Genomic DNA, 278,410 nt, shown 5'->3' on the forward strand with positions numbered 1-278,410 from the left:
CAAGTTGTATTCTTTGTATCATCATCATAAGCTTTTTGCCCTAGACAAGTTAATTCTCCTACAGAAGTATTATACATCATTCCTTTCCTTGCTATGCAAACATAACCTATGATGGAGGTCTTTAATCTCCACTCAGATTTACCTCTAACACTCATATGATAATCGGCTTGTATAGATATTAATTGGTCAACTGCCTCAGAACCGGACATTACCTCCTTTGCTTCCCAAGGCCATTGGTCTCCCATGTTAGTACCTCCACACACATAGCAGTTGGTAACATTAAGACTACCGGCAATACTTTCGGCTAAATTGATGAACAGGTTTTTAGCATTATGGGGGATCTTATTATCTATACTCATCTCTTCATAAAAGGAATGGTATACTTGATGAGTCTGGGAGGATACCGTATCAGTCTCTATCCCTATAAACAATACTGTCCCAGGATCTAAACCCGTCCCATATATTTGAAACCCAAATAAATTACCATACTTGTCTAAGAACTTGTCGGGGTTATTTATAAGTATATGGACTGGATTGCATTCCATAGACTTACAATATGGGCTGGTAGGCAACTTAGTCACTATCATGTCCTTGTCTACTGTCTGTCCCCAAGTTGCCCACCCCACACAAGACCAATATGGGCAAAAGTTATAATCTCTATTTGGGCATCTAGGACTCACATATTTATTTTTACTACCGCGACAAATATATTTATCGTTAGACCCATACGTCCTCTCCCATCTAAGATCCCCCCATACATTCCACGGCTTTCTACCACTTGATATCGCCTTACATGCATCAAATAGCAGAACACCCGAAGAATGTACGGATTCTAACACCGTCTTGTTAATTAGGGTCCCCTGAGGATCTCCATTCCTGAGAGTCAACCAAATTGTACGAGGTTGATACTCCGGACTGAAACACTTAGGTTCTCCTACTCCTAAATGGCACACACTATATTCTATATTTAGGTATCTACATCTTGATACATCTCCTTTACACTCGTATTGTGAATACCAAATTAGGGTTTGGGAAATATGGTTACCTGTTCTTGTAGTCTTAATGCATACCTCACAGCTAGGAGTGTCGGTACCTCTACCTTCCTGAATATAAAAATACACATAAATAAACATTATCAAGAACACATCTTTCGCCGTCATCCTCAGTCTTCGTCCGTGCGAAGGCACCTCAGCTTCCAGGATGTAAGGGCTGCAGGGAATGGAGTTCTGCTCGTCTTCACAGGAGTCCCTTCGAGACTTTCCTGGCTTATACACTATACGTCGGTGAGCGGACAGGCTTTATTATGGCCGTCTAAACACTCACTTCACCAAATCTCTGTAACAATAAAATTTGTAATCCACAAAGTTCCTCGTTACTCCGACTGAGTCGTGCGTTTTAACCGGATCTTGCAGGGATTCTCTGGATCTGCTGTAACTTGCCAAGAATCGACTGCTGCTGGTTTAACCCTGGAGTGATGTATCCACGGAGTCACTTCGGCTACTTTTATCGCTGTAGGGGTAGACAAAAAAACAACATAAGGACCTCTCCACTTGGGCCCTAACGGTACATTATTCCACTCTTTAATCCACACTTGATCTCCTGGGTGGTAACTATGAACTGGGGGATAAATATTCACAGGTAATCTATCTTGTACCCATTTCTGTACCTCCTCCATAGTCTTACCCAACTCTACAACCTGCTGCCGGGTAATTCCTTCTCCCAACTGACTCAAATCCCCCCTTAAGTTACCAAGTACGGGAGTTGGTCGCCCATACATGATTTCAAAAGGAGAGAGGCCCATCCTTCTGGTAGGGGTACTGCGGATTCGCAATAGAGCTATGGGTAAGAGAACGTTCCACTTAAGTTGGGTTTCCTGACACATTTTAGCCAACTGATTCTTAATAGTTCTATTCATTCTCTCTACCTTACCAGAACTCTGGGGTCTATATGCAGTATGAAGCCTCCACTTTATACCAAGCATATGAGTCAGTTGCTGTAGGCACTGATGAACAAAAGCTGGACCATTGTCCGATCCTATAGAACAGGGTAGTCCATATCGGGGTATTATTTCTCGTAACAGTAATCTCACAACTTCTCCTGCTTTCTCTGTACGAGTAGGACATGCTTCTACCCAGCCTGAATAGGTGCACACAATTACCAGCAGGTAACGATGTCCACCCGATTTAGGCATCACTGTATAGTCAATTTGTAAATCGGACATGGGGAGTCCCCCCATAAACTGGACTCCTGGTGGCTTTACTGGTCCTTGTCTTGCATTATTTTTAGCACACGTCACACATCTTCGTACAATGGCCTGAGTCAAGTTGGACAATCTTGGTATGTAGAAATGTTTTCTGAGAGATTCTTCTGTGCTGTCTCTAACAGAATGTGTCCCGTTGTGATAATTTTGGACAATTTCTACCGCTAGTGATGCTGGAATGACTATTCTTCCATCTTCTAACTGATACCATTTGTTCTCCAAATACTTTCCAGGTTCAGTCTTTAACCACTCCTCTTCTTGAGCTGTATAAACTGGAGTCCATTGAGACAGTGGAGTTGGTATAAGGGCAGCTATATGCCCCACATACTCCTGTCTTCCCGATTCAGCGGCACGCTTAGCTGTACTGTCTGCCATCCGATTTCCCTTGGTTACATCACCATCTCCTCTTAGATGCGCTCGACAATGTATGATACCGACTTCTTTCGGCTCCCACACTGCTTCCAATAGTTGTAGGATTTCAGCTGCATACTTGATTTCTTTGCCTTCTGAATTCAATAGTCCTCTTTCTTTATACAAAGCTCCGTGGGCATGAGTGGTTAAAAACGCATACTTGGAGTCCGTGTAGATGTTCACTCTTAAACCTTCAGCCAATTGTAACGCTCGTGTCAGTGCTATCAATTCTGCCTTTTGTGCTGATGTTCCTTTCGCCAGTGGCCGAGCTTCTATCACCTTGTCTATTGTTGTTACTGCATATCCTGCATATCGGATCCCTTCTTTCACATAACTACTGCCGTCAGTGTAATATTGAACATCGGGGTTCTGGATGGGAAAATCACGAAGATCTGGTCTACTTGAAAATACTTCATCCATTACTTCCAAACAATCATGTTGACTTTCAGTAGGTTGTGGCAAAAGGGTAGCTGGATTTAAGGTGTTTACAGTCTCTAAATGCACTCTTGGGTTTTCACACAACATTGCTTGATACTTGGTCATACGGCTGTTACTAAACCAATGATTTCCTTTGTAATCCAACAACGTCTGTACTGCATGTGGGACTCGTACATAAAGTTCTTGACCCAGAGTGAGTTTATCGGCTTCAGCTACTAGCAGGGCGGCTGCAGCTACAGCTCTTAGACAAGGTGGAAGTTCGCTGGCCACTGCATCCAGTTGCTTAGACATGTAGGCAACAGGTCTTTGCCATGATCCCAAGTACTGTGTCAATACTCCCACAGCCATTCTTCTTTGCTCATGTACATACAGGTAGAATGGTCGTGTGTGATCAGGTAGACCTAATGCTGGGGCACTCATCAAAGCCTTCTTCACATCTTCAAATGCCGTTTGCTGTTCTTGAGTCCATAAGAAGGGGTCGTGCTCTGTACCTTTGATAGCTGCATACAGAGGTTTTGCCAGTATCGCGTAGCTGGGAATCCATATCCTACAGAAGCCTGCTGCCCCCAAGAATTCTCGCACTTGTCTTCTATTCCTGGGTATCGGTATTTGGCACACAGCTTCTTTTCTCTCTGGCCCCATAATTCTTTGACCTTCAGAGATATGGAATCCCAGATATTTGACAGTTGGCAAACACAACTGAGCCTTCCTTCTAGACACCTTGTATCCTGCCTTCCAGAGAATGTGTAGTAGATCGTGCGTTGCTTGCTGACATATTTCTTTTGTAACTGCTGCTATCAACAAGTCATCTACATACTGTAACAATACACACTCTCCTGGGATGGACTCGAAATCCAGTAGATCTTGACTTAGAGCTGAACCAAATAGGGTAGGTGAATTTTTAAACCCTTGGGGCAGTCTTGTCCAGGTCATTTGGCGTTTTGAGCCCGTTACAGCGTTTTCCCATTGAAAAGTGAAGATACATTGACTTTCTGCGGCAATTCGGAGGCAAAAGAAGGCATCTTTGAGATCTAAGACTGTAAAGTAAGTAGCCCCGCCCGGAATTAAAGCAAGCAGGTTATATGGATTGGGTACAACTGGATGTATACTAACAACCGCATCATTGACTGCTCTCAAGTCCTGCACAGGTCGATACTCATCTGTACCGGGCTTTTGAACAGGCAGCAATGGGGTGTTCCAGGGGGAAGTACAGAATTTTAGGATACCATACCGTATGAACTTATCCAGATAAGATTGGATGTTCTTCTTAGCCTTCTGCGGGATGTGATATTGTCTTAGGCTCACTGGATAAACCCCAAGTTTTAGTTCAATTTTAATAGGTGGAATATTGCGGGCCAGTCCTGGTGGGTTGTTCTCTGCCCAAACTCCTGGTATGTTGAATAAGGACTCATCACTCCTAGGGTTTTGGCTAGTCAACGCTGTATAAAGTCGCCACTCTTCTTCCTTTGGTACGGATAATGTCATAATACCTGAAGGTCCATTAAACTTTAAGGATGTTGTTCCATTTGGTAGGAACGTAATCTGCGCTTGTAACTTAGATAGCATATCACGTCCCAGCAATTGGACTGGACATTCAGGCATATAAAGGAATTGATGTTTTACTACGTGGCCTCCCAATGTACAGAGTCGACTTTTAAGAACCGGTTTTTCAGCACTTCTTCCAGTTGCTCCTATTACAGTAATAGTCCTTCCAGATGGAGGAGCAACTAGATTAGTCACCACTGAATGTTCAGCACCAGTGTCGATCATGAACGCACTCCTTTTTCCCCCTATTGATACATCGACCATAGGCTCCGCTCGACCAAGGGGGATGGAGCCCGGTCGGTATCAATAGTCCTCCATGACCGTGTCAGCCAATCCTACAAAGTCCCTGCCTTCTCTATCGCGGGACCTTTGCGCTGCTGGGAAATACCTATCTTCCCTAACACTTCCTCTGTTCCCATTGCTCCCTCTATTACCATTACTCCCTCCGGGGCCTCCTCTACCTCTCGCTCTGCCTCTAAAGTTTCCATAACCTGCCCTGGGTTGGTCTCTCTCGTACTGCTCTCTTTGTGGACACTCGTTCCTCCAATGCCCTTCTTCCTTGCAATACGCGCACTGATTCCTACTCAAAGGCTCCCTATTCCATCTACTATCGCCTCTATCTGGGCCCCGTCTATCTACGCCTGCGATCGCTACCGCTAGCATATCAGCCTTTTTACGCATCTTGCGCTCTTCCTCTTTCTTACTTTCTGTTTCCCTGTTCATATACACTTTATTCGCTACCTCCATTAGTTGGGTGATAGACATTCCTGCAAACCCTTCTAACTTCTGTAGCTTGCGCTTAATATCTCCGTAAGCTTGGCTGACAAAGGCGGAGTTCACCATTCGGGAATTATCTGCGTCTTCCGGATTAAAGGGGGTATACAAGCGGTATGCCTCCAATAATCGGTCATAAAAGACACTGGGCGCTTAATCACTTTTCTGAATCACCTCAACTGTCTTCGACATATTAATGGCTTTCTTTCCTCCGGCTTTCATGCCAGCAATTATAGCGTCTCTATAGGCTCTGAGCTGAACCATATCAGCACCATTTACATTCCAGTCGGGATCGGTGTTGGGATAAAGTGTTGCGGCCCATGCTGCTGGATTGGCTTGATTCAAAGCACGGGCTCTATCCTCTAGCGCTTTAATGGCCGCTTGATTAATCCTTGTCCTTTCCTCATTGTTAAACAAAGTCATTAATAACTGCTGGCAATCAGCCCATGTCGGGTTATGTGTCTGAACTATTGAGGTGAACAGATCGGTCATAGCTTGTGGTTTCTCAGTATACGAGGAATTGTGGGTTTTCCAATTTAAGAGATCGGTTGTCGTGAACGGGACATATACGAAGACTGGGTCAGCATGTGCCATTTGACCTGCGGCATCGATATAGGCTGACCCGGGATTCAGACGAAGAGGCATCTGATAATGTTTTAATTGTTGGGTACCGGTCAGTTGTCGGGTTTGTATGGGGCTACGTGGAGGGGCGTCAGTTATGGGTTCCAGTCGGGGAGAAATAGGGCATGAGGATGTGGGAGCTTGGTTTTGGGAAAAGGTAGTAAATAAAACACTTCGAGCCGAGCTAGAAGAAGCTTGACCGGAAGTCTGAAGTGGCGCCAAATCAGGATATTCAGATCTAATGGGGGTTGGCTCTGATTCCGGAAGGGGAGATTTAGTACGAGAGGGGGTGGATTCTGTACTGGAGGAGGAAGCGGAAGTGGATGAGGGCAATGAGGGGAGGGGTGCAGGACTTCCTGCATTTGCGTCACTTCCTCTTAAAGGAAAGTAAGGGGGCGGCAAAAGGATCTCGGACTCAGGGGGCGTGTCCAAAATGGGCCTAACACCAGTCCTAGTGGACAAACAAGTCCTAGCCACCATGAGGCGACACTGCTCCTCGTGGCACGTCTGGATCCATTTTGGCGAGTCATTTACGGCCTGTCTCCAACAATCAATATAAGGAAACTGCCTGTAAAGTTCAGGCCTACCTGATACAGCCACGTGTAAGCGCTGTACCAGAGTTGGATCCAAACTGCCACGTGGCGGCCATGCCGCAACCAAAGTAGGCCACTCCCTAGTACACAAAGTGACCAAACGTACAGGAGACATTTTAACCCCAAAATCACAGGTTTTAAATCCCTTTTTAAAATTCTTCACTATACAACCTAAGGGATCCGGAATCATTGACTGCGACGCGCCCATACTTATCAATGGAACGTCGTTGACAACGAATACTATGCACGCGTACTATTCAACAGTCACACCCGTTTCCTCTGGCAACAGCACCACGTGGTACGGTTACCAAGTGAAACGTACACAATAACACAATAAACACTCAGGGAATTCCCGTACACACACAGCTGTTACACCAGTCACTAGATAATCAATATTATGCCCTTTGGCGAAACTATACAGTCACCCACGCTATAATTCTCTATATACGAATTACCCATCTATAACACACCCCAGTAACATCGTCTTTTACAAATAGCGGTTACAGTACGGTTAGCATAGGTCAAAGCACAATTTAAGGTCACAATACAATTATTAGTGGTTATGGTGTTAAACATGCAATGGACGACAATGATTAGTACTTATATACAGTGTCAGTAAATATACAGGGTTATGGTACCGTGCACTATAATACAGCAACACACTATTAACACTCTCGCTAGACGGCTGAGCTCGCGCTATCTAACAAGATATACACTTTACTAAACAATCTTTAACACATTTACAATTCCCAACTAAACTATTGGCCAGTACCTTGAATGGACTACCTAAAACTATGTACACCCGTTTTGGTTAGCCACACTGCCCAAGCACCACATATAGCGAGCTAGAGGACCGAATTTACACAGGCGCCTCTTAGTCGATTACTATCAAAAATCTAGTGGGTTCCAAATTTACACGCCTTCCCACTTAGCCAAGATAGGTTGAGAGCTAGCGAACCGAATTTACACAGGCGCCGCTTAGTCTCCCGGTCCCTCCGACCTAGCGAACGTAATATACACCCTAGAACGCTAGTCTAGACAAGACACCGGTGTCCGGCTAGGGCTATTTACACAGGACCCCGCCTGACTAACCAAATCAAACGGTCTGACTAAAGAGCGTTCGATTGAGCGGTGCGCCTTCGCTCCTTCCCTCCGACAGAGGGGGCAGATTCCATACACAAATAACCCCTTATGGGCCTACCACACAATCGGTATACCCCTAGTGGGTCTGCCGTCTAAAACAGCAGTTGTCTTACCTCCTCGTTCCTGAACCTGAGTTCACACTCATCGACGGGGACACCCCAGCACTTCTTACGTAGAGGCCGATGATCTCCTGGACAACAGACCAGTGGTGCCGAGACGAAGGGAGGTCCACGCAGAAGTTCAGGGGTGCAGCCGTAGAGAACGTGGGCAAAGATAGACCGTCTCACGCCTCTGCCTCTCAGCTACCGTTGAACGATGAGTTTCCCGGCCAATGCACCAAATGATACCGGAGAAACTGACGGAAGCCAAGCACAGAGAGATGGACACAGGTTTCTTCAGGAAGGAAGAGATTCTTTATTGGATCACCGATCGGGACTCAGAGGGACTAACGTCACCAAAATACAGCAAGTTCTGAGCCCCGGACAATAGTGCAGGCTCCTTATATAGGCACATAACTCCTCCCATATTAAGCTCCACCCGCACATTCTCTTGACCAATCAATACAAATAAGAATTAACTTCCTGCTTGACCGCATGGCCTGTCCAGCACAATGGAGGAGGGGAATACTACATCCTGTATTCTTGCACATGCTCCGTACACTACTGATCGTATCTTGCCTCGTGCAACCAACTGATCGATACGTCAGCATATGCACGTACACATGCCACGTGGTAATCTCGGCCTACTAAATTTATTTTTACCGAGATTCCACCACAGTTCCATTTAAATACCTATTGCTGATGAAACATGGCCATCAGCTGTTCAATGTGGGAGTTCCTGAGGGGCGGAGTATCTAAGCTCTATTCTGCAGTCCACCAGAGGTGTGGCATGTCGTCACATATTCTACATCTCAAAAACATAGTGAAGACTCACCCTGCCAATCACATAGCTTAGCTGGCAAAATCCCTGACCACAAAGCCTGCTGAAAAAGGCAAGGCTGCAGGTTCAAATCCCAGCAGGGCCAACCCAACACCCCATCCGTCTGAGGTCAGCAAAACAAGCTCCATCAATGGGGCAACATTAACATAGACTACTAGTCAGCTGCCGACCTGGTCAGCTCTGTGAGCTGAAAAATGTAATGTGTCCCACTAGGGGAAAGGTGCCACATAAGTGCATGTTATTATTTTTTTAACCCCTGTCCTGACCTATAGAGTGGAGTCAGGCGGGGCGTAATTTGGACGTGATGGCTGAATATGTGAGGTGGGCTTAAAGTATTCCCAAAGCGCACCTCATAGTGACTGGAACATCCACTGTATTATGGAGTGGAACTGACTGGAAGTGTGCGGGGAATAGCATCTTGGCAGTGCTCACAACATGGTGAGAGCTGCACTGAGTCGCATCCGGTATGGGCATCTGTTGCATAGGCTGTCCCATTAATTGTACAGTCAAAAAATTGCCACACAATATCTCACATATGCCAGTCAGGTCAGGGTACATTAAATGTACAATAAATGGATTGAATAATGCCTATAAACATATAGAAATAAACATCCAATCAGGGGAAGTAAATGCCAATCAGGATGTATACAATAAGGCAGACAGTATCTTGGCTCGAATGGCAAAATGAACAAGGTGAAAATAAAGTGGCCGTTCATGTTCATATAAAAAGTGTCATATTTACATATCTACAAATTTACAAATAGTATTGTAGGGAGCTTAAAAAAAAAAGAGTTCCTCAGTGTTTAAGTCCCTTTCATAGAGAGAGTATTACAAAAAAGCTGAAAAAGAGAATACCTCATTTAACCCCCCTGGGGATAACGTATTTAGTTTGTAAATCCAATAAGATTCTCTCTGCCGTAGTTTTCGGTCCCAATTTCCTAAACGTGGAGGTTGGGGGACTGATTCAATACCCATGAATCTAATTTTAGTAGCACAATTAGAATGGTGAGTTTTTAGATGTCGTGAAATTGGTGTCTCTAATGGTCTCCTTACGGAATTAACATGTTCTCTTATACGAAGCTTGAAGGGGCGAAACGTTTTGCCTACGTACTTCAAACCACATGAACATAACAGGAGGTACACTAGCCCTTCAGTACGGCAGTTAAAGAAAGATTTTGCTAAAAAATCCTCACTTTCACTGCTGTCTGTGAAAGACTTGGTCTGTTTAGCAATATGGGGACATGCACTACAGTGGCCACACTTGTATGTACCCCTGGGTAGATATTGTTTGAGGGGTTTATTTAAGGGGGCCAAATAGCTAGGGACTAGCATGTCTTTCAAATTTCTGCCCCTGCGTGCTGTCACTGAGGGGAATGGTGTTATAACCTTCTTAATATGGGGATCCGAAGTGAGTATTGGCCAAAATCTTTTAAGCGTATTCATCATGTTAGACCAGCCTGCATCATACGATGCTATGCATCGAATCGTGGAAGGTCCTGTGTCCCTTATGTGATCGCTGAGTAGGGTATCTCTGTCGGCATTAATTGCTCTGGCATAATCCCTTTTTAGAACCCGATTAGGGTAACCTTTTTCCCTAAAAGATTTCCGGAGATCCCAGGCCTTGATTTTAAAGTCATCCAGGGAAGAACAATTTCTACGTAAGCGCAGATATTGGCCGACAGGGATTCCGGCTTTCAATTTTGGTGGGTGGTGGCTAGTCCAATTCAGAAGGCCATTAGAGGCTGTTTGTTTTCGGTACAGGGTGGTTGAAATGTATCCACTTGTTTCTATGGAAACAGTAAGATCATTTATTTTATTGTATTTATTTATTTATTTATTTAAAAAAAAAAGAAAAATTGTGTGAGGCTTTTCATCTGCGTTTAGACCAGATTACCTGGTCCCTTGTTCTCTGGGGACCCTGTGCCTTTTCTCTCTCCCTAACCTCGTTTACACTACCTTCCTGTCAGTCGGATACTAGGGGAACTGGAACTTAGATGCTAGCTAGTACTCCAGACAATTGATCCCCTGGGCACCGTTTAGTAGATCTCCCTTTTTTCAAGTTATACTTTTTGTTTGCATATCCCTTTTATCCTTAGATTGATTAAAGGTAGGGCCTCCCTTCCTTATTTATTATACAGTGGAGCTCTCCTGATGTTGGTTTCCCCTTGTGGGACTCCACACATCACCTACTCCTATTACCATTATATGATCATACATTGCATAAGCCTGCCAACTACATTAAAGTACCCCATATTCGGCAGGTCCTATCCTAGTAGCAGCCTAATGCTTGCTCTTATGAGATTAATCCACTTACTTTGGAAATACTTACTTACTGGGACTCTCTGCAAGTCAAGGCTAAATATGGTCCTGGAATGAGACACCTGTAATAGGGAGGGGTGCAGGGGAGGGCTGGCAGCCTTAGGCCTGGGGGGCAAAACCAGTCAAGTGGCCCATTGCACCACCAAATCAGTTCACCATCCATGCCCACCTTTTCCTGGTTTTATAACGGAAATTGATGTTATGCTAATCAGTAGTGCTTTGCCATACCCTCTCCTTCACGCCTCTGACTTTCAATGTTGTCAGAGCGCAGGCTGAGAATCTCTGAGCCTGTGCTCTGACTCACTAACTGAGCGCCGGAACCACGAGGGAGAGGATATGATCTGACTGCACCTACTGCTGGTGCGCACCAGTGGACCACCAGCGAATCGTTTAAATTTAATATGCTGGTGTACCCAACTTGTGAGCTGTGTTGGCCGCCGGGCGCCTCTGTTGTCATTGCACCCTGCGTGACCGCACAGCGTGCACACCCCAATGGCTCAATATTAATACAGACATCAGTATAAACAACAATAAACAGTGAAAACAGAGCTGATCCCCCCAAATTTATAAAGATTTGCTTAGTGGATTTGTTGTAAGATTAAATCATGCCTCCTCCTCTCTCTCTCCCATGAGCTGCTCTGTAGGCTGGGAGGAAGTGAAGAGTAATCACATTCTCCCAGCACAGCGCCACCGGTGGCTGCATGGGGAACAGCTGTTTAATGTAATGATTGCAGGACGGCCAGCTGCCGCAAAACCTCTTTGTTCCCGTCTCTGCAAAGGGCTCCAGTCACTGCTTGTTGTGAGTGTGAGCCACTGTAAATTAGGGGCAGAGGGCACTTGCACTGCGGTAAAGACGGGTCTGGGCAGGAGGAGAGTGCAGTGCAATCAGTGCACTACCCTCCTGTGGGTCACCAGTAGACTGGTGCACCTGCCCAGGATCAGAGCCGGTGCAAGGATTTTTGCCGCCGTAGACAAAATAAAAATCACAATGCCCCACCCATATATATAAAGGAAACCAAGAGGGCTGCGCTGCACTCACCTGAAAATGCATACATTATAGGGTGCTGCTGGGGCCAAAATACACAAAACACAGAATCCAGCGCACTCGCTTATTCACTAAACACTTATTTCAAATCTTAGAGATTGTAATAGTTTTTTTTAAAAACACCTCACTTAGGCAAAAAATGATGGGGGTTTAGTTACATTATATGATCATACATTGCATAAGCCTGCCAAGTACTCCATATTCGGCAGGTCCTATCCTAGTAGCAGCCTAATGCTTGCTCTTATATATATATATTAGGAATTTGAGAAACTATATGCCTGAATACAGGGAGTGCAGAATTATTAGGCAAGTTGTATTTTTGAGGATTAATTTTATTATTGAACAACAACCATGTTCTCAATGAACCCAAAAAACTCATTAATATCAAAGCTGAATATTTTTGGAAGTAGTTTTTAGTTTGTTTTTAGTTATAGCTATTTTAGGGGGATATCTGTGTGTGCAGGTGACTATTACTGTGCATAATTATTAGACAACTTAACAAAAAACAAATATATACCCATTTCAATTATTTATTTTTACCAGTGAAACCAATATAACATCTCAACATTCACAAATATACATTTCTGACATTTAAAAACATAACAAAAACAAATCAGTGACCAATATAGCCACCTTTCTTTGCAAGGACACTCAAAAGCCTGCCATCCATGGATTCTGTCAGTGTTTTGATCTGTTCACCATCAACATTGCGTGCAGCAGCAACCACAGCCTCCCAGACACTGTTCAGAGAGGTGTACTGTTTTCCCTCCTTGTAAATCTCACATTTGATGATGGACCACAGGTTCTCAATGGGGTTCAGATCAGGTGAACAAGGAGGCCATGTCATAAGATTTTCTTCTTTTATACCCTTTCTTGCCAGCCACGCTGTGGAGTACTTGGACGCGTGTGATGGAGCATTGTCCTGCATGAAAATCATGTTTTTCTTGAAGGATGCAGACTTCTTCCTGTACCACTGCTTGAAGAAGGTGTCTTCCAGCTTGTGTGTCTTGTTCAGTGGTGGTCGTCTTTCAGCCTTTCTTACCTTGGCCATGTCTCTGAGTATTGCACACCTTGTGCTTTCGGGCACTCCAGTGATGTTGCAGCTCTGAAATATGGCCAAACTGGTGGCAAGTGGCATCTTGGCAGCTGCACGCTTGTTTTTTCTCAGTTCATGGGCAGTTATTTTGCGCCTTGGTTTCTCCACACGCTTCTTGCGACCCTGTTGACTATTTTGAATGAAACGCTTGATTGTTCGATGATCAGGCTTCAGAAGCTTTGCAATTTTAAGAGTGCTGCATCCCTCTGCAAGATATCTCACTATTTTTTAACTTTTCTGAGCCTGTCAAGTCCTTCTTTTGACCCATTTTGCCAAAGGAAAGGAGGTTGCCTAATAATTATGCACACCTGATATAGGGTGTTGATGTCATTAGACCACACCCCTTCTCATTACAGAGATGCACATCACCTAATATGCTTAATTGGTAGTAGGCTTTCGAGCCTATACAGCTTGGAGTAAGACAACATGCATAAAGAGGATGATGTGGTCAAAATACTCATTTGCCTAATAATTCTGCACGCAGTGTATACTACTGGGACCAGAAGCAATAGACTTTTCTATGCTTTTACAAATGGCACTAGGTATGGGTAATACATTTTGGTAAAATCAATAAAGCCGTTTGGTTTACCCTTCACATACATACCTCTTGCTAACTTTTAGGGTCTATATAGTTATTCTCCTCCTCGTCTATGGTTATGTGTTGTAAGTCTAATTTTTCAACCAATTATTTTCTTTATACCTAAGAGGGATTTCTCATTTGGCCTAATAGATTAGCCGCGTGTATTGTGGCCAATCAATGAGGAGTACGTCATATAGTGGGGTGGAGTTAATGATTAAACAGAAGAGAAAACACTGTCAAGATAGGTATATCCCAACACGCAAACCTGAGACACAGATATCTACTAAGGAAAGATAGTAAACGTTTTACCGGTCCTTAGAGTGGCCGGGCTTAATGTGGAAGTATAGAATAATGACAAAATAGAGAAAAACAGAACAAGCCAAGGTCAGGAGCACAGAAAGGCGGAAATACGTCAAACATAGCCAAGTTCAGGGAGCCAGAGATCAAAAAAGTATTTTGGACAAGCCGAATCAGAACCTGAACCAGAATAAGCAAAACCGGAATACAGGAATGCACTCTCGAGTCAAAGACCATGACAGGGCAAAGAGGAGTGGACAGAAGGAAGGTCTTTAATGGTTAATTTCCCACCTGATGCCAATATTATGCGCCCTCTGGATATAGGAGGCACTGAGGAGAGCGTTCAGCGCCCATACGTATGCGTGCGATTCATGGCATCATTACGCAAGCGCGCGCGCAAGGGAAATTCTGGAACGAGTGTGCATGCGCAGACTGCGGAGAGAATGGCCATAGCTGCAACAAACACATATAGTAATATGTTTAAACAAAAGAGAGTAAATAAATGGGCTGGTATAAATTTACTTCAAAAATGCAATGTGCATTAAAAAGAACTCCTGGATTGGATTTCTCACCTGCTGTGCTGCACATAAACTGTGGAGCACTGGCCCACCGTTCACTCCACCCTTCACTCCAAATACTCCACCCCAGGGACCCATATTAAATTACACATTTACACTGGGTTTGCCTGAATCAAGACAGACAGACAGACATACATTCTCCTTGGGGCTATTCTGCAATATATACAGACAGGGGTCAAGTCCTGGGGAAAAAAGTGTGGGAACTCTCCCCCACCAAAAAAAAAACCACTCGTATGCATATATAAACGCGTGCACACACATACACTCACAGACACACACATGCACTCAGACACTCACAGACGCACACACATACTCAGACACTCACACAGTGGTGTATTTTAATTTTGTGCTGCCCTAGGCATGACTATACCGGAGCACCCCCTAATCTAAATTTACCACCCCTTCCTGTCAAGGGCGCACCGCTTCCTGATTAAGAACCCACCCCTTCCTCTTTAGACTCCACCTTTTCCTGCTCCTTTTAAAGAAATACTATAGTGCCAGGAAAACAAAGCTGTTTTCCTGGCACTATAATTCCCTGTAGTGCCCCCCCTCCCTCATTCGACACTGATGGGGTTAAAATCCTATGGGTATTTAGCAGATGCTGGATGTCCTCATGCACAGGGTGAGGACGTCCAGCATCAGTTAGGCGACTTTTGGTCACCTAACCACCCGAAAGTCCCTCTAGTGTCTGATAGACAGCCACTAGAGGTGGAGTTACCCCTCAAGGTAATTATTGCAGTTTCTGAGAAACCGCAATAATTACACTTGCAGGTTTAAGGGGACTGGGACACTGCACCCAGACCACTTCAATGAGCTGAAATTGTCTGGGTGCCTATAGTGTCCCTCTAAGCACACTCTCTGACAGACACCCACACTGGCAGATACACACTGACAGTAACACACACACTACGTGACAAACACACAGACGTCACTGATTTGACACACACACACATTCACTGACACACACTCATTCATTGACAGAGAGACACACTCAAACACACTGACAGACACACACTAATAGTCACACACACTAAATGACAAACAGACTCTCACTGATTTGACAGACACTTACAAACATACACTAACAGAAGCACATACAGGCAAACATGTGCATACACTAACAGAAGCATACACTAACAGAAGCACATACACGCAAACATGCATACACTAACAGAAGCACACACACATGCGTACACTAACAGAAGCACATACACGCAAACATGCATACACTAACAGAAGCACATACACTCACACACACGTACATATGATAACAGACGTAAATACACGCATACACACACACACTGACACAAACACACACATACATACACCAACAGACATGAACTAACATACACACACATAGACTAACAGACATACACACACACGCACACACTAACAGACATACACACACACACTAACAGACCTACACACACACTAACAGACATACACACACACATACATACACTAACAGACATACACACACACATACATACACATACACTAACAGACATACACTAACAGACATACACCCATACATAGACTAACAGACATACACTAACAGACACACACATACACTAACAGACATACACATACACTAACAGACATACACACACATTCATAGACTAACACACATACACATACACTAACAGACATACACACATACATACACATACACTAACAGACATACATACACATACACTAACAGACATACACACATACATACATACACACACATACACTAACAAACATACACAAACATACATACACATACACTAACAGACATACACACAGACATACACACACATACACTAACAGACATACACACAGATACATACACATACACTAACAGACATACACACAGACATACACACACATACACTAACAGACATACACACAGATACATACACATACACTAACAGACATACACACAGACATACATACACATACACTAACAGACATACATATATTCAAATTATTCAAATAAACATTGCCCACCCACCCAGCCTCCCTACCTTTCAGGAAAGCTGGCATGGATGGGTCCCTGGGGTCCAGTGGGCTGCAGTGAGGCTGGCATGGGGGGGCCACCTGATTGCCCCCCTCCTCCCCCCCGGCGGGCGGCTCTCTACCTGTCACACGCAGCGAGGGAGCTGTGTCCTCTCTGCTCCCTCTCGCCGCGCGCCGTTTTCTGATGCAGGGAGCCGGAATATGACGTCATATTCCGGCTCCCGGCATCAGCAGACAACCCACGCGGCGAGAGGGAGCAGAGAGGACACAGCTCCCTCGCCGCGTGTGACAGGGAGAGAGCCGCCCGCCGGGGGTGAGGAGGGGGGGCAATCAGGTGCCCCCCCATGACAGGGGGAACAGAGGGCATTTGGGGGCGGCATTTTTTGCCGCCCCCTGAGTGCCTGCAGGGGGAACGGCGTTCCTGCTGTGAAAAAAGTGCAGGAACGGCGTTCCCACGCGTTCCTGCAGGACTCGAGCCCTGTATACAGAACAGCACTGCAATACATTTGGGGGAATATATACATACAATTACTAACACAAATTACAATGCCCTGCGCTCTGTCACAATGTCCAGCATGGACTTTTCTGAGATCACAAAGTGACTACACCACAAGCATAGAGGGCAGGAGGAACATTATACTTCTTAATCTATTTTTGGAGTAAATGTATGCCAGCCCGAGAGGAGGGCACCACTATGCCTGGCCTGCACCATGTGAGTGGACCCATATAATGGATGATGCCTTTCAGAACCTGTGAATAATTGCTAACTTATAACACCTAACAAATAAATTCTATACAGTCGCCATTCAGCCTAACATACCAGCAGCTATAACAGCTTGAGCAGTATTGATATTTCTATGGTAGATGGTGGGAAGGGTCAGACGGAGGGTGTGGATGAAGTAGTTCAATCTGTGTCAAAGCCAAGAGTGGGGTAACCCAACTTGAGCAGATTGACTTTTAGGAAAGCCATTTGCTCCATGAGCTGCGGTGCCAGTTGGGAGCGCTGACGGCAAAGTATGTTTCCGGTAACAGAAAAAACACGTTCACTCTGGACAGTGGTTGAGGGACAAGAGAGGAGCTCCTGGGCTAACAGAGAGAGAGCAGGCCACATATCCCTTTTCTCATCCCAAAAGCTCAAAGGATCTGTAGTAGGGGGCATAGGGGGTTCGCCAAGGAAAGCCTTCACCATGTCTGCGGCACTACTTCCTTTTCTTGAGGGAACCATAGTGGGCCCCACTAAACTATCCAGGGCCTCAGTCCAAAACGCAGCTGCTCCAGTGGATGGAGCCATGCTGCTTACACTGCTAGATGATGGTGCTATGCTATCAGGCTCCTCCAGCTCTTCTCCCTCAAACAACCTCCTTTTTTTTGCACATCACGCACCCCGTCAATCAATTTTTCACTACAAGCGGTCAGGGAATTCATTCTTGGGTCACACATGCACGCAAGCATCAACTCTTGGCAAGACTCCATGCACTCATTGAACCTACGTGTTAGTTGCTCCTTGAGCCTCCTAACAAGTGCAGCAACATCACCAAGTAGTTGGCCACCATGTACCACTTCTTGGTTAGAAATTAAGCCACCCATTCTATTTGAGAGGTGGGTGATCAAGGGGCTAATCAAGTCTAACATTTTCTTGGCTTAAATTCTCCGTAACATCCCTGAATGGCCTAAGGACTGCCACCAGCTACCCAATCATTAACCAATCTTCCCTGACTAAGGGGCTATCTATCCCGATGTAACGCTCATAGGACATGGTTTGCTTTCTGCTGCTTCAGAATGCTCCAGCACCTCCAAAGTGGAGTTCCACTTAGTCCCTACATCTTGCTCGAGACGATGCTGGTCAATGCCTGCCTTGCTTGCTCATGTCTCAGGAGCTGGCTATCCTTCACGCTTCTGTGGAAGTGCTCACCAATCTTTCTACATCTCTCAAGCAGGGTTGCCAACCGCCCACTGCTTTCCTCTTCGATAGCAGCCTTCACTACTAAATGAAGGATATGTGCTGAGCAGCGCAAGACTACAAAGCTACCAGCAGGGAGAGCCTTCACCATGTTTGCTGCTCCGTCAGTCACCATAAAACCCTTCTGTGTATCTGCCTGCTGTCCTACCCACTGCACCATTATCTTCTTTAGTGCCTGCAAAATATTTGCTGAGGTATATTGTTCGTCCATCATCACAGCATGGAGGAGGAAGGAGCAATGCTTGCTCCCTGTGCCTGACGTGGTGACATCTCCTGACACCTATGGCTGCCACCAATGTCATGTCAAGGACAGGAAGGAATGCTGGCCACTAGGAGCACTCCATGAGTCAGTTAAGTGCACTGACTGGCCACCAGCGTTTGCCAGGTGCTCCTTCAACACCGCAACACAGGTATGGTAGAGTGAGGGCACAATGTACCTGCTAAAAGTAGCGCGCGATGGAATAACATATTGCAGTGCAACAGCCTCCATAAGATGCTTGAAGGGCTCCACTTCTACCATGTTAAAAAGAACACCTCCAATGGCTATCAGCTCACTGATGAGCCGAGTAATTTTCCTGGACTGCAGCCTGGACATCCCCCTAGAGTGAAACCCACCAAAACTTTTTAGGGTGGGCTGTGCAGCCTGTATTAGAGGCACTATGCCCTGCAGCAGACGTTCAATGGTCTCCCTTCCCCTTGTCTTGCCTAGTCATGGTGGCCCTACTACTTATCCTAGTACTGCTAGGTGTAGGAGCCACACCACTTTCTTGCCTTAGCAATGCTATGGGTAAATGCAAATATTATAGATTTTAAAATGAAATGTTATATTTCTTAAACTGTGTACTTTGTCTATAAGAGATATTGCAAACTGACAAGGTGTTAGAATGGAACATATTGTTTTTCATACAATGTTTCTGTAATAACGTCTTACTTACCTTCAGTGCATATTATGTTTATGCCATTTTGTCCCAGGCGAAATACAATAACAATAATGCATAAACAAGCTAAATAAATAAATCAAGGCTATGCTATGACTCTTTCAGTACATAATATACTGTGGTAACCCTAAATAGATAAAGATGTTCAGACTTTAAGATGCCATCTTGTCTCAAGTCAGGGAACTTCCCCATGACGTGTGCACCCTTAAGTTTTTATGGCCTTGTATTTTTGCCAAGTTAAGCGAGGTCCTAAAATGAATAAAGTGAAAGAAGTGTTACTTTTTCATATATGAATGTAGCGGAGAGCTGATTTCTCGCAGCTATTCTCCACTTTAGATCCAAGGAAGGCTCAGGAACAAGTCATTAGTAAATCCACAGCAGAGTTTCCAGCAGGTAAAAATGTACAGCGAAATCCCCACAGCACTCCCAATAACTGGACGACACACAGTTTCAGGAGTAGAACTGACAATCGTTTATTCCAAGGTTTCTTATAAAGCCTGCTCCCATGCAAGGGAGGGAACTACAGTAATTAGGACAGTAACCAATACCATTCTTGTTACCTCCCACACATCTCCTCCCCTCAGAGTGAGTCATAATCCCCTTGTACAGTACTTTACCCCAAACTTGGATGTACCCCTAAACCATCACATATCCTTAATATCAGGGTACCGCTAGGTAGCCCTGATCTGGGTGAATATAATATCCAAAATTCACCCAGATCGGACCAGGGATTCGGTAGTTACAGGCAGGTGAAGTTTGACCGACCGCACACGAGTTGGTATCCGAAAAGGGTTCCATGAGAATGGGCCCTGCGGTCGGTCTCCGTTCGGCAGTTAAAACAGACATTTATAATTGCCATCCACATTTACATTCACCTAGATAGTGATTCCCTCATTCGGTACTTTATTACTACCGAATGGGGATTCGTTATGTTTCTCCGTTCGGCAGTTACGGAGCTCTGGAGGTCTCAGCGGTGTTTGGTTGTTTGGTTGTTTGAGTGTCCGATTTGAGTTCCAGGCACTCGACGACCAAACACCGCTGGGATTTTCATGCGTAAGATGGCCGCCGCCACGTGTACGCATGCCGAATGGCGGCCACCCAGATACAATGTTAATGAGCCGGTTAACTTGCGGTTGGAAAGAATGTGAACTTTAATAGCTGGCACACTTCTCTCTGGGGTGGTCCCTCCGTTCGGTAGTTTCCATAAGTATATAGTACGGATGGAAACTACCGAATACCATACAATTCACATAATACATAAACGAATAGCAATTTCAACATAGGGAAAACATATACGAACACAGTCACACAGGCATGTTGCAGGACAGGCTCACTGCATTCCGCTACACTGCTCCCCCTTGCCCACAAGCCGGCATACACAGTCTGATCCCACACGGATCGGCTTGGGGATGACCGGGGTGCTCACGGATCATTTCTCCAGATCAGTTTGTCGCGACAACCCGTCGGCGTTTCCATTTTGCTTACCCGGGCGGTATTGAATGTTAGTCAAAAGGCTGCAGCGCCAAACTCCAGCGCAGCAGCCTGGCATTGTCCCCAGCCACCCGGTTCAGCCAGACTAACGGGTTGTGATCCGTGAGCAGCGAAAAAGCCTGTCCATACAAGTAGGGTTGCAATTTCTTCAAGGCCCACACCACAGCCAGGCATTCCTTCTCGATGGCGGCGTAGCTTACTTCCCGGGGTAAAAGTTTGCGACTGATGTAAGCCACTGGATGTTCTCCGCCATCGGCCCCGACTTGGCTTAATACTGCCCCCAATCCAAACATAGAAGCGTCTGTGTGAACAAGAAAACGTTTAGTTGGATTGGGGGCGGCCAAGACAGGGGCATTAACAAGTGCATCTTTCAAGTGTTGGAATGCCTGCTCACACTCCGGGGTCCAGGTTACTTGGCGGGGAAGGTTTTTACGTGTCAGGTCCGTGAGGGGTTTGGCCAGGGCACTATAATTGGGGACAAATTTACGGTAATACCCTGCTGTCCCTAGGAAGGCTAACACCTGGGTTTTAGTTGTCGGGGTAGGCCACTGTGATACTGCCTCTACTTTGGCGGGTTCCGGCTTCTGCTTACCACAGCCCACTCTGTGGCCCAGGTACTGTACCTCGGCCATCCCAATACTACATTTAGCTGGTTTTAGGGTCAAACCAGCCTCCCTGATCCTGTCTAGAACCGCTCCTATATGGGCCAAGTGTTCCTGCCAGGTATCGCTAAATATGGCAATATCATCGAGATATGCGCAGGTATAGTCTTGGAACCCATCTAGGAGGCGGTCCACCATCCGCTGGAAGGTAGCCGGCGCGTTTTTCATCCCAAACGGCATGACCTTAAATTGGTACAGGCCGAATGGGGTGACAAAGGCGGACTTAGGGATGGCTTCCGGGGCTAAGGGAATCTGCCAATACCCTTTGCACAGATCAATCGTGGTAAGGTATTGTCCCCTGGTATTGTCCGGTCTAGTAACTCATCGATCCTAGGCATCGGGTATGCGTCGGATACGGTCTTCTCATTCAGTCTCCTGTAGTCCACGCAAAAGCGGGTCGTGCCGTCCCGCTTTGGTACGAGGACCACTGGAGATGCCCAGGGACTATCTGAGGGCTCAATCACTCCTAAATGTATCATCTCCTCAATCTCTTTGCGCATATTCTCCCGGACCGCTTCAGGGATGCGGTATGGGGTCTGGCGCATGGGAAGTTGACCTGGGGTGTCTACTCGGTGGGTGGCCAGAGGGGTGTATCCAGGTACATTAGAAAAGGTCTCCTGCTTTTCCTGCAGTAGTTGTTGTACCTCGATACGCTCCTGTGGGCTCAACCGATCCCCCAATACAACTGCTCCTAAATCCCCAGCCAGCTGTCCATCTTCTAACAGATCGGGGAGGGGTAGGCTGTCGCTCTCTTCAGAGGTGGGGGCGCAGATAGCTGTCACCTCCTCTGAACGTTCCTGATAAGGTTTCAGCATGTTTACATGGATCATGCGTCGCCCCCCATTCCCTGCGCAGTGGCCAATTATATACGTGGTGTCACATCGTTGTTCTACCACTTTATAAGGGCCTTGCCAGGCGGCCTGTAGCTTATCGTGTCGGACAGGTTTTAAAATTAAAACTTTCTGTCCGACCTGAAAGCTGCGGTCCCTGGTGCCCCTATCGTACCAGGTGCGCTGACGCGTCTGAGCTGCCTGTAGGTTTTCCTTTACCGTCTTGGTGAGTGCTTCCAGGCGATCTCGGAGGGCCAACACATATGGTACAATAGGGGTACCGTCCACGCTACGGTCTCCCTCCCAGTGCTCTCTAATCAAGTCTAGGGGTCCCCTTACCCTCCTCCCAAATAGCAGTTCAAAGGGGGAAAAACCTGTAGATTCCTGCGGCACCTCCCTGTAAGCAAACAGTAAGTGTGGCAGGAATTTTTCCCAGTCTCGGTGAGTCTCGGCGAAGGTTCGGAGCATCTGTTTTAAGGTGCCATTGAACCGTTCGCAGAGCCCATTAGTCTGGGGGTGGTACGGAGCACTAATTATAGGCTTAATTTTGCAGAACTTCCAGAGTTGTTGGGTAACCTCTGCCGTGAACTGAGTGCCCTGATCCGAGATGATCTCCCTGGGTAACCCCATCCGGGAGAAAATCTGCATCAGCGCCTCAGCCACCGTCTCTGCATGTATATTCGTTAAAGCTACCGCCTCGGGGTAGCGAGTGGCATAGTCCACTACGGTCAGGATGTACCGTTTGCCCGAGGGGCTAGGTTTCCGGAAGGGGCCTACAATATCTACGGCAACCCTATGAAAGGGTTCCTCAATTATGGGTAGGGGGTGCAGCCTCGCCTTACGCTTATCCCCCCTCTTTCCCACCCTCTGGCACGTGTCGCAGGTATTACAGTACCTGCGTACCTCCTGGCTAATCCCTGGCCAGAAGAAACTTTGGGTCAATCGATATCTGGTACGGCTGACCCCCAAATGTCCGGATAGCGGAATATCGTGCGCTATCCGGAGTAATTCGGTTCGGTACCTCTGAGGTACCACCAGCTGTCTTGTAGCAATGGGGTCTGACCCATCTATCTGTTTACTTGTTTCCCGGTACAATAACTGTCTGTCCCATACAAATCTTTCCCCCTCTGCCCCCGGTTGGATAGAGGTGACCTTGTCTCGGTATACCTGTAAGGTAGGGTCAGTGATTACCTCGGCTACAAACTCGTCAGGAGGGGCCCAAGGGATACAGTCTAGGGAAGGGGAGGAATCTCTTACCTGGACCTCCGGCAGTGCGTTGTTTTGTTGGGTGCGGGCCTGTTGCCTGGTGACTACTGGGTGTGCTTCTTCAGTAGTTTGTGGTTCAAATGCGGAGGTGAGTTTGCCCAGATCATTCCCCAGGACCACCTCAGCAGGTAATTGCGGCATTAGTCCCACTTCCACATTCCCGAACCCCGCACCCCAATGCAAATGTACCCTGGCTGTGTCTAGCCGATACACGGCTCCCCCTGCAACCCTGACAGCCACAGTCTTATTCAGCTTGGCCTTGTCCGAAACCAAATGGCTTTGTACCAGGGTGATAGTGGCTCCCGAGTCTCGGAGCCCCTGCATAGGCTTCCCTTCCAGATATACGGTCTGCCTATGGTGCTGGCGGTTATCCGCATGTGCCTGTAAGGGGTTGGCCTCATGCAGCACTTCCCACTGTTCCACAGTCGTGACTGGAACGGCAGAGCTGTAGGGAAGTGGTACCTCGTCCTGGTAATGATGCGCTGCTGCTCTTGGTGGTGGTGGTGGAGGTCCTGGTCGGATCCAGGTGTTGCGTTCCCTGGACTGCGGACAATCTCGCTGGTAATGTCCCCACCTCTGGCATCGGTGGCATTGCACAGAAGCAGGTGTGCGGTATCTCTGCTGCGCTGCTGCTGGTGCTGGTGGAGGAAGGGGTCTTGGTGGGGGTTGAGGGTTAGGAGAAAATGAATTTACCCCTAGTGGCCGCATGGCCGGTTTGGTACCCACTGCCTTGGTTTGTCTGCGAGCATCCATAAAGTCATCTGCCTTTTTGGCAGCCTCGGTGAGGGTGGTGGGGTTACGATCCCTCACCCATTCCTGTAGTTCTGAGGATATACCCTCATAAAACTGCTCCAACAGCAGCATTTGTAACAAGTCCTCCATGGACCTCGCTTTACTCGACTGCATCCACCCAAGAGCTGCCCTTTCTAGTCGGCAAGCCCACTCTGCATGTGAATCTTTGTCCACCTTTTTCAATTCCCTGAAACGTCTCCGGTATGCCTCTGGTGTTATTGCATACCGGGCCAGGATAATCTCTTTCACCCGGCTATAGTTCCTAATTTCCACATCTGGTACAGTGCGGTAGGCTTCCGCTGCCCTTCCTGACAGCCGTCCTGCTAATATGGGTACCCACTCTTCCCTTGGTATGTTATGCAGTGTACACAGTCTCTCAAAGTCCTGGAGGAAGGCATCTATATCCTCCTCTGCTTCCACATACGTTTTAAAAGCTTGATAGGGAATTTTGGGCTTACCCTCTTGTGCCACAGCTCCTGCTGTACTTCTTTCTGGTGTTTGTGGTCTCCTATTTCTCTTCACAAACTCCTGCACCTCTGTCATGGTTTTAGAGATGATCTCTGTGGGTGGGTTTTCCCCATAGAAGGCCAGTCTGTATTGTAACTGCCTTTGGAACTCCTCCTGTTCTGTTTCAGGTCTTTGTTCCGTGGCCTGGACCTCCTCTGCTCTGTATTCTGCCATTACTTCGGTGATAAGCGTTGCTTTGGATTTGCTGCTGGCAGAAACACCTTTCGCTTCCAGAAGGTCTTTCAATGTGGTTCTCTTTAGCGTAGAAAGGTCAATCTCCATTAATCCTTGTTCCTCTGTGAGTCTGGATCCCAGCGCTGCCAACCAATGTAGCGGAGAGCTGATTTCTCGCAGCTATTCTCCACTTTAGATCCAAGGAAGGCTCAGGAACAAGTCATTAGTAAATCCACAGCAGAGTTTCCAGCAGGTAAAAAGGTACAGCGAAATCCCCACAGCACTCCCAATAACTGGATGACACACAGTTTTAGGAGTAGAACTGACAATCGTTTATTCCAAGGTTTCTTATAAAGCCTGCTCCCATGCAAGGGAGGGAACTACAGTAATTAGGACAGTAACCAATACCATTCTTGTTACCTCCCACACATCTCCTCCCCTCAGAGTGAGTCATAATCCCCTTAAGTTGTACAGTACTTTACCCCAAACTTGGATGTACCCCTAAACCATCACATATCCTTAATATCAGGGTACCGCTAGGTAGCCCTGATCTGGGTGAATATAATATCCAAAATTCAACCAGATCGGACCAGGGATTCGGTAGTTACAGGCAGGTGAAGTTTGACCGACCGCACACGAGTTGGTATCCGAAAAGGGTTCCATGAGAATGGGCCCTGCGGTCGGTCTCCGTTCGGCAGTTAAAACAGACATTTATAATTGCCATCCACATTTACATTCACCTAGATAGTGATTCCCTCATTCGGTACTTTATTACTACCGAATGGGGATTCGTTATGTTTCTCCGTTCGGCAGTTACGGAGCTCTGGAGGTCTCAGCGGTGTTTGGTTGTTTGAGTGTCCGATTTGAGTTCCAGGCACTCGACGACCAAACACCGCTGGGATTTTCATGCGTAAGATGGCCGCCGCCACGTGTACGCATGCCGAATGGCGGCCACCCAGATACAATGTTAATGAGCCGGTTAACTTGCGGTTGGAAAGAATGTGAACTTTAATAGCTGGCACACTTCTCTCTGGGGTGGTCCCTCCGTTCGGTAGTTTCCATAAGTATATAGTACGGATGGAAACTACCGAATACCATACAATTCACATAATACATAAACGAATAGCAATTTCAACATAGGGAAAACATATACGAACACAGTCACACAGGCATGTTGCAGGACAGGCTCACTGCATTCCGCTACAATGAACTATGGTAACCCTAAAATGAAGACACCTAAGGTATAAATAGGCGAACTTTTATGTTGAGACACAGAGGAGAAACTTGGAGACAGACATGATGACATGTTCAGGAGGGTATGTTAATCTATTAATGATATTTGCAAGCATTTAGTTTAATCTTATAAACTCTGTTATAAATTATTGTAATGGATTTTATATGTCTATATTTATATTTTTATATAATAAATATCTAATAGACAAAACTTTATTGCTACCAAGACAATCCTTATTTTATATTGTATTCTCAATTATTTATATATGTTAAATAGAGGATCTCTTACTAACTACATAAAATTATGGCTAAGATATCTGTATTGTTAGCCCTGATAAGTTCTATGCTTTAAGACATTATAGTGGTAAATAAGGGAACCAGCCGCGGATACAGCAAGATAGCCTTGTGGTGTGTACGAAGGTGTTGGTTCATCCCAGAGTTAGTAAGATGACCCAACACCTTCCCTCGGCCGACTTCCCTGCCACACAGTTTACATTTTGCAGATGGCCATCTCCAATTGTTGCAAAATGTTCCCACAATGTGGAACGACTGGTGCCATTACTAGTAATGGGTGGGGAAGACTGTGCAATTTCACAATCAACTGGAGAGGCAGTTTGCACTGCTGAAGTGTGGGGGGGGGGCAGATATCAGTAGGGGAGAATGAGTAGATCCTCAGGCTCATCAACATATTCTAATTTCTAATTTCCTAGACTAGAGCCTTGTTCCATATCTCTGCTGCTGGGAAACAGAGATATGTCACAAGCAGCTAAAATTGGGGAAAACTGATCAATTCTTCTCCCTGGCTACTGGAAACTATAAGAATATCTTCTTGTATTATGTTGTCAATTGTACTTCTGCTGCTATGAGAGGTGGTGGCAGTAGCAGTGGTAGTAGTGGTGGTGACACGTGTAGCACTAGCATTCTAACTCTAATATCTCCCTCTTAGACTGCCTAAATGGATGTGCAGCGGTAACAGGCTGTGTTGAAACTGCCCGGCTGTTGTAAAACATAGCAGGTGTCACGACAGCAGTGGAACTGGCAATAGTGGATCTGGCAGGTGTGGAGGTAGAGGTACTACTGTCAACACTAGCTATAGTGCTGGTGGTTGTGAGGGGACTAAACAGCCGTCTACAAGATTTGATTTGTGGCTGCTTTGTCGACACAGAGGACCTCTCAACCCTGCTACTAGAAGGCAACTGCTGCTGGTGCCAAATAACTGGACATTGTGACCATGCGGTTTCCCTCCCTGCCCTCTTCAGTTTCACGGGTGGGCTACCTCGGCTTGAACTCTTGCTAGTGCTACTGCTGGCTCTGTTTGCTGGAATTGGAAGCACTAGCAGCTCCTGCTGTTTCATTCGCCTCCGCTTCAGATGAGATGAAGAGGAAGCAAGTGTACCACTACCTGTGCTCTGCCTCTTAACACTAGTACTGGTGGAGGAGCTAGTAGTGGTACTACCAGCAGTAACATGACGGCTACCAGTTTCTTCAGTTACTTTGCTTGAGGGAAGAATGTGAGGACTTGGAGGACATGGACGATCCATTATGGTTTCTTTTGTTTTATGAAATTTTTATTTAAATTAAATCACAGAAAAATAAAAACCACAAAATTAATCACTGTAGCAAAGTCACAGTGCAGCAGAGAGACACGCTGGCAATCAGGCTACCTGGCAACTGCAAAAAAATACAAAATGAATTACTGCACTAGAGTCACAGTGCAGCAGAGAGACACCCTGGCAATCAGGCTACCTGGCAACAGCTAAAAAATACAGAAACAGAAATGACATCGCCCCTGGACCTCCCTAGTAGTCCTAGTATGAAAGTGGGATGGTATGACCCACTTCTGTGTAGACTACCAGAGGTTGAACGACAAGAATGTGTCGGACACATACTCGATGCCCAGAATAGACGAGCTGTTAGACAGGATGTCTCAGGACCAGTACCTCACTATGATTGATCTCTGTAAAGGGTACTGGCAGATTCTCTTCGCCAAAGAAGCCATCCCTAAGCCAGCCTTCGTCACCCTGTTCGTCTTGTACCAATTTCGGGTCATGCCGTTCTGGATGAAGAATGCTCCGGCTACCTTTCAAAGGTTGGAAGACCGCCTTCTAGATGGCTCCCAAGACTATGCCTGTGCATATCTAAATGATATCGCAATTTTCAGTGACACATGGCAGGAGCACTTGGTCCATATAGGAGTTGTCTTAGACACGATTATGGAAGCAGGCTTGACACTCAAGCCCAGTAAGTGTAATATAGGGATGGCCAAGGTACATTACCTCGGTCACTGAGTAGGATGCGGGAAGCAGAAACTTGGGCCCACTAAGATTGAGGCAGCAGCCCAGTGGATTAACCCCAGGACTAAGACACAAGTTATGGCCTATTTAGGAATGGCAGGGTACTACCTAACATTTGTTCCTAATTATAGTAACCTAGCCAAGCCCCTCACTGACCTTACCTGCAAGAACCTTTCCCCGACAGGTAGTCTGGGCCCTAGAGTGTGAGAATGCATTTCAACATTTAAAACAGGCCCCTGTCCTGGCAGCTCCCAATCCAACTAAACTTTTTCTTGTTCACACAGACGCTTCTATGGATTGGGAGCAGTGCTGAGCCAAGTTTGCCCTGATGGTGGAGAACATCCCGTAGCTTACTTGAGCAGAAAACATTTACCCAGAGAAGTAAGCTTCGAGAAGGAATGCCTGACCGTGGTGTAGGCCCTTAAGAAGTTACAGCCCCATTTGTATGACAACTCTTTTCCCTGCTCACCTATCACAACCCATTGGTATGGCTGAACCAAGTGACGAGGGACAATGCCAGGCTGCTGCGCTGGAGTTTGGCGCTGGAGCCATTCGACTTTAGCATTTACATCTGCCCCAGAAAACAGAATGGTAATGCCGACGGGCTGTCCCAACAGACTGAACTTGAGAAATGATCCGTGCGCATCCCCGGTCTTCCCCAAGCCGATCTGTTGGGATCAGACTGTATAGGCCGGCTTGTGGTTGCACTGTCATACCGAACTTACCTTACCTCAATTGATTTCTCTTCTCTCCCACTGTCAGGATCTGTTATTCATTTCTTCCTGTCTGCTCTAGTTTTATTTAAAACATAAGACAAAGTAGGGACTATTTTGTCTTATGGAGGTTTCCTACGCCTGACCATCTATGACCAGCGGAGGAACAAAGTGTGCTCCGTTTCCTGTGATCAGAGAAATTTCCCCACAATTCTTACATTTGCTCCGTGACCTTGTGATGCTTCCTGTCAGTATTCCCGAACGTCCTGTCATTTAGACAGAACACTGGCGAAACTACCGAATTTCCTCCTAACAGAATGAGAACAGTTTCTCCATTCGTGTTAGGACGCAATTCGGGACTTTGTTCAAATCAGAATTTCATTTGAATTAATGAAACTCAGATTCTATTTGTGCTGAGGCTGCATCTTGCAGCCGCTTAGTAGATAACTCCCTAATTCCTACGGTATCATGGAGCTATCTACCAAAAGGCTGAAAGACTTAAATTGATATCTCAGCCAACTTTACTAATATTAAGTAAAGATTACTCAGTATTAGTAAATTCTGCCCTTGCCCGCTATATCGTGAGTAGGGGCATGTCTAGTAAGTTGTAAAAAAAAAAAAAAAAAAAAAAAATAACCCTAGTGTCCCCACTCCCAAGCCCCCACCCGTGCCACGCGAGACGGGGCTATTAAACTGAAGGGGGGACCTATTGCCCCCCCTGCCCCCCAGCCATAAGCGGTGGGCGGGGGCCCTAAATGACAATGGGGGGACCTTTCATCCGCCCCCACTCATGAGCGGCAGATGGGGACCCTAAAAAATGACAATGTGGGGGGGACCTAACGTCCCCCCACCGACCCCTACCCATGAGTGGCGGGTGGGGGCCCTAAACAAAAATGGGGGGGGATAACCTATTGTCCTCCCCCCAGCCCCCACCTATGGGCGGCAGGTGGGGGCCCTAAATGAAAATTGGGGGGGGGGGACATATTATCCTCCCCCCGTCCCCACCCATTAGCAGCGCATGGGAGCCCTAAATTACAATAGGGGGGAACATATTGTCCTCCCCCCTGGCCCCCACCCATGAGCGGCAGGTGAGGCCCTAAATGAAAATGGGGGGGACCTATTGTCCTACCACCCAGCCCCCACCCATGAGCGTCAGTTGGGGGCCCTAAATGAGAATGCATTCCCCCGGCTGCGGTGCCCAGAAGAGGGAGAAAAGAAGAAAAAGAGAGAAGGAGAATGAAGGAAAGCTGAAGGAAAGAAAGCAGAAGGAAAGGAGAGCCGAGCAGAAGGAGAGCAAAAGGAGAGGAGAAGGAAAGGAGAGCAGAGCCGAAGAAGTGCAAAAGGAGAGATGAGCAGAGCAAAAAGAGAGAAAAAAGGAAAGGAGGCAAGAGTAGAAATAGAGCAAAAGGAAAGGAGGAGAAAGCAAAAGGAGACCAAAAGGAAAGGAGGGGAAAGCCAAAGGAGAGCAAAAGGAGAGCAGAAGGAGAACAAAAGGAAAGGAGGGGAAAGCAGAGCGAAAGGAGAGGAGAGCAGAAGGAGTCAAGAAGGAGAAGACAGTGTCAGAAGAAGGTAAAGAAAAGGAGATTGGAGCAGGAAGGACAACGTGGGAGACAAATGATCCCTCCACTTCATTCTGGACGCTGAGGCTTTGGTACCTGACAGGCAGACTTTGGACCCTCTCATCATCCCAGGTAAAATAAAAAAATAAAAAAACAACTATCAATGTATTCACTTCTTTTAAGGGACACTGTTTATCATAATTTTTTTATCAAAATTAAGTTGTTATGGGGCCAGTAGGTCCCCGGGCGCTCTATTAACTTAATGGGTTAAAACCTATCCTAGATCTTCAGGTCCCCCAGCAGGAACCAGCTTCTGAAACTGAATTTCAGAAAGGTAAGAGTGCCGCTGCGTAATGGCGCCGCATATTGTGTATGGCAAAGAGCTACTGATTAACCTAACATCAATATCCATTCTAAAACCAGAAAAAGGTTGGCATGGATGGTGAGCTGATTTGGTGGTGCAATGGGCCACTTGACTGGATTTGCCCCCAAGGCCTAAGGCTGATAGCCAGTGGCGGGCTGGGCCGGAAGGCAGGGAGGCAATTGCCCCCCAGGCCGCCCTTAATTCTTTTAAGACCGGCCACTGCAGGGCCGGCCCTTTAAATGCTGCAGCCGCCTGAACGCTCTGTTAAGAGCCTCAGGCGGCTGCAGGACAGATTCTCCCCTCTCCTCCCCTGTAGCGTGGCCGAGCTCCTCTCCGGTCCGCAGTGCCCGGCTGGAGTGATAGGAAGGTGCACGCTCAGTGTGCACTTTCTGTCAGTCCGGCCGGTTACAGGAAACAGAAACTCTGCGCGGAACAGGAGTTTCTGTTTCCTGTAACCGGCCGGACTGACAGGAAGTGCACACTGAGCGTGCACATTCCTATCACTCCGGCCGGGCAACGCGGACCGGAGAGCAGCTCAGCCGCGCTACCGGGGGGGGGGGGGGGAGGGGGGGAGGGTAATAAGAGGGGGATGGGGAGGTAAGAAGAGAGGGGGAGGTAAGAAGAGAGGGGGAGGTAAGAAGAGAGGGGGAGGTAAGAAGAGAGGGGGAGGTAAGAAGAGAGGGGGAGGTAAGAAGAGGGGGAGGGGGAGGTAAGAAGAGGGGGAGGGGGGAGTAAGAAGAGGGGGAGGGGGGAGTAAGAAGAGAGGGAGGGGGAGGTAAGAAGAGAGGGGGAGGTAAGAAGAGGGAGGGGGAGGTAAGAAGAGGGAGGGGGAGGTAAGAAGAGGGAGGGGGAGGTAAGAAGAGGGAGGGGGAGGTAAGAAGAGGGAGGGGGGAGTAAGAAGAGGGAGGGGGGAGTAAGAAGAGGGAGGGGGGAGTAAGAAGAGGGAGGGGGAGTAAGAAGAGGGGGAGGGGAGGGGAGTAAGAAGAAGAAGGGGGATAAGAAGAACAGGTGAGGGAGTAAGAAGAACAAGAGGGACAGGGGGGGTAAGAAGAACAGGGGGGTGAGGAGAGCACAGGGTGGGTGGGTGAGTGTGAGAAGAGACCGCTAGGGGAGGGTGGGGGAGAGGAGAGACCCCTAAGGGGCAGGGGAGAGCTCTAAGGGACAAAGGGGACAGCTCTATAGGACAGGGGGCAAGACAGGGAGCTCCTTCACACTACACGCACACACACACACAATGCATCCCTATACATACACAGAAACACACAATGCATCCCTACACACAGAAACACAACGTGCTTCTCTTACACACAGAGAAACACACAATGCATCAATTACACACACACACACACACAATGCAACCCTTACACACAAAGACAATGCATCCTTTGCACACATACACAGAAACACACAATGCAAACCCTTACACACACATGCAAACACACACACTGCTTTTCTTACATACACACAGAAACACAATGCATCTCTTACACTCAATGCACACACATACAGACACACACCTTGCATCCCTTATGCATACAAACACAGATTCACACAATGCATCCCTTACACACAAATACACACTGCTTCCACTACACACAAACACACTGCATCAGCTACACAAAATGGTATCCCTATACACTACATATCATAAGCACACATATTAGATCCTCTACAATAACACATAACACATCCCCTACACACTCCACTCCCTGTGAGCGAACTCATGGGTGGGTGGAACATATAAGTGGACTTATGAGTGGGCCTTATGGGCAAACTCACCGTCAGGCCCTGGGGCCCAGACCTTGAGCTGTGTAAGGGGCCCCCAAAAAATGGAGCTGCTTCCAATTCTCCCAGAACATTGAATTGTGTGACCACAGTTGCAAACAGCCTCCAGAGATCCTGTTCTACACCAGACCAGTGGAGCCAAACTGCAGCCCATCATCATCCTCATCTGGTTGTAAGTAGGCAATCTAGTATATTATTAGTGACACTAATCTATAATTTACCTCACATTAAAGGGACACTATAGCTTAATCAAGTGGTTCTGGTGTATATAGCTGGTCCCTGCAGGCTTTTTAATGTAAACACACACTGTGTGCAGAACTGGCGTTAGTTCATATGGCAGATCATATGGGTGGGGCATTGTGATGTCACATGGGGGGGCGGCAAATTTTTATTTTGTCTACGGCGGCAAAAATCCTTGCACCGGCTCTGATCCTGGGCAGGTGCACCAGTCTACTGGTGACCCACAGGAGGGGAGTGCACTGATTGCACTGCATTCTCCTCCTGCCCAGACCCGTCTTTACCGCAGTGCAAGTGCCCTCTGCCCCTAATTTACAGTGGCTCACACTCACAACAAGCAGTGACTGGAGCCCTTTGCAGAGACGGGAACAAAGAGGTTTTGCGGCAGCTGGCCGTCCTGCAAGCATTACATTAAACAGCTGTTCCCCATGCAGCCACCGGTGGCGCTGTGCTGGGAGAATGTGATTACTCTTCACTTCCTCCCAGCCTACAGAGCAGCTCATGGGAGAGAGAGAGGAGGAGGCATGATTTAATCTTTGGGGTGTGCACGCTGTGCGGTCACGCAGGGTGCCATGACAACAGAGGCGCCCGGCGGCCAACACAGCTCACAAGTTGGGTACACCAGCATATTAAATTTAAACGATTCGCTGGTGGTCCACTGGTGCGCACGAGCAGTAGGTGCAGTCAGATCTTCACTTTTGAGAAAGCTTCGGCGAAACGCGTCAAGTGAGGAAGAATTTTGGACTTTTATACAGGACTGGTTTTATAGTGTATTATTCACTTTTTACTTATTGTATTAAAGTATATATAATTTTTAAACCATCCAGTCATTATTATTTTTTTTTGTCCTCCTTCCTATTTAATACTGCTTTGCTGCTATACCTGGGTCCACTATATCCTGAGGTGGGGATTATTCCACCTGAAATTCTCCAAACTAGAGCAGGTCGTTGCTCTAGTATATGTAAGTAGGATCATCTACTCTTACTACAATATTTTATACTTACGTACTAGACCATGTGGCGTATTTTACTCTTGTTTTTCATATAACGAATACACTCACCAACGATCTGGAACCTCAAGAAATCCATAGACGGGGATTATTCCGTCCAAGCTCTTAACACCGAGCTGATATAACTCCTCAAAGTGTGAGTGTGAATATAACACCTTTGTTCTTGTGGAATTATATCGTTCATACATACTGTACCATTATTTGTATCTTTGTTTCTCCTTTTTTTTTTTAAGTTACTCCGCTGGCCAGTATTTCTACTAAACTTATGTACAATTTCTGATCTTTAGCGCTGTTCACCTTTCTATTTTATTTGTATGGTTGGTTGACTGCTTCTGTGTCATTTAACTTTTTATCATGACTGCTTTTTAGGTCAACCATAAAAATTTAGTTTAATATGTATCCTTACATTTCCCATAGATCCAATCCAAGGAGAGACTCTGGTCTGCTCTAAAAATTCCAGGTTTGGCAGCCTGTTATTGGACGTCCAGAGGAATTGCAGGAAGCTGAGCATTGCCCCATTTAAAGCTCCACCATTGAATCAGTGATACTCTGCTCCCTTTTTGGATAGGACATTATCTTTTTGTCACTGAACACCCTTTTCTTGAAAGTTTGACAATGCTTCCAGTTAAATAAACACTGATCAGCCACAACATTAAAACCACAGACAAGTGAAATAAACAACATTGATTATATTGTTACAATGGCACCTGTCAAGGGGAGGGATATATTATGCAGCAAGTGAACTGTCAGTTCTTGAATTTCATCTATTGGAAGCAGTAAAAATAGGCAAAAGAAAAGATCTGAGTGACTTTGACAAGGGTCAACTAGTGATGACTGTGGGGTGTTCCCAATATGCAGTCATAGGCATGCGCACAATAATCCCTGCGGCACGCACTATCTGCCTCTGTCCGTGGGCCGATGAGGGAGATAAAAGATCTCCCTCACAGACCCACAGACAGGGAGGGAGGCAGGAGAGGACCCGGGGAGCTATTGCCAGCAGCTCCGCCGGGTTCCTCTCGCGAGGTCGGAGCATTGCCGCGGTTACCGCGGCAATGCTCAGATCTCGCGAGAGTGAACTCTAACCCCCTGCGGGGAAAGAGTTCACTCACCACTGGACCACCAGGGATGGCAGCAGCATGGTACCCCCTCCCTAGATAAGGTAAGTAGGGAGGGGGAAATTAACTAAACGGCCCACCCACCTCCACACATTACACACGCACCCACACACACTAACAGCACCCTCACACACACAGAACCCACACACACTAATAGCACCCTCACACACACATCACCCACACACACTAACAGCACCCTCACATACACAGCACCCACACACACTAACAGCACCTTCACACACACAGCACCCACACACACTAACAGCACCCTTGCACACACAGCACCCACACACACTAACAGCACCCACACACACTAACAGCACCCACACACACTAACAGCACCCTCACACACACAGCACCCTCACACACACAGCACCCTCACACACACAGCACCCTCACACACACACACAGCACCCTTACATATACACACACACACACTAAAATCACCCAAACACAAACAGCACCCTTACAAACACATACATCACCCTTACAAACACAGTGCCCTCACACACACAGCGCCTGCACACACACACACACACAGCGGCTGCACACTCATACAGCACCTACACACTCATACAGTGCCTACACACACACACACAGCGCCTACACACACACACACAGCGCCCTCACACACAGCACCCTCACACACAGCACCCTTACACACAGCACCCTTACACACAGTGCCCGCACACACACACATACAGCACCCTCGCACACACACAGCAGTATATGTATGTATGTATATATATATTTATATATATATATATATATATACACGCGGCGTGTGTGTTTGTGCTTTAGGGTGCACACCCTTAGGCTGCGCACGCCTATGTATGCAATGGTTAGTACCTACCAAGAGTAGTGCAAGGAAGGACAACCAGTAGTGATGTCGCGAACACAAAATTTTCGGTTCGCGAACGGCGAGCGGGAACTTCAGCAAACGTTCGCGAACCGGGCGAACCGCCATTGACTTTAATGGGCAGGCGAATTTAAAAACCTACAGGGACTCTTTCTGGTCACAAAAGTGATGGAAAAGTTGTTTCAAAGGGACTTACACCTGGACTGTGGCATGCCGGAGGGGGATCCATGGCAAAACTCCCATGGAAAATTACAGTCCCTATTCTGCTCTGTGTCAGTGTGTATCAGGGATCCTTAGGATAGGTGTCAATCCATATCTGCCAAGTGACCCTATGTAGGGGGAACAGTCCCTATTCTGCTCTGTGTCAGTGTGTATCAGGGATCCTTAGGATAGGTGTCAATCCATATCTGCCAAGTGACCCTATGTAGGGGGAACAGTCCCTATTCTGCTCTGTGTCAGTGTGTATCAGGGATCCTTAGGATAGGTGTCAATCCATATCTGCCAAGTGACCCTATGTAGGGGGAACAGTCCCTATTCTGCTCTGTGTCTCTGTCTGAGGGGAGTATCTGCAGTAATACAGAGTGTCTGGAGGGAGTATCTACAGTAACACAGGGTGTCTGGAGGGAGTATCTGCAGTAACACAGGGTGTCTGGAGGGAGTATCTGCAGTAACACAGAGTGTCTGGAGGGAGTATCTGCAGTAACACAGATTGTCTGGAGGGAGTATCTGCAGTAACACAGGGTGTCTGGAGGGAGTATGTGCAGTAACACAGAGTGTCTGGAGGGAGTATCTGCAGTAACACAGAGTGTCTGAAGGGATTAACTGCAGTAATACATAGTGTCTGGAGGGAGTATCTGCAGTAACACAGAGGGTCTGGAGGGAGTATCTGCAGTAACACAGGGTGTCTGGAGGGAGTATGTGCAGTAACACAGAGTGTCTGGAGGGAGTATCTGCAGTAACACAGAGTGTCTGGGGGGAGTATCTGCAGTAACACAGGGTGTCTGGAGGGAGTATGTGCAGTAACACAGAGTGTCTGGAGGGAGTATCTGCAGTAACACAGGGTGTCTGGAGGGAGTATGTGCAGTAACACAGAGTGTCTGGAGGGAGTATCTGCAGTAACACAGGGTGTCTGGAGGGAGTATGTGCAGTAACACAGAGTGTCTGGAGGGAGTATCTGCAGTAACACAGGGTGTCTGGAGGGAGTATGTGCAGTAACACAGAGTGTCTGGAGGGAGTATGTGCAGTAACACAGAGTGTCTGGAGGGAGTATCTGCAGTAACACAGAGTGTCTGGGGGGAGTATCTGCAGTAATACAGAGTGTCTGGGGGAGTATCTGCTTGTAACATTTATATGCACTGAAAAAAAAAAAATTGAAAAAATAAAATAAAATGGTTGCAGCTTCCGAATGAATCTAAAATGGATGCTGTCCAGTAGGTGGGAGGGTCTGCTAGGGAGGGTGTGCTGCTGACTGGCTGGAATGTGTCCGCTAAATGTGAGGTACAGGGTCAAAGTTTACTCAATGATAAAGAATAGGGGGCGGACCGAACATCGCATGTGTTCGCCCGCGGTGGTGGATGCGAACATGCTATGTTTGCCAGGAACTATTCGCCAGCGAACCGTTCAGGACATCACTAACAACCAGTGGTCAGGGTCATGGGGGCCCTCGATTGTAGTCATGCCTATTCGATGCTGTCACAGTAAGTATGGTTCAATCACACGGAAGAGCTACAGTAGCTCAAATTTCTGATAAACTTAACTGGCCATGATAATTCTTTGTAACTGCATACTGGTCAGAGTGTCAACGATGACCCCTATGCAATGCTGTAGGGGGACAGCCTACAAAATAGGTAAGTGTGGGATTGGGGGCAGCCTAAAGATTAGGTAAGTGAGGGATAGGGGGACAGCCTACAGATTAGGTAAGTGTGGGATGGGGGCAGCCAACAGATTAAGTAAGTGAGGAAGCAGCCGACAGATCAGTTAAGTGAGGGATAGGGGAAGCAGCCTATAGATCAGGTAAGTGAGGCATGGAGAGACAGCCTTCAGATCAGGGAGGTGAGGGATGGGGGGGCAGGATGGAGAAGGAACAGAAAAGAGCAATAGGGGACAGCAAGGAGCAGAAAGAGGCAGCAAGGAGCTGGAAGGGGCAGAAGGAGGAGAAAGGTAAAGTAGGAGAAAGAGCAGAATGGGTCTGCAAGGAGCAGAAAGGGATCAGAAAGAGAAAGGAGCAGAAGGGCGCAAAAGAAGCAGAAAGTAGCAGAAAGGTAAAGGAGCAGAAGAAGCCAAGGAGGAGAGAAGACAGTGTCAGAAGAATAAGAAGACTGTGTCAAATAAAGAAGAAGAAAAAGAGATTGGACACTCCATTTCAAAAGCCGAATACCACTGAGCAACCTGGAGAAAGGGCCGGACTGGGGATACAAAGCAGCCCTGTAAAAAAAAATCTATGCCAGCCCCATAAGTCATTGCGCCATATATTGTCGCATGTAATATGTAAGGCTATGTCTTGTCATCCCAGATAATTGAGTAATATATATATATTGCTTTTTCTAATATAAAATATTGGTCCTTACAGAGTAAAACATTTAATTATACAGTAAGCATACTTAAATGCAGACACAGACAATCTCACTGACACACACAAGCTCATTGATACACAGCCTCATAGACAAACAAATTCACTAATATACATAAGCTCATTGACATAAAAATACAAGCTCACTCACTGGCAGGCACACACACACATGCAAGCAAGCTCACTCACTAGCAGGCGCACACACACACAGCTTAATGTAGTGGTTCTGGTGTCTATAACCTGTCCCTGCAGGCTTTTGAATGTAAACACTGACTTTTCAGAGAAAATGCAGTGTTTACATTGCTTCCTAGTGACACCTCTAGTGACAGACACTCAGACGGTCACTAGAGGCGCTTCCTGTGTCAGTGCGGATTGGCTGAGATCATCAGGGCCAGTCGAGGGGAGACCAGCATGACATTGAAAAAAAAAAGGTGAGTAAAACACTATTATTAAAAACACACACAGACACCAAGACTGACACACACACCATGACAGACACACACACCATGACAGACACGTATACCATGACAGACACACCATGACACAGACCATCACACAGACAGACACACACACCATGACAGACACGCACACACACCCACCATGACACAGACGGACACACACACACACCATGATACAGACACACCGTGACACAGACAGACACACACACACACCATGACACAGACAGACACACACACACACACCATGACACAGACAGACAGACACACACACACCATGACACAGACAGACACACACACACACACACCATGACAGACACTTACACAGCATGACACAGACAGACAGACACCATGACACAGACAGACACACACACAGCATGACACAGACACGCACCATGACAGACAGACAGACGCACACACACACACACACACACACACAATGACAGACAGACACACACACACACCATGACAGACAGACAGACAGACACACACACACAGCATGACACAGACAGACACACACACACACCATGACAGACACAAACACACAGCATGACACAGACACACACACAGCATGACACAGACACACACACACACACACACACACCATGACAGACACACACACAGCATGACAGACAGACACACACACACCATGACAGACACACACACAGCATGACACAGACAGTCACACACACACCATGCCAGACACACACACACAGCATGACACAGACACACACACAGCATGGCACAGACACACACACACACACCATGACAGACACACAGCATGACACAGACACACACACACACCATGACAGACAGACACACACACACCATGACAGACACACACACAGCATGACACAGACAGAAACACACACCATGACAGACAGACACACACAGCATGACACAGACAGACACACACACCATGACAGACAGACACACACAGCATGACACAGACACACACACACACACACACACCATGACAGACAGACACACACACAGCATGAAATACAAACACAATGGATGGAGCAATTATAATCCTCACACCAATACGCCAATACCAATACGCACACACACCCACCATGACACAGACGGACACACACACACCATGATACAGACACACCGTGACACAGACAGACACACACACACACCATGACACAGACAGACACACACACACACACCATGACACAGACAGACATACACACACACCATGACACAGACAGACACACACACACCATGACAGACACTCACACAGCATGACACAGACAGACAGACAGACACCATGACATAGACAGACACACACACAGCATGACACAGACACAGACACGCACCATGACAGACAGACAGACGCACACACACACACACACACACAATGACAGACAGACACACACACACCATGACAGACAGACACACACACACAGCATGACACAGACACACACACACACACACACCATGACAGACAGACACACACACAGCATGAAATACAAACACAATGGATGGAGCAATTATAATCCTCACACCAATACGCCAATACCAATACGCACACACACCCACCATGACACAGACGGACACACACACACCATGATACAGACACACCGTGACACAGACAGACACACACACACACCATGACACAGACAGACAGACACACACACACACAATGACACAGACAGACATACACACACACCATGACACAGACAGACACACACACACCATGACAGACACTCACACAGCATGACACAGACAGACAGACAGACACCATGACATAGACAGACACACACACAGCATGACACAGACACAGACACGCACCATGACAGACAGACAGACGCACACACACACACACACACAATGACAGACAGACACACACACACCATGACAGACAGACACACACACACAGCATGACACAGATAGACACACACACACACCATGACAGACAGACACACACAGCATGACACAGACAGTCACACACACACCATGACAGACAGACACACACAGCATGACACAGACAGTCACACACACACCATGCCAGACACACACACACACACACAGCATGACACAGACACACAGCATGACACAGACACACACACACACACACCATGACAGACAGACACACACACAGCATGACACAGACACACACACACACACCATGACACACACACACACACAGCATGACACAGACAGAAACACACACCATGACAGACAGACACACACAGCATGACACAGACAGACACACACACACCATGACAGACAGACACACACAGCATGACTCACACACACACACACACACACACACACCATGACAGACAGACACACACACAGCATGAAATACAAACACAATGGATGGAGCAATTATAACCCTCTCTTCTCAATTCAATAATTCTGTGGAGACAGAGGTACACAAAATAGTGCAGATAGCTTTAAATATAAATATAAGAGGTAACATGTATAAGGAAACAAACCTGGCTCTGGTATCAATGGCCTCAGGATCTTTCAAGGGTGATCCAAATCCCTCTGTGGATGGTCTGGATGTCCAAGGATAAGCTTGCTCCCAACCATAGACTGCAAAGGATCCAGATTGTTGAAAGTAAAACTTATATTTATTGGTACATATAAAATGAAAATAAAACTTTATAAGATAAGTTTAAGATTATAGCCAAAATGTGTTTCGCCTCTGTGGCTTCCTCAGTTGGCTATGTGCTTGTTCCTGCGTCCATATTCATCTTTAAATACTGTTTTTCGCTGCCTTTTTTTTGTGGAACGCACCTTGCGTTCCATTCCTCCGTCGGCGTTTACTTCCTGGTTCCGGTCACGTGGGGCGTCTGCGTTTACTTCCTGCTTTCATTCTATGATCGTGAGTTCCACTGAAGAAGCAGCACCCCTGTAGTGTTCATTGGCGATGTCTATGTGGGTTAACCCACAAATGTCCATAGTGCATCAACAGAATTGGCAGACTGTTATATATTTTTATATGCATCAAGAGAAATACATTTCCTATATCAATAAAATTGATATACCGTATAAGTCGATCTCATGTATAAGTCGAGTGCAGTTTTGTGACCAACAATTGTGAAATATGCTATGCCTCGTGGATAAGTCGAGGGTAAAACTTGGGGCTATGAAATTCTGTTATTTTTATAATTATATAGACTCACACTCTGCGTTATATACACACACACTCATACAAACACACACTCTGCATTACGCACACACTCATGCAAACACACACTCTGCATTACACACACTCATACAAACAATCTGCATTATGCACACACACTCATACAAACACACACTCTGCATTATATACACACACACTCATACAAACACACACTCATACAAACACACACTCTGCATTACACACACACTCATACAAACAATCTGCATTATACACACACACTCATACAAACACACACTCTGCATTATATACACACTCATACAAACACACACTCTGCATTACATACACACACACTCATACAAACACACACTCTGCATTATATACACACACTCATACAAACACACACACTCATACAAACACACACTCTGCATTATATACGCACACTCTGTGTGTATATAATGCAGAGTGTGTGTTTGTGTGAATGCAGAGTGTGTGTGTGTGTGTGTGTGTATATATAATGCAGAGTGTGTGTGTTTGTAGGAGTGTGTGTGTTTGTAGGAGTGTGTGTGTTTGTATATAATGCAGTGTGTGTGTGTGTTTGTATGAGTATATAACGCAGTGTGTGTGTTTGTATGAGTATATAACGCAGTGTGTGTGTATATAATGCAGCGTGTGTTTGTATGAGTGTGTGTTTGTGTGTGTGAACTGGGTGGGGGGAGGGCATTTTTATTATAATATTTTAAAAAAAAATGTATTTAAGTACCGTATTAGTTTTTTATTTTATTTTTTTTATTTTAATAATTAAAAAAAATAATTGCAATAATATTATTTTTTTTTTATTATTTGTTTTTCGTCCCCCCTCCCTGCTTGTTAGCTGGCCAGGGAGGGTGGCTCTTCTTCCCTGGTGGTCCAGTGGATGGGCTGTAGGAGGGGGACTGGCAGGAAGCATTTACTTACCTTCACAGCAGCTCCTGTCAGCTCCCTTCTCCTCCGCGCCGGTCCGGTCAGCTCCTCTGTCAGCTCCCACTGTAAGTCTCGCGGACTCTCGCGGCTCTCGCGAGACTTACAGTGGGAGCTGACAGGGGAGCTGACCGGACCTGCGCGGAGGAGAAGGGAGCTGACAGGAGCTGCTGTGAAGGTAAGAGCTTCCTGCCAGCCCCCAACAGGACCGCCGGGCTTGTAATGAGCCCGGCGGTCCTTGTCTGTATTATGGCAATGTAAGTTGCCATAATACAGACATTAACTCGAGTATAAGTCGAGTGGGGGTTTTTCAGCTGAAAAACTCGACTTATACTCGAGTATACACGGTATATATAGAATTACAGAGTGTTTGTTAACAGAGAATTTCTTAAAGTGGCAGTGCAAATTTCATTCAATAAACTTTCTTAAAGTGGCAGTGCATATTCCATTCAATAATGAATATTATTCTATGACTTAATAATATACTATAGTCACCCTAATACAAGTGAGGTGATATTTTAATCTTGTGTTAAGTAAAATAATATGACACTCTCTTATAGAGAATCCCTTATTACAGGGGGAGTGAATGAGACAAACAGATATAAATGGCATACTATGTAATCAATCTTCTAAGATTAATAAAACATCACATCTTTAAAAAATATATAAACATATATACCTATAAAAATCTATAAAAAATGGCATAACTCAAAATCCTGATTAAGACCATGTGGGATTAATGTCCTAAAATTATAAATACACTGCATCTCTTCTTCTCCTATCTTTTTATTAAAATCTCCCCCCCCTCCCCAATCTTTTTGTACCAACTTGATAGCACAAAAAAACAAATTTTTTGGATCCTTATTGTGATGTATTTTAAAGTGATTCGACACGCTATGCGTTTCCAAACCTTTTTTAATATTTCTTATGTGCTCTGCAATTCTAACATGCAGGCATCTAATGGTTCTGCCTACATATATAAGACCACAAGGGCATCTAAGAATATAAATAACGTTTTTAGAGAAACATGTTAGTTGTTTTTTAATGGTAAATATTTTGTCATTTTGATAATGGAAAGAAGTAATTTGTCTTTTTCCCTGGTTAGTCCCTCTACAAGCTAAACAGGATCCGCAACCATAAAAACCTTTATTTGTATTTTAAAAATGTTCTGTTTTTTTGCTCTTAAAACTGCTTTTAACTACCATCTGTTTTAAATTCTTACATCCCCTATATACTATCATCGGCTTGGGGGGTAGGATCTGTTTTAAAATAGGGTCTTCTTATTTTGACATTGTTTCCGCTATGATTGCATATAAAAGGAATCTTTATTTTACTTTCATTTTTCTAATATTTCTTCTTTTTTATATTTCCCTTAGGTCTAATAAGTTCTTGTCTTCTAATTTTTCCTACATCTTCCATACATGTTGTTAATTCTATTTCACTGTAATCTTTTTCTATAAATTGTTGTTTGATTTTTCCTGCTTAATATATAGTCATTATCCTGTGTGCAATTCCTTCTTATTCTTAAAAATTGACTTTTTGGGGCATTGGCCAACCAAGGAGTATAATGACAGCAGTTTTTTTCAATATAGCTATTAGCATCAATATCCTTAAAATGGTTCCTTGTATGTATTGTTGACTCTGAAATACAAAATTTCTAAATCTAAAAAATTAATCTGGTTGTTACTGTATGTGGATGTTAAAATAATCCCCCACTTGTTCTTATTTAAAATATAAAAAAAATGGGGGGCGTGGCCGGACCGTGCATGAGAGCAGACGTGTAGTCTCCGAGCTCCGTGCCCTCGGCCTATACTAACAGCTACCAAAGCCTGCAAAAGACCCCTAAATGGTCCGTACAAAGAGGCACCTGCTCCTGGGTACCCCCCACACCAGTTCCCCGAGGAACAGTAGAGGTACCTTAGACGATTTTGTGTCCACACCGTCGGACTCTCGCTCCGCCGGGCCTACTACAAAGATGGCGTCGGCTTCCCCTGATGCAGAAAGCGCGGGAGCCCCCTCTGAAGACGGGGAACAGGCAGATGCGCTGACACTGATCCGGCAAGAACTCTCACGGATCTCGTCCAGCATGCTCACTAAAGCAGACTCTACCGGGATGCTGAAAGAGTTTCGCGCAGCAATGCGAGAAGAGATCGCCTCCATGCGCACCGAGCTGACGGCGGTAGAGGTGAGAGTTGAGGCCCTTGAGACTGAAGCGGAGGCGAGCCGGTCCCAACACAGGTCTGCTGAGGTTGCCGCCACAAGACAAGGCAACCTCTTACTCACTCTAAGGCGGCAGGTAGAGGACTTAGAGAACCGGAGCCGCCGCCAGAACATCCGCATCCGAGGCCTACCTGAACCAGACTCAACCCCGCTGTCTGAGACGGTACAGGCCCTGTTTAGGCAGATCCTAGGCCGCAACTGCCCAGAGACCATCCAATTCGACAGGATCCACAGAGCCCTGGGCCCCATGAGGCAAGATGGGAAACCCAGAGATGTGCTATGCTGCCTACACGCCTATAGCCTGAAAGACGCACTAATGGCTGCCACCAGGGGCTCAGACTCCATATCGTTCCAGGGCGCAAACGTGGCGCTGTTCCAGGACCTCTCCAGCCTGACCTTAGACGCTAGGAGAGCACTACGGCCCATAACTGCCATACTACGGGAGAAAAATGTGCCCTACCGCTGGGGCTTCCCGTTCAGCCTACAGATTCGACAGGGCAATACCTGGCTACACATCAGATGGCCGGACGACGTGGCCCCCACTCTACGTGCGTTACACATCCCCTTCATACGCACCCGTAACTGGCTTCTAGAGACACCATTGGCACCCAACCGGAGACGAGGTACGGGCAGCCCACCGCCAGACGCGAGGAGAGAGCGAGACCCCCCGGCTCGGATGATTGGAGGCCCGACGGGATCTGAAGAGTGACCCAGCAGAGATCTACAACTGAGGTACCTGGGATGGGCATCGAGGTTGACCATAGTGGGCAGTAGTGGATAGGTTGGGAGGGGGGCCTGAACCTCGGACACTGGCCAAAGGTGACTCTGCTGCTGCCCCCCCCCCCCCCCCCCCCCGCGCTGGTCGACATTGCCATGCACTTGGGACGCTATCCAGTAACTACGCTCACCACCTCACCCCCCCCCCCCCCCCCCCCCCCCACATATTGATAACTTTGGGTTAGCGTATTTACCAAGCGTCAGCCCCTCCCTGGGATTTGGGTGGGGGACCGGTTTCCGGACAATACCACCCGGATGGGACTCGGGTGAACTGGCTAAAACGACCCAACTTGAAAGTTGCTTTTGGGGTGGCATGGGTAGGGGAATTGAATGTGTGTAAATAATAGCAATAGGCCCAATAACATATGGTGTGCCTCGCGGCCCGGGGGGTTGGGGTTTGAAGATTAGTCCGTTAGCCTTGATTTAAGCCCCCTGCACTGTAAAATATTAACCGAACCCAGAGAAGTACCTAGACCTTAACCATAGTTTTGCTCAAATCAGACCGGCCGAGGGCCGGACGTTGTAATATACGACACACTAAATTTCTCTATTTTGTTATCACACTGTACCACATTTACACTGAAAGCATTGAGTATACCTGTACGGTTTCTGTTTACGACCCCAAGGACAGACTGCGGGTTACAGACGGGAGGACCGCGGGCGACTGAGTCACTTAGAGGGCTTGGGGACTCAGACCTGTCGGACGCCTTCCACACAGTCAAGTCCATTCACTTTTGATAGCGGTAAAACCGCTATTTCCTGACCTCTCTCCCTACCTCACTGACCACCCACACCCCCCCCCTGACAGTTGCCCTACCCTTCCCCCCCCCCCCCCGACTGCACTCCTCCCTTCCTCCCACTCTCCGAACCCACCCCCCCCCTCCCTTGTCGGCTATGGCGGGGAACCCTGGTGGGGGTTTCGGCCCGGCCCCTCTGCGCCTCTGGACCAACAATGTGAGGGGCCTTAACACCCCGGAAAGGAGGTCTCATTTGCTCCGGTCCCTGTGGACGGCTCGGGCCTCCATAGCGTTCCTCCAGGAGACCCACTTTAAAGGTGCTGCTCCCCCCCCCCTGAGGGACTCGAGGTTCCCAACTGGGTATTTCGCAAACCACCAGTCAGCTAAGAGGGCAGGTGTGGCAATTCTAATCTCCCAACACATCCCGTTTAGCTGCCTGGATACGAAAATAGATCCGAACGGGCGCTACTTATTCCTAAAAGGCACAATTGCCGATAAGAAATATACACTGGCCACGATATACGCCCCGAACTCGGGACAACACCGATTTTTATCAAGGACCCTCCAACTCCTAGACAGGTTCCGAGAGGGACTACTCATAGTAGCTGGGGACACTAATGTCCCATTAGACCCACGTCTCGACACCTCTAGAGGGTGTAGCTCGCACTCCGGTCTCTGTGTCCGGACAGTAGGGAAGGCCCTGCGTGATTCGGGTTTGGCTGACACTTGGAGAGTGCTCCACCCGGAAGACAGAGACTACTCGTTTTACTCGCAGGTCCACCACGGTCACAGCCGCCTGGACTATATCCTGATTGCTCAGGAATACCTACACCTCCTTCTGACCTGCGACATCCAGACGACCGTCTGGTCAGACCATGCCCCAGTACTAGCCACGCTGCGCTCTCCCTTATTTAAACCAAGTGACAGACAATGGAGACTAAATGAACAGGTGCTTGGAGATTCAGTTGTGTGCACAGACACGAGAGAGGTCATCCGACGCTACTTCCTAGAGAACCCGGCCACGGACACCTCCCCACAAGTTCGATGGGAAGCCCACAAATGTGTCCTCCGAGGCCACTTTATTAGGACCTGCACAAGACGCAAACGGGACCAAAATCACGCACTGAAGGACCTACACAAACAAACAGCGCAGCTGGAACTGGTACACAGAGCTGATCCGACCGAAGACAACCTCCGCCCCCTGCTAGAGGCGAGGAGGAACCTACGCTCCCTCCTGTCCAGGAACCTGACACACACACTCCGCAAATCCCGGAGATTCTTCTATGAGAACTCGAACAAATGCGGTCGCCTTTTGGCTCACATGCTCCGCAAGAAAAGGAGACGGTCCCGCATTACTCTCCTGCAAAAGGCTAATTCGCCCCCTGAACGGAGGCCACAAGCCATCATGGAAGAATTTGGAGAGTTCTATGCGAAACTATACAACCTACCGAAGGAGGAAGGAGCAGAGGCGAAACTTCGGAGACGTGCCGACATTCGGGAATACCTGGAACAACATCTCACCCAGAGGCTCACGCGGACCCAAGCCGAGGACCTGGACGCCCCCATCACCCTAGAGGAGCTCAAAGGAGCCCTTAAGGCAGCAAAAGCGAACAAGGCGCCGGGTCCCGACGGCTTCCCGGTGAGATATCTGCGGACATTCGAAGAGTTGCTCATGCCCGAACTACTGACAAGCCTTAATTCGTTGCTGGATGGTGGGAGGTTCCCAGAGGATACATTGATGGCCACAGTAGCGGTGGTCCCCAAAGAGGGTAAGGACCCTACATCCTGCGCCAGCTATCGACCTATCTCCCTCCTTAATGCGGACCTCAAGCTTTTTACGAAGATCCTGGCCCGACGAGTAGGGGAGGTTGCACCAGAACTGGTGCACCCGGACCAAACAGGCTTCATCCCAGGACGTGAGGCGAAAGATAATACGACCAGAGCCCTCAATATCATCCATTCCGCTAAAACCACCTCCCGAGGGGGCCTCCTGCTCTCCACCGACGCCGAGAAGGCTTTTGACAGAGTCGACTGGCAATTCATGGAAGCAACCCTCCAGGCAATGGGTTTCGGCCCCAACATCAGAACTTGGATAGCAGCCCTATATACGTCACCGAAGGCCCGCCTGCGGATTAACGGAGCACTATCCCCCGCTTTCCCCATCAGCAACGGCACGCGACAAGGGTGCCCCCTGTCCCCCCTCCTGTTTGCCCTCACGCTAGAGCCCTTTCTGGCGGCGGTCAGACAGGATGGGGGTATTACGGGAATACAGGTAGCCAAATCGGAACACAAAGTGGCCGCTTATGCGGATGACTTACTCTTCTTTATCGGCAACCCGATAGTCTCGCTCCCCAATCTACTACGGTCCTTTCGGACGTATGGAGCACTCTCCAACTTACGCCTGAATACGGAGAAATCCGAGGCTCTGCCCTTGGGGCTCCCCCCCGGCCTAACAACCCATCTAAAGGCAAACTTCTCATTTCGTTGGTGCACGCAACGCATTAAATACCTCGGCATCTGGTTGATGAGCGACCTAGCAAAGATGTTCACGGAAAACTTCCTTCCCCTCCTACGGACACTGGCCGCGGACATGAAAAGATGGGGGGGATCCTGTATTTCATGGTTCGGGAGGATAAACGCGGTGAAGATGAACCTCCTACCGCGCCTCCTGTACTTGTTTCAGACGATCCCCATCAAAATCCCCAAAACCTTCTTCAACGAGATGTCCACGGTCATCAATCGCTTTGTCTGGGCTTCAGGAGTAGCCAGACTCCGACACACGCACCTGATTAGACCAAAACGCCAGGGTGGAGTGGCACTTCCCTCGATCCAAACATACTACCAGGCAGCTCACCTCCTCAGGGTGATAGAATGGCACGTGCAGGACTCAGATAAACAATGGGTTAGTCTAGAGCGAGCTGCTTCCAAAGAGCGCCTGCCCTGGATTACCTGGTTGCCAAAACCCGCACAGACTAATGAAATCAGGTCTCACCCACTCATTGGAGCTACACTGCAGATCTGGGCGACTCTACGTTACAAGCTCGACCTCACCACCAACCCCAATCCGCTGACCCCAGTGATCTACAATCCAGAGATTGCCGGAGGTTTGGCCCCAGGGGACATCACAGGCCTAGGCAACCCGAACGCCCCATGGCTTGGAGACTGGTGTGCAGACACACACTTGAAACCCCTCGAGACGCTAATCTCCTTAACACCTCCAACGGGGCTAGCCCGTTTCCGATACCACCAGATCCAACACTACCATAGCTCCCTCCAGGGAAAGCAACTACTATCCAGGAAAAAGACGGGCTTTGAGACTCTCTGTACGGAGAATCGACACCTTCCGCGAGGTATCTCCACGCTGTATTCTATGATACTACAAGCTACCAGGCTCCCCTCTGCGAGATACCAAACTAAATGGGAACAAGCCACGGGAACTACCCTCACTGAAATGGAATGGGAAAAAATACACGTCCTCGCCCATCAAGGTTCGACCAGTGCGAAACTTCAAGAAACCAATTACAAGCTTATGACGAACTGGTATCGGACCCCCAATAAGCTTTACCAGATGGGGTTGCTACCATCGGCTAGGTGCTGGAGATGTGGAGCGGACGATGGCACGGACCTACACATCTGGTGGTCATGCCCGCCTATCGAGACATTCTGGCGACAAGTACACGGGAAGCTACGCGAGATCCTTGACTCCGACATACCACTACAACCCCTACCGATGCTACTCCACCACTCAACGATGCCCCTAGGAGCCTACAAGAGATCTCTCACGCGACACTTCCTAAACGCGGCCAAGAGCTTCATCCCCGCCCGCTGGAAATCCACAACAACCCCCACCATGGCTAACTGGATGGAAGCAGTTGAAGAAGTATACAGTATGGAAAGCCTCACAGCTGACCTACAGGGGACGGCGGAGAAGTGCGCCCGGCTTTGGGCCCCCTGGATCGAATACATGGCTCGTGTGCCGGCGGGTTCCCGGAGACGTGGGACCGAATAAACGGGAGTGTGGGTGGACTCGGGTTGTTGGGCTATGGGCCGGGGTGTCGCTGGCGGACCCTCCCCCTGGTTCCCTCCCTGCTGCTGCCGACCCTCTCTCCCCCCCCCCTGTAATCCTTCCCCATCTGCCCTATACTACCTTGCCTAAGCAACAGTCCCCCCACTGTATGGCCCTCTGACCTAGCTATGGTTACGGATGTAACATACTGTATATAGACGACGAATCTACCCGCCTTCTCTTAAGTAGTATGGACCGAGGTGTCTACCTACACCACCGGGCGCCTAATTGACGTTGACAAGCCCTGACAAGGGACCCTTGACCACTCAGACTTGCCCCCGACCTGTTTCCCACTCCTTCCCTCCCCCCCCCCCCTTCCCCCCCCCCCATAGGGGGACAGACAGATACCGAATAGGGACAATATAGTTGCGCAGTTGCGCCTGTTCAGGGCATCACCACTTAGGGTCTAAGTAGGGTGACAGTTCCAGCATTGATCTAAGTGATTAGTCAACCAAGCTAACATACACCTGGGCTTTAGTTTGAAATTTTGTAATACAGCTGAGTTGGGTGGCATATGAGACCTTTCAGGCAATATCTGTGTTATAAGCAAGACCCCCTAAGCTGTAAAAGGCCCTATATTTCCCATCTGACACTGGGAGACTAAGCTGAGCCCCCCCTTTACAAGACGGGGCTGAAACTTCCTGGTTGAATCTCCTGTTCCCTCAATGTAGAGGAGAACACCCAACCCGCTTTGTTCACCTATTTCGATATACAACTCCCACTGTGTATGTTTACGCACTTTCCCTTATAACTGCTTATTTGTTTGTTATGTTATACTGTCTTGATAAAATCCAAATAAACATTCAGATTGTCAAAAAAAAAAAAAAAAAAAATATAAAAAAAATTACTGGAATTGCTGGAACCGCTTCCGATGATGTTGGATTGGGTCCTGTCGAAAAAATGTATCCTGGCCTTGACTCTCTAAGATTTTAAATCTATTCGTCAAAGGAATTTCATTGGGGTTAGTGGAATATGGATATTTCTTTCCTGTTTTAGATGCCTGTTTTATTCTGTTTGTTGATAGTTTTTTCTTGGACAGCTAACTACCTCACTATAAGTTCTGTGGTGGTACTGGTTGTCTCTTATTGACCTCTCTTCCCTAGCGTCTCTTGGTCTCTCTTCTCTAAAATCTCCTTTTCTATTTATTTCTGTTTGTCTTCCGTATTTTTTATTTCTAAAATTTTGTTGTGATTCATAAAAACAGTTTCTCTGTCTTTCTTTGCCATAGTTAGTTTGTTTAAAAGGTGGTCTTTGGACCCTATTGTATTTATTATCTTCTCTTACATTCCCTGTTTTGTAATCGTTCATATCTCTTAAGTATTTCTTTTTCTTGATTTCTATAACATCCTTTTCTACTTTTTCTACTCTCTTAGTAATTTCTTTAATCGTTGCATTAAAGATTTCTGGACTCGTGGTATTACTCAACTTATCTTTCCATTTTTTAATATCACTGTCAATGTTTTGAAGATGTTCTTCTCTAGATACAATGTACCTTATTGCACTAAACAAGAATCCATCTAACATTTTATTCCATCCTTCCATAAAATAAGGATCTTCTCTATCAAAGGCTGGATCCTTATAAAACCTTGACCCTCTGGGGGTTATTTTTTCTCTTACATATTTATTTAGAGTGGCAATTTCCCATTTTGCCTTCATTTTCTTAATTAAAGCTTGTTCTAAATTTTTACTACACATATTATTATTCTCATATATTTCCCTTGATGGGATAATTTCATCATTGAATGACACAGACACACACACAGCATGACACAGACACACACACACTCCCACTGACAGACACACATTTTGCTACCTGTGGGTGGGCAGACAGATATGTGTGCTGGCGGCAGCAGGGAGAACTTGAATGGCGGCCGCAGAGGGAGCTCTTCTGGCGGCCGCTGGGGGAGCAGGCTGTTCTGTCTCTGCTCCCCAGCGCGCAGCTTAATGAGACCGGGGCCGGAATGTGATGTCATATTCCGTCCCCGGTCTAATTAAGTAGCGCGCGAGGGTGGGGGAGCAGAGACAGAACAGCCTGCTCCCCCAGCGGCCACCAGAAGAGCTCCCTCTGCGGACGCCATTCAAGTTCTCCCTGCGCCCGCAGGTCACCAAAATGTCTCCCCGGTCCCAGGTGCCGACGGCCCACCGGGAAATTTCCTGGTGGGCCAGTCCGGCCCTGCCTGGAGAAATGGAGCTCGAGGAAGTCTTTGGGGTTAAACCATTTGAGAGCGTTTTAACCCCTTAAAGTAAAGAGAGCGCCCAGGGGCCTTCTGGCATCATAGCATTTTCATTTAGATGAAGTTGTTATGGTGACCAGAATGTTCCTTTAATTTGCTTAAAGGAACACTATAGTGTCAGGAATACAAACATGTAGTCCTGACACCATAGTTGTGAAAACGCTATTCGCCCTGGCTTTATGTGATAATGACTATGCTCCACCCCTTTGTGACACTGTCAAAAAGGGGCCAAGCATGGATGTCATTACAATTATGCTCCCCCCCCCGGAAAAATTTCTGCGGACGCCCATGCGGCTATGTGTCTATATCTGCAACCGTCATTAGTGATGGCTGCAGTTAATTGGTCTGTCTATGGAGGGATCCACTATAGACATCAATGCTGTATTCTAGTGCATGTGCGAAAGTACAGCAGTGATGTCGACTCTTGGAACTGAAGCACCAGGTGTTCAGGAATAGCAGTGCAATCAGAATCTCACCCTTATCTGCCCCCTGCAGCCACCAGGCCACCAGCAGCTATGTCACCATCGGGCGACTTTGCAAATTCGGTAAAGTCCCCCAGACCATCACAGTGCTGCTTTAACTCTTTCACCAGATGCCTGTCAACGTACTGCCCTGAGCATACCACTCTCCCCCTCCACCTGCCCCCCGATTATGCCTTGCTCCTCTGTATGCACCCCCAGCCTAGAGCAATGGTGTTTAGGACGCAGCTGCTGATGTTTAACTGTGGCCATAACGAGTATTAACGGCGGCTTTCCATTCATCTCCGTGTTTAATTGTAACTAGATTATATGCCCCTCTTAAATCTAGTTTAGTGAAAATTGACGCTCCCTTTAACCTGTCAAATAATTCCTTTATCAAAGATATAGGGTAGGCGTTGCGTATCGTTATTTTGTTCAAACCCCGGTAGTCGATACAGGGTCGTAAATCCCCTTCTTTCTTTGAAACAAAAAAGAAACCCGCCCCAGCAGGTGAAGAAGACTTAGTTATAAAACCTCTTCTCAGATTCTCTGTAATATATTCTTCTAGTACCCTATTTTCGTTAACTGTGAGCGGATACACAGTACCCCTCGAAGGCATAGTACCAGGTAACAGGTTGATAGCACAGTCATATGTACGATGGGGTATGATGTATCACCAAATTAATATATATATATATATTACACAAGGTTCGTTTACATTAAAAGGTATTTATTAGAAGGCAACAACACAATACTACTAAATGCATCACAAACACACAGCCCAGACCCACGGAGCAACAACCCCTATTAAATCTATCTATCTATCTAAATAGTAATCCCCTTCCCAACACGTTTGATCTCACCTCTGATTGAAAATGAAACCAACTTCGTGTTTATTCTGTATGAGTCACAGCCAAGGGAGGTGTGACTAGGGCTACATAGACAAATTATTTTAATTACTAAACAGCAGAAAATTGAGCAGTGAGTCTGCAGGGGCATACTTTATACACCAGATCTGCTTAATTAAAGGGCTACTCCAAGCACTATGACCACTTCAGTGATGTGTTGCTGCTTCTGGTAGTGGATAAGTAAAATAAGTGCTGGGTGAGAGTTCCTTCTCAAATTTAAACTCACACTGATTAATAACACTTAAACCCCCCATGGTTTCTATTACAGTGCATTCGATTTCAGGCTGATTGTAATAGTTTATGTAGTCAAATTCTACCTTGTATTGTAATTCAAACTGATTGAACATTGACCCCACATACATTGTGACTGATGTGTAAAGGATAATTACCAGTTAACTAGGATGTGTTTAACTTTTAACTTTTTAAGTCCATTATGCAGGTCAAAATGAAATAAAGATGATGGATGGTAATGGGGAGAACCTCTTTCTGCAGTAATCAAGGGCACTTGATAAACAGATTGTATGACAAATACTGAATTGCAGTATCCGGTTTGGCATGTTCACATTTAATATGTTTGTATTTCTTGAGGAATCACTTCCATCAGCACTTGTAGCTTTACAGTCAAGTAATCTAGCAAAAAAAAAAAAAATAGAAATTAAAAGAACACTAGTTATGTTTATTTTGCTTGTGCTTAAGGATCACTAAAGATAGAAACATAGAATGTAACAGCAGATAAGATTTGGCCCAATTTTCTAAATACTTTCATTAGTCCCTGGACTTATCTTATATCTAGGATAGCCTTATGACTATCCCACACATGCTTAAACGCCTTCACTTCTGCCGGAAGGCTATTCCAGACCCTTTCAGTAAAGTAATACTTGCTGATTTTATTTTTAAACCGTTTCCCCTCTAATTTAAGACTCTCATTCTGGAAGTTTTTTTTCTTTTAAATACAGGTGGTCCTGGTTTTGCGACCGCTTGCACTTATGACCAGCTCTCTCATGCAACCACTTACCACCCCATGAGTGGTAATAATTTACAAATCTCAGACAAAAATACAATCTCCTGCTGCAATATAGAGAACTGTCTGCAGATTAGACAGCATCCAAATCTCCAATAAGTGGACCGTGAAACAAATGCACAACATCTATTACACTGAACTAAGTCTGCCATTTTAACGAGGTGAGTAATTTAAATCAAACAAATAAAATCTTTTTTTTCAACCCCTGTATACCGTTAGATTTAGGCAGCAACCAAGCTAAATTAGCCAAGCTAATTTCCACAACCCTTATATAACTCCTAAAGTGCTGGATGACATGATGTTCAGATATTCACTTCTAGTTCTGTGCTTTTGGCTAGTTGATTTCTAGCTCATCAGACTGATAAAGGCCTTGACTGATTTGTCATCTAATAAAACATTAAACTAATAGGGGGTATTGATTATCTTAAATTCATTTGTATAATTATTTTCTATCTTAATGGAGATAGAAACTAAAATGACCCAAAAGGAGATAAAGTGGTTCTGTCACCTTCTAGGGTCTTTGCATAATTTGCAGACACCCATCTTTGACATCGCCACTTGGGGTATGCTGGGTGTCACGAATATGATAATAGATTAGGTAACGTTTACCGGTCCTTAGAATGGTTATACGTTAAAGAATAGAGAGTGGTCAGGGAAGCCAGAAATCAGGGAAGCGAAAAACCAATAGCCGAGTCAGGGAGAACAGAACGGAGAAGAGTCAGGAGGAAGTCGAGATCAAAAATACCAAAGTAGACAGAGAAATACAACGTACTCTTGGGAACAGAAACCACAACAGGGCAATTGTCACGGCCCCCGGCTCACGGCTGCACGTGGTCGCACCCGATTGGTGCAACCACGCTGACAGGTTGGAGGAATTACCTGTTCAGCAGTGAGCCGGGAGCTGACCCGCTGGGGCATCTGTCCCCTACACACATGTAATCCTGGCTTCCTTGACCTCGGCTTTCCCTTGACCATTATCTGTCTTTCAACGTATTAATCCCGCCATTCCAAGGGCCGGTTTACGTTCTGTCTATTTTCTGTTGTATGTAGATGCTACATAGTTTTGCATGTTTGATCACACTAGTAGTCGTGACTAGTGATGTCGCGAACAAAACATTTTCGGTTTGCGAACAGCGAATGCGAACTTCCGCAAACGTTCGCGAACCGGCTGTCAGGATCGGGACAGGGATCCAACACGCAGAGTACAAACAGTAGCCAGATACGTATACCGGACCTTAGAATGGCCGGACTAACGTAAGTAGTACCGTATAGAATGGTCAGAGACAAGCCGAGGTCGAGGGAACGAGAAGACAGGTAAGCGAGAGACAAGCCGGGTCAAAGGATAACAGAGGTAAGCAGAGTAGAACAACAAGCCGGGTCAGAACCAAAGAAAATACTAGAATACAGGAGCACTGAGTGACTAGACAAGCTAGAACCACGACAGGGCAATGAGCTGATGAGAGAAGCAAGCTTAAATACCCTGACTCCGAGAGTAGACACGCCTCCGACGAGTCCTGATTAGATATCGGACAATTGAGTGACAGGTCACTCGGGATGGCGTCATGACGTCACGTACCGAGCGTCATGTTAGAAAAGGAAGCGGATCCCTCGCGGCCAGCGTTTAAGTGACCGGATGAACCGCGAGGAACGGAGGAAACGGCTCGTCTAGATGGATAAACGACTAAGTCTCTACCTCTCTCAGAGGTAGAGACCTCAGGTACCCTGACAGTACCCCCCCTCTCAGATACGCCCACCGGGCGGAAGGAACCGGGACGAGATGGGAAGCGAGAGTGAAACGCCCTGCGGAGGCGAGGAGCATGAACATCCTCTTGAGGTACCCAACTCCTCTCCTCAGGACCATATCCCTTCCAGTTGACCAGATATTGTAGCCTCCCCCGGGAGAATCGGGAATCGATAATGGAATTGACCTCGTACTCCTCCTGACCCTCCACCTGAACCGAACGAGGTGAGGAAACCGTAGAGGAAAATCTGTTGCAAATTAGCGGTTTCAGCAAAGACACATGAAAGGAGTTGGGGATGCGTAAGGCAGAGGGCAGAGCCAGGCGATACACAACCGGGTTGATACGAGTCAGAACCCTGTAAGGACCTATGTAACGAGGAGCAAATTTCATAGAGGGAACTTTTAAACGAATGTTCTTAGTACTCAGCCATACTCTATCCCCAGGAACAAAAACTGGAGCCGCCCTTCTGTGCTTATCAGCGTGTTTTTTGAACAACATAGAATTATGCAGGAGAATTTGACGAGTCTGATCCCACAACTTCTTCAGATTGGCGACATGATCATCAACCGACGGTACTCCTTGGGAAGAAGAGACCGAAGGAAAAATGGAAGGATGAAAGCCATAGTTCATGAAGAAGGGGCTAGAACGAGTAGAATCACAAACGAGATTATTGTGTGCGAACTCCGCCCAAGGAATCAAACCGACCCAATCGTCCTGGTGTTCGGAAACAAAGCAGCGCAGATATTGTTCAATCTTTTGATTGGTACGTTCAGCAGCTCCGTTAGACTGAGGGTGATAGGCAGAGGAAAAGTTAAATTTGATGCCTAATTGAGAACAGAAGGATCTCCAGAATCGTGAGACAAATTGAGAGCCTCTATCAGAAACAATTTCAGAAGGTATCCCATGCAAGCGAAAAACCTCTCTCGCGAAAATCTCCGCCAATTCAGGAGAAGTCGGGAGTTTAGGTAACGGCACAAAATGAGCCATCTTAGTGAATCTATCAACCACCGTGAGAATAACAGTCTGTCTCTTGGAAGCAGGTAAATCCACAATAAAGTCCATGGCCAAACAGGACCAAGGTTTCTCTGGAATGTCCAAGGGGTGCAACAGACCACATGGAGATGTATGAGGTTGTTTAGTCTTGGTACAAGTCTCACAAGCTCCGATGAACTCCTCAATGTCCTTTCGTAAGGAAGGCCACCAGAAATCCTTGGAGATCAGGGAATATGTCTTGCGAATGCCAGGATGACCAGCCACCTTACTTTCGTGGAAACACTGTAAGAGCTCCAGTTGGAGTTCAGGAGGAACAAAGTTTCTTCCCTCAGGAGTCCGTCCAGGTGCCAGATGTTGTGACTTCATGATCTGGGCAAGTAACGGAGAATGGATTTTGAGACTTGTGTTAGCAATAATATTGCATTTGGGTACTATAGAGGACAGAACCGGTTCAGGTGAAGCAGAAGGTTCATATTGGCGAGATAGGGCATCGGCTTTAGAATTCTTCGAACCAGGCCTATAAGTGAGAACGTAATTGAAATGGGTGAGGAATAACGACCAACGAGCTTGCCTGGAAGACAATCGCTTGGCCTCTCCAATATAGGACAAGTTCTTGTGGTCCGTTAAAATAGTAACAGGATGTAATGTCCCTTCCAATAAATGTCTCCATTCCTTTAAAGCCTTGATAACAGCTAGTAGTTCTCTGTCACCAATGTCATATCTGCTCTCAGCACCAGATAATTTTTTAGAAAAAAATCCACATGGATGTAACGGTTTATCCACACCTAACCTTTGAGATAGGATAGCACCTATACCAGTCTCTGAGGCGTCTACCTCAAGTAAGAAAGGCAGAGTAGTATCAGGGTGAACTAAAATTGGAGCGGAAGCAAAAAGCTCCTTGAGAGTTTTGAAAGCAAGGAGAGCTTCCGTAGACCAATTCTTAGTATCAGCCCCCTGTTTGGTCATATTGGTGATAGGCGCGATAATAGAAGAGTATCCCTTAATAAAGCGCCTATAATAATTGGAGAATCCAATAAATCTCTGAACGGCCTTGAGACCCTTAGGTAAAGGCCAATCTAGAATGGACTGGAGTTTATCCGGGTCCATCTTAAATCCCTCCCCAGAGATCACATAACCAAGGAAGTTTACTTGGGATTGATCGAAGCTACATTTCTCCAATTTGCAGTACAGGCCATGTTGAAGAAGTTTGTGCAAAACCCTTCTGACTTGTTTGTGGTGAGTCTCAATCTCTCTAGAATGTATGAGTATATCATCCAGGTATACAATAACACAATCATGCTGAAATTCCCTAAGAACCTCATTAATTAGATCCTGGAATACAGCCGGTGCATTACATAACCCAAAAGGCATTACTGTATACTCATAGTGACCATATCGAGTATTGAACGCCGTCATCCACTCGTGACCCTGCTGGATTCTCACCAAGTTATATGCCCCTCTGAGGTCTAACTTGGTGAAATTTTTAGAACCCTTTAAACGATCAAAGAGTTCGGTAATCAAAGGAATGGGATAAGCATTCCTAATGGTTATCTTGTTCAAACCTCGATAATCAATACAAGGTCTAAGAGTACCATCCTTCTTTTTAACAAAAAAAAATCCAGCCCCGGCAGGAGAGGAGGATCTCCTAATGAACCCCTTGTCTAAATTCTCGTGAATATACTCCTCTAGAACTTAGTAGATAATGGGTATACATGGCCCCTGGGAGGCATGGTACCAGGGAGTAGGTTAATCTTGCAATCAAAAGACCGGTGTGGAGGTAAGGTATCGGCTCTCTTTTTATCAAATACTGCCTTTAAATCCAGGTACTGAGGCGGTATTTGTGTCTCTGTAGGGTTGGAGGAGTTAGCCGACGTGTTAGCTAGGCAAAGAGGCGAGACCCTCCGCAAACATCTCTCTTGACAATTCTGACCCCATGAGACTATCTCCCCTAACTCCCAATCAATGATAGGGTTATGTCTCTTTAACCAGGAGTACCCCAGGACTATGGGAATAGAAGGAGAGGAAATAATCAATAGGGATAGATCCTCCTCGTGTAAGATACCAACAGTTAAATTAACAGGTATGGTCTCACGGAAAATAACAGGCTCAAGTAAAGGTCTACCATCTATGGCCTCAATGGCCAGAGGTGTCTCCCTTAACTGGGATGGAATCGCATTCTTGGTAACAAAAAGTTGGTCGATAAAGCTCTCAGCAGCTCCAGAATCGATCAAAGCCATGGTTTTTAATACTCCCTTCCCCCAAGTCAAAGAAACGGGTAACAGAAGCCTGTGATCTTTATAATTGTGAATAGAGGACAAAATAGATACACCCAAGGCCTGTCCTCTAGAGAAACTTAGGGGCGAGCGTTTCCCGAACGATTAGGACAATTTAGGCGTAAGTGACCTCTGACTCCACAGTACATACATAAACCCTCCCTTCTCCTGTACTGTCTCTCCTCCTCTGTGAGGTGAGTATTACCTATCTGCATAGGCTCTGGAAAACGTAAGGTTTCGATCTCAGAATTTTGAAATGCAGGAGCTAGTTTAAAGGAGGGTCTACGGGTCCTGTCTCGAGTGTTCTGCCTCTCTCTTAAGCGTTCATCAATGCGAGAGATAAAAGAAATTAAATCCTCCAAATTCTCAGGGAGCTCTCTAGTAGCGACCTCGTCAAGGATTACATCTGATAGCCCATTCAAAAATACATCTATATAAGCCTGTTCGTTCCATTTAACTTCTGCCGCCAAGGACCTGAACTCTAGTGCATAATCCACAAGTGTTCGATTCTCCTGTCTAAGGCGCAACAGTAATCTAGCTGCATTGACCTTTCTACCAGGAGGGTCAAAAGTTCTTCTAAAAGCAGCTACAAAGGCATTATAATTATAGACTAACGGGTTATCATTCTCCCATAAAGGATTGGCCCATCTCAGAGCTTTCTCAATGAGTAACGTAACAATAAATCCAACCTTCGCTCTATCTGTAGGAAAGTAGCGGGGTTGTAATTCGAAATGGATGCTGATCTGGTTCAAAAAGCCACGACACTTCTCAGGGGAACCGCCATAACGTACTGGTGGGGTAATACGAGAAGAAGCACCTACAGTGGTTACCTCTAGACCTGAACTTGCAGGAGAAATTGAAGGAGTACGTGTCTCCTCTGGTGGGTTACTAGCACGAGACAATAGCGCCTGTAGTGCTAGAGCCATCTGATCAATCCTGTGTTCCATGGCGTCAAACCTGAGGTCGGAAGGCCCAGGCTGACTGTTTGTACCTGCAGGATCCACCGGCCCTGTCGTAATGTCAGGATCGGGACAGGGATCCAACACGCAGAGTACAAACAGTAGCCAGATACGTATACCGGACCTTAGAATGGCCGGACTAACGTAAGTAGTACCGTATAGAATGGTCAGAGACAAGCCGAGGTCGAGGGAACGAGAAGACAGGTAAGCGAGAGACAAGCCGGGTCAAAGGATAACAGAGGTAAGCAGAGTAGAACAACAAGCCGGGTCAGAACCAAAGAAAATACTAGAATACAGGAGCACTGAGTGACTAGACAAGCTAGAACCACGACAGGGCAATGAGCTGATGAGAGAAGCAAGCTTAAATACCCTGACTCCGAGAGTAGACACGCCTCCGACGAGTCCTGATTAGATATCGGACAATTGAGTGACAGGTCACTCGGGATGGCGTCATGACGTCACGTACCGAGCGTCATGTTAGAAAAGGAAGCGGATCCCTCGCGGCCAGCGTTTAAGTGACCGGATGAACCGCGAGGAACGGAGGAAACGGCTCGTCTAGATGGATAAACGACTAGGTCTCTACCTCTCTCAGAGGTAGAGACCTCAGGTACCATGACACCGGCGAACCGGGCGAACCGCCATAGACTTCAATGGGCTGGCGAATTTTAAAACCCACAGGGACTCTTTCTGGCCACAATAGTGATGCAAAAGTTGTTTCAAGGGGACTAACACCTGGACTGTGGCATGCCGGAGGGGGATCCATGGCAAAACTCCCATGGAAAATTACACAGTTGATGCAGAGTCTGGTTTTAATCCATAAAGGGCATACATCACCTAACATTCCTAAATCACAATGGATATGGATTGACACCTGACATATGACATATTGACACCTTGACATATGGATTGACACCTGTCCTCAGAGACCCTGATACACACTGACATAGAGCAGAATAGGGACTGTTCCCCCCTACATAGGGTCACTTGGCAGATATGGATTGACACCTATCCTAAGGATCCCTGATACACACTGACACAGAGCAGAATAGAGACTGTTCCCCCTACATAGGGTCACTTGGCAGATATGGATTGACACCTGTCCTCAGGGACCCTGATACACACTGAAACAGAGCAGAATAGGGACTGTTCCCACTACATAGGGTCACTTGGCAGATATGGATTGACACCTGTCCTCAGATACCCTGATACACACTGACACAGAGCAGAATATGGGCTGTTCCCCCTACATAGGGTCACTTGGCAGATATGGATTGACACCTGTCCTCAGGGACCCTGATACACACTGACACAGAGCAGAATAGGGACTGTTTCCCCTACATAGGGTCACTTGGCAGATATGGATTGACACCTGTCCTCAGGGACCCTGATACACACTGACACAGAGCAGAATAGGGACTGTTCCCCCTACATAGGGTCACTTGGCAGGTATGGATTGACATCTATCCTAAGGATCCCTGATACACACTGACACAGAGCAGAATATGGGCTTATCCCCCTACACAGGGTCACTTGGCAGATATGGATTGACACCTGTCCTCAGGGACCCTGATACACACTGACACAGAGCAGAATAGGGACTGTTCCCCTTACATAGGGTCACTTGGCAGATATGGATTGACACCTATCCTAAGGATCCCTGATACACACTGACACAGAGCAGAATAGGGACTGTTCCCCCTACATAGGGTCACTTGGCAGATATGGATTGACACCTATCCTAAGGATCCCTGATACACACTGACACAGAGCAGAATAGGGACTGTTCCCCCTACATAGGGTCACTTGGCAGGTATGGATTGACATCTATCCTAAGGATCCCTGATACACACTGACACAGAGCAGAATATGGGCTTATCCCCCTACACAGGGTCACTTGGCAGATATGGATTGACACCTGTCCTCAGGGACCCTGATACACACTGACACAGAGCAGAATAGGGACTGTTCCCCTTACATAGGGTCACTTGGCAGATATGGATTGACACCTATCCTAAGGATCCCTGATACACACTGACACAGAGCAGAATAGGGACTGTTCCCCCTACATAGGGTCACTTGGCAGATATGGATTGACACCTATCCTAAGGATCCCTGATACACACTGACACAGAGCAGAATAGGGACTGTTCCCCCTACATAGGGTCACTTGGCAGATATGGATTGACACCTGTCCTCATGGACCCTGATACACACCGGGGGGGGTACCTACTGTCCTCCCCCCACCCCCACCCTTGCGCGGTGGGTGGGGGCCATAAAAATAATGAGGGGGGGACCTACTGTCCTCCCCCCTGGCCCCCACCCCTGCGCGGTGGGTGGGGGCCATAAATCACAATGGGGGAGGACCTACTGTCCTCCCCCCGCCCCCAACCCTGCGCGGTAGGTGTGGGCCATAAAAATAATGAGGGGGGACCTACTGTCCTCCCCCCCTGGCCCCCACCCCTGAGCGGTGGGAGGGGCCCTAAAAAAACAATAAGGGGGGGACCTACTGTCCCCCTCCAGCCCCCACCCCTGAGTGGTGGGTGGGGGCCCTAAATAAAAATCCCCCCCCAATCAAAGGTGACTAGGGGTCCCGAAGCCCCTAGTCACCCACCGCCCCACCCCAAAAGAAGTTACCCCCTGCCTTTCCCCCTCACCCTAAAAAATAGTGAGGGGGGAATAAAATAACTAACCTGTAAAGAAAAATTCAACTTACCATTTGACGTCTTCTTTTTTCTAAAATCTTCTTTTTTCAGCCACAAAAAAAGCCAAATAAAAAGCCATAAGAACCGACGCAATTTAAAAAAAAAAAAGAGCGCAATAAAAAATAATCCATCTTCACCCATGGAGGGTTAGATTCCAAGCCCACCAATCAGAGTGCTCTTTGCCATTTTACACAGCGTGGGAAAATTCCAAAGAACTTTCCCACGCTGTGTAAAATGACACAGAGCACTCTGATTGGTTAGATTCCAAGCCCACCAATCAGAGTGCTCTTTGTCATTTTACACAGCGTGGGAAAATTCCAATGAACTTTCCCATGCTGTGTAAAATGACACAGAGCACTTGGATTGGTTAGATTCCAAGCCCACCAATCAGAGTGCTCTTTGTCATTTTACACAGCGTGGGAAAATTCCAAAGAACTTTCCCACGCTGTGTAAGACACAGAGCACTCTGATTGGTTAGATTCCAAGCCCACCAATCAGAGTGCTCTTTGTCATTTTACACAGTGTGGGAAAATTCCAAAGAACTTTCCCACGCTGTGTAAAATGACACAGAGCACTGTGATTGGTGGGCTTGGAATCTAACCAATCAGAGTGCTCTGTGTCATTTTACACAGCGTGGGAAAGTTCTTTAGAATCAAGCAAGGCAACCGTTCTGTGGCTGATTATGCCATCGAGTTTAGAACATTAGCCTCTGAAGTAGACTGGACCAACAGTGGACAAGTTACTGCTTTTTCAGAGGGTCTATCCAAAAATTTACTGGATGAAGACCGCAGCTAGAGACCTTCCTGTCAATTTTAACAAATTTATCACCTATATTATTGACATAGATAACAGGTTGAGAGAGAGAAAAACAAACAACGGACTAGACGTACCACCCTGTCTCTAGCACCTTGTTTTTCTAATCCTGTCGTATCTGTTCCTGTTCCGCATTCAGAAACTGAACCAATTCAGTGAGGAGTAACCAAACTTACTGAAGAAGAAAGACAATATAGAAGAAACGAGGGCTTATATTTATATTGTGGCAAAAAGGGCCATCTTAGGATTTCATGCCCTGTATGCCCGAAAAACTTGCGCACCTAAGGACCGTTTGGGGATCGACCTTAGGTGTGATGTATATGTCCCCTAAATTGACTAAGAACCATTTCCTGGTAAAGCTTAGCATCCGGTGTAACAACACTACTATTCAATGTGGGTGTAGCAGTACTTACCCTCTCCAGGGGCCAGCCGGGGTCCTCCCTCCTCGCCGCGCGCGGTCCTGCTCCTGCACGAGCCGCGCGCGGCTCATCCAACGACGCGATCAGTCGGGCAGGCAGTGACCGCGAGAAGCGGTCACGTGTCCCGCCTGACACTAAGAGCGCGCCGCGCATCTCGGGCGCGCTCTTAAAGGGACAGTGGGAGACAAAATTAGAATCAGTCTCCCATTGGCCCCTGTCATGCCACGTTCCCCATACACTCACGTTTTGGGGGCGTGGATATGACAGGGGCCAATCAAAGTGAACATTAGGGTATTTATACTCACCTGTTTCCTTTGCACCTTGCCCTATCGTGGTTTCTGTCCAGTTCCCTTTAGTGCTTGTATCGTTCAGTTGGTTTTTTGGTGCTTGACCTTGGCTTTGTTCCTGACTCTGCTCTCTCTTTATCCTTGCTTGTTTACCCGCTGGTTTGTCTTCTGTGTACCAGTCCTCGGCTTGTTCTACTTTACGCTGTCTCTCCGTTCCCTTGACCTCGGCTTGTTCTGGACTCTGTCTTTTCTTGTACTCGTCTAGTCCGGCCATTCTAAGGTCCGGTAAGACGAATCCTGGTTTCTTGTCTCTTGACTGTCTGGACTATTCCTGCGTGTTGGGGTATATTACCGTGACATTACGATAGGGCCATGGACCCCGCAGGTTTAGGACAACAGATGGCCACTCATGAGGCTAGATTCGCAGAACAGGATCACCTTATGGATCAAATGGCTCAAGCCATCCAGACACTGTTATCCAGATCAGCTCCGGTACCTGTACCTGCGCCTCCTGTAACCCCTATACCAGACACAGCTAATATGCCTAATGCTTCAGCACATCTAACCCCGCCACCTAGGTATGGAGGGGACGCTAAGACATGTAGGGGATTCCTTAATCAAGTGGAATTCCACTTTGAAATGTACCCACGTTCATTTCCCACTGATAGATCTAAGGTGGGTTTTCTTATGCACCAGCTTACGGATAAGGCACTTGAATGGGCAAATCCTATTTGGGAGGCTAATGGACCTATGGTACACGATTTCAATAGCTTCCTCGCAGCGTTTCGTAGAACATTTGACACGACTAAAAGGTCAAAAAATGCCGCCAGGGCGTTAATGAGAATTAAGCAAGGATCTAAATCTGTAGCCGATTATGCTATTCAGTTCCGTACCCTTGCCTCACAGGTAGATTGGACTAACAATGGGCTTACTACTGCGTTTATGGAAGGTCTGTCTGAAACTATGTTGGATGAGGTAGCAGCTAAGGACCTCCCTGTACCCCTAGAGGACCTTATTGACTATCTCATCGATATAGATAACAGGATCCGTGACAGGTTATATACCAGGTCCAGAAATAGACGCTTTGTTCCCGTTAACCCACCTAGAGCTGAGACTCCCGAGGGATCTAAAGGGTCAGAGGAGGAACCTATGCAGTTAGGGGTTGCCAAACTTACTGACGCTGAAAAACTTTATAGGAGAAAGGAGGGACTTTGTCTTTATTGTGGTAGGAGGGGCCATATGAGACAAGAATGTCCCGTGCGTCCGGGAAACTATCGCACCTAAGACCGTATAGAGGACTGGCCTTGGGTGTGACATCAGAGTCCTCACATTTGCCTCTTAATAAATTGCTTCTCCCTGTTTCCCTGCACCTTGGTAGTAACTGCATAGCAGGGAATATACTAGCCCTGGTTGATTCCGGAGCGGCCGAAAACTTTATAGATTCCAGTTTTGTCAAGGAGAATAACATACCCACTAGAGAGAAGGAGACACCCTTGGCCGTTGAGGCCATAGATGGTAGACCATTATGCTCTCCAGTTATCACACATGAAACTGTACCACTACATATGTCTACAGGGGTGTTACACTCTGAAACCATTCGTTTCAGATCATTACTTCTCCTTCCTCTCACCTCGTGTTAGGGTATCCTTGGTTGCGTACTCATAATCCCACTATTGATTGGGAGTCAGGACAAATAGTTTCTTGGAGTGATGCTTGCCAAGAGTCTTGTATTGTTAAAATCACCCCTTTGAATTCTACTAATATTCCTCCCGTGCCTACGGTCGTACCCCCTCAGTACTTGTCTCTTAAATCTGTTTTTGATAAAAGGGAGGCTGAAAAGTTGCCACCTCACAGGCCTTACGACTGTGCTATTAATTTACTACCTGGTACTATGCCTCCCAAAGGGAGAATATATCCTTTATCTCCTCAGGAGAATCTGGTTATGGAGGAATATATTAAAGGAATCTTTGGAAAAGGGATTTATAAGAAGATCCTCTTCCCCGGCAGGGGCTGGTTTCTTCTTTGTATCTAAGAAAGATGGCGAATTAAGGCCTTGTATTGACTATAGGGGCCTAAATAAAATCACCGTCAAAAATGCGTACCCCATACCTTTGATCACGGAACTATTTGATAGGCTTAAACATGCCACGGTTTTTACTAAATTGGACCTTAGGGGTGCTTACAATCTCATACGTATCAAAAAGGATCACGAATGGAAGACCGCATTTAATACCAGGAGTGGTCACTACGAATATACTGTGATGCCCTTTGGCCTTTGTAACGCCCCAGCAGTTTTTCAAGAATTTATTAATGATGTCCTACGTCAATATATACATACATTCGTAATAGTATACTTGGACGACATATTAATTTATTCTACTGATTTACAGACTCATCACATGCATGTTAAATTGGTGTTGAGAACTCTTCTTGTTAACGGTCTCTATTGCAAACTCGAAAAATGTTCATTTGATCAATCAGAAGTCCAATTCTTGGGTTATATAATCTCTGCCAAGGGGTTTCGTATGGATCCCAAGAAACTTTCTGCCATTATGGAATGGCCTCTACCTCAGGGTTTGAAAGCCATTCAGCGTTTTCTGGGGTTTTCAAATTATTATAGGCGTTTTATTAAAGGGTTTTCTGCCATTGTAGCACCTATAACCAGAATGACCAAGAAGGATGGTAATACTCATGTCTGGAAACCAGAAGCACTTGAGGCCTTTGAATTCCTGAAGGCTTCATTTGCCTCTGCCCCTATTTTACAGCATCCTGTCCCTTCACTACCCTTTATTCTTGAAGTTGATGCTTCTGAGATTGGGGTAGGTGCTATCTTGTCTCAAAGAGATTCACCTGAAAAGCCGTTACACCCTTGTGGCTTCTTTTCCAGACAGATGTCCAAAGCAGAGAAGAATTATGATGTAGGCAATCGTGAACTCCTTGCTATCATTTTGGCGCTCAAGGAATGGAGACATCTACTAGAAGGTACTAGGGATCCCATCCTCATTTTAACGGATCACAAAAACCTCTCCTACCTTAGTGAAGCAAAAAGATTGTCTTCTAGGCAGGCCAGGTGGTCTCTGTTTTTGTCTCGTTTCAATTACATAATCACATACAGACCAGGTGATCGTAATACTAAAGCTGACGCTCTGTCCAGACAATTCGAGACTACTGACAAACTAGAAATTGATGTTACCCCTGTCATTCCTCCCGACAGAATAATAGCTACTACTGTTCTTTCTATTTCTTCTTCCCTCTTACAAGCTATACAGGCTAAACAAAACATGGCTCCTGGGGAGAGGCCTGCTGATAAACTGTTCGTTGATATACCCGAGAGACGAGACATTATGTCATTATATCATGACACTAGAACTGCTGGACACCCTGGTATTTCTAAAACGTTCTCAGCAGTTTCTAGATATTTCTGGTGGGCTTCCTTACGCAAGGACGTCACCGATTACGTTAATGCCTGTACTACTTGTGCTAGTATGAAGTCCTCCCACAGAGTTCCTTGTGGGTTGTTGCATCCGTTGCCCATACCCGAGAGGCCGTGGTCCAATCTATCCATGGATTTTATTGTTGAATTACCTCCTTCGAATGGTAAAACTGTCATCCTGATGATTGTGGATCGTTTTTCTAAGATGGCTCATTTTGTGTCTCTTGTCAAATTGCCATCATCCAAGGAACTTGCCTCTATCTTTGCCAGGGAGGTGTTTCGGTTGCATGGTATTCCCACTTCGATAGTGTCCGATAGGGGTAGCCAGTTTATCTCCAGATTCTGGAAAACGTTTTGTTCAGAGATGGGTATCTCCCTCTCGTTTTCTTCCGCTTACCACCCCCAGTCTAATGGAGCTGCTGAACGTGCCAACCAATCTCTAGAGCAGTATCTTCGTTGTTTCGTGTCCCACCATCAGAACAATTGGGCTGACCTTCTTCCTTGGGCTGAGTTTGCTCGTAATAATGCTGCTCATGAATCCTCCGGTAACAGCCCTTTTTACGTTGTTTATGGCCGGCATCCCGTGGTTCTTCCAGCTGCATTCTCCTTACAGGGCATGCCAGCTCTGGATGAACATTTGGCTGGTTTACGTAATACTTGGGAGCAGGTTCAGTGTTCTTTGGTGGCTTCCGCTGCTCGCCAGAAGGTTCAGGCAGACAAGCATCGCAGGGCGGCTCCATCCTATGCTGTAGGGGACCGGGTTTGGCTTTCTACTCGCAATATTCGTCTTCGTGTGCCTTCTATGAAGTTGGCTCCTCGTTTTATTGGTCCTTTTCGTATCTTGCATGTGGTTAATCCTGTCTCGTATGCCTTGGATCTTCCTAGGAATCTACGCATTCCTAACGTGTTTCATACCTCCTTGTTAAAACCCCTCCTGTGCAACCGTTATACTCGGCATGTCCCTCCTCCCCCTCCGGTGTCTGTGGAGGGCCATGAGGAATTTGAAGTGGCTGCTATACTTGACTCTCGTTTTCTTCGGGGTCGCCTCCAATATCTGGTACATTGGAAGGGCTATGGGTCTGAGGAACGCAGTTGGATTTCCGCTGGCGCTGTTCACGCTCCTCGCCTTGTGCGTTCTTTCCACACTCGCTTTCCTGCCAGGCCTGCTCCTCCCCGCCCGGTGGGCGTGTCTTCAGGGGGGGTACTGTAGCAGTACTTACCCTCTCCAGGGGCCGGCCGGGGTCCTCCCTCCTCACCGCGCGCGGTCCTGCTCCTGCACGAGCCGCGCGCGGCTCATCCAACGACGCGATCAGTCGGGCGGGCAGTGACCGCGAGAAGCGGTCATGTGTCCCGCCTGACACTAAGAGCGCGCCGCGCATCTCGGGCGCGCTCTTAAAGGGACAGTGGGAGACAAAATTAGAATCAGTCTCCCATTGGCCCCTGTCATGCCACGTTCCCCATACACTCACGTTTTGGGGGCGTGGATATGACAGGGGCCAATCAAAGTGAACATTAGGGTATTTATACTCACCTGTTTCCTTTGCACCTTGCCCTATCGTGGTTTCTATCCAGTTCCCTTTAGTGCTTGTATCGTTCAGTTGGTTTTTTGGTGCTTGACCTTGGCTTTGTTCCTGACTCCGCTCTCTCTTTATCCTTGCTTGTTTATCCGCTGGTTTGTCTTCTGTGTACCAGTCCTCGGCTTGTTCTACTTTACGCTGTCTCTCCGTTCCCTTGACCTCGGCTTGTTCTGGACTCTGTCTTTTCTTGTACTCGTCTAGTCCGGCCATTCTAAGGTCCGGTAAGACGAATCCTGGTTTCTTGTCTCTTGACTGTCTGGACTATTCCTGCGTGTTGGGGTATATTACCGTGACAGTGGGGCTATGATTGACTCTGGGGCAGCGGAGAATTTTATTGGCAGGAAGTTCTCTGCTAAACACCTCTTGCCATTAAGGCAGAAACACAGGTCTATAGCAGTCGAAGTCATTGGTGGGAGACCTCTTTCTCAGCCTCTCATCACCCAGGAGACCTTTCCTATTACTGTTTTAGTAGGTATCCTACACTCTGGGGAAATGGTTTTCCAGGTTATCTCATCCCCTTCATGTCCCATAATCCTCGGTTTCCCATGGCTCCAGAAACACAACCCTCACCTAGACTGGACTAAAGGGGAGATAGTGGGATAAAGAGAGGACTGCAGGGGTCATTGTAAGAGCCTTATGACACAACGTATTGGTACTATCAATGTACCTACTGCACCTCCCTTGTCAACAGAGATTCCACCTCAGTATCTGGAAGTAAAGGAGGTATTCATTAAAGTACAGTCAGAGACTTTACCACCTCATCGGTCTTATGACTGTTCTACTGATCTTTTACCCGGAACCATGCCTCCCAAAGGAGGAGTATATGCACTATCTCCCCAAGAAACAATCTGTTTGAAGGAATACATAGAAGACTCTCTGAGGAAAGTGAACATACGGATATCCTTCTCTCCTGCTGGGGCTGGGTTTTTCTTTGTCTCTAAAAAAGAGGGAGACCTACGCCCCTGCATTGATTATAGAGGTCTCAATAAAATAACTATCAAGAACGCTTACCCCATTCACCTTATTTCTGAACTATTTGACAGGCTCAAAGGTGCCAGAGTGTTCACCAAACTCGACCTTAGGAGCACATATAATTTAGTCAGAATTAAGGATGGGCATGAGTGGAAGACAGCGTTCAATACCAGAATGGGACATTATGAGTATCTGGTTATGCCGTTTGGTTTGTGCAATGCTCCAGCGATATTTAAAGACCTGATTAATGATGTCCTAAGAGAATACCTCCACACGTTCATGTTGGTGTACTGGGATGACATTCTTATCTACTCTCCAGATCTCTGTTACCATCATGAAGATGTGAAAACTGTGCTTAAAACCCTGCTAAAAATTGGCCTATACTGTAAGTTAGAAAAGTGCCAGTTTTCTCAAACCGAAGTACAGTTCCTGGAAAATGTTATATCCCCCTCTGGTTTTAAGATGGACCCATGCAAAGTGGAAGCAGTGTTACAGTGGCCATTACACAAGGGTCTTAAAGCCGTCCAATGCTTTATTGGATTTGCGAACTATTATCGCAGGTTCATCAAAGGCTTCTCATCTGAAATTGCTCCTATCACCAACCTTACCCGAAAAGGAGCTAATAGTAATTCATAGCCAAAGGAAGCAATAGAGGCATTTGAAAAACTTAAATCTTTATTTGTCTCAGGACCCGTTTTAGCACATCCAGATCCCGCCAAACCTTTTATTTTAGAGGTGGATGCATCCGAGACAGGTATAGGAGCCATCCTGTCTCAACGAGAAAACCCTGATAAACCTCTACATCCCTGTGGATTTTTCTCCAAAAAAGTTATCTCCTGCTGAGAGAAATTACAACATCGGAAACAAGGAATTATTGGCCATTATTCTAGCTCTTAAAGAATGGAGGCATCTCTTAGAAGGTTCCAAAGAGTCACTTTTGATTTCCACGGATCATAAGAATCTGGCTTACGCTAAGAGATTGTCTTCCAGACAGGCTAGATGGTCACTTTTCATTTCACGTTTTAATTTTGTTATAACTTACAGACCAGGCACTAAGAACAATAAGGCCAATGCTCTGTCTAGACCAGTGATGGCGAACCTATGGCACGCGTGCCACAGGTGGTACACCAGGCCCTCTCTGTGGGCACACGGCCAGAGGTCGCCAGTCGGCATCAATGCAGAGTAGGCACCTGCCGGCCCAAAATGTCAGGCGCCTATTCTGCTTCCTTGTTAGAAGGACAGGGAAGGACAGGCAACGCTCCACACAGCATTCTGCACGCGGTAGGACAGGAGAGCTGCAGGACCTGTCCCTCTTACCACCACCGGACCACCAGGGATGGCTGTGTCCTCCCCCCTCCTTCACCAAAGGTAAGAAGAAGGGAGCAGAAGATACAGATTGTATTAATATATTTGCAGCAGTACTCCCCCACCACACACACACACACACACACAGCACCCCCCCACACACACACACAGCACCAACCCCCCTTGCACACAGCACCCCCCAAACACACACAGCACCACCCCTCAAACACAGCATCCCTCAAACACAGCACCCGCCACACGTAGCAACCCCCCACACACACAGCACACCCCCCACACACAGCACCCTCAGAGACACACAGCACCCCTCACACACAGCACTCCAGTGTGTTTGTGTGTATGTATGCATCAGTTATGATCAGCAGGGGTTCCTTGGAACCCTCCAAAAGATGTCGCCACTCCTTGAGCGACAACATAATGGCCAATAGTTCTCTGTTACCTATGTCACAATTACGCTCAGCTGGAGACAACTTTCTGCAGAAGTAACCACAAAGATGTAAAGGGGTATCCTGACTCTCTGGGAAAGAACAGCCCCGACCCCTGTCTCGGAGGCATCAACCTCCAGTATGAAAGCCTTGCTAGTATCAGGATGTACCAATTTGTCTGTGGAAGCAAATCATTTTTTGAAACGTTCAAAAGCCTCTTTGGCTTCTTTGGACTATATATTGCAATTAGCCCTTTAGCATGTCATATTGGTGATAGGGGCTATTACTGAAGAGAACCCTTTTAAGAATCTCCTGTAGTAATTGAAGAAACAAATGAACCTTTGAATGGCTTTTAACCCGTTGGATAATGGCCAGTGTAGAACAGCCTCTAGTTTGTGAGGATCCATCTGGAAACCAGAGGCGGATATATATTACACCCCAAAAACTGTACTTCAAGTTGATCAAACAAGCATTTCTCAAGTTTACAATAAAGACCATTCTTGAGTAAAGTTTGTAATACTTGTTTAACATGATCATGATGCATCTGGAGGTCAGGGGCATAAACAAGGATATCATCAAGGTATACAAGTGCCAACGAGTAAATGTAATCCCTTAACACATTGTTAATGAAGTCCTGAAATATGGCCGGGGCATTACATGACCCGACAGGCATAACAAGATATTCATAGTGTCCATTTCTAGTGTTAAATGCCGTTTTCCACTTGTGATCATTCTTAATCCTGACCAAATTGTATGCACTCCTGAGGTCACGTTTGGTAAAGAACTATGCACCCTGGAGTCTGTCAAACAATTCAGAGATAATGGGAATGGGGTAGCTATTTTTTTATGGTGATTTTGTTTAATGCCCTATAGTCAATGCAAGGATGTAGTTCTCCATACTTTTTAGACACGAAAAAGAAACCTGCACCTGCAGGGGATGATGATTTGCGTATGTGACCATTACTTAAGGCATCTCTGATGTACTCCTCCATGATTTTTCTTTCTTGTGGGGATAGAGCATAAACTGCCCCTTTAGGAGGCATGGCGCTGGGCAACAGATCAATGGAACAATCATATGTTCTATGTAGAGGTAGAACATCAGTTTAAATTTTACTGAACACTTCCCTAATCTCCCAATACTGCATGGGTATTTCGGGGGTAGTGGGTGTAATAGTAGGTAAAGTAATGGTGCCCACTCTTTTAGTAAGAGGTGACATACAACCCTCCTGACAGTCTGCACCCCATTCCAGTATTTCCCCTTTGGCCCAGTTAATATGAGGGTTGTGCTTGATGAGCCAAGGGAATCCTAATATGATGGACACGAAGGGGAAGCGATTATCTGAAATGTAAGGAATTATTTATGCAGTGCTCCTATATTGACACAGATAGGCAAGGTCTCGTGGGTAATCAGTGGTTGAGAGAGAGGTCTCCCATCTATAGATTCAACCGCCAGAGGTGAAGGTTTCTCCTTGACAGGTATAGAGTGTTTTTTTAACAAAATACATGTCAATAAAGTTACCTGCCGCACCTGGGTCTACCATAGCTTTGCATGAAAAGTTTTTCTTGTTGCAAAGGGTGACAGTGTCAAGGAGAAATCTACTTTGGTGATTACTAGCGGAGGTATCCATCACACCTAAGATCTGTCCCCTTAAGGTTCTTAGGTGCGGAAGTCTTCCGGGCGTATAGGACAAGTATCTCTCATATGTCCTTTTTTTGCCACAATATAAGCATAGACCCTCTCTTGTCCTATACTGTTTCTCTTCCTCAGACAATCTCGTAACCCCTAGTTGCATAGGTTCAGGTTCAGATTGCACTGGGAGGTCAAGGACTACAGGTTTGGAGAATCGAGGTGCTAATGATAAGTTCATACGTCTGGTTCTGCTTCTAGTAATTTCTATGGTCCTAAGTCTATTATCAATCTGCATCACAAAGGTAATAAACTTGTTTAATCTTTTCGGTAGATCTTTGGCAGAAATTTTGTCAAGTATGTTCTCGGATAATCCTTTTTTAAGCCCTTAAGGACAAATGACATGTGTGACATGTCATGATTCCCTTTTATTCCAGAAGTTTGGTCCTTAAGGGGTTAAAAGCAGTGATTAATCCGTCCAGTCTACCTCAGAAGCCAAGGAGCGAAATTCAATGGCATAATCTGAGATAGACTGGTTCCCTTGTTTAATATGCGTTAAGGCAGTGGAGGCATCATCCTCCCTGCCTAAAGGTTCGAATGATAATTTGAATCCGTAAGGAATTCTTGGTAATTATGTGCAATACTCCTATTACTCTCCTATAATGGATTGGCCCAAGCTAAGGCTTTACCTTTAAGTTGGTTCATTAGGTAACCAATCTTAGCTCTATCTGAGGGGAAAGATCCTGGTGAGGCCTCAAAATGGTATTCAATTTGGTTCAGAAATCCCCGGCATTCTTAAATATTCCCATCAAAATGCGGGGGAGGAGATAGGGAGAAGGTCTTATGTACTATAGGTGGGGGTACATTAGGCGGAGGAGTCTCAGGCTGTAGGTGCGCTGTTTGGGAAAGAAGCATACTGAAAGCCTGGGCAAACTGATCCATACAGTGATCATTCTCCTCTAGCTTTCTCTCGCAAGCAGCTATGTGCTGACACAATTCTGCAGGATCTATGGCCCTGTCGTAATGTCAGGATTACTAATTGATCCAGCACACCTAGGACTAGGGATAACGTCTAATCGGACCTTAGAATGGCTGGACTTAACGTATCCAAGAATAGTCAGAATACTTGCCATGGTCAGGGATACAGAATCAGACACAACAATGAGAAAAAGCCAAAAGTCAAGGATGCCAGAAATCAGGGAAGTCAGAACAAAGCGAAAGTCAAATACTAAAATATCAAGATCAGGAACGCAGTCTTGGATTAACATCAGGTAGAAACCACAACAGGGCAATGAGAGAATGTAAAATAAGTTTAAATAGCCCTCCTGTTATTCCAATTGGCTGTAATCGGCCTTTGACCCCAAAACGTACGTGCGCGTGACGTCACGCGCACCCAGCGTCATCCTCAGCGTTGGTGGTCATGGGGTTATAAAGTGGCATAGATCCGCAGCTTCCGGCGTCCCTAGACATGCTGGGTTTATCAAGTATCTGGGCACACGGTTGTAGATGGGCAAAACTATTCCTGTCAGGATGGTAAATACTATAAGCAGATACATTTGTTAGATTACTGCTAAGGGGCCATTAGTGGGTTTGTTAATGCGAACGCCCGACAGGGAGCTAGCGTTCAGTTGAATTTATGAGAAAGGAAAGTGCCAAACCATGGGCACTGAGGGAAAGCTGCTAAGGGTGGCTGGGCAGGGTAACTCCCGAACAGGGTCTCTGACCTGGACTATAGTCGTTGGGCAGGAGGCTATATTCCACACTCCTCCAGGAGTTTGTGGCAAACATCTGTGAAAAACAGCATTTGTCACATCGACGGAATCCTCTCCCTGCAACACACTCTGCCGCTGGAGAGAGGGACCGACTATCTCTACTACCAGTAACTCCTGCTGCTGTTAGGGAGGGGAACCGGCTGTCTCCACTCTCTGCACTGTAGACTGCCGTTGGGAGGAGACGGAGAGACTGGTTGTCTCCTCTCCCTGTAACAAGAACTTCCACTGGGGAGGGAGGATGATATGCTCCTCTCCATGGAACATAAACTGCCACTGAGGAGTGAGACTGGCTGTCTCCACTCCCTGCACGGTACACTGAAGCTGAGGAGAGAGACCGGTTGTCTCCTCCCCCTGGAACCCAGACTGCTGCTCGGTAGTGAGACCGACCGTCTCCCCTCCCTGTAACCCACGCTGCAACAGGGGAGTAAGACTGACCGTCTCCCTTCCCTGGGACCTCATATTGCCACTGGGCAGTGAGATTGACTTGGAACACAAACTGCAGCTGGGGAATGAGATCGACCGTCTCCCCTCCTTGGAACACATTCTGCTGCTGGGGAGTGAACAGCCACCTCTACCTCCTCTGGGGTAAGGTCTATTCCATGGTCCACTGCTGCACAGAGTCAAAAAGTCGACAGTACTCTTTTTCCAGCCCCCATTCCATGAGGGCCAGGTAGAACAGATCAGGTCATACGTTTCTACGCTTGTTGCTTCTGTGTGATCTAGGATGTCTCACCTAAGTACCTGGATGGCCCAGAATTGGAGCACTGCCGTACTTCCAAACTAAGCCTCCTCCTTAAAGGCCTCCCACAAGAGGCTGGGGCCATTATAGTCATCATCATGTGTGCTGCAGGATCCCATACCACCCTAAAGCCCGGTAGCTATATTCTACTGCCAATTCTCCCCAGGCCAGTCTCTCCAGGTGAACCATCCATTCCTCCAGGGGCTGTTCTCCCAGGAAAGGTATCCGCAGATCCAATTGATCCCGATGTCGATGTTCTTGGGTTGGGATGGATTCTCTCCAGAGAACCTGATTCTTCTTCATGATCTCTTCCCAGAGTTGCTTTCGGATCTGGTCTCTAATATCCAGCTCAACATCTCCCGAGACAGTGCCGTCCTACTGGGCCAATGCGTCCTGCAGCCTCCACAAGAACTCCTCCTCATATGGAGACGCTGCCTGGGGGCTAGCTAGGTCCATTGTCCCATGTTAATCTCTAGCGCTATCCCTCTTGTCAGGATCCCATAAGATACTCCGGTGTCCCAGGAATGCTTCCCTACTTGCTCGGAAGCCATCAGGCTGCTGCCACCAAATGTGACGGACTGCCTGGTACCCTGGTTGGGTACCTCTGTCAAGCTTGCTTCCTAGCTCTCCACCAGGACACCTGTAGTGCTTCAGCCCCAAGTCACCCCAGCTTGGCTGGGGTCTCTCAGTAACTTCCCGCCCTGGAACAGGGTCCTGGGTACAGCTCCAAGTTATTAAGCTCTCCTGCAGAGAGTATGGCTGTATGGCCAGTTCACCCAAACACTAGCCTAGAATCAGTGAAGGGTGAAAATTAACTGGTGCATTCAGGCACGGCAAACAGTATTTATAGACAGACCCCCAGCATGGGGTCTCCATTCAATACAATACAAGAGATCTGAGAGATAATCAAGTTAGAGACTGTAAGTTAATTATCTCCCAGGAACAGAGAGACAAACATTAAACCATAAAAGTACCCCAAAACATTATGAAAACATATAATAACCCAACATGTCCTACATCTCCTGATCTGAGTGCCCAAGTTGTCCAAATAGCACTCAGATCAATGCCTAAAATAGTTCCAGAGCAATGTGTGCTTTGGCCGGACAACTTTCAGGAGCACCTGTGGCCGAAAAAGAGGTGCTCCGCCAGGCTCTCAGGGAGCGTTTGTTCCCCTTAGTCTCAGGCATCTTCCCCCCAAAAAGCACTCTCCTGGTGAGTCGCAAAACACCGGACTAAGTTGCCCTGGAACCACAAGGTCACATAGCCGAAAACGGTTCCATACCAATCGTGACTAAGTACCTCTGAGGACCATTTACGGGTTAGTTTTCACAAATGATCCAAAGTGACCAGGAACCACGAAAACCTCATGCTGAAAATAGTTCCATAGGGGTTGCTGATAAGTACAGCTGAGGACCGTTCATTGGTTTGTTCATGCGAACGCCGCCAGGGAGCTAGCGTTCAGTTCAATGCGTGAGAGTTACGGTTGACCCCAGGCTGGCTGAGGGTTGGACCGCTTAGATGTCCTGGTTCCCAATCTTGGAGAATAGTATAGAAAGTCCAAACAATATCCCACGATAATCCTGTAAGTGTAGACATCCAGCTACCGATAAGTAGAGCTAGTATAAAGTATTTCCCTACAACACGAGTCGAGGCTGCGAGTTGAGGGTAAGAAGAACTGATTTATTGATCACTCAGGCACTGCTTAAATACATATTTTCAGGCCAGGAGAACACCCCTCTGGACCTGATGGTACACAGGATTACAAAGTGTAGCAGCCAGGGTGGTTAACCAGGGGCACACGCCTCAGGTAGGGTGGTCGGTCATTCGGCAGTTGGTTCGTCATTTAATTTGGTACCCCTTTTTGACCCTTCTCATGCGAACGGTGACCACCCCGTCGACAATCAATTAGGCTGCTGTTAACCACAAAACCGCAGCTCCTCGGTGGTTAATTAGGGACACACTCCTCAGGTAGGGTGGTCGACCGTTTGACAGTTTGTTCGCTATTCTGAGAGGTGAACGGGGTTAATTGGCGGCACACGCCAGGAGCAGGGTGGTTGGCCATTCGTATGTACAGTTTCTTCGGTAAAAAGCAACAAAAGTAGTAACAGGGTTGTAGCAGACAGAGGGGACTTTGTAACAGTGAGAAGGGAAAGTGCTGTACTAGGGGCACAGAGGGAAAGCTGCTAAAGGCAGCTGGGCAGGGCAACTCCCGAACAGGGTCTCCGACCTGGACCAAAGTCCACACTCCTCCAGGAGTTTGTGGCAAATGTCCGTGGAAAAAAGCATTTGTCACAATTTGACATTGAACCAATAATACTACACTTAGTGACACTCTCAGCCTATCAGTATCGTCCTGTTCACAATATGGCTTCAGAAAATTTACATATGTTTCTCAAGCTGTTTTATGAATGGGGAGCTGATCATCTCAACTTATCAGCAGAGCCCTGTTTGAGGCTACCTGTTTCGAGCCATGTACTTATGCAGATGTGGAAGGGGCAGAGCTAAATGGTGCCATACAGAAGACTTTGTGGTTAAACCTTTCATTAATGGTTTAACCCCTGAACTTAAGCCAACACCAGGAACCTCCTGGCACCACAAAAACCCCATTCAGATTAAAGTGTTATGATGCCTGGAGTGTTCCATTAAATTTAATAAATGTACAATATGTAAATAAATTACTTATTTACATATATAAAGAACTGCCCTACCTATGACTACAAAAGTGTTATTGTCTCCTTAATACGTTACGTTAAATACCTTATCTCACAGTTTTCCCTTTTGTGTCTGTAAGGTATGAATGAGATGTAATGTCAGGCTTTATCCATAAAACCAGAAAATCGTGTGAATTCATACTAATTTTCAACTTACTCATGCAGTGCAGATAATGCAAGTTAGAGAATAGCAGGAGATGTACAATAAAGTGATTTAACTGGCTCACTTTTTGCATTTATTTTTATTATGGTCTGCAAGCAAAATCCTAAAAGATAAGTAGGTCACATTTTTTTGTTGGGGGGGCGCAACTGTAGAGGTGTAAAGGTACTAATAATTTAGATGTGTTCACAATGATAACTTTGCAGCAGGAACACTTTTTTTTTCTTTCATATAACCTGATGAATAGTGGTTTTAGTTGAAAATAACTCCCAGGCAGAGGCAGTCTTAAACCCTGCTACAGTTAAAAACCCTGCTATAAAGTTTAAAAGTGACACCCAGAAACAGCTAAAGGTTCTCAAAGTATGCCAGCATCCAGGACTTTGGAATCAGCATTTGAAAGTGGAATACCAATGGATCCTGGAGGTCCTTGATAACCTTGTCATATGTACTGTACTCTTCTAACTTGTCTGCTATATTTGGTTTGAAAATTATATAGAATTCAGGTTAGGCAAGAGACATAAACTTACAGAATACATCTGTCCATTGTCGTGGCAATCTTGATTTATGGACCGTAAGGTAGTACACGGGCAGACCGCTCAAAGTGATCGCACAGCCAATGCCTGTATTTACTGGATCTGAGTACAGTGACATCCCCACAATGAACAGGCTCAGGGTAGTAAACATGAAGGGTATGATCAATGGAACCTAAGATTAAGAAATACAATATGAGAGATTTATCACAGCAGAGCAATGAATTCTATTACCAAATGCATGTTAGAAATAATCCTATTAGACTAAGAATCTTCTGGGAATAACTTCCAGTACAAACTAATGATAATGCCACACAGTTGTAATAAAGAAAACTAACTTGTAGTCACAATAATTATCCATAATTGTCTTTTTCTTTGTTCCATCTGGGTTCAGATACACAGTGGATAGCCCAATCGTAGTATGCAGAAATTTATGCAAGGGTAACAATCTGAAGAACAGTTTTGGACTAACTGGGCCTGGTACTTTGTAGTGTTGAATGAGCTGTTCAGATACCTACAATTGGCAGCCCTGCAAATTCTTGCCGAAGGAACCACAGCCTGAGCACTCCAAGATGTAGCAATTGAGCGGATAGGGTGCACCTTTACACTTGCGAAAGAAGTGATTACCTAATTGTGTATGGTGAAATCAGGGGATTACACTTGTATGCCATATAATATCCTCTGGAGTTTAAGGAAAGCAGAAGAAAACATCTACCACTTCTTTACTGAGATGGTAATTAGATAAGGTAGATGAGATCATAGCTTGACAAATATGGGAAGTGGAGGTTTTAAATCTACTTTGTCCTGGAAGAAAATTCTGACATTCTTTTAGGTGATGCCAATGCTACCAGAACCAGGCATTTCTGTGAAAGTATTATCAGATTAATTTTTGTCAAAGGTTTCAAGGCTGCTTATTCTGTGAAAGCAAGATGAAGTTTAAAGTTGGGGAGGAACTGCCCCTCACTTGATTCTTTTTTACAATCTTACAACATGTACTCAACCCCTGACATACTAAGATAAAATGCCCTTTTTGTTTTTAAACTGTTTTAATCTATAAACCCAGCTTTTTACACTTTTACTTTCAGTATAATTATGATGTACCTTTCATCTGAGCTTCCTACACATAATAAATAAAGTACAACTCGAAAATCCTTGCAGTATATAGAAAATTAAATAGACACTCCAGGCACCAAAACAACTTCACCAGGTGCCAGGTGGTCCCTTGAGGGAGTCTTACTTCAAGGAGTTAAACTGTTCATGAATGGTTAAACCCGTAAGTTGCCTCCAGTGCTGGTCTCAACTCCTCTCCTGCTGGCTTCCGGCTTCTGAATGTTGAGATACAGGAAGCACAAAGTGCCGCCAGGCAGGGGTGCCGCTGATTGGTTGAGAGCAGTCAGCTTACGTTCTCAGCCAATCAGTGACTCCTCATTCACTAAATTGGCTTCCAAACAAATGTTAATTTTTGCAATCCAGTTTAGTGAATGGGAAGTGAATGGATCTCAAAATTCAGAAGCTAAAAACCACCATGCAAGGAGTGGAGACCAGAGCTGGACTTTCTCCAGGGGCCTCCTGGAACCAAAACAACTTAATTTAGATGTTGTTTTGGTGCTTAAAGTGTTCCTTTAAGTAAGATTGTCGAGGGACTTCATTATTTGGCACACTGCACTGACTGGGGTTATTAAGAAATGCAGGAAATTATATATATATATACAAGTATATGCATTAAACATACAATTGTACTCAAAAGTTTGCATACCCTTGGAGAATTGGTAATATATGTCCCATTTTTAAAGAAAACGTGTGTGAGCAGGCAAAACACATTTATTTCATTTCTTATGGGATTCATATTCAACTGAAGGTTATAACAAAATGGCACCATAATAAAACAAAACATGGCAACAAAGAAAAAAAATTAAATGACCCCTGTTCAAAAGTCTGCATACCCTTAGTTCTTAATACTGTGTATTTTAGCACCTCTTTTAGCATCAATGACCGTGTGCAGTCTTTTGTAATAGTCTATGAGGCCCCTAATTCTTGCAGTTGGTATAGCTGCTCATTCATTTTGGCAAAATGCCTCCAGGTCATGCAAAGTCTTTGGTAGTCTGGCGTTTGATATCTCCCCAGAGTGGCTTGGTGATATTAAAGTCAGGAGACTGTGATGGGCACTTTTGTGGCATTGGCACAGTCAGGGGTGTATTTGCCGCGAGGCAAACAAGGCATTTGCCTTGGGCGGCATTTTTCAGGGGGCGGCAAAAAAAGCCGCCCCCAAATGCCCAGGGCAAATGCCTTGTTAGCCTTGCGGCTAACAAGGCATGCTGGGCGGCCGGCGGGCTGCTGGGAAGTGCGGGTAGGTGGGCGGCCGGCGAGGGAGCACTTCCTCTGAGCGGTCTGCTCAGCTCCCTCGCGCGCCGCAGAGTGAGGCTGGGAGCCGGAATATGACGTCATATTCCGGCTCCGCCTCCCAGCATCACTCTGCGGCGCGCGAGGGAGCTGAGCAGACCGCTCAGAGGAAGTGCTCCCTCGCCGGCCGCCCACCTACCCGCACTTCCCAGCAGCCACTGGACCACCAGGGAGACAGATATCCCCCCCCCCCAGCTTTCCCAAAGGTAAGGAGGCTGGGGGGGTTAAATAAAAAAAAAAAAATGTATTAAATATGTGAGTGATTGAGTGTGTTTGTATGTCTGTTAGTGTGTGTGTGTATGTCTGTTAGTGTGTGTGTGTGTGTATGTCTGTAAGTGTATGTCTGTAAGTGTGTGTATGTCTGTTAGTGGGTCTGTGTGTGTGTCTGTTAGTTTTATGTGTGTGTATGTCTGTTAGTGTGTGTATGTCTGTTAGTGTGTGTATGTCTGTTAGTGTGTCTGTGTGTGTGTCTGTTAGTGTCTGTGTGTATGTCTGTATGTGTGTGTGTGTATGTCTGTATGTGTGTGGGTCTGTGTGTGTGTGTGTTAGTGTGTGTGTATGTCAGTGTGTGTGTCTGTAAGTGTGTGTCTGTTAGACTGTGTGTGTGTCTGTTAGACTGTGTGTGTGTCTGCTAGTGAGTGTGTTTCTGTTACCTAGTGTATGCGTATTTGTCAGTGAATGTGTGTGTGTGTGTATTTAGAAGGCGGGACGGGGGAAGGGTTCGGTGGGGGTGGCGCGGGTGGGGGGGGGAGGGTTGGGTGAGGGTGGCGTGGGTGGGAGGGGGGCGCCGGAGTTTTGTCCTGCCTAGGGCAGCACAAAACCAGGATACACCACTGGGCACAGTAAAGGCTTATTTCTGGCAACTTGACCATGCAGCTTATTTTTGTTCAAGTCATATTGTGCTCCATGAAACATCCACACCGTCTTTTTCCAGAGCAGCCTGTATTTCTCCTGATTCTACTTGTTGTTTTTTCTTTGTATCTCGAACAATTCTTCTGGCAGTTGTGACTGAAATATTTCTTGGTCTACCTGACCTTGGCTTGGTATCAAGAGAATTCTGAATTGTCCACTTCTTAATAAGTGATTGAACAGTACTGACTGGCATTTTCAAGGCTTTATTATATCTTTTGATATCCTTTTCCATCTTTTAAAGTTCCATTACATTGGTATGCAATGCTTTTGACAGTTCTGTTCTGCTCCTCATGGCTCAGTATCTAGCCTGCTCTGTGAATCCACGTGAGAGCTAACAAACTCATTGACTATACACAGACACTAATTGCAGTTTAAAAAGCCACAGATGTGGCAAATTAACCTTTAATTGCCATTTAACCTGTGTGTGTCACCTTGTGTGTCTGTAACAAGGCCAAACATTCAAAGGTATGTAAACTTTTGATCAGCGTCATTTGGGTAATTTCTGTTATCATTATGATTTTAAAATGAGCAACAGTTTTGTGATAATAAATGGCTTCAAATGATCACTATCCTGTAATAAAATAAATGTTTTTGCATGATCAGTCATATTTTCAAAATCAATGCCAAAATGTCACAATTTCTGCCAGGGTATGCAAAAGTTTGAGCATAACTGCATTTAAGAACCAATATATGTATAGAATGAGAGACACTAAGCTGACCATCTGAGCCAGCAGTAGATAACAATGCCTCTTGGGCCTAAATGGTAGGCCTGCGATTAGTATTACCAGGGCTGTCCTTAATATTGATTGGACCCTGGGCAAGCATTTGCTTGGGCCCCCTGCCTCCAACACTCCCTGCCATGCTGTCACGTCCTCCACCGCAACGTAGTGGCGGAACTAAACTAGAAAGGGCCCTTGTGCAAGGCTTCTTTTGAGCCAAGATATCGCAAGGGTGGCCAACAGATAGGTGTCCATCTGTCATACAACTCCAATAATGCTTTGACAGGGGCTCTACCATTGTTCCATGTTGGCAGGGTTGACGTATTTAGCAATGAGCAGTGTTTTTGTGTTTGGATGTAAGCATGTTTTTGTATGGAGTATGTTTGTGTGACTGTAGTGGTGTGTTCGTATGTGGTGTTGGCATTTGAATGCAAGCATGCATTTATGTGTATGCAGGAATGTGTTTATATTTCATTTTGTTTTATTTAATACAGAGGTTTGTTTGTATGTAGTGTTAACGTTTCAATGCAGGAGTGTGTTTGTATGTAGTATTGGCGTTTGAATGCTGAGATATATATAACACACTGTTATACACACACACACACTGACACACATGCAGACAGGGCCGGTGCTAGGATTTTTAGTTACACAAGTGAATATGCATTTTGGCGCCCCCCACCCTCGTTAAATTTTTTTTTTTAAATGCATCTTCACCTGTGTGTCTTTCCTCCCAAGCTTTCAGTCACACAGTCAAAGTCATACAGGTACACTGTCATACAAAGACAGAAATAATCCTACAGAGACATACAGACACATACAGTCAGAGACATACAAGCAGAGACATACATGCATACAGAGAAATGCAGGCATATAAAGACATACATGCATACAGAGGCATACCGTCATACAGCCACATACATACATACAGGCATACAGAAACATACATACAAAGACATTCAGGCACATACATATATACAGAGACATACAGGCATAAAGAAACATGCATACAAAGACATACAGGCATGCAGACACATACATACAGGCATACAAAGACATACACAAATACAGATACATGCATGCATACAGAGACATACCATCATACAGACACATACAGAGACATACAGAGACATATGGGCATACAGAAACATGCAGACAAAGACATTCAGGCATACAGAGACACACATACATACATACATACGTACATAGAGAGACATAAAGGCATACAGTTACATACATGCATACAGAGACATATATACAGACATTCAGATACATCCAGTTACATACATGCATACAGAGACTTGCAAACATGGATACAGAGACATACAAACATACATACAAAATTACATACTTACATCTGTTTAATCATGTCCCTGGGGTGCATGCTGCCCCGGCTCTGTGGAGTCCTGTCCTGCAGCCCAGCCTCATCACTGTGCGCCAGCCGCGCTGTGTGGTAAACAGGGAGCAGGAATATGATGTAATTCATGTCCCCACCCCTCCACACAGCCTGCGGCAGACACCAGCATAGACATAATATATATGTCTATGGACAGCAGGGTAGGAGGTGGGCGGGCGGAGGCTGGGCTCCGCGGGCGGAACGGTCTAGGCTGCGCTCAGATCCCCGGATAGCCTTGATCTAAGTGCCCAACATCGATCTCTTTCTGGAGTACAAAACATAACAAAATACCAAATATAACTGTTCATATGTAAGCTGGTTATGTGTCCCTCGTTCGGGAGTTAGATCCCACCGAACGCCACTCTTCTTTAACGAATGGAACCGAACCTATGTGGAAGTGGAAGTCTCAGGGGTATTCACGCCGTTGAGTGTCTGATTATAGTTCCATACACTCGACTACCAAATATTGCTGTACGTGTTCGCGGCTAAAGATGGCCGCCGCCACGTGTTCGGCCATACGAACAACGGCCACCCAGCCGACCGCTTAGAACGTTGTGGTTTCAAAGTTTTAAGGAGGTAAAAAAGGTCAATTGGCAACACATGACTCCCCTGGGTGGTCCAACTGTTCGGATATTTTGTTCTGTATACGAACACCACCATTATAATCCGTTTAGTGGACTGCAATTACCGAACCAAGTATACAATCCAAAAGAAGGGTAAATAATCCAAGTATGTGACTGGTTCTGCCACACACAGATACACACTATGTGAACTTACAGACACACATATAGATACACAACCTGACACACATGCAGATACACAGACATACAGACACACAGATACAAACAATGATATACATGCAGATACACAGACACATAGATACATACACAGACACACACACATACAGACACACAGATATAAACCTGACACATGCAGATACAGACACATTGATACACACACACGCACACACACACACACACACACACACACTGACTATATACAGATACACACTGACACATTCACACACAGATACACACACACACACTGACAACATACAGATTCACAAACTGACAAATACAGATACACAGACACACACACAGAGACAGACATATTGAAACACACATACAAACACACACACACACAGACATACTGACACACACACACAGACACAGACACACTGGCACACACACTCAGGCACACATGCAAAATTTACTATTTGATAGTCACCCTCCAGTTCCTTACCTTTTAGTGGAGGGTGACTTCCCTGGGGTCCAGTGTGCTGGTTGGGGTGGTTGGGAGTTAACCTCTGGCTCTCTCCTGGCCTCACCCCCTTCTCACTTCCTCCCATGGAACAGCTGGTGGTCCTTCCTCACACGCAGCTCGGTGTTCTCTGGGAGGAAGTAGTCAGCCAAAAAGCAAGGGGTTGCTCTGTTAAAGGGCCACAGTGCCTGACCGGCACCTGGTGACACATGCCAACTGAGTGGCCATAAGTGCATGGACCACCAGATGGGCCCCCTTAGTGTGTGCCCTGCAATAATTTATTTTAGGATCAGCGATCTCAAAAACTTTTGCGGGCAGAGGGCAAACGGAGGGCAAGCTGCCCCGTTTGCCCAGCGTTAAAGATGGCTCTGAGTATTACCAAGCATCATTTCTCCTTAATCTCTTTAACCAGCAATAGGGAATTAGGGAAATCTGAATCTAAAATTCCATCTAGATGACAGAAAAACTCAGGCTGTGACTCTGATATCACAGAGAGAAATTTGAACTTGGATCTACCTAAATGTGACACTCACTACATTGTAAAAGCTGCATTTTCACTTAACCAGCCAATAGAAGGAATTTCTGGGTATGGTTTTGCAAAGATTGCAGGACCGATGTTCAGTGTCTCCGCGCTCTGCATGGAGGTGCTGAATGCTACCCATAGAGATGCATTGATTCAATGCATCTCTATGAAAAGATGCTGATTGGTGATTTGTCATGCATGCACACTAGCCTCTCAATGTGCTCCCAAAGTTTTGAAATGTTATTCTGGAAATCATCCCTTTGTTGCTGTCCAACCTTATTTGGCTGCAGTGTTCTTCTCCATTGGGGAATGCTGTTGAAGATCAGTGCGCCCAATATCATTGCTCTCAGTATTTGTCAAAAATCTTAGAAAAATGCGTCCATACACAACTATGTGAGTATTACCAACAATCTAACTATCTGATCCCTGATCAATCGGGTTTTCGCCCAAACCACTCCACTACAACTGACCTCTTAAAAGTTTGCAATGACATCCAAACTGGCATGGAACAGGAGACCTAACTGGAGCTATTTTCCTTGATTTTGCAAAGGCCTTTGACACAGTAGACCACGACATTCTACTGCACAAACTCAAATATTCAGGTATTGGTGAATGTCCACTAACCTGGTTTCGATCATATGTATTGGATCGCTTACAACATGTGTCCATTTCTGACAGCGACTCCCTCCCTCTCCAGTCACGTGTGGTGTTCCCCAAGGTTCCATTCTCGGACCCCTACTATTCACATTATTTATAAATGATCTACTGTCGGAAAATCCTCAAATGTACACATGTACGCAGACGACAGAGTAATCTATGCAAGCAAATCCGATCTACCGCAGCTTGAGGCTGACAAAACTGCTGGCTACACTGATAAAACTGTCACTATGATCTTTGGAACAATACCCAAATTACACAAATTACACAGTTACCACCTATCCATCAAAACAAAATCAAATAGCACACTGACCGCAGTCCACTCTTTCAAATACTCGGCTATGTTGTTTGACCCCAATCTATCTTTTGGCCTCCACATAGAAAAACTTGCATCTAAACTTTATCGCAAATGCTGATGCCAATGATTATGGAGATGTAGTATATGCACCTGCACCGCAAACCCACCTTAATAAACTTAATACATTGTATAACTCGTTCTGCCGATTTGTGCTACAATGTAATTACAGGACCCATCATTGTGACATGCTAAAAGAACTAAACTGGCTGTCGCTGGAATCCAGAGGCACCCCCCCATTGTCTTTCCAGCCTTGTTTTTAAGAGCTTTTCTGGGAAGCTCTCACCCTACCTGAGCAGAATGCTCTCCCTAGCTGTTCCCACCTCCTATAACCTCCGATCCAGTACCAGCACTTTATTTAGTCTTCCTCTATACAAAAGGAAAGCAGCCCAATCCTCCTTTTCCTACAGAGCACCGCAATTATGGAACGACCTCCCGCACACTTTCAAATCGTCCCCAAGCCTAAAGTCCTTTAAGAGATCCCTCTCTACATACCTCAAAACAGAATGCATGGTTGATTATATATTTCCTACCAGTTCTATGTTATGTTTTGTATATATTGTGTAATAAAATTGTTTTTGCATTTTATTGTACCCTATTGTACCAATGCAATGTTTTGTGGACCCAGGACATACTTGAAAACGAGAGAAATCTCAATGTATTTTTTTGCTTGGACCATTGTTTTCTGTCAAATTGATTAAACTGTTTGACGAAAACTGTGGCTGCCTGCATCCATAACCTTGCACCTCCAGGAGCAGTTTCCCTTTCACAGTATGCCAGCTAAAATTGGATGGCCATGATAGCCTGTAAGTGCTGGTTAATAGTATCTGATCAATTTTCATGTATTCGGCTATCTGTATCTGGGTGAGTATTGACTTAGCGAGCCTTGACTCAATTATCTCCCAGACACAAAGGCACCTGGGTGGGATATGTATGTAGTAAATGGAGACCCCATGCTGGGGCTCTGTGCATAAAAGGCTGCATTCTGAAAAATAAAATAAAATATATATTACCAGAACTATGTGTCGTCTAATTACTAGAGGAACAAAGCTATAATCACTAAAGGTTTCATTTCTGGCTGAGAGGAGAGTTTAGCAGAAGTAACCAGTCGGCATACCAGCATTATTACATAGTTACACAGCTGAAAAGAGACTTGCGTCCATCAAGTTCAGCCTTCCTCACATTTGTTTTTTGCTGTTGATCCAAAAGAAGGCAAAAAACCCAGTTTGAAGCACAATTTTGCAACAAGATAGGAAAAAAAATCCTTCTTGACCCCAGAATGGCAGTCAGATTTATCCTTGGATCAAGCAGTTATTACCCTACATTGAAAGATTATATCCTTGAATATTCTGTTATTACAAGTATGCATCTAGTAGCTGTTTGAACATCTGTATGGACTCTGATAAAACCACTTCTTCAGGCAGAGAATTCCACATCCTTATTGTTCTTACAGTAAAAAAACCTTTCCTTTGTCTTCTTTCTTCCAGTCTAAACGCATGACCTCATGTAAAGTCCAGTTTGTGAATAGATTTCCACACAATGGTTTGTATTGGCCCCGAATATATTTGTATAATGTAATCATATCCCCTTTCAGGCAACGTTTTTCAAAACTAAATAGGTTTAAATTCGTTAACCTTTCTTCATAGCTGATATGTTCCACTCCTTTTTTTAATTTTGTAGCCTGCCTCTGCACTTTTTCTAGTGCCATAATATCCTTCTTTACAACAGGTGCCCAAAATTGCACAGCATATTCAATATGTGGTCTTACCAGTGATTTATAAAGAGGCAAAATGATATTCTCGTCCCGAGAATGAATGCCCTTTTTCATGCATGACAATACCTTACTGGCCTTGGCCACTGCTGATTGACATTGCACATTGTTGCATAGTTTGTTGTCTATAACAATTCCCAAGTCCTTTTCGTGTGTTGTTATCCCTAATTCGCTTCCATTAAGGGTATACGTTGCTTGTGTATTCTTTACGCCGAAGTGCATAACTTTGCATTTTTCAACATTAAATTTCATCTGCCATTTGAGTGCCAAGTCCCCCAGTCTATCTAAATCCCTCTGCAGCAAAATAATATCTTGCTCACATTGTATTATTTTACAGAGTTTTGTGTCATCTGCAAACACTGAAACATGACTTTCAATGCTGTCTTCAAGATCATTTATAAACATGTTAGATAGAAGGGGTCCCAGAACAGACCCCTGAGGGACATCACTTGCCACCTCTGTCCAGCTTGAAAACTTACCATTAATGACAACTCTTTGTATTCTGTTTTTAAGTCAATGTTCTACCCAAGAACAAGCATTTTCATCTAGACCGATTATGCAAATATCCACACTTCTAGTCAGTCAGGAGAGGGTGCTGCAGAGTTTTCAAAGTAACAATGTATAGTTTGTACATTGATTGCTGCTGTTACACACCTCTTTCAGGGACCAGGTCCATAGTCTGTGAGTAAGCCTGGGGAGGCATGTACCCAGTGTAGGTGGCCAAAGGGTCCATCACATACCACTCTGGGTACAGGAGCTCCGTTACATCTGGTGGCAGCGGCGGGATGCTCTCGTGACTGAATGGATGTCCTGAACAAAAACAACTGAATGGTCCATCGGTACCAACTACTAAAACTAACCATGCTGAAGAATCTACTGGAAGCTTGAGGGTGAGCGGCAAGCAATAGGTCAAAAACTACTAAGTATCTTGGGTCCCAACAGCTCACAGGACATGATTTGCAAGTGATGACTCAAGCGACCGAGGCAATCAAAGCCTGAGAGCAAAAGACCAGGTCATCGCTCTGAGATACGACATCACTATAGACTTACAATGAAGGTACCACTCTGGGTACAGGAGCTCCGTTACAGATAGTTTATACACAAAAAATGCTTAGTGAAGCAGTTTTTGTGTATAGATCATGCCTCTGAAGTTTCACTGCTCAATTCTTTGCCATTTAGGCGTTAATACACTTTTGTTTCTGTTTATGCAACCTAGCCACACCTACCCGGGCTGTGACTCACACAACCTGCATGAAAACAAAATGGTTTCACTTTCAATCAGATGTTACATATGTTAAAAGATTTTATCTCCTGCTCTGTAAATTGAACTTTAATCACACAAATGAGGCTCCTGCAGGGTCTAGCAAGCTATTAGCAGAGCTTGTAGTAACAAATTATGATTTAAATACAATTTACAATAAAGGAAGTGTAAATATGCAACCTAGCCACACCTACCCGGGCTGTGACTCACACAACCTGCATGAAAACAAAATGGTTTCACTTTCAATCAGATGTTACATATGTTAAAAGATTGTATCTCCTGCTCTGTAAATTGAACTTTAATCCCACAAATGAGGCTCCTGCAGGGTCTAGCAAGCTATTAGCAGAGCTTGTAGTAACAAATTATGATTTAAATACAATTTACAATAAAGGAAGTGTAAATATTAGATGAATCTATACAGGAAGTGTTTATGAAGGGTGGGCAAGTCACATGCAAGGTGTGACTAGGGCTACAATAACTCAGGGATTTAAGTCCTAACTGGCAGAGAATTGAGCAATAAGGGCATGATCTACCATCTTTCCCTGAAAATAAGACCGGGTCTTATATTAATTTGTCTCTGGAAAAACACACTAGAGCTTATTTTTGGTGGAGGTCTTATTTTGGGGAAAATTGTGTGCTACAAAGCAGGTTCATGAATTCCTCCGAAGATATACCAGTTCACTATGGCATGGAATCCTGCAAATCTATGTTTGGGGAAACTTTCCTGTACATAGATTAGCTTACTTGCCAATAGAATACCGTAAATCTATGTTTGGGGAAACTTCCCAGAACATAGATAAGCTTACTCGCAAATGGAATTTTGCGTATCTATGCTTGGGAAACTTCCCTGAACATAGATTAGCTTACTCGCCAATAGAATACCGCAAATCTAGGGCTTATTTTCGGGGGATAGCGGAGCTCCAGTACTCCAAGTAGTATGTCTACTGAATAGTCTCTCCCAAGTCCTGCAAAATAGACAGTGATTAAAGCTCTCAGCCAAACATTAACCAAGACTTTATAAAGGGTTAAAATTGTGAACACTTTATTGAACTTAATAAAGGCTTAAATACACAGATCACCAGTATGGAGTTTATAGCAAAAACATAGGTAAGCCCACCCAAGAGCCTCTGTGTTTGGGAGAAAATTGCAACACACACCACTTAATTCAATTAATTCCCCAGCACACAGGAGCTAATACAATTATTACATGAAATACCTGCATTGCACCCAGTGCTAATTTCGTCTACTAACAATTTTCGTCAGATTTACTCGACTAAAATTTTGGAGATTGAGTCGACAAAAAATAGACTAAAACTAAAACAATTCAGATTACTAAAATACCACTAAAATTAAAATGGCTTTTTAGTCAAAAGACTATGACTAAAGCTAAATTGAAATTTGCCGCCAAAATTAACACTGATTGCAACACACACTGCTTAATTGAATTCACTCCCAGGCAGTGACGGACCTACCGAGGTCGCCGGGGTCGCAGGGGTCACAACTGCGACTGGGCCCCTCACTCCAGTGGGCCCGGCCATCCTGTTTTCCCCTGCAACTGGGGTGCCCGCCATCCTTGGCGTGCGGCCTCGGCCCGCAGGGTACACCCGCTGGGACCGCATGTTCAGGGGACCATCGGGTGGCCTATGCTGTTAGGGCCACCAAATTCAATGTATGGATGCTATGTAATGTCCTCCCGCTGGGAGAAAGTGACAGCACAGCTTACACAAAGCGAAGAGGAGAGGAGGGAGTCAGAGTGGGAATTCTGACTCCAATCAACCTGAGCCCGCCACTGGGCCCCAGGGAAATCACCTTGGCTAAAACATTTTGTGTGTATCTGTGTGTGACGGACCACCTGGCACCCCGACCGGGTACCTTGGTCAATCTCTGCTTCCTAGTACCTGCGAGCACCATAAGCACTGTACTGGAACACAATAACCACCGTAGACCCCACGAACCACCGCAGCTTGGTTGGGGTCTCGCCGTCCTCTACCCACCCTGGACCCAAGACCAGAATCCAGATTCCAGTGGGTAGACCTCTCCTAGTCCTGAGAGTGTAGCAGGAACAGCTCTTATATAGTGATTATACTAAGGGGAGTAATGTGATATAACAGTCCCCAGAGTGAATGTGGTTCTCCAATCCCCCAAACATGAGCCAAGACTTCATGAAGGGGTAAACTAATCTCTCTTTAATGGGAGCCACACTTGGCTTTTTATGACAATCCCCATACAAGGGGTACGCCCACATGGACCTTGTTGGGGACTCCAACACAAAGACACAGACCAATAAGAACAGTGAGTAAATGCACAACCCTCCCATAACAAACATACAATCCCTCCTCCCTGCCTGGGAGATAATTGAGTCAGATACTGAATTAACCCAATTATCCCCAGGCAGAAAAACACACATTTTACAAAACCCCAAAAGTACCCCAAAAACACATGATATCCTCACAAATGGGGGTAGCCCTGATCTGGGTGACCAACATATCCAAAAATCACCCAGATCACTTCAGGGGTTCAGGAATTTCCTGGAAGTCACATATTTGACCGACCGCAGGCATGGTCCCATCCCCAAAACAGTTCCAGAGAATGATGGCTTGCAGCCGGTCTACTTTGAGTATTCGAAATAATGTTCAAATAATGAATGTAACCGTTTGTGGATAAAGTCAGAGTACGACGTTCGATTCCTGTTCAAATAGTCGAACCTCCATGAAAGGTAAAAGTTTAGCGGTGTTCATGCCATCGCGTGTCCGATTTGAGTTCCATGCACTCAAAGACCAAACACCGCTGGATGCGTTCGACTAAACAAGATGCCATGTGTACGAATGCCACTTCAAGTGGCTTTGGGAGTTTAGGAGTTAGAAGGGCTGATTTGAAAGTCCGAATGGTTCCTGTTAGAAGTCCCAGAGGCACAAATAGTGTTTTTAAATAAAGTCTACCACAGGGCCATAGTCACAGGGCAGGAGGCTGACAAACAGACCCCTCCAAAAGCCAGTGGCAAAGTTACTTTCGTCACACTGTGTATGTATGTATGTGTGTGTCTCTGTCTGTGTATCTGCATGTGTGTCTGTGTATCTGCCTGTGTTTCTGTATGTGTGTTTTGCCACACATAATAAATAACTCCCTAATTTCTGTCAATCACCCATGGCATACTCACCTACCATCGCTCTGCTAAAATAAGATAACTAAAATATGACTAAAACCATAATATGGCAAAAACAATTGTCGCTGTTTCTTCACAATCTATACACCAAAAATGCTTAATTAAGCTAAAGTTGTTTTGGTGAGTATAGTGTCCCTTTAAGGGTGTGTCTATTCATGATGTGGTGCTTAGAAGATGTAAGAGTACAGGATATCTTCATTGAATTACTCATATACAATAATTTCTTTTTTGAATTGTCGTAGTAACAGGCCATGAATTCAGAGATATTTAGAATTATTTTGTTACCTTATTATTCCATGAATCTGGACATGCTACCAAGGACGTTGGCCATTACGTCACTGGTATTCACAGCATTTACCAGTTTTTCTGTTTTGTCATACGATAAGGGTGTCAAATGTCAAATGGAAACTCATGACAGGTTCCCTTTAAATGAAATTATCCCCAAAGAGACGGCATTTACTGCAGAGACTGACATCATCACTTTATTCCTATACTTTCTCTAGCCAGTGTGCAAAGGAAGCAAAGGTCTCTTCTGCTCTCTCTATCTCAGTTCTTTAGCACAGAAGTATACGCTGAAGAATTGATTAACAATCTATACATTGATTAGAAAGTGTAATATATAGATGGAATTTTATTTACTATTAAATTACATACACATGAGTACCTTGATAGACACGCTTTAAAATATCTTGACCAAACAGTGATTTTTTACATAACACTGAGTACCATCATTTTTCTGCTTGTGTCTGATCTTGGAAAGTAATCTTTATAATTTTATTATGGCACACTTTGTAGTAGTTAAGTTTTTTTTACCTTGAAAGGTCGGGGTAGATGAGGGTACCTCCGCTGGTGTATCATAAGTCCAAGGGTAACCAACCCCAGGAAGAGCCAACGAGAGAAGCTGTAGAAGTTCAACAGACCATAGAGGTCCCCAATAGAAATCATCAAGAAAACCAGAGGCATCTAGAAATAGGGTGCAGTAGTGTGAATATTGGAATTTGAGTCAATGAAGTGTTTTTTGCAGTATCATTCACCAACTGCAAAGAACATTCTCAGTTCTTCAAGTCTCTGCATTTGAAATCATGTAATACTGTTTAGCTATGTGAAGACATGCAAACGAGTATAGACCCCCATGTGCTCTTCCCAACCAAGCCTTTCCTAAAGCAAAACATGCAAGTGACCATTGCTTTGGAAGCTGATTTACCATTAATAGCAGAGCAGGAAGCGGTGTGTTTCTCCTGACATGAATCATTGAAAATAAAAATGGCCAATGACCTTCCCTGGCAGCTGCAAACAGCATCCTAGGTAGGAAGAAATGGGATAGATTTAGAGCACTTTGCAAATACAGCACCTCTAGCCAGTCACATTATTCATTATCATCTCTTGACCAAACTATAAAGTAGGTTAGGAACAGATTAGCAAACTGGTATGATTACTTCAGCAGACAGAAGTTGCCATCATGCCTCACATTAATTCATATTTTAGGAACTAAAGTTGGGCACAACAGATTAGTGCTTTGAAAATGTATTAGATAATGCTTCATTGCAGTAAACGTATAGAGTAAAATAACTGGTTTGGAAGATCACTGGCAACTAATGTGAGATTTTCTGACAGTTTTCAGACTTATATTGTGCCTTTTTGGAGCTCAAGTGGGCTGCCGGGTGTGCTATATCTCTAAAATATGATAAGTGTACTTATATAAAGTGCAACACAGTACAGTGAAAGTGCAATTTAAAGTGCACTATATTGTGCCATAAGTAGTATAATACATATAAATATTTCAAAGTGTAGTTTAAGTACAAACCAGTGCCCTTAGTGATAAATAACAAAGAAGAGCACTTACTCTATTGGCCTTGGAAAAGGAACTATTTAGTATACCTTCTCCGGTATAGGTAGTGCAAATCAGTACATAAAAGTAAAAAGAAACAATAATAGTGTAACTATGTGATACAACTGTATAAAAAAAGTAGAAGAACCAGGCAACTCACAAAAGGAGAGCAGTTCAAGTCTGCTCTAACTTGTACAACTCAGATGTCCTGTGAACAGGACCTTGATCTGAAGACGCTGCCCAGGTGAAACGTGTCAACATGCTACAAGACGCACGATACCAGTGCATGCCCATTCGAAGCTCGAGTTCTAGGAAGGATTCCCTACTGTGCTGATTACCCAAGGACCACAAGTGCTAGCGAGTCTTGAGGACACACAGAAGAAGTACTCTAGAGATGCAATAGAGATTGTTACTTCTTGTTTATATGTTATCAATAAAGGATACATTTAATCAAATTGCCGTCCGGCCTGTTACATCGAGGTCCTGTTCACACTGACATCTGAGCTGTACAAGTTAGAGCAGACTTGAACTGCTCTCCTTTTGTGAGTTGCCTGTATGGAGGCTATAAAATTGTCTTCCCTTCAGAGCGTGTGCCAGTAGACGGATGCTTTTGCCCCCCTGGGTGTAGGCTTTTTGTGAGGGCCAATTTGCATTTGGTGAATGTTGAGTTCAGTTCTCTTCTCTACCAGTGTCTTGAAAGGTCGGGGTAGATGAGGGTACCTCCGCTGGTGTATCATAAGTCCAAGGGTAACCAACCCCAGGAAGAGCCAACGAGAGAAGCTGTAGAACCCTCAGCCTCACCCCCACACCGCCCTCAGCCTCACCCCCAACCACCCTCAGCCTCACTAACCCCCACACCACCCTCAGCCTCACCCCCCACACCACCCTCAGCATCACCACCCCCAACCACCCTCAGCATCACCACCCCCACACCACCCTCAGCATCACCACCCCCACACCACCCTCATCCTCACCCCCGAACCACCCTCAGCCTCACTACCCCCCACACCACCCTCAGCATCACCACCCAACAACAACCCTCAGCCTCACTACCCCCACACCACCCTCAGCATCACCACCCCCACCACCCTCAACCTCACTACTCCCCACACCACCCTAGCATCACCACCCCCACACCACCCTCAGCCTCACTACTCCCCACACCATCCTCAGCCTTACCACCCCCCCATACAACCCCCAACCACCCTCAGCCTCACTAACCCCCACACCACCCTCAGCCTCACCCCCCTCCACCTCAGCCTCACTACCCCCACCACCCTCAGCATCAAACCCAACCACCCTCATCCTCACCACCCCCCACCACCCTCAGCATCATACCTCACCACCCCCACCACCCTCAGCCTCACCACCCCCACCACCCTCAGCCTCACTACCCCACCACCCTCAGCATCAACCCCCACCACCCTCAACCTCACCACCCCCCACCACCCTCAGCATCACCCCCACCCCCACCACCCTCAGCATCACCCCCCCCCTTAGCCTCACCCCCCACCACTCTCAGCCTCACCATCCCCCACCACCCTCCGCCTTACCATCCCCCACCACCCTCAGCATCACCCCCACCACCCTCCGCATCAACCCTCCCTCACCATCAACCCCCCCTCACATCACCCCCCTCCTTCTCACATCACCCCCTCCTTCTCACATCACATCACCCCCCTCCTTCTCACATCACCCCCTCCCTCTCACATCACCCCCTTCCTCTCACATCACCCCCTCCCTCTCACATCACCCCCCTCACATTACCCTCCTTCTCACATTACCCCACCTCACTCTCACATTACCATCACCCCTCTCACATCACCCCCCACACCATCACCTCCCTCTCACCATCACCCGCCTCTCCTTCTCACCATCACCCCCCCATACACACAACACACTTCAAGCAGCTACCCCATACACATAGGGTCTCAGACAAAAACGCAAACATGCTCACAGAGACAAACATTTATACACAAGGATACTCTGTCAGACACACTCTCAGGCACAAACACAGGTAAACTGTGCATCAATGTGTATATGTGACACTTTTTTGTTAGTGGGGCCTCATGTTTGAGTTTCGCCTAAGGCTGTCAGGGTACCTGAAGTCTCTGCCTCCGAGAGAGGTAGAGACTTAAACGTTTATCCGTCCGGACGCCAGGTTTCTCCTCTTCCTCGCGGTCGACCCGGTCACATAAACGCCGGCCGCGAGGGAGTCACTTCCTTATGTAGCATGGCGCCCGGAGACCGACGTCATGACGCCAATCCGGAACGACCTGTCACTCAATCCATTGGAGACTAATCAGGACTCGTCGGAGGCGTGTCTATCCCCTCTAGCCAGGGTATTTAAACATACTTCGCCCTGTTGCTCATTGCCCTGTCGTGGTTCTAGCCTGTCTAGTCACACAGTGCTCTGGTGTTTTTCAGTTATCCTTTTGGTTCCGACCCGGCTCGTTTGTCTTTCTCTGTTTACCTCTGTTATCCTTGACCCGGCTTGTTCCTCGCTTACCTGTCCTCTCGTTCCCTCGACCTCGGCTTGTCTCTGACCATTCTCTATACTCTCCGTACGTTAGTCCGGCCATTCTAAGGTCCCGTATACGTACCCTGTACCTGTTTGTACTTTGCGTGTTGGATCCCTGTCCTGATCCTGACATTACGACAGGGCCAATGGATCCTGCAGGTACAAACAGTCAGGTTGGTTCCTCTGATTCCAGGTTTGACGCCATGGAACACAGAATGGACCAAATGGCCTTAGCACTACAGGCGTTATTATCTCGTGCTAATAACCCACCAGAGGAGACGCGTCCTACTCCAATTTCCTCTGTAAGTTCAGGCCTAGAGGTAGCCACTGTAGGTGCCTCTTCCCGTATTACCCCACCAGTACGCTATGGTGGTTCACCTGAGAAGTGTCGTGGTTTTTTAAACCAGATCAGTATTCACTTTGAATTGCAACCTCGATCCTATCCTACCGATAGGGCAAAGGTTGGATTTATTATCACCTTACTCATTGAGAAAGCTCTGAGATGGGCCAACCCATTATGGGAGAACGATAACCCGTTGGTATATAATTATAATGCCTTTGTAGCTGCCTTTAGAAGAACTTTTGACCCGCCTGGTAGAAAGGTCAATGCAGCCAGATTACTGTTGCGCCTGAGACAGGAGAACCGAACACTAGTGGATTATGCACTAGAGTTCAGGTCTCTGGTGGCAGAAGTCAAGTGGAATGAGCAGGCTTATATGGATGTATTCTTGAACGGGCTATCAGATGTTATCCTTGACGAGGTTGCTACTAGGGAGCTCCCTGAGAATTTAGAGGATTTAATTTCGTTCATTTCTCGTATTGATGAGCGTTTAAGAGAGAGACAGAACACTCGAGAGAGGAACCTGAGACCTGCCTTTAAATTAGCACCCACATTTCTAAGCCCTGATTCCAATACCCCACTGTTTCCTGAACCTATGCAGATAGGCAATACTCGCCTCTCAGAAGAGGAGAGACAGTACAGGAGAAGGGAGAGAGGGGAAATACTCTCATGGGGCCAAGGTTGTCAGGAGAGGTGTTTACGCAGGGTATCTCCTTTGGCTGTAATTAACACACCAGACAGTTCTAACCAGTCTACGGGGATACAGATACCTCCTCTGTACCTGGACTTAAAAGCAGTGTTCGACAAGAAGAACGCTGATACACTACCTCCACACAGGACATTTGATTGTAAAATTAATCTATTACCTGGTACCATGCCTCCCAGGGGCAATGTATACCCTCTATCTACTAAAGAGAATTCTGTTTTCGAGGAGTATATTCAGGAGAATTTAGACAAGGGATTCATTAGGAGATCTTCCTCTCCTGCCGGGGCTGGATTTTTTTTTGTAAAAAAGAAGGATGGTTCACTCAGACCTTGTATCGATTACCGAGGTCTGAATAAAATAACCATCAGAAATGCCTATCCTATCCCCTCGATTACCGAGCTCTTTGATCGGCTAAAGGGCTCTAACATTTTCACCAAGTTGGACCTCAGAGGGGCATACAACTTGGTGAGAATTCAGCAAGGCCACGAGTGGAAGACAGCGTTTAATACCCGCTATGGTCATTATGAGTACACGGTCATGCCTTTTGGTCTTTGTAATGCACCTGCAGTTTTTCAAGATTTGATTAACGAAGTTCTTAGGGAGTTTCAACATGATTGTGTTATTGTCTACCTGGATGACATACTCATACACTCTAGAGAGATTGAAATCCACCATAGACAAGTCAGAAAGGTATTACACAAACTTCTGCAACACGGTTTATACTGTAAGTTGGAAAAATGCAGTTTTGACCAGACCCAGATAGACTTTCTTGGATACGTGATTTCTGGGGAAGGCTTTTGTGGCGAAACCAACCTCGCCACTGGGCCCTGGAGAAGCCTGTTTGCCCGCCTCCTGCCTGCTGACTATGGCCCCTGGGTTATTTGGGGCCTGTTGTATTTTGTTGTGCGACTGCTGGCCCTTTAAGCACAGTGAATGGTATTTTATTGTACTGCTGCTGGCCCTTTAAGAACTGTCTGGGGACATATTGAGACTTTGGGTAACAATACCCTTTAAGACTATGGCCCCTGAAAACGTATGGACTTTTATTGGTGTGTATGGCCCTTTAAGAACCGTCTGGGGACATATTGTGACTTTGCTGAACAATGCCCCTTTAAGACTATGTCCCCAGACCTGTAAAATAACTTGTTCCTGTTTTACCCTCAAAGTGATGTGTCGTCTCGTTATTGGGGGGAAGGATTCGTTGGATGCTGTTCCAGTTTGACTGCTAGGAGTGTAAACCTATCGTATGGTTTTTCCTATTCGGCTGTATACAGCATTCATATGCTAGAGAGGATTTCTATGCTTCTCAGAGTCGGTGGTTGTGGTGTCTGCTGCAGTGCTTGAAGTCCTCAGGAGCGCTAGGAGCATCCTTCAACGGAGGTACCCAGTCGGGGTGCCAGTTGATCCGTTACAGTGGTGGCAGCGGTGGGATGGCGTCCTAGTGCGAGGAGAAGCAGCTCGGAGACACTGGTAACGTTTGGAATTACAAATTGAGGGCAACGCTAGTATCCGTACAGCGCCCCTGGCTACAGCAGGATGGAATCAGCTAGTTTTTGGACAGCGTTCCATGATGAGGAGGAGGAGGCAGCCGCGGACTACAGGGATGCAGACAGAAAGGAACTCTGGTATGATGCCCTGGAAGATGCCCAGTGGCGGCGAGGTGAGAGTCTCCCCAGTGATGAGCAGCGGCTACAGAAGCGTGTGGTGATGCGGATGTATCTATTGGGAGAGCAGCCCCTGGATGAGTGGGTGACAAGACTAGAGACCCTGGTATGGCGAGAGATCTGGCTAGACAACGCATACCAGGCCCTCTGGTGGCATACCATTCGACTTTTCCCCTGGACGGCCGAGCACGACTTACCGGAGGGGAATGATTATGATGGCCCGGGTTTATTATGGGATGCCTTGGAGGACGATATTGATCTTGGCAGCACGGAGGGGTCTAGGTTTTGGGACATCTACGACTACCGGATGGGCATGTATGTCTGGGCTGACGAACGCGAGGTGAGCAAAGACATGACCCACCTGGTAACAAGGGAGTGGGAACTGGAGCAGGCCTACCAACACCTGCTCTGCGCCATTCAGCCACAGTCTACACTGCAAGCAGAACCAGGTCTAGAGCCCTTCAGCTGGAAGGATATCGTAGAGGTTTACTGGGAAGATCCCCAACCCCAGAGTGAGTGTCAGGGGGCGGAAGGTGTCGACCTTCCCCCCCAGCAGCAGTGTGTCCTACAGAGAGCAGAGACAGTTGGTCCCTCTCTTCAGCAACAGGACAATGTTACGGGAGTGGAGACAGGCGGTCTCCCTCTCCAGCGGCAGTGTGCGTTACAGGGAGCTGAAGGTGCCGTTCTTGCTCCCCAGCGGCAGTCTACGGTGCAGGGAGAGGAGCCTGTTATCCCCTCTCCCCAGCGGCTGAAGGTGTGTAAGGGAGAGGAGTTTGTTATTCCCTCTCCCCAGCGGCAGCGCAGCTCACCAAGGGGAGACAGTAAGCCCCTCACCAGCGCAGATGGGACCGTGGTCTCTGCGCCCTGCCTACAGGGAGTACATAGGGTCAGCCCTGCTCCCCAGCGGCTGAAAGTGTGTAAGGGAGAGGAGTTGGTTACCCCCTCTCCCCAGCGGCAGCTTAGCACACCAAGGGGAGACAGTAAGCCCCACACCAGCACAGATGGGACCGTGGTCTCTGCGCCCAAGTTACAGGGAGCTGAAGGGGTCGTCCTCCCTCCCCAGCGGCAGTGTGATTTGTTGGGAATTGGGAGCCCAGTCTCTATTCCCCAGCGGCAGAGTATCCAGCAGGGAATAGAGAGCCCAGCTTCCTTTCCCCAACAGCAGGACTCTGTGTTGGGAGGAGAGACAGTCGGTCTCCCTCCGCAGAGACTGGAAGTATGTATGGGAGAGGAGATTGTTACCACCTCTCCCCAGCGGCGGATCATTAATGTACAGGGAATAGAGAGCCCAGTCTCCATTCCCCAGCGGCAGAGTGTTCTAATGGTAGAGGAGCTGGTTACCACCTCTCCCCAGCGGCAGCTTAATGTACCAGGGGGAGACTGTAAGCCCCACAACTGTGCAGATGGGACCGTGGTCTCTGCACCTACAGCACAGGGTGTAAGGACAGTCAGTCCTGTCCCCCAGCAACAAGGCTGCTTAGCCAAAGGGGAGACAGTCGGTCTCCCCCTCCAACAGCGGAGCTATGTATCCAAAGGGGAGACAGTCGGTCTCCCCCTCCGGCAGCAGAGCGGTACATCTAAAGGGGAGACAGTCGGTCTCCAGCAACCAGGCTCCAACCAGACTACTCCCGGGGTAGTGCTGGCACCAGGGCAGAGTACCGCTGGGCTCTGCCCACTCAGCAACCCACCAAAACAGCCTACCAGTCCCCCACACAGCCATGGTGAGGCACCTGGACCTGGACAAGTTTTTCTCTTACTCAGGTGTAGTAACCATTTATTGTGGGTGGGCTGTACTGCTGTTTCTGTTTTGTGGGTGGGCTGCGGGACTAACAAGGGCACTGACCGGCAGGAGGTCAGATACCCTGTTAGTCTGTTTGGAAAAGGGGAGAAATGTGGCGAAACCAACCTCGCCACTGGGCCCTGGAGAAGCCTGTTTGCCCGCCTCCTGCCTGCTGACTATGGCCCCTGGGTTATTTGGGGCCTGTTGTATTTTGTTGTGCGACTACTGGCCCTTTAAGCACAGTGAATGGTATTTTATTGTACTGCTGCTGGCCCTTTAAGAACTGTCTGGGGACATATTGAGACTTTGGGTAACAATACCCTTTAAGACTATGGCCCCTGAAAACGTATGGACTTTTATTGGTGTGTATGGCCCTTTAAGAACCGTCTGGGGACATATTGTGACTTTGCTGAACAATGCCCCTTTAAGACTATGTCCCCAGACCTGTAAAATAACTTGTTCCTGGCTTTCCCCCACTTGGTTCAGTAAATAGGGCTTACTGAACCAAGTACCACACAGGCGGACCACCCAGAAGCTAAAGTGTGCAGGCAATTTACCTCCCAGGCTGTGAGGTTACTGCAGGTTAATTGCACGTGGCGGCGGCCATCTTTGTTCAGTCGAACGCGGTCAGCGGTGTATGCTAAAGATTCTGTGGAACTGAAATCGGCTACACATTTTGCCGAACACCGCTGACCCTTACCTTCTCCCATACGGAACTTGCAGCTCCAGAGACTAAGTCCCGTTCGAAATGGGACTTAGTCGTTTTTTCGGCATGAAATTGACCGACCGCACAGCCCAAATCTATGGAACTGTTTTGGGCAGGAAATTGTGCTTGCGGTTGGTCATAAAGGACTTCCAGCTAACTTTTGATCCACTGGGGGGATTTGGCTGATTTTTGGAAGGGTGTATGTTTAAAGTGTGCTGAAATATGCAGTTTTTAGGAAGATTGGATGTATGGATTTAAAGTTATAGCACATGTATAAAAACTGTAGTTTTCCTGGCTGTATAATTATGTTAACTGGTTATCTGAGGGGAGGGAACTTGTGGGTTGTAACCGTTATGCTATTGGCTGTTTTACCCCGCCCCTGTGGGCGGTCTTATATGTGTAAGATGGAAATAAAAGCAGACTGGGTGTGCTAGCACCTCAGATCATCTTGTACCTTCATGAAGTTTTGGCTCATGTTTGGGGGATTGGAGAACTACACTCTGGGGATTGCTATAATCACTATACTCCCCAGGGTATAATCGCTGAGCTCTGCTAAGAGCTTGTTCCTGTTCCTGCTCTCTGGAATTCGGAGAGGTCCATCTACTGGAAGCTAGACCCTGGTCTTGGGTCCAGAGTGGGTAGCGTGGCGAGACCCCAACCAAGCTGCGGCGGTTCGTGGGAGTCTACAGTGGTTATGGTGTCTGGTGAAGTGCTTTAAGTCCTCAGGAGCGCTAGGAGCATCCTTCAACGGAGGTACCCAGTCGGGGTGCCAGGCGATCCGTTACAGCTTTAAAATGGACCCTGACAAACTTCAGTCTATTTTAGATTGGCCATTGCCTAAGGGACTCAAGGCTATTCAGAGGTTTATTGGGTTTTCCAATTATTATAGGCGCTTCATTAAGGGTTATTCTTCTATTATTGCGCCCATTACCAATATGACCAAACAGGGCGCGGATACTAAGACGTGGTCTACTGAAGCCCTCGCTGCTTTCAAGAATCTCAAAGAACTTTTTGCTTCTGCTCCGATATTAGTCCATCCTGATACGACTTTGCCGTTTCTACTCGAGGTCGATGCCTCTGAGACAGGAGTAGGTGCGGTTTTGTCACAAAGATTAGGGGTGGACAAACCATTACACCCCTGTGTTTTTTTTTCCAAGAAACTTTCTGGTCCTGAGAGCAGATATGACATCGGAGACAGGGAACTGTTAGCGGTCATTAAAGCCCTTAAGGAGTGGAGACATTTATTGGAGGGGACCTTACACCCTATTACTATTTTGACGGACCACAAGAACTTGTCCTATATTGGGGAGGCTAAGCGTTTGTCCTCTAGGCAAGCTCGTTGGTCCTTATTCCTGACTCACTTCAATTATGTGCTGACTTACAGACCTGGTTCTAAGAACTCTAAAGCCGATGCTTTATCTCGCCAATATGAACCTTCTACTGTACCTGAACCGGTTCTTTCTTCTATAGTTCCGACATGCAATATTGTTGCTAATACGAATCTCAGGATTCATTCCCCGTTACTGGCCGAGATCATTAAGCTGCAACATCTAGCACCTAAACAGACTCCTGCGGGTCGACATTTCGTTCCTCCTGCTCTTCAACTGGAACTGTTGCAGTGTTTCCATGACAGCAAAGTGGCGGGACATCCTGGTATTTGCAAGACGTATGCTTTGATCTCTAAAGACTTCTGGTGGCCTGCTTTACGTAGGGATACTAAAGATTTCATCGCTGCATGTGAGGTTTGTACTAAAACCAAACAACCCCATACGCTCCCATGTGGATTCCTGCACCCCTTAGAGGTTCCGGAGAGACCATGGTCCTGTTTGGCCATGGACTTTATTGTCGATCTACCTATCTCTAAAAAACAGACTGTTATCCTCACGGTGGTTGACAGATTCACTAAGATGGCTCACTTCATTCCTCTGCCTAAACTCCCGTCTTCTCCCGAATTGGCAGAGATATTCGCTAGGGAGATTTTTCGCCTACATGGGATACCCTCTCAAATTGTATCTGACAGAGGCTCCCAATTTATTTCCCGTTTTTGGAGGTCCTTCTGTTCGCAACTTGGTATCAAATTGAACTTTTCTTCTGCCTATCATCCTCAGTCTAACGGAGCTGCTGAACGTACCAACCAGAAAATTGAACAATATTTACGATGTTTTGTTTCCGAACACCAGGATGATTGGGTCGGTTTGATTCCTTGGGCGGAGTTTGCACACAATAATCTCGTTTGCGATTCTACTCATTCAAGCCCCTTCTTCATGAATTATGGCTTTCATCCGTCTATTCTTCCGTCGGCTTCCCCTTCCCAGGGGGTGCCGTCGGTTGATGTTCATGTTGCCAATTTGAGGAAGTTGTGGGATCAGACTCGACAAATCCTTATGCACAACTCTATGCTGGTTAAGAAACACGCTGATAAACGTAGAAGGGCGGCTCCGGTCTTTGTTCCAGGTGATAGGGTATGGTTGAGCACAAGGAACATCCGGTTAAAAGTGCCTTCCATGATGTTCGCTCCCCGTTATATTGGACCTTACAGGGTGCTGACTCGTATCAATCCAGTTGCGTATCGTCTAGCTCTGCCTACTACCTTACGCATCCCTAACTCATTTCATGTTTCATTGCTGAAACCACTTATATGCAACAGATTTTCCTCCACAACAGCCCCTCCTCGCTCTGTTCAGGTGGAGGGTCAGGAGGAGTATGAGGTTAACTCTATTATTGATTCTCGAATATCCCAGGGGAAGGTACAATACCTGGTCGATTGGAAGGGATATGGTCCTGAGGAGAGGAGTTGGGTACCTCAAGAGGATGTTCATGCTCCTCGTCTCCGCAGGGCGTATCACGCCCACTTCCCATCTCGTCCCGGTTCCTTCCGCCCGGTGGGCGTATCTGAGAGGGGGGGTACTGTCAGGGTACCTGAAGTCTCTGCCTCCGAGAGAGGTAGAGACTTAAACGTTTATCCGTCCGGACGCCAGGTTTCTCCTCTTCCTCGCGATCGACCCGGTCACATAAACGCCGGCCGCGAGGGAGTCACTTCCTTATGTAGCATGGCGCCCGGAGACCGACGTCATGACGCCAATCCGGAACGACCTGTCACTCAATCCATTGGAGACTAATCAGGACTCGTCGGAGGCGTGTCTATCCCCTCTAGCCAGGGTATTTAAACATACTTCGCCCTGTTGCTCATTGCCCTGCCGTGGTTCTAGCCTGTCTAGTCACACAGTGCTCTGGTGTTTTTCAGTTATCCTTTTGGTTCCGACCCGGCTCGTTTGTCTTTCTCTGTTTACCTCTGTTATCCTTGACCCGGCTTGTTCCTCGCTTACCTGTCCTCTCGTTCCCTCGACCTCGGCTTGTCTCTGACCATTCTCTATACTCTCCGTACGTTAGTCCGGCCATTCTAAGGTCCGGTATACGTACCCTGTACCTGTTTGTACTTTGCGTGTTGGATCCCTGTCCTGATCCTGACAAAGGCCTCATAAAGTCTAGAGCCGCCTCTGCTGGCAGGCCCCTGATTCGAAGGTTGTTCCTTTGCCCCCTATTGTCTATGTTGCCTAGTGACCTCTGGAGTTGGGATATGTGTGTCGTGAGCTTCAACTTTGGATGACAGGGTGTTCAGTTGGGCCTGTATGGTCCCCCTATCATCTTCCAATTCTTGGACACGGAGGCCTACCTGCCGAATCACGGAGCCAAGACTTTCCATTTTGCGCTGGAAGGATGACTCCAGTTTTCCCAGCATTGTGGCGAGGTCGGCTTTGGAGGGTGAGTTCTTAAGAAGGTCTTTAATATCCAGGTCCGTTGAGGAAGCAGAGACCTCTGATGTTGTTGGACTTGGCGGATTAGAGTAGGGCTCGTCGGCCATTGGCGCCATATTGGAATCGCCATGGTCCGACACCGGGTCAGCATAATCCTTAAACAGTTTGGAGACCAATCCTGTTTTACCCGCTGGAGTCTTGCCCGAGCTAGTGTTGGGTTCTCTTGGGGTTCCCTTGGGGCTTTGCTTACAGTTTCCTCCGTAATCGCTTTTGTGCCTGCTTTACCCAGAGCTGAGTTAGCATTCTTCTTTTTACTTTTATGTACTGATTTGCACAACCTATACAGGGGAAGGTATACCAAACAGTTCCTTTTCCAAGGCCAATAAAGTAAGTGCTCTTTATCACTAAGGGCACTGGTTTGTACTTAAACTACACTTTGAATTATTTATATGTATTATACTACTTATGGCACAATATAGTGCACTTAAAAGTGCACTTATACTGTACTGTGTTGCAATTTATATAAGTACACTTCAAACATTTTAAAGACATAGCGCAACTTTTTTTTATACATTTCAATAGAGATGTCGCAAACATAAAAGTTTCCGTTCGCGAACGGCGAATGCGAACTTCCGCAAATGTTCGCGAACGGGCGAACCGGGCAAACCGCCATAGACTTCAATAGGCAGGCGAATTTTAAAACCCACAGGGACTCTTTCTGGCCACAATAGTGATGGAAAAGTTGTTTCAAGGGGACTAACACCTGGACTGTGGCATGCCGGAGGGGGATCCATGGCAAAACTCCCATGGAAAATTACATAGTTTTTGCAGAGTCTGGTTTTAATCCATAAAGGGCATAAATCACCTAACATTCCTAAATAGTTTGGAATAACGTGCTTTAAAACATCAGGTATGATGTTGTATCGATCAGGTAGTGTAAGGGTTACGCCCGCTTCACAGTGACAACCAAACTCCCCGTTTAACGCACCGCAAACAACTGCAAACAGTCCATTTGCACAATTGCAAACGCCCCATTTGCACAAGGTTGGATACCAAGCTAGCCATGTCCTCACTGATGACAACATCATCATCACACCGTACGTCCATGTGTGTAATGCTGCCTGACTGAGACATATCCCTGTTATCTACATCCTCTGGCAATAATGGTTGCGCATCACTAATTTCTTCCAACTGATATGTAAATAACTCCTCTGACAGATCAAGTGAAGCGGCTGTGGTGCTGGTGGTAACTTGAGAGGCGGGCGAGTGGTAACTTGAGAGGTGCCCGAAGCTAAGCTGGAGGAGGATGGTGCGTCAAGGTTCTGAACGGAAGCTGTAGAAGATTGGGTGTCCTTTGTTAGCCAGTCAACTATGTCCTCAGAACTTTTCAAGTTCAGGGTACGTGGCCTCTGAACACTGGGCATTATTCTATCGCCAAAGGGAATCACAGCACCACGACCACGACGGCCCCTGCGGGGTGGCCTGCCTCTGCCTGTCATTTTTTTTCGATTAGTGGTGCTATGCGTGCAAGCTACTGTGACAACAGATATGAGTGGCACTGGCAGAAGTTGGCAGAGTAGACGCTGTAGGCCTGACACACACGCTTGCAGACAACTATCTGCTATTCAATCTATTACAGTCAAAATTTTATTTTATTTTTAAATGTAAACTACTGTTACACCAGATATGAGTTGCACTGGTGTGACACTGTGCCCTGGCAGGCCCTGACACGCACACATGTGAAGGAAACTGACTGCTATTATATTACAGTCAAAAAAGTGTTGTTGTTTTTTTTTTAAATGCAAGCTATTGTGACACCAGATATGAATGGTGGCACTGGGCAAGTGGGCACAGTATACCCTGTGAGCCTGACACACACGCTGGCAGGCAGGCAACTGCAATTAGATTACACACAAAAAAAGCAGACTGATGTTCTCGCCCTAAAAAGGGCTTTTTGGGGTGCTGTCCTTACAGCAGAGATCAGATGAGTCCTTCAGGACTATAGTGGACACTGAATACACTAGCCTAGCTATCGATTTCCCTATTAAATCAGCAGCAGCTACACTGTCCCTCCTCTCACTAAGAATGCAACTTCCGGGGGGCGGGGCCTAGCTGTCATGGAGGAAAGACGCACTTCGTGTGAGCTCCCTCAATATCTCACTTTAAGCAGCTATCAACAAGCGAATTTTCACCTCCTACCTGACCGACCCGACATGCTTAATAGCGGTCAGTGTGGCCTGGTGCTCACCGGGCGGAAGAGGCGGCCGATCTCCCGATCCTGGGATGCCCAGGAGCAGCTACTTCCCGGCAGGAGAAGTTCCCGGCTCCGTTACCCCCCCTCGGACCGGTGAGAGGACCCCTGAGAGGCAGTCTGGAACTAATGGACGCACAGAGCACAGCCACCCAGGCTGACATACTCATCTTTAATCAATTTTGGAAGCAAATAACAAGCAGGAAGCCCCAACAAGCTCCACCACAGCCCCAACAAGCTCCACCACAGCTAAGCGAAGCAGTCCCCATTAAAATCCACCAACGCAAAAGGCGTCGAAGACGGGACCGGAGGCACAAACAGAAATGCAGAGCCTGCCCCACGTCAAGCACTCGCCTCCACCTTAAGCCACCACAATCCCGCACCGGATGTGAAGCACCACCGGGACAGATCCAACCACCCGACAAAACAAGCTTCCACCACCTCAAGCCGCGAACCCGGCACTCAGCCAGAGACTTGCCTTTGTTGTTCCAGGTATCAGGGACTCCCAGGGTCTGCACCTGGCTCCCAGAAGGGATCGGATGAGCACAAGCAGTAAACAGCAGCCTGCCAAGCATGTCTCACTATAGCCGATCCTCCACACCATGCCTTTGATCACATGAACTGCTCTCTGCACATTAACTAATCGTAAAGTAGCAAGCGTTTAAACATGTAATTATTTCACCTCCTAAAGAGTTTATTGTCATAGTTCCTTACATGCCTTTACCTTAACCATTCATGTATTATGTTATTCACTAGTCTCATCTCATGGGGCGACTCACACTTGATTTATAACTAGTGGTGGAGCTGCTGATATAAATACACAGTTCATAACGTGCAAGCTGCACCCTAAACATGACAGCCATCTTGTAACGAAAATATACCCCAACACGCAGGATTCAGCTAAACAGAAGACAACACAGAGGGGAGATACGTCTACCGGACCTTAGAGTGGCCGGACTCAACGTATATAGGAGAAGTACAGAGTCAGGAACGATCCGAAGTCAAGGGCACAAAGAGACAGCGTAAACTAGGACTAGCCGGGGTCTGGTACACAGTAAACAGCAAGCCGGCAAACAGAACAGATAAGGATAAAGAAATAACGTAGTCAGAAAACAAAGCCAAGGTCAAGTACGAAGGAACACAACTGAATACAGCAAGCGCTAAAGGGAACTGAAACAGAAACCACGATAGGGCAAGGAACCAAGGGAAAAAGGTGAGTATAAATAACTAAACAACTATTTTGATTGGTCCCTGTCATCTCCACGCCCCCAAAAGGTAAGTGTATGGGGAGTGTGGCATGACAGGGACCAATGGGAGGCCTTTTCCAATTTAGGCTCCTACTGTCCCTTTAAGAGCACGCCCGAGACCCGCGGCGCGCTCTTAGAGTCAGGAGGGACACGTGACCGCTTCTCGCGGTCACTGCCCGCCTTCCTGTTCCTGCCTTCGGATGAGCCGCGCGCGGCTCATGCAGCAGCAGGACCGCGCGCGGCTCGAACAGAGGACCCCGGCCGGCCCCTGGAAAGGGTAAGTACCGCTACACATCTTTCACAACAATGTACTGCTATATACTCATACCCTCAGTGCAACTAGCCATGATATACGCACGTTCAGCCTAGCATGCTCAAATATAACACACTTCTGTCTAAAAAAAAAAAAAAAAAATTCGAATGAATCTAAAATGGATGCTGTCCAGGAGGTCCCTGTTTACTAGACATGCCCCTACTCGCGATATAGCGAGTAGGGGCAGCATTTCCTAACAATAAGTAATTTTTACTTAGTATTAGTAAATGTGGCTGAAAGACCAATTTAGGTATTTCAGCCTTTTTGTAGATAGCTCCCTAATACCGTGGGAATTAGGGAGTTATCTACTAAGCGGCTGCAAGATGCAGCCGCGGCAGGAATAGGATCGGAGTTTCATTCATTTGAATGACATTTCGATCTGAATAAATTCCCGAATTGCGTCCTAACAGGAATGGAGAAACTGTTCTCATTCTGTTAGGACGCAATTCGGCAGTTTTGCCGGCGTTCTGTCTAAGTGACAGGACGTTCGGGAATACTGACAGGAAGCATCGCGGGAACAGGGAGGAAAGCTTAGAATTGTGGGAAAATTTCTCTGACCACAGGAAATGAAGCACACTTTGCTCTTCCGCTGGTCAGAGATGGTCAGGCGTAGGAAACCTCCATAAGACAAATAGTTCCTATTTTGTTTTATGTTTTAAAGAAACTAGAGCAGACAGGAATAAATGAAGAACAGATCCCGAGAGAGGGAGAGAAGAGGAATCGATTAAAGAAAGGGAGGCTCGGCATGACACTGCCGCTTTAAGCTCTTTCAAAGGTAGGGAGGCTGAGTGGATTTAAATAAAAATAATAACTTGTGAGTGTGAGTGTTTGTCAATGAATGTGTGTCTGTCAATGAGTGTGTGTCAGAGTGTGTCAAATCGGTTAGGATGTGTCTGTGAGTGTGTCAGTGTTTGTGTCGGTGTGTGTGTGTATGTCAGTGTGTGTTAAATCAGTGAATAGTTATGTGTAGGTCAGAATGTATCTGTCAGTGAGTGTATGTCAGTATATGTGTATCTGTGCCTGTCAGTGAGTGGGTGTGTCACTTTGTGTCTGTCAGTGAAAATGTGTGTTGGTTAAACAGTGTGTGCCAAAGACTGTATCTGTTAGTGAGTATATGTCAGTGCATGTATCAGTGAGGGTGTGTGTCTGTCAGTCAAAAACGTGTTTGTTTTAAGCAGGAAGAGGTGTAGCCTTGACAGTTATGGGTGGGGCAAATTTAGATTAGGGGATGCCAGAGTTTAGTCCTACCTAGTGCAGCACAAATCCAAAATACACCACTGCTCCTTATCTTAAATGTAACCCCTCCCTAAGCCTAAATCTGAAAAGCCCCTTTAACATCGCTTTTAACTCCTCTTAAACACATGTACCCAAATTTTTCCACATGATAGGCTTCATATTTTCCATAACTCTCTTTACTGTAAAATCCAGCAGCACAGATCATAATAGATACAACCAATTTTTAAAACGTATCCAACGCTATAAAAGGCCCTGCCAGTCTGATCACTTCCTCTTTCTTTGCTGCTCCAGCCTGCACAGGTCAGAGTACTTTAATCTAGTGATTCTCTATGCTTGCTACATGTCTTTTAGTATATTGTAATATTTGAGATTCATTGGGAATTATTGTGCTTTATTCCCCACCCTCACTACTACCTATTTACTCCTCTTGAGAACAGTTTTATATTTTTCTTTACATTTCCCCTTCAGTGGACTGTCTCCTAACAGGTTGTGTGTTTGCCTGTTTTTCAGCTAACCCTGTAGCACGACGTGGCCCGCGAGTGCTGCGATCACGCCCTTACATTGGTTTCGGTCACCCGATATCTGGGGTAGGAATGAGCATGGGCAAAAAAATTGGTTTGGTTCGGAATTCGGGTATGTCAAAGTTTTTATCTACTTCGACAATTTGGACCAATGGCATTTGCTTCGGTTTGGCACTTCCAAACTATGGAGCTTCGGCAATTCGTAACTTCTGCAATACGGAACTTCTGCAATTCGTAAGCATCTGAATGTCTGAATTGCATGAAACTAATTGCACATGTCTAGTAAGTGTTTGTGGTGGCAGTCTGGGCACTGGGAGCCCTATAGATGTGTAAGTGGTTGTGGTGGCAGTCCTGGCACTGGGAGGCAGGAGCCCTATATATATGTAAGTGGTTGTGGTGGATATTATGGCACTGGGAGCCCTACAGATGTGCAAGTGGTTGTGGTGGCAATCCTGGCACTGGGAGCCCTATAGATGTGTAAGTGGTTGTGGTGGCAGTCCTTGCAGTGGGAGGTTGTGGTGGTAGTGCGGGCACTGAGAGCCCTATAGATGTGTGACAAAGTCGCACTCACACCCGAGTTTGATACCACGGTAGTGGTGTTCATGTCTAGGTAGGGTCGTGACCCACACAAGGGCATAGGGATACCTCGCCTGTATGCATATGAGACTTCCACGTCTCCCATTTCACGCAAGGGAAACCCCCTTCCATACACTAGAGGATGAGCCCCTCTCATATTGGCACCAATGTCTCTGATGGGGCACCCAGCATTAAAAAATTTTGGGCGAGCCCCAATTGTACCAGAAGCCTGGCACCATGTGGGGTGTAATTCATGCAGATGGTGCAAACCCACTAACTGTCATTGTTCTCCAACAAGACTGCTCGATCACACCCCCACCGACACAAGACCTCAAGGCATTGATCTCTATATGCCCTTATATGGTTTACACTATGTTTTTTGCATTTTCTGTTTTTAGGCCACCTGTGGTAACCTGTGTTGTTCATCTTTATGGATATAGTTTGTATTGATATTTTATCTTTTTTACTTTTTGTGTCACAGGTTTTTTCCTTGCTAGTATATGGAAGGCATATGCCTGAAGTTGTGGGAGGGGTTATTTTCCTATATAAATCCCCAAGTAACCCAGCTTACCTATCGTCGCCGTTTGGAAGTTCTGGCCTGCTTGCCTCCCTCTCGTCAGCACAACTTCCGGGTCCTCAACAGCGCGCTTCCGGTCCCGTCATTCCTTGTGGCTTTCCCGCCAGCCTCCGTTCGCACAGACGCTCGTAACTCAAACTAACGGACACGAACCGCCAAACATGCGAACACCAGGTAATTGGCGAGAATAGCTGCGTTCGGGCTTGTAACGAATCACCTGGCACCCCGACTGGGTACCTCTGTTGAAGGATGCTCCTAGCGCTTTCTGAGGGCTCCAAGCACTCCAACAAGAGCTTAGTAGTGATTTAGCAAGGGAGTATGACAAGCATAGCAATCCCTTGTAGCAAATCCCCCCAATAAGAGACAGCACTCCAAATTGAGGGTGAAGTAGAACTGAAGCTTTTAATCAAACACTCTGCTTTTATGCTCATTTTACACACATAGTACTGCCCACAGGGTTTTGCAGAACAACCAATCAATACGTACAATACACTCAGACACCCCCACTCAAAATCTTCCCATCTGCCTGTGATATAATTACTAAACATTATGGTCTAGTGTAATTATCACAGGCAGGAAAATACACAGTTTTACACAATATTCATAACTCTAAAAGTATACATCACATTCACATAAAACTTGCATTTTCAGAACTAGCATACTCCAAATACAAACATACGTCAAAATCCTACAAATTGGTCCAGTGGGTCAAAAGTTAGTTGGAATTCCCTTTGTGACCGCCTGCAAGCATGGCTTGGGTACATACATACAGAAAATAGCTCTATTCACAACAACAGTAAAAACACATAAAAATACATAATTCCTATTATACTTAACAGAACCCCCACATTCAACCTACCCCAGATAGCTTGGATCTGAGCGCTCACTATATCCGAACAGCGCTCAGATGCAACAAACATAGTTAAATCGCCATGGGGTTAAACCATAGCAACAAGTTCCAACTGGTCTGGCAGTGTCCCTGGGAGAACAATAGACAGGAAATGGGGGAGGGGCACACCTTCTCATGTATCCAAGGGGGCAAAAAAAGTGTTTCAAAATCCAATAAGCCCAAATAATGTCTTTGAAGGGCAATACATCCCAGGGGCCATAGTCACATGGCAGGAGGCTGGCAATCAGTCTTCTCCAATGCCCAGTGGCGAGGTCGGTTTCACCACAGGGCTATTCCCGCCGTTCGACACCTTCTCAATTCAAGTCCTACATATTTCATATGAACAAAACCCACAAACGCTCGAAACATACGAACACACAATACTCCTGCCATAGCGTTCGTTCAAATGTCGTTTCGTGCAGGTAATACTGACTGTGATTGTCTTTTGCACATTTTGTTTTTTAGAATTCCAAATTATTGATACTTTTGTATGGTATTCTGTGAATTGTTCTTTATTGGAATCTAGATGCGTGTAATATTTGTTTTATTAGCACTGACTTGGAAAATACAAAGCATACAGCTTTGAATATGTATTTGTTTTAAGCATATGTACTTTTTTTTAAATTCTTTATTTTTGTGGAGGCATGTGATTATAGGGGTACAGAAAAAAGAGAGGGAGACTTTCAAGAGTTGTACAGGATTCGGTCATCATAACATATAGTCAAAGTCTCCTATGATTATCAACCTCATTTTATATATAGAAAAAAAGACTGGAGTGGAATAGTGGCACCAATAGAGATGACACAGTTGGGCGACTATTCCACAGATTGATATCTCAAAATTTCAGTTAAAAATAATCATGGGATATACCCTTTATTTAGCCGCTTACGGACAAAACATACATACAGTGAAATAATGGTGAAAACACTCGTGTAAACTAAAGGTGAATTAAAACCTGGGTGGATGCAATTTGGATATTCCCCTGCAGTAGTGAGGGTGGTAGAAACAAAATATATATCTGAGAAAAAGTATTAATATATATAATACGGTATATAGTATAGTCTATATTTAGTCTACTTGGCACCCAAAACTATCATGTATAGAGGACTTGGTACAAATCCCGGCTGTTGAACGTGTCAGTTCCTTTCTATAGACTCTAAATTAAATTAAAATAGTGAGGGACAAAATACACACAATCTCTATATCGTAAATGGTCCGTCCGAATAACGGTTAATTAAATAGAGTCTATAGTAGTTTTAGGAAGGTTGTACACTAGAAAGTGTCACTCGAAATGTACAGTATCGTGGTAGTACATACGAAACTGTTCAGTCAGTAAGGGCAGAAGTCAGTATCCATTAATCTATACCCAATTTTAGTGGATAGCAGATAGGGTCGTTTACACCAGGTGTTGCCAGGTAAATAATGTCTCTGAGTCATAGTCTAGTAGTCTGCATAGAGTAGGGGTAACCTCATCCCGACTAATCTTTATGGTTGATTTAGTCAGGATGTAGTTTATTGTACCCTGCTAGGCAGCTGATGGTACAAGGAATATCTGTGGAACTTGTACGTGGCGCACCTGTATAGGGAGTCTCCCCAGGAGGTCAACACACAATACCGGATATAAGTGTGTGGATCAACCGGTCCAGTTGCTGTATATGCTTAATAGAGCTTAGATAAGACTGTTACTTTAAGGTAGCCTGCCATTATATAACACAGGAAAATGAGAGTGTGAATCAGCCGGTCTAGTTCCTAAGTGCACTTTATTAGAGCTTAGTTTAGCTGTAAAATCAAGGTAGCCCTCCGTTCTCTAGTGCAGGAGGGTAGTCCAGCTAGCCACAATGGTATCACACTTAGATCTGACTCCTGAGAATATTAAGTAGGTAAACTGCTGCTTCACGGCAGCCTAGCATAATGTCTGTCCCATATGCTACCTATCTGACTCAAAAGATTCAAACTGAATAATAGACTTCCCCCAAATCAAGTAGAGCCTAAAGCATCCCCCAGTATTAAAATAAAGTACGGCAACAAACGCTCGACGCGCGTTTCGGCGTGCTCACACGCCTTTGTCAAGAGCTACTGGCACAGCTGAGGAGAGGTGAATATAAACCGAGTACCCTCCTGCACTAGAGAACGGAGGGCTACCTTGATTTTACAGCTAAACTAAGCTCTAATAAAGTGCACTTAGGAACTAGACCGGCTGATTCACACTCTCATTTTCCTGTGTTATATAATGGCAGGCTACCTTAAAGTAACAGTCTTATCTAAGCTCTATTAAGCATATACAGCAACTGGACCGGTTGATCCACACACTTATATCCGGTATTGTGTGTTGACCTCCTGGGGAGACTCCCTATACAGGTGCGCCACGTACAAGTTCCACAGATATTCCTTGTACCATCAGCTGCCTAGCAGGGTACAATAAACTACATCCTGACTAAATCAACCATAAAGATTAGTCGGGATGAGGTTACCCCTACTCTATGCAGACTACTAGACTATGACTCAGAGACATTATTTACCTGGCAACACCTGGTGTAAACGACCCTATCTGCTATCCACTAAAATTGGGTATAGATTAATGGATACTGACTTCTGCCCTTACTGACTGAACAGTTTCGTATGTACTACCACGATACTGTACATTTCGAGTGACACTTTCTAGTGTACAACCTTCCTAAAACTACTATAGACTCTATTTAATTAACCGTTATTCGGACGGACCATTTACGATATAGAGATTGTGTGTATTTTGTCCCTCACTATTTTAATTTAATTTAGAGTCTATAGAAAGGAACTGACACGTTCAACAGCCGGGATTTGTACCAAGTCCTCTATACATGATAGTTTTGGGTGCCAAGTAGACTAAATATAGACTATACTATATACCGTATTATATATATTAATACTTTTTCTCAGATATATATTTTGTTTCTACCACCCTCACTACTGCAGGGGAATATCCAAATTGCATCCACCCAGGTTTTAATTCACCTTTAGTTTACACGAGTGTTTTCACCATTATTTCACTGTATGTATGTTTTGTCCGTAAGCGGCTAAATAAAGGGTATATCCCATGATTATTTTTAACTGAAATTTTGAGATATCAATCTGTGGAATAGTCGCCCAACTGTGTCATCTCTATTGGTGCCACTATTCCACTACAGTCTTTTTCTCTGTACCAAATTTGGGGTTCATGCCCCGTGATATCTCAGTAACCCCTTAGGAATCCAGGTTTGGATTTGATCCATTCCATAGGATTCCTCTCTTTTTTCCTCATTTTATATATAGTAACATGCTATGGCCAAACACTGTTATCTCGCGCTTTAATACTGTAATCTCTCGCTTTAATACTGTAATCTCTCGCTTTAATACTGTTATCTCCCGCTTTAATACTGTTATCTCCCACTGTAATACTGTTATCTCCCGCTTTAATACTGTTATCTCTCGCCTTAATACTGTTATCTCTCGCCTTAATACTGTTATCGCTAGCTTTAATACTGTTATCTCTCGCTTTATTAACAGGATAACGGTACTTTGTACTAGCGTATATGTCAAGTGGAAAAAACAAAACTATTGTTTCCTGGAGAACCAGGAAGAATAGGTGGGTGGATTGGCGCTACTAATGAGAGATGCAACTACTCCCAAGTGCTATATAATCACCAAAACAGCACAATGAGCATACATAAGAAACAACAAAGTAGATTTAGGGAGGTGCAATAAAAGATGAATAATAAACAGATTTATACTTATATTAGGTGAATCTTGATTTCAACCTAAGATTAAAAAGAAATACATAGCATAATACTGTAACACTTAAAGGCAAATAAAATCGGAGGTAGTGGGTCACTCACGATCTGCAGAGCCTTGAGAAGCAGGCTCTAGCTGTAAAAGCATGTGAATAATAAGCTTATTCAAGCTATCTCTACCGGTTCCTGGTAATAGGGCACTTTTTCACACCATAAAAAACCACAGCGGAATAAATTAAAGTAGAAAAGTTTTACTTAATAAAAAGTAATAAAAACAAAGGCACAACGCGTTTCGACCATAACAGGTCTTCCTCAGGTGCATAATCCATATACTACATTTGATTCTAATTTATACATGAAAATTAATTAAACAATTACAAACACATGTTAATTGGAGGACCATATAAGGTCCTTCCGACTTGCCTCCGCCATATTGGGAAGGTCAAATTTTAAAAGACTCATACAATCTCCTACAAAACACTTAAATATATCGTTATAAACCTAATTATACATCATGTACCGCATGGACATTCATATCAACAATGTACATGTACTTGGAAGACCCCCAAATCTCCTCGAATTTTTCGACTGTTCTTTCGTCCGGGATTCCAAGATGGCGGTCAGGTATCTTCATTTTTTTTCTGACGTCATGACGTCAGCGTAATTCGACCCGGCGTGTCATGTGATCGGGAGTTTCTTCGTTTTGCATTGTTGTATGGGCAAAAAGTCCTCTTTAGAGAAAACTGCCATTTTGGAATCTGGCATAAAGTCCACTTGATAGGCATGTTTAAAGAAAGTAAACTATTAAATAAAATAAATATCAAAATATTACTAATCATCTACTAATATACATATTTAAAGAGACCCATCATAAAGAGAAGTTAAAAAATAAAGAATTTGTTTAAAACATTCTTTATATATTCGTAATTATATAAATACCATTGAATTTTTGAAAAAATGTTGTTTTTAAGTACCATTGGTGTGACTAAATTAGAGCTGCCATTTCAAAATCCAAGTTGAGCCCACCCGGAGATAGGGTCTCCAAATTGAAAATCCATCTCATTTCGCAACGATTAAGGGCGGACTCAACATGGCCTCCTCTCCAATGGCAATTCATTTTTTGGATGGCATAAAAAAAAAAACCTATTTGAAACTCAACAAAAACCCTCAAGCTGATATCCAGAAAAACTTTATTGATCTTCTGGACAAAGGTTTCACAAGAGGTATTCTAAATAAAAAAAGAGTATGACTTTTTAAATATCAAATCTCCAAAAATACCTGTTGTGTACATACTACCTAAATTGCACAAGGATATCCATAATCCCCCGGGGAGACCTATAGTCTCTGGGGTAGGATCTCTCCTGTCCAATTTATCAAAGTATATCGATACTCTCCTCCAACCAGTAGTAAAGGATAGCCCTTCATACTTAAAAGACTCTATGAGTCTGCTCCATGTACTAAAGGATTTTAAATGGGAAAGTGACTTCCTTTTTGTTACGTGTGACGTCACCAGCCTTTACACATGTATTGAACATAACATCGGGTGTGTAGCCACACGTTTTTTTCCTGGAAAATTCTATGCTATATCCTAACGATCAGGTAGAATTTGTAATGGAAGGTATTTCGTTTATCCTTCGTAACAATTTTTTTGGTTTGAGGGAGACTTCTTTTTGCAGTGTAGGGGAACTGCTATGGGGACCAGGTTCGCATATTGGGAAAAATAATTTGTTTATTCCCAACATAGCTGGAGCGCGAACCTGGCCCTATACAAACGCTACATTGACGATATTTTTATTATTTGGAGAGGAGATTCCAATTCCTTTCTAGAGTTTTTTAATTTCTTGAATTCTAATCAGTGGAATGTTCTTTTGACTCAAGAGTTTAGCCAACAGAGCATTCATTTCCTCGATTTGGAAATCTCCATCAAAAATTCTAACATTGGGACTACTTGAACTCTCACTAATGCCGAACCATGTCTACAGACATGTAACAACACCAAGTTGCCCCTTCCAGGCAAACCATGTTACCCTTGTTATAACTTTCCCTAGTTTGTGCACCACAACAACACATGCTCACTACGATAGGCAGATTACCTGACCCCCCCTACCCTCGGTTGTACCCTCAGATGATTGGCACAAGCAGCCCCTACACTAGGCGCTGCGCCCCTAGCTTCCACGACAGAACAAACGCACAGACTTACCACCATACCACAGACCCAAACAACGCATACCGAGGCTCAATAAAGTACAGGCACCACTATCAACTATCAAGCCATACGAGCCTAGGCACACAGGCTTCACACTAGACGCCCTGTCTGTAACCACGGTCAGAACTTGGCCCACAATCGGAATGACAGACACCTCAGACGACCAACACACACTCAGCATGGACACACATACCTTCTTCTTGTGGGCTATAGGCACACGACTCACACTCCTATCACAAAAATGTGCAGACCCTCCATTTGCCACATTGTATATATGTATCTGAATGTTTCGCCCTGGAATGCTGTTGTGGCACCATGGGCCCATTTGTTAACATGCGCACCACAAAAATAAAGAATTAAAAAAAAAAAAAAAAAATTCTAACATTGTCACCCAGACTTATTTTAAGCCAGTGGATGTAAATGGTTATATTCATAAAGAGAGTTGCCATTTTCATCCCTGGCTTAATAATATACCTAGAGGGCAGTTTCTCCATATGAGACGCAACTGGACCGAATTGGAGACTTTTGATTCCCAAGCGGAATTTCTTAAGGGTCAATTTACTAATCGAGGTTATTGTACTGAAGATTTGGATCGAGAAATTCAAAGGGTCAGATCAATGGATAGAGATCCCTTATTGGAATACCAACAGAAAAATCCAACAGAAAACAAGGATAAAATATCTTTCATTTTTAATTATAATCAGGAACACAAAGCATTAAAAAGAGTCCTAGCCAAAAACTGGCACATCCTCCAGCAAGATGGTGAAATCCTACCCTATTTGGAAGAAAGACCAAAATTAATTTTTAGGGGAGCGAAAAATCTAAAGCAAAAATTAACTTCTAGCTATTTAGATGTGCACAAACAGAAAGATAATTTTCTGAGTAATTTTAAAACATTAAAGAAGGGATTCTACTATTGTGGAACGTGTATGGGCTGTAAAAATCTTAAAAACAAACCCAAACAGGTAGAAGAATTTAAGTCGAAAATGGGTTCTAAGATTTTTTAAATTAAGTCGTTCATCACTTGTCACACTAATAATGTGGTGTATGTGCTCACGTGTCCTTGTGGGCTGCAGTATGTAGGGAGTACATCTAGGAGTCTTAAAACAAGGATACGTGAGCACATATACAATATAAAGAGAGGTTTTCTGAAACACAACGTGTCTTCCCATTTTCTTGATGTACATGGAGGAGACCCTACTGGGCTCACTTTTTATGCCATCCAAAAAATGAATTGCCATTGGAGAGGAGGCCATGTTGAGTCCGCCCTTAATCGTTGCGAAATGAGATGGATTTTCAATTTGGAGACCCTATCTCCGGGTGGGCTCAACTTGGATTTTGAAATGGCAGCTCTAATTTAGTCACACCAATGGTACTTAAAAACAAAAATTTTTCAAAAATCCAATGATATTTATATAATTCCGAATATATAAAGAATGTTTTAAACAAATTCTTTATTTTTTAACTTCTCTTTATGATGGGTCTCTTTAAATATGTATATTAGTAGATGATTAGTAATATTTTGATATTTATTTTATTTAATAGTTTACTTTCTTTAAACATGCCTATCAAGTGGACTTTATGCCAGATTCCAAAATGGCAGTTTTCTCTAAAGAGGACTTTTTGCCCATACAACAATGCAAAACGAAGAAACTCCCGATCACATGACATGCCGGGTCGAATTACGCTGACGTCATGACGTCAGAAAAAAACTGAAGATACCTGACCGCCATCTTGGAATCCCGGACGAAAGAACAGTCGAAAAATTCGAGGAGATTTGGGGGTCTTCCAAGTACATGTACATTGTTGATATGAATGTCCATGCGGTACATGATGTATAATTAGGTTTATAACGATATATTTAAGTGTTTTGTAGGAGATTGTATGAGTCTTTTAAAATTTGACCTTCACAATATGGCGGAGGCAAGTCGGAAGGACCTTATATGGTCCTCCAATTAACATGTGTTTGTAATTGTTTAATTAATTTTCATGTATAAATTAGAATCAAATGTAGTATATGGATTATGCACCTGAGGAAGACCTGTTATGGTCGAAACGTGTTGTGCCTTTGTTTTTTATTACTTTTTATTAAGTAAAACTTTTCTACTTTAATTTATTCCGCTGTGGTTTTTTATGGTGTGAAAAAGTGCCCTATTACCAGGAACCGGTGGAGATAGCTTGAATAAGCTTATTATTCACATGCTTTTACAGCTAGAGCCTGCTTCTCAAGGCTCTGCAGATCGTGAGTGACCCACTACCTCCGATTTTATTTGCCTTTAAGTGTTACAGTATTATGCTATGTATTTCTTTTTAATCTTAGGTTGAAATCAAGATTCACCTAATATAAGTATAAATCTGTTTATTATTCATCTTTTATTGCACCTCCCTTAATCTACTTTGTTGTTTCTTATACTAGCGTATATGTGTTAGTGATTGGGGTAACTGAATATTGGATCGCTAGAGTCGGGCGCAGTTGTGAGAAAACATACTAAAGTAGATTAGGTTCTCGTTTAGGTTGGTTACAGGCTGTTCTACTCGTCTGTGTCACTAGTATGCTTGTGGTTATGTCTAAATGTACACGTTAAACAAATGAATTTTATATACGTTATGTAGAGTACAAGTGTGTTGGAGAGAGTCCAATAATGGTTTAAGCTTTACAGTCCCACTGTGTGTAAGACCAATTCAGCTGCATCTCTCCTTCAGGCCGATCATCCGATCCCTGTGCGCATCCGGGTGTAGGAGCAGTTGGAGAGGCTCAGCTGGTCGGCTATGCAGCCCTTCATAGGCCTGGTGCTTTCCCCTTGCGCTGTCAGTTGTTCAGTGCTGGGCGTCGGTTCTCCTGGTGAGTAGCATTTGTTCCTGGTTGGGAGTTTTTTTTTTTTTTCAGGCAGAGTCCAGTAGTTGGTGTCCTGTGGGCCCCAAACGTGGCGGACCAAGACCGCCAGGGTCGGGCAACAGAAGGGCAGAGTCTGCTGGGATGAGTAGTAGAGAGTCCAGAAAAGTCTGTCGCTGGGTGCCGCCTGCGTCCCCACGGTATGCAGACTTTGTGTACAGCGGGTTTGTATGCTGGCACACTGTGGGAGCATGTCGTTGGGAGACAGAGTCCGTGTTCTTTTAGGTAGGTAGTCGCTGTCAGCGGGTCCGCCATGTTACTTTCCCTGTTTGCCTTTGATGTTGCTCTGTGGAGGGGCAATTGAGATCCCTCATGATGGTCTGTGTTGTAAAGTATGGGGGTCGTGGGCTTCTCCGCCTCCCCGGGGCTCCGTCCAGAGGTCCCGTTCGTTGCTGAGGACTCAGCGCGGTTACAGCCTATCTTTTTTGCCGCGGCGCACATGGCGTCCGCCATTTTGTGTTTCGCGCCCGGGTCCTCACGCTGGGTGATAATGTCGCTGGGCCTGGGTTGTTTTGCCGCCGGGTGAGGACCGGGATCACCCCCCTGGTCCGTAGGGGGGGGAACAGGGCCGGTTCCGTCCAGAGCTGGGTCTCTGGCCGAGTGCTGTCTGGCAGGATAGTGGGGCAGCGGCCGTCTGCCCCACTCACCGCCGGCGAAGGCCTCAACCGGGCTGTCGACGACCTCCCCTCCAGGGGACTGAAACTCATGGAGACGGCCTCGCCCTGGATCCAGCATCTCCCCGGCGCTGAGTACCTTTACTATCGGTCCATAGGCAATGTGTTTTTGGCATTTAGTAGCTTTAAAGGCTGGTTAGTAGCAGGAGCTGGTCTTACATGCGACCTGCCAGCTCGGCGGTCCGGCCCCGCCCCCCCATATGTACTTTTTAAGTAATAAGCATTTAGAGGCAGGATTCTGACATTAATAAAATAAAAAGCAAAATAAAAAACAGTATCAGCGCTTAGTTAATATACCCCTATATTGCATATAGGGATCAACTGTAAAAATATATAAAACAGAAGAGTTCCAATTCCAGTCTTAATGTTGGAGTTTTCAAATGTCCGTAGGGATTTGATAGTTGTAACAGTAAACTTGTCTTTATATGTATCCAACCTTCAATAAAGAAGATACTAACATAGCGTAATATAGTTACATTATTTTATTTCCCATACGAAAAAAAAACCCATAAGAAGAACTCTTACAGTGTAAAGTGGTGAAACATATTTCTAAGGTTCACAATAACACTTAGGTGATACAGAGTATTAGTTGGTGAATAGATGGTTGCAGCTCCGTTGATGTTCAATTCTGGACCGGTCCTGTGCACACGGATCAGTCCTCACGGAAATGCTAAACAACCGGTACTGCTGTAGGCACTCCAAATTCAAAACAAAAAATCCCGCCAAAAACATGATCTACGCGTTTCACTCGTTCCAATGAGCTTTCTCAAGATACAGTGTTCTTTAGCACTTTGTTTGGTGCTGCTCTGCACAGACCTGCTCTCTCTGCAGGTCAGATTGTATCTCTTCCTATCAAATCAAATCCCTACGGACATTTGAAAACTCCAACATTAAGACTGGAAGTGGAACTCTTCTGTTTTATATATTTTTACAGTTGATCCCTATATGCAATATAGGGGTATATTAACTAAGCGCTGATACTGTTTTTCATTTTATTTGTGTCATATATGATGTTTTAAAACTTGGGAAGGTTTTGAAAGTATTAAGCAGCTTTATGTATTAATTTTTTCTTGTGGATAAATTATAATTGGAGCACTGGCTGAGAAAACCCACTATACTATAGGCAATTTGCGCTCTCAATAAACTTGCTTTTTCTAAGGATTCTGACATTGTTTCATTGACCCTTTAAGAGTAAACCTTTATTCGCATGGCTAAATTAACCATTTATGCTCCTGGCTAGTAACACTTGTTCTCCTCTAGTATATTTGCGCTATTTTGTTTCCTCTAATTGCTGTTTACGTACAGAACCCTCAGTTTTACCAAGTTAATGCCTGAAATGAAGCCAACTCTCTCAATAAGTTGCATTTATTTCATGTGTACAAACACACATGCGAACACGCTAACCACCGAACGGGTATCGCATACACATAAACGTAATAATACACATCAATACGTAACTTGTACATAAATGAATAACACACAAATCAATAGGCATGTACACGGTTAAACAAATGTATTCACTCAACACAGTAATTTGTACATGAAAGCCCATAGGGCTATTCACACCAAGCATATTGTTCAGCTAAATCAGTGTTCAAGCCTATATAAGTTACATACACTTACACTGCCATCTACGAGAAAATTACTCTTATAATTTATAAACAAGCAGGTGTTTTAAAAAACGCAATCCTAAATTCTGCAATGGTATTTTAGGGAGTTCCGTTGCCTTTAAATTTTAGTTGATGCTGCCACAAATCCTGTTTAGATCTGTTACTTACATGGAAAGGTTCATTAAATATTGTTACATTCCAAAAAAAAAAAAAAAGTAACCAAGAACTGCTACTGGTTTTGTTTTGTCCAATAAAATACAGGTCAAACACAGCATAACAATATGGGCTGTGGCCTTCACAATACTGCCAATATAAACAATCAGTATCTCTGCGAGTTAGCTGTCTGACCAAACATACATACATCTACACCACTACATATATTATGAATAATGATGGTTGATTTTGTACTGCAGATACATGTGGTCATTCCCCATGATGCTCAGCAGGCCGTGGCTTAAACATGATTACACAAGATCCTCAGATCACGTGTCTCTCCCCGTTGTGAAAACAGGGATGTTTGTTTTAAAAAAAAAAATTACAAAAATAATTTACTTTTTTTCAACAATAACGTATACTCGACTTGCATTAAAAAAACGGGCCACGATCTGGCACTTGTGAGCCCGAGGGCTATACACACACATACATACATACATGCATTCTATTTCATACGTACTCCATACAGTCTGACCATCTGGACCCCAACGTGCTCAAAGGGCACTGCAGTTACATTCAGCCTTACGATTCTAACTCATTACCCCCCCTTGTTTTCGTCCCATGGTATGTCCTCTCTCACTTAGTTAGCTGTGGCTGGCTATCAGTTTCCTAGGTGTCCACTAGTTGTTATTCCCCCTGGCTTCCTCGCCTTAGGTTAGTGGTCCCGCGAGGCCAACACCCATCCTCATACTCGGAGGTACTACGCCCCTCGGGCCAAATCATAGTTAGTTGCCTCGCATTGTGGCATAGATAGGGCCACACCTGTCCCTCCCCATTCTATCCTTTGTTTAACTGTCACCGAGAGGCCGACACCCCGCCACAACGTTCAGTGGCCTTGTTATCCCCTTGCGCTAACGCATAGATAGAGCCTCTCAAGCCGCTTGGCACCTGGCAGGGCCTCACCTGTCACCAACCTAGAGTAATTGTTTCGCCGCATTGCAGCACTAGCTAGTCAGCCAGCACACACACACACACACATACAAAACACAGGTAACAGAGAGTTGGGGGACGGCGCCTGCAGACCCCGTCACGCAAACGCACTATATTTCAGACCCGATACTAAGATCAGGTGCCCTAGCGGATTATTTCCCACCTCGTTTATAGCTTTGATCGTTGATAGCTTTTATAGTTTTGATTGTGAGTTTATATACCCCTGGCAGTGATAGAAACAGTATGTCAGACCTCTATCATACAAGGCTAATCCATGCTTTCAATACTTCAATCACTTACGGGCTAAGGGTCTACTAGATAATTAGATATAACAGTACAAGGATGATACCTAAATACATATATTTCCCCAACTTGTTACTCACTTTGTGATCCTATTATACCACATACACTAGGTGCCATATCAATTTAGTAGTAATCTTAAAGAAGGAACCAAGATCAGCGGTGCTCCTCCAGCAATTGTTTCAGGTGTTTTATTCCTTATATATATATTTTCAGGTAAAGACGTATATTGGGCCTCACGCTGCCTTTTACGTTTACACGTTGTGCATATTTAGACATTGCATCGGACCATCGTCAGGTCCTCAATACGCTTACGTATATAGTGACTTCTTTCCAGATTTTATTCATTACAGAGTATACTATTTATTACGTGGCGACCCATTAGGGGCAGTACAGTACATTGAGTTCTAGATTACTATACCATGACTCATACCATTGCTTAAGGATCACGTCTATGTCATTTTATACAATGCAATGCCGATTAAAGCATTAGTAAGTCTAATGAAGATAAGGTAAACTAGAGTTCCCACTTGTTTCATATCGAGCATCGAGGCGTCACTCGGCCTTCATTATGACCAAACAAATACAATTCAAATCCTTAACAGTGAATAGGGACTTGTCTCTGCACGCTTGACCTTCGCAAGGTTCTCCATACGCATTCAATCATACGTTACGCTATTTAATATTACATACGTTTCACTATGTTACTTTACATTTCAAGAAGTCCATCAAGATTGACTTTCGGTCACGCTATCTGTTTTCTGTCTAAAAGTTACACCTATAGGCATCTTATAACACAGACAAATGTACGATCCCAAGCCTATCAAGTAAACTATCAAAGGGTATTTATTGTACAACACATATTATCTTTAAGTTTAAACCACAATCAAAAGCTCCTTTTCAGATTCCTCTCTTAAGAGCACACATTTTCCCTACTGTTAGTCACTATATTTTCTTTCTATTCTTCGATTCACATCACAACTGGTAGTTTCGTCAAATGCCTTTTCCAGTCTTTTTCTCTCTGGTTCTATCCACTTTGCTCACGCATGTACGGTTATGTTCACACTCATCCACAAGAAAAAAGCCCTGCCAAGGGTAAGAAGAACTGAGGCCAGGTACTCATACTCTTCTGCAGGGTCTTAGGTAGGGCCTCACATGTCTCGGCCACAAGTATTGTCTTTTTACGCAACCGACAGGTCAACACCCTGCTACGTCGCGTGGTGGCTACGGGCCTACACGGCCCAGGTCAAGGTAGAACCTCTCACAGCCACTGGGCGGATAGCGGGGCCTCATCAGTTCTTGTTAACAAGCCAGCTCTACACAAAGCATATTTCAATTGGCATGGTTAAAACACACACATATATATATATATATATTTATATATATATATATTTATTTTGTTTCTTCTCTCTCCTTCCTTCCGTACAGGAGGCTACAAGAATAGCTCCAGTTGACATTCTATATTTAATAGACACGCTAACCCTGTCATCCCAGGTCCCCTGCAGTATCCCCCACCCTGGCCACTCCTAAACTCCTGAAGTCTGGCCTTGCTTAAAGGTAACGGTTGAGCTTAAAGTACATTCAGCCTAGAGATCCTCTAGAGTTCAAAAGATCTAATCTTGGATTAAGTTAGTGATCAATTACGCAGGTAAATTTGTCCACCAATACTAAGGAACTTACTCTAGAGCTTACGATATGTGTAAAATGGTGTATGATTTTAATATAATAAATGTGTTCCAATTGTAAATGGTTGCTTGCACAAATTTTTGCCACATCTCTTTGAAACTAGCCTACAATACAATTGAAACTATACTTACAGGAGTTTAACTTTACATGTAAACAATATATCCAACAGCTCCCATTTGGTTTCTTATTTAGTAAAAGTGTGCTGACAGGTGTCAGAGATCAAATCTCTACAAATCATCCAATTCACTCCCTATCGACAGTAAATCTTAAGGGGAGTATTCAAATTACCATTCAACATGCATTTAATAACCCTACTAACATGGTAATTAAGTCAGCAGCTTACTTGGCTTTCCACGGTTTCTTGAGGCCTAAAAGATAGAGTCTTACTGTCTGAAAACATTCAAACTTCACTCATGTGTTAAGAATTCAGGAAATCAACAATCATTACGTTATATCTACTCCTCATACTAAATATATATCAATCGGGTATATTTAAATTGTGCCCAGTTCAACTTTATAATCGGAGTCAAAGTCCAGGTTAGCCAGGTCCCTAATTACCCCTTACTTTCTCTAATTACTATATTTGTTACTTTATTACACCAACTTGTCCTTAATCCTTCCCCCTACTCGGGCCACTCATTCCATGTCAATACAACAACAACAGCCTCTAATGGGCAGGTTACGACAAACATAATTAGAATTATGGGACGTTGGATCACAATAGGAACACTCCTAACCCAGGATGAAATCAGACTTCTATTTCGATAAGGTAACTAAACGATTGCTAATTTGTGAGAATTATTATTGTTTTATATTTTTGCCCTCTTTTGCAGGCCTAACCTCTCATCGGTTTCGGCACACCTCAACCGACTTTTGTCCTTATTGAACTACATACTTTTAATTGAACGTCCTCTAATTACCCTGTACACAAATGGGAGGCATATGCCTGAAGTTGTGGGAGGGGTTATTTTCCTATTTAAATCCCCAAGTAACCCAGCTTACCTATCGTCGCCGTTTGGAAGTTTCCCTCCCACCTCACCCTTTATTAATTACATCAATATACCAGGTGGGCCCTCTTTTTGCAGGCCTAACCTCTCATCGGTTTCGGCACACCCCAACCGACTTTTGTCCTTATCGAACTACATACTTTTAATTATACGTCCTCTAATAACCCTGCACACAAATATACTATACTTTGGTTTATGTATATTGTTTGCTACAAAGAGAAAGTGATCAGACTGGCAGGGCCTTTTATAGAGTTGGATGCGTTTTTCTGATTAGTTGTTTCTTTGCTGCTGGATTTTACAGTAAAGAGAGTTATGCAAAATATTCGCCTCCTGTCATTACTAAAATTAAGATTATAGGTACACTGCGTTAGCATAATCTACAATTCTAAACCTAAACCAACACTAAACCCTTTAACCTACCCACTTCTAACATTATTTTTAACCCTGCATGTATTTACACAGCTACATACACTGATAGATTCAAACATAATACATTACAGGCATATATTATATATACAGCTATCAAATACAAATATATGATTTTTAGAGTTTTAGATGGTTGCCATTGAACTCGCTGCACCATAACTGCTACAGAACACTTTCCTTTAAAGGGATACTCTGACTACCATAAACACTACAGCTTAATGGTAAAGTTTTGTTGCAAAGAGTCTGTTCCTGTAATATTTCATTTGTAAACATTGCTTTTTCTTTTTCACCACTACTTTTGTGACTTTTACTTTATTTCTTTTGCATCACTTTTTGTGTAAAGCATTTCTTAGTTTTCCACTATTTTGTATTCCGACATTGTATTTCATCATCTTTATTTTGATGTAGAAAGTGAGGCAGAATATTTGTAATTAGTTGGATTTAATATGGGAGGAGCAAAAAACTGTAGAAATATATACAGTGAAGATAAGTGACACTACTGCAGACTAATTTTAAAACAGATATTTGTCAAAGATAAAAAAATTGTTTTTCAGGAGACAAAGCATCTTTATTATGTTACCTTGAAGAGGCAAAGATTCCTCCGTTCAAAGCTCCAAAGCATGACATTGACACCAGGATGGAAATCACCGATGAGAAATGTTTGAGTGTCTGATCAGCAAAGGTCTAAAAAAGAATTTAGATTTATAATGTGTAAAATAATTAGTATTGGTGATACAATATGAAAGCATTCCTGGACTTAATTTACCTCATTACAATTTGAAATTACCACTGTGCAGGTGTTTGATTAAGTTTCTAAGGACTAGGCTAGAGCAATGTTTTTAGGGTTGCTTCTTGTGGGAAACGAATGTGATATAATATTGCCCCTAGATACTTGCCCATTTGCTCCACCATTCACCAGACTTAACCTACCATGTTTCTTTGTTTCACACATTTATAAATCTTTTTAATGTTTTTCTTGTTTTGTTTTATTGTAAACATTGCTGACTATCCCAGTTTAGGTGCTTTCTCCCATTATCCCCATCCTTGAGTAGCAATATGCGTGTCAAGACAAGTACAAATGCTGGCAAACTACATGTAGAAGCCAATTAACCTATTTCAGTAATTTCTGGGAATTCAAAGTGAGAATTAACATTTAAGGCCAAAATAGCAAAACTCTATGTTAGGGATGTGCATGGGCAAAAAAATTGTTTCGGTTCGGATATTCGGATAAGTAAAAAAATTTGTCTGCTTCGACAATTCGGACCAATGGCATTCAGTTCAATTCGGCACTTAGAACTGCCGAACTTCATCATTTCTGAACTTCATCACTTCGAACATTCGTAAGCATCTGAATGGCATGAAATTTGTACGAATGTACATTCAGAACAAAACAAATTGCACATGTATTTCTCAATTTATTGGACAGGGAATAGTGAAGCAGGATTGGGCAAGCAAGCATTATATTGCACAAAAGGAATTAGCTTATTGGTCAAGATTCCTGGTGAGTTACTGTCTTTTGCCGCTTCATGGGGCAGTGGAGTCATGATTTCTGGGCTTCTTGTGCGTGCCAGAGGTATGTGTATGAGATCTCCGGTAGTGTTTATGGGTGTGAGGAGCAGTTGTTGTTCTGACTCTGCGTGTTTGTCTTGTACTGCACCGAATTGTGCACTGGCGTTTGCCGGGGTATAGGTGTGGGGTTGCAGAGGGGTGGTTGAAGAGTCAAGAGAGAGAGAAGAAAAAACGGGAAAAGAGGGGGTTTAGAGAATGTAGTGGTTATAGGAGTGAGAAGGAAAGAGGGGATGAAAGGTTGGAGGATATCCCCGACCCGCCTACCCTATGGGTGGCCCTGGCGTTCCAGGATCCAGGGGTCCCAAATTGCTTTGTTGTGTCGTGTAGCATGGCGGATAGCTTTTCCATTTCAATAGCCTCATCTGTCTTTCGGATTGCTACTGCCACGGAGGGTTTGTTGTGGTTACCCCATTGTTCTGCAATCGTGCATCTGGCAGCGAGTGCAAGCTTTGCTACCAGTTTGTTCTGTGTTCTAGTAAGAGTGTTTTGGGGTTTGGAGTATGGACCTGCCAAAGAGGTCCATTGGCAGGTCTGTCTGGAGGTGAGATTAGCGACACTGAGCCATAGCTGGGAGATCGATGGGCATTCCCACTATAGTGAATATATGTGCCTTTTATGCCACATTCCTTCCAGCAGACATCGTGTCTGAGCGCCCCATTTGTTTCAGCCTGAGAGGTGTGAGGTACCACCGGATCATCATTTTGTATGCCTGTTCCTTGTGGTTAACGCATACTTTGAGCGATGCTGTGGCCTCCCAGACATCCGCCCAATCAGAGGGGTCGTCTGGTGGACCTATGTCTCTTTCCCAGGCTGCAGTATATGGGCAGGCGTCTTCTGGGGAGGTTGAATTCAGGAGAGAGTAGATTGTGGAAATTTGTCCTTTTTGTATGGGTGCATGTGTGCATGCCTTTTCAAAGTGTGTGAGCGTTGTTGTGGCTGTGGCCGCTATGTTTGGTTTGTTGAGGAAACTGCATAATTGTACGTATCGGAAATGGTCGAAGGTAGTTAGTGGTACTTTTCTTGGTAGGTCTGTGAATGGTAAGAGTAGTTGATTATGAAAGAAGTGGAAGAGTCTTGGTAGCCCGTTGTCTTCAAAGTGCGCAACGTCTTGGGGTGTCATGCCTGGGAGAAATTGTTTATTTCTCAAAACTGTTGTGAGTGGAGATGGTACATTTATTATTGGGTCTCGTGAGGTTACTCTATCCCATATTTGGAAGGATGTGGTTAACGCTGGGGATGTGTCTCTCTCTTTTAGGGGGCGAGAGGACAAGGGGATTTCTCTTCCCATGAGATCATGTTCTAGGTCTACCCATAATTTCATGCCTGCTTGTGCGTGTAGGTTCTGGATTTGCACCAGTTGGGCGGCTTGGAAGTAGGGTAGAAGTTTGTTTTCCTAAGCCTCCTTCTCGGTTGGTGTTGTACATTGATCTTTTGATTCTCAGTTTTTTACCTGCCCAAATGAAGTTGTACATTTTCATCTGAAGCATTTTAAAATCGTGCTGCGAGATAAGGATAGGAAGGTCTTGGAACAGGTAAAGGAACTGGGGGAGGAGGTTCATTTTTATGGTGGCTATTCTGCCCACCCAGAATATGGACATGGCTACCTTCTCTGTAGGTCGTTGTGTGCTTGTTGGAGCAGTGGTGTGTAGTTGAGGTCGTATGTTTTGGAGAGTTTGATTGGAAGATGTGTCCCGAGATAGTGGATACTCAGTGTGGTATATATCGGAAAGGGTAGGTTTGTTGAAGGTGCCTATCGGGAGGGCTTCTGTTTTATATAGATTTAGTTTGTACCCAGAGAGCTTGGGGGAACTCTTCTAAGAGCTCCTGTAGAGGTGGCAGTGAGTGGCATGAGTCTGTGAGGGTTAAAAGGATGTCATCTTTGCAGCGATTTTATATTCATCATTCCTAACCCTTAGTCCCTTTATTGTTGGGGTGTATAATATTTTCTGGAGTCGGAGTTTCAAAGAAAGGGCAAATATAGTGGGCAGCCTTGGCGTGTCCCATTCTGGATGGTGAATTCTGGTGCTTGTATGTTGGGGGTTAGAAGAGTAGCAGTTGGTTGCTCGTAGAGGGATTTTAGGGTTGTGATGTAGGGTTCCAGAAAGCGGAGTTTACGCAGGATAGCAAGAGAGAAAGAGCCAGAGCAGGCGGTCAAACGCCTTTTCTGCTTCCATGGAGAGCAGAAGCATTGGTATTTGTCTATGGTTGGCGACCCATATTAGATTGAATGTGTGTCTGGTACTGTCACACACTTGTCATGTTGGGATGAAGCCTACTTGGTCAGGGTGTATAAGCTTTGGGAGGATAGGCTGGAGTCGGTTGGCCAATAATTTTGTAAATATTTTGGTGTCCACATTCAGAAGCGATATGGGTTGGAAGTGTCCCGGGTCTAGTTGTGTTTTGTTCGGTGTTTGCTCTTAACATATCCTTGGGAAGGTGTTCACCCTGTAAGAGTGAGTTGAAGAGTGTAGTGAGGTGGGGTAGTAAGGTATTAAATAATATTTCGTGATAGAGACCAGAGAATCCATCCGAGCCTGGGCATTTGTTGGGTTTTTGGGTCCTCAGTGTGTTTGCTATTTCTTCTTCCATAATTGGGGAAGAGAGTCGCACTTCGCTTCGTCTTTTAGAGAGTGGAGGGGGATCCCTCTGAGATATGTCTCAATTGTCGATTGAAAATGTGTAGTTTGCTGGCGTGTATCTGGGTTATGCTTCTATTGTAATGATAAATATTCTTGAAAAATCGAGGCAATACGATTGGGAGTGCCGCAGATTTGTCCATTGGATGAGGTGATTTATTTATATGTTTGGCTTGGGTCCCGTGGCAAAGCTTATAGCCTAGTAGGGTGTCTGCTCTGTTAGACTTATCATAGAATAATTGTCTGGTCCACTAAAAATATTTTTTTATGGCTTGTTGGTGTAGTTTAAGCTGATTCTTAAGTTTGGGTGTGGTCCCTTTTTTGTGTTTAGCCTCTGTGTCCCTAAGAGCAAGGAGGTGTGTTTCTAGCTCCTTTAATTGTTGTTGTTTTTTTGTTTTTTTAGGAAACTGTTTTCAAAGGAAAGAGAGCATCCAGGGGCTTCCTGGCATCATAGCATTTCAATTTAGATGAAGTTGTTATGGTGACCAGCATGTTCATTTAATTTGCTTAAAGGAACACTATAGTGTCAAGAATACAAACATGTATTCCTGACACCATAGTTGTGAAAATGCTATTTACCCTGGGTTTCTGTGATAATGACTATGCTCCTCCCCTTCATGACACTGTCAAAAAGGGACCAAGCATGGATGTCATTACAATTATGCCCCCCCGGTTCAATTCCTGCGGACACCCATGGCTACAGCGGATATTGACCGTGTCATGGATCGTTTGTCCAGGACATGTTGCTTCCCTTTACTGTCCGGTAGGGATAAGGTTTTTCTAAATGAAAGGGAGGGTGGATGTTGTACCCTGTCCTCATACGTGTATTTTATGTCATTCTGCAGGGATTTGGTCCATTAATCTGTCTTGGGCTTGGTCATGAGGGTGGAGGGGAGTAAAGGGTTGTCGACGGTATGCGTGGGTCACGTTGGTGCCTATAATAGTTTACATTACTGTGTCCCCCTGTCTTTTTGGTTCAAGTAGGTCCCAGTGGGTTGTGTTCGGATTGCCTTCTCTGTGGGGGCAGTGGTAGTGTCAATGTGGTCCCTCCTCCACCTTACACGTACACTATCCAGATAATGGTATAACAGCAATGGTATTGTAACACATACTACACAAGATTAAGGTTAGAACATAGAAACAAAGACCTTGGTGCAAATATTTAGCAATAATACGTGTCTGGATAATTAGGGTTAGAAACTCTAGTAGTTAATTATTCAATAAAAATGAGGGTAAGAATTAGAATGGGGAGGAGATCACAAGTGATATTTACTGGCCAGCTCTTTGCCCTTCCCAGGAGGTGCAGATATTATGTGGGTAGCTGGAGCCTGCACGGGTGGGTGATGGGGGGGGGTGTCTCGTTTGTGCCTTGTCTCGGGTGGGTTGATAGGGCTGCATGCCTGTGGGGAACTTGTCCCTTATTGGGGCTGGTAGATCGGTAGGGAGGTTCACAGATCCCTATGTTGGTGCTTATGGTGGCTGAAAGGAAAGGGGTTTCTAGTTGGGTCTTTCCCAGACAATGGGCCCTTCGGAGATGTCTGGTTGTCTCCAGTGTGCTAGTGGTAAGGTTGGGGATGGTCGGTAGGTCACTGGCTTTCTGCCCTGCACCTCCTGGACTCTTCCCTGGGGTATTGTTGAGTAAGGTGGCTCGTGAAGGTGGCAGCATTACGTGGTTTGGCTGGGAGGGGGGAAAACCCACTTGGTGTCCCTTTGTACTTTGGGGTGTATATGGGTTGCAGGGCATTTTTTTGGGTGCCAACTAAGGGCAGAGAGTCTGTGTGAGTCCATTCCAGCCCTTGGGCCAGTTTACCAGTCGTGTGGGCTTCTCTGTCATCATGAGGAAGTAGAATGGTGGTGGTGGTGGTAGCGATGCTCGGAGGCTCTCCATGAAGGGCAGTAGATTAGGTGCAGTGGCTCATTGCTGTGGCTTTTTCAGGCACTGGAGGTAGTTTCTTCTTCTTCTTGGGTGGGCGAGGGGAGCGAGGTTCGTCTCGTCGTCGCATGTCTTCTTGGTTCCAGGGGGATTAGTGGAACACCTGCAGGGGGATGCCTAGAGAGTCTGCAAAAGGCCCTATTTCCATGACATTATAAAGGATGTGTGTATGGCCATCCTTCTTCACAATAAATTAAAAGGGGTTAGCCTGTCCTTCATTGGCTTGTGTCCTGGCAATGATTCCTCCTCCTTTGTTATGTAGGTTCTCTTTGGCATTTTCTTCCAAAACAGGCCTGTCTCATCATAGGCTTTAAATTCCACAACAAATTTCTCAGCCCCGTCTTTGTTAGCACTGGAAGCTTCACCATGTCTCACCACACTGTGTATGCCACTTCTCCTTTTAAACTTTTCAAACCACCCTTTACTTGCCTTGAAAACCTCATTCTCAGCAATCGTTTCAGGGGTGTTTGTCACAAGATCAGCATGCAAATGTCTTGCTTTTTCACTTATAATTGCCTCTGATATGCTATCACCAGCTAACTGTTTTTCATTTATTTATATCCATAACAGTTTTTCTACTTCTACTGTCTGGCTTCTTTGTTTTGTAATCGCTTTCACCCCTCTAGAAACATTGGCTCCTTTGATGGTGTCTTTATTTTTTAATATAGTACAAATTGTAAATTTGGCCATATTAAACTGTGTTGCTAGATTACACACAGGGACACAGCTTTCATGTTTTAAAATTATCTCTTAAACTCTATTTTCATTCTGACAATTCTACTCTTGGGTTGGCCAATATCCCTGGGACTGGTGAGTTTTTGCAGACTGAATGAAGCTCTATGTGAAGACTCAATGAAATCTATTTAAGAGTTAGTAGAGCTCTATTAGAAGAATGAATTAAACTCTTTGAAGACTGAATTGAGCTCTATGTGAAGATTGAATGCAACTCTATGTGAAGACTGAATGCAACTATCAGAATGCTTGGTTGTATAGGGAGAGGTATTAGCAGTAGAAAGAGGGAAGTGCTCATGCCATTGTACAGAACACTGGTGAGACCTCACTTGGAGTATTATACTCAGTACCGGAGACCCTATCTCCAGAAGAATATTGATACTTTAAGATAGAGTTCAGAGAAGGGCTACTAAACTGGTTCATGGATTGCAGGATAAAACTTACAAGGAAAGGTTAAAGGAACTTAAAATGAATAGCTTGGACAAAAGACGAGACAGGGGGGATATGATAGAAACATTTAAATACATAAAGGGAATCAACACAGTAAAGGAGGAGACTATATTTAAAGGAAGAAAAACTACCACAACAAGAGCACATAGTCTTAAATTAGAGGGCCAAAAGTTTAAAAATAATACCAGGAAGTATTACTTTACTGAGAGGGTAGTGGATGCATGGGATAGCCTTCCAGCTGAAGTGGTAAACACAGTAAAGGAGTTTAAGCATGCATGGGCATAAAGCTATCCTAACTATAAGATAAAGCCAGGGACTAATGAAAGTATTTAGAAAATTGGGCAGACTAGATGGGCCGAATGTTTCTTATCTGCCGTCACATTCTATGTTTCTATGTAACTCTATGAAGAATGAATGCAACTCTATGAAGACTGAATTGAACTCTAAGAAGACTGAATTGAACTATTTTTGAAGACTGAATTGAACTCTTTGAAGACTGAATGCAACTCTTTGAAGACTGAACTCGTTTAACACTAAATTGAACTCTATTTGAACACTGAATGGAGCTCTGCTGACTGAATTTGGCTTTTGCTGACTGAATTGAACTCTATTTGAAGATTGAATGCAACTCTATTTGAAGACTGAATTGAACTCTTTGAAGACTGAACTGAATGCTATTTGAAGACTCTATTGAACTCTTTTTGAAGACTGAATTGAGCTCTGCTGACAGAATGGAGCTGTGCTGCTGACAAAATGGAACTATGCTGACAGAATGAAATGGTAATGCGTCATACTAACGAGGTACCAATGAGTTTACAAACGAGATTTCCACAGAGGGGAATTCCGAGTGACAGCGTGATCTGTTCGGATACTGAGGATCGTTCGAGTACCGAGACATTTTTCCCTAAAAATGTTATTTTGAATACCATATTGTTCATGAACAGGAACGTTTGAGTTCCGAGGTTCCACTGTATATATACACACACACTAAATATATATATATATTGTGTGTATACACTGGCGTACATGCTGTACACCCAGTGCTGTCAGCGGGCGCTTGCGCGAGGGAGCATTTGTGAACAATATTTGAGAGAAATAGACCTTTTCTGTACATAGAATAAAGTCTTTGAGTTTAGCTCATGAAAAATGGGGGCAAAACCAAAAGTGTTGCATTTATAAAAATAAAAAAACCAAATATATGTAATTCATGTCTAACTGTATTTTGATATTAATATATAAATGAATATATAAACCTGAAAATCCTGATTATAAGTGACTAACTGTTATTAAAGATATTGGTAGAAGAATCCAATTGAAACTTAAGTTCAAGTTGCTAAGTTAATCACAATGTTACTTAACAATCAACTGTAGATATATAATCCTAGTTAAAAAAAAGTCTTATCTATGACCAGATATGTTATATTATTGTGTTGCTATATATTGAACCGAACATCCGATATAGCACTTAGATAAATATCGGTTTAATCAGAATCATAGAAGCATAGCAATAAAATAACACCATCTATTCTAGAGTCTTAGACTATATGGCTGGGTATTTGTCTTTTTATCAATGGAGAAAATACTTGGTGACTGAATCAAAAAAATTATGTATGAGTCAGACTAATAGAGAAAAAATAGAGAAAGTAGAAAAAAATAATAGTAATAATGCAAAATGAATAATAAAGAAATATAATATGTGTCTGTTAGTCCACCCATTGTACAGCACTACGGAATTTGCTGGCACTATATAAATAATAATTTTAAAAAAAACAGAAAATAATGAAAAAAATAAAAAGTGATGCAATGAGATGCATGACAGACCTGAGTGTGTAATGTGGGGGTATAGATGGTTTCGATGAAACAAGATGATAACTATAAACTAAACTGTATGGCACCCTAAAAATGGTGCCATCAAGTATTAAATAAACTTATATATGTATAGTGAGCAGTTAGTATACAAACAAAATAATAATCAAGGCATAAGTGCATGTCCACCGATATTTGAAAAAATAATAAATAAAATATGAAAATATGTGTAAATGATGATCTAAACATTAGTAATCAAGTAATAAAGGCAGTATAGTTAAATTCTTCGTTGAGTCCAAGATGACTTTGCATTTTAAAGGTAAAGATCCATCTCAATTTTGCTGTAATAATTTAGGGTTGATGTCACCCCTTCGTGGAGATGTTCTTACCTTTTCAATGGCTTGAAAGGAAAGACATGACGTTTGTCCATTGTGGAAGTTGTGGATATGTCTTGTTATTGGTTTATCAATGCTAGCATTGATCATATAAATATGCTGTAGGATTCTTCAGTGCAGTTGTTGTGTGGTTTTGCCAGTGTATTGAATCCCACATATGCAGTTCACCAGATATACCATATTTGATGAGGAACAAATAATGAAGGATATTAATTTGTAGATTTTATGCGTCACAAAAGATTTGATTAATTTTGTTGGTGTGATATATTTACAGGCTTTACAATGACCACATCAGAAAATCCCTATACTGGGTGTAAGGCATGTTGGTTGTTGTGATGGTTGGAATAAGTGACTGTGTACCAGGATGTCATTCAGGTTCGGTGCTCTCTTAGCTGTCATTGTTGGTCTCTCTGTGATTATTTATTTGTGATGTCATCACTTTGCAGTATTGGCCAAAATTTGTTAAATTATGTCCATCACTGGTTTCAAAGGCCCATTCACTGGCCCATTTCAAAAGTCTCTTTGGATAGCCCTTCTTTAGGACGAAAGACTTGAGGATATTTGCTTCCATGATCGATAGTGCAGTTCCTACTGACTCTTAAATATTGCCCATAGGGAATGCCTGTCTTGAGTGGTTCTGGGTGATGGCTGTGCCAGTTCAAGAAACTGTTGGTTGCTGTGGGTTTTCTGTATAATTGGTTAGTTGGAGTTTAAATTCTGAATTAATTTGTACGGTAAAATCTAAGAATTCTATAGATTTATCACCCCAAAACAATGTTAATTGTAAACTAATGTTATTCTGGTTTAGGGAGGTTACCCATGCCTTCCCACAAGCAGATGACATCATCTGCATAACGATACCAAGTTTTGATGTTGGTCTCAAAGATTGGTTGATGATGAACTAAGCGTTGTTTCCACCATGCCAGGTACAGATTGGCATAAGTCTGGGCACAGCATGTGCTCATGGAAGTTCCATGGATTTGTAGATCGATGTTCCCGTTAACCGTGTAATATAGTTGTGTTTGAGAATGACGGTCAACAACTTAATAATGAAAGTACTCAATTCAGTACTGTATAGTTTAGATTCCATCATACAAGCTTTAAAGCCCACCTCATGGGGAATATTGGAATACAGGGACACTATGTCCAGCCTTGCTAGGTGTTAAAATGGATGTGCAAGTTATCTATGTGAGTTTCTCAATAGCTGATCCAGTGTCCTGTATAAACAAGGGTGTTTTTACTATGAGGGGATGTAAGATTTTGTCCACAAAAGTGCTGCAATTTTCTGTTAATGACCCTTTTCCCGAGATGATCTGATGTCCAGGGATGTTATATAAGTTTTTATGAATTTTTGGGAGGCAGTACATAGTGGCCATTATCAGTTTGTCTCTCAGCATAAAATTATATTGGTTTTTGGAGATTGTGCCAAAGCTTATTTCAACAAATTACGTAGGGGTTTTATCCTTCTTTATCTTTAAGTTGTTCCATACACATACCTATATATTGGATGCGGTCCATACATATTATGTTGCCCCCTTTGTCAGATGGTTTAATAGTGAGATTTTCATCCATAGTTAATTCATGTAAAGCTTTTTGTTCATGGCCTGATAGATTGTCCCAACTTGTTGTTTGATTTGTAGTGAGGCCTTCAATTTCTTTGCATACTAATTTGTGGGAAAATTTAGTCAGGGAAGGGGTGAATGTACTTTTAACTTTTAAATCAGTTCTTGGTTCAGGGGTATCTTGTTTGTCAAGTAGGGATATCAAATTAAGCAAGTGTTGGTAGTCAGTTGGATCATAGCCTAGATTTATGGTTTCTCTAGATATATGTATTTTTTTTCAAAATATTTAAGCATAATATATATCCGTGAATCTCAGGTCCCATAATTATGCTAAAATAAACATATTGCGCATATTCTATTTTTTGTTTTGGTTAAGAAGCTGGACAATTGCCTCTTAAAAAAGAATTACCTCCAACCAGTAAAATCCCATCAAGCTTTTGTCTTCTTGTTTATAAATGTCTGTAATGAGCATTATATTTCAGCTGTATGGTTCTTTGAATGATTAACTTAACCTTTAATACTCACTACGGCTACAGCTTCAGAGGCCAAAATTTCATCTACAGTCAGGATGGTGTAATAGGAGACATTTGCAAGAAGGTAACATATGGTGATAAGAATCAGAGAAACTATTACTGTTATCGGGATATTCCTAGAAAAAAGAAAAAGAATACACATCCTTTATAACTGTTCCCAAAACAGTTTAGAAAATGTTATGTTTATCTATCACTTTCTGCATTTATTTCTAGTACATTTCAATTTCTAACTTTAAAAAAAAAAACAATTTAGTTTTAAGTAGAATAAATTTATATACACAATTCTTAACCAGCTTTGACTATATGCACATGAATAGGTGGCATGCATTTTTGTTTCATCTTATAGTCTTCTAAGTACTGCACGTTAAAAAGCTGTCACAACATATTAACTCTGCAATAATTGTTGTAACTGGGACTTTTTTTATTTTTAATAATTTTTCTATTTGTTTTTAATAATAAACCAATGTTTCGTGAATAAGCCCATTTTAACAAATTAATTTAGCTGCAGTTCTAAATATTTGTGACCTTTACTGAATTCTACAGAATCCATAACATCACATCCAAGAATGAACAATAGTGGGTAGAGATCAACCTAACCTTTGGCTGAATTTATTACATATTGACCAAAGCATAGCAATATTCACTTGTGTGAATTTCACATTTTATTTTCATAAAATATGAAATTCCCCAAATGTTATACTTTAGCTAACGTGAACAACAAACTCCATTAATAATGACCACATTCAAATCTTAACGGCAATTCTCATATTTACTAAAACCAAGTATGTTCAGAATTTGATCAACCTGAGCAAATCTGCAACAAACTCCTGGATGCATTTGGAGTCAGGGTTAAAATTGATGCTTGAGCATGTAAATGTTATACAAAGTATAGGATTTGAAAGATTCACCAAGCACCAATTTTAAACTGAATAGGGTCTGAATGCATCCAGCAAAATGCACATGGGGCAAATCAAGTTTCTATTCCCCATATTTTCCCTCAAAAGACTTTTTCACTACCCTTTGCTCTCATCACATACCCCTCCATGCTAAACACCTAAAAGCGCCTCTCCCCAGTAGTGAGACTTATCTGGAACTCCGGCCTGGCCACGCCTATTTGTTTTGCTGGGCCAACCGCCATCTCAGTTTTCCCCCACTTCCCGACCAGCCAGGAGAGAGCTAATTGGGGAGGAGGTACAAGAGACTAAGAAGATCAACCACTCCCTGAAAGCCAGGGGGAGCACCCCCTTTTCAGTCCACAGAAGCTCCAGATATTTGACCGGCCAAAGCCAAATTAGCAATGGAACTCTTTTTGGCATGAACTGTGCTAGAGGCCGGTATGACGGTAGTCACCATCACTGGGGATGGAAGACAGACTACGTGTGGGTCCCCAGATTCATCTTGTGTTTTGGTCACCCTGTGCCCAGTATCGGTGCAGGGTATGTTGAATGCATTGATTGTCTATGCCTTTCCCCCTCCCCCTTTTTCCTGTTCTATGGTTTCCCCAGCTGGGCGTTGTGCTATTGTCCGAAGGACACTTCCAGACCACTTTAAACTAGCTGTCCTTTCCCTCCTCAATCTCCCAGCAGCCCTTGCTATTGTCAGGCCCCACCCTTCTAAGTACTATAGTGCTCTATTCACCCAAGTGTATCTAAATGAGGCCATTGGAGGCATAAATATGTGTGCTATGTATATTAAAGATTTTATGTAAGCGAACATTAATTTTTAGTACTAATAAGTGCTGCCATTGGGTAAATGGTAAATAACACTCGGCAAAGCGAGGATTAATTATGTGGCAAGTGGCCAGTGCTTGCTAGCCAGTCACAATACAAACAAAGTAAATAAATAAAAAGACTATTACAATACACCTATTACAATAAGGTAGGTTTAGCACCTCCCTATGCCCCCATCTGCCATACTATGTGTCTAAAACAAGTGAATGGGCAATGGAGGAAAACATAAAAAAAAAAAAAAATGAAGGCTGGACAGATCCCTGGTGGGGAAATAATATTAGAATATTCTGGGAGACGAGAGCCCACCTTGGCCTGAAATACAGTCTCAAATATTATTTCATGCGTCAGCAGAGAGTAAGGATGTATATCTGAAAAAAGTATAATGAGATATAGTCTCAATGGTTCTCCATTACAGTTCATATTTGCAATGTGAATTTAGTCCTTCATTTCTGCTTAAATTGAATAAATAAATTAAACTTTTGTCCCCCAATCACACCCACCATAGTGGCTATTCAATTGAGCGAAATAAATTGACTCCCCAAAGCACTTTAGCTGAAAAGCATTGTGTGAAAAGTGTGTTCTATTTTTCATTTTGCATTTTGCAAGTGTAGATTTCAATATAATTTTACACTTTTATAAATAAACCTTGTTACACCCCCATTGACTTTCAAGCAGACATCAGGTCATTTTACTTCCTGGTATGGCTAGCTCAGTGGAGCTAAACTTAAGAAGCAGCAATTGCTCAGAACACCTGCCTTGCAAAGACTTCTCATTGAGCTGCATTGGAAAGTTTGTGATTTGCCAGCCACAGAAAGTCTGGGTGGGATTAGAAGAAGAAGGTTGCAAAGGCAGCAGACACTTTGTTTTTAGATACACAGTCAATTTAAAAAATGCATAATTAAATGCATGTATGTTTTCATTTGGGGTATATCTAATAAATAGTGACTTTATTTTGTATCTGGGCAGTGGAGTGTCCCTTTGTATTTTATATATGTAAGCATAATTGTTATTGTTTAAAAACTTTAATAAAGAATTATAAATCTTAAATACCCTATGGAGCAGGATCTTAAAAGGTATTAGTTGGTAGTGATCTTTGGAGCAACCCTCAAGTTGTTATGTTTTATTTTAATCTGTCGCGTCTAATGCCTCAAAAAAGATAGTTACTAATTCAACTGACCATGGCTGCTAAAGTTGCAATTTCTAGATATTGGTTAAAACAAGAGATTCCTTTTTGGGCATAGGTATTAAATCAACTTAAATACCAATATTCCATGGAAAATGGTATACATTATGAGAACAATGACTGGTATGAGAAAAGATGGCAACCTTGGCTGGGCTCCTTGATTTAAAACTGAAATTTAGCTTTTTAAAAACAACTTAAACAATATGCTCAGATTATGGTTCTATAAGAACATACAATAATCCTTTGCCTAGCCGCACTTTTCCAAATTCTAGTTACTAACCATTCCTTATTTCTAATAATATTCCCCAGTTGCTGGGGGCAAACTTGGTTCCCATGGCGCTCCCCGTGATCTGTAAATAAAATTTACCATCAAAGTAAAATATTGTATTGCCCTTAAAATTAAATCTTTAAGAGGTGGTTGTATCAATGGATCCTGGTTAATATAAGTAGTGACTGCCAAAACCCTCAAATTGTGTTGAATGATGGTATAAAGTGAAGTGACTTCCAGGGTCACCCAACTATAGTCCTCTTTCCATTCAATCTCTTCCATAGTTTGTAAAATAAATTTGGTTCCCTTAACATACGATGGAGCCTCCTGTGCATACTTTTGGAGGTGGAAATCTATGAACAATGACAAATTAGCTGTAATTAAACTTATGCTGCTAATTATTGAGTGCCCTGGAGGGAAAAGCTAATTTTTGTGAATTCTGGGTAAAAAAATAAAACATAGGTAAAACTGGAGTGTTGTTAAATAAAAATGAATTATTCTTATTGGATATTATGTCATGATCTTTTGCTGTTTTTAAAAGAATTTGCAGCTCTTTGTTGAAAAGGACCGTAGGATCTTTTCCCAGTTCTTTATACGTTACTGTATGCTTTTAAAAAATGTATATCTATGTACATAACTGTCAGGGTTCTCACCGTGACCTCCAGACTGCCAGACGGGGTCACCCCTTTATTGCCCGAAGAGGGATTTGAACCTATGTACTCTGCAATTCTGGACCTGCTCTCTTACCTCTGAGCCATTTCAGGACTTTGGATAACTCCTGTTTATTCTTGAATTGCCTGCAGCACTAGGGGGCTGGACTTCACCTGGCTCAGACCTGTCAGTAACTCTCCAGCTGAATCTGATACCTAATTAACAAGGTATAAGACACTGCCCCTCGCTAAGGGCAGTGTCAGTTCATTGACTCTGGTTAGAGAATTGCTATTCCATGTTCCAGTATTCTCCTGACCTTGGATTGCTATTCGTTTGTACCCTGACCTCTGGCATCCCCTGACCTCGGCTCGCTACTCGTATCTCCTGATTTCTGGCATCCTCTGACCACTGGCTTACCCACGACTATTCTCCTGGATATTCCTTTTCTTTACTGCGACTTCAAGCATTAACCTGCACAGCCCCCGTGCACAGATTCACAGGCCAGGTGAGTTCTTCCTTGACCACCTTGGCCTGTGTTTAATTGCAAGGGTGAGCATATCTCTGCATATTGGACTCCCAGCAAGGTAAGCCTGACAATTACAAGAGCTGTCACCATCAACCATGTTTAAAGGGAATAGCCAAAAGTCAAATGACTAGACTGAGGCGTAATTGTTTAGACACTCAGGATTTTAAAACACAGGCAGGCTCTATTAAAAAATAAATTAATCCAAAAGGGATATAAGAAAAATACTGAAAGAAATCAAAAACATTGAAAAGAGAGATAGAAAGGAGTCTTTTCAAATACTCATAACAAGACTACAAATGTTTTTTTCAAGTTTTAGGAACATCACTGCCCAATAGACCCCCCAGTAGTATATAAAAAGACACAACATTTAAAGAATGTGTTAGCTCAAAGTTATTTTAAAAGAGGGAAAAAGATTTTGAATAAAAGCACAAATAATAAAACAAAAGGGTTCAGAGGATGCTGTAGTTGCAAAGCCTGCTGAACAGTAAAAATAACCACATCCTTAGATTTTGAAAGTACAACTACTGGAGAGAAATTTCAGATCAAATCCAGCATTGATTGCCGTACGGATTTTGTGGTATACTTATTGCAGTGTCCGTGTGGCAAGCAATATGTGGAAGGATCAAAAGAATATTGAAAATCAGGCTAATGGAGCATATCAACAACATCAAGAGGGGGATGACGACCCACTCGGTTCTGCTGCATTGTTTCCAATGCCTCCTTTTCCCTTGGAAAGAGTTTAAGTGTATTTTTATTTATTTTTTTCACTTGAATAACAAACACTAAAGTGATTTATTTTTTATATAGAAGTTTGGTAATTATTACACAAAGTATACAAAGTAAGAAAGATAATATACAATAATCACGACTATAGAGATATAAGAATATAAGTCCACAATATTTTATCATGGATAAGATTGAGTACAGGATAATAAGGATTATGTGAAATCACGTAAAAAAAAGTCACTATTTGAATAATAATGGTATATTCACTGATGATTTAAGGAATTGGGAATAGATAGGAAATAGTTTGATGAAAGCTTAAACTGGGCCCATGGCCTCATGAAATTTGTAGTATGGTTGTGGTATATTATATTTTTGGGCATATATATATATATATATATATATATATATATATATATATATATATATATATATATATATATATATATTTTTTTTATTTCTCATCTGGTAAAGAGGAAAGAGACATGTTTTAACTTTTGATATATAAATGTTTCTGTTAGTCCTGATCTTAGCCCTTAAGTCCCGCTTGGAGATCCTAAATGAGATCTCAGCTAGTAACATTATGAGAAATAATGTTAAGAGTCACACCAACGGAGGAATGTTTTCTCTTGTAGGTGTGGATAAGAATGGATGGAAATACTCCTATTATTATAGGAATTTCAGTTGTTGGATGAATGGTGTATGGCTGTATCCCGTAAAGGGGGAGGGAACGGGGAGGAGAGGGAGATGGAAATAGGGAATTATTCTGACATGCTAAAATAACTAAACTGGCTGTCGCTGGAATCCAGACGCACCCTTCATCTTTCCAGCCTTGTGTTTAAGAGCTTTTCTGGGAAACTCCCACCCTACCTGAACACAATGCTTTCCCCAGCTGTTCCCACTTCCTATAACTTCCGATCCAGTACCAACACTTTACTTAGTCTACCTCAATACAAAAAGAAAGCAGCCCGATCCTCCTTCTCCTACAGAGCACCGCAATTGTGGAACGACCTCCCGCACAATTTAAAATCTTCCCTAAGCCTAAAGTCCTTTAAGAGATCCCTCTCTACATACCTCAAAACAGAATGCACCTGTCATGGTTGATTACATATTTCCTACCTGTTCTATGTTAAATTTTGTATATATTGTGTATTAATATTGTTTTTGTATTTTATTGTACCCTAATTGTAACAATGCAATGATTTGTGGACCCAGGACATACTTGAAAACAAGAGAAATCTCAATGTATCTTTCCTGGTAAAATATTTTATAAATAAATAAATAATTCTGAAGTGCATATCCATGAATATTCAGGGACTAAATACCCCTTATAAAAGAAAACTCTTACTAGAATTACTTAAAAAAAGAACAGATAGAAATAGCTATGATTCAGGAGTCGCATTGGAAAAGGGAGGATAAAATAAGATGGAGATATGAACAATATGCAGAGGTTATACACACATCTTTAGAAGGGGAAAAAAGAAAGGAGTAGCTATTATTTTTTCTAATAAGATCAAAAAAGAAATTATACACTTAGAATTGGATGAGGAAGGTAGATATATAATTTTAGTGAGTAAAATAGAATCAATAATATATACTATTGTAAATGTATATCTGCCTAACAACATCTTGCCTACAAAATATCTTTAAAAAATAATGGATAAAGTTGATAAAGTAAAAATGGGGATCCTAATAATTACAGGGATTTTAATTGTAAGTATATGGGAGAGTTGGCCAGAGAAAAGTAGGTCTTATAGGACAGAACAGGGGTTAACCCTAAATGATGAAGAAAAAAGAAGAGAACAGAGTCTGTCCACACGTGTATGCATACATACACAAATATCAAAGCAACAGTAGAAAAGAATAATAAACTTTATTAATGTAACACAAAAACTGAACTATGTACAAAGGGGGAAGGGGAGGGAGAGAGAGGGAGATGTCCGATGCAAAAGCACCTGGGTAGTTAAAAATAGTTTCCTCAAATAAGGAGACCGCTAGCTAGGGTACTGCAGTAAAAGCAGGAACCACTGTTGAGAGAGGTAACAAACCGCTCAAAATGAGGTCTAAGGTACAATAAATACTAGCCGAGCACAAGAGAGAATGATAAACTGTATCTAAGCAAGGTTTATACTCATGGTGCCCGGCTAGAAGTAACCACTTAAAAACTCCTCGGTGTAGTGTAAATCTTACTGAGTGATACAGACGTGATAGTATGTGACTGAGCGGGGTGAGCACCTATAGCAAGGACCGCTGCAACAAGTGGTATTTACCCACTTAAAATGTGCTCATCGGTACAATGAATTCTTGCCGAGAGAGAGAGTATATAGGCTGTGTCAAAGGTGTATGCCCACTCCAAAATAGCTTCTCGGTGCAATAGATTCTTGCCGAGAGAGAGAAAGTAACCTCTATCGAAGTGAAGCATACACTAATGGAGCCTGGCTGTAGGTGCGCCTGAATCTCCTCGGTACACTGTAACTCTTACCGAGTGAGATAAATAGTAGTGGTACAGGATCACTGAGAGAATATAGTAATAGTAAATAATATGTGTCAAAACGCAATAGCTACAGATATCACCAAGGTCCTCCTCGGAGCAATATGATCCTTGCTGGGAGAGAGAGGGGAGAATGATGTAAATCTGGGCTGAGCGGATAACACAGTGATTAACATGTAACTACAAGGGATACAGTAACATAGTAGTATCAAATGTCACACTCAGTTAGATGGAAATAATTTGTTAATATATATACCTTAGGGCTATTGCCCAAAAAAAATTAGCAAAGTGACGAGGATCGCTCTGCAGCGAAGAGTATGTCCATTTACACACAAAAAATAGTCACCATGCTGATTAAGCCGTATAATGAGCCTATAACCTTCTAGCGAATAGAGTGGGGTTAGGGCTGAGGTGTCATATATGGCTGTACGGTGGCAGATAATGTGATAGAGGACCAAGATCACTCCTCGTCGTGTGGTGTACAGTGAGGTGTACCCTCCGGTAGTAGAAGAAAAGAATGGTACCTTCTTGGGTACCAGGTATAGTAAAGAGGAGTAGAGGGAGGATAAGGGTGAGGTGTATCCTAAGTATCTTAGTGGAGTACCACGTAGGTAAATTCAATAATGGAGTGCCTAGAATTTTCAGTAGTACCCATAAAGTACTCTACAGTCACTTGTGACGTGCCTCGGTCGGCGACGAGGTACTGTGAGTAAATGCTAGCGTGTAGAGGATCGGGTATTAGTTTGTCCGATCACAGTATCTAGAGGTAAGTGTTAAATAGCACAAGCCCAATTGTTGTAGTAGTGGGGCGGATAGTCCAGACACCCAGAGTAGGTGTCAGTCGGTAAGGTTGGGTAGGATCTCTCCAATGTCTTGCCCGACGCGCGTTTCGCCTGTGTGAATACCAGGCTCGTCAGGGGAGACCTTGCTTAGATACAGTTTATCATTCTCTCTTGTGCTCGGCTAGTATTTATTGTACCTTAGACCTTATTTTGAGCGGTTTGTTACCTCTCTCAACAGTGGTTCCTGCTTTTACTGCAGTACCCTAGCTAGCGGTCTCCTTATTTGAGGAAACTATTTTTAACTACCCAGGTGCTTTTGCATCGGACATCTCCCTCTCTCTCCCTCCCCTTCCCCCTTTGTACATAGTTCAGTTTTTGTGTTACATTAATAAAGTTTATTATTCTTTTCTACTGTTGCTTTGATATTTGTGTATGTATGCATACACGTGTGGACAGACTCTGTTCTCGGGATTTTAATTGTGTCCCAGATATTTCAGTAGACGAAAAAAAATTAAGGATAATAAAAAAATAAATAGACAAAGAAACAATCAAAAATTCTGGGAAATATATATTATGAGAGAGAGTGGTCTTATGGATATCTGGCGTGTTTTTTACCCCATGGAAAGAGAATATACTCATCTCTCTAGAGTTCACCAGTCTCTTTCTAGAATAGATCTGGTCTTAGGAGAGAATTCTTCAGTGGAACAGATTAAAAAAATAGAAATAGTTGAAAATCCATGGGTGGATCATAGTTATAACATATTTAGCTTAAAGTACAAAAAATAAATAAACCCTTTAACACCTGGCGACTGGATGATAATATAATCTTAAAGAGTAAACATCAAAATTAAATAGGAAAACGTATTGAGTTGTATTTCAAGGAAAATGAAACAGAAGGTATGTCATATTCAGTGATCTGGTGTGCCTTCAATGCTGTTGTAAGAGGCTATCTGATAAAACTCAAAAGTAGATTGAATAGGGAAAGGGGTGCAACTAGAGAAGAACTCTATATTCAATACTATGGAATATATGAAAAATCTCCTTACTAACGAAACAATATTACAACTAAAAGACATTAAAGAAAAAATTAACAAAATAGAAACAGAAAGAATTAACAGAAATCTAGAAAAAAAATGAAAGTAAACTATTATCATGATAATAACAAAATCAAAACTAACCCCTTCAGGACGGGTGACAGACGAGGTCCGTCATCCTGGGGATACCCTTAACGACGGGTGACGGACCTCGTCCGTCACGCGGTAAAATTAACCCCAGATCGCGGCGATCGCGGGGTTAATGGTGCCTCGGTCTGCCTCTGTATTAGAGGCAGACCGGGAGCACCGGATCTGGCTGTCCCAGCACATGTGCCCGCTCTGACAGCATGTCAGAGCGAGCACATGTGCTCAGTATACTCACCTTCCGCCTCCTTGCACTTCTGGGTTCACTGTGAAGTGCAGGGAGACGGATCAGTGCTGATCCTGCCCCCTGTGTAAAAAAAAAGAAAGTTTTAATAAAATCCCACACCCCTTTACCCATTTTAATAAACAATTAACCCCTTCCCTGCCAATTGATCACTGACTAAAGTGATCAATTGGCAGGGATTACATTTTACGGTCATTTGATTTTTTTTTAACCCCTGAGGGTTAATTCTTTTTTTTTTTTAACCCTCAGGGGTTACATTTATTTTATTAATTAATTTAAATATTTTAAAATTATATATTTAGCTAACTGGTGTGTGTGGAAGTTAGTGGGGAATTTGGGGATTTGGAGTTAGGCTAACTAGGGGTTAACGTTAAAAAAAGTTTTAAAATAAGCTTTAAAAAGTAAAAAATTACTTTTTAGAAAAGTTTTAATAACGTTTAAGTAAAAAATAAAAAAGACACCCCCCTTTACCCAGTCCAAATAAAAATTAACCCCTTGCCTGCCAGTCGATCACTGACTACAGTGATCAAAATACAGATCACAGTATTATACTGTGATCTAATTTGATTTAGCCCTGACGATTAACTTTTATTTATTTATTAACTCTCAGGGGTTCAATTTATTTAATTAATTTAAATATTTTATAATTATATATTTTGCTAGCTGGGGTGGGTGGGAGTTATGGGAAAATGGGGAATTTACGGTTAGTGCTGCTTACTGCTAGTTAGGGGTTAACGGTTAAAAAAAAAGCTTAGAAAAATGTTAAATCTGTAAAAAAACTTCACAAAATATTGCCAAAGGCATACAATGGGGGTGTAATTTTACTCAGAAGACTTAGCTGAGCATAATTTGGGGGGTTTGAACTTAGTGGCACATATGAAATATACAAAAGGCCCAGCAAAAATGTAATCCGTATGTAAAAAATGCCCAAAATATTTTTTTACCACATACTTTGGCATATATTGGTGAACAAATGGGGGCATGTTAAGGCACAATATGCACCATATGAGATACCCTGGAGTGTCTACTTTTACAAATGGTAGGCCTTTGTGGGTTATTTTGAACAGTCAAACTGTTATAATACCCCAAATGGAAGCATTGGCTCATTAAATCCGTCTCTCAAAATTCGACTGTGAATACTGAAAAGGACAGGTCTCATATATGGCACTGTAGCTTCACGAAATAGTGCCAAAGACATACAATGGGGGTGTCATTTTGCTCAGAAGATGTAACTGAACACAAAATAAAACTTTGTACAGGAATAGCAAATACCAACTTTACAAAATACACATGAGAAGTTCTTTGTTATAAGTTTGTGTGCCAAACTCCAATATTTAGCAGAGGTTGGCGGTGAAATGGCTATGTAGAAAGTGTAAAAACCACCTTAGGTAAATAGCCTGTGATGTCTACTTTATATAAATATATACTTTTGTGTGGCAATTTTGTTTTCTTTTATGGCTATTAAGCTTACAAGACAAACATACTAAATTCTAAAATTGCTCCACATTAAAAGTTTATTTTACTCCTTGTGCTTTGTGACCTGTAACTACCAAAAAAAACTTAAAATCCCAGACACATTATATATTCTGTAAATCAGAACAACTAAATGAATTTATTTTTAATTGCTTTCTTTAACCTGCACTAATTATGCACACATTATTATTGCAAAAACTTTAAAAAAAAATCAAGATTTTTAATTTCATAGAAGCGTTGGAGAACCTATCAAACAACACAGAAATATGCATTAAACCGGCGGATAAGGGGGGAGGAATTGTGATCATGACCAAAGAAAATTATTTAAACGAAGCATACAGACTATTAGGAGATGAGGAGACCTACGAAAAGCTACCCAAGGACCCATTGGAAAAGATACAAAGAGCATTGAAAAATATGCTTGTGCGAGCTGAAGAGGTGGGAATCCTAAAAATGTCAGAGTACAAATTCCTGGACATGAATTTTCCGAAAACTCCAACATTTTACTTTTTACCAAAGATACATAAAAACCTGAGAACACCACCAGGTAGACCTATTATTTCTGGTATTAATTCCATCACTTCAAATCTGTCTCAGTATATTGACCATTTCCTGCAATCATATGTATTTGGAGTGAAATCACATCTAAAAGACACAACACAGATGATTCGAGAACTGGCCTCTGTGGTATGGAAGGAGAACTTCATTCTGGTATCTATGGATGTAACATCACTGTACACCATAATCGAACATGAATTAGGCTGCAACTCAGTAAGGAACACTCTGAGAAGGATTGGAGACCTAGAAGAGTCTCAGATTGCGTTCATTATCGAAGGCATTGAATTTATACTCAAGAACAACTACTTTCTTTTTGAAGGCCAATTTTACTTACAGAAGAGAGGGACTGCAATGGGGACAAAATTTGCTCCCAGTTTTGCAAACATATTCATGGGTGAATGGGAAAACAACTACATCTGGAACACCCATTCATGGAACAAGAACATCTATAGTTACAAGAGATATATTGATGACATCTTTCTTATATGGGAAGGGAATATAGAAGAACTGCATACATTTCTTGTATACATCAACAACAATACCTGGGGAGTAGCACTCAATACAACCCACAGCACCACATCTTTGGATTTCCTCGACCTTACCATCTATATTGAGACAGGTACCTTGAAAACAAAGACACACTTCAAGGATGTTGACGTTAACAGTTTCATCTTAAAAGAAAGTTGCCATCTTCCAGCATGGCTGAAAAATGTACCATATAACGAATTTAGAAGATTAAGGCGTAACTGTACAGACCAACAAGTATACACAGAACAGGCAGAGAAAATAAAAGATAATTTTTTGGCTAAAAACTATGACCCCAAGGAAGTAGAACATGCATTATTGAGAGTGAAAGATCTAGAACGCAGTAACCTGCTAAGAGAAAAAGGAAAGAATGACAGAGTAACATCACAACAAAACAGTTCTTTTCCATCCATCATTCTAGACTACAGCAAAGAGAATATACAACTCAAAAATGATGAAACACTGGCATTTGCTCAAAAGAGATAGCTTATTGACCGGTACCATACCGGAAAAACCTAGGATAATATTTAGAGGAGTTAGGAACCTTAAAAATAAACTGACAAACAATCACTTAAAAGCAACCAAGAAGGAAGAAACAAGAATGAAAAAGAAAGGCTTCTTCTATTGCAATGAGTGTATTGCTTGCAAAACCAGCAAAAATACCTCAATGAAAGGAGTGCATGAAATTTCTAACAGAAAAATTAACAATCGTTGTGAAGTATTTAAAATTCGGGACTTCATTACGTGTCAAAGTGTGAACATAATCTACGTACTGGAATGCCCATGTGGACTCCAGTATGTGGGTAGAACAAAAAGACAACTATACATAAGAATTAGAGAGCACATGTTAAATATCAAAAATAAATTTATGCAGCATACGGTATCAGCGCATTTTGCACAGTACCATGGAGCTGATATGAGCCTTTTGAGCTTCAAAGCCATATGTAAAGTAAAGAAACACTGGAGAGGTGGAGACCATACGAAACAGCTATGGATACAAGAGATGAAATGGATATACAATTTAAATACACTACAACCAAATGGCTTGAATGCAAAATTCGAACTATGCCACTTTTTAGGATGAAAAGGGATGGAGAAACTTATCCCTTCCTAGAGAGCAGCATTTAAGTAATTGATTTATAACCTTATCAATCTCAATTCACATCAATAATACTAGTGTCCCTTAGGAAGAATTCTCCATATATAGTACTATATAACCATAAGGTCTAACACCGTATCTATCCCCTCTCATGCTATGTATTCTTTGTACACATAATGGCACAGCTCTATCTATCTGCCATGATCTCCAGCCTGACAAGCTGTTATATCCCCTATGTGATAAGTGATTTCACTTTATAACTTCAGCTTGCAACACAAACCGTTAATATGTATATACCTTTAAATTGGATCATATAAAATGTAGACTTTTAATTGTATTTACTACACTCTCTTTTTTCGTAAGTACTATTGTATAGTTGGTTATTTTTTAGATTTCTTATAAATCCTTTTGCGCTCTACTTTTGACAATTAATACCATCAATTTAAAAAAGTGCTATACCTGCATAGGTTAAACTTTACAATCAGGAGAGTATTCAATGCAAATCATTAAATTACAAACATTATTTTAATACATTTAACTTTGAATGTATTATCATTATTTTTAGGGAGTATTGATAATAAATACTGTGTAAATATATGATTGTATATTATGGTAAAAATGCCCCATGCATTATGTTTATAGAACGACAGTTAAATGAATGACAGTTACGTTTAAAATTTGTATCCAGCGGGAGTAACCATGGTTACACATGGTAACAAAAATGTAACATTATGTGCACGATTATAAATAAGAACTCGAAAATATCTGTTATATCAGTAACATTGTACCATTAATGACTGTTATGGAATTCTAAAAGTTTGAAACATTATTCATTACTAAGTGCAAAACGAAAAGCAGACACCGCTATAAAAGCGGCAACTATCTGAAAGTCCGCATCCATTGATAAAGCCGTCGGAACGGAGAAACGCGTTTAGAAGGACTCAACCCTCATCACAGAAAGCCAGCGCCTGGGGAGCATTTACCTTTATTGGAACCAGCAATACTAACATCTGAACTGCTGATTTCGGGACGCCGAGAACAATATAAGGTCTGCACCCAGTATGCACTTTCTGAAATGATTTATAGGCATAATAACGAAGCCTCAGTATTATTTACTTGAAGATATCTGGAATTTGTTTTAATTTCGATTTTAATTTATTGTGAATCTTTTTATATACTGACACTTAGCTTTGAGCTAAGAATCTAATAAAGCCAGTCTAATTTTTAAACATATACGGATTGCTTTTTTGTATTGAAGCAGGAAGCTACTAACTTACCTTTTCCTTTGTATTTTTATATATTTCGGTCATGGAGTGACACTATCAAAGAAAACACCCGGAATAAAGGGACTTGCACAGACCATTATTGGACTTTATTACGGTACTTAGTCTGTTGCATTTATTATATGAGATATTCAATTAATTTTTATTTGTGTTTTTGCTGCTGAGTATCATATATCACTGTTTAAGTATTCTACAGTGACAGTTTAGGTGAAAGTATCAGAATAATTTTTAGAGGTAAAGGGTATACTTTTTTCTATTAGTTTATATTCAACTTAATAGGTCGTTAGGTTCCCTATTGCAAATACCCTCCTCTTTATGAAATACAATTAATCAGCGCTCCACTTTCTGAATATTTCTTACTTTTGCAAATGGTATGCCATCAAGGGGGTAATTCTCATTCTTGGGCTACCATACGGTCTCAAAGGCAACATTACCAAACTGGCAAATTTCAATGTGAAAAAAACATGAAATGCAAGCCTTATATTTGACTCTCTAACTAACCAAAACACCATAAAACCTGTACATGAGGGGGTATTGTTATACTTGGGAGACTTCACTGAACACAAACATAAGTGTTTGAAAACAGTAAAACATATTACAACAATAATATCATCAGTAAAAGTGACATTCATGTGTGAAAAATGCAAAAAAGTCTAAATTTTACTGAACATAACATCATTGTAATACAATTTATCATTTTGAATCACTAATATTTGTGTTCAGTGAAGTCTCCCGAGTAAAACAGTACCCCCATGTACAGATTTTATGGTATCTTGAAAAGTTACAGGGTTAAATATAGTGCTTGCGAATTAAATTCTCTGCACTTTCTGCCTGGGTTGTCAGGCACGTCAATCAAATTTTAATTAAATCACATAATTATGTTAAAAGATTACTTAAATATATACGTAGAATTTTAATATATATATATATATATATATATATATATATATATATACATATATATGTATTTAAATTCTACGTGTATACTTATGTAATCATTTATGTCATTATATAGATATAGATATAGATATAAATATATATATATATATATTTGTGGTATAATTATACGTGTATATATATATATATATATATATATATATGTGTAACTTCTAAGTGTATTTTAATACTAATATATGTACTTATATTAATATTAAAATACACTACGTATGACGTTACATATATATGATGTACAAAAATATTGTTAAACATGTAAAATAAATTAAGTGTGTGTGTGTATGTGTATATATATATATATATATATATATATATATATATATATATATATATACACTTAATTTATTTTTCATGTTTAACAATCTTTTTATTTACACTACCCACCAGCTGGGTGACTGTCTGACAGCCCAGACAGTCCCTCTGCTGGCAGATCCACAGCCAGCTATAGGGGGCCATGTGATCGCTCTTTTAAAGCGATCACATGCCCCCCGGGTGCCTGATTTGCCAGGGGAGGGCTGCTTGGGCTGTTAGGCAATCCTCCCGAAAAGGATCGCGGTGGAGGTAAGTTTCTCCTGGCTCCTGGAGTAGAAAGCCATTACGGCGTTGTATGCCACCGCAACGGCTTTAAAGCTCATTATAATGGGGACGGCATAGAAGGACCACTATAGTGCCTGGAAAACAAACGTGTTTTCCTGGCTCTATAGGGTCTTTGGGTCCCCCCCACCATCAGTGTCCTCCCCCATCCTCTGGGTCCCCATCCACCGAATGCGCATGCATGGCAAGAGCCATGCGTGCATTCAATCAGTCCATAGGAAAGCATTTCTCAATGCTTTCCTATGGACATTGGTGTCTTCTCACTGTGATTTTCACCGTGAGAAGAGCGGAAGCCCCTCTAGCGGCTGTCAATGAGACAGCCACTAGAGGCTGGATTAACCCTATTGTAAACATATAAGTTTCTCTGAAATTGCTATGTTTACAGCTGCAGGGTTAACCCTAGAGGGACCTGGCACCCAGACCACTTCATTGAGCTGATGTGGTCTAGGTGCCTATAGTGGTCCTTTAAGGGGTTATGATTTATATAACTTGACATTCAATCATATTCCCATATGAGTGTCATTGGGGGCTCTGGTTAACAAAACATCAGGTCATTCTATTTGTTCATTTTTTGGATTATATAGGTGTACACATTGTGTTTAAATATGTTATGTTGTCCTCCTCTCTTGAATATATATTCATTATAGCTGTTTAGGAATATCCCTATAGCTAATAGAACATTTTCCTCTTTACACTGAGTGTGAGGCCTTTCATAGTGACGCTGGAACGCAACAAGTCGAAATTGTGCAATCACGAGATCGCAGAAGTAATCCATTGTCGGTGAAACGCATTCAAGATGGCGCTGGAACGCATATCTGTGTTCAGTGAAATGAATTATATTTCATATTACGAACAGCTGAAATTGGAAGGGGGAGTTAAGGAAGACAGAGTGGAGGAATTCCATCCAGTGAAATGAAGAATATGAAAAAACACCCACTGGGCCACCAGTGGACTTTGGGGGTTAGCCCTATATAAGGACAGGGGAGGGTAAGGTTTGTTATGCTTTTTTCTGGCACTATTGCACTTTGATTTCACTGTATTATGACACTGAAGAAGTCCGCTTAGGTGGAAGAAACGTGTTGGACTTAATTTTACTCTTTTTTTATTTTATGTTTGTTGTTTTTTTTCTGTACAATAAACACAAGTGCTTTTACTAAAGTGACCTCCTACCTTACTGCTGAGCCCCCGGATGTACCGCTGGTGTGAAGGAGATGAGGAAGGTTTTAGCCCCCCCAGCCTGAATCAGGGGAGACACCCAAGGCACAAACCTTCATAACATCTTGTGAGTGTACATCTACAGCACACAATGAATTTATGCTTTGAGGTACTTTAACATGTGCTATCTGTTTATCCCTACTTTAGATGCATAGCTGTATCTAAAATCTATTTATCTATCCATTTTGCTGTTAAGAGGGGTGGTCAATTGGGAAACCACCTGGCAAGCTGCATCAGTTATATAAAAGCTAAGTACTACTGTGTGTGGTGTGTCACATATTTGGTTTGGGTGGCTCAGAGGTGGGGTACACACTAAAAGGAACTTTTGTGATTATATATTGGTGTCTTTCATTAGTCTTACTTTTGGACTTATCATTCCTCATTAGTGATGTCCTGAACTGTTCGCCAGGAACCGTTCGCCAGCGAACATAGCTTGTTCGTGGCGAACGCGGCGGGCGAACATATGCGCTGTTCCGTCCCCCCTATTCGTCATCATTGAGTAAACTTTGACCCTGTACCTCACAGTCAGCAGACACATTCCAGCCAATCAGCAGCAGACCCTCCCTCCCAGACCCTCCCACCTCCATGATTAATAGGGGCGGACCGACCATCGCATATGTTCGTACGCCGCGAACAAGCTATGTTTGCCGGCGAACGGTTCCCGGCGAACAGTTCGGGACATCACTATTCCTCATATTTTCTGATACTGATTACTGCTATACCGTGTTTGCATGATTCAATCTTGTTTTGTACTTGATGCATTTCGACAAGAATAGTTGCTTAGCTGCAATCTTAGCGAGACCATCTTCTAATGCAATTCTCAAATGAACACTCGAAGAGGTTAATTTCAATTTAAAATCTGAATGACCAAACAAATTTAATCAACTTAAAACTAAGCTGTTATAATTTTCTTCTATTTTTGGACTTTGCATCTGCTGAAAATGCTTGTTTTAACTTTGAGTTAATGAAGAGCGGAGGATGGATTAAAAGGTGCTGATTGTTATTAGATGTTTTGTTTTTTGATAAACTTTTTAGAATATGGAGAAATGCGCAGGAAGGAATATCAAGATTATAATATGTGTGACCTGAAGTTCCTAGTAATAGAGAACCATATATTATATATGGCCAGGTGTTAAGACCACCACTGAAATAAGATTTTTTTTCCTTGAATTTGTTAAGATTTGCCTTCTTAATCCCATGTCCTATTCAACCGTAAACATTTTGAAACATGTATTTGAAAAATTCTTCCGCTACGCATTAACAGCGTTAGAAGACCAGAAAGTATGCAGGCCTGTCTTTTAATTTGTCCAGGATCTGACAAATGAAAATCCAATAGGTGATGTCAAAAATGAAGCTTGTCTGATGGGTCTATGGCTGCCCACAATTCTTGACATTATTAGTTGATCAGCATAGACTGTAAGCTCGTTTGAGCAGGGACCGCTTCAACCTTTTGTTCCTGTAAGTTTTTGTAATTGTGTCATTTCTGTTAAATCTCTCCCTTTGATACTATTGTAAAGCGCTACTGAATATGCTGGCTCTATATAAATACCAGTAATAATAATAATATCATCGAGCATCTCCAGCCAGCGATCAAGGCGACAGGCGAAAACTGCAAAGAAATCTGAACAGGCACATGTTTTTTCTAACACAAACTTATCATTAATCCTTATCATGACAATAAATTAGATTGTATGTTATTGCTACAACAACTGGGGAGTGCTGACCCATGACCCAGTTGCCTCTAAGCATCAGCATCTACTGGTCTGAACTGGAGTGAGTACTCTGCCCTGTGTGTAAATGCACAAGCTAACCTTTCTTAAACAAATATAACCTGCAAATATTTGCATGTTCTATGCTCTATGGGAAGGATTTCAAGATTTGTTAGACAATAAGATGAAAGCTTGATCACTGGTGTGGTAATATTTAGTTTGTAAAAAAAGTGTTGGCCTTTGAACCCTATAAGTAACTACAGCTTTTGTATTCTAAGATCCTCAGCAACCCGTTGGTGAACATAGTGGGACCTTCGGATGAATAACAGGAGATCAAACAATCCTCAAGCCTGTACCATAAAGATAATTATAATACGATAGTATATAGTAAAGACGCTTTTCTGTGGTATAAATGCCCATTATTGAATGGTACAAGTACTCTATAGCCATTTGTTACATTATTATGTATGTCTACTTGTTAATTTAAACAGTGTAGAAACTTACTCGTCTCCATTTATAATTTGGCTGCAAACAAATATATAAAGCAGACATGGTGAAGAGGTTTTGTCGTTATTTGACCAAGAGCAGCATCATAGCCAATTTGGAATAAGAGTTCCCAGCTGGCTTATACCAATTTTGTGCAAATTTGGATGCACAGACACTTGTTCCTTTTCATAGAGCAGTCAGCTGGCACTCTTGCATTAGTAGTATCAACATTTATTAGTTATACAAGGGTACTTTGGTTTTAAATTCAAATGTATATTGAACACATTTTAATCAGTGTTTTTTTTTAAACATTTTTATTTAATTCACTAAATTCTGGTATAAATAAGCCATTTTCTTGCCAGAATTTACATTTCTCTTGCATCCAGAATTCCTGTATTAGTCAATACCCCTTTACATTTATCCTGCATATTTAGATGCATAATAGTCTAGCAACACTTGTGTTTTAAAAGCAAATCTTAAATATTCTTAAAAAATACTCTCATTATTAAAGGAATTAAAGCAGCATTTAGGTGACTGTTTCCTGAAGCATCAAACTTCCATAACTAGTATGCATCACAGTATTTGTTTGCTTACAGCACTTTTAAAAGTTACTTGCAACAGTTACAATTACATTAGGGTTGACTTACCTTTCTGGATTTATCATTTCTTCTGTTACAAAATTTATATAAAACCTGCAGATAAAATATAAAATGATTAATATTATAATGGAATGTGTAAGTAAGATATAAACATTAGCCTGATAACCAAATACAAGATCTGTAGACAAAGAAACAGTTTCCTCCCTCTGTGCCACCCATGTCGTCTCCTAAGCCCACCTTCTCTGACATCAGTCCCCCTTAAGAAAGGGTGAGTTATGTTATTGGAGAAGGCGTTGAATCAGAGGTGAGTTTTATCTATTTTCTTTTTTTTTGACGGGGTAGGGGACAGGATATGAAGGGTTATTCTGAGCAAAAACAGTATGAGTGCATGCCTCCCAACAGACCTGATTTTGCTGCAACAGTCCTGATTTTTGGGTCTTGTCCCGCCTTAGTCCCCTGGTGTCCCACAATCATAGCATGAGCACCTCATAAGATGCTCTTGTGCTATGTTTAAGGCACAAAGACCAAGCAAGGAGCACTGAAACCATGCTCCCTGCAGGATTTGTCCTCAGTGGGCTGGTTAAAATCATTGGCAGATAGCCTGTGTGTATTCACAGGTGGTTGTCTTTTTTTTTCCCCCCAGACCTGTTTATTGAGGAAATCATACATACCAAGCAGTATACGGAGGATACAACTGTTAAGACACTCACAGCTTAAATGGATGAAACCGCCGCTTAGTTTATCTTGCCCCTTTCAGAGACACAGGCTCTATTGCAGTAGACCGCTAAACTCCCGAACGGAGTGAAAGAGAATGCAGTAAATCCACGAACAAAGATTCAGCCGAACTCCTTCCACGGCTAAAACAGGCGAAATAAATACTTCCAAGTAGCAATCACCCCCAAACATGAGACCAAGCTCCGTCTTGAGGGTAAAACAGGAATCTGATTTAATGAGGGCTACCTGCCCAGTATTTATGCAGGTCTCCCACCTGGTGGACACTCTCCTAGGGGACCAGATGGAAGACTGGGACACATAATGTACAGTAGCCAATCACAGTGGTTCGGGTATAAACCCTCCCCTTTATACAAGTAAATCCCTCCTCTCTATCCCGGAGATAATTGGGAAGAAATCCAATTATCTCCAGGGATAGAGGCAAACCGCCATCTTACATGGTACATTAAAAACACATAAAAATATATAACTGGAGAAATACCGAATACATTGGATTCGTGTAACGTATCCCCAGATAGCCTGGATCTGAGCTCATATTACTACTGAATAGCGCTCAGACCCAGTGCACACAGTTCAATCACCATGGAGTCAAAAGTCTTTCACATGTCTTTCGGTATACGATTGACTCCATGGGATGGCTATCTGGGTTAAGTCCATTCGTATCATCCAAAGTCCCGAACGGACGGGTGTTCGTAGGCCCGACGATAAGGAGGGCGATCGGCAGTTTCAGCAGTGTTCGGTAGGAAAAAGTGTCCGTTTTTAGTTCCATAAGTTTATCGTCGAACACCGCTGTTCATTCGCATATTTAAAATGGCCGCCGCCTCGTGGTCGGCATATGAACGACGACCACCCTGCATACGGTTAGAATGAAGAGGTGTCTGCGGTTAACCATAACGTTCTAATTGGGGCCAAGAGGTTAACCAGCAGCACACTTCTCTTCCGGGTGGCCGTCCGTTCGGTAGTTTTGTTCGGTATAATCCTACAATAAATGAACAGGGACATACGGGCAGGTAATTCCACGAATGGAGATAAAACAGACGAACCAGCAATAGTAGTTATACAGATGGATCTGTCACACAGCTCCCTCCTTGTGGGACACTCCGGCAGACCCGGCTTGACCCTTTGGCGGGTCAACTTGGGGATGACCGGACTAGGAGGTGGTAGGGATGTCAGTTTGCCGGGACAATCCATCAGCATTCCCGTTCTGCTTACCGGGTCGGTAGCTGATGGTGAGGTTATACGGTTGTAGGGCTAAAGCCAGACAAGGGGATTGTGGTCCATTATAAGGGAAAATTCCTGTCCGTAAAAATAGGGGCTCAATTTCTTCAATGACCAGGGCTAAACACTACTTCTCCACTGCCGCATAGCTCACTTCCTGAGGTAGTAACGTTCTGCTGAGATATGCGACAGGGCGCTCTCCTCCATCATCCCCGACCTGGCTCAGCACAGCCCCCAGTCCATACATGGAAGCATCTGTGTGGACGATAAAGCGTTTGTTAGGGACTGGGGCAGCCAGGACAGGGGCATTCACAAGAGCCTGCTTCAGTGCCTGAAACACGGCTTCACAAGCTGGAGACCACAGGACCTGCTTAGGCAAATTCTTCTTAGTCAGGTCAGTCAGGGGCTTGGTGAAAGTACTGTAGTCGGACAAAACGTCAGTAGTACCCTGCCTTCCTCAAGAAAGCTAGTATCTGGGTCTTCGTGATAGGTGTGGGCCAGTTAGCCACTGCCTCTACCTTGGTCCCTTGGTCTCTGGCCTCTGGTCTCTGGCTCCCACACCCCACTCGGTGACCCAGGTACTGTACTTCAGCCATGCCTAGATGGCACTTGTCTGGTTTCAAGGTCAGGCCAGCGGCACGAATCTTGTCCAGAACCACCCCTACATGCACCAGGTGTTCCTCCCAGGACTCACTGTAGACCACAATGTCATCCAGGTATGCACAAGCACATTCCTGGAAGCCATCAAGAAGCCTATCCACCATACGCTGGAAGGTAGCCGGAGCATTCTTCATCCCAAATGGCATGACCTTAAACTGGTACAGGCCAAATTGGGTGACGAATGCCGACTTAGGGATAGCATCCTCGGCCAGGGGGATCTGCCAGTAGCCCTTACACAGGTCTATGGTGGTCAGATAGCGTCCCCTGGCAATACGGTCTAATGATTCGTCTACCCGGGGCATCGGGTAGGCGTCAGTGGTGGTCCTCTCATTGAGCCGCCTGTAGTCCACACAGAACCAGAACCATCTTTCTTAGGTACTAGGACTACAGGCGAGGCCCAATGACTGTCCGAGTGTTCGATGACTCCAAGCCGAGTCATCTCCTGTATCTCCTTCCGCATTCCTTCCCGGACTGCTCCAGGGATACGGTAGGGTGGCTGTCGTAAGGGGTTCTGTCCAGGGGTCTCTACCTTATGTACAGCTAGGGTAGTGTAGCCGGGCTCTTGGGAGAACGTCGCCTGCTTCTCCCACAGAAGCTGCTTTGCCTGTACCTTCTCTGTGGGGCTTAACCGATCCCCTAGCTGTACAAGACTAGTGAGGTCAGTCTGGGGGTTCTTCTCTAATAAATCAGGCAGGGGTAAATTCTCTTGGTCGTCTGCAGCAGGGGCACACACTGCAGCGACATCTTCTGGTCTCTCCTGATACTCCTTCAGCATGTTCACATGAAAGGAACGCTGAATCCTTTCATCTGCACAGCTGGCTATAAGGTAGGTAGTATCACACACCTGAGCTACTATCTTATACGGGCCCTGACAAGATGCTTGCATCTTGTTTGTCTTCACAGGCTTGAGCACCAAAACCTTCTGCCCAACCTGGAAGACCCGCTGCCGGGCACCCCGATCGTACCACCTCTTCTGTCTCCCCTGGGCCGCCTGGAGATTCTCCCTTACCATTAGGGACAGTTTCTCCATGCGGTCCCGGAGTTCAAGGACATATGGTACTATGGGGGTTCCTTCCTTTAAAAGCAAATCTTAAATATTCTTAAAAAATACTTTCATTATTAAAGGAATTAAAGCTTCCTGAAGCATCAAACTTCCATAACTTCCTGACTCTCCCTCCCAGTGTCCTCTAATGAGATCCAGGGGTCCGCGGACCCTTCTCCCATAGAGTAACTCAAAGGGAGAGAACCCAGTAGATTCCTGGGGCATCTCTCTGTATGCAAATAGCAAATGAGGCAGGAATCGCTCCCAGTCTCTGCAAGTGTCAGTAAAAGTCCTCAACATCTCCTTGAAGAGACCGTTAGTCTGTGGGTGATAGGGTGAACTAAGCAGCGGTTTAATGCCGCACACCTTCCACAGCTGCTGGGTGAGCACAGCGGTAAACTCAGTTCCCTGGTATCCCGCAGACCACTGACCTCCTTCCCATTCACTTTAACGAGTTGCCGGTGTTGTTGTCTATTGTCCCGGTGGGCAGCTTGGACGGGGTCTGCCTCGTGCAGGAAGCCCCATCATTCCTCCTCCTCTACGCAGTGGGCAGCAGGCGGAGGGTTGCGCTTGTTTCCGCTGGTGGGTCTCCTCCAGGACTGGGCCTGGTTAGCTGTATTCAGCGGGCACTCCGGTTGTTTGTCTCCTAGCTGCTTGCACCCGAAACACCGGATGGGCTGTGAGTAGTCCCGTGAATTAAACCGGGGCGGCTGAGGGTAGTTATTAGCTGGAGGGGGTGCTGGTGTGCGGTGCGTCGGAGGTTGGTAGACGGTAGCTGCTGGTGGTGCTGCTGGTCGGTACTCCACTCTGGCAGGAGTCTTACTAATAGCACTGTCCAGTTTACGGGCATCCGTATACTCAGGGCCGGACTGGGAAAAAAATTAGGCCCTGGCATTTTTCAATCAGAGCGGTCCCCCAAGGGGGCGGGGCAAGAGAGGCTGTGTTTTGTCATCACTAATTACAAGCACACCCCCTCTCAAAATGAGCATGTTGGTTCAATGCACAGAGCCCCGCTGAAGAGCTCTAGCATTAGAAAAAGGCCCTGAATTTGTTCTGCGCAGCAGAAGCAAATTTAATAACATGCTTGCACTGTATTTGCTTTTAAATTGTCTCTGGTGTCTCCACAAGTGGGATACCAGAGGACAAAAGGGCCAGGAAAGTGTATGGTGCATGTGTTTGGAGCCTGCTTGAGGGATTGCGTGTGTGTACAGTGTGGTGTGGTATTGTGTAAATAGGTAAATTTAATTTGTGTTTGTGGTGTAATATGTGTGGCTAGGGGCTGTAGAGAGTGTGTGTGTATAGATGTTATAGTGGATGTAGCGAATGTGTGTATAGGTGACGTAGTGTGTGTGTATGGGGTTGTAGAGAGGGTGTGTTTAGAGAATGTTGTATGTGTTTGCTGACAAGGAATGCAGTGTGTGTGTGTGTAGGAGTTCTAGTGTGTATAGGAGAGTGTGTGTGTATAGAGTGTAGGAGTGTGTGTAGGAGTTCTAGTGTGTAAAGGACCCAGAGTGTGTATAGGAGAGTGTGTGTGTGTATAGAGGATTAAGAGTGCATATAGGATAAGGGATCTAGCGTGTATCTGGAGCGTAATGTGTGTAGTGGTGCAGTGTGAGGGGTGCTGTAGTGTGTGTGTATATATATATGTGTGTGTATATATATATATATATATATATATATATATATATATATATTGGACGTATTGTATGTGTGAGGGGCGCAGTGTGTGTGTATGTAAGAGGGGTACTGTGTGTGAGGGTGTTTTTATCTGCCGTCACATTATAGGTTTCTAATTTTCTTTTTTAACTCACTGAGGGTTATTTTATATATATATATATATATATATAGGAAACATGGGGGGATGGTTGCACTCACCTAAACATGCTTAAATGGGGTGCTGCTGGGGGCCATATTATACAATAAATACACAAGATCCAGCGCACTCTCCTATCTACTAAACAGCAACTTCAATGTCGACAGACTTTATTAGTCTGTAAAAGTTTTTTTTAAAAACACCTAATCTAGGCAAAAAAATGGGGATTTAGTTACATTATATGATCATACATTGCATAAGCCTGCCACAACGTCAATGTACCCCATCTTTGGCAGGTCCTACTCTCACAGTCTAATGTCTGCTCTTATGAGATTAACCACTTACTTGGGAAAAAATTCCATCTGAGGCTCTCTGCAGTACAAGGCTAAATAGGGACCTGAGATGAGGCACCTGTAACAGGGAGGGGTGCAGAACCAAGGAGTTGGCTAGACTCCCAAATATATATAGGAAACATGGGGGGATGGTTGCACTCACCTAAACATGCTTAAATGGGGTGCTGCTGGGGGCCATATTATACAATAAATACACAAGATCCAGCGCACTCTCCTATCTACTAAACAGCAACTTCAATGTCGACAGACTTTATTAGTCTGTAAAAGTTTTTTTTAAAAACACCTAATCTAGGCAAAAAAATGGGGATTTAGTTACATTATATGATCATACATTGCATAAGCCTGCCACAACGTCAATGTACCCCATCTTTGGCAGCAGCACCCCATTTAAGCATGTTTAGGTGAGTGCAACCATCCCCCCATGTTTCCTATATATATTTGGGAGTCTAGCCAACTCCTTGGTTCTGCACCCCTCCCTGTTACAGGTGCCTCATCTCAGGTCCCTATTTAGCCTTGTACTGCAGAGAGCCTCAGATGGAATTTTTTCCCAAGTAAGTGGTTAATCTCATAAGAGCAGACATTAGACTGTGAGAGTAGGACCTGCCAAAGATGGGGTACATTGACGTTGTGGCAGGCTTATGCAATGTATGATCATATAATGTAACTAAATCCCCATTTTTTTGCCTAGATTAGGTGTTTTTAAAAAAAACTTTTACAGACTAATAAAGTCTGTCGACATTGAAGTTGCTGTTTAGTAGATAGGAGAGTGTGCTGGATCTTGTGTATTTATTGTATATATATATATATATATGTGTATTGTGTGGGAGTGTGCTGTGTGTGTGAGCGAGGGTGCTGTGTTTGAGGGCGCGCTGCGTGTGTCTGAGGGTGCTGCGTGTGTCTGAGGGTGCTGCGTGTGTCTGAGGGTGCTGCGTGTGTCTGAGGGTGCTGCGTGTGTCTGAGGGTGCTGTGTGTGTGTCTGGGTGATGTGTGCGTCTGGGGGTGCTGGGTGCGTCTGGGGGTGCTGTGTGTGTTTGGGTGCTTTGTGTGTCTGGGAGTGCTGTGTGTGTCTGGGGGTGGTGTGTGTGTGTGTGTGTGTGTGTGTGAATGTATTTTGTTTTTAAATTAAAATTATATATTTTTTTATTAATACTTAAAATAAAAAAATAAAAAATAAAAAATTATACGGGGGGAGCCATTCTGCCATGAGGGGGGGGGGGGGGGCATGCTGCCATCCCTGGTGGTCCAGTGGTGAGAGTGAACTCTAACCCGCGGCAACGCTCAGACCTCGCGAGAGGACCCGGCAGAGCTTCTAGCTAGAGCTCCACCGGTCCTCTCTTCTGCCTCCCTTTCTCGCTCTCCTGCCGGCGGCCGCATGTCAGTGCCTGTGGGCCGGTGAGGGAGATCTTTGATCTCCCCACCGGCCCATGCAGGCACACAGCGGGGCCGGTGCTCGGGTAGTGCTGGCCCTGCAGGGGCTGGCAGGAGAGATCCTGTGATCTCCCCTGCCGGCTTCGGCCATCGCGGCCCACAGGGCATTTGCCCGGTGTGCCCGATGGCCAGTCCGGGCCTGCGTATACTCATCTGCCAGGCGGGCTGCTTCATGCAGGTTGGAGGGTTTACGTTCCCGTACCCACTCTCTGACTCCTAGGGATAATTTCTCAAACCAGCAGGAACATCTGCAGCACCTCTTCCCCGGATACGGCTTGGCACCCTGCCATCCAGTGAGCAGCTGTGCGGTGTACTTTCTATGCCCATTCGACGGCTAGTTTGGCAGTGTCTCTGAACCGCCTCCTGTATGCCTCCATTGTAAAGGCCTACCTGGAGAGCAAAGCTTCTTTTACAGCCACATAATCCCTGATCTCCTTATCAGGAATGGCCCGAAAAGCGTCACTGGCCCGGCCGGATAACTTTCCGGACAATATAGTGACCCAGTCGTCTGCGGGTACCTTGTGTAACGCACATTGCCGCTCAAAATCAGCAAGGTACCCATCAATCTCTCCTTCTGTCTCAATTAAGGATTTAAAGGCTGCAAACTGTACCTTTCTTTTTTCCACAGGGGTTGCTGGGACTGGAGCTGCTGCAGCGCCGCTTTGGCGGAGCAGGTTGGCCTCCACATCGTCTATGACCCGGCTGATGATCTCTGAAGATGGTTTGGGACCATAATGGGCCAGTCTGATTCTTACCGCCCGGTCAAAGCTTGCCTCTTCGGGGGTTCTATCAGCTGTGCTGGGCCCATTGGTTTCTTCAGCCCCTGGTACTCCATCCATTTCGTTTAGTATTGTAATAATCTCCCTCTTCCTGAGATTACTGGCTTTTCTGCCTCTTTGTTCCAGTAGGTCTTTAAGGGTAGCTCTTTTCAGCCTTTGGTATTGTATTTCCATTAATTCTGGATGTGTAGTTGTCTCTCTGGGTGATGAGGATCATCCCGTCGCTTGCCACCAGTTGTTAAGACACAGCTTAAATGGATGAAACCGCCGCTTAGTTGATCTTCCCCCTTTCAGAGACACAGGCTCTATTGCAGTAGACCGCCAAACTCCCAAACGGAGTGCAAGGGAATGCGGTAAATCCACGAACAAAGAATCAGCCGAACTCCTTCCACGGCTAAAACAGGCAAAATAAATACTTCCAAGTAGCAATCCTCCCCAAACACGAGACCAAGCTCCGCCTTGAGGGTAAAACAGGAATCTGATTTAATGAGGGCTACCTGCCCGGTATTTATGCAGGTCTGCATGTACAGTAGCCAATCACAGTGGTTCCGGTATAAACCCTCCCCTTTATACAAGTAAATCCCTCCTCTCTATCCCGGAGATAATTGGGAAGAAATCCAATTATATCCAGGGATAGAGGCAAACCGCCATCTTACATGGTACATTAAAAACACATAAAAATATATAACTGGAGAAATACCGAATACATTGGATTTGTGTAACGTATCCCCAGATAGCCTGGATCTGAGCGCATATTACTAACGAATAGCACTCAGAACCAATGCACACAGTTCAATCGCCATGGAGTCAAAAGTCTTTCTCATGTCTTTCGTTATACGATTGACTCCATGGGATGGCTATCTGGGTTAAGTCCATTCGTATTATCCAAAGTCCCGAACGGACCAGTGTTCGTAGGCCCGACGATAAGGAGGGCGATCGGCAGTTTCAGCGGTGTTCAGCGGTAGAAAAAAGTGTCCGTTTTTAGTTCCATAAGTTTATCGTCAAACACCACTATTCATTTGCGTGTTTAAAATGGCCGCCGCCTCGTGGTCGGCATATGAACGACGACCACCCTGCATACGGTTAGAATGAAGAGGTGTCTGCGGTTAACCACAGCGGTTTAATTGGGGCCAAGAGGTTAACCAGCAGCACACTTCTCTTCTGGGTGGCCGTCCGTTCGGTAGTTTTGTTCGGTATAATCCTGCAATAAACGAACAGGGACATACGGGCAGGTAATTCCACGAATGGAGATAAAACAGACGAACCAGCAACAGTAGTTAGACTGATGGATCTGTCACAACAACATTGCAATTTTATAAAATATAAGCATTTAAATAACAGAAGTTTTTTTAGTATCACTCCAATGGCCATTTAAGTGTAAGCTCACCTGCCATGTCAAGGCAAACATTTTGCGTGAGTCCTACACAAACAATTCACCATGCTGCTTTCAGCTAAAAAGGCAAAAATCTGTAATGCTAAATAGTGATGTCCCGAACGGTTCGCTGGCGAATAGTTCCTGGTGAACATAGCTTGTTCGCGTTCACCACGGATGGCGAACATATGCAATGTTCGGTCGGCCCCCTATTCATCATCATTGAGTAAACTTTGACCCTGTACCTCACAGTCAGCAGACACATTCCAGCCAATCAGCAGCAGACCCTCCCTCCCAGACCCTCCCACCTCCTAGACAGCATCCATTTTAGATTCATTCGGAAGCTGCATCTTTTTTTTTTTTTTAGACAGAAGTGTGTTATATTTGAGCATGCTAGGCTGAACGTGCGTATATCATGGCTAGTTGCACTGAGGGTATGAGTATATAGCAGTACATTGTTGTGAAAGATGGCTGTCATGTTTAGGGTGTAGCTTGCACGTTATCAACTGTGTATTTATATCAGCAGCTCCACCACTAGTTATAAATCAAGTGTGAGTTGCCCCATGAGATAAGACTAGTGAATAACATAATACATGAACGGTTAAGGTAAAGGCATGTAAGGAACTACGACAATAAACTCTTTAGGAGGTGAAATAATGACATGTTTAAACTCTTGCTACTTTACGATTAGTTAATGTGCAGAGAGCAGTTCATGTGATCAAAGGCATGGTGTGGAGGATCGGCTATAGTGGGACATGCTTGGCAGGCTGCTGTTTGCTGCTTGTGCTCATCCGATCCCTTCTGGGCGCCAGGTCCAGACCCTGGGAGTCCCTGATACCTGGAACAACAAAGGCAAGTCTCTGGCTGAGTGCCGGGTTCACGGCTTGAGGTGGTGGAAGCTTGTTTTGTCGGGTGGTTGGATCTGTCCCGGTGGTGCTTCACGTCCGGTGCGGGATTGTGGTGGCTTAAGGTGGAGGCGAGTGCTTGACGTGGGGCAGGCTCTGCATTTCTGCTTGTGCCTCCGGTCCCGTCTTCAACGCCTTTTGCGTTGGTGGATTTAAATGGGGACTGCTTCGCTTAGCTGTGGTGGAGCTTGTTGGGGCTGTGGTGGAGCTTGTTGGGGCTTCTTGCTTGTTATTTGCTTCCAAAATTGATTAATTGATTAAACAGTCTGTCCAGCTTAGACTCAATATCCTACCATGCTTTGCTGGTACCAGGAGGACACGCGGCTGCCACCATATTGGGAGAGTCGCAGATGAGTATGTCAGCCTGGGCGGCTGTGCTCTGTGCGTCCATTAGCTCCAGACAGCCTCTCAGGGGTGGACCGGGATAACCCCCACCGGTCTGAGGGGGGGGGGGGGTTACGGAGCTCCTGCCGGGAAGTAGCTGCTCCTGGGCATCCCAGGATCGGGAGACCGGCCGCCTCTCCCGCCCGGTGAGCACCAGGCCACACTGACCACTATTAAGCATGTCGGGTCGGTCAGGTAGCAGCAATATTGCTGGGTCATCCCCTTCTGGGGTGAAATTCGCTTGTTGATAGCTGCTTAAAGTGAGATATTGAGGGAGCTCACACGAAGTGTCTTTCCTCCATGACAGCTAGGCCCCGGCCCCCAGAAGCTGCATTCTTAGTGAGAGGAGGGATAGTGTAGCTGCTGCTGATTTAATAGGGAAATCGATAGCTAGGCTAGTGTATTCAGTGTCCAGTACAGTCTGCTGTAAGGACAGCATCCCAAAAAGCCCTTTTAGGGCTAGAATATCAGTGTGCTTTTTTTTTTTCTGTGTAATCTAATTGCAGTTGCCTGCCTGCCAGCGTGTGTGTCAGGCTCATAGCGTATACTGTGCCCACTTGCCCAGTGCCACCACCCATATCTGGTGTCACAATAGCTTGCATTTAAAAAAAACAAAAAACTTTTTTGACTGTAATATAATAGCAGTCAGTTTCCTTCACACGTGTGCGTTTCAGGGCCTGCCAGGGCACAGTGTCACACCAGTGCAACTCATATCTGGTGTAACAGTAGTGTACATTAAAAAAAAAACTAGAAAAATGACTGTGAAATAATAGCAGTCAGTTTCCTTCACACGTGTGCGTTTCAGGGCCTGCCAGGGCACAGTGTCACACCAGTGCAACTCATTTCTGGTGTAACAGTAGTGTACATTTAAAAAATAATACAGGGGGCTTGTTGTCACCTTTCTGGGACCCTTGGTGTTGTACGTAGCTGGGTGGAGGAAGAGACCTTCAATGACATCAGTGAGGACAAGGAACGGGACATGGCTAGCTTGGTATCCAACTGTGTGCAAATGGGGAGTTTGCGGTTGTGCAAATGAACTGTTTGCGGTTGTTTGCGGTGCGTTAAACGGGGAGTTTGGTCTGTCACTGTGAAGCGGGCGTAACCCTTACACTACCTGATCGATACAACATCATACCTGATGTTTTAAAGCACGTTATTCCAAACAATTTAGGAATGTTAGGTGATTTATGCCCTTTATGGATTAAAACCAGACTCTGCATGAACTATGTAATTTTCCATGGGAGTTTTGCCATGGATCCCCCTCCGGCATGCCACAGTCCAGGTGTTAGTCCCCTTGAAACAACTTTTCCATCACTATTGTGGCCAGAAAGAGTCCCTGTGGGTTTTAAAATTCGCCTGCCTATTGAAGTCTATGGTGGTTCGCCCGGTTCGCCTGTTCGCGAACATTTGCGGAAGTTTGCGTTCGCTGTTCACGAACGGAAAATTTTATGTTCGCGACATCACTAATGCTAAATATTAAAACATGTTTTGGTCTTTATTATGCAGGGCATCTAATCTGTCTGTGCTGAAGGGTCCTGCAGAAAGTTTTCCCTAATTTTATACTATTATTCATGATTCTTTGATTAATATGCTAAAAATATATATCCAATTTTATCACAGTGTAGTAACAGCATAACATCTCCATGCCATCCCAACAACCAAATTAGGAAATGTCTAATTGGCCCCATAAGGGGTCATAGTCAAAGAAAAATTACAATAAACCATTAATGTTGCAACGTACCAGCCACTATAGGCAAACATGCCAGAGTAGAATGCAAGTGGGAGTTCTGTCAGTTTCAACGATGTTGTGTCGAACATATTCTGGAAGTTTTCTGTGTGTCCTGTATTAGGGAGATAATGGATACTGGTATTCAGAACTTGTCATACTACTCACTCTTTGTCATATTTTGTCTACGTTGGTATTGCACACAAGACCTAATAGTCTTTAGTTTGTGTTATGATATATTTTTATTGAAATCCCAATGCAGTCAATATCATATTTCATAAATACGTTATTTTTATGAACCACTCAAAAAAGTGCCTATAGATGACAGAGTGACTCAACAAACACAATGATAAGAAACTTAGATCAGAAGAAGGTTATCAACAGCTAATCTGACCTAGCATCATATGCATTTTGGGAGCTGTGGATGATATAAAAACTCAGATGGATGTAAAGCTCATTTTTCTCAAGTCTAAAACTCTTGATAAAGTAGCTCTGTCTCATATTTGCTAAGACTCCCAATGGTGACATTGCAGCTTTGTGTGTGGGTCCCTGGGGGGTTCAGTGCAGCTGGGTTACATGTACGTAATGCTTCCCCTACAGACACGGCCTTCTTGAAATTTTCAGCTCTGAGCACTTGATCATCCAGGAGCCCGTGTCAGTGCTGTAATTGGCTCATGCACAAGAGTACAACACTAATGTCTATTAAGTATTCGGCGAGCCCATGGGAGCATCCATAGATATATTACCTTGGGATGAGAGAGATAATGCCTTATTCCCAAAGCTAGTAATTGCTGGGGGGAAGTAACAAAACTTGATTGCAGTAGCTAAGCTTTTTGTCAAGATTTGTCAAGCGGAAGATTTACCTTAAGACAAAGTAGTCCCTTATTTGTCTTATATGTTTTGAGAATTTCAGAAGTTTATTAGCATTTGAGAATGATTTTATCTTTATGAAATGTTCTGGATTTTTGGGGGGATGACAGAACTTTAAGTTTGATAATATGGGGGGCTATTTGTTAATGTTGATATGTTGAAAGATGTTTCCAGTTGTTTGTCAAGTCCATTGGTTGTTGAATTCTATAAAGAAAAATGGCTTTGTTCGATAAATCTTATTTAGGATAATAATGATTACGGAAACGTGACTGCTTAACCTAGAGTAGAATGACTTCTTTCGATGAATGATAAATGACAAAAGTGTGGTAATAAAAAAAACATTTTAAAGCTGTGATCATGGGTGTAGTGACCTGTAGGTGGGTTTAGATCTCCACCCAGAAAATTCAAGAATTAGATAAAGGAGAAATTTAGCCCCCCATCAAACAATTATTATGTCTGACCATACTTTTAGAAACCTACCTGTGGCATTACTGAAAAACTGCAAATATTTTAGTCAGTCTCATTAGGAGTAGGGAAACATCATCACTGCAGAGTTAATTTGCAGATTCTGGATGTGATGAACTCAGTATTAACAAACTATTGTGAAGAGCTCCCTATTTAGTGTAGCAGTTTAACTGAACACAATATGATTCCCCTTGGTTCCGTATATTCGCTTAACCGAACACTGACCACCTCCCTGGCTCATTAACTTTAAAAGAAACACTTAACTCAAGTGCTCTCTCTGGGTGCCTGCCAGTCGTATAACCAAACACAAGTGCACTAGTAAATGGCAGCCATTTTGTCTCCCGAACGCAGGCAGCGGTACTTGGTCGTCTAGTGCGTAGAACTATATTTTGGATACTTTGCCTTGTGAATCCCGGGAAAATTGTACCATTGCCTGCTCCATTCCCAGGCAAGCCAGGAGAACGCTTTTCAGGGAAAAGAAACTCTCCCAAATGGGGAGAATATTCGCTCCCTACGAGCCAGAGGGAGACTTAATTTACATTTGCATAGGAACTCCTGAAAGTTGACCGTCCACTACCTCTTTTCCCCTGGAACTATTTTGGTCAGCAGCCATGTGGGCGGTTGGTCAAAAATTTACCTTGGTGGTGATTCGGCTATACTACATGGTTCTGTGTGCTATTTGGACACATTGGGCTCTCAGATTCAGGCTATCTGAGGATATAATACTTATGGGGGTTCCTATCGATCTTGTATGTATTTTAGGGTGTTTAATGTGTTATATATTGTACCTTGAGTGCCTGGAAGATAATTAGCAAACTCACTTATCTCCCAGACACAGAGACAGCTTGGCAGGCTTACCTATGTTTTTGCTGGAGACCCCATGCTGGGGCTCTGTGTATATAAACAGGAAACCTGTCCATAATAAACTGGCTTGTTTTGTACCTTTCATCAAGTCTCGGCTGATGTTCATGTATGCAGGAATTGTAATCCTTGCTTCACTACGTAACCTGGGAGAATCTAAAGCGGAGGTACCACTCTGGGTACAGGCGCTCTGATACACACACTGGAGACTGTCTACTTCTGCACAGATTTTTTTCCTGCTTCCTTGCAGTGCTGACTAGACATGTGCAATTCGTTTCGGTCCGAATTAAAATTCGGCCAAATTTCAGGTAATTCGGACATTCGGGTGCTTCCGAATGTCCGAATGTCCGAATAGACATGCCCCTACAATTTTTACTTAGTATTAGTAAATTTGGCTGAAAGACCAATTTAGGTCTTTCAGCCTTTTGGTAGATAACTCCCTAATACCGTGGGAATTAGGGAGTTATCTACCAAGTGGCTGCAACAAAAGTTCCGAAGTTGCCGAAGTTGCCGAAGTGCCGAAGTGCCGAAGTGCCGAAGTGCCGAAGTTGCCGAAGTCCCGAATCGATGAAGTCCCGAATTTCGGAATGCCGATCCGAGCCGAATATTTTCCCCATGCACATGCCTAGTGCTGACTGTGCGGTCACATGAGAAAAAGAGAGGATAAGACTTCTTACCCCCTGTAGTGAAATGTACCGTTCTTTTCATGGATTTTTCTGTTAATACATTCGAAAGTTATTGTATCTGAACACTCTGCATTCGACTCCCGAACGAGGACCACCCCTGTACCCCATTAGAACGTTCACACCAGCAACTTAAGTGTGAAACCGCAAGGGAAGTAATAATGAATGCTTCCCCTGGGTGGCCGCCATTATGTCTAACCGAATACACATGTTCGGCACAAGCATGGTGGCCATTTTGTCTCCCGAACGTGGGCAGCGGTATTTGGTCGTCAAGTGCCTGGAACTCTTTCTGGCTAGGTACTCGCACAAACGCTGGTAAAGTTTATACTGCTTTCCGTTCTACTTCTCAACCAGCTACGCGATAGACATTGGGGAGATGAGAACTACCCTCTACGGGGAGGCTTCGCTCCCTGAAATCAAGAGAATCCCTGGTATGGGGTTTGCACAGGAACCCCTGAACAAACACCAGCCGGGGCACCTATTTTCCTTGAACTGTTTCGGGCCGTCACCTTGTGTCCGGCTGATCAAAACTTTACCCCGGTGGCAATCAAATTCTGCCAAACTGCGTAATACTTGGCCAAGTTGGACACTCAGACCAGGGTTATCCGGGGATATAACATTTGTGGGGTTCCTGATGATATTGGGGGTACTTTTGGGGGATTGTATATGTTGTGAAGATTTTCCTGTAATTGTGAGATAATTGAGTTATAGTTCTCTCACTCAATTATCTCTCAGGCACAGATGCTCTTGGGAGGAAAAACCCTGTAATGTTGTGTTGGAGACCCTATACTAGCGGTCAGTGCATAAAAGCTGTGTGTGGCCAAAATAAAATCAGTTGACTCCCAGAAATATGTCTCGTCAGGTTACTGGGGGAATGGATGCTTGAGTGTTTAACGGTTCCAGTCTGGCTGAGAGGAGGAATACGCAGAGATAACCATTCAGGTTACCCGGGGTCCGCTACACCCCCAATTCCTCTGTGAAGTACTGTTCATACAGATAACTATGCAGCACAGTAACATGGACAAATAACTTGGACAGTTAGCCAGTGCTGTGTCAGAGCTTCCCAATGCAATTAAAGATTTTCCCTGCTCAGCCCTGTGCTCCCTCACTTAGCTGATGGAGCGTTATGGTCTGTACTAATATCAGATCCTCCAGTACTTCTCATTGACTAGGAGCACTGCAACCAACACCCTGATTCATTGATTGAATTCCAGAACCGCGAGGGTGCTCGTAAAGTGCTCTGTTCCTGATATTGGAGCAGGTGACGGAGCTCCTCTACTGGACCACCTGGGGGGGTTGGAACCATACACAGATTACTGAAACCCTGCACACACTTCAGCCACTATACACACAACACTCAACCAAGACACAAAGCCTCCTTTCATACAGCTCTCACCCTCCTCCACACATAGAAACACTTAGTAACTGCACACACTGTCACACTCAATGAACACACACCACTCACAGAAAGAGAGCCCAGGCTTCTTAAAGTGGGCCTTAATCTTGCACCCTTCCCATGGCACTGGGCAACCTTAACTCAGCTCTGAAGAGTATAAATAGTTGTTGCAAATCATTTATATATAATGAGAAGAGTATAATAATAGGTATGTGAATCATATTACACATATATTATATGCTGGTGTGAAATAAAGTCAGTGTGTAAATGACATATGCATTATGCATGTTTTGGGTGTAAATGTATAAATGGTGATGTGGCGGTAATCACCAGCACTGGCGGCTGAAGACGGACACTTTAGTGAAGTCCCCAGATTACTATTATGGTTTAGTCATGCTGTGCCCATTATAGGTACAGTGTGTGTAATGTATTTGTTTGTAAATTATTCTCCTTCCCCCGCTTTCCTGTTTGTTTTCCCATTGTTTCAGAGACCCCTTTCATCTGCTATAGAGTATTATGTGTGCTCTAGGAGTTTTATTGTACTATGAAATATAATTGTGCTAACGTGTCTATGTGTATAATGGGTAAAAAAGAAGGGAAGTCAATTAGTTTATTATAATCCTATATAAACCTGTGGTTCATGTAATAAAACCAGTTCTTGTTCAACCTTCACTAAGTCTCAGCTAGTGTTTGAGTGAGACAGCTATACAGCTATTCATTCTGCATGAGAGCTTGATCACTTAGAGTTTTAGCACAGGACCCTGTAACTGGGTGGGAAACTCCGGATACACCCAGTCAAGCTGCGGCTACTGGGGTCTGGAGCGCTATGGGTGTCCTGGTTTTAGCTAGGAAGTGTGCTTGGCGGAGATACCCAGCTTTATCCTTCACCACTCTCTACATGAAATCAGAACACACAACAGCACTATTCATTGGTTCAATGCATCTCTATGAGTGTATGCAGATTGGCACAACTCCAAATCATATTAGAATTGCTTCTCTCTCTTTGAGGGAAGAGGAGGGCTGCTCCATTCCCCCCTTTCCTTCTTTTCGCTTTTGAGTCTTACGATAGACTGAGAACAACGGAACTTACAAACAATACTTGAAACACCTCATTGCTTACTATTCTTCCTATATATTCTTAAGTCCACATTTTTTGTTTTCACACTCTTGAAGAGTTTCCACTCCTCATTTTACATATGATATTCCTGGATCCATTGAATCATGAAAAAGTACATAAGTTACGAAACACGTTCATTTGTGCTCTTCTACACCATCTATATATATATTTAAGTTATTACTATTTACTTTATGTGATGAAATGTTTTTAATATTTTTATTTTTTTTTAGACAATCTTTATTTATTAGGTTTTTCCATTGTTATCCAATACGTCAAAATAAAAGAAGGGTTTACAAAGGAAACAGAGGGAGGGAAGTCAAACTGTTTCGTGTACAGAAGCGGTAATAAACTTTTCAGTTACAAAACATTGCGTATTTTCATGTGTACACATCTCGACTAGAGTCAACAAATAGAATCCTGCATAGAACACGGGGTATGTCTTATAAGCCCTAGTGGCCTCCTCACTCCGCTTCGTTTACATAAATTCTGACTAAAGTCAGTGTTTATTCTTCTCTTAGGTTGTCTGATCGCGCCTGTCAGTGCTGGGTCTCCAACCCTTCTGAATCTCTCATGTAAGATGTATTGAACGGGCGCAACTGCGCTGCTGGGTTGTGTGTATCCCGTCTTCGTCTGCCCCTCTAGGGGGGGGGGGGGGTCAGGTCGGGTGGGTGGATCTGAGTGGTCAGGGTCAGGTCGGGTAGGTGAGTCTGAGTGTTCAATGTCCCCTGTCCGAACTTGTCCATGTCAATGTGATGCCTAATGGTAAGAGTGGAAACCTCGACCCCGATTACTCGAGAGTGGCCGTGTAAGTCCACCGTCTCGTCTCGTTATACTATGTCCGTGGCCGAAGCTCAGTCTATGGGTCTTGAGGCGGAGGGACTGTCTTATGGACGGGGTGAGTATAGGGCCGAGGAGGAGGGCTAGGGGGGGGAGGGGGGGGGGGAGAGTCGGCAACAGCGGGGAGGTATCCGGCGATGGGTCAGCCCGCGTCACCCCGACAAAAAGCCCAACAACTCGTGTCTTCACAGACTCCCGTCTATTCGGTCCCCCGGCCCCGGCCACCCGCCGGCACCCGGGCCGTGTACTCCATCCAGGGTGCCCAGAGTCTGGCGCACTTTTCCGCCGTCCCCCTGAGGTCAGCTGTGAGGCTCTCCATACTGTATATTTCTTCTACCGCCTCCATCCAGTTAGCTATGGTTGGGGCTATGGTGGTTTTCCAGCGAGTGGGGATTAGGCTCTTGGCTGCGTTTAGGAAGTGTCGCGTAAGAGATCTCTTGTATGCTCCCAGGGGCATCGCGGAGTGGTGTAGTAGCATCGGCAGGGGTTGCAATGGTATGTCCGAATCCAGTATCTCCCGGAGTTTCTCGTGGACTTGTCGCCAGAATGCCTCGATGGGAGGGCAGGACCACCAGATGTGTAGGTCCGTACCTTCGTCTGTCCCGCACCTCCAGCATGTAGCCGCTGGTAGCAACCCCATCTGATACAGCCTATGGGGGGTCCGATACCAGTTCGTCATGAGCTTGTAGTTGGTCTCTTGTAGTTTCGCACTGGACGTGCCTTGATGAGAGAGGATGTGTATCTTCTCCCAGTCTGCCTCCGAGAGGACTGTGCCCGTGCTTTGTTCCCATTTAGATTGGTATCGCGCAGTGGGGAGTCTGGCAGCCTGTATTATCATAGAGTATAGCGTGGAAATTCCTCGTGGTAAGTGTCGTTCCTCCGTACAGAGGGTCTCAAAGCCCGTCTTTTTTCTGAGTAGTAGTTGCTTACCCGGGAGGGTGCTGTGGTAGTGCTGGATCTGTAGGTAACGAAACCGGGTGAGCCCCGTTGGGGGGGCTGAGGTGGTTAGAGTCTCTAGCGGTTTTAGGCGAGTTCCCGCGCACCATTCGCCCAGATATGGAGTGTTCAGGTCAGTCAAGACGGCAATGTCCCTGGGGGCCAGTCCGCCTCCAATCTCCGGATTATGGATCACTGGGGTCAACGGGCTTGGGTTAGTGGTGAGGTCGAGTTTGTACCGTATAGACGCCCAGATCTGTAGAGTAGCTCCAATAAGTGGGTGTGAGCGAATCTCGGTTGCCTGCGCGGGCCTCGGCAGCCAGGTTGCCCAGGGTAGACGTTCCCCGGAGGCTGCTCGTTCCAACCCTACCCATTGCTTATCCGTGTCTGGCACGTGCCAGTCTATCATCCTGAGGAGATGCGCCGCCTGGTAGTAGGCTTGAATCGAGGGTAGTGCCACCCCTCCCTGGCGCTTTGGCCTGATCAAGTGCGTGTATCTAAGTCTAGCTACTCCTGAAGCCCACACGAAGCGACTGATTGCCGTGGACATCTCGGTGAAGGTTTTGGGAATATAGATGGGGATCGTCTGAAATAGGTACAGGAGGCGCGGCAGGAGGTTCATCTTGACCGCGTTTATTCTCCCGAACCAGGATATGCAGGACCCTCCCCATCTTTTCATGTCCGTGGCCAGTGTCCTCAGGAGGGGGAGGAAGTTTTCAGCGTAGAGCTTTGTCATGTCCCTCGTCAGCCAGATGCCAAGGTATTTAATGCGTTGCGTGCACCATCGGAAAGGGAAGTTAGCTTTCAGTTGGGTTGTTAGGTCGGGGGGGAGCACCAGGGGTAGTGCCTCAGATTTCTCTGTGTTCAGGCGCAGGTTGGAGAGCGCTCCATACTTATGAAAGGCCTGCAGCAGATTGGGGAGCGTTATTATCGGGTTACCAATAAAGAAAAGCAGGTCATCCGCATAGGCGGCTACTTTGTGTTCCATGTTAGCCACTTTAATTCCCGTAATGCCCCCATCCCGTCTGACCGCCGCTAGAAAGGGCTCCAGCGTGAGGGCAAACAGGAGGGGGGACAGGGGGCACCCTTGTCGCGTGCCATTGTTGATGGAGAATGCAGGGGATAGCGCTCCGTTTATCCTCAGGCGGGCCTTCGGGGATGTATACAGGGCCGCTATCCAGAAGCGAATGTTTGGGCCGAAACCCATATTCCGGAGGGTTTCTTCCATGAACTGCCAGTCGACTCTATCAAAAGCCTTCTCGGCGTCAGTGGAGAGTAGGAGGCCCCCCCGGGAGGAGGACGTAGCGGAATGGATTATGTTAAGGGCTCGGGTCGTATTGTCCTTCGCCTCCCGTCCCGGAATGAAACCCGTCTGGTCCGGGTGAACCAGGTCCGGAGCCACTCCCCCCACGCGGCGGGCCAGAATCTTTGTGAAGAGCTTGAGGTCCGCGTTGAGGAGGGAGATAGGCCTATAACTGGCGCAGGACGTGGGGTCCTTACCCTCTTTCGGGATCACCGCTACTGTTGCCATCAAGGTGTCCTCCGGGAACCTCCCACCCTCCAGCACCGAGTTTAGGCTCGTCAGCAGTTCAGGCAGGAGCTGTTCCTCAAATGTCCGCAGGTATGCCACCGGGAAGCCGTCCGGGCCCGGGGCTTTGTTCGTCTTTGCTGCCTTAAGGGCGCCTTTGAGCTCTTCCAGGGTTATTGGGGCGTCTAGGTCCTCGGTTTGTGTCTGCGTAAGCCTCCGGGTGAGGTGTTGTTCCAAGTATTCCTGGATGTCGGCCCGTCTCCGTTGGACCGTCTCCGCATCGTTCCCTTTCGGTAGGTTGTACAGTTTCGAGTAGAATTCCCTGAATTCGTTCATGATGGCTTCTGGCTTCCTCTCGGGGGGTGAATTAGTCTTTTGTAGGACTGTAATGCTGGACCGTCTCCTTTTCTTGCGAAGCATGCGGGCCAGCAGGCGTCCGCATTTGTTCGAGTTTTCGTAAAAGAATCTCCGGGACCTGCGGAGTGTGTGCGTCAAGTTTCGTGACAGAAGGGCACGGAGGTTCCTCCTCGCCTCTAGCAAGGGGCGGAGATTATCCGCCGTCGGATCGGCTCTGTGTGTTTTTTCGAGTTGCGCTGCGAGTTCGTGTAGGTCCTTCAGTGCAAGATTTTGCTCTCGTTTGCGTCTCGTGCAGGTCTTTATAAAGTGGCCGTGTAGGACACATTTGTGGGCTTCCCATCTCACTTGAGGGGAGGTATCCGAAGCTGGGTTCTCCAAGAAGTAGCGCCGAATGACTTCCCTCGCATCCGTACATACTACTGGGTCCCCAAGCACCTGTTCATTCAACCTCCATTGTCTGTTTCTGGGTTTAAACAGGGGAGAGCGTAGCGAGGCTAGAACTGGAGCATGGTCCGACCATATCGTCGTCTGGATGTCGCAAGACATAAGGAGGTGTAAGTATTCCTGGGAAATCAGGATATAATCCAGGCGGCTATGGCCAAGGTGGACCTGTGAGTAGAACGAGAAGTCCTTATCGTCAGGGTGGAGTACTCTCCAGGTGTCGGCCAGTCCCGCGTCTCGTAAGGCCTTCCCGATCGTCCGGATACAGAGCCCGGAGTGTGAGCTGCAGCCTCTAGAGGTGTCGAGTCTGGGGTCTAACGGCACATTAATGTCACCGGCAACGATGAGCAGGCCCTCTCGGAACTGTTCTAATAGTTGGAGGGTCTTAGAGAGGAATCGGTGTTGTCCCGTGTTCGGGGCGTAGAGTGAGGCCAACGTGTATTTCTTATCGGCAATCGTACCCTTAAGAAATAAGTAGCGCCCGTTAGGATCGATTTTCGAATCCGTGCAACAGAACGGAATGTGTTGGGCGAAAAGGATTGCCACTCCTGCCCTTTTTGCCGACTGGTGGTTTGCGAAATACCCAGTTGGGAACCTCGAGTCCCCCAGGGAGGGGGGGGCAGTACCCTTAAAGTGGGTCTCCTGGAGGAATGCCACAGAGGCCCGCGCCGCCCACAGGGACCGAAGCAGGTGGGACCTCCTTTCCGGGGTGTTCAGACCTCTCACATTGTTGGTCCAGAGCCGCAGGGGGGCCGGGTCAAAACCACCACCCGAACGCCCCGCCATAGCCGACAGGGGGAGGGAGGGGGGGGGGGGGGGTTCTGTGGGCCGGGGGGGGGAGAGGGGAAGGTAGTCAGTGGGGAGGGCGGGGGTGTAGGGGAAACTCGTCGGGGAGGGGGGGGAGGGGGAGTCCGTAGGGTCGGGAGGTAGGTCAGGAAGTAGCGGATATCCCGCTATCAGGATTAATTGGACTTGACTGTGTGGGAGGTGTCCGACAGGTCTGAGTCCCCAGTCCCCTTAAATAACTCAGTCACCCGCGGTCCTCCCGTCCGTTACCCTCAGTCTGCCCGCGGGGTCGTACGCGTGATCCGTACAGGTAGAGTCAGAGCACTCTGTGTAAGGCGCGGTGAGACAACTAGTATGTGTAAGACATAACGTCCGGCCCTCGGCCGTTCTAACATGAGCAAAACAAGCATAATCAAAACTAACACCATATCTGATACTAAGGTCTAGGTATGCATCTGATTTCAGCTGGTCTTTAACATGGTAGGGGGTCTAACTCTCATCTAACTGACCAATACTCAAAGCCCCTCTCCCCGGGCACCGAGGCCCAACGTGTTTAGCGGAACCCAGTGGAACACATCATACACCCCCGCCCCCCCCAACCCCAGCCACCCCCCCGAAGGCAGCCAAGCCCGGAGGTTTAGTCTGTTCTCTCGAGTCCAATCAGGCCCATGCCCTCCAAAGACCCGTCCCCCACCCAAATCCCGGGAGGGTCTAACGTTTAATCTGTTTGCTTACCCTGATAATCCACGGGGGGGGGGGGGGGGGGGGAAAGAGCGGGTACAGTTCCTTGAGAGCGTCCCAAAGTTCGTTGCAGTGCATTTCTGCATGGGGCGGGGGGGGGGAGGGGAGCGGTAGCAGAGTCACCTGTGGCCAGCGTCCGAGGTTTATTCCCACCTCCCAACCTTCAGACTATTGCCCGCTATGGTCAACCACGATGCCCACCCCAGGTACCTCAATAGTAGGCCGTGTCTATTCTCCGTTAAGGTGTCACTCTTCGGATCCTGCCGGGCCGCCGAGCATCCGGGCTGGGGATTCTCTTGTTCTCCGTGCGTCCGGCGGTGGGCTGCTCGTTACCCGTCTCCGGTTGGGGGCCAGCGGCGTTTCCAGCAGCCAGTTACGGGTGCGCACGTGTGGTAGTCGCAGTGCCCGCAGTGTGGGGGCCACATCATCAGGCCAGCGGATGTGCAGCCAGGTGTTGCCCTGTCGTATCTGCAGGCTGAAAGGGAAGCCCCAGCGGTAGGGCACATTCTTCTCTCGCAGCATGGCCGTTATGGGTCGTAGTGCTCTCCTCGCGTCTAAGGTCAGGCTAGAGAGGTCCTGGAACAGTGCCACGTTTGCTCCCTGGAACATTATATTATCGGAGCCCCTAGTGGCCGCCATTAGTGCGTCTTTCAGGCTATAGGCGTGGAGGCAGCATAGCACATCTCTGGGTTTCCCATCTTGCCTTGGGGGGCCCAGGGCTCTGTGAATCCGGTCAAATTGGATTGTCTCAGGGCAATTGCGGCCTAATATCTGCCTGAATAGGGCCTGTACTTGTTCTGGCAGTGGGGTTGAGTCCGGTTCCGGTAGGCCGCGGATGCGTATGTTTTGGCGGCGTCTCCGGTTTTCTAAATCCTCTACCTGTCGCCTCAGTGTTAATAGCAGGTTCCCCTGCCTAGTGGTGGCTATCTCGGCCGACCTGTGTTGGGCTCGGTTGGCCTCAGCTTCCGTCTCTAGTGCCTCCACCCGTACCTCCACTGCTGTCAGCTCGGAGCGCATGGCGGTTATCTCCTCACGCATGGCTGCTCGGAATTCTTTCAGCATTGCAGTGGAGTCCGTCTTCGTGAGCATGCTGGACGAGATCCGGGTAAGTTCTTGCCGAATCATAGTTAATGCGTCCATCTGGTCTCCGTCTTCGGAGGGGACTCCCTCGTTTTCCACCTCGGGGGAGGCCGACGCCATCTTAGCGCTCGGCCCGGCGGAGCGAGAATCAGACGGCGTGGAAACAAAGTCGTCCAGGGTACCTCTACTGCTCCTCGGGGAACCGGTGTTGGGGGTCCCCAGAAGCAGGTGTCGCTTAGTTCTCACCATTTAGAGCTCGTTTGCAGGCTTAGATAGCTGTAAATATAGGCCGAGGGCACGGAGCTCACCGACTACACGTCTGCTCCCATGCACGGTCCGGCCACGCCCCTTTTTAATATTTTTTAAATAAAATAAATAATGTTTTAATAGATTGGCAACAGTATCTTTTTGACAATAGGACACAAAGTAAAAAAATAAAAAGGAAAAACAAAAAAGAATAAAGCAATAATGTACTTGTGTTCCAGTGCCAAGGCTAAGTTCTCCCTAAAACTTGATCCTCCTCCACTGATGTAACTTCACCTCACTGGAGAGAAAGGGATGTCCGAGACTTGGGGGTACGAAAGTGAGTAGGGGAAGTGCCACCATTGGTCATCTGTCATCAGCATGCTTTTCGTGCTACCAACAGATAACCAGTGTGCAAAGAAGTGACATGGTGGAGTTACATATACAGTTGCAAGAAAAACTATGTGAACCCTTTGGAATTATATGGATTTCTGCACAAATTGGTCATAAAATGTGATCTGATCATCATCTAAGTCACAACAATAGACAATCACAGTCTGCTTAAACTAATAACACACAAAGAATGAAATGTTGCCATGTTTTTATTGAACGCACCATGTAAACATTCACAGTGCAGGTGGAAAAAGTATGTGAACCCTTGGATTTAATAACTGGTTGAACCTCCTTTGGCAGCAATAACTTCAACCAAACATTTCCTGTAGTTGCAGATCAGACGTGCAAGGTCAGGAGTAATTCTTGACCATTCCTCTTTACAGAACTGTTTCAGTTCAGCAATACTCTTGGGATGTCTGGTGTGAATCGCTTTCTTGAGGTCATGCCACAGCATCTCAATCGGGTTGAGGTCAGGACTCTGACTGGGCCACTTCAGAAGGCGTATTTTCTTCTGTTTAAGCCATTCTGTTGTTGATTTACTTCTATGCTTTGGGTCATTGTCCTGTTGCAACACCCATCTTCTGTTGAGCTTCAGCTGGTAGACAGATGGCCTTAAGTTCTCCTGCAAAATGTCTTGATAAACTTGGGAATTCATTTTTCCTTCGATGATAGCAATCCGTCCAGGCCCTGACGCAGCAAAGCAGCCCCAAACCATGATGCCCCCACCACCATACTTCACAGTTGGGATGAGGTTATGATGTTGGTGTGCTGTACCTCTTTTTCGCCACAGATAGTGTTGTGTGTTTCTTCCAAACAACTCAACTTTGGTTTCATCTGTCCACAGAATATTTTGCCAGTACTGCTGTGGAACATCCAGGTGCTCTTGTGCAAACTGTAAACGTGCAGCAATGTTTTGTTTGGACAGCAGTGGCTTCCTCTGTGGTATCCTCCCATGAAATCCATTCTTGTTTAGTGTTTTACGTATTGTAGATTTGCTAACAGGAATGTTAGCATTTGCCAGTGACTTTTGTAAGTCTTTAGCTGACACTCTAGGATTCTTCTTCACCTCATTGAGCAGCCTGCGCTGTGCTCTTGCAGTCATCTTTACAGGACGGCCACTCCTAGGGAGAGTAGCAGCAGTGCCGAACTTTCTCCATTTATAGACAATTTGTCTTACCATAGACTGATGAACAGCAAGGCTTTTGGAGATACTTTTATAACCCTTTCCAGCTTTATGCAAGTCAACAATTCTTAATCGTAGGTCTTCTGAGAGCTCTTTTGTGCGAGGCATCATTCACATCAGGCAATGCTTCTTGTAAAAAGCAAACCCAGAACTGGTGTGTGTTTTTTATAGGGCAGGGCAGCTGTAACCAACACCTCCAATCTCATCTCATTGATTGGACTCCTGTTGGCTGACATCTCACTCCAATTAGCTCTTGGAGATATCATTAGTCTAGGGGTTCACATACTTTTTCCACCTGCACTGTGAATGTTTACATGGTGTGTTCAATAAAAACATGGCAACATTTCATTATTTGTGTGTTATTAGTTTAAGCAGACTGTGATTGTCTATTGTTGTGACTTAGATGGTGATCAGATCACATTTTATGACCAATTTGTGCAGAAATCCATATCATTCTAAAGGGTTCACATACTTTTTCTTGCAACTGTATCTCTGTATGTGCTGTGTTTCATAATGAAATGTTGCACATACAGACTCAAAGCACAATGACTACTACAAATCACTGAAGTGGTCATGGTATTTGGAGTAGCCTTTTAAAGAGACTTAAAATGTTTTACACATTTTTTTGCATTCAGATCTCATACCAGCACTTTTTATGTGTAGTTGTAATCAAATTTATTCAACCCCATTTTTTTTTTTTAAAAGCAGCTGAACTGAAAAGCAGTGAAGCAGCTGAACTGAAATAACCGCATGCTATCACTTCTCTGCACCAAAAGGTCAGTCTTTTCCAATTTTTGAGGCTCCAACTATTGCCATGGGTACCCCAAATGGATGCCCAGGCAGGCAACAACACCGTGGGTCAAAAGACCAAGAAGCCGCAGTCTGATAAGCCAAGGATGAATATGAACATAGGAGGTGTCTGGTGACAGGCTTATAGCTCCATGGATCCCAAGATGGCCACCTTCACTGAAAACAACTCTGGTATCTCTGATGATTTCTCAATAGGGGTGGCAGAGGAACATTTACCTGCACTATCAGCCCCAAGGCCAACTCCTTCTCTAACGGACTTGTTCCCAGTCATGGCGGCGGTCTTAAAGCAATTGCAAGTGGGCCTCCAGCACATGATATAGGCCGATATGGTCCAAATATGTCAAGACCTGTGTAACAAAGCTCCAATATTCCGACTAGGTATATCCGCCAAATATCCTCAAAGCTTGAAGAAGCACTCTTTAGTGAATAGCTCTCTACCCCCCTGTAACTAGACGACACATAATTCTGGGACTACAACTGTTTTTATTGAGCCGAATGAAGCCTTTTATGCACAGACCCCCAGCATGGGATCTCTATTCAGTACATAGAATGCCCGCCAAGGCGCCTCTGTGTCTGAGGGATAATGGAGTTGTTGACCGCTTAACCAAATATCTCCCTGATACAGAGTGACAAACACAAAAATACCCGAAAAACATAATAAAAACACACAGGATTCCCACATATTATCCATCCCCAGATAGCTACGGTTCGAGTGCCCTTGTTGGCAGTATAGCGCCCGGATCCATGAAGAATTGTCCAATCACGACCGGGATAAAGTTTTGACAGGCCGCATATGAGGACTAAGCCCAAAATAGTTCAAATGTAATTATGGCTAGGGTCGTTCAAATAGTGGAAGTTCCTGCAGTCCAATGAAAGGGTTCGTTCAAATTAGTCTGTAGAACCTTCCCACCAATTAGCACTCTCCTGACAGGTTAACAAGTGGAGTAAAACCATGGATTAAGGGGACTGGGAACAGGGCCGGACTGGGAAAAAAATTAGGCCCGGGCATTTTTCAATCAGAGCGGCCCCCTAAGAAGGGTGCGGGGCCAGAGAGGGTGTGTTTTGTCATCACTAATTACAAGCACACCCCCTCTCAAAGTGAGCAACTTGGTTCAATGCGCAGAGCCGCGTTGAAGAGCTCTGGCATTAGAAAAAGGCCCTGAATTTGTTCTGCACAGCACAAGCAAATTTAATAACATGCTTGCGCTGTGTTTGCTTTTAAATTGTCTCTGGTGTCTCCACAAGTGGGATACCAGAGGACAAAAGGGCCAGGAAAGTGTATGGTGCATGTGTTTGGAGCCTGCTTGAGGGATTGCGTGTATGTAGAGTGTGGTGTGGTATTGTGTATAGGTCAATTTCATTTGTGTTTGTGGTGTAATATGTGTGGCTAGGGGCTGTAGAGAGTGTGTGTAGGGAATGTAGCACGTGTGTGTATACGGGCTGTAGTGTGTGTGTGTATAGGTGACATAGTGTGTGTAGGGGTTGTAGAAAGGGGGTGTTTACAGAATGTTGTATGTGTTTGCTGACAAGGAATGCAGTGTGTGTGTGTAGGAGTTCTAGTGTGTAAAGGACCCAGAGTGTGTATAGGAGAGTGTGTGTGTGTATAGAGGATTAAGAGTGCATATAGGGTAAGGGATCTAGCGTGTATCTGGAGCGTAATGTGTGTAGTGGTGCAGTGTGAGGGGTGCTGTAGTGTGTGTATATATATATTTGGATGTATTGTATGTGTGAGGGGCGCAGTGTGTGTGTATGTAAGAGGGGTGCTGTGTGTGAGGGTGTTTTTATCTGCCGTCACATGCATATATATATATATATGTATGTGTGTGGGAGTGTGCTGTGTGTGTTGTGAGCGAGGGTGCTGTGTGTCTGAGGGTGCTCTGTGTGTGTCTGAGGGTGCGCTGTGTGTGTCTGAGGGTGCGCTGTGTGTGTCTGAGGGTGCGCTGTGTGTGTCTGAGGGTGCTCTGTGTGTGTCTGAGGGTGCGCTGTGTGTGTCTGGGTGCGCTGTGTGTCTGGGTGCGCTGTGTGTCTGGGGGTGTTGTGTGCGTCTGGGGCTGCTGTGTGTGTCTGGGTGCTGTGTGTGTCTGGGTGTGCTGTGTGTGTCTGGGTTCTGTGTGTGTCTGGGTTCTGTGTGTGTCTGGGTGCTGTGTATGTCTGGGTGTGCTGTGTATGTCTGGGTGTGCTGTGTATGTCTGGGTGTGCTGTGTGCGTCTGGGTGCTGTGTGCGTCTGGGTGCTGTGTGTGTCTGGGGGTTGTGTGTGTGTCTGGGTGCTGTGTGTGTGTCTGGGTGCTGTGTGTGCGTCTGGGTGCTGTGTGTGTCTCTGGTGCTGTGTGTGTCTGGGTGCTGTGTGTGTGTGTGTGAATGTATTTTTTATTTAAATTAAAATATATATATTTTTTATTAATAATTAAAAAAAAAGTTATATCCCCCCTTCCTTCTTACCTTTAGCCTGGGAGGGCGGGGGGAGCCGTTCTGCCTGGGTGTGGGGAGCTGTTCTGCCATGAGGGGGGACCATGCTTCCTTCCCTTGTGGTCCAGTGGTGAGAGTGAACTCTAGCCTGCAGGCTAGAGTTCACTCTCACGAGATCTGAGCGTTGCCGCGGTAAACGCGGCAACGCTCAGACTTCGTGAGAGGACCCGGCGGAGCTGCTGGCCTGAGCTCCGCCGCTCCTCTCTCCTGCCTCCCTCCCTCTCCTGCTGGCGGCTGAGTGCCTGTGGGCCAGTGAGGGAGATCTTTGATCTCCCCACTGGCCCATGGAGGCACACAGCAGGGCCGGCGCTCGGGTAGCGCTGGCCCTGCAGGGGCTGGCAGGGGAGATCCTGTGATCTCCCCTGCCGGCCTCGGCCCCACGGCCATTGCGGCCCACCGGGCATTTGCCCGGTATGCCCGATGGCCAGTCCGGGCCTGACTGGGAACCACGAGGTGCAGTGGGCGTGTTCGGCTTACAGAGGGTTTGTGGCCAAGTCCCGCTGGAGACCTTTCAGGAGTTTTGTAGCCAAAAGACCACCAGTGAGAGGCGCTTTTGGGAGTAAATGTTTGGGAGAAGGGAAGGTACTGAATCAGGGGGATAGTAAACAGCTCTTTAGGAGAAAAGATACAGGTACCAGGACAGGGTCTGCCACAACCTGCGAGGCCTGACAGGCCAGATGGTAAGACACCCGCCAAAATGCGCCAGCGCTAATGCAACAAGCAATACACAAGCTGCAATAAGCAACAAACCAAAACAGAACTAATGTTCACTGCAATTGAAGATCAAAGGCGAAGATTAAATCTCAAGATCAGGGGGTTACCCGAGGAGACACCTGATACAGATCTACCGCATTTGGTATGAAGACTCCTGCTGTCACTCCTACCACCCAAACAGGTGAAGACGGTGGAAATAGAAGGGGTGTTTAATTTTCTAAAACCAGCCATGCCACCATCTTCGACACCTTGACTTTCTCACCTGAATACAGAGGCCCAGAGACAAAACGACTGTCCTGAATGCGGTACGACACTACCTTACTGTTCTCTAAAGATTTATTCTCATTCTCTCTGGTTCGGTACCTGCCCTACTACTGAACGTACTACCGAACGCATGCTCCCTGGCAGATGGTGGCCATTTTGTCCACCGAACGACCCCAGCGGTAGTTAGCCGCAAACCCTGTGGAACTCTGTATGGCCACTGGACCATGCGGGTGCCAGTCACCTATTACCTTGTTTTGTCCACTTGCCAACCTGCCAGGAGGGCGCTATTTGGAGGGAAGGTACTACAGGCTCTTGAGAACAATCGCTACCAGAGAACCATGGGACGCGCCCTTTCATGTGACCACAGGAGCTCCCGAAGTTTGACTGGCCAAGATCACTTTTACTTATGGAACTTTTTTGGGCTTTGCCCAGGGCTCGAGTCCTACAGGAACGCGTGGGAACGGTGTTCCTGCACTTTTTCCACAACAGGACCGCCGTTCCCATTAGTGGTCCTGCAGGACTTGTTTGCCTGCGAGGCAAACAAGGCATTTGCCTTGTTAGCTTCACGGGCAGCGAGGGAGCGCTGATCTTTGAGCTCTCCCTGCTCAGCTCCCTCGCGCGCCGCTGAGTCATATTCCGGCCCCCTGCTTCAGTCTGCGGCACGCTGCTTCACTCTGCTGTGGTCCAGGCGGGCGGTGAGGGAGCTCTTCCTGCTCAGCTCCCTCGCTGCCCGACTGGACCACAGCAGCCCCACTGGACCCCAGGTAAAGAAAGAGCTAGGTGGATTTTAAAAAAAAGTGTGTATGTGTGTCCCTACCACTTCACTACCCCCCTACCCTCTCACAGCCCCCCTACCCTCTCACAGCCCCCCTACCCACACCTTGTCAAAGCCCTGTCTCCCCACCCTGTCTCCCCACACCGTCACAGCCCCCCTCCCACATACTGTCACCTCTCCACACACATACACCCTGTCATTCCCCCCATACACGCACCCTGTCACCCTCCCACACACACACACTATCACCCACACACACACTCTATCATCCCAATTCACACACTGACACCCCCTCCATACAATATCACTATCCCCAATTACTTTTAGCCTCCACACACTGTCACCCCTTCACCCAGCTATATATATATGCATACGAGCGTATACATTTTTTTCGGGGGGGTGGATCTTGGGTGAGTTCCCACACTTTTTTCCCCAGGACTTGACTCCTGGCTTTACTTTACCCACATGTGCAGCCATTCAAAACTTTACCCCTGTGGCAATTGTGCAAATCTTCATGTATCCGGGCGGTATTTGGCCAACTTGGGCGCTTGGACAAGAGCACTTTATGTAAAAATGACTGCGCCTCCCCTTCATGACATTGTCAAAAAGGGGCAAAGCATGGATGTCATTACAATTTTGCCCCCCTCTCTCCCCCAGGATAATTTCTGTGGATGCCCATGCTCCTTTCCCTTGTGTTTATAGCCCAAAGTAATTAAAGCTCCTTGACTCTGTGCTATAGTTGTCTCACCCAAACACTAGCAGAAACTTAGTGAAGGGTGAAGAAGAACTGCTTTTATTCTCACATGGGTTACACTTTTATGCCACAACTAGAGGTCCCCAAGAAGAACAATGGAATTGTGACATTCCTAGTGCCTTTGTGTCTGTACATGAGCAGGTCATTTAATTAGTGGCCAGATACCTTGGCACTGTGGTAAAAATAATACATAAAACTTAAGGTTCCTGTGCCCACATCCCCACAAATGTGCCATCCCCAAGAAGTTATTTTCTGAGCACCCACTCTGACCAGGAAGCAATCGGATCGGAGGTGCCTAGCTGGAGTTAGGTGGAAGGTGACATTTTTAGCGGGCTGTGGCCAACCTCTGATTTGGTTCATAGTTACAGAGCACTGGGTAGAAACCCTGGTAACCTAAAATTATGGTGCTTTTGTTCGATACAAAGAGCTCCCTCAAGTACTTGGTATTGTTGGATGCCTCAGCACCTTCTGTCACCCCTCCAACAATTACTGTGCCTCAGAGGCTCCATGGTGCACCTATGAGTGCTCCGAGACTGCAGAAAGGCAACGCTGTGTTGGGAAGGCCAACAATAGTGATATAGTCCTTTTTGGTAGGAGGTGGCTGTTGGCTTTTGTACCAGTCGTAGGTGACCAAGCGATCTGAAACACGTGTCTCTAGGAACATTGAGTGCCTTCACTATCTTTTTGTAATTCTGTTCCTTGTTTGTGAAAGGCGATGGTCTCTTCTCTTAACTTTGTAAACCATTATTTTGACTTAGCCATATTTCTAAGATGCTCAACAAACCACTAGTCAGTTTAGGTATTTCAAGTGTTCCAGCTTAAGAACACCTGGTGCAACTAATGAAACCCTTGATTAGTTGCATCAGGTGTGCTTAAGACAACAATTGTTTTGCATATTTGTGCTGTTGTGAGGGATACTATTCAGAGGGTTGAATAATTTTGAGACTGGAGACGTCAATATAAGCTTTTCAGTTGAATTTGGAGAAACCACTTGAAGCATTCTTTTTTGTGGAGCTCTTTCAATTGTTTTTATTTGATTTGATCATTGCAAACAGCTGGAAGTCTGTACATTTTGACAATAAACCTAACTTTTAATAAGGGGATAAGCCTTAAGGGGAAACTATAGTGCCAGGAAAACAATGTCATTATCCTGGCTCTATAGCTCCCTATAGTGCCCCCCTCCATCAAGCTACTTCCCTTCATAGTACAGAAGGGGTTAAAAAAACATTGTCACTTATATTGTTCCAGCACCAATGTACCTCTGCACTGGCTTGGGTCTCTGCCTCTGCTGCAATGGCCACGCTCGCATTAGTGTTTCCTCCATAGGAAAGCAATGCTTTCCTATGTGTTTCAGGTGACGCTGGATGCCCGCATGCATAGCGTGATGACGTCCAGCATCAGTTAGGTGACCAAAAGTCACCTAACGACCCAGAAGTACCTCTAGGGGCCGTCTAGTAGACGGCCACTAGAGGTGGAGTTAACCCTCATGGTTAAAGAGCTCAAGTGATCTGAGTGCCTATAGGGTCCCTTTAATATGCTGTAGTAAGATATGAAATGCCTCTGAAGGATCATTTTAAACAAAGATTAAATAGCCTGGCTAAGCTTTCTTTTTTTATTTTTATATTCTTTATTTTTCACTCAATAGAACATAGCAAGTGTACATTCCCTGTGGGTGAGCCAAGGGTTCAGGCGTAAAAACAATTTTCAAAGAACATATAACATGGCCATAAAATACAATATGTGCCCATACATGATAATACCAACAGTACTTGCCGTCCATTGAGGGATTTTATCACGAAGGACAGACATTTAGGCGATACCAGTAGCCCAATCTATTCAAGAATTAAACTTGCGTGTTAGCTACCTTGTTCCTCCAACCGTATAATCATGTCTGGAGAAAATAAAAAAGAAAAAGAAAAAACACTTTCTGAGGCGAAGCCCTGGGAAGGGCTATTAAAATGAACATAAATTAAAGTGAGGCCGAAGAAGTGAGAAGATCTAGAGACGAGGAAGAGATAAGAAGAAACAAAGTGGGGCTAAGCTTTCTAATAAAGCAGTTGGTCAAATTGGATAGAGGACTGTGCCCAAATATACACAATCCCCTTGCGATGTACTACACTTCAGTAATGTAACATGTATGTACGTAGTGGGGAATCGCGATGCAGCCTAGAACAACATCTAACCCCATTAAACCCCCCCAATAACGACAGACCACTTAGTATGGATGAAACAGGCCACAGCATTTATTATCACAACTAAATTACTGCATAACACATCCATAACTTTATTTATTAAATCTCTTCTTTTCTGTAACCAAAACATTAGACATAAATAAGCATAAATTAACATATATACATATATAACTCCACCCATATTGTTATACAGTGACCCAACCGTCCTTGCCAATAAAAACATGGAGTGGTTCCTAATCACCACTCCCTCTCACCTCCCCCATCGTCATAAAAAATCCTTCCAATGCCTGCCATCAGCCGACCTTATCCACGCTCGATGGGCACGAGACCTCAGGCAACCTAAAGTTAAACCTTTAGAGCAGGGGAGGTTTGAGACCTTAAAAAACTTGTTCATCTCATTCCATCTACTTAAACGTAACCTAAAACTCAATTGGCAAGGACATACCCCCGGCTAGCTGCGACAAAATATAGTATAGGGCGGGCGGGAGGGAAGCTGTTTGCTGGCCCGAATCCCAAGTGGCACTGAGGTAAGACCTCCCCCACACTGTCTTACACAGAATATAATCACACCCACAGACTCTTCCCAACCAATCCCATGCATCTATCCCCACACTCCTACATGTGCCCTTGTCCGCTTAGCTGCGCTATCTCCCCAGGGCCTTGTATGTACGTAGTGGGGAATCGCGATGCAGCCTAGAACAACATCTAACCCCATTAAACCCCCCCAATAACGACAGACCACTTAGTATGGATGAAACAGGCCACAGCATTTATCACAACTAAATTACTGCATAACACATCCATAACTTTATTTATTAAATCTCTTCTTTTCTGTAACCAAAACATTAGACATAAATAAGCATAAATTAACATATATACATATATAACTCCACCCATATTGTTATACAGTGACCCAACCGTCCTTGCCAATAAAAACATGGAGTGGTTCCTAATCACCACTCCCTCTCACCTCCCCCCTCGTCATAAAAAATCCTTCCAATGCCTGCCATCAGCCGACCTTATCCACGCTCGATGGGCACGAGACCTCAGGCAACCTAAAGTTAAACCTTTAGAGCAGGGGAGGTTTGAGACCTTAAAAAACTTGTTCATCTCATTCCATCTACTTAAACGTAACCTAAAACTCAATTGGCAAGGACATACCCCCGCCACAACCCCGCTGTTTTACGCCTAAAATCAGCGGGGGACCCCACCACAACCAGCCATGGCCTGTTCCACCACTTCACGCAGCGCTAGAGTGACAGAGGTCAAGTCCGACCTCCAGCAAGCGCACCCCTCCCTTCGAGATACCCAGGCCACATTTGGCCAAACCCAAAAGGCGAACTGGAAGTGTTCATGTTTTAGTTATTCATTTTGTCCGTTATACGTTTAGTCATTTTTGTTATGGCCACGACAAACCTAGAAACCCATCTATTCTGATGACCGACGGCAGCGCACCAGGGCACTCACATTGCGGAGTGCACTGCCAACAGGAAAGGGCGATAGGCGCAGCCTAGCCCCTGGGAACCTCAGGGAAGAAACATAATGCGTAACATGTCCCGATCGAAGAGCACCCAAGTCCTAAACCACCACCGACCCACGTCATTCCACCCAGGGATGACAAAACCCCTGGTACCCCATGAGGCGGGGCAGCTGACCCCGTATGAGGAGGAGCCACCCCCCTTCACGTATCCGGAGCCAGACACCGAACCTCCGCCCCCGAAGGTGGAGGATTCAACCACTCGCCCCTGCCTCCTTTCCCAAATTACCCACAAAAACCCCGCCCTCCCCAGTCCGGGAGGGGGGGGACCGTAAACACGGAAATAAATCCAAGCAGAGACCAGCAAGGCGAACCCAAGGAACCCATCACCCTGACACCCACCATTCGAGCCCTCTGAACCATCGGCGCAGGCACGCCCAGCCTGGCGGTGTCCGTAGCCGCCCCCAACAAAATAAATGCCTCTTGAATTCCCCTCCATCCTCATCCAGGAATTCGAGCCCCCAAGAGGAACACCCCAACTAAATGGACGCGGGGGTGAAAACCCATCTCCGAGAACCAAACAGGGGAGGAGGCCGAATAGTCCAAGGGACGGAACAGTACTCCCAATGAAACAGGCAAATGACGGAACCCTGCACTGCCGATCGGAACGGTATATTACAGACTATCCAGGAAACCCATTACAGCATGGTAGGAGCTCAACCATTACCCCGTGCATCCCACCTACCTCAGGAGGATGCAGAAAGTCAACCCCGCAACATCCAAGAATTGCACAGATTCTATTGATGAAACAGCCAACCTCAACCAACTTACCTTTCCCAACGACAACAGCCGTCGAGCTGCGAAACCTGAAGGAAGCCCGTTCCAACGCTTACTCAACTCCACCAAAACACCCTCACACTTGCCAACGACAGTAACACGAACGGGAAGCCGAGCCCCGCTAATCGCAGAAATCGGCCCCAATGCCCGTAACCAAACATGTAGATGAGCAGGCCAATCCCGGAACCCAAAGGGAAACGTTCCCACCCGTCCCGATCACCCCAACCTTACTGGAGCGGGCCCCACGCCGCCCCAGAGATCGCCCACAGACCAGCTTCAGCAGACCGTTGGACCAAGTGACCACACCTCCACTGCCTTACAAATCGACCCCGTGACACTTCCGCCCGAAGTACGCTCTACAATGAACAAGACGGAGCAACGACCATCATATCGGTAATAACCAGACAAAAACCTTGACCAGCCGCCCCTAGACTCAAACAGCGCCAAGCCAGAGTACCAGAGTACCACCGGGGTATAGGGTACTGTCACATGCGAAAGGCAGCCAGCATCACCACATGATGGTCCCCAAGGAAAACCCACCCACCTGTTCGTGAGCCGGGTACCCCATGCCTACCATGCCACCAGAAAGGGGGACCTCCAAGAACACCAGAGTCCGTCAGAGCCAGCGTATTGGGCAAGAGGCAGCACACCATCGAGACCCAAATCCCCAAAACCTACTGCGGCGGCAAAACAGTTGGAAGCCAGCGGAAAGGACTCAGGGGCCAGATTGCACAAGCCAGCGTTAAAAGAGGCCCAGCAGGAACCCCATACAGTCCCAAGGGCAACCCCAACAGGCAAAGCCCAACTTTCCCAGGAGAGCCCACGAGTAGCGCAGCCGAAACCCACAACGCCCCTCCAAACCACAGACGCCTCCTGCCTGATGCCCCAAACCGCAGCCAGGGGCACCGACGTACCCCTTACAGGAATTGATCCCACTATCCAGGAGGCAAGAGCACACATCCCGACCCACGGATAAGGCCCGGGCCACGGAATTCCGAAACTCCAATCCCAAGAAAACACTGTAGCAGCAGAGCGCGTACATGCACCACTGACGGTCCCACACAAGCGACATCGGGAGCAACTCACGTGGAGGCACATAGCCACCTAATCCTGACCGTCAGAAAACACAGCCCGAAACAACAACTCGACGGGCGTACCGGCAGCAGCCGGAAAACCGATTCCACAGCCGCCTTCGTCAGAAAGGCCCCAGGGCCCCGCAGCCCCACCCACGCAGACCGCTGTGGTGAGCCACCAACTCAAAACCCAGCCCCGGAAAGAAACGACAACCGAGTAAATAAGGAATCAGGCTACATCAACCCCGTTCCTCCATGGGCACCACATCCCCAAGGGGGACCCGCAAAAAGTAAACGATTGGGAAGTAAGCTAATCGAGCGTTCTTGGTAAACTGGACCCACATCACCCGAAGGAGCTCTCTGAGGGTCCTGCACCGAGAGCACCCACGTCCCCACCCCGACAGATTGCAGAGAGGACGAGAAACGCACCGTGCCGAGGCACCAGGCGAGTCCTAAGTATAACCAGAGGCCGAAGCCCATCCAGCCCCAGGCCAAGAAGGGTTGCACCGCCAACGAAAGTGCAAAACGTACCTCCACCAACCCAGCTCCTCCCAGGGTCGATATGCGCCCCGAGAGGGACCTGACAGCAGCGCATTCTCGGGGAGCCCTCTCCCCGACCACGTTCTCCAGAACACAGGGTGCATTCGAATATGCGCCATGGGGCGCTACCGTCCACGGCACGTACCCCATGACCCACCCGGAACCCTTAATGTTCCTTTTTAGTCAAGGCACCCCCGGAGGCAGGAGGGAACGTCCCTGCAGTAAAAAGCCCCACCCCCCATCTGCACCCTAGCATTGCGCGCAAGCCAAGCGAGCCATAGTAGCTCAGCAACACCCAGAGTCACGCGAACCCTGGACGCTGCAGGAAAGCGCACTTAAACATACGATACATACTGAAAATTAAGGGGGAGGGGGAAGCGGCGTCCATGCACCCAAGTACTTGGATTATATTTCAGTTTTTTTTTTGTGAACGTTTCATCTTCTTCTTGTATTTGTCATTGTATTTTTATCTCTCCTTTTTTTTTTTTTTTTTTGTGTGATTTATTCCATGTGGCAATTTACAGTTTATTTCTGTCCTGTAATAATTTGTTTTCATCTTTTTTTTTTTTTTTTTTTGTGTGTTCAAAGATAACTAGACTGAATAAAGGAAGGAACAACGTAGGTACGCGAAGCGCTAAAAGAGGGGAGAAATGTACTCACCGGTCGCAGTCTGGCGATCCAAGCCCGGCACTGCGCTCACAGAAGGCTGAGGAAAAGAAACAGCAGTTCCAGCATCCACAGAAGACATCAGCTGTGATCCAGGCGCCACCTGCTGGATGGATCCAGGAACTGCAGCAGTGTCCTGAGAAGGAAGCAGCAGAGAGGACGTGAGCCTACGCCCCAGAGGAGAAGGCCAAGGTAAGTGACCTGCAAGGAGGGGGGGGGAGGGGGGCGGCCAGGCCAGGTATAGGGGGCAGGGGAGAACAGAGGGGACCCAGATAGAGCAGGGTAGGCACCAGGGGTTAAAGGGCAGAAAAAGGGGGGGGGCAGGAAAGGAAGAAAAAGGGGGGGGCAGGAAAGGGGGGCAAAGAGCCGAAAGGGGGGGGGTAGGGGGTAAGAGGAGGACAGAAAGGGCTGAGAGGGTCCCGGGGGCCCTGTCAGTGGGAAGCTGGGCCCCCCAGGGGACCCCTCTCGCGGAAACCACATGGGAGGGGGAGGAGACAGGGGAAAAAGCATACCGGGAGCCTTCCTCACCGGCAGAGGAGGCTCCCGACCCACAAGGGGACCCCCCACGCACCCCCAACGGCGGTACCACGGTACCCCGCGCGGCCCTTGCGGGCCCACTCACCACAGGGGCCCCAGCGGCAGCCCCACACCCCCGCCGGCTGCGGGGGACCTGGCACGTTGCCGGGCGGCCGCCTGCCGCCCGGAAGTATTCATGGGCCTCCCACCGCCCCGGACCGCGTTCCAACGCTGGCGGCCGGGGCGGGAGTCAGGGGAACCAGCCGGGCATGTGGAGCCCGCCGGGTAGGCTGCGCACCAGGCCTCCGGGCCGCAGGGCGCGCAGCAGATGAAGGCCTAACCTCAGGCCCTGAGGGAACAGGCTGCGCCACGCGCGCAGCCACGGAGGGCCGCAAATCACGGCCACAGGACCCAGGCCGCGTGTCTGGAGCCCCCAGACACGCGGTCCTGGTGATGCCTCGGGCCCAGGCTCCTGCTCCTACACCGGGCCCGAGGAGTGGGGTTTGGAGAGAGCCTGGCAGGCGGGTGGGAACGCCTGCCAGTGCTGGAGCGGCCCCCAGGGGCAGGGGCCACATGGAAGGCAGCAGGGGAGACCACAGGGGGTGCTCCAGGGGGAGGTAGGCCACGGGGGGGGCCCACACCGGTAGCCATACCTCTATTAATGCTTGCCAATTGCTCCCACAGGTGCCGGCCACCATCCACGCTGCAGCAGCCCTGAGGGAAGCCAGAAGCCTCAACCATCAAGCTGTGTAACCTGCAGGCCCAGGCAAACAGGAGCAGGAGACAGGAAGCTGTTTGCTGGCCCGAATCCCAAGTGGCACTGAGGTAAGACCTCCCCCACACTGTCTTACACAGAACATAATCACACCCACAGACTCTTCCCAACCAATCCCATACATCTATCCCCACACTCCTACATGTGCCCTTGTCCGCTTAGCTGCGCTATCTCCCCAGGGCCTATAAGAAGTTTTCAGTGCAATGCCAATTTTTATACCCCACAAAATGCAATGCTTGATGAAAAAATATTTGAAATTTTCTTGCCCATGGAAAATAACATAATGTATAACATATTCACTTCTTTTAACATCCAGTTTTGAATTTTTTTGCCATGTTCCTTACCTTTCCCTAGAGCGATGATCCCAGGGACTATGATCAACCCAATTGCAACCAACTTCAGTACTGTAAATAACATCTGCACATTTGCTGACCAGCTGACACTCCAACAGTTCAGGGCAATGATAAATGCTGAAGTAAGAAGAGATTTTATTTGCATAATTATTACCTTGTGGCAAATTAATGTTAGTGCAATAACTTGGTTTACTTTTACTTACTTTTATAACTCATTACCTTGTTCAGACAAATTAATTTTATAAAAATTATACATGTTTCTTTACACTAGCAGTTTAGAATATGTTTACCAAATCTGACAAGTTTCCCTACATTGCGCCAAGAAATAATAGTTTTGAGTTACTTACTGATACAAATGACACTAATCAGTTTGATAGTCACGGAAGGTGCATGACAAGGAGCAAAAAAGGGCTCTATTAAATAGCGCCCAAATGCTAAGCAGCCAACCGCTATGTTTGCTGGCCTGGAAATACAAAAAAAGGGTACATTAGCATCACTCACATTCCACTTTTAAAAAAAAAGATAGATCATAAATACAATATACAACGATTTTGCAAATTCTAAACCATTATCATTTCTGAACAAAAGTGGTTGCACAGATAGGATTGCACTTTGCTTTGTGCAATTTGACAAATGTTTACCGAATCATGACGAATTCTGCCCATAGCCGCAAGAATGCAGGCACAGGACCCAGAGTCTCCAGCAAATAGATGTAATGTCCTCCAGACTTTTTGATAGTGGTGCCAATATCAGCATATGACAAAGCACCTAAAAATATACAGAAACCAGGAGTTAATAATTAGTGTCTGAGAGAGCAAAAAAAAAAATCACCTTCGCTTCATAATAAGGTAATGGAAGATTCCATTACAGCACCCACTTAGAGTCCCATGTGCCTACAATGTTGCCATATGGCAACGGGAATATGATGGCTGTAATCGGTAATCAGATGCTTCGGTAGCCACTATGGGGCTATGCATGACTGCCAGCTTGTGTAGCTCAGTGGGGCTAATCTCAAGAGGTAGGCAATTACCTAGCGCCCCTGCTTTGCAAAGAATTCTCACTGAGCTGCATTTGGAAGTCTGTTATTGGACAGCCACATAAAGTCTGAGCTAGGGAAGAAAAGGAGAGCTTTTCTTGGTGTGAGACAAGATATCTGCAGCTTTTGCAAGCTGTTTTTAAGATAAACCCCAATGTAAAAACGGATAATTAAATACATGCATGTTTTAATTTAGGGTATGAGAAGAACCTACTACAATTATACTGGAAAGACTTACAATCACTCCATAGGACTTCCCCGCCACGCAGCTGGCATGCCCACTGCTGAGATCCAGCGCTATTTTTTAGGCCAGCCACGTGGAACGGTTTTCATCCTCTAAACCTGTCAAAACTTGGTTTTGGCTAAGAGGGTTTTCCAGTACAGACTTGGGATCAAGATGCTATTTGCACAGATTGGGCGCTTGGGGATGAGCTATCTAGGGATATTATATGTGTGGGGGTTCTTAATTTTTTTAATGTGACTGCATTTGTGTGAGGCGTTTTTCCTCTCCTCCCTCCCCTATGTGTTTTACCCGCCAGTGTTAATTTTGGCAGGTTTTTCCTTTGATAACTGTGTGATGGGCATTCATTCAATTAAACGATTTGCCTGGGCAGGATTACTTCATTTTCAGATCCCATGATGGGGGTCTGTGTATATAAACCTGTACTTTCCTACAGTCTACACCATCCAACTTGGTTAAATAATGTCCCAAAAGGACAAATAACCCGTATGCGAAGAAATTGTTCTAATATTCAAATATTTGAAGAACAATCTAAAATAAAAAATAGATATTCTCAAAAGGGTTGTAATATTGAACAGATGGAAAGGGAAATTACACAAATAAAGAGAAGGGAACGTTCAGAATTTTTTATCGATAATGGATCGAAGAAAATAAGAGATAACACACATGTAGAATTTGCGTTTAACACTAAATACAATACACATGCCAGGAAAATAGAAAAAATTCTCAGAAAACATTGGGCCATCTTAAAAAAGGACGAAATCTTAGGAAATGTTATACCGGAGAGACCGACAGTGATTTACAGAAAAGCTGATAACCTAAAAAATCAACTAGCACCCAGTCTTCTGCCGATACAGATAAAAAATTCCAATAATTTTTTACTCTCTCAAAAAACTCCAGGATTTCATAAATGTGGTACCTGTTCATCAAAAGAAAAAGACCATAACTTTTAAAGGTACTTATACTAATAAGACGTACACTATTAAAAAATTCATACATTGTACATCCACATATGTAATTTATTTATTGCAATGTGGATGCGGAGCACAATATATAGGCAGAACCAGCAGGACATTACATACCAGATTTCGAGAACATTTTAATAACATTAGAACTAACAAGGTAGAACACAGTGTCCCAAAACATTGTAATACTTGTACACTGTTTAATTGGTCAACCTTTATTGTTATTGGTATAGACTCCGTTGAAAGACATTGGAGAGGGGGAAACAAAATCCATGAGTTAGCTAAAAAAAGAGGCACAGTGGATATACAATTTAAAAACTCTAAAGACTGGTCTAAACCAAGATATTGATTTAACAGGGCTTCTTTAATTTAATATTTTTCTTAATATTTTTCTTATCTATATAGATTAATTACTGTCGGCTGGCTTTTCTATTTTTCACGTGGTGAGCTTATTAGACCACCGTTTGAGGAATTTATATATATATATTTATTTCTTATGCTAACTTGTGTCTTTTTCTCTCATAGAATATTGAGAGATTTTTGTATTCTTTGTATAAACATATTTTTGTGTCTGATGGAATTTCTCTCTTGTGATCGATTTGTACATATGAGCGGATTCACAGGATGCCTATTTAGCATTTTATGTAATATTTATATTATTATAATTAGATTTTTCTTTCTCTTTTGTTTTTTAAATGTATTATATTTTATGTATATTACTTTTTGGTTTCCTGTGAACTGGCAGATATTTTGTTCTGTATTTGTGGTTTTTGTTTTGTTTGGTTTATGGACATATATGTCCAGGATGACAGTGGTTTACTTATTTTACCCACTGTCACCCTGGTTTTGGTTCGTTGGCTTCTCCTTTGCTGTGCGTTCCACTGTGGAACGCGACGAAATGGTTGCTGTGCATCAGTTTCTGTTTGCGTGGAGACGTCCGTGTGTCATATTAAATTTGTATTGATCCGTCCAATTAAGAACATCTTACGTCAGAACCCGGAAGTGTTTTCACCCCTAAGGGGTGATAAGCGCAGATCATCAATACCTCTTGTAAGTTCTCTACCTCCTGGATGCAGATTTTGTTTTCTATACGTACTTCACTATATATTATTTATTGTCATTTAGATTTGCCTGAGATCACGTCCTGTTATACAGGTTGTATCTTTTAACCTTGTATCCTCTATACTGTATGTGCTATCCCATTTTTTAGCTCATGTTTCTTTTTTAAGTCTCATTAGCGAATTTGTCTTTCTTTGTTATTTATGTTGAGTGAGTGAGGTACACTCTTGGTGATAGCACATTTTGACTTTTAGGTATGCGCTATAGTACATCTCTTATATATTCCCTGTCCCTATAGTGTTCCTTTAAATATAACAAGTGGACTTATTATGCTTAGGTTTGCTTAAAAGTTTGAAAACTTACTTGAACATCAGATGGATGGACATCTATTACAATAACACATAGCTCAAAAAACAAACAAAAAAAAAAGGTTGGTGGCCATTCTATTTCTCTCTCCGCTGTAAATATCATTGAAGTGTTCAGAGACATCAAGTTTATAATGGAGAAAAATATGAAACACCCTTTTAATCTGCAGCACTTCCAGGTGCTGGTTCTATCATCATCCTATAGCTACTTTACATGTACATGCTCAATCACAGCACCATATCATACCAGGGGATTTGCATCTATGCCAGGGTGTGCCTTGGGAACCTTTTAGGTGATAAACATCATAAAACTAAAAAAAGTAATGCCAAATGAGTATTTCATAAAGCTAAACTTAGCAGAAGCACCAGGAGCAGAAGAGTACCAGCCTGAAGAGGATGGTAGTGCCTGTATGGGACAGGTCCAGGTAAGTTAAACTTTGCATGCCCCCCTCAGCCACCAGACCCCCATCAGCGATGTCACCTTTGGGGGACTTTGCAAATTATGCAATGTTCCCAGACAGTGATAGTTCCACTTTAAAAACAAAAGCAAACTCAAACATGTCACAACTCATAACTTGCCCTTAGCTATTGAGTTAGGCAAAAATCCCAGATGTTTCTGTTACAAGAAATTTGGCAGCCACAGAATAATGGATCTAAAGGCAGCTGTTTGTCCAGCAAATTAAAAAAAAACAGCAACAATTAATTTGGGATTTTACAGAATTAGACACATATCTCAGCTTTTCTGTAATGTGGTATTTATTTCCAGTAACACACTTCGAAAACAAAAGAAACAATAACTTATTTATATAAAGTGGGTCATATCCATGCTTATCATTAAAACGCAGCTATTAACCATGGTTAATACCAACAGCCCACATATGTTTGAGGCTAAAAATATAGACAGACTTTCTTGGTCCGCTCCTGCCCTTAATGGCTGTGTACTGCTCATGTCGGCCTCCACTGATAACATCAACCACTTAAGGCTTGTTTCCAATGTTGTAACTAAGTGCTACTAAAAGCGTCTTAAATGGATGACACTAACATTGGCATCTAGTGGCTCTGTCCATACTACAAATTAAATTTGGATGTGTCTTATTTTTTCTAACTATAAGTATAGAATATATTGAATGTTTGCATCCATTATTTTTCCTCTTTATGTCTAGACAAATGAGAGTTTTGATCAGGTTGTAATCAGGTAGTAATTTTTGCATTCTATTTTGCAAACCTGTTATTACTTAGCATCTATTCAAAAATAAACATTACAACTTTTGGAAGCCTCATTTGTACTATTTATAGAAGCAGTAATCATTAAATTCTGGTGATTATTGACTTGGCATTAAATAATTGAAACTGTCATGTATCAATATATACTAGTGCCATACAATGTGTCCTCCCTGTACACATCTATCCTACATGAAAAAGCTGTGACATAGTTATCTGAATAGGAGATAAAAATGTAATAAAGAGCTTGTGGATTTTAAATAATGTATTTTTTTCAATTCTTTATCGCTAGCAGCACAAAAGCTCTTTCATTGCTAGCAGCAAGAACTCATCTGAAAGGCACATCAACTTATTTAACTTAATTATGTAAGTATTTTTTCTGAATATACTCACCAAACATAGAAAGGATGCCACAGGCCACCCATACAATAAGTGAGAGGCCCACACTGCCAGAATTTTTAAGAACCCCTTTTGGTGATATGAAGATTCCACTTCCAATTATGGATCCAATCGTCAGAGAGATGGCTCTGAGTAACGTGATCTTCTTTCGCAGATATACTGCTTCATCTTTCTTCTCTGGAGGGTCTTTGGAAAGCCCCATTTATTTTAGAAGATAAGGAATGGCCTAGAAGGAATTTTTGCACTATATGTTGCAAGTAACAGGGGTAGACACTTTCTATTCCCCTCCTGTCTGCAACACTCTTCCTTTCCCTCTTTTCCCCACTGCCTGTTGAACTATTTAACAAGACCTGTCCAACAAACAATCCAAAATATTTTCTGCTCAGTAAAAAAAAATTATCTTGTTTTCCCAACCACTGAATACAGCCCCTCTGTTGTAAGCAGAAGGTTCAAGGGTTCAATTCTCCTGCTCAGCAGGGTCTACAGACTGCTAAACAAGATTATGGGCCAACAGCAGCATAGAACATGTGTGACTGTGTGTGTGTGTGTGTGTGTATTAATAGCTGTTCACATGTATACATAACATAAAGAAGCACCTAAACTAGCAAGTAACCTGCTGCTTGCAATTTCTTTAGTGCAAACTTTACTATGTTATCATGTGTGGTTGTGTGGCAATTTCACAGTTGGCTAATCACACACTACTGCATGTTGCATATTGCAAGTGCAATGCACGAAGGTATAGTGAGTAAAAGAAAATAGCATTTAAAAATGGACTCTCATGTCTCTTGATTGCTACTTTACTGGTGTATGGTTATTAAAACTTTCTTTAAACACATATTAACCCCTTAAGGACCAAACTTATGGAATGAAAGGGAATCATGACGTGTCACACATGTCATGTGTCCTTAAGGGGTTAAAGAAACACTGACCTTAAAATATATATATTTTTAAATAGAATTGTTACTGATAGCTGCAATATTTAGAACAAACATACCTCCTTAGAAAAAAAAAAAAAAAATTCCACCTTTTATCCTAAAACGTATATGACCGGTGCAATAGATATGTTTGAGAGGATGGTCCTAGATGATTTCTAAAAATAAGACTTTAGAATAAGACTAAATATAAGAATTATTTACAACAATTAAGGGGTAATACATCAACTGTATTATTACTTGCTGATAAGGGTGGGGGGGGGGGGGAGTATTTTGATCCAAAATATTGAGGATTATGCAAAGGTATGTTGTAGGCAATTAAATAACAAAGAAGAATCTAAAAAAGAAGAGAAACATCTATAGGTGTTCGACCAAAATCCAACCCTATAGACAATACAGATTGCGGTGAAGCCACTGGCTTTTGGAGGAACCTGTTTGCCAGCCTCCTGCCCTGTGACAATTGTTCGTCTGGGTGGCCACAATTCCTATGGACAACCACGAGGTGGTGGCCATCTTGTTCACATGTACGCAGGCAGCAGTGTTTGGGCATTAATCTCATGAAACTAAAATAGAACACAGAAACTCCCGAACACTGCTCGACTTCCATCATCGCCTTCGTTCGGTTCTATATAGCTTATAAGGGCACTGTTCGGTGAAATCATTCGTCTGGATGAGGGGAACAAGCTCCAGGGTAAGAACATTGACTCTGTTCGGTAGTTTGTTCATTTTCAAACTACCGAACTAGACTGACCGCAAGCCTAGATTCTCTGGAACTGTTTTGGGCATTACTTCCAGGAAATTCCTGAACTGATTCTGGTGATATTTGGATATGTTGGTCACCCAGATCAGGGCTATCAGGAGATGTAACATTTGTGGGGATTTTATGTGTTTTGGGGTACTTTTGGGGTTTTATAAAACTTGTGTTTTTTTGTGCTTGGAGATAATTGAGTTACTGGAGTATCTGTCTCAATTATCTCCCAGGCAGAGGGGAGGGATTGTATGTTTATATATGGGAATGTCATATCTTATAACATGGTTGTTATTGGTCTGTGACTTTGTGTTGTAGTCCCCCACAAGGTCTATGTGGGAGTGCCCCTTGCATGGGGACTTGCATAAAAGGCCAGTGTGGCCCCATTAAAATGAGTTCCAGTTTACCCTCCACACAGAGCCTCACCTCGTGTTTGAGGGAACCGCTATACCTGCTCTCCCTGCTCTCCCCTCTACCACGGACTCTCCCTGCTCTCCCCTCTACCACAGGCTCTCCCTGCCCTCCACTCTACCACAGGCTCTCCCTGCTCTCCACTCTACCACAGGCTCTGCCTGCTCTCCACTCTGCCCCAGGCTCTCCGTGCTCTTCACTCTGCCCCAGGCTCTATTTGCTCTACCATCTGCCCCATATTTTCCCTGCTATTCCCTCTGTTCCAGGCTCTCCCTCCTCTCCCCTTTGCCCCATACTCTCCCTGCATTTCCCTCTGCCCCAGGCTTTCCCTGCTTCTCCTCTTCCACAGGCTCTACCTGCTCTTTGCTCTTTTCAAGGCTCTCCCTACTCTTCTCCCTGCCCGAGTCTCTCCCCTCTGCCCCAGGCTCACCCTGCATTTCCCTCTGCCCCAGGATCTCTCTGCTTCTCCTTTGCCCCAGTATCTCCCTGCTCTTCCCTCTGTCCTAGGCTCTCACTGCATTTCTCTCTGCCCAAGGCTCTCACTGCATTTCCCTCTGCCTCAGGCTCTCCCTGCTTCTCCTCTGCCCCAGGCACTTCCTGCATTTCCCTCTGCCTCAGTCTCTCCCTGCTTCTCCTCTGCCCCAGGCTCTCCCTGCTCTTCCCTCTGCCCCAGGTTATCCCTGCTCTTCCCTCTGCCCACAACTCTTCCTGCTTCCCCCTCAGCCCCATGCTTTCCCTGCTCTGCCCTCTGCCCCAGGCTCCCCACACACACTGATACAAACACTGACACTCATACAGATGCAGACACACTGATACAAACACTGACACACATACAGTTGCACAGACACACTAAATGACCCAAATACAGATACAGACACACATATACAATCACTCACACACATGCAGATACATAAACACACATATACAATCACTGACACACATGCAGATACAGACACACATATACAATCACTGACACACATGCAGATACTCATTATCTGAATGTCAGTGATTGTATCTATGTGTCTACGTATATGCATGTGTATCCGTGTGTGTCTGTGTATCTGCATGTGTGTCAGAGTGTGTATCTGTGTGTTCAGTGTCTGTATCTTCAAGTTTGTCAGTGCATGTATCTGTGTCTGTGCATCTGCATGTGTGTCAGGTTATATATCTGTGTGTTAGTGTTTCAGGGTGTGTATCTGTATGCAGGGCCGGCGCTACCTGTTAGGTGGACTAGGCAGTCGCCTAGGGCGCCCCTAGGGAAGGGGCGCCGCCAGGAGCGCCGGCCCCCCTCATGCTGCAGCCGCCCAAGTGCTCTGTAGAGAGCCTCAGACGGCTGCAGCTTTGCCCGGGCAAGTGCGTCCATGAGGGCGCACTGCCCGGGCGCAGCATGAGGAGAGGGGCTGAGAGGAGGGAAGTGCTCAGTGCTCCCTCCTGTCACTCCCTCACTGTAGCGTGGCCCAGCCCTTTATGGTCCGCGGGTACAGGGAGCATCTTTCTCCTGTACCTGGCTGGACTAACAGGAAGTGCACACTGAGTGTGACAGGGTGACAGGGGTGCTGTGTGTGTGAGGGGTGCTCTGTGTGTGTGTGACAGGGGTGCTGTGTGTGTATGTGTGTGTGGGAGGGGTGCTGTATGTTTGTGTGGGAGGTGATGGGTATTGTGTGTGGGGGTGGGGGAATAGGAGTAATGCATAAATTAACTTTATAAAATAAATAAACTTTATAAAAATATAAAATAAACTGTATGTCCCCTCTTCTTACCTTTTCCCCAGGGAGAGGGGACATTGCCCTGGTGGTCCTGTGGAGGTGAGCAGCTATATCCTGCCTGCAGCACCTCTGGCTGCAGGCAGAGTTCAGTCCTCCCGCGAGATCCTCCAGGCTGCCTGTCAGTGCCTGTGGGCCAGTGAGGGAGATCTTTGATCTCCACACCGGCCCATGAAGGCACACAGCAAGGCCTGCACTCGGATAGCGCTGGCCCAGCTAGGGCTGGCAGGGAAGATCCTGTCGGCCCATGGTCATCGCAAACTGGGCATTTGCCAGAGGGCCGGATTCCCAACCAGTGCGGCCGCCATTAGTGAAATAATTTTGCGTACCCCCCGGGGCACTGAATTGTACCCCAGAGGGGTACAGCCCCTATGTCCATTCTAACAAGTTTAAGTGAATAGCCATAGATATCAATCTCTGGCTATCCCATGACAGACTATTGTGAAATGGTATAGCCAAGCTAGTGACCCAAATAAGAATTCTATTTGGCTTCCTCTAAATATAAATAGAGGTAGAGCAGCCTCCAACATACAATAGAAGTATGAAATGGTATAACAAACCTATTAAAGAATTGTCACTTAAGGGATATACCGAATTTGTAGTTAACCAGATAAATGAAATAGATCAAAGGTTTTTGAATAACCTATTGTAGGAGGTACAAATGAAAGTGGAGAAGGAAAAATCTTAATTGAGTCCATTGGGGTTTTCATCTCTATATCCACCAGCACTGACGCGGTCTCAAATATTTGTCGTAATCACCCCGTCTTTGGTTTCTTTTTACAAGTTCTAGGCCACAAAACCTCAGTCCTTTTGAATCCCTTGCATGGTATTTCCTCTGGTGCCTTGAAATGGCAGTATCTGTAGCATTTCTCAGAGACCTGACATGTTCCTCAATTTGTTCCTTAAATGGACGGAAAGTTTACCCCACATATTTCAGGTTACACTTGCATGTCAGCAGATATACAATTCCTGCTGTATTGCAACTGAAAAAATATTTGATATTGAAATCTTTTACCCTCACTATCCGTCACATTTTTAGAGTCTGTTTTACAGTAATGAATTTGCATGCCACACATCTCCTGCACCCAAAGGTACCAACCAGGGGATTGATCAACCTAGTCGTCTGAGGTGGATCTTTCTGTTGAAAGTGGCTAGGAATTAAATAGTCATGTAGGTTCCTGCCTCAACAGGCTTTAATGGCGAAATATGGGCCGAAGACTTTTTTTAAATGTGTATCGCTGGTAAGTATTGGCCAGAATCGCTGCATTCGATTTTTCATCACACTCTATCCCGCATCATAAGTGACTATCATCCTAATAGTCTCAATAGAATCCTTTGAAATGGTGGAGTCATTCAATAGTGCATTCCGAGTAGCCTCCAAAGCTCTCTTGTATGCCTTTTAATGTATCTTTTGGGATAGCCTTTTTCTTTAAATTGTTCTCTAAGTAACTTTACTTTGATCTGAACTCATCAATATTGCTGCAATTCTTCCACACTATGAGGTATTGGCCAGTTTGTATGCCAGTTCGGTCAGTTTGGTATTGACTCACTTTTTTAATCTCTTCATCCAATTTTGAATTAATATCTAAAAGTTTTTGTTTTTCAAATGTGCAAATTTTCTCCATAAAACAAGCAAGTATCCTCCACAGGCTCCCACTCTTTAATTAACTGTGTTATCTTTATATGAAGATGCATATAGCTTTCCAAAAACAAAATCTCCAAGCTCGCCTTTATTTGCTGTTTATAGATCTTATGTAAATTAATAAATGACTGGTTGATGTCAGAGGGGGATTCGGAGAATTTAAATTCTTTTAGATGTTAGAACGTTAGAATAGCAAATAGTACAGGCAATATTACATGGATCAGAGATTATTTTACAGGCTAACACTATACTATTCATGAATAGTATGAGAGTGTATTGTGCTACGTTAGTTGGGTACAATTCTAGTGCCAAGCAACAATATGAAGTCAAGTATAGCTTAGCAAAAGCCTAATACTAAAGTAAAATGAAATCTAAGAACTAAACAGAAATAGAAAAACAGCAAACGGAAAAGTTACTGGAGCCCAACATGGTAAACCTCAAGAATTTCTGATGAAAATGCTAGAAGTATACTGCAGCGGAGCTCCGATGTCCCGACTGGATATCTCCACTGAAATTCCCTCTTAGCTGGAAGAAGAGCCCTTTAGTGTTTAAACCCCTATTCCCCAGACATCAGATGACAAAAAATGCTAGGGGAGAACAACAAATTTTATTGGATACCATGTCAGTTTAAATACACAGACACCCAGCATCCACTGCTTGATTTAATTATCCCCCAGGCACAGAGAAACATAGAAAATCCCCATAAAAAATAATTTAGCACACAAGAACCACCTTGTATTATATATCCACAGAGAGTCCATGTTGGAGTGCTATATCTGGGATATTAGTGCTCTGATCCATGTAGAAGTTAAAGAATGCGACACGATCTGAAAGTTTGGACCGGCCACTACGAAAGTTCTGTCAGAAAAAAACAGTTCCAGACCGGTTGCCTACTGACTGGAAAAAGGGGGCTCGCCCTGGCTCTCAGGTAGTGATTGTTTGTAAGGAACCTCTGTACCTCCCTTCCAAATAGTGCTCTCTTAACCCTCTGAAAAGGGGGTCAAAACAACCAGTAAACTTGACCGGGCAGAGGTAAGAGCTGTGGCAAAGTTCCATAGAATCAGGGCCAAGTCCCACTGCAGGTCTTGCAGATGCTCCAGCTCTCAAGGGATGCTCCGGGGCAAGGTAGAGAGGGAAGTGTGATGGACCGCCTGGGACCCTGGCTGGGTACCTCCTCAAAGCATGCTTCCTAGCATTAACCGGGAAAGCCCTCCCTGTCGCCGCAGCTTGACTGGGGTCTAGCTGGATTTCCCACCCTGGAACAGGGTCCTGTGCTACAGCTCCAAGTGATTAAGCTCGTCATATTCCGGCTCCCGGCATCACTCTGCGGCACGCGAGGGAGTGGAACAGGAGGATCAGTGCTCCCTCGCTGCCTGCACTCACCGGCCGGCTGGCAAGCAGCCCAGCAGCCCCAATGGACCCCGGGGAAAGGGAGAACCCCCCCACCCCCAGCATTCCCAAAGGTAAGGAGGCTGGGGGGGATTGAATTTAAAAAAAAAATTGAGTGTTAATGTGTGTGTGTGTGTGTCTGTTAGTGAGTGTGTGTGTGTGTGTGTCTGTTAGTGAGTGTGTGTGTGTCTGTTAGTGAGTGTGTTTCTGTTAGTGAGTGTGTGTGTCTGTTAGTGAGTGTGTGCGTCTGTTAGTGAGAGTGTGACTGTTAGTGAGTGAGTGTGTGTCTGTTAGTGAGTGTGTGTGTTAGTGAGAGTGTACGTATGTCTGTTAGTGAGTGTGTATGTCTGTTAGCTAGTGTATGCGTGTCTGTCAGTGAATGTATGTGTGTGTGTATTTAGAAAGCGGGGAAGGGGGGCGGCGGTGGGGTGCGGAGGCGCCTGAGTTTTGTCATGCCTAGGGCACACCACTGGTCTCACCCAAACACTTGTTTTGAATGATGAACAGTTTTATTAGGGCAAAGCACACACATTTATAACAGACCACAGCATGGGGTCTCAATTCACAGTAACACAAGTCAGAGCTCTGTTAAACTAATTATTTCCCGGACACAGAAAGCTGAATACATAAAAACCCTGAAAACACATAGTGAAAAAGTGTCCGTATATTATAGACTAGTTTATTTTCCAACGCACAAAGGATGGACTCGAGTACATCGTTCGGAAGTTATCTTGCCCAGCCTGCCCCAGAGTCTTATATACTTCTTTGCTCTCCTGGCAGTCGTTCATGCGTAACATCTGACGAATAGGCTTCAGCGGGACGTAGCAGTGACCACTGTGGAACTGAAATCGGCTATAGGTTGCTGTGGCTCCTGGTTATCTTTTCCTAATGTAATTACTTCTTCACGAGGGGAGGGGCACAAATGCTCCCTAAGAGCTGGGAGGAATACTATTTACTGTGGGCACAGGAGCTCCCGACAGTTGACCGACCAAAGCACGAATCACTCTGGAACTCTTTTGGGGATGGACCATGTGTGCGGCCGGTCAAACCTTTACCTCAGCGGCATTTGGTTAATTCTCTATGGATCTGGGTGCTTTGTGGACAGATTTGGCATTCGTAGACAAGCTATTTGGGGATATAGGACATGTGGGGGTTCGACATGTGTGTATTTTTTTTTTAGGTTTTTTGTATTTTGAACACTCTGTGTCCGGGAGTGTCACATCCTGTTCTGTTCTGGGGAGATGTCTGGCCTTGGCTTCTGGTCTCCAGTACTCATTTTACAATTCTTGTTTAGTTTTTCTTGTTTTTTCTGGTTTTCTATTCTATGTCTGGTTTTCTTTATGCTGGGTTTTCTGGGTTTATTCCTTTATTCCTTTTCTGGAATTCCCAGTCTTCTAGATTCCTTTAAATGTTTGTTTTTGTTGCCACACCCATTTTTTTGCCATTAATCCTTTTGTTTTAGTTGGTTCCTGCAGTCAGTGGTTTTATGTCCTCTGCCCCTTTCTTTGCAGGTAAGTACTGTGTATGTTTTATTGTTTATTTAGTCATGCATTTCTAGGCAGTTAGGACCCACCGTAATTGGAGTACTTTGGCGCAGTGGTGGGCTGCATACATCATGGCCATTGATGCATGTCTAAATCCAATGTTTTACATATATATAGTACTTAGTTATGCCTCCTCTTGTTTTGCCTCGTATCTCTTGTCTTGTTTTTTTTTTTTTATTTTTTTTTGTCTTTCCAGTTATTGTACAGTCCTGTCCTACCCTGTGTACATGTTCTGGGTCTGCTTTCTGTCCTGCTCCGGTACTGGGTTCTTCTAGTCTTGTCTTGTTAGGTGCCTATTCTAGTCTTGCCTTGTTTCTAGTACTTGATACATATCTGCTGCAAAGCCTCCCCATCCATATTCTGGGAGGTCTGCATATTTTCATCTGCTCCTGGATCCACAGAAGCTGCATCAGGGCCCTGGTATGTGGCCACTGAATGTCCATTTCCATGCTGAGACTCCCATCATCATCAGGCACTCAGGGGTTCCGGTCTCCGTACCGCCACCAATGACAGGGAGATAATTAGTTTACCGCTTATCCACTTAATTATCTCCCAGACACAGAGACGCCTGGGTGGGTTTATGTGTTCCTGAATGGAGACCCCATGCTGGGGGTCTGTGTAAAAATTCTGTGTTCCTTGTCGACTAATGTATGGTGGGAAAGCTATACCAGCTTTGTTTACTACTGCATCTGGAAGGAGCTATAACACGAAAGGGAATACTTACTACGGTGGTCCGCCACACATATATAATATAATGAGGCACCCTCACATGTCATTCATTTCCGGTGGAAAGATCTCTCTGGAGCACCCATTCTGTCTAGAAAGTGCCTGGATCGGATACATTACTTTTATTGCAGTAAGTACTTATGTGTATATAATTTTTTATAATATAATAATAATAATAAAATTATGGCTGGGGTGCTCTGTATGATGATTTGTTCAAGCCATCTCATTTTATTTTTATACAAATCATCATGCAGTGATGTATATTATTATACAAATCATCATACAGCACCCCCATCCAGGAATACAGGGCCCCCAAGCCATGTAAGTAGAACCTTGCCTTTTGTGCATTTATATGGCTGGGGGAGCCCTGTATACCTGGATGGGAGTGTGTGCGTGTGGGGGGGGGGAGGCGGTATGCTGATTTATATAATACATTATATGCCTGGGAGGGCTGTTTACCTGGATGGGGTTGTGCTGTATGATAATTTTATAATAATAAAATTATATGGTTGGGTGGCTGTTTACACCTGTATGAGGGGGGAGGGGGAGGGGGGGGGGGCGAAGCTGTGTGATGATTACAAAATAATAATACAAATATATGGCTGGGAGGGACTGTATACTTAATTATATGGCTGGGGTGAGCCCTCTATAGGAATACAGAGTGCCCTCCCAGCCATATAATATTATTATAAAATAATAATATCATACAGTCGTCCCCTCTCCCCCCCCCTCCCCCCCCCACCCAGGTATGCAGGGGTCCCCAGCCATATCATTTTATTATTATATAAATCCTCACACAGCACCCTCCCCCATCATACAGCCTGGGGGCACTGTATGATGATTTGTACAAAAATATTACATTTATTTTTCTGGAGGAGCCCTGTATACCTGGATGGAAAGTGTTGTATGATCTTTTATATAATAATAAAATGATACAGCTGAGAGGGTTGTATACCTAATTGCTCCCCAGCCATATCATTTTATAATTATTATACAAATCTTCATACAGCACCCCCATTCAGGCACCCCCATTCTTTGCTTTTACTCGTGATTAGCCCATATGGTCATAACATATAACATATTGCTGTGACAAAATACAAATACATAGAACATTAGCGAATGAGCAATTTAAGTTAATACATATATTTCCAAACACAATAAGAAGCAATAATATATACATTTAATCAAGTATTTGGTTGCCCTCATTTGCATACCTGCATTATGCAAATGTTCACACTTCTAGTCAGTCGAGGGCGCTGCAGGGTTATCACATTAACAATGTATTGTTTGTACATTGATTGTAGCTGTCACACACACCCGTACCCCTTTTAGGGTCTCCTGGGACCAAGTCCATAGTCAAGAGGCTGGCCTTCAATCGTCTCCAAAAGGCCATGGCATGGGAGCTTCTGTCACAATGACTATACATTTTTTTGGATGTGGAGATCACAAGGACAAGGTATCAGATGAAACTCTTCAAGCAAAGAGAGATGCTTTGGATTATTATTGTCATTTATATAGCACCAACAGATTCCGTAGTGCTTTTCAGGCTCCCTCGGCGCTGGTGACCTCTCCTCCCCCTGCCGACGTCAGCTCCGAATGCGCATGCACAGCCAGAGCTGTGTGTGCATTCAAACTGCCCATAGGAAAGCATTACTCAATTTTTTCGCATTGAGGATCGTGGAAGCAGCCTCTAGTGGCTGTCACAGAGACAGCCACTAGAGGCTGGATTAACTCTCAATGTAAAAATAGCAGTTTCTCTGAAACTGCTATGTTTACAGCTGCAGGGTTAAAACTAGGGGATGAAAAAGGGAAAGGGGAGGGTGCAAATCTCCCCTATTGAGGGCGCTAATCACTAATGACAAAAGGATATGTAATAAAAAACTGAAATTTATTAATACAATTTAAATAAAAGTTAATAATAAAGCAGTACAATTACAAGACCAATAGTAAAAACAAGCACCAGCCACTAGCACACAAGTATAAAGATGCTTCACATAGCCCTAGGTCGCGACTCATAGGGCTGGAAATACTTGCGGCTCTCAGTACAATCGTGGTGGTGAAATAAACGGTCTCTGGACTGCTGTTTTAAAACGAAATTCAACTTTGTACACCATGGTGTTTTTAAGCTGCACCAGTTGTAGTATTTTGTGTATAGCGCCCTTTTCCCTTCTATTGTGTATTTCTAATATTCAGAATGGTTACAAATTTCCTAACGCAACATTTAGAAGATTTTTAATCGGGTGCAGGCTGAAATGGCAGCGGGAAAAAACACTGCAATTACTTAATAATAAACTAAAGATAGTGTGAACAGGAAATAATATTCCGTTCACATGTGTTGCTGCAACACCAAATTATCTCGTAAATAAATAAAAAAAAAATTTTTGTACTTGTGAATCATTCCATCATTAAATTAACAGGATTCTTGCCACGGTGCTGGACTTTTCCCAATTACGGATGATGCGTCACAATAGGTGCATGTAGGTCCGCACACATGGATAATCCCAAATAATCCCCAGAAAAATGTATGTATACAAAAAGAGTGCACATTTATTGATAAAAAAGTCATGGTATCATGCTGTCACTGCAGCCCTCATATATGCTAAAGGTAGTAAAGGCATATCACACCAAAACATTGTAGTACATTGAGATGACACAAATTTTGCACAAAATCCAAAAAGGGGGGTCAGGGGAGTGGAAGATCACCTGAACTATATTCTTACATTCTCAATGGGATGTAGTAACCAAAATAAATTCCAAAATGACATTCAAAAGGCATGGGAGATATCCCTTAGGTGTGGGTGCAACAAACTGTCAATATATTTTCCGGAATAATCTGAATTAAAGTGATAACCCACAGAAAGAGAAAATTCCTTCCAAAAGATAATAATAAAAATTGATAACACAGAGAAAGAAAAATAGAAAATAAAAAAATTGAGAAAGAAAGAGGGGAGAGAAAAATGATAAATGAAAGAAGTTCAAAGGGAAAATCAGTTAAAGGAATTAATCTTATACTAGTTTATTAAAGGGGGGCATTCGTGCCAAACATATGGGAATTGGTTGTAATAAACCACACTGATTAAATAAATACTATTGTATATACATGGTATAGTCTCACTTAGATAAAACACAAAGAGTAACCATGCAGATATGCATTAACTTGTTAGATTATTAAACACATGGAACCCTACCATTTAATGAAAGGTGGAATACCTGTGCAGAGGTATCTCTTTCACATAGTGTCTAAAGATGGAATTGGGATCCCATTCCACATTTAAATCTTGCGGAGATCTTGTCTGCACAGTAAGGATCCAAAACATCTCATTTTTAAGAAGGCACTTTTCTAGCTTACCTCCTCTCCAATTCCCTGAAAATGAGAACATGGACAGGTCAGCCCCTGTGCAGAATCTAACGTGTCTTGATACTGTAGTTTGCTTCATTGTATCTGATTTAATACTTTGGACATGCTTTGCTATCCTTATTTTCAGTTTTCTTTTTTTGTCCTACATATTGCTTGTTACAATTTTTGCAAGTAATTAGATAAATTACTCCCTCCGTAGAACAATTAACAAAATCTCTGATTTCATATTTGATGTTTGTAACAGAAGATCCAAAATGTGTGCTTTTATTGGTAAAATTGCAATTAAATGCATCTCTTTTGACCACACCTGAACATACCCTTGCAGGTTAACTATGTTCCTGATATTGTGGGCTGTTTGAAAGAAAAATACTAGGAGATAACATGGACTTGAGAGATTTAGCTCTCCTCACTGAGCTTTGGAATGTATTGCAGATCCTTCTATAGAATGGATCCAAACTTAGCACAGGTAGATATTTCTTCATAGTGTGAGTGACAGATTTGAATTGGTTACTATAATCTGTGGAAGACTCTCCATATTCTTAGTAAAAGAGTATACTGGCCCAAGTATATTTTTAGGTTTGGCCTTAGGTTTTATGAGAGATTCCCGCTTTTTTTTTCGCTAACGCTGTATTCCAGTCTTTCTTAGATTGTTGGTGTGTGTATCCCCTCTCAAGTAGACAATCCCTAAGTTCTCCTGCTTGGGATTGGAATATTTAATCAGATGAGTTGGTTTAGAATGTCCCTGGAATCCTAAAGATAACCCTTCGCTCCCTGTATTAGGGGTTGTAATTGGTAATCCAGCCATTCTGAAAGACCCTCTCCCAAAGAACCGATAACCGATATGATGGGACGATCTGGGGGTTCTATCAAAGATTTATGGATCTTTGGGAGGTGGTAAAAGACAGGTCTGACCGGGTTGGTTTTGAAAATAAATAGGCATGTGCATGGGGAAAATTTTCGGTTTGGTTCGGCATTCCGAAATTCGGGATTTTCGCTATTCGGGACTTCGGCAATTCGGCACTTCAAGACTTCGGAACTTCGGCAACTTCGGAAATTCGCCACTTCGACACTTCGGAAATTCGGCAACTTCGGAACTTCGGCACTTCAGCACTTCGGAACTTCGGCACTTCGACACTTCGACACTTCGGAAATTCGGCAACTTCTGCACTTCGACACTTCGGAATTTCGGAACTTCGGCATTTCGGAATTTCGGGACTTCGGCACCTCGGGACTTCTCTTGCAGCCGCTTGGTAGATAACTCCCTAATTCCCACGGTATTAGGGAGTTATCTACCAAAAGGCTGAAAGACCTAAATTGGTCTTTCAGCCAAATTTACTAATACTAAGTAAAAATTACTTAGTATTAGTAAATTTTGCCCCTACTCGCTATACCGCGAGTAGGGGCATGTCTAGTAAACAGTGAGCAGCCTGTGACTGCTCACTGTTTTTAAAAAAAAATGCCGCTCAGGGGTGGGGGCCAGGGGGGAGGACATTAGGTATGTTAGATGCTGATATGTAAGATGCTTGAGTAGCCTATGTAGTAGGATTAGTGAGACCTGTGTATGGTGTACTAGCGAAATGGCGTAAGTAATGCAAGTTAAGTGAATCGGGCTTGTAACACGTGAGGTCTATCTGTGGTGTCCTATTAGCATCTTGTATAATAGCTTTAACGAGTTGTAGGGTCGGGTGTATGTGCATGAGTGTACAACAAATGCTAGGCTCATCGTGCTTGTGTAATATACATAAACGTGTGACAATAGGCTTATGAAGCATGCTAGACAGGCTCTGTACAAGCTTAACGAAGTTGTGCTGCAATATGGTTAAGTTTACAAGTAGATCGGGTTCATCAGGTCCACACTCCCTGGGTCTAAGCTATATGGTGCCTTACCCCTAGCGGCAATATCGTTAGAGTCCACAGGAAGGGAAAGAGAGGGTTTAAAACAAGGAAGGAAAACACGAAGAATGAAACCTCATTATCAGGCGTGTGGATGTCAGGCTGAGGTCGGTTGTGATTAGATAGTCCAGCATCAGCCCATGCCCTGGCTTGGAGATGGGTGAAGGCTGTCCTTGGTTCGTTCCATGAGGGCACCTTCAGCCGATGCCCAGTGCATGGACGTGTCTCTTGCCCTCTGCGTTTGTCCCAGCAGGGGTGCCCCCGGCTCGGGACTCAGCTCCAGCGGCTTTCAGAAGAGTGTGCAGCTTTGTGGCTCCCCGGTTTGCTGCTGTGACGTGGAGGGATGTAAATAGGCTGTGCCGAGCACCGGTTCCCCGGTCGGGTGAGTAGCTAGGATGGATGCCTGGTTTGGTGGTTTCGGTCTCATGAGTGTGAGTGTGGGTGCAGGTGCGTTCACCTGAGTACCCTGGTATTGTTTCCCGCCCGTTGGATCGACGGAATTTGTGTAGTCTGGCGGCCTTTCTGGATGCCTGTGGTGGACGCCTATACTGGCGGCGCCGAGTTGCTGGGCGAAGCCATGTAGCCACTAGTTTCACTGCTAGGTGGTAATCCATTCCGTGGTCGCACAGCATGGCCCAAAGGCTCGTGCAGAGCTGGTCGAAATCCCCTACGGGGTGCGTAGTAGGTTGGGCATGTGTGTTCCGCATTTTGGGCCTTCGCTGGGCGACCATCTTAGCTGCGTCTCGGTGTGGGTGATGCCTTGGGGCTCTGCCTCTGGTGGCCTTTGGCCTGGGTGATCTCCTGCCAGGAGATCTGTATGCTGTGGAGGCATGGGTGATCAGAGGGGGCCCACTCACCGCCCGACTTTCACCCTCCATGTTGTCCTCTCGGCGTTAGGGAGCTGCAGCAGTTTGTCGTGCGGCCAGCGCGGCCCAGAAGCGGTCGAAGATCTCATCCAGTCTCCTCTGCGTAATCTGTACAGGAGTGAGAGGTGCCATCTCAGAGCGCTGGGTGTCTGGTTCCCGCTGTTTGTTCCGGGCCGCCATTTTGTGTGCATCTGCTGAGCTGTAGATTAGTGAAGTAGGTCGGTGAGAGACTCTGTTGTGCGAGAAACGAGCCAGGGTAGACCGGGATGACCCCCGCCGGTCCATAGGGGGGGGAAAAGGGCTGAGAGGCATACTTGGGAGGGCACAGCGTCGGTCTCTCAGAGCGGGGGATCGGCCGCTCCACCCGTCCGGTGATCTTGCTGGGCCTCTCTCCCACCAGCTCCGTCGGATGTGCCGTGCACCCTCAGGCAGTGTTCCCGGGATCCTCGGCTGGCCCCAGAAGCAGGTAGGTCCCGATTTGTGGCTTTGTTAGCTGGCTGGGTAGCTGTAATCAGGCTAAATTACTGAGTTTGAGCTCAGAGCTCTCATGAGGCATGTCAAGAACTTTAACATTTAACATGCTAACTAAGGCCTATAGAATATGAGATGTAATTATTTTTGCAATTTCTCTGAGCACGGTAAGGTCTGACCTTGGCGTGAATTTTATGGGATGTCCACTCCTGGGAAGATTAGCAGCTGTCTTGCTTCTCTAAGTTCATTGCTGATGTATTTTCTCCTTGGCATTGTGTTAACCCATACCCGAATGCTCTAGACAAGCAAACTGCTAAAACATTGGCTTCTATAGAAGCGGTCACACTTGCTGATGATCAATTAATCAAGGGCATATGATTATTTGTGACAGACCAGCTGGTCCCTCAGGAACTGTACAGGGGATCCTAGCCACCATCTCCCTCTAAAAGAGCTGTTACCATCATGTTTCACCCTCCAGGTTGTGTCTCCAAGCCCAGTGCCTTTTCTAGCGTCCACCAGGAGCATCAGAGACTCGCCGGAAGACTACAGAAGAACGGTGCACCTGGCCGTGATCAACCACTGTGATGGACATTCAGGTCACCTGTGGGGATATTTATGGGATGATAATATTAAACAGTCGAGAATCGCCCACTATTTCAATTCTCTTAGATCTTAGAGATCGTTATCATGTAAGTGAAATGTATTCCATACAAATAAAATCACAATTTTTTATAAAAATAGATATAATTTATTGTGACAAATAATAATAATATTAGGCAGCATGCATGATAATAATCAGTGAATATTTTAGTATAACATAAGTATGCAATACAATGGAATGGCTATACACGTTCCAATGGTTAACAGCATCACAAAGCTACAGCATCAACTGTCAATACTTTAGATTTATGAGGGTATTTCACAGACAGAAAGTAAAACTTCACACAGTCCAGCGAAAAGCCATAAAACCTTGGCTAACTGTTAACTGAGTAACCCTTTCAATGCTGGCTAGATCCTCCTAGGCATATAATATCCTATTCTCATATACTTTTCAAATAAAATAACATTCAAACCAGCTCATTAATCATTTCCTGGAACCATCCAATAAGAATAATCTACCAGATTCTATAAGCCAAATTTTAATTTGCCTAAAAAGATATCATCTTATCTAGAGCAAATCAATACACCTGGATAAAAACATCGGTATGCTAACACGTGATAATATCACATTAATATATAATTATTCTTAATTCCACCTGCAGAATGGAATGTTTATAACTATATATTCTTTAATTAACTAAGATTTCTAAATATAGAAATCGGACCGTGATTTATCCAGTCATATATCATGCTATTAGATTTTTAATTAATTTAGATTAATTAAATAAAACCAGCAAAATTACCAGTTAAGTAGATGTTCTCACCAGATGAGTAGGTAGTCCCAGGAACTTGAATGCGTGTATGATTGGTTGTATGGAGGTATGTAAGTAATAGTAAAAGTAAGTGTCAAGGAGTGTTTCTTGAGTTGGTCCAAGAGAGTTTGAGTGTTAGTCCCAGAGTGAATATCTGTCATGGATCTCTCTGCATGTCCAAATCTCAAAGCCCAAAATTCGAACTCCAACTAACTCTCTCTTCCCTTTGTCCTAACTTTTAAAGGGCCAGACTCTCCGTACGTCATTAGTTGATAAGGCCAATAGGAAACTGAAGCTGTGGTCAACCTGCAGATTGCAATTTAGGTATTTGGTCCATAGAGGGCTGTCTCACCTCACTAAACCTTCCTATCCAGGAAACAGTTAACTTTTCCTGATGACGATTTTGACGTCATTTGGCTTATCTATATGACTACAATAACTTAAATTTACTTGACAGTTCAAAGCGTTTCTTTGGATTTTCTCCAGACAGTGCGTCGACAATTCCTGTTGTAATTTCTAAAACTGACAGCTATAAACTTAATTTCACCCCTTAATTACAATGGGACCTTGTAAAATGTAGAAACTAAAATTAATTATTTAGTCTTCTCTGTCACTAATGTCTGTGTTTAGAATTATTTCTATTCCATTAACATTTAGACAGAGCCTTTCATCCCCCTGCTTCATTGCTTATCACTTGGCTTGTTTATATAATGCATTCCTTAGCTCAGGCTCAGTGGTTAGTGTTACAGAAAGGATGAATAAATGATGTGTCTTTGTTAGCCTAAAATCAAAATAGAGTCTGCTCTGTTCTGAGTGACTCAGGCAATATACACTTTTAATTTCTATCACAGCACAAAATGTCTGCCGATATAAATATCCTGACACACCTTATATCAGTACTTTTCTCCACAACTCTCACCCTTTCCAAAAATACTATTTTCACTAGGTACTGACCCTCCATCCCATGTCTCCCGATGCCAACCAGACTTGTTCTTGGCCTCTACCAGCCAGGAAGCCAGGAAGACATGATGCGCCTGACCTGTGCTATGGTGCGGTAGAGAAAGAGTGCTTGGCCCTAGCCTGGGCACTAAAGAAGTTCACCCCCTACCTCTATGGATGCTATTTTACCATTATTACAGGCCACAACACATTGGTATGGCTGAATTAGGTCGCCAAAGACAATGCGCTGTTGCTGTGGTGGAGCCTAGCCATGGAACCGTACAACTTTACTATTCATTACCGACCTGGTAAACAAAACGGGAATACTGATGGGCAGACCGAGCTTGTGACCCAGGACTAGAACTACCTGGACATCCCCAAGTTGACCTGAAAAGGATCAAGCTGTGTCTGCTGGAATGAGGTCAAGGGGGGAGCAATGTGACGGACCTTGAGGTCACCTATTCCCGATACTGGTCTAATCCTCTCCAAAAATACTATTTTTACTAGGTATTGACTTGACCCTCCATCCCATGTCTTCTGAACCAACCAGACTTGTTTGGGGCCTACCTGCGACCACAGGACCGGGCTCGGGTGCACACGAGTCAGTCAACACAGGTGCGGACCCCCCCATGCGACAAGATACGGGCAAGGGAGTAGCTCGCCCTGGTGATGGATGCAGCTGGCACGGGGCCCGGCCCTGTTCCCCCCCCCCGGCCGGTGGGGGTAATCCCCGCCTCATGGAGGCAGCGCGGGCCGAGACGGGAGATCCAGTGCTGGGCTCTAGCTGTCCTCCTGCACTGGCAAAGGCTGCCAACAAGGAGCCCGCCAGCAAACAGATGAAGAAGGGGCACTCGCAGGCGGAAACACCCTGACAGGGACTCGGGGCCCAAGTCAACACAGGGGTCCTACAAGTCAGAGACAAGACATAGCTGAGCCCCACTACCGGCGCCTGTTCTCCCTACAGGCACCTCTACATGCTCGGAGCCGGAACAGATGGGCCGACTACATTCCATGGGGAGCTGACCAAGGCAGCCCAAACGGGCCTCGGCACTGCCGGAAGCCGGATGAATACCCCGTGATGGCTACCGGCCTGCAGGAGCAGTGAGTACCTGGGCCTCTGGGTTTGTGGTGTCCCCGGAGAGCCTTGTCCCGATGCCGTGAGCCCTGTGGGGCGGGACTGCGCGGCCCTTCCGGAGGACCGGTGGCCGGGAGCGGCGCGCGCCGTGTCCAAGTGTGTGGCTGGTGCCGGGAGAGACACAGGGACTCATGGTTCACTGGGTCTTGGGTGGTGATGGGGAGGTACAGGGGTTGGCCGATCTGCGGACTCTAGGTGTGGGGGTCAGGTGGACGGACTGCCCCCGAGTGCCCACAGCACCATGGGGGACTCGGGTGCTGGGCCGGGGCTATTTCGGGGAGAAGGGATGGTGATCCGGCGAGCTGGAGGTCACGCGGCGGCCATGTCATGGGAGGCCCTCATAGGACCGATACTAAGACCGGCCTTGCTCTAATTTTTCCATTTTTCTGTGGGTGCTGCTGTGTTACAAATAGCTATGCTTTATCACCGCCTTCTGAAGCCTGCTCATCATATTCGTTTAGCAAGCCTTACTAATAGCTAAGATTTTTTTTTTTTTTTTTTTTATAGCCTCACGATGCCAGGCAAAGGCACCGCTTCTGTTACAAAAGTTTTACAGTCTTATATTACAGCCTCTAGCCATACACAGTTAAATATACATACAGGGTACAGCATGTTAAATAATATATGTCGGTAGTTAATGTTAAACGCTTTTCATGCTTTAATAATGCCTGCTTAATTGCCTGCTTGCTGTATCATACTACGCTTCGGCAATCACACAACTTGACTGACACGAGGCATCGGCATAAACCAGCTAGCGTACAGCATTCACATATACCAGCCAACTCACAGCAACTACACAGACTAGTTAACTAGAAACGCCCACATAAACCAGCTAACATAAGGTAATTATCTGAACAGCTAGCATGACGCAACTACATAACCAGTCAACATAAAGCACTTGCGCAACTTGACTGACATAAAACGTTTATACAAACTTAATGCAATTACGCAGAACAATTGCACATACAGACTAACATAAAGCGACCGCATAAATCTGCCAACACGAGATAACTATATAAACATAATACAAGGAACTAGCATAGTAAGAGTCACACAATGTATATGACCACATTTGAATTAACCTGCTGTAAAATTAAGGACCTAATCAATATGCCTCTGCGTAGGAAACAGCTCGCATTCTTAAACGTGTATTGCTCATTACGCCTCTGCGCAGGCACTTACATGCTTGAATATAAATAAGTTTGCATTGAAATATATGATATGAAACCAATAAACATATTTAAAACACAGTGCGCCTGACCGGGAGTAACTTTGAACTCTTATGGAACTCTAGAGCGGATGGTGGGATTGCCACGGTCCCCTGTAACTTTGATCAGAGTGCTCTGGGTCCCTGAACCAACAAACAGGGTACTTTTTGGAGGGTTGATAGAGGGAATGACGAGTCATGCAACGACACCAAGAACTTGATCGAGCTCCATGTACCCGGTCACCTAAAACCACTATGGTTTTAGGTGACTGGAGTTCTCTATGGAGCACTCTGGAGCCCTGTGCTGGATTGGAGGCTAGCCGCGTCCCGGTGAACTTTGAACTTCCGTTTAATTCAGGCTAGACCTATCCTATCAGAGCACGTTTTGGAAAGATTGGGTGCTTCAGAGAGACCATTCTGGGGATGTATGACACATGGGAGCGCTTCACTGTATTTTACTGTATTTTATATGTTTTCAGGGTTTTTTAGTATTTAGTTTTCTGTGTCCAGGAGATAATTAGTTTCACCAAGAGCTGACTCAATTACTTCCCAGACACAGAGGCACCTGGGCGGGCATGTGTTACATTTAATGGAGACCCCATGTTGGGGATCTGTGTATAAATTTGTGCCTTGACCTAAAAACAGTTCTTGTTCACCCTTCACTAAGTCTCGACTAGCACTGTATGTCTTGGGGTGTTTTTGTGTTGTGTCCTTTGTGACTGGGAGATAATTGGTTTAGCGGAGATAGCTCCATTATCTGAGACACAGAGCACTTGGGCAGGATCAGCTATTGGCTGAATGGAGACCCCATGCTGAGGGCCTGTGCTTAAAAATGCTGCATTGTGCTCAATTAAAACAGTTGTTCTCCAGGATCATGTATTGTCTGATTACTGGGGAAAAAGGGATGCAATTATTACACAACACTTCTTCCAGCTAAGACGGAAATTCAGTGGAGATTTTCAGCTGGTATATAGGGCTCCACTACAAGCTCCATCTACCTGCCTAAAGTTATGTTGTTTTGGGAGATCGGGGTTTTTCCACCCAGCATCATGGAGCTCTGCGCCGATTGGAGGATGGCAGTGGCCCAGTCAAATCTTTACTTCTAGCTAACTCGGGCCAGCCACCTCCGGTCAAAGTGCTTTTTGGACAGGGTGGGTGCTCAGAATATAGCTTTCCAATGACACCAATTGTTTTGGGATGTTGGCACAGGAAACCCATGTTTTATGTGAAAATGTTAGCTGGCGCTGAAATGTCTGGCCGCTAATTAAATTGCCTGTTCAGGTACAGACAGGTATGTTACAATTCCTATTGAATTCCTGATGACCTACTGTTGAGGACCCAGGTATAAAAGTGTGTTTTCCCAATAAAAGCAGTTCTACTTCACCATACACTAAGTCTCGGCTAGTGCTTGGGTGAATCTGCTACACTGCTATAAATAAATTGTATACAGAAAAATGTCCAATGGACACAAAAAGTCCCTATGTAGATACAATGTTTTATGCAGTATGTTTAAAAATCTCTGTTTTATAAAAATATAACAAAACCACAAAAAAAGGAAACATAAATACACACAAAAGAAAAAAACAGAGGCTATTAAACTGCAGTATAGGAGGGATAGAAGGGATTCTAAAGCAATGAAGGCTGCTTGTAAACACTGTAATTAAAGGTAGGAGGAAATAAATATACAGGCTACACTTGCTCAAAGTGGTTATAGTAGGTGAAAAGTATTTAATTCACAATGGGTTAACCAACTACTGTATGTTGAGCACTATAGATCAAATTGAATAAAAGTCAATATCCTCCACCTAAACAAATAATCCCTTGGATATCTTTTGCTCACAAAGGATTAGCCAGCTCTTGTAAATTGCTGAGCGGTATGGATCTTTGGTGTTTTAGCAGCAATCAATAGAAATCAATGACCCCTCACCTGAAAGGTATCCTTGGGAAATGGTCACAAGCAGTAGAGGTAGCAGCTAAGCTTTCATAGAAACTTACTAAAAAATGACTTCATTCGACTTTGACTCAGGTTGGGATGCTGCCAAAAAAATTCTGGGAAGATTCTGGCCACTCCTAACTCAGGATACGCATCTGTCACGAGTTGTTCCCCCAAAAGTGTCACTCACTGCTAGAAGGGGTAAGAACATAAAAGTAATGATGGTACCGAGCCATGTGTCAACACCTAGTACAAGTACGAATTGGATCTCAGTGAATGGAACATACCAATGCGGGTGGTGTGTGGCATGCGGATATATGGCCAAGGGATCCAAAGTGTTGACAAACTCGACCGGTACTGTCAATATTCTAATCAAACAGTTTTTTAACACCTCTGGTGTGGTGTATCTTCTGACATGTGAGTGTTGCCTTAAATATTTGGGAAAAACCATACGTCCCTTCAAAAGAACGGTCATGGAGCATATCCACTCAGTGACAACTCTCAAGGACACCCCAGAGGGATGAAATTTGCTGGAATTGAAAAAGTAAATTATGGGGGGGCAATAATATTGTCAAATACTAAATAATATGATATATCAATTTATTGCTAATGCTATAATTTAAATTCTGTTTATTGGGATTATTTAATACTAACAGTTTGTAATTTCAAATGTTTTATAGTGCTGCTTTTAATTTAAAATTTTGTTTTAATTGGAATAATCATCAAGTTTGACCACAATGGGCTTAGTACAGACACTATCTATCCTATACACTCTAGTTATTGTTTATTTCTTTTTTTTTGGAAAATGCATTTTTGTTTGTGTGTTATAGGTTATTTCCCACTTATCGATTGTAACTCTTTTGGACAGAACAATCCCATATAAATATTATAGGAGATTACTCTCCTGACCTTAGTGGGCTAATATGGGATTGAGCTGCCACAATATCTTATCATACTTCATTACAGTGATGTGATAACTGTCCCAAATACATAGGTGGCACAGCTTCAATTCCAGAATTTCAATCACATACCTTCTGTGACGAGACCAATCTCGCCACTGTGCATTGGAGGAGCCTGGTTGCCTGCCTGCTGCCTTTTAACTATGGACCGGCATTTAAATACTTTATTTTACTATGCAGAAAGGTCTATTTATGTATTTCTGCCCGGGCATTCGGTATATTCTATCTACCGAACAAACAGCCATCTATTGGCCTCCCAGGAGCCGCGGTTAGCTGGCAGGCGCTGTTAATTGGCCGCCCAGAAGTCGTCGAGCGCTGCCAATTGACCGCCAGGAGCCGTGGTTAGCCGCGGCTTAACGAGCGTGTGCCGTCAATTGACCACCCAGTAGCTGCGGTTAACCACAGCTTAATTGACTATACCGGGTGGCCGCGGCTACGCATACTGAACACTGGATGGCAGCAGTCTGCAGTTCACACACGGCCAGTTCATTCACGGATTTACTGAATGAACTCTTTTAACCCAGATAGCTATGCCATGGAGCCTATTTGTGTAATAAAAGACTTTGGCTCCATGGCAATTGAACTGTATGTGTGTGGTCTGAGCGCCATTCAGTAATAATGTGCGCTCATACCTAAGCTATCTTGGGATATGTTGCATGTCTGTATTTTATGTAATAAATGTAACCTTGTGTATTTTATTGTATTTTACTGTCTTTTTACTGCCATGTGCTTAATGGAGTTTTGCCTCTGTCCTTTTATTCATTTTGATAGGTTCTATAGTGCTCAACATCTTACAGTAGTTGGTTAACCCATTGTGAATTAATTACTTTTCATCTACTATAACCACTTTGAGCAAGTGTAACCTGTATATTTAATTATTTACTTCCTCCTACCTTTAATTACAGTACAATTTCAGCGTTGGAGAGAAGGAATTACTTTCAATTAAAGTCGCTCTAGAAGATTGAAGGCATCTACTCGAAGGATCTCAGATACCATTTATCATATTAACGGGCCATAAAAACCTTGAATACATCCGTTCTGCAAAACGTCTAAATCCTAAGCTTGCAAGATGGTCACTCTTCTTTTAACATTTCGACTTTCCTATTACGTATCGTCCTGGAGAGAAAAATGGAAAAGCAGACGCCCTTTCTCGTTCCTTCGAAACAACTCCCTTTATGGGCGATTCAAAAATAATTCCTCCTTCAAAAATAATCGGCTTAATGTCGTCCTTCTCTAACGAAATTGCTTTATCTTATACTCCAGATGACCCCTCTCCTGAATTATCTCTGCAAAGAAAAAAATGGACTATGGTATAAAGATAATTTACTCTATGTTCCTGTCTCCGCAAGAAACATCATCTTATCTTATATACATGACCATCCACTTACAGGTCATCCAGAGGTGAAAAGAACTCTTCAATTATTTAAACAATATTTTTGGTGGCCTTCTTATTCTAAAGTTATTAAAAACTACATCTTAAGATGTGAAGAATGTCAAAGAAAAAAGAAGTCTAATCAACTCCCATCAGGACTATTGTAGCCTCTGCCTATTCCTCATGCCCCTTGGTCTTCTATAAGTATGGACTTCATTGTTGATTTACCCCTCTCAGAAGGCAATACTTGTGTATTAACAATTGTCGACCGTCTTACAAAAATGGTCCACTTTATTGCTCTTCCTACGATTCCATCAGCTCTATCTTTTGCTCATATCTTTATCAAAGAACACGTTCGCCTTCATGGAATCCCTGAATATATAACCACTGATAGGGGAGTTCAATTTACTTCTAGATTCTGGAAAGAGTTCTGTCAAATCCTTCAAATACATCATAAATTGTCAACCTCCTTCCATCCTCAGACAAATGGTCAAACCGATAGACTCAATGGTATCCTAGAACAATACCTCCGTATTTACACTACTCATCAACAAGACAATTGGTCCTGTCTCCTACCTCTGGCTGAGTTCTCATATAACAACAATGTGGAATCTTCTACAAAATATTCTCCATTCTACGCTAATTACGGCTACAACCCCAGATTCCTTCCTTTTAAATCACCTTCTCTCAACATCCCAAGTCTATCAGAATATGTAAATAATATCAACTCCACCTTATTGCTCATCAAAGAAAATTTAGAGTCTGCTAAATCTACTTCTAAGATTAATGCTGACACCAGACATGGTGACAATCCTTCTTATCAAATTAATGATAAAGTTTTATTATCCACACGATATTTAAAATTACATAGGCCTTCAAATAAACTTTCTCCTACCTTTATTGGGCCCTTTGAAATTATCGAACAGATTAATGAAGTATCCTATAAACTTCAACTCCCTTCACATATGAAGATCCATCCTGTTTTCCATGTATCGCTATTGAAAAAGTATATAGTTGACCCTTCTTCACCACCACCCTCTCCTCCTCCACCGGATCTAGTTGATAATGATGAGGAATATGAAATTGAAGAGATTCTTGTTTCAGGATAAGCGCCATCTTTGGAACAATCCCCATCGGTGAGATGAGCAGCACAGCGCCGTTGGACAGAACAGAGGCCCCCCTCACCAACAAAGACATGAGGGGTTTCCTGGCAGACTTCAAAAAGTCAGTTGCGGAGGAACATGACAAGCGGATTAGCCCAATATTAGAAGGCATGGCGGACCTCACGGCCCGGACCCCAGCTGCAGAGACCAAGATGGAAGAAGTGATGGAATCTGTGCACACACAAGGCAGAACTAAAAAACCTCAAAGACCACTTTCGCGCCCTCAAGGACTCTAACGAGGACTTAAACAACAGGACACGCCGGAACAATATAAGAATACGTTGTCCACCGAGCTGCTCCCAGAAACACTCACCGCCATGTTCCAGAGCCTCCTGCCAGGCATCCTTTTTACCATGTAAAAGAAAACATAATGCGAACCGCCAGAGACACTCCCGTGGAGGCAGGAGGGGAACAACTCAAACTATACCAAAACTTGGCGCCAAGCACCCTGAAAAGAAGGGACCTACGCCCGCTCGCCCAACATCTGCAGGGCAGCCAATCAACAAGCGTTTGACTCGTTTGCCCTTAGAAGCCATCACAGCCATGCCTACTAATAGCATGACTGTGATTGGCCAGTGCAGCATGTGACCCAGCCTCTATATATATAAGCTGGAGTCGCGTAGCGCCACACGCACATGAGCTCTTATTAGTGTAGGGAGAGGATGCTGCAGCTGTTAGGGACAGATTAGGAAAGAATTCTGGTGTTGAATCTGCAAACGACAGCGATTATTCAAACTACAGCGATTATTTTAGTGGGTGCTATACTACATTTTTGCACCCTGCCATGAGCCCAGTGCCACAGAGAGTGCAACTGTATGTGTGCCAGGCACATGACTTTAATCCTGTTCTGGTAGCTCAGTGGGCAACATCTAGGCATTTTTAAATACTGCAATTTTTGGGGTGCTAAATAGTACATTTGCGTACTGCATTTCTTGCAGTCTAATAAAACCCTTAAATACTACTGTTACATTGTTGGTTTAAAAAAATCACACTTTTTTGTGCTAAATAGTACATTTGCATCCTGCGGTGTACTTCATATCTGAGAGTCAAATAGAACCGTCAAATACTGTGCTTACAGCGCACTTTGAAAAATTCAAATAGTTTTGGGTGCTAAATAGTACATTTGCGGCCTGAGGTGCACTTCATATCTGAGAGTCAAATAGAACCATCAAATACTGTGCTTACAGCGCAGTTTGACCAATTCAAATTTTTTTAAGGGTGCTAAACAGTACATTTGCGGCCTGCACTTCATATCTGACAGTCAAGTAGAACCATGTTGAGCACCAGCGCTTGTGCAGCCACATACCAGGACCCTGATGCAGCTTCAGTAAAAAGAGTACTGGATACCAGAAGCCATCACCAGACTGATCCGCAACTTGGAACAGGATGTGACTTCACTGTAGCGGCTGTGCGCGCTTTTGGCGTTGTCACCCTGCTGCTGCTCACCTGTCTGCGCTGCAGCGTAACTTTGGCCTTCCCGCTCACCGCCTCATATGCGACATGCCCATAAGGTGGAACTCCACCTTGCACATGCTGGAGAGACTGTGCGAGCAGCAGCAGGCAATCATGGAGTTTCAGATGCAGCACACACGGGTCAGTCGCTCTGCACCAGACTTGCCCTCCAATTGATCCTAGTTAAAGGATTTCAAGTGGACTCATTACAATTACAGGGCCTCTAAAGAATCCTGTATTGTTATTTGTCGTCACTACCTCCCGGCGTCGGGAGTGGGTAACTTGCGCGCCTGCTGCCTTCCTTGGATGTGGTAGCCGTTTCTCAGGCTCCCTCTCCGGAATCGAACCCTGATTCCCCGTTACCCGTGGTCACCATGGTAGGCGCAGAAAGTGGCATCGAAAGTTGATAGGACAGACATCCGAATGCAAAGTCGCCGTCACGGGGACGTGCAATTGGCCCGAGGTTCTTAGAGTCACCAAAGTGCCTGCGCAACTATAAAGTCGAAAACTACTCTGCTGAACGGATCTTCACTAATAGGTAGGGGTGGAGGGGGGCCCTGTGCCGGTCCCTTCTCTTCGCCCACTCTCTGGCAGATATCTGGCAGTACTGCCTCAGATCCTGAGAGATGCCTGGCCAGAAGAAGCTGTGGGTGAGCCGAGACGCTGTTTGGCTCCTGCCCAAATGCCCTGCCAAGGGGGTATCGTGAGCTAGCTTCAGCAGCTCTTACCAATACTTCTTGGGTCTGCGGCTGGCGGTCTCTCACCAGCCGGGTCTTTGGGGAGCCCATTGAAAAAGTGCTCTAGCATGACAAGCTGGCTTAATCGGAGTTGAGCCAGTTCTGGGTGGCCCTTGTGATGCGGCATGCCCACTCCGCATGGGAGTTCTGCTCCCCTTTCCGGGTCTCTCTAAACTTTCGGCGGTATTGCTCAGGGGTGATCGCATACCGGGCCAGAAAGATTTGTGTAATAAAGGGATAGTCTCTGATCTGCTCCTCTGGTATAGCCCGGTAAATATCCGCTGCCTTCCCCACTAGTTTGCTGGCCAGGATGGTGACCCAGTCGCTGGGGTCCACGTCTTGGAGTAGGCACTGGCGCTCAGTCTTGTAAAAAGTAATCGATGCCTTCTTCTGCTTCCTTGAACTCTTTGAAGGCATTGTATGGTCACTTGTGGGCAAGGGTGGTTGTGCTTCCCGGCACCCTTCTTCCTTCATCCAGCCTGGTGGTGTGCGATAATGGGCAAAATCTCGTAGCAGCTCTGTGCCCAGTTTGTTTGACGCACATCCCTTTCCTGTGCTGAATTTGGTGGTGCAGAAATTCCTGAAAAACTACCCATATATATCAGAGCTGCTGCAGAAAGTGTGTGCCGTCTGTGCGCATTTTCGGCGTTCTCACCCTGCTGCTGCTCACCTGTCTGCGCTGCATCATAACTTCGGCCTTCCCGCTCACCGCCTCATATGTGACATGCCCACAAGGTGGAACTCCATCTTGCACATGCTGGAGAGACTGTGCGAGCAGCAGCAGGCGATAGTGGAGTTTCAGCTGCAGCATGCACGCTCTGCGGAACAGCACCACTTCACCACCAATGAGTGGGCCTCCATACAAGACCTGTGTGCCATGTTGCGCTGTTTTGAGTACTCCACCAACATGGCCAGTGCCGATGACGCCATTCTCAGCCTTACTATCCCGCTTCTATGTCTCCTTGAAAAAATGTTTAGGGTGATGATAGAAGAGGATGTGGCACAGGAGGAAGAGGAGGAGGAAGAGGGGTCATTTCCCCGGTTATCAGGCCAGTCATTCACAAGTGGCTCGGAGGGTGGGTTCCTGCACCAGCATAGGCCAGGTACACAACTGTCCAGCATCTCCACACTGTCCCATGGAAGCGTTCAGCTTTCCATCTCCCAAACACTGGAGAGAATAGAGCCATAGCCACTGCTTTAAAAAAACAGCACCAACGAGACCTAACAGAAGCCTTTACGCAATTGAAGAGACTTGAAACGCTTCACAAACGACAGCCGACTGAAGGAATACTAACCCAACTAACGGCCAAGTGAGATCTCTTAAAACACTTTCAGCGACAGACATAGCAAGAAACATTATGTAGACCAAACAGAAGTTCCACGAAAAAGGCAACAAGGTCGACTCCCTCTTGGCGCATTGCCTCAAAAAACAGCAAAAAAATCTGCACACAAGATGGAACGATCATGAACTAACCCAACAAAATTGCACAAGAATTCCTGCAGTACTATACCAATCTCTACAACCACGCCACCAGACCACAAAGCAGACCAAATAGCACACATATCCCCCTTTCTACAACCCCTCAAATTACCGTCCCTTCTCACTGAGGCCAAAGATCGATTGGCAGCACCCCTCAAAACAGAGATCCCCTCAGTGCTCAAGACGCTGAGGCCAAGAAAAGACCCAGCCCAGACGGCTTCACGGACATTTATTATAAAACTTTCCAGAACCTGCTTATCCCCCATTTATGCAAGGTCTTTAATTCGTTCCTACAGGCCCACTCCCTTCCACCAGAGATACTCAAGGCAGACATTTGACTCCTTCCTAAACCAGACAAAGAACACCAGTACCCTGACCACTACACACCGATCTCCCTCCTAAACACCGACCTGAAAATACTCACCAAGGCCAACCGCATCAACCCTTATCTCCCTAAATTGATCCATCCAGACCAAGTAGGCTTCATTCCCAGATGACAGGCAGCGAATAACACCCAACACAAGAGACTCCCATTGGTGGTACTCTCATTGGACGTAGAGAAGGCATTTGACTGCCTTCTCTGGCCCTACCTGTTCACAGTGCTTTGGCACTTAGGATTACCTACTGAATATCCCTCACGCCACACATATCCCAAATCAACCTTACAAACGTAGAAGCATGAGAGCGCGACCTCGGACCACCAGAGGAACCGAGCGATTGGGGCGAAATATGGAAAGCGATCCGCTCACTAACTGTATGTGTCATCCATAAAGAGCAGGCCTACAAAACACTATACCGCTGGTACCTGATGCCATACCGACTTCACAAAATGGGGAAACTATCCAACGGCCAATGTTGGAAACAATACGGAAAAACAGGCTTATATCTCCACTGCTGTTGGCACTGCCCCAAGCTTAAACCACTTTGAATGGAAGTACACCAACTCATAGAAACAATCATCGAAAAGCCCATCACAGCAAACCCGTGGACCATGCTGCTTGCCAAACCTACAGACTCTCTAACCAGAAGCGAGAAAAAACTTGCCGCCAGGATAACACTGGCAGCACGATGGGCAATCGTGGAACTATGGGCAGACCAACGCTTCCCCAAAATAACTACCATCATACGCAAAATAAAGGAAACATGGGACCTCGACGCACTCACCGCACAAATACAAGACACTTCCAAATCCTTCCACAGGACCTGGGACACAAACTTCCCAAGACTAAAACTAGGTACACCACACACCTAGCACTTCTCTATCTACCACCCCTTTCAGACCGATGTAACGGATAAAAACTTCCCCAAATGAGAGAACCAGCCATGGCGACAAAGACCAACCCAACAGAGGCCCACAGGAATCCACAAAGGGTAAGGCACGCAAACAAACAGACAAGAAACCGAACAAAACCAGGAACAACACAACCTAACCTCTTTGTACTCCCTTACCTCCCCCCTCTTTTTTTTTCTTCTTTTCTTTCCTCTCCCATCTCCCGCTCACCTTTTCCTTCCCACTCACGCCTCCTTTTCTCTCCCCCAGCACTACTTCTCTTCCCTCTTCTTTCCTTCCCATTCCCGGCTCTCCTTCCCTCCCCTTCAGATCTCCAGGGGCCTGGTGGGCGGACTTGCGTGGGGGCAGATAGCAGAACTCATAGAACCAACACCCCACCCTACCCTCCAAGTCCAAAGTGAGGGCAGCACACGGTACACGGTCCTGGCCGGGATCAGCATGGACGGTTACAGTTTTACCCAAAAGCCATGTGTATTTTGGTTACGATTAGTTGGAGTTGCCTGGTCAATTGAAATATATGATAACTAGATCCTAAATCAATCTTCTGCCTGCTGTAGATGTGGGTCAATATATTTTTATATCTGTGGGACTGCCTAGTTATAAAAATATTATGGCAGGAAGTAAATCTAAAAAATGTTACAATCTTGAAATGTCTAATGTTATTACACCTTAATTTTCCACCTTCAAAATGTTTTTAAAAAAATCTGTAATTGCTGATTCACATTTTAGCAGATTATGAACTGATTATTGCGAAAAACTGGAAAAATCCTTTAAAACCTGACTGGTGCTTTAAAAAAACACCAAACATACTTGCAACTAACGATAGAAAAATATATATCAACTTTAGAAAACCAAAGACTTAGATATATAGGCTTCCGGGATGAATCTCGGAAAAGAATAGAGGAAATATAGAAATTGAGCTGCGAGATGTCTTCACTGGAGTGCAAGCCATTCTTCCTCAACCTTTCTTTGTTTTAGCTCAGAGAAAAGTGTATTAAACATTGTCTTTCCCGGTTTGTTTGTTTATATATGTAAATATATGCTTATTCCAATTATTAATATTAATGGAACACAATCGATGAGAAAAATTATTAGAAAAGTTAGTTGTATAGAATCTTACCACAAGAATGTATACATATTGTTTTATGTTTTTTGTATTATGCTATGAAAACCACAATAAAAAAAAAGAAATATATGCTTACTGCTGATTATGAGCATTGCTACAGTGCCTTTTAAAAGCCCTCTCCCTACCATCTGCCTTGTGTCTGCTGTTTGCTCACTAGAACAGAGGCGGCTGGACTGGACTCTGGGATCACTGTATTTAGTCTGTGGAACCCTGATCTGTGCAAGGCCCTACTCCCTCACACTGAGCACAGTGATCTGTGCATGGCCCCACACCCTCAGACTAAACACAGTGATCTGGACATGGCCTTGCCCCCTAAGGCTAACACAGTGATCTGTGCATGGCTCCGCACCCTCAGACTGAACAGTGATCTCCTGAAGGGCTGGGGCTGGAATGCTCAACTCAGAAATGACAAGTACACACACTTCTACACATACTGCTACACAGACATACTGCAAATCACACCATCCACACACACTACACTTCCTGCTACTACCCCCACACACCTTTGCTGCTACCCACACTGTTACACACACACACATGTGTACACATTACACACACATACAAGCACACTTGGTCTATATATATGTGTGTGTGTATGTGTGTGTGTATGTGCAAATTTATTTTGTCATATTTAAAAAGTTTATTTTTTAATTAGTTTGAAAGGGGGAGAGTTGGGTAATTCTTGAGAATTCTGTGCCTACAGGGGCTCGTGGTGTAAATCTGGCCCTGCTGAGCTGTAATCCCAGCTTGATACATTATGTATTACAGATTCTTTTTTTATCATGTATACATTTTTATTGGGTTTTATTCAATAAAAAATAGACAATACAATGGTCACATTGTTCATAATATATAATGCAACAAAAAAGGAAAACATAAGTGTAGAGGAGTAGTAGTATAATCCACGATATTCCCGCTGGTCGACGTAATCAGCATACAAAATACAAGTAGCGTAAATACAATCCCTTTTTCCCAAGAACTGGACGACACACAGTTTGGGAGTCAACTGAGCTTTTATTGCACCACAGCCTGTTATATACAAATCCCCATGCAAGAGGTTTCCTTAATGGCATTCCCCTGGTGGACTCTGTGGAAAACTTAACGTACAATAATATCTCCGATCATGCTTTTCTGTACTGGAGAGATAATTGCGTAAGAGTACACCTTTAATTACATTATAGCTCCGTACAGAAGAGTATACAATATAACATAAAAATACATAACTTGAGAACTATGCATCCGAACTTCCCGAAAGACCGTTCATTGAATTTCCGGGATCTGAGCGCACAATCTGGCGAAACACCGCTCAGATCCGTTCGTTAAAATAGAAAAGCCATTCGAATGAAGTTATGGACCGGTCAGCCACGAGGCGCAAGCCCAAAAAACAGTTCCAGGCAGTTGGCTGCTTTTACCGGTCTCCTTTTGGGAGTTCCTGTGAATGAACAATCGAATAGATACATGAATTTACTGGCTAATGGGGTATGAGAAGTTTGTGGGGTTTATTTCACCGAATGGCGCTCTTTTTCGACAAATGGATCTATCCATACGAACGACATGGAAGTCCAGCGGTGTTCGCGAGGTCGTGTAGCCAATTTTGGTACCATGCACTCGACAACCAAACACCGCTGAGCGTTCGTGAGCAAAGATGGCCGCCGCCACGTGTTCGGTTATACGAACGGCGGCCATCCATTAAATCATTAGAGTTCTGTGGTTTCCCGAATGTTGGCAGTTGTTAATTGGAGACACACGACTCTCTTGTGTGGTCTCCCATTCGGTATTTTATTCATTTCATGAACAATGTAGCCCAATCTTGTTCGTGAAACCAGCATACGAATGTCCATAGTCTCTACAGGAAAAAATAGACGTATGGACCCAGTCTTTTAGATGATGAAGTGGCTAGTTTTGCCACAATAAGTATATATTTACTTATTTATAGTGGTGTATTGTGGATCTCTGCTGCCCAAGGCATGATGGTACTCAGGCACCCCCTAATTTACATTTGCCCTACCCTTTGCTATCAATGCCACACCTCTTCCTGTTAAAGGCTAACACACACACGTTGACTGACAGACAAACACTGGTTTGACACAATCTCACAGACACACACTGACAGACATATACACAGGCACACTGACAGCCAGCCACACACACAAAACATCCCCCCCCCCCCCAACACTCACAGATAATATTTTATTTTAATGTAAATACACTCAGCCTGGGAGAGCTAGGTGGATTTTTTACCTGGGGTCCAGTGGGGCTGCTGGCCAGGCTGTTGTGGTAGGCAGGCAGTCGGGCGGCCAGTTGAGTTGCAGGCGGGCGGAGAGGAAGCGCTGATTTGTGAGCTCTCTCTGCTCAGCTCCCTCTCACGCCGCAGAGTGATGCCGGGAGCCGGAATATGATGCCGCCAAGCTGGACCTAAGCTAGCCGCCTGCCACCAGGCTAACAAGGTATTTGCCTGGGCATTTGGGGCCAGCGTTTTTTGCCGCCCCCTGCTAAGTGCCGCCCAAGGCAAATCCCTTGCTTGCCTTGTGGCAGATACAGCACTGCCTATTTAGCAAATACGTATTGCAGGTTCCTTTTGATGTCACAATGGTTAGCTATATGTATAATCACTTGCAATACCTGAATTAGAGTGTATGCTGTGTGTCTAGTTCTATATAATAAAATGAATTCATTCTGTTTTTGTGTCATGTTGGTTTATTCAGCAGACTGAGTTGAGGTGAACTGACAGTTTCATCAAGAATCTTGTTCCTTTTGTCAAATCCCAATAACTCACTTTTTAGTGACTTATTGCTTAATCTTTCCTCTCTAAACTCTGCAAATTTGAAAATAAAGTAAGGAACTAGAGCTGTGCTTAATCAGTGGCCCCCACCCTCTGTGATGTTTGGGAGGCCCTGCCATAATGTAAAGTTTAGAAAACAGCTAGCATAATACCGTACACTATGTGCAGAGAGCTCCTCTATGGGGTTATAGAATAGAATGTTTTACCAGGTGCAGAATTGTGTGATGTGGCTCTGCAAAACATCCAAAATCTGGAATCACAGTATTATGACATTGCAACTGGAGTAAATGGAATCAGTGGCAAATGAAGAAGTTTCCTTTCGCCTGTAAACCTCGTTTCATAGGTAACATAGTTTGAGTCAGGATAATCATAGGTTGACAGACAAACACTTTATGGAGGACCCTGGACAATTACGTTTAAGTCACCCTGTGCCCGTTATTGGCTATGGAATATTTATAACGCCCGCTGTTGGAGTATTATATGCACTACCTGAATAGCAGGGCTTGTAAATGTGCATATTCAGGTAGATTTGCATATTGCTAATTCTGCAGACAGGAGATATATTTTGTGTTAGTTATTGTCTTCCCCACCTATTTATAAATGCGTAATTATGTTATTATATATTCCTGTATGTTGTCTGATATGATTTGATGATTTGTATTTTATTGAATCTGTCACAGTAATCTAAATGTAATGAGTATATGGGCCAGTCCTCAGTAAAAAATAAAGCGGAGTATGTTAGTGCCTATTGCAACTGTGTCTTCTGTGTGGATTTTTAGGAATCCCAGAAAGAGAGTATTCAGACCTATTAGCTGGCTGCACAATTCTTATAGCAAGGGGGAAATCAAAGAGAGCTAGGCCTGAGAGACTCAAGTGTCTTTATAAAGACAGGAGCTATAACATTACCTGGAAGGAAAGCTGCAGAGAGGGGACGATACCTGCCTGGAAGGAAAGCTGCTGCGGAATAGGCAGAGAGGACAATACCTGCCTGGAAGGCAACATGCTGCAGAATAGGTAGAGGGGACAATAACTGCCTGTAAGGAAAGAGCTCCAGGAATTGCACTGGGCAAAGGTACTTAGTTGGAGTACAGGAGCTCCGTCACGTAGGTAGTGTAACAGATAACCTGGCACACCGACTGGGTACCTCCGTGGAAGAATGCTCCTAGCGCTTCCTGAGGGCTCCATGCATTCCACCAGAGACCTTAATCACCGCAGACCCCACGAACGGCCGCAGCTTGGTTGGGGTCTCCCCGTCTCCTACCCACCCTGGACCTACGACAAGGCTCCAGGTTCCAGTGGGTGTATCTCTCTTTCCCCAGAGAGCGAAGCAGGACAGGAACAGGAACAAGCTCTTACAAGAGCTTAGTGATTATTCAAGGGAGTATGAAGATGGGCTAACTTTATTATCACAGGCAGAAAATATACAGTTTTACCCAAAGTCCAGAAACACCCCAAAAATAAATAAATAAATAAATCCTACATCCCTGGATAGCCCTGATATGAGTGAACAACATATCCAAAAATCACCCAGATCAGAGCAGGGGTTTAAAAGTTTTATGGAAGTCATATTTGACCGGTCTATCTTCTCCTCTGTCCTGGAGATAATTGACTTAAGTGGCTGTGGTAAGCCAATTATCTCTAAGTCCAAAAATTATCTCTAATTTACAAAAACTACATAAAAATACATAACTCATATAATACAATGTTTAACCTATATGTCCAACATATGCCCAGACAGCTTGGATCTGAGCACTCAATATGTCCGCAAAGCGCTCAGATCCCACGAATACAGTTGGATCGCCATGGGGTTAAACAAAAGCAAGGGCTGATGACAGGGCCGGACTGGGGATACAAAGCAGCCCTGGAAAAAGAAATCTAGGCCAGCCCCATAAGTCATTGCGCCATATATTGTTGCATGTAATATGTAGGGCTATGTCTTGCCACCACAGATGATTGAGTAATATATATATATATATATATATATATATATATATATTGCTTTTTCTAATATAAAATATTGATCCTTTCAGAGTAAAACATTTAATTATACAGTAAGCATACTCACATGCAGACACAGACAATCTCACTGACACACACAAGCTCATTGATGCACAGCCTCATAGACAAACAATTTCACTAATATACATAAGCTCATTGACATAAAAACACAAGCTTACTCACTAGCAGGCACACACACACATGCAAGCAAGCTCACTCACTAGCAGGCGCACACACACACAGCTTAATGTAGTGGTTCTGGTGTCTATAGCCTGTCCCTGCAGGCTTTTGAATGTAAACACTGACTTTTCAGAGAAAAGGCAGTGTTTACATTGCTTCCTAGTGACACCTCTAGTGACAGACACTCAGACAGTCACTAGAGGCGCTTCCTGTGTCAGTGCAGATTGGCTGAGATCATCAAGCTTGATGATCTCAGTCATAGAGGCAGAGACCAGCACGACGTTGGAAAAAAAAAGGTGAGTAAAACACTATTTTTAAAAACACACACAGACACCACGACTGACACAATCACACACCACAACACACACACACACACACCACAACAGACACACACAGACCATGACAGACACACACACACACCATGACAGACACACACACACACACCATGACAGACACACACACACCATGACACAGACCATGACATAGACACACACACACACACACACCATGACAGACACACACACACACACCGTGACACAGACAGACACACACACACACACCATGATACAGACACACCGTGACACAGACACACACATGACACAGACACACACACGACACAGACACACACCATGACACAGACAGACACACACACACCATGACCCAGACAGACACACACAGCATGACACAGACAGACACACACACACACACACACACCATGACACAGACAGACACACAGCATGACACAGACAGACACACACAGCATGACACACACACCATGACACAGACACACACACCATGACAGACAGACACACACAGCATGACACAGACAGACACACACACCATGACACAGACAGACACACAGCATGACACAGACACACACACCATGACACAGACAGACACACAGCATGACACAGACAGACACACACAGCATGACACAGACAGACACACACACACACACACACCATGACACAGACAGACACACAGCATGACACAGACAGACACACAGCATGACACAGACACACACACACCATGACACAGACAGACACACACACAGCATGACACAGACAGACACACAGCATGACACAGACAGACACACAGCATGACACAGACAGACACATACACACCATGACACAGACAGACACACACACACACACACCATGACACAGACAGACACACAGCATGACACAGACAGACACACAGCATGACACAGACAGACACACACACAGCATGACACAGACAGACACACACAGCATGACACAGACAGACACACACACACACACCATGACACAGACAGACACACAGCATGACACAGACAGACACTGCCTGTATCTGCTTCCGGTTGCTCTGGCTACCGCTGGGGAGGAAGGGTGATGCTCTTGTCAGTATCGAGGGTTGAACATAATCAAAGAATCATTTATATTCCTGCTCCAGCTCCCATTCAATGGGTCAGGTCTAGTCCCAGCCCAGTAGCTCTAGGGAGCTCTAGCATGTCTCTCCTCTGATTCGCAGACACTAAAACAATGGATGCAAGAAAATAATATAGTATAAAATATCAGAGAGTATAATTTATTTATTTTTTGTTTTATTTTATTTATTTTTTGTTCTTTTCTTTGGGTAATTTTTCCCTATTGGCACAGATATAACTAGTCACTATTTTATATAAAAAAAAAGGCACTAACAAAGAGAATAATAGAAGGTCACAAAAGCTTAGGTAGGGTTTATAGTTACATATTGAGAGTTATAGGCTCCTGTATAGCAAAAAGAGAAGATTATAAAACAAATTACGCTAGATGTTATACACTAAAAGTAGATAATATTGGTTAAAAAAAATAGACAAATTATTATAATAGCACTGTTTTGTGTTTTAATATTTTAGTTTACGTTAAGAAAGAGCAATTGACCTGACTAATAATTCAGTTGTACTGTTCATTTTTGGGGGTATTTTTATGATAATAAAACGATAGTGGCACTGTTTTTAGGAGAGATAAAAGGAAGGTACAAAGAGGCAATTTGTTTAAAGAAAACACTATAATATTATAATATGATAGTTGCACATCTATTTACTATAATAGAATAGTATAAGGCAACATAAAGTGGCAACTTAAACATTATATATGAGCACTGGAGCGTGTATATTGATTATTTAATTAATTTAATTTAAACTGTAATTTTATGTCTCAGAAGGGAAAAGAGGAGAGAGGAAAAGATGGAATTAATTGAAAAGAGGTGATGGGATAAAAGAGGAAAAAAAGGGAAAGGAAAGAGATACATTGATTTACAATTTAGTTTTTATTGTTATTGGGTTGTTTTTTGGTTTTTTTTACACTCCGAACAAAGAGTAAACAGAAAATTAGTTATTAAAATTTAGGTGGTGTATATATGTAATTATTAAGGCACATAGGCCCCTGTATTATAAAGGGAAAATATCACAAAGAATTAACGCAAGGGGTTAAACATAAAAGGGAGATAATATTGGTAAACAATCAAGAGAAAATTATTGTATCTGCACTGTTTAAGTCACTATTCTTCCCCATAAAAAAAATAATTAAAAAAAGGGGGAAAGAACAGAAAGTAGAAAAAAAAAAGAGGAAATGACTTGACCATTAACTAATACTGCAGTTCAATTTGGGTAGATTATTTCAATAAATTATTTGTATTTATTTACTTAAATTTTTTATTTTCCTCTCTCACTGTCAGTCAAGAGTTATTAACACTTGAGACTAAATGATAGAGGCACTATTTTGAAGAATTTAAGATATAAAGATGTAATCGGTTTATAGATAACACTAGAGGGGTATAATATGTTAAATACACGTAAAGTGAGGGGGAAAGATTATATGCAACGAAGCGTGGTTACATTTATAGATAATCAAATGGGGTTGTTTTTCTCTTTGCTTCTTCTGTTTCCTCTCTGAGAAGATTAATTTGCATATTTATATTTTTTATCAATATATATAATTGAACACTGCAAATGATTTAAAGAATTACTTGTTTTTTTATTTCATAGCAACAATAAAAAGGTATTACTAGAGAAAGGGACTTCCTAGAAAGTAGTCTGCTACAATATCATGAAAACAGTTAAATGCTTAATAGTCTGAGTGGGACGCGGGGGGGGGGGGGTTGTTTTTTTCTCTCTCTTGATCTTATTGTTTCTTGCTAGAGTTTGATATGAATTATTGTTACACAGCAAAAAGCTCTAAGCTCACGGACCTACTGAAGTACATTTAGCTTTTAGAGAGGGTTTTAATCGGCATGAATGAAAAAAAAACAAGAAAAATAAAAACTACCAATACGTGTCTCAATAACATAATCAATATTATCATAAGTTAAAATATGACTTTTAATAGATTTCTAAAAAGTAGAAATATGAAAATAAATGAAATAAAAACAGAAAGCACAAGGCTAAATCTAGGTCCTGTGATCTAGCTAAGGCTAAACACTGAACCCTCCAATAGGGTTTTAATCGGCACTCAAAGGAGATTAACTGCCGCTAGATTTAATTTTTTTGGATTTTTTTTTAGTCTTTCCATCGTTCAAATTCTTGCAGTCAGAAAAATAAAATTAGATTAGCTACGATCAATGCTTAAGGGATTAACTCGCAATTTAAAGGATATACAATTCTTGCCTTTTTTTTTTAAATATAATTCTTTCTTTATGTTAAAGTTTTTGTCTTTTTTGGGGGGGGGGTACAGAAAAGAAGTGGGTAAGGATACCGTTTCATTTACAATGCATATCATGTGATTTCTTACAACAATGGGTACATGCAAGTGATTATTCGTAACCAAATTCGGGAGTGTCGGTTTGTGGGGTGGGGATACAAATAAGAATAAGAGGGTAACAATGCTAACTTTTGTGCTTTGCCTTTCGTACTTTTGTCTCTATTTTTTTTTTTTACTTTGATATTGCATTATTTTTATTTTGCGTTTTGAAACAAGAGAGGAGTTGTACAGAAATGTAAAGTTGTTGAGGTAGAGCACAGTGTTTATTTTCCTTGAGTTACTTTTGTTTGTACGGATCTGTAGCCTGTGTACAATAGTTTCTTTCATTTGTTTTGTGTTGTGTGAGTTCCCTTGGGGATTTTAGGGTTCAGAGGAGTGTCGTTCGCTGTTAGGGTAGGGTCTGTTGGTTATGCTGGTCTGTGTCTCTGGTTTGCAGGCATTCGTCTTGTTCTAGTGTTATGGTTGCTGTTTGTTCTGTTTGTTTTGGTTGTATGTCAGAGGTTGGGATCCTGTGGGTCGTATTGTGTACCCCTGTGGGTCTTCACATTTTTGTGCCCTCTTGTGGCCTTTTTCGGTCCGTTTTGGTCTTGTGGTGTTTTTTCCCCGGAGGCTCTTGTGCGTGGTTCCAGTCTGTGCCTGAGTGATCCGTGCAGTGGTGTGGGTGATTGGTTCTGGGTCTTTGTGGGGTAGGGTGGGGGATTGGAAGCAGGGGGTCTGGCAGATAGAGTTGGTTGGGTGTTGTAGTTCCCTGCCACACGTGGCCCCGGCCAGTAGGGTAGCGCGGGGGGGGGGGGTGCTTTGAGGTGGGTAGAGGTTGTGTTGGGGGTGATGTCCATGTGTTGTCTAGTTGTTATGTATCCCCCTCCAGCCAGGGGTCCCATACTTTATGGAAGTCTTTGGGTATGTTGTGCAATTGTGAGGTGAGCTTATCCATTTGTAAGCAGTCATGTATTTTTCTTGTGATGGTTGCTTGTGTAGGTATGCGGGTTGTGGATCATACTTCCGCTATAGCCCTGCGTGTGGCCAGGGCTAAGAGGGTGCTCAATTTGTTTTCTGCTCTGGTGAGAGAATCTAAGGGCTTTGAGAGCAGGAGGGTCCAGGGGTCCATTGGGAACGGTTTGTGTAGGATTTTTGTTATCAGTTGGGTGACGCTTATCCATAGGGGTTTCAATTTGGGGCAGGTCCACCAGCAGTGAAGAAAGGTTCCTGGTTCACCGCACATTTTCCAGCAGGTGTTGGAGGTGGTTATGTGTACAATGGCTAAGCGGTGGGGGGTTAGATACCAATTCTTGACTATTTAAGAAAGGAACATATACATATTGCGGCTCTCCAAGAAACACATTGGAAGTTAGAAGATAAAATCAAGCTCAATTCTGGGCTCGTCCCTACTGTAATTAATGCATCTTTAAGTCATAAAAAAGAGGAGTAGCTTTCTTGTTTTAAAAACATATCTCATTAAAAATTATTCATCAGGAACTGGACACTGAGGCAGGTATATAATATATGTGTGCGAAATTAACAATCAAAAATACACGTTGGCCAATATATATGCCCTAACTCCATCTCCAGTTCCATTTATTAGAAGAGTGTTTAATAAAATTGAACAAATAAAAACGGGTCAGGTCATTATTATGGGAGACTTCAACTGTGTTCTTGACCCCGAATTGGATAAAAGTTCTAAGAGTAAAGGTAGTAATAATAATAAAAAATAAGAAATAACACTAAGAGATTTGCTGAATTAATTAAACAATTTGAGTTTTTAGATTATTGGTGGATTTTTCATCCAAAAGAGAGAGATTTGTTGTTTTTCTAGATCATTTTGTTCGCATTCTAGAATGAAATGAAAAAAATCTTAAACAAATCAAAGATCTGACTGATTCTTTTTTTCAAGAAAACAGAAAAAATAAAGTATCACCACCAATAACTTGGTGTGCATTCAAATCTGTTATCCGAGGTCACCTAAAGAAAAAAAACAGCTAAAGAAAACAAACTAAAGAAAAAATTTATTTATCTATCTAATCTTTATATTACTTTAGATAAGAACTGGCCCTAATACACTCCACACCAGCTCCCATCAGAACCTAAAGGAAATCCATCCTCCGGCACCTCCTAAACGCGGCCAAAGCCCTGATCCCTCTGTATTGGAAACAAACCACAATCCAAACAACCCCCGAAGGGCGGCCACCACCCCCACCAACCCCCTCAAGCCCTCTCCCCTCCCCAACCGCCTTCTATTGACCGCTCACAGAACGATGTAACGGACTGGTAACTTGCAACTGAACAGACAACACAAGACTTGCTGAACAACGCCTACATTCACCACCCAACGCCGACAGAGATAATAGACGAGCACTTAACTGACATCCACACTATGTAACACAATGATGTTTAAACCTCCCTCACACCGCAAGAAGCTACACACCTAACCACACGCTTCACGAGGTTACCAACCCTCATGAGCACGGGACCACAAGGCCCCATATCCAGAAATGAGCACCACTTACTAACTAACCGGCAAACTCCATGTCGGCAGAGGCCCTAGGAATCTACGGAAATGACGGCAGTCTCATGGAACACACAGTCGTTACAAAAATGTTAAGTTTCCTTTGCTACTCTTCTTTATGTAACGCGATGCTACTCTTCTTTATGTTAAAATATCGATGTAAAAAAAAAAAAAAGGTTTGCAAAACTTCAATGAACGGGACCTGAGCGTCCTACTCCTTGAAACTGAAAATGCACATGTAGCAACGTACCACATCTCACGCTTAATAAACCGCTTTGATTTTTAGAATTTAATTATAATACGTTTACCGCTAACATTGCCTCTGCTGTGTGGAACCTTATACAATTGATTATTTTGTAAGCTATGACCGTATTGCTTTCACTGTTGCTAAATATTGCACTTTTCTAGATTCCACATAATGTTATCTACCGTGCCCAATAAACGGCTTTGAAATTTATATTACTTTAGATAGTTTACTCTCTCAAAATAAAAATAATCCTTCCCATAGTATAACTAATAAAATAACAGAAGTAGAAAAACTAATAAATTATCAACTGATGGCAAGAGCCAACAAGGCACTATTTTACTTGAAAACGAGATGGTATTACATGGGAAATAGAGCTGATACTCTCATGTTGAACCGTTTAAAAAAAAGAAAAGGCCAAAAGGGTTGTCACCAAAATTATAGATACAGGAGAAATCCTATTGAGATCAGAGAAAATAGGAGAAGCATTTGAAAATTCTATTATGATTTTATATAATGTTCCTAACCAATCCACTAAAGCAGATATTATCGAACTTTTAAGCAATATTAAAATACCTAAAATTGGAAATATTCAATTGAAGCTTTTTTTTTTTTTTTTTTAATTCTTTATTTTTCAGCGCATAATGTGAAAAAGTACACAAACATGTGTTGTTATGGAAATAGTAAAGTAAAGTATCGACATTTTAAATTTGGTACAACAAGACAACTGCAAGAAACATCATGCACATTTTTGCTTTATGAGGGCTGTTGGGTTGTAGCAGAGTGTGGTTCGTGTGTAAGTGAGTATGAGTTTGTCGCTGTGTAGGTGCCGTCCCCACCAACATTGCCTGTTTTGTAGAACCCGGTAGTGGATGTCATGTCTAGGGGCTTGAGAGTCAGAATTCGTCTATGTCTTCTATTATGAGGAGGTTCTAGGAGAGGCTCCTTGTGAATCATTAGACTATTTTTATGTGTCCACAGTATTCCCTAGTGGGTTTATGTTGCGTGTGATCTAGTTGCGTGGCTCAGGTCCCCTCTTAGAGAATGACTGCTATGGTGCGGCTATGGGTGACACTTATGTGTTGTCTGATGTTGGACTGTCAGTCCTACTTAGCTATGTCTTAGTTAGGGTGGGTCGCTGGCCGAGTGGTGTCGTAGCGGTCGTGTGTAGGCCCATTTGTGCATAGTTCCCCTGTTACCCTGGGGATGGGGGGGGGGGAGAGGGAGGAAGGTGTTAATTAAACTCCAGAGTATGTGTGCTCCTGTAACGATGGTAAGTAGGACAGATTACCAAAGTAACGGGCAAACTGGAAATCTGGAAAAGTCTCAGTGCCCCTCAACTGGGGTTGATGTGATATGTTCTTAAGTCAGGTCTTGGCTTCGTGTGGTCCTCTGGGTTCGGTTACTGCTCTTTTTCCCGCTGGTCTATGCTCGAGGTTTGAGGTTGCGTTCTTATCTTGTGTCTTTAGCCCCAGTGTTGTGAGTAGCGCCGGTCCCTCTGTTGGATCCGAGATTTTGTAGTGTTTTCCCTCCTTAGTTACCCACAAGGTCTTCGGGGTCGCCCATCTGTAGGTGATGCCTGCTTCTTGAAGGGTGGCAGTGATTGGTTTCAGCGTTTTACGCCAAAGGAGTGTTTCCCTGCTGAGGTCTTGAAATAAGGAGAGTTGATAAGTCTCGAAAGTGTATGGGGTCTTCCCTTGAAACGCTGCCATGATTCCCAGTTTATCAGTCATGGTGCAGCAGCGCAAGATTAGGTCCCGTGACGCTGATTCTGGAGCCCGGGCAGGGCCGGCGCCACCTGTAAGGCGACCTAGGCAGCCGCCTAGGGCGCAACTTACTAGGGGGCGCCGGATCCCTGTCCCCGGTGCGCCTCCTCATGCTGCGCCGCCTGAGCGCTTTAGCAAGCCCCAGGCGGCGCAGCACTGCTGTGTGAGGGCGGCCGGGTTTGAGTGACCGGCAGGAGGGAAGCGCAGAGCGCTCCCTCCTGCCGGTCTCCATGTAGCGTGGCCGGGCAGCGCGGAACGGGGACAGGAACCTTTGTTTCCTGTACCCGGCCGCCGGCGGAATGACAGGAAGTGCTCACTCAGTGAGCATTTCCTGTCAGTCCGCCGGCGGCCGGGTACAGGAAACAATGGTTCCTGTCCCGCGTTCCGCGCCGCCCGGCCACGCTACATGGGCAGGAGGGGAGGGTAAGGACCACTAAAGGGGGGGGGTGTTAAGGACTACTAAGGGGGGGGGGGTGTTAAGGACCACTAAGGGAGGGAGGGAGGGTATAAGGACCACTAAGGGAGGGGGGGAGGGTATAAGGACCACTAAGGGAGGGGGGAGGGTATAAGGACCACTAAGGGAGGGGGGGTGTATAAGGACCACTAAGGGAGGGGGGGGGTATAAGGACCACTAAGGGAGGGGGGGAGGGTATAAGGACCACTAAGGGGGGGGTATAAGGACCACTAAGGGGGGGGGTATAAGGACCACTAAGGGAGGGGGGGTATAAGGACCACTAAGGGAGGGGGGGTATAAGGACCACTAAGGGAGGGGGGGTATAAGGACCGCTAAGGGAGGGGGGGTATAAGGACCACTAGGGGAGGGGGGGGTATAAGGACCACTAGGGGATGGGGGGTATAAGGACCACTAGGGGATGGGGGGTATAAGGACCACTAGGGGAGGGATGGGGGGTAATAAGGACCACTAGGGGAGGGATGGTTGGGATAAGGACCACTATGGGAGGGGGGGGGGATAAGGAGCACTATGGGAGGAGGGGGATAAGGAGCACTATGGGAGGGGGGGGGATAAGGAGCACTATGGGAGGGGGGGATAAGGAGCACTATAGGAGGGAGGGGGGGATAAGGACCCTATCCTACCCCACAAACCCTCTCTTTTACACTACACACATACACAATGCATCCCCCCCACACACACAGAAACAAACAATGCATTCCTACTCACACACAGACACACCCGAAACACACAATTCATCCCTTACGTTCTCTTACATAATTAATGCACCCCTTACAGACACACACTGCATTCAATTACATACACAGAAACAAACCTTGCACCCCTTACACACACACACACACACACCCAGAAACATACAATGCATTCCTTACAAGCAAAAACACACTACATCCCCTATAAACACACTACATCCCTTACACAAATTGCACACATAAAACATCCCCAACTCACGGATGGGCCATGTAGGTGGATTTATGGGTGGGCATTGTAGGCGTATGCCCCCTGGGGGCCCAGACCTTGAGCTGTGTAAGGGGCCCTAAAAAATGGAGCTGCTTCCTGTTCGTTAATTGTTGTGAGCACTGTTAAAAACAGTCTCTAGAGAGCCTCTTCTACACCAGACCTGTGGAGCCAGACTGAGCCCATCATCAGCCTCTTGTCCTCATCTGGTGGTAAGTAGGCAATCCAATATATTATTAGTGGCACTAATCTCTAATTTACCTCACATTAAATGGATACTATAGTCACCAGAAGCACTACAGCATAATGTAGTGGTTCTGGTGTCTATAGCCTGTGCCTGTAGGCTTTCTAATGTAAACACACTGTCTTTTCAGATAAGACACTTTGTGAAGACTGGCGTTGGCCCATATGGCAGAGCATATGGGCGGGGCATTGTGATGTCACATGGTGGGCTGGACATATGGGGGGGCGGCAAATTTTTTTTGCCTAGGGCGGCAAAAATCCTTGCACCGGCCCTGAGCCCGGGGTGACTTAGCTATCCTGTATATGCCGTCAAACATAAATTGTCTGGCCCCTTTCGACGATAGGACCATTGCTACCAGGCGCCTGATGAAATGGGGCAGTTCTTCAAGTGGTATATTTTCTGGGACCCCCCGTATTTTCAAGTTTTTCCTCCTGCCTCTATCGTCCAAGATATTTAGTTGTCTGGCCATCGTGGTTTGTGTTGCTTTTAGGCTCAGCACTGTGTCCCCTAGTGTTTGGAGGTCCTGTTTTAGGTCTGCCAGGCCTGATTCTGTGGCTTGTGTGCGTGCTTTTACTGACTGCACTTCTGTGGTGAGTACCGCGAGGTCATCTTCCCACATTTGTTTTAGGTTTTTCTGCAGGCCGGCTAGCATTTCCTGGATGTCACTTTTGGAGGCTGGTGTGTGGTCCCCTGCCCTCTGCAGACCCCGCTGGGGGTCTATTTTGGGAAGGAGTGTGTCCGGGGGGTCTCCCGCCCTCTATCTTGCCTCCGGTAGGTGAGTGATGGAGGGGGAAATGTTGGTGTGCTCTCCCTCCATTGAGGAGGTTGGTGAGGGCCCACGGGGCGTTTGGGTAAGTGATGTGGCCGGGGACTGCAGCATTTGGCTGATGTCTCGCTGCGTTCTAGAATTGGGGGCAGGCTGTTTTTGTGACCTGCGCCCCATTGTACTTGCCTCTGTCTGGGCGCAATATTCCGGCGTGTACCGCGGATCAAGTCCCCAGGCGAACTCCGTCGGCTGTCCGCCCGCTGGGTAGGCCCTGGGGCCTCGTTTTCGGGTTTTTCTGCCCGGGGTAGAAAAGAAGGGCATCAGCGTGTTCTGTGTGATACCCTGGAGCCGACCCACTAGTCGGGGGCTGTGTGCGTTGCAGGATGCTGTTGATTTTTACAGGATTCGGTTATTTTTGCTCCGGAGCTCTGGAAGATGGCGGCTGCTTCGTTCCGGCTCCAAGCTCCGCCCCTCAATTGAAACTTTTAACTCTTTTGGAACATCTAACAAAACCCCAAGGGAATTATTACAAGCAAACATATTACCAATCCCTAAACAGAACAAAAATACAGAAAATATCAAGAATTATCGTCCAATTTCTCTCCTGCACATAGATATCAATCTCTATTCTTCCATGATAGCAGAACGGTTTAAAAAGCTATACCTGATTTATTCAATCGTGACCAAGTAGGCTTCATCCCGGGCAGATCATCTACTCATAATATTAGAAGACTGGTTGATATTCTGAATTATGCTCAGAATTCAGGGACTCCCTTGTTGAACTTGTCTCTTGATGCGGAAAAAGCATTTGACAGGGTCAACTGGGAGTTCCTGAATCAAATTCTGAGGGCATTTAGGCTAGACGGGAGACTTCTAAACCATATCAAAGTTCTTTACACCTCACCATCGGCCAGAGTTATGGGAAATGTCTTTACATCAAATAGATTCTCCCTAGCCAATGGGGCTAGACAAGGATGCCCACTGTCCCCCTTTCTTTACATCATGTCAGTAGAACATCAGGCTTTAGCCACAAGGCAAGATGATAAAATAGTAGGTTTCGACCCCAACCAAGAAAATATAAAAATACATTTATACACAAACAATGTTATATTGACTCTACAGAATCCCCTACAATCATTATTACAACTTACAAAAGTGATTGGAAAATTTTCAACCACTTTGGGGTACAAACTGAACACGGATAAATCAATAATTCTGCCTAGCAATATCATTAAAGAAGGAATGAATGAGATCAAAAAGAGGTTTGATTTTGTCTAGGCTGAAAATTCAATGAGTTATCTAGGAATTAACATTTGTGCAGACGCCCAAAAAATAATAGAAATTACTTTCCTCCCATTATTTATTAAAATGAATAGATTACTAAAGGAGTGGAAATTCTTAGAATCAACATTATTAAATCATATATTTTGCCAAACTGGTTGTATTTGTGTAGAATGATCCCTTTGAGTTTCCCAGACAGTTGGCTGACAATGATTCAGCATTCCTTTTCTAAGTTTATAAGGCAAGGGAAGAAGACTAGAATGGCAAGAAAATTCCTATCTTTTAGCAAATGCCAAGGAAAAGTAGGTCTTCCAGTAATTCATCAATACCATAAAGCAAGTGTTCTGTTCCACAGCAAATGCCTGGGTCCAAACAAGAAAGGTGGTATGCTGTGGAAGAGAAACTTACTGACTGCAAAGATTTAACAATGCATTTTTGGAGGACCCAAGAAAGTTATATGGTCACATCTCAATCAAGCTCTGGTAGTTTAGTAATAAAATCTATCCTTAAAATTTGGGGAAAAAAATAAAGGGAAACTCAGAACTTAATTAACCTACCCTTTTCACCAGAAGTGGTCTTGCTACATTTAAAGGACCACTATAGTGTCAGGAAAACAAACTTGTTTTCCTGACACTATATAATCCTTAGGTCCCCCCACCCTCAGGACCCTCCTCCTGCTGGGCTGAAGGGGTTAAAACCCCTTCAGCCACTTACCTTTATCCAGCACAGGGCTCCCTCAGCGCTGGTGACCTCTCCTCCCCCTCGGACGTCAGCTCCCTAGTGGAGCCAAATGCGCATTAAAAACGCCCATAGGAAAGCATTTCTCAATGCTTTCCTATGGACGGGCTGCGTGCTCAATGCGATTTTCGCATTGAGCGTTGGGAAAACGCCGCTAGCGGCTGTCAGGAAGATAGCCACTAGAGGCTGGATTAACCCTGCAATGTAAACATAGCAGTTTCTCTGAAACTGCTATGTTTACATCTGAAGGGTTAAAACCTGGGAGACCTGGCACCCAGACCACTTCATTGAGCTGAAGTGGTCTGGGTGACTATAGAGGTCCTTTAAATCTGAACAATTATAATTCAAATCTACAATATTTTTTCATTCAGGCACTGATGGAGCCAAAATCTCAATAGTTAGAGCCTGGAGAAGTAATACTCTCCCAAACTGGAGAACTGTAAAAGCGCAACTTAACCTTTAGTTGACAATGGAAGGATGGTTAAATAGGAATTTAAAGAAAACAACCTTTGATACGAAAAATTGGTTGATCAAGTTATCCCTTGTAGAGTAAGAGATAGAGAGAAAGAGGAAAGAGAAATGGAAAACATGAGGAGAAAGAGAGGAAGGAGGAGGGAAGGAAGAGTGGGAAGAGAAAGATAACTTTGAGAAGGAAAGAAAATTATGTTTATTTATTTATTTTTATTACTATTATTTTTTTTTCTCGTCTTCTTTCATCTTTTGTCTCCTTTCATTTCTCGATAAAATCTAAACATTTCCTTTTTCATAAAAGAAAATATACTCTGCTAATGAAGACTGAGGCTGGAAGGGCTAGGAAGGAGCAACTCACCGTTTTTATATATATTAATATTTTGTATAGTATTGTTTTGTATGATTGTTGTAAAATCATGTATAATAAAAAAAGAGATTTCTGTTATTGTTGGAAAAAAAAGTGGGAGAAAAAACCCAAAAAACAAATTAGTTTTGTTTTATCATTATTGTTCATTGTATGATATGAATGTTGTATTATACTTTCATTGTCATTGAGAAAATTATCAATAAAAAATATTTGAACAGAAAAAAAATAGAGAAATGGGACATAGGAGACTAGGGAAGGGAGGCTGATACTTTCCTCTCCCTGCATGATGAACAGCGGTGGACAGGGCAATGAACTTTTCAGTTTCGAGGGCAGAACATAATCAAAGAATCATTCATATTCCTGCTCCAGCTCCCATTCAATGGGTCAGGTCTGGTCCCAGCCCAGTAACTCCAGGGAGCTCCAGCATGTGATCACAAATGTCCCAGACCCGAGACTCCGTGGGACTGCCAAAATCACTGTCCTCCTCCAAGGCCTCCCACAACAGGTCAGGGCCATAATTGTTTTCACCCTCTGGCCTATCATCCTCAGACATACAAGGGTATTGCGGGACCACCGCAATGCCCAGTACACGTCGTCCAGCAACAGTTCCTTCCTGACCAGGCACTGGAGTTCTACCACCTACTCCTCCAGATGCTGTGTGGCGAACAACACTAAAACCACTGAAAGACTATATCCAACCCTGGCACTCTGTTCCTCATCCCCTCCATAGAAGCCCAGCATGTGCCCAGCATGTTCGCAAAGTATCACCGGAACTGGAATGTACCGAACAAGTCAGCAAGACTTCTCTTAGTTCACCCTGGAACTCCAACTCGGTCACACATACCACCTTGTCCTGGTTAATTTGTCGTTCGGTTTTCACCCTTTTCCCAATACCCCAGGAGAGCACCCTTTGGAGGATAGCTACAATACCACAAAAGGAACAATTGCTACCTATGAGCCAGAGAGAGCACCCTTTGCAGGATCGGCCAGAGACCCCATTAAAGTACTGACAAATACCTAGACTCACCTGGAACTAATTTCGGCCACAGACCACACTAACGGTAGGTCTAAACTTTAAGAGGGTGGCGTATCTTCAAACCTCCATGGATCCGAGCACTATTTGGACAGATTGGGCACTCCACCGAGATCTATTTGGGCATATAGGACTTGTGGGGGTTTTCATGTATTGGCCTTTCTGTATCCGGGAGATAATTCATTTACCGAGCTTTGACTCCGAGACGTCTGGGCAGGATCTTTGTGTGAAGAATGGAGACCCCATTCTGAGGGTCATGACATAAAAGGCTGCATTCTGAGCTACAAAAGCAGATTACTCCCTGAACTATGTCTCGTCTGGGTACTGGGGGAAACAGAGCTATATTCACTAACGGTTCCAGGAAAGTCTAGCGGAGGAAACCAGTCGGGTTACCAGTGGTCCACTCTCCCAGAAACTGCATATGCAGCTCCACTTGTTTCTGCTGCTCTTTACTTGATAGTCTCTCTCTGCCGAAACTGAAGCTCCTGGTGATGGTGAATACTGTCACCTCCCTACTTTATATTATGGTATCTTTTAAATGGGTTTGAATTCCAATGAAATTACAAGACAGTCTTTATGAAAATGTCATAATAATTTTATCTTTATGCAATACTCATTTGGGAAGGGGAGGGGTGACACAGTCACTGGTAAACGTTTGTAACAAACATGATGAAAAGTCTGCAATTCTTGTAGCTGTAAACTACATCTTCCAAGATTCTTTTCCAACCAGCAGGCTGACAGAGTAACATAGAATCTACAGCTACAGTTCCCGCATTCTGTACATGGTATTATCATGGTAATTGATTCTTGTGATTTCTAACAATAGTTCAGACACAGATTATTCAAAGGTAACATAAAACATATGCTACCCCAGGACACTTTCACTCAGACGGGGACTCACACTACTACCCCCTCGTCCCATACCTGGGATCCGGCAAGAATCACCACATTTATCACGCAAGGGGCAACACCTGATTCCTACACACCTGTCACCACTTGAACGGAGACTCATACAGCCCCTGTGGCGATACTTACCAATATTTCTAGTTGTTTTGTTGAACTCACTTATTTCTCTGCCCTCACAACATCCCACTTTAGGGTTTCATGCCGCCCTAGCCAACCTCGTACAGATGACTTGGTCTGAATATCTCCTCCTACCCACCCCAATGAGTTATGCCCCAACAGCAGGCCCGAGGTTTGAATACAGGGGCGTTAATCGCGAGGGTAACATACCATGGAGCGCAGCGCCCCCTTAAACTAAAAGCACACGGCCCAGCATTCCAAACCTGTCTTAATTTAAGTATTTATATTTTTTATGCTGCACTACGCTCGATACATATTTGTGACTTTCCATTGACTGTATTCTCCAGTGATACTGACTGCCACTAGAGTAACAGACTCACTGTAGCCCCTTTTGCAACCAAAGCTCCATGTAGCTACTGCAGCCTTATCAGTAGTAATTTAGGATCCATAATTGTCTACTACCCTGCATTCCAGGACAGCATCTCCTTTAGAGCTTGAGGTTATCACTGTTTGCAGTCCTGATATACCTGCAGATATTGATCGCGCACCTGCCAGCTAAGGGCCAGAATCTTGCCAACAAATTTTTTGTTAATTTATGTTCACTTAGGACCTGTAGTCTTATCACCTTATCACCTCATTTAAAAAAAAAAATTGTATGGCCTGATAGACTTTCCCGTGATTCGAGTCCCCTTTGGATGCCAGTATGCAACCCAAACAAGGGAATCAACTGACGGCTAGTCAACCACTATGTCCTGCTCAAAAAAATAGCCATGATGCGCTGGGTACTGTCTGCCACTAAGCTCCAAAGATATTGCTTTATTTTGATTTCGACACGTTGTCTTTTCACCTTTATGATCTTTCGTCAGTAGTCATACTACTGTCATAAATGCCAGCATTTAGCAATGCGATTCATTTAATATGGTTGGTACATTAGCTTTTAAAAAAAAGTGCAATTAACTCATAAACTGTATTCACATATAAGATGACAATATGCTTGTCTATGTTGTTGTGGCATCACAAGCGTGTATGTTTTTTCTTTGCGCTATGAAAACAAAGAATTAAAAAAATATAAATAACAGTCACTGCTACACAAAATGGTACTTTACCTCTCATTGAAAAAAAATGCAACAGCAACACCTAGTGGCTGCCTGTGTATATTTATGTTTTGCTTCTCCTTCAGAATACAGATTCACCTCTTAATGTTAGGATTACAAAAGTGTATTCTTAAAACTTTAGTGTCCCTCAGACATAAAGTTATTGACAGCACTCCCGTCCCGAGGTGTTGAAATGGTTGCAAATCCTTTTTAACACTTACCTGTTTCCAGCACCAAGATCTCTGTGTGCTGGCTCTGCCTCCTCCTCCAACATCTGCAATTGTAAGATAATGCATATGTGAGTGGAGCCTTGGATAAATGCTTTCCTATAGGGGATTGAAAGACACGAGACACATTCAAAGTATGAGGATGTACAAGTTGGTTTCACAAAGTTACCATCTGTGTAAATGCAGGAAGCTGAGAGACAGACACTACAGGCAGTCTTAATCTTAACCATGTAATATAAACATTGCAGGGCTAATTGGATAGGGACACTGCACCCAGACCACTTCAATGAGATGAAGTGGTCTGGATGCCTATAGTATCCTTTTAATGACCAATGTTTTTATTGTATTGCAATGCGTTTGTTTACCAAGGTCTTTTTGACTCTTTTGACAATTATCCCTTTCTGTTTACGTGTATCCATACATATATATCATTTTTTAAAAGGAGAAATTAAGCTTTTTGTTGATACCCTGTATGTATACATAACACAATATTAAATAGAAATAAAATGCGTGACAGACCCTCTGGCCACCTAAGGCCAGACACCCACCTTTTAAAGGCATTGAATGACACCAAGGACTTGGGGGAACTTCATGTACCCACTGAAAGCGCTGTGTTTTTAGGTGACCGAGGAACTCCACCCAGCACTCTGGATTCGAGGCTAGCCGCATCCCGCTGAACTTTTGTACTTTTATCCAGTGGCTTCTCCAGGATTCATACTTAGGGGGGCACATAAGGGGCCAAGGACAAAAGTAGTGGGGCAGTTATAAAACGTGTATGTATATATATATATATATGTGTGTGTGTGTGTGTGTGTGTGTGCATGTATATACATATATATAGAGAGAGAGATACACCCTGTTCCAAATTGTTATGCAAATGATATTTTTCTCATTTGCCTAAATAATTGACAGAAATAACAGTCAGCATATTTCTCATGTTAACAACTATAAAGAGTACAATTCAAATTTTATTGAACAAACCTCCTAATGATAACAGTATTTTTATTAAACATAAAAAACTTGCAATGCACTGTTCCAAATTATTACGCACAGTAAGTTTTAAAACACTTTATAGGTTGTAGAGAACTGAAAATTTCAATTTGTTGTGTTTGCAGCATATTTACTGAAAGCAAAAGCTATTTCAATCAAACTTATAACAACATTTTAGCTTTTTAAACATTTTAACAGGTCACGTTACATTTTAACATAGGATCCGTTATTTGATAGCAGCTTCACAAGTCTTGCATCCATTGAACTTGTGAGATTTTGAACAGTTTCTGCTTGAATTTGTTTGCAAGATGTCAGAATAGCCTCCCAGAGCTGCTGTTTGGATGTAAACTGCCTCCCACCCTCATAGATCTTTTGCTTGAGGATGCTCCAAAGGTTCTCAATAGGATTGAGGTCAGGGGAGGATGGAGGCCACACCATGACTTTCTCTCCTTTTATCCCCATAGCAGCCATTGATGCAGAGGTATTCTTTGCAGCATGAGATGGTGCATTGTCATGCATGAAGATGATTTTATTACGGAAAGCATAGTTCTTCCTTCTGTACCAGGGAAGAAAGTAGTCAGTCAGAAACTCCACATACTTTGCAGAGGTCATCTTTACACCTTTGGGGACCCTAAAGGGGCCGACCAGCTCTTTTCCCATGATTCCGGGCCAAAACATGACTCCACCACCGCCTTGCTGACATCGCAGCCTTGTTGGAATAGGGTGGCCGTCCACCAACCATCCACTACTCCATCCATCTGGACCATCCAGGGTTGCATGGCACTCATCAGTTAACAGGACTGTTTGAAAATTAGTCTTCATGTATTTTTCTGCCCAATGCAGCCGTTTCTGCTTGTGAGCATTGGTTAGTGGTGGCCGAATAGAAGGTTTATGCACAGTTGCAAGACTCTGGAGGACTCTACACCTTGATGTCCGTGGGACTCCAGAGGCACCAGCAGCTTCAAATATCTGTTTGCTGCTATGTTATGGTAGCAGCTGCTCTCTTGATTCGATGCATGGATCTGGCAGAAATCTTCCTCAATGTGCCTTTATCTGCACAAACCCGTGCTCTGAATCAGCCACAAATCTCTTAATAGTGTGATGATCACGCTTACGTTTTCGTGAAATATCTAATGTTTTCATACCTCGTCCAAGGCATTGAACTATTTCACTATTTTCGGCAGCAGAGAGATCCTTTTTCTTCCCCATATTGCATGAAAATGGTGCTCTGCTTAATAATGTGGAACACCCTCCTTTAGTAGTTTTTCCTTAAATTGGGCTCACCTGGCAATCTAATTATCACAGGTGTCCAAGATTGTTTTCAGTGATCAAAAGAGCCCTGAGACACAATGCCATCCATGAGTTAAACTGAAAAACAAAATATGTAATCTTTGTGACACTTAAATAGAATTTGCATAATAATTTTGAACAGGGTGAATATAGAACAAAAAAAATAGTTCACACATAACTTCTTTATTTGGAAAAGTGTAAAAATGTCAAAGTTTCAGTTCCACATAGGAATTTTCATCAGGACAACCATCAGGGCTGCAGTGAGTAGGAGTGCAAGGTATTTTCTCTTTATGTATATTAATTTATATATATATATATTTATAATACACAATCCAGCTCACTCGCTTATTCACTAAACCATGATTTCAAATCTTAGAGATTGTAATAGTTTTATTTAAAAATACCTCACCTATGCAAAATGGGGGTTTAGTTGTCCCGAAAAGGCATTGGGGTTGAGTCCCCGCCTAGTTAAGAGGGTTCTGAGGTACATTATGAATTTAGCTGTAGTGAGTGGTTTGCCCTGCAGTGTAAATAGGGGCATATTGAGGTTTAGTCCAAAGGTCTGGCATTTTGACCGGGCACCTTATTGGATAGTACCTTAACTCCGTATGTTCTTCACAGGGTAAGAGGATGTGAACTGTTTGGTACTGGAATAGGCACTTAAGATATGGTGTATTCCAGTAAAGTTTTATAGTGTTAAGAGGGAGTTTTAAATTGAGGGGGCAAAAAAGGAGAGGAGTGTCACAATGGCGTCAAGTGAAAGAATATCGGTATTATGGTATTCGGTGGTAATCTTCTTGTTAAGGTGAAATCTCTATTGTATGCTTGTGATGTATTATCAGAGAGGGCAGCTCTATCAAGAAATGTGCCAAATGCCATGAGGCGAGTTAGTCCAGGATTAAGACATGGAATGCGAGGGGGCGGGGGGTAGACAGGCCTGTAGTTGGCTTTTGGGTATGCTTCGAAGAAGTCTTGTAAATTAGAGCGAGATAAAGCATCAGCTGTTTGTACATATGACCAGGAATTGTACCCACGTGATGTGAAATTGTAGTGTTGCTGCCTACCAGGTGAGTTGTCTAATAAGTCATGATTGTTAAGCATGAGGATCTGCCTTTATTGATGGTATCGCCAGCTGCTTTATAGTCAGAGAAGCACTTGACAGTTTTCCCCTATTCACTCATACCCTCAGGCCTTGTAGGCGGCCACTATGGGGTAGATTCCAAACCAAGAGTCTCAACTGGCCAGGAATCTCAGAACCAAAAGTCACCAAGATGGCTGTGAAACCAGTGTGTTGCGGCCGCATTGGTCAATGTAACTGGGGAATATTGTAGCGTTACTCACCTTTCACAGGGGCCGGCCGCGGTCCTCTCTTCAAGCCGCGCGTGGTCCTGCGGCTGCACGAGCCGCGCGCGGCTCATCCGACGCTCAGACAGGAAGGCGGGCAGTGACCGCGAGATGCGGTCACATGTCCCACCTGAATCTAAGAGCGCGCCGCGAGTCTCGGGCGCGCTCTTAAAGAGACAGTGGGAGCCTAAATTGCCAAAAGGCTCCCATTGGCCCCTGTCATCCCACACACCCCATACACTTACCTTTTGGGGGTGTGGAAGTGACAGGAGCCAATCACATTAGTTTTGAACCTATTTATACTTACCCTTTTCCCTTAGTTCCTTGCCCTATCGTGGTTTCTGCTACAGTTCCCTTTAGCGCTTGTTGTGTTCAGTTGTGTTCCTCCGTACTTGACCTTGGCTTTGTATTCTGACTTCGTTTTCGCTTTATCCTTGTCTGTTCTGTTTGCCGGCTTGCTGTTTCCTGTGTACCAGACCCCGGCTTGTCCTCGTTTACGCTGTCTCTTTGTGCCCTTGACCTCGGATTGTTCCTGACTCTGTACTTCTCCTATATACGTCGAGTCCGGCCATTCTAAGGTCCGGTAGACGTATCTCTCCTCTGTTCTGCCTTCTGTTTAGCTGGATCCTGCGTGTAGGGGTATATTCTCGTTACAAATATTGACAAATGGCAGGAATAACCTGGCCTTTCTATTCCAGTGTGATATGAACCTGAGCCATATGTGTAGGTCTACTTTAGTAAGCACAACAAGTGCCAAAATGCAACTGTCGGTGGGAAGAAGACACAGCAGTCAGTAAATAAATGTGCGGCCCTCAGGAATGATTCTCATAGCTCCCCCCCCGGTACCGGTACTATAGAGCAGAAGTTTATATAGTATATATAGCTGTGCCAGGAATGGAATCCCTAAATGCCGAAGTACAGCTGCTAATTTTAGGATGGTCCAGGAATGTGGGGAACAAGGGTTAGTAGGCTCCAGATTGTCTGCAGGGATGCTAGGCCCAGCCGGGTGGGAGGTCAGGTTGGGGTACGTGGCATTGAGGTCCCTGTCTTGTTCTGGGATTTGAGACATGCTGAGACCCAAACAGGGGTGGGGTGAGGACAACGAATATTAGTGTGATCCTGTGTCAACTGGCTCTAGCTAAAGCCAAAGGCGAAGAATTTATCTCGACTACCAGGAGGGTGAGGCCCTGCTAATGCTAAGTGGCTGAGAGAGGCTCTACCTATGATTTGGCCTGGTGGGCAGGGGCCACTGAAAGATGTGGCCGGAACGTTGGCCTCTCGGTGACTGTAAAAAGGGTCAATATAAGAGGCCGTGCTGGGTGAGGCCCTTACTGGTAACCTAGAGAGGTTGATGTGAGGCGTTCACTATGCGTTGGGCCGAGGGGCATATACCTCCGTATGCGGATGAAGATGGGTGTTCACAGGAATTGATAATGATGAGGCTAGTTACTGGCATAGCCGGGAACCAGACCGCCAGTTGACATACCCGATCCGCGAATGGGACGGGTGATGAGTAGTAGAGAAGTGGGTAAACGTACCGTGCTCGGGGTAGCATGAGGTTAAGTCATTCCCTCCATAAAATGCCACGAACATGCTCTCGGGATGGATGAATAGGTAGAAGCTTGGAGGCGTTGGAAATGTCTATCTTGTCCACCCAAGCTCCGGTCACCTACTTTGGCATAGTGCTGGGAGAACTCCTTAGAGGAAATCAATGAGTTGAGGCTAGGGGTGGGTAATTAATATGGGTTGTCAAATACCTTCTTAATCAATATGATTGTGGTACTGGGTCTATTAATGCAGACTGAAGGTTCTGGCGCTCATGAATACCGGACAGGAGTGTGACCAGACCTGTGCAGAAATGGTGTGTGAAAACCTTGATGTAGAAGTCGACGGGAAGGGTGTGCTTGGAGGTAAAACTCTAGGTTGTCGATGCAAACCTTCTCTATGGCGAGGAGAAGTAGAGCCAATTACATCACAAAAAGTCTGAAGGCTGGGATGGATTCTGGGATAGTGAGTTTCTGATTGAGTCTGGTCTATAGAACGATGGACAGATCATTGTAGCAGTAAGACCTGTACTCTAAAACATCATAGGAGGCAATCAGTAAGGAGACTAAATTAACCTTTCCAGATGTCTTGGCGTTTGGTCGGGGACACGAAGTACCCGGGAGTGACAATGTATACAGATGTGCTAGGGGAGGGATGTGAAGGGATAACATAACCATGAGAGGGATTTGGGAGCCCTGTGGCTGGGCCGTGCGTCAGTGCCTGTGGAGATTCCAGTGTCTCTAGTCAATCGTTGATGTTGTGTATGGAGGCAAGTAGAGTGGATATCAACTGCTTGACTTAATTGTAGTGATCCAGATTACCTGACTGCGAGCTAGTGCCCGGCTGAGGTGTACCGGCACTATAGAGCAGAAGTTTATATAGTTTGGTTTGCGAGCAGTGACAGGGAATGGAATCCCTAAATGCCGTAGTACAGCTGCTAATTTTAGGATGGTCCAGGAATGTGGGGAACAAGGGTTAGTAGGCTCCAGATTGTCTGCAGGGTTGCTAGGCCCAGCCGGGGTGGGAGGTCAGGTTGGGGTACGTGGCAGTGAGGTCCCTGTCTTGTTCTGTGATTTGAGACATGCTGAGACCCAAATAGTGGTGGGGTGAGCACAACGAATATTAGCGTGATCCTGTGTCAACTGGCTCTAGCTAAAGCCAAAGGTGAAGAATTTACCAGGAGGGTGACGCCCTGCTAATGCTAAGTGGCTCAGAGAGTCTCTACCTATGATTTGGCCTGGTGGGCAGGGGCCACTGAACGATGTGGCGGGAATATTGGCCTCTTAGTGACTGTAAAAAAGAGTCAATATAAGAGACCGTGCTGGGTGATGCCCTTACTGGTAACCTAGAGAGGTTGATGTGAGGCGTTCGCTATGCGTTGCGCTGAGGGGCATATATCTCCGTATGCAGATGAAGATGGGTGTTGGCCTCACAGGAATTGATAATGATGAGGCTATTTACTTGCATAGTCGGGAACCAGACCGCCAGTTGACATACCCGATCCGCGAATGGGTCAGGTGATGGGTAGTAGCGAAGTGGGTAAATGTACCTTGCTTGGGATAGCATGAGGTTTCCTTGCCAGAGGAATGAGATACTGGAGAACCTAAAGGGAAAATGATGGTGGGAGGTAAGATGGAACTGGAATTGGGCTTGACTTACTGTGAATGAAATACGCCTGTATAATGGGGGTGGTTGTTCTTGAGGCTGGGCTATGAGTAGGTAACCTGAGGACCAAAAGTCGTTAGAATCCTGACCCTACGATGGTGGGTATAAGATTCATAGGACCTAAATAAAATATCCCTATAAGTGAGTAGGGTGAGGATCCTAGGCCACTACCAGAGACAGTGGGGGAGTGTTTAACAGATACTGCGACAATAATGGGTGAAAGGCAAAGGACTGAGTGATTACTAATTGGTCCTGTGACTTCTGTAGCTAAAATACATATAGGGTGATATGAAATACCAAGCTATAAGGGTAGCTTGAGCTATCCTGGTAGGACTTAGAATATTTAATTATATAGGTCCTGACAGCATGGGAAGGGGGTGTATGTGTGGGGAATTAAGGATCCCCAGGCGTGGACCTGTGTATGACCTGGCGGAGGAATTGCGTGCCAGCGTTGGCTGATGTAACATAGAACAGTTAGAGTGGAGTTGATGTAGGTTTACTGATGCCATGCCTAAATAGCAAGGGTTGGTTTGGATGATGAATTTGCTTGAGTAGAATATAACAGAGATGAGTAAATAACCTTTAGTGCATAATACATGATTATTTGACGTAGAGTCGAGGGGATCATATGATGGTATGGTAAAGCCTGACACACTAGGGTTTGTACCAGGAAACATGACGATATGTATACTGAACATAGGTGTGTGGCGTGTTACTAAAAAGGTTTAGCGAATAGGTGGTCGTCCGCCAAATAAGTAAAATACCTATCACGGGAGCAAGTATACTGATTAGCAATAACACATGGTAAATGTAAACGTGATGACTGCCTCAGAACAGTACCAAGTACACAAATGATAGAATAAGACATTGCTATATATAATGGGATAGTTGGCTTGAAATCGAATCTATTCCAGCCACTATCCTCGGGGGTTATTGATATCTTTATGAACTTTTGGGAGAAAATAAAAAACCTGGTGTTTTGGGGTATTTTATATTTAAAAAGTTGAATTCCTTCTCGTTCAGTATTCCTAATTCCAACCCTTTATTGAAGAAGTTTTGAAAAATTTCATTTATCTCATTTCCTGGATTAAAATTCAATTTTCTGTAAGTACTGTTAAAATTCTTGTTGCTTCTTTTTGGTAGGAGTCTTTTGACATAAAGACTATCCTCCCCCCTCTTTGTCCGCTGGTTTAATAATCAGATCTTTATCTGTTTTTAGTTCTTTCAGTACTCTTTTTTTCTTGTCTGGATAAATTATTGCTAAAATTTTTACTTTTTTCCAATTTTTTAATTACAGTCATTACCATAATTTCAAAAGTAAAATTTTTTTCTGATATCATCTGTTTTGGATAAAACTGGGATTTTTCTTTTAAGTTCGTATATCTGAACTCTTCATTATTAATTTGTCGCTCTATTGGATTTTTTGCAAAGTATTTCTTCAAACTTACATTGCGCTTAAACCTATTTAAATCTACATAGAAGTCAAATTGGTTTAAGGGTTTACTCGGCGCAAATTTTAATCCTTTCGCTAATACTTTTTTATGGTGCTCTGTTAGATTTTTTGGCTTAAATTATAGATTCCTTTGGTGGATGTTGATTCCTCTATAACCTCTCTCGTTTTTCTTTTTTTGACATGTTTACCTCCTCTTGTACCTTCTTCTTTTGTAGGGTGTCATAATATTTAAAACCTCCTCTCTTTTGTGTCTGTCCTTGCCTCTGCTACTCCAAAAATCCTGATCTTCAAATTCGTCTAGGACCTGAAACCTATTTCTAACTTCTATAGGTTTCTCTTTCCTGTATTTCATAGGTTTTTTTTCCCTTTACTTCATTTATGTATGGTATGTGTTCTTTAGGTCTTTCTCTTTCATACACCGGTTATCTTTCATATCTTTCCCTTTCCCGGTGTGTCTTTTCGCTTTGCTGATATATAGGTTTTCTCTCGTATCTTTCCCTATTCTCATATAGTTTTCTATTTTGATAGTTACCTCTTGCATATGGAAATCTGGTATTATTCCCTCTGTACATGCGTTGATAATATCCAGATCTGTGGTATTCTCTATTTTCTTTTTGTCTGATATAGTGTCTCTCTTTTAAGGTATCCCTATTAGGGATTTCTCTATTCCTATATTCTGGAGATTTTGTGATACCTGCTGTTGCTCCTTGGTACCTTTCTAGGTTGTTATATTTAGAAAACGTTCTTACTTGTTTAATTTGATAATCTCTAGTGTCCCTGAGGTATTTGCTATTTTTTACATCTATCACCTCTCTCCACTTTTTCTAACTTTTCTTTTATATCTTGTGTAGTGATATCACATTCTTCTTGATTCAATGAATTAAGGATCTCATTCTGGCATTTATTGATTTCTTGATCTAATTCTATTAAGTTTTTTCCCTTCTTTTTATAATAAGCTTCATGGTGGTAATGGAAAAAAGTTTTCTAACATTGAGTTCCATTCATCCATAAAGCTTATCACATCTCTATCAAAAGTTGGAGTTTTAAACTATCTCATATCTTTCGGATATTTTTCTAATGTAGCTACCTCCCACTGTACCAAGCAGCTTTTTATATTTAAATATGTCATTATTTTATAAAAGAAAGAACACAGATATACAGATATGGAAATAGAATTAGCGAATTGGAGAGATCAATCCTATAATAGAAAAGGAATAGGACAGAATAATACTGGAGAACAATTGGAAAAATTATTGCAAAAAGAATAAAGTGGGAGGTAGCTACATTAGAAAATTATCTGAAAGAGGGCATCACCCCTAGAGGTTTGAGATATTTTATTGTTCAAAGTGTTCGACAACCATGTACTGCTGCCTGTGATTGGGAGACAAAATGCGTTTGGTTATCCGAATGGCGGCCCCCCAGGGAAAGCACTCAAGCGAAGGTGTCAAGTTGTTAATTTGTGGTTAACAGCCAGTGGAGGTCGGTGTTCACTGGGGCATAACAAGTGGACCACATACCAGTCAATTGGGAAACGAACAAGGCAGTATGGACAACCGAACACAAGGGAAATTACCACTTCAGTGATGAATGAAAGGCTGGCAAAATTGACATCGAGCAACTGCAGAAGTCGGATATCGTGGAACTTGATGCAGAGGAGACCTGGCAGGTAAGAGGACAAAACATTACAAAAAGGTTTGCCCCATTAACAGTGAATGGTGCCAGTGTATTCTTAGCATCAAAACCACTGCAGTCCGCTGTAGGGGTAATAATGCTAAGAAATGACCTTTTTGTAGGCTGCAAGTGTTACTCCAGCTGCAGAAAAAAAGCTTGAATTCTCAAACTACTCCCAGGATATTTTCAATAAAGAACTAAAACATCACCAGAACCTTAGCAACATAACCACGAAAATGCATTGGTTTCTGAACTGTAATAAATGATGGCTCAATGGCCTTCAACTTCTGCAGAAGCCGGTTGCTGCTGATCATGCTTTGGCTGAGCGCATCATTGGAGTACACACAGCCAATGAATGAGCACCTGTGGATCGAAGATGCACATAACTAACATTAACAAATCCTGTTCCAGGGTGCTAATGAATGCTGCTGCACAAGGTAGCATTAGATCACCAGTATATAGTATGTGACGTATTTCATATTGAAGAGCTGCATATACAGTTATAGTCCTAGCAACATGGCCACTATAAAACATTAAAGCTATCATGTGACTTAGAGAAACCCTTTAACCAGAACTGAAAAATCTATTCATTATGCAACCTTTAACCCCTTAGTGACCGCGGTCGTACAGGGTACATCAGCCAAAAAACTATCATTAACAACCGCTGACGTACCCGGTATGTCCGCGGCCAAAATGAGCGCTGGAAGCAATCGTGATCACTTCCAACCGCTCTTAGGATATTTCACGATGCCTCGATATTGAGGCATTGTGGACCCCCCTCCCCCCCACTGCCGGGCACCCGAGTGATCGCACCCCCCAGAGCGAACATTTCCGGGTTGGCGCACGTGGCTTCCGATGCTCAGTAAATGTAAAAAACAATAAAAACATTTTTATTTTTTTTTTAATTAACCCATACCCTCTCTCCCTCTTCCCCGGCCATGTACTTCCCGATCGCCGCCGTTCCCCCGCAGTCGATCGGTCTTCTTCTGAGAGGGAGAGTGGGCTGCCCAGACAGTCCACCCCCTCTGCAGTTTAGGACCCACAGGGGCCATGTGACCGCTCTCAAAGAATGGTCACATGGCCACAATAAGTGTCCACAGTGTTTAAAAAAAGTTTTAAAAAAATTAAATAAAGTTAATAAATTAACAAATATATATATATATATATAATATCTATACATATCATCTCATATATAACGTCATACTAAGTGTATTTTTTTATATATATTATAAAAATTACATAATTAAAAACAATAATTTTTACAAAATTATATATGTAATTTTATTCTAACTGTATTTTGATATTAATATATCCCCAGCAGGGGGACTGTCTGATCGGTAATGCTGCTAAAAAGTAAAAAAATAAATATGATGCATATATATTATAAAATAATTAGAGCATTTTATAATATATTATACATACATATATATATATATATGAGATTTCATTAGAAGTATACTTTGAGATATATACACATAGATCTTAAAATACACTTATAATAAAATCATATATATGCATAATATATTATAAGATGCTTTAATTATAATATATAATTATAATATATGGTCTTTTACAAATGGTATGCCATGATGGGGTTAATTTTCATTCCTGGGCTGCTATACGGTCTTAAAGTCAACATAGGCCCAGCAAACCAATCTGGCAAATTTCAATGTGTAAACATGGAAAAGGGGAAAGCCCTACATTTGACCCCTGTAAGTTTGCAAAAACCCATAAATCATGTACATTGGGGGCACTGTTGTACTCCGGAGATATTGCTGAACATAAATTGGGGTGTTCTTTGTCAGTAACGCATAACAGGAACTGAGAGTCCATGCCTAAAGTACAATGTGAGAGAAAAACAAATGGGGAAAAAAAAAAAAATGACTACCCAAAAGGTTGACAAAGACTGGTGGTAGATGTTAGTACATGGAAAGTGTAAACTTACATTGTCCAACTTCAAAAATGTCCCAAATAGGACATGGGTGCATGATGACCAGCTGTGAAAATTCCAAGTTGAAAAACTGGAATGCGCACCCTCCAAATAAGGTATTTTAGTCCCCAGAGAACCTGACACACTTGTACATAGGTGGTATCACTGTACTCAGGAGATGTTGCTAAATACATATTGGGGTGCTCTTTGGCAGTAGCCCTTAAAGTTCTCAGTACATGTATTCTGAAATTGCTATGTGTGTAAAAAAATTATTTTTTTATTTATTTTTTTAATTTGGCATAGATTGGTGGTAAAATGGTTGCATGAAAAGAGTCAAAATACCCCAAGTTTAATATAGAAGGTTGTCTTCTTTTAAAAAATATATACATATGAAGGGTTATTCAGGGATTCCTGGCAGATATCAGTGTTACAATGTAAAAAGTGGTTTGGAAATAACAAGGTGCTACTTGTACTTATTGCCCTATAACTTTCCACACACAAAAAAAAGCTAAGAATGTGTTAACATTGGGTATTTTTAAACTCAGGACAAAATTTAGAAACTATTTAGTACGGGTGTATTTTGGCGGTTGTAGATGTGCAACAGATTTTGGGGGTCAAAGTTCAAAAAAGTGTGTTTAAATTTTTTTATCATATTTTACAATTTTTTATAATAAATTATATGATGAAAATAATCGTATCTTGAGAAAGACCATTTAATGGCGAGAAAAGCTGTATATAATATGTGTAGATACAGTAAATGAATAAGAGGAAAATTACAGCTAAACACAAACACAGCAGAAAATTAAAAACAGCCCTGGTCCCAAACGGTAAGAAAATGGAAAAGTGGTCTAGTCACGACGGGGTTAATAAAAAACACTTATTTGCAACATGCATCAGTGGTCTTACAATTGTTTTATGGACCACTGTAACCCTTACCACACACTAAGAGTTAAGACTCTGAAAACCTTGCACCATGTGTTGTGGTGGACGGGAGAACAAATAAATATAAAAATGAATGGATTTGCAATAATACCACAATGTATATATCAAGCTTTATTACACATTAAAAAAGTTTTGTTCCGTACAAATGCTATTACTACAAGTTAAATACATATCTTATTGGTGAATTATGTGGGGATCCTGTTCAAGAAAAACCTGGACTTCCAGTTATTTGAGTATTAAACCACATAAGGTAGACTTAACAATAATAAAAAGAATATAAAAAAAGTACACACATTTGAGATGTCAGAGCATTAGGAGAAATTACAGCAATTTCTCCAACCTATCATGAAAATGGTAGTGTCAAGAATTTGACTATATAAATAAAAAAGAAAATGGAGCTCAGATTTGAATATATGTTTTCATTACAGATATATAATTTTATCCCTTTAAGGGCAATATTAAAAAAAAAAAAAAAAAAAAAAAAAGCATTCTCTAGAACAGGAGTAGGCAACCTTCAGCACTCCAGGTGTTGTGGACTTTACCAGCATCATGTCAGCAAGAGCATTATGGATTATGTTGCCCACAACATCTGGAGTTCTGAATGTTGCCTTTGCCTACCCTGCTTTAGAGTACAAGGAATGAGGATGTAATAATTCCACAAATCAGAAATGTGCAGAATCCAAACAGTTGACATTTTACATATAAATATATTTTCTTTACAAAAAAACAAAAAAGTGCAAAGAGTGCACACAATACTTTGTACAGACCCTTTGGCAGTGGTTAAAAAAGATTTAGGTGCATGTCACCAATAGGAGAAAGGGACCAAGGCACATTAGTCAGAGGTTTATTCTTTTGTAAATGAGAGGTATGTAGAGTAGACAGCTGCAGTCCTACATTCATAGAACATTACTGGATTTACAAGCTGCTCACTAAACAACTATGAAAGTTATTAGATCGGTGTCACAAATGTGAAAAAAATTATACAATCAGTTATGTTATTACACAAGTCATTATGTACATCGAACATCCTAATTGCAACTTTTTCGCCCTTAGAGTGTGAGAATGCTTAGTAAGCCAGTATTTGGCTCCTCAACATTCAAAGGGTGAAAACTTGAAGAATTGGTTAAACCAGCTCTTCACAAAATAATAATTTTTTTTTTTTTTTTTTTTTTAAACCATAAAGATAGAATCTTCTAAGAAATACTCATGGGCAGTTTGAATGCCACTTAAAATTTCAACGCAGTGAAAAAAAAAATATCAGGCAAAGCAGAATCTCCTTTAGCTTATGGTAAAGTCCAAGGCTGACAGAACTTGTCAAAAGGCAGAGCTTACATAGTCATTGTCAATTTCCACATCTGCCCCAAGGGGTTGCTTGTCACAGATTGCAAGACTTAATCTATGGAGGGTCATGGATCCTTCATAGACATTGGTGTTGTACCCTTGCGCATGATGCACCATACTACAACATTGACACATCAGAAGCTGAAGAATAATAGATGGAACCACCTGCAGGAGACTACTTCGACTGCACCCCAGGATCTCCTAACACCCCAAAAATATGCAAAAGATTCCTGAAGGTGGCATAGATTATACACACGTAAAAATGTTCTTCTGACCCAGGAATTGCTACCAGGATTGATATA

General features: G+C 44.4%; 1 protein-coding gene across 1 annotated transcript; it reads right to left on the reverse strand.

Moving 5' to 3' along the window:
* Nucleotides 1–54,944: 54,944 nt before the first annotated feature.
* On the reverse strand, nucleotides 54,945–210,651 carry LOC134602589 (cystine/glutamate transporter-like). The gene is made up of 12 exons (XM_063447607.1): nucleotides 210,118–210,651; nucleotides 205,479–205,605; nucleotides 205,185–205,300; nucleotides 204,829–204,954; nucleotides 176,723–176,822; nucleotides 164,344–164,388; nucleotides 144,017–144,140; nucleotides 132,989–133,092; nucleotides 97,012–97,108; nucleotides 96,621–96,770; nucleotides 81,391–81,568; nucleotides 54,945–55,545 (listed from the first exon to the last, which is right to left on the reverse strand). The coding sequence occupies exons 1-12, from the start codon at nucleotides 210,323–210,325 to the stop codon at nucleotides 55,481–55,483; spliced, it is 1,440 nt and encodes a 479-aa protein (XP_063303677.1). The 5' UTR covers nucleotides 210,326–210,651; the 3' UTR covers nucleotides 54,945–55,480.
* Nucleotides 210,652–278,410: the final 67,759 nt, after the last annotated feature.

Source organism: Pelobates fuscus, chromosome 3 (genome assembly GCF_036172605.1).
Source record: "Pelobates fuscus isolate aPelFus1 chromosome 3, aPelFus1.pri, whole genome shotgun sequence".
NCBI classification, from domain to species: Eukaryota; Metazoa; Chordata; class Amphibia; order Anura; family Pelobatidae; genus Pelobates; species Pelobates fuscus.

Coding starts and splice junctions, on each gene's coding strand:
- LOC134602589 (XM_063447607.1), bottom strand. CDS start 210,325: ATGGGGCTTTCCAAAGACCCTCCAGAGAAGAAAGATGAAGCAGTATAT. Junction 205,301..205,478: donor GCAGAATTCGTCATGATTCG/GTAAACATTTGT, acceptor TTGTATTTCCAG/GCCAGCAAACATAGCGGTTG. Junction 144,141..164,343: donor GAAATGATAAATCCAGAAAG/GTAAGTCAACCC, acceptor TCTTTTTTCTAG/GAATATCCCGATAACAGTAA.